Source organism: Ambystoma mexicanum, chromosome 6q, assembly GCF_040938575.1.
Source record: "Ambystoma mexicanum isolate Mex_15411 chromosome 6q, UKY_AmexF1_1, whole genome shotgun sequence".
Classification (NCBI taxonomy): domain Eukaryota; kingdom Metazoa; phylum Chordata; class Amphibia; order Caudata; family Ambystomatidae; genus Ambystoma; species Ambystoma mexicanum.
The window spans coordinates 941,613,306-941,901,663 of NC_090937.1; positions in this window are offsets into that span (position 1 = coordinate 941,613,306).

Sequence of the window (288,358 nt, forward strand, 5' to 3'; positions counted from 1 at the left end):
CGATTCCGATTTACTCCAGTCCTCATTCAAGACCCTTCCTCTTCTGAACTGCAGATTTGTTGTCAATTCCTATTATGCCTATACTTCATCATATCCTCCAGGAAAGAAAGACTGAACTTACAGTATACACCCTCTGCCATTTAAAGTTGCCACCTTGAAGTCTTCTATCTACCATGAACTTTTGAGAACTTCATCGGTCGACTTCTTCATGCAAAGACTAAGATTTCAGGGTTTTTTCCGCTACGGCTTTTTCCCTGTATTAGGGACTTGCTCCTTGGCCTTCCCCCTGACTCAGGTTTTATCCCTGGTCAAGGTGGCGGCTGAGGGGGCTCGCCCTTATCTATATCATAAAAAGGAAAGAACGGAAAGATCTACCAAGTCAACGAGATTAAAGAAGAAATCAGAAAGGCAAGAGAGTTCCTGGGAAGACACAGGTGAGGAGGAGTGGGGTGAAGATTTGTCCAGTCTTGACATACGCTGTGTCCCTGCAGCACATGATCAATTGCCATTTGGGGATCATGTACATGCGTCAATAGGTTGTTTATATTGTTTGTCCTTTTGATGTTATGCTCAAGGTGTATCCCCAACACAATGGCAGCTCACTGTGCTGTGTGCTGAACAGTGTGTTGCAGGAGAGACACACAGCACACGGGTTAGGGAGTAGCGATTTTGGCTTGCCCAATGTGCATGTGAACAGGCATTCAGCCTTTTGTTCTTGCTACCACTGGTCGAAAGCATTTATGTATGACTTGGTATGTGTGGGAGGTTGTTGGTCAGTCATTTCATCTGATTCCATGTCAGGTGTCCTTGTATCGGGCCACTTTCCATTTATCACATGTCACTTCGTATCTTATTGGTCATGTGTTGGGCTTTTGCTGTTGCATGCCATGTCATGGTGTGGCAGACAAGGGTGATGTGGGTTGGGAGGGTTTGGGTGACATACCAGTGATTGCCATGGCCTGTTTTGAAGGGGGTGGTGTGATACACACCTTGCATGTGTTCCTTTTGGTCACACAGGATTGGTTATGTTTAAGTAGCCAGGGATGCATACAATGTAGCACTTCCATGGCAGCATTCTCAGGGTGGTAAGGTTGTGACAGGTGATTGTCTCTTTGTCATCATCGATTGTCACCCGGTATGTGCCAGGCCTGTGTGCACTCCATAGGGGTGGGAGTTTAGGTGAAAAATGTGGCCACAAGCCTCACCACGTTCCCTTTCCCCTCCCATGGGCAGCGCCTGTGCATGTGGTTGGGGATGTGGGGGTACCACCATGTCCACAAGTACATCCCACTGTGTTGCAACATTGTGCAGGACACATGCTGCCACAATGATCCTGCACACTACTGGGGGTGCATATAGTAGCTGGCCGCCAGAGCGGTGAAGGGAGCAGAAGTGTGACTTGAGCCCTCCGAATGTGCGCTCCACTATGCCCCTGGTTGCAATATGGGCAGCGTTGTATCTTACCTGGGGTGGTGTGGTGGGGTTCCAGATTGGCGTCATCATGTGGTTGCTCAGAGGGTAAGCACTGTCCCCTGGGGAGGTGATAATGGTTGTGATTAGTTGGGTTTGTGTATTTGTCTGTGTGTGACTGCATGCATGTGCACAGGCATTTGTACTCACTTAGGAGCCATGTGTCGCCATGCTTCCCAGCTTCCAGGGCCCAGCTCAGGGCGGACATTCTGTATATGAAACTGTCAGGGATAGAGCCATGGTAGTTTGCATAGACAGGGGTGATGATTCCCTTGGCATCGCATACAACCTGCACATTGATGGAATGCCAGTGCTTGCGGTTTTGATAGATGTGCTCAGTGGCCCTAGGTGGACGTAGGACCACATGGGTGCAATCTATGGCACCGAGCACTTTGGGGAAGTGTGCCACCCTGTAAAAGTCCTGAACCACGGCCTGCCTTTCTGCGGGTGTTCTGGGCATGTATATGTGCCTGCCGAATGAGGGGCGCGCAGTCATGATTGCCAACACCTGATGTAGGCAGCGTGATTGCGTGGCCTGTGAGACCCCCCACTATGGCAGTTGTCTGCTGAAATGACCCAGTGGCCAAAAAATGCAGGTCATTGAGCACCTTCTCCAAGGGGCTCAATGCTTGGGAGCAAAGGGTGAGGGATTTAAGGTCATCTTTCCATTCTCTGACCAGGTCTAGGATGATTCGAGGTGGAAACATATACCTGCCATAGACCTGGTTGTCAGGTATCCCAAAGATGCTGGTCCGGGGAAAAAAAATGCAGGGCCTGACTATTCTCCTCCTCCTACGGTGTCCCACAATCAGTGCTGCAAAAAAATGGGCATTCATTGTAGCTGTATATACGTGTTTGTTGTTTGCGCGCACTTTTATTATGCTTGCGGGGACGCTTCCACCTGCCTTCGTGTGGCGGACATGTTGATGCCTGTGCGCGTCTTTTAGCGTGCGCGGGTTTCCTGTATTCGATTCCATAAATACATGTTGTTCCGTGCGTGTGGGCATTCCGTGTATTTGCCTGCAGTACTTCCCCAGTTACGCCTTCTTTTTCACGCATTGTTCCCCATTCTGCGTGTTATGCCCCATGTCCTGCCCCCTTTTTAGTGTGTGCGCTGATGTTGTGCGCTTTCACTGTGCGTGCCGTGCACGGCGTTCGGGATGTTGCTGTGATGTGTGCGCCCATGCGCGCCACGCTCGGATTTGGCACACATTCCGCAGTTAACACACGCAGGCCCTTCCATTGATCACACGCGTGCGCTTGCTTTTTCACGCTTGCGCCGGCTTGCGCCAAGATTTTCGGTGCACATTTGTTCCATGAATCGGGCCTTCATTTTCTTCAGGAAGGCCACCCCAAACACTAAAATGGACCAGGTACAACCAAACTAACGCTATTTAAATGAGTACTGAAACACAGTTACGGCAGAAAATAGAGAGAAGCCATTAGAATTGCATCAGACAAATGAGCATTTGTTTGTATTTTTGTTCACAGATCTGCTAGGCAGACCATTGTTTGGTTCTCCTTTACTTCTGTGCTGCACGCCTCACAGGAACAAGGGTCACTTCCGGCTTGTCATACATTTTTGGATTACCCATTATAATGATTGGGTACGTTTTTCTTGAAGGACACATGATTAAAGACAGTCATCTTTAACCCATTGTAATTACAAAATATATTCCCTTATGTGAATGTAAACATTTTCTTTGCCTGACTTTCTTAAAGAAGAATTTCTTCCAAACCTTTTTGGCTGCTTCCCACTAGGGTCATGTGACAAACTCGCCCTGAGGAAGGCTGTTGACATTATGCCAAGCAGGTGGCTTGCTTTGCCGAAACGTATATGGGTGTCTACTGATTAGATCCACAACACCCCTAGAAAATTCATAACATAACTAACTGTGATGATGTTTTCACATACGTAGGCAGAACTGCTAAGAGAAAAGAATTCAACAAACCATTAGATCGTTATTATTTAAGCCTTGAGCACTTTCCGAGCGTGTCTTTTTGCAACCTATTTTTTTTTCTTCTATTTTCTACTCATGTGTATCTGACAACAATTGTGTTTTTTGTTTCTGTATTTAAACGACATTGTTATGCTCTCTAATTCAAAAAAAAAAAAAAAATTCTATTTTTGATAAAGTTTATGTTTACACACTGATTCTCAGTGGACAAAGTGTCTAGTGCTTTCTGTTATTTCAGAAACACTCCTATAAGAAGAGGATTACATTCTAAATCAATACTGTAGCAGCTTTGGAAGTATTCATATTGTATCTTATCTAGTGATATGCCATTCCTTTTCTTATCTTTCCTTCTTCCCAAGTCTTTCCTCTCAGAGTTCTAAGTGGATAAGCATAACAATCCGAATGATTATGTTGGTTCTCCATTAGCAAGGCTCATTTTGTATTATTAAATAGTAGTAGTGAAAAACATGTATTAAGCACAGATATGTATCAGAAAAAAACAACTTCATGGTCCTAAGGTACGAACTATAATTCAATAGTACGACTGAAAATGGCATATTAAAAGGCAGCATAACACATTGTACAATAATAAAAATAATATTATGCGCGAGAACGTCCCAAAAACAACTTCTTTTCACCATCAGCACAGGGAAGACATGTAATACAGGAGCGACACACAAGGAGGCCCTCTTCCCCCATAGAGATGCTAACATGTCCAAGGACAGCATACATTGAGATCAGCCAATAGCAGAGATGTAGAACAGTGGAACTATCCAAAAGTACCTTTGATCAAATGGTCACTTGTTGGTATCTAGATGCATTTATGATGACAATAATAATCTTAACAGCAGCTGGAGAAACACACATTTCAAGCGGTCAATTGATCTCCATAGCATACTATAGTTAAAGAGTGAACATGTGTGGTTCTTATATTTTATGATATGCAAAACTACTGTTTTAAAAAATCAGCATGCAAAGATGTCACATGAAGATCGGGAGTCTTTCTGGTTGATGCACGTGACCACATGGCGTCTGGAGACTACGTAATGTTGTAGGGGTATGATAAAGCAAAAACAAAGAGGTGATGGCTGGAAGGTTTAGACTGAATCTTAACCACTGGCATTGCTCGGGGCAACCCTCCAGACCATCGTTCTTCGCCTGCCAAGCCATTACAGAAGGGGAAAGACCATATGCAAATCAGGCTTGGCCCCACCCCAAAAGGGGAAGTCCAGCCCGAACTGCTAGGTCACATCCCTTCTGCACGAGACCACAAGCATCCCCAAACATGTTTCACCCTTGTTGGGGCTCATCAGTGAGGAGTAGCTTGGGACTCTAGGCCCAGCAGGCACGGGACCCACGTCTGGGCATACCCGTCCCACTCAGGGTGACAAAGCAAAAACAAAGAGGTGATGGCTGGAAAGTTTAGACTGAATCTTAACCACTGGCATTGCTTGGGGCAACCCTCCAGTCATGTTGGTTCCATGCATAAGTAAGAAGGGCACACAGCCTTAAGAGATGTGGCACTGAATTATATATACGTATTCATATGAATGCATATGAATGGGATTTGGCTTCGAGGGTGTTGAAGTAGGCTCTTCCGTTCAGTAAAGCATTTGAGTGCTCTTGTGATATCAGGGCATTAGAGATGTAGTATATGTTGTCAAATGTGATGTCATGTGTGAAGTGAAATCATGTGCATTGCATTGTTGGTAAGGTAGTTTCGTTTCTTTAGCTGACTTACTAGTCATGGCAATTTTATGGAATTTTGCTATGTGCAGTGTATGAAAGTCACCCAAATGGATGTTTTTTCACAGAAGGACTATGATTTGTATGAGAACACAGCATTGTCTTCTGCTATGAAGGTTTTCTTAAGGTTCTATCAGGAAAAATGAATCCACTGCATATGATATACCCATGCATGTACGTAATAGAAGCCTGCTTACTCATTAGACATACATCAGTATGTTGCAGTATTTTGCATAATGAAAATAACATGATATCAAAACCATTGGTTCAGTGGTTTAGAAATTGATTGAAAAGTTAATTTCGCCAGCCCGATGAACATTGTGTGATTCAGCACACCAGGCCTCCTGTAAATAGGATCATGTTTCCACAGCTAAACACGGCATGAGGAAAGCCATCTCCTTCTAGAGCAGCCCAGCACAGCCGGCTGCTGCAGACCTAGCATGGTGATACGGCTCCATTTATAACATGTAAATGACTTCCATTTGGTTTGGGTGTTTTTATTACTTCCAATGAGGATGCTTGTTTATTGTTGTATGATTCATAGCAGGAGAGCAAATCTCCATGAACTACCTCTTGGGATGCTTCTCTAGTGTAGCATGCTGAATTCCAAAAGCCCTTCCAAGCAGTGATAAAATAATCAAGGGTTAGTCTCTGGTCGTTCAGCTCCAGGTAATCGCCTTTCTGCTCTCGAGACGAGGAAGGTGAACTAATAGGGTCATCTGTGACTGCTCAAGACTTGGTCTCCTTAAGAAGAGAAAAATCCCCAGCTCTCCCATTACCATATATCCTACGTCTTCTTCTATGGCTATTGTATCATTATGGCGCTTCACTATAAAATTATCCTTTGAGCCTGACAAGATGTGCGGCAGCGTGCCCCATGACATCCGTGTCTTTTGGAAAACACACCAAAGTAAATGTTGATTAGAAATCATTCCTCTTTATAGTCTTGGTGTCTGCGGCAAGCCATTAGATGTGAGCTGTTGGCAAGGTATTCTTGGCCGTGTCAACGTGGATAAAGGCCCCAAAGAAGGCAATTTGAGTGTAATGGAATCTGTTGTTATACTTAATAGGGCAGAGAGAAAGAACACAATGGGCTTTTCATTAGACCTGTTGCAGTGCTCTGCTCAGTGATTGCTCCAATGGGTCTTTAATACATCCTGGAAGTTTCATTCTCAGGAATTGGCAGGGATATTCCACAGAACCAGTTTGAATTTTGCAGTCTGATGTTGCTCCTCACCAGGTAGAGTGTATATTACTGTGACTAAATGACCTCTGTCCCGCAAGAGTACAAGGATGAGTTGTGGTTAAGCCCCATAATAAACCCTCACACTTCTACAAAACAAGAGTGATCCCAATCAAACATTTGAAACCGCCACAGATAAGAGATACACCTCCTTCGACTTGTTCCGTGGGCAGGCTATATACTCTTAAGAGGGGTTTGAATGTGAAACAGTTGAAACCCAAAAAACAATAGCCCAACAGCTCAAAATAAAGCAATGTCCAATCAAGATTCTATAAAAATAGAGATACTTTAATTAAACACACCAAAGTACAACTCGCTATCAAAAATGCTACCAAAAACCCACCCATGTAAAGGAAGTCAGAGAATTGCAGAATATAAAGATGCAAGTCAATTAAATATCACAAAGTAAAACAAATGATAGGTGTTGTGTCTTGAGCGCTTGTCCTTATGGCAACAGTGCGTGAGATTGTTGGGAGAGTGTTTGAGTGAAAACTATAAGTGGATGCAAGTTGAGGATTGAGATGGTATGAGTGAAGTGGCCGGTGGGTGTCTCCTTGTGCCTATGTGACTTGAAAGCCTGAAAGCCCTAATTGAACTGATACTTGTAAAATAATAGCTTGAATTATATTACAACATGACAGCTGGCCCTACCTGCAAACCTGTCTATAACCCATTAGTCCTTCAAATGCAACACTGGTGATGAAATAAAAGGAAAACCCTCCGTGCAATCTGATCAAGTCTTTACGAAGCTGGTGTAATGCAGAGGGTGTTAAAAGTGACCTCAAGGGAGACGAAGACGGGGCGCGGATCAAGATGGCCTCATGAAGACGAGCTCCCGGTCCCCTAGTCCCATAAAATAAAAGAATATCCCCTTTTCTAATGTGTTCCTGAAACGTGTTCAAACGTTAAAGGCCCTCGGATGTGATGAGGAGCCCAGGCAGAATGGAGGACCCTTGGACTGTGCTGGATCCTACGATTGGTGTCAGGCCCTGGTGTGTCAAGTGACACATGGCCAAAGCGCGGCTGGTGTCCTGTTGGGGACCTCAGTGGGGATATGCCCCACAAAGGAGCAAGTGCGTGTGTCGCCGCAGACAGAAGAGGGGTGAGCTGACCCTTCCGGGTCTGGGAAGATCGAAATGGGAGAGTCACGCTCCAGGGGGTGAAGGAGAGGACCTTGTCCCATGAGCCTTGGTTGGAACTACTGCGGCTCAGCTGCAAGTGGGAAGTGAGGATGCCCTATCGCACCCATGAAGCCGGTAAGGGTTGGGACGGATGGCAGCTCTGACGTAGCCACTCCATTAGGGATTCAATGGAGGCAGCCCAATGTGGTGGCAAAGGCGGCAGCACAACAAATTGCAGAGGAGATCAGCGGGTCTCCTGCGGCCTGTGAATGAGAATGAGGGTAAGTCTGGAGTGAGCTCTGTGCCAGCACCACGGTGTACTGGAAGAAGTGCTGTGACTCCCAGCTGGGGTCCTAGCTCGTGGGTGAGCACAGGTCACTGAAATTCTCGTCCTGCTGAGGGCCTGAACACTTTATTGATGCCAATGGATGGACAGAGTGACAACATAGAAACCTGCCAAATGGTATGTTGTGCTTCTTATTGACCTCAGGGATATTATAGCAGGCTCTGTTGGTGGAGGCCTGCTTGGCCTAGGGAGACGATTTGTAATATAGTCCTGCCAATCAAACTCATGGGATTACAAAAACCCATCTCATAAGCAAGTATCGTGCACAGCCTGAGAAGCAATGGCTGAAGCGGAAGGCAATCCACTGGAGAAAATACTGTGTGTCAGTGCAGTGTTCAATTGTTGAGTTGGAAGGCCCCCAGTAGGTCAACAGCACAGTGTGGCACCAGGGTGCCCCATTCTTAATGGTGTGAAACCTAGAGGCTGGAGCAGCGGGCCGGGGGCATAAGAGCCCAGAAGAAGTGTGACCCAACGGGTGAGGGAACCGCAGTGGGGTACTTTTGAGGCTCAAAGTAGTGGAATGGACGGAGGAGGTGTAGGAGAGGCACAGCAGGCTGGAGGGGAAGCCCACAGGTGCTATACAGGCCCTGCACTGATATCAGAGAGCCTCGACAGAGGTGAGTGGTGAGATGGCGAGCAAACCACAGGAAGGGGTTGGGGGTGGGCCACTAACTCTAGACATCAAAGACGATAGATATTCAGGGTATATTGCAGGAGATTAAGGCACTGAGAGGTAACATTCAAGGCTAAATATCGGGCTTGCATGTAAGAAGGGACGTGCTGGAGAACAAGATTGAGGGTGATGAAAATAACCAACTCAGTGCAGACTTGCTGGAAATGAAATATGATGTAAGCCTATTGGACCTGGAGGCTAAGTATGAAGAAGTCAGGTTGAAGATGGACAATCTGGAGAACAGGGAAAGTAGAAACTATCTTAGAGTGTTCGATCTAAAAGAGCACAAAGGCGAAATGGCTGGGGACATTGTAGCAAAGGTCAAGGTGCTAGTGAACTCCCTATTCATTGAGAAAGGAGGTAGAAATGTAAAGATTGACAGAGCCGACACAGGTGATGTTGGTGGAGGGAAAGGTCCCAGGTCGGCAGTGGTAGGCTTTCATCGGTATGGAGCAAAGGCCAGAGTGTAGGACAAAGCAAAATGTCAGCAAAATACTCAGTTTCAATGTACGCATTCGCCGGGACCTTTCTAACTTCAGGTTGGCCCGTCAAAAAGATTGTTGACCATTGACGCTATGACTGAATGAAAAAGTAGTCTGTTATCGATTGGTTTACCATTTCATACTAATATTTGAGTTTAAATATGTGGATAAAGGATCACAAATGGGCCGGAGGGTCAACATGTATTGCAGCACCTCACAGAGGGATCGCTGGATGGACAGGATCACCTGAAGATGGGCGATAAGACAGCAGGTTGGCATCAGCCAAGCAGACTCCTTCCACGAAAGAGGGTACCTGGTGGCAGAAAATAATTGCGTCTGAATACCCCCTTGCCAGTAAAATGATGGCATCTTAAAGATTGGGTTAAAGGACCAGTGGACTGCAATATTGATATTTGGGGGAACAGGGTATAGGGAAAGTGGAGGAATGGTAGAGGAATATTGGTTGCGGCTGGGGCATGGGAGGGGGTGAGTTACTCTTGGTGGTCCATTCACAGATGGGCATCTTGGAGAGGGGTCAGGGGAGTTTTCTTAAGGGATGTATGGGGAGATTAAGTGGGGTGGGGGAAAGGGGTTGGACGCAGATGGTTGGATGCATTCATGTTGTTAATGGGGGAAGTTATATGTGTGCTTTGCTGGCCGGAAGGCTGTGGACACGGCTATGGCTGAAATAGTGAACAAAAGGGCCGGACCACTTTGCAGTGGGCACGTTAAATGCCAAGGGTTTGAACTAGCCCATTAAGCAGGCTCTCGTTTCTAGAGAGATTAGATCAGGTTTGGATATATTTACATTGCAGGAAACCACACTCAAAGCAGGGAAAGAACGTGATATACCCAGAAGGCAGGTGGGACAGGTGTTTTGGTCACCAGGGGAGATGAAAAAAAGAGGGGGTTTACTCTTTCATAAAATGCTGAGACTGGGGAAACCCACTGTATGGAGGAGGGGAGATGGACGTGTGTTTGTCACATCTGGCTGCATAGGGGGTGTGATGATGCCTATTGCAATGGTGTAGTGTCCAAACCAAGGAAAGTAGACATTTTTTATGGAACTCTGGTTCAGATTCTCTGTGAGAGGTGAGGCCGGTTAGTACTCAGATGTGATTTTACTATGTGGGCTGACTCGAGATTAGATAGGCTAGCACTTAGGGAGGGGAGGTCAGGGAGAGCTGATGTCGGCTTGGGCGTGTTTGAGGGAATTCCTGAATTTGCAAGGTTTCACTGATGTGTGGAGGGAAATGAACCCAGAGAAAAGGCAATACACTTTCTTTTTGCCCTACACGCACATACACCAGGATTTAATATTTTTGCTTGGAGTGGGAGATGATGGCAGGGCTGCCTCGTGTGAGATGGTTCTTATAGGGTGGTCAGATCACGATATGGTCAGACTGAACATAATCATGGAGATGAACACCCATGATATGTTATGGAGATGAAATGATAGCCTCTGGAAGGATGTAGTGTCCATTGATTAATTAAGGGCAGCAATTAGTGAATGTATTTCAAATTAACGACACAGGGAGGTGGATATTTCTACTGTGTGGGGTTGCAGCAAAAGCCTCTCTTGTGCCTCTTATAAGCGAGGCTGCAGGAAAAGGGGGAATGGATATGAACCTCTTGACGGAAGTGAAGGAGAAACGACAGAAGTTGAATGATATTGAGATGAGGAATGTAGTAAGGAAGTTGCAATACATGAGACAGAAGTATTATGAGAAGGGGGACAAGGTGCATTTGATGCTAGCAGCGAGACTAGGTGGGCTGAGGGCAGAGAGGTGGGTAGAAGGAATACGCAATGCGACGAGAAATTTGAATTTGTTCCCCTAATGAAGTAACAATGAGCTCTGCTACTTTTTCCAAGACCCTTTATGCGAGAGATAAGGTTGTAAACCTAGAGGAACTGGAGCGATGTTTGAGCTGTGTTTCGCTACCATGGTTGAATTGGGAAGAGGCCGTAGGGATGGACAACCCACTTATATCAGAAGAAGTCCTGCTGGTAATTGGGATGATGCCCACAGGAAAGGCCCCCAGGGATGACGGATTCACCATTAGCATTTGTAAAATATTTGCTGTGTTGTTGGTCCCCCACATGGTGAAGCTCTATAATTCAATACTAGACACCGGATGGGCTCCCCGGACATTTTGCCAGACCTTAATATCAGTTATTCCCAAGGAAGGGACAGATCCTCAGTCCTGTACATCCTATAGACCAAACTTGCTCATTGATGTGGCTGAGAAGATTTGTAAGAGAATCCTGGGCTCCAGGTTTGAACAATTTATGCACTCTGACCAGGTTTGGTGTTTACCAGGGAGGCAATCGGTTAATACACTGAGTTAAAACCTGCCTCTCATTGACTTTGCCAGAGGTAAGGGGGAACCCAACACATCTTGTCCTCGACACAGAGAATGCATTGGATAGGGTGGGATAGGATTTTTTATATACAGTCCTCACTAAATCTGGCTTTGGGGAAAAGGTCCTCAATGGGATCAGTGCAGTGTATTGGGCGCCGAGGGCATGGGTGGTGGTAAACGGGAAAGTCTTGATGGAGTATGGTTTGCAAAGAGGGACGCAGCAGGGTTTCCCCTTATCCCCATTACAGTTTGCCTTGCCATTGGAAGCGCTCACCAGAAGTATAAAGAATTGCCCACGGATAGAGGGAATAGGGGAGAGGGAATTCAAGCTAGGGATGTGTGTGGATGACATACTTTTAACACCTTTGTAACCCACATGTCTCGGTCCCTGAGGTTATGAAAGTGGTAGTCAAACATGGGTCCTTATCAGGGTTTAAAATTCACCAGCAAAAATCAATACTGTTTCCATTTGATCGGGACACAGAGAGGGATATGTTAGTGCTGCAATCCGAGGCAATGGAGATCCAGTCAGAGAGTATAAGATATTTGGGGGTGGTCGTGCCCATGTCACTGCGTGATCTTTGTGTGGTGAATTAGCAAGATGATATGATATGATGTTTTATGTGCATTTATGGATGAACTTTATGCCACGCGTCCTTTACCTGTTTTAGATGTTACCAGTGAAGGTGCCAGAGTTCATAATGCAGGATGCAAAGGGGCTTATGGTACATTTACTCTGGGAGGAACGGAAACCGCAGATTGCTTACCACACCTTGGGGCTCCCTAAGGAACATGGGGGTAGGGCTACCAGATTTGAACTTATATTTCAAGGCAACGTAGCTGAGGGTCCTAGTGCCTCACCTTCAGGTAGATCAGGACAAGCAATCAGTTTACATGGAAAATGTCCTCTTGAGGTCAGTCATGGTTGGAGAATGGCTATGGGTCCCCCATTGCAGGGTCCCAAAGAGGATCAGATAACATCACTACCCAGGGTCGGTGTTGGAACTCTGGAGTAAGAGTTCAATAATGGACCACATGCCCCCCTCCAGTGAGCCATTCATGGGCCCCACCGGTTCAGGATGATATTCCAGATCAGTCAAGATATCAGGCAGGGTGGGTCAAGTGTGAGTACATGGGAGATATATTACCGTCCAGGAACTGGAGGCTGCTCAGCATATTGGGAAGTTGTCTGTAGTTGATGACAGCCAAACAATGAAAGGTAGAAATCCAGAGGATGCTCATGCCAACGGAAAAAAACGGACACACCAGTGGTTTTAAAGGGACTGATATCTAGGCCTTGAAGAGGGAAAATCGAGATCAAACTCCTGTCCCTCACCCCAGGCACATCGACAGACAGGACAGCAGGAAGAATAAGGAGCGCACTTATCATTTGAACCAGGCCCCAGCACACCCATGGGTGACAAATATGCTGAAAGACACTCGATTTTCCTTCTTCAGTCCCCCCCCTCTGGTCGACTTTGTCGACCACACCACCAAGCAAAATTCACCTCCTTCCAGTCTGCATATCTTTGTCAATTCTTTGAAGTGTCCTTAATTGTTCACATTGTTGTCGATGAACAGTACATGTAGGAGTGTTCTCCTTCTGCATTCCACCACGCTCACTTCCCTTCGTACTTCCTCAGATCACAGGGAGTGTCCACCTTTATTACTGCTGGAACCATGTCGCACACCGCTATCTTCTCCCTTAGTCCGGCTCTTCCTTTCACCATGTCTCTTATTTGCTTTCCGATCTCGTCTTCTGCTGTTCTCTTGCATCTCGCAATGTATCTTGGTCTTGCACAATGATGCTGCGCTTGGTACTAGTGCTTCGGTTATCACCTTCAATTGACCAGACAATCTTGATGGCATCCATTACCATGGAAACGCTAGCCAGTTCTTGTCTTTCTCTGTTCACATGCGTTTTCTGCTGAACAGTCTTTAGTATGCTGGCACTTCATCCAATGTTGCTTCTGTCTCGCTCGAGAAGTAATTCCCCAATTCCCCCCTCTTTTCACTCCTCTGTCTCTTTCTCCTCTTCCGTTGTTTGTGCTTTTGGTTCTTTGTTCAGTCACTTCCTCTTCCTTCCATTGTTTTCCATCTTGAGGAATGTGTCATTCTTCACATCTTCCTTGGGCATCACCAACAAGGGCATGCTGATGCGCACCAACGAACAGTCTCCTCCCCAATTCGGTGGTAGTTTTTCTTGATCTTTAGGTGCATGTGCTCAATAGTAGTCCATAAGCACTGATGTTCCTGCTCTCATCTCCCTACTTCTCTCAACCTTCTTGCATCCAGCATGATTGTCCACTTCTTTTCACTTTTGTGCTGGTAACATAAGGCTGGTGCCTTCACAGTATAAGTCCTTCTTTATTCTCCACCCGAGTCACCATCTTCGCACTTTTGTCCCACTCTGTTAGGCACCTATCATATTTTTATTTTTTTATTTTTTCTTCTCTCTTTTGTTTTTTCTTTCTTCTTTTTATTTTTCTTTCAGCTTGCTCACTGGTGCATTTGCTAGTTTTTTTCTTCTCTCTCTGGCCACTTGCTACATACAGTTGTACTTCAATGAGCTGCCAGCAGTTTTTCATCATTGGTAGTGTCTTTATGTAATCTTCTTTCATAGGGGATTGCCTGTTTTTTTTTTTTTCATCAATCTCAATGTTGCTGTCTTCCCTTGCAATCTTCTTCACGTTTGGAACACTTTGAGATACATGGGCGTCGTGCTCTGCTGTAGTAATTTCTGTTGTAATCAATTCTCTCAAGGCATAGGTTATTAAAGAGCAGTCAGGACAGCTCTCCCCAGTGGTGTCCCTATCAATTGTGTTCAAGTGTGCATGTTGTTTGTCTGCTATGTGTGTGATGTGTATGGTTTACTCCCTTTGTGTATGCGCTTACCTCTCCTTACTTCGTAGCAGCTTTTTCCTCACCCACTGACACCGTACGTCTTCCTGCTTGGGTTAGGGAATGTTAGTAGGGGATACAGCGGTAATGCTCACTATTACATATAATTTTTAAATGACCACCCCCCATTATTTCATTCATCATTAACAGTCCCATCATGAGAATAAAAGTCCTTATTTGCTTGCCCATAACCACTTACGCTGCTGGGTCCTGTAGCTGATGAGAGGATAAAGTCGCCCGCCTGAAAATCGCAAGAAAGGCATTAATACATTAGTACTTGTTAGTAACCTCAAGCTCCGTGAACTAAACAATCACTAAGGGCAAAAATGAAACCTCCCTCCTGACACTTCTTTTTGAGGATTTCTCAATGTGGGTCGGACAGTATATGCACTGTATTGAAGCTGGGGATATGTTTGGGCTTTTTATTCAATGGAAGCGAGGAAATATACTTCAGGGAAACGTGCTCTAAGGAGTCTGGGTTTTCTGACATAGTGGGCAAATTGAGTGGGAAACTCTTCAGAATGGTTCAATGAGTAGGCCTCAGGGTGACTAATGGGAGATAACATTAAGGAAATTTCCTACACAATTCTAACAACATACATACGCAACAAACTGCATGTGCGAAGAAAAGAGAAAGGACAAAACAGTGTTACAGCTGTAGGTGTACAAAATATAATATGAAACTCAATTAAACTTTGGACATGGGTGTGTCGGTCCCTATTCTAGGTGCTAGTGTGCGTTGGACCAAAGGATGGCCATGTTTCCCTAACTCGGGAGTGTTCGTGCTGTTTTGCAGTTCATGAAAATCCTTTGCGTTGGCCCTGTTGATCAATGCTCCCTCTTTGCCAGGGTGGCCACCGCTTTTTAGGGCTTGACGCCTTACACATCTAACAAAGTCTGTCAGGAGGGCAAAATGTCCCACTCTAGTCCCTAGCCATTGGGTTTTAGTCATCCGTTGTCTTCAGGCCTGCCTGGGTCCTTTGTATCAGGCGAGAAATTAAAAAGAAGCGCTTGAGACCTGAAAATGTACATATTCTTCAATTCCTTGACCTAACCTCTATGCACGACTCTTACACTATTCAGTGTCCTAGTGGGAGGAACCAAGAGTACATTTATGCATCATTCTGTCGCCACCTGGTGGGTGTTCAGTGGTGGTTTTACCGTAAATTGTTACATAATTCGAAATTTAACTGGAAAATGGGTAGACAACCACTAGCCCGTAACTGTATCCTTAACACATCTGGATCATCTGCACTTAATTTAAGTGAATATACTCATGAAACACTTAGATCATATAGACGTAATTTAGGTGGTGGTGTACAAATGGGCCTTTGAGTCTTGTATTTACTGTACTTTACTTTAAGCTATTTATTGTGCGCGCCTTTGTCCCGGGGGGCGGGGGGCATTAGACAAGCTAAACAGGGAAACGTCATGGTGGTAAAGGTAAATCTGTGATATAGGGTGGCTGTGTATCTAAATTAAAAGGATCATGTTCCTTAGTTAAGATAATCATATGTTTTTTAAATCTTTTTTCTATGGCTCCTCTCACAGCTCCTCAGGGCGTGCCCCGCAGTGAATTGCAGGCACTTTAAGCTGGTATTAATGAAATTTGCTACCAATTATTTGCTGCCTCCCCCCTCTTTTTATTTATTTATTTATTTATTTATTTCCTCTTTTTCTTTCAATTGCAACCGTCACAATTTACTCCCATGTCCTGTATCCCACTACATTTCCACTTGTTAAACCCCAGTCTATTAACTACTCATGTATTTAAGCCTACCATTTTATTACTCCACTACTTTCATTACTGTTAAATTTGAACAATGTATTTCTCCCCCCATTATCTACTCCCAAATTCTAATACAACCATTATTCTCCAATTCGTGCAGCAATTACCTCTTTCCTTATGTGTGTTGGCTAATGCATTTGTGCCAGTGCTGTGTTCAAAAGCGCTAGTGGCATTACTACCTGCACTGTGTTATTTTGTCTCCAAATGGTGTCTATGTTGGGAACATGGATCGTCCACTCTTTACCCCTATTTCTCTCCTCCCGTGGTGAACTGGCAATGAAATGTATGCCTCCCTTCTCAAGTGCACCTTCATCCACCTTGTGTGTCTCATTTAATTGCTCTGTTTTATTTGTTTATGCATGCGCCCAGTCTCCTCGCTGAAAGATGTGTGCTCATATTGTAGCCCAATTTACTCTCTTTCAACGCACTATCTTTACGTACCCCCCTCTTTACCGTGCACCCCCAACATACCTAAACAATCTTCCTTACATTCAGCATGTGTATGCCTGGTGTTGGACAAATTATGGCTTTGTCTGTGAATAAAATGGTCATATCCACTCTACTCGTGATGCCACAAATGTCGCTTCCCTAATGGATGGCCTAGTCGCCCTACTGTCACCCACAAAGGAAAATCTTTTGTTAGCTATCACCACCCCTATGCAATTGTCCTCTGCAGTATTGAGTGTGCGTGAGAGTGTGTGGCAGAGTGATACAAATCAAGTTTGTCTGGGACTGTCTTATTAGTAGTATAATGTCAATCCATTTCCTTTAAAAGGGTTGTTCCCCACCAATATGACCCCTCCCGGTCATGTAAGCGGTACTGTTGCTATTGTGTCAGTGTTCTGTATGGGCGCTGACTGCTGTGCAGTGCCCTTGTGTTGTGATGCTTGTAAGTCCTGGGGTGGTGGTGCTGTCATTTGTTCTGTCTGTGTCTGTACATGTAGTGGTGACAGTGCTCGTGTTGGTGCCTGGGGTGTCTGTTGAAATGATCCCTTTAACTGTTCTTGCTGCTGCTTTCATTTCTCTCATGGAATGCATTCCTTGCTTATCATCTGTGTCATCAAATATGACACTCCCTGATGTGCAGAAGGGTGAGACACCTCTTCGCTCTGCTCGTGCTAGTTCAGCATCTGCTGACTCCTTACCACTTTCCTTTTCATCATGCGCCACAGTTCAACTGTAGCCAGGTGCTTTTCAGCCTGTGTAAGTGCTGTGTATGTGTGTCAGTAGCAATTGCTGCACGCCTCTGGAGAAGCCGCCTATGGCAGCCATGGTCTTATTTATTTACTTTCAGTACTTTTTAATCTTTGCACACTATGTTTTTTACTAATTTATCTTGGCATGGGGCTGTGTCCTACATAACAGTTGAAGGGCAGTCATTTTTCTATTGTGTGATACCTTTTACCTCACCTCAAGTTGAAAATATCGATAGTCCGCTGTTCAGGGAGCAAAAGTTAGAAAATAGTGTAACATTTCTCTTCTCCCTTTTTTTCTTAAATTTCTATCAGCCTTCTTGGCTCTGCACCTTAGCCAGTGAACTCCACGTGCAGCCCATCTACACCAAAACATTGCCTTTTCCGGCACACCCCACAATCTTGCGCATGTGTCTTTCACACACCGCCTCTGGGTCACCTCTTCTTCTTCCTCTCCAAATCCACACCACTAGCTCCTCTCCGTCAAAAATCTGTATCCTATGCATCAATCTAAAGATGACGTCACCAAACTAAAAACACAGTACAAATGAACAGACAAATGTGCATACACAGAACAATACCCATTTCTTCCAACCGCACAAAAATCCCAAAATAAAACCCCACCATCCCCACAGCTGTCTTCCCGCTACAACTGGAACAAGGTAAACCACAATAAGCTCTTATAATCGGACTGTGCACGCTGTGTCGCCTCGCGTGTGTTACACCCCTCACCAGGGGAGCTTAACAGCCAATTATCTTCTGCACTCGGGGACAATCTAGCTACCTCCTGTGGGGAAACATCATCCACTCACCGAACTAAAACGCTCAATTAGCAGGGAACCTCATCCACTCATTGATCTACAACGTCAATTCATAGGAAAGCCATACCCCGGTACAATCGCCATCCAGACCAACCAGCGCGGCACTCCGTCCTATACGTGGGGAGTCACTACCCCACCCAATACCCTCATAAACACAAGAAGGGACCACTGCCACCGCTCCAGTCCCAACTACAATTCAGGTGCCGATCACCACAAATATGGCGAATTTTGCGACAATGTACAATCACCCACCACCCTATTTACAATACCTCCCCCCATAGCTGTCTTAACTTGTGTTTGTTTTAAACTGCACCCGTGGCGTCGCCTCACGGATGAAACGCCTCTCTCCAGGAAACTTAACCAGTCAAACACCTTCCGCAATTTAGGATAGCTCCAGCCAACCAACCACTACAGGAATACACCATCCATGATCCACACTACAATGCCCAACTCACAGGTAGACCTCTATTTACATTCTTCTGCAGTCCAAGCCTGTCAAGTCTATAGTCCTGGTTATTCACCAGAACCTTTTACCTCGAAGACCGAACATTCTCTACACACAAAAGCTCCAGTACTTATTCAGAAATTACAATTTAACATTTCTACCACATACTGTTCAACAATACTTCCTAATACTTAAAACATGTGCCCATTGTTACCCCACACAATCACGCCCTCCCCTCAAAGCCCATGTTGCTGGTTGCTTGAACTTGTACTTACATTTCCTATGCTGCACTGGCACTTGCTCTGCTACTGGACTCCCATCAAGGTGCTTCACCAGACCCCTTCTTCTGCAGGGCTCTCACCTGCCCTTAAGCGGGGTATTTCCAAGTGGCCCCCGAGGCCTTTACCCGGTGAATGCGTGTTCCGGTGGTCTTCAGGTGCAGGCGTGGGTCCCACAGCTTGTTGGGTCGGCGGCAGGGAGGGCAGTTTAAAGCAGGGCTTGTGCAGACAGTGCCCATTCTTACAATGAGCAATGAGCCTCACAGAGGGCACCAACTTGTTGGGGAGCAGTTGGACCCACATCCGGGCTTCTGGAGGTCCGAGCCATGGGAGACCCCAACACCTCCCATTTTGCCCAAAGAAATGCAGCAGAGTCCCAAGCAGGCAGCGACATGTTCCAACCTGCATTTATTTCTGGGCAGCAAAAAAAAAACACACAGAGAGCTTCGTGCACAGCGAGAATCCAGGCACTGTCTCCCCCGGGCTGGCTTGCAAGCCAGCTTTGTAACACACTGCAGGCTGACATCACATGATTTGACCAGCTCCCAGAAACCTATCTCATCCTGCTATTGGCTGCTAAGTGATAGGTTACCTATGTAGCCCTTATAGGAAGCCTGATAATTGGACATTAGGACTTTTGCGTCAGTGGGTTGGTTTAGCTGCGCCACCCCATTACCTAATTCTAAAATTGCTGCAGTATGAATCTGTTCCCATCAGTTTTAGCTGAAACAGGCTTTTCGCCCCTGGGCCCTCAGCGTTCATTGGCCAGAGCTGAGCCATTCTTGTTACAATGATGTTTCAAGTGTGTGTGTCTTCCGAAAATTTCTTGTTCCCAGGGAAAAACCCTAGGCTCTGGATGTTCTGCCATGGCTTGCTCATATTTGTGAAGAATTAATAATGTTTGTATGCCAGGGTTCACTGTCGTTCAAAGAAAGTAATCTTATCTTACTGTACGACCTTGGCTGCTCCTGGGTTTGCGAGGAGCATTGCTGAAGTCAGTACGAATCCCCACTGCGGCTGGTGTTCAGTGAGACAAATGCTTTTGGCTGTGATCTTCCTGAAACATGGCTTTACACTGTGCAATTAGATCAGGTTAGTTCATATAGGCATCTGCAAGCCTTTAAACAGGGATTCTTGTGCTTTGTAGATTCTGGTATTGCTGCATTGGCTAATGTTGCACGGAAGTTGCAATGTTGGTGAAGTGGGTGTCTTTCAGCATATTTGTCACCCATGGGTGCGCTGGGGCCTGGTTCAAATGATGATTGCGCTCCTTATTCTTCCTGCTGTCCTGTCTGTCCATGTGCCTGGGGTGAGGGACAGGAGTTTGATCTCAATTTTCCCTCATCAGCCTTACGTCACGATAATAGAGGCAAGGGGACATGCGAGCAATGGCCTTACAGATAAATCGGAAAGAGACCTGGGCAGGGAAGTGGATGAATCACAGTGGGGGAAGATGTGTAAGGGGTCTGTAAGACATAATTTTCTTGCCAATACAAGTTGTAAGTGGTGAAATATTGTATAGGTGGCAGTGCCATTCAGTCCGATTGTCGAGGATGTTTTACACCGTGAGTCTGAACTGTTGGCGCAGATGTGGTGAGCGTACAACATATTGGCACATGTGATGGTCCTGTGAAAAGGTGAATGTGTATCGGACTGAGGTCTTGGGATGGATCAAGGTGGCGGAATGTATTAAAAGAAGAATGGTCCCCATCTTAGTTTTTTTTGCTTTAGAAGCATCTGACAAGGGTTGAATGTCTTTGCTTCATGTCACACATTTTATGTTATTGGCAGTGAGGGCCTGTGTAGTGAAATTTCGGAAGAGAGAGTTCGTTCCTTCAGAATGAAAGTGGGATTCAAAAACCAAGGAGATATACTCAATGTAGAATATTACATCGCTATTGAATGGAGGGAAATTAGCCTTGTAGAGGGAATGGTCCACGTTCCTACAAAACTGTGAGATTGGTCAGGATTTAATGGTATACACGCATTTCCCCGAATGAAATCTCATCGCGGGACATTTAATCGCTCGAATTCTCATCGCCAGAAACCCTTTTTTTAAAAAAAATATATATTATTTGGGGGTGTTTTGTGCGGGTTGGGGTATGATTATTAAAGTAGGGGTGGGGTCTGGGGGGGGAACCCCCCCCAGAAATAATTTTTTAAAAAATACAGGGTTTCTGGCGATGAGATTTCGGCGATGAAATGTCCCACGATGACATTTCATTCGGCGAAATCACGTAGAACCGATTTAAGGGACTAAGGGTGTGTGGAAAATTGGGAATGAGTGGGTTAGGTCAGGGTGTTGGCGGTGTTACCATCCCCTATCTGCGATGGGACAAGGAATTTGTTCTCTGGGTTATAGGATCTTAGTATTAATGTGAAGGTAGTTCACAGAAATATGTATAATTATTAGGGTTTATCCGCATCCAGGGTGGGTTGGGAGGGGTGTGGGAGAAAAGTGTTTGTTATTATTGAGCACTTGTTAGTGCTGATCATAGATATTTCTGTTTTCAAATGTTGAAAACCCAATAAAATAAAATAAAACATGAATAGTGACCTGAAGAAGTAAGAGACAGCAAAGGACAAGGAATCACCCACTGGCAAACTGCTTGTCCTGATGTTAAGTGGCGCTGCAAGTGAAACTGCTCCACTCACAGATGCCATTCATAAATGAACACCTAAGGATCATTGTAAGTGACATTTAAAAGAGCTCCTTCTCTAAATTCGTAGTGCTTCTGGCACTGTAGTGGATCAAGGCAAAGTGAAAGCCACAGTGAATAGTATATGCTTTAACATCCGTGCAAAGCTCAGCTTAGTTATTCGGACACAGATGACTGACATTATAAATCCAGAAAACATGGTTCAGGTCAATGTACCTTTCCATGTCCCTGAATTATTTTCTGTTTAAGACTGTTGGAGATTGCCTGGGCAATTGGAATGCATTATGTTGATGAAAACGTGCAAAAGTGCACATTATGGTGATTTAAAAAATCAATGTAGTCTTAACTGATGAAGTGCTCATCCTAGGGGTATCTATGTGTTGTATATTGGATGTGCTTTCCCTCCTGTTTCCATGAGATCTTGAAATGTTATGGATGTCTGGATAATGAGAGCTGAGAGAATGTTGTGTGCAGTGTGTTCCAGTAGTGCCAGTTGAAGTGGGACTGGACTGTGAGAGAGGGTGCTGGTGGATGTCTCCTTTTGTATGAGTCCAACCTGTGTCCCTCGTGTACCTATGGCTAACTACATGTAACCAGTAACATAATAATGGGTTACATCACCTGCCTGGGACTCCATTGTCATCTGTACCAGGAGGTCACTTTGTAACATTGGCGATAAACCGGCTGAAGAACCCAGGGAACAAATGTTGTTTGGGGGACAGCTGAACGAAGGGACAGGGAGGAGCTGTGAGAGGAGGGCGTTGACACCCAGACGAAGAGACATGCACCAGGCCCCCACCCCAAAAGAGAAGGCCCTTGCTCCAATAAGTTCAACATCCACCTCGATTCCCTTGAATCATCCACCTCCCAGTTCTGTATCCTCTGTGATTCCTTCTCTCTCTCTATTCTCCCCTCTGGCCCAACCCACTATGCCAGTCACACCCTGGATGCCCTCATCTCTGGTGACATCCCTATCTCCAATCCAGTCACCACCCCCCTCTCTTGGTCTGACCACTCTCTCCTTAACTCCCACCTGGGTCTCCATGGCTCGCTATTTGAGCCACCCCCAGCACTGCCATCCTCCTTCACCATCATCCGACCTATGAATCGAGAGTCAGTCGCTGCTTTCACCTCCATCTTCACCCCATCCCACCTCTGACTCTCTCTCTGTCCTTGCTAATCTGCAACTCTCCATCTCTAACACCCTTCGCATCCTTTCCCCTGTCATGAGGATCTGCCTAAAGCCTGCCTCCAAAAACAACAGCTGTTTCGACTCTGATCTAGTATCTCTGAAGCGCAAGTGCAGAGTTGCTGTACGGAAATGGCAGACCATGGTTTATCCTCTGACAAACTGTCCTGTTGCCTTCTTCAAAGGCAATATCACCTCTGTATCCACTCCAAGAAGTGGGCCCACCTCCAAGCCTGCATCTTTGGAGCCTCTAACAACATGGCTGAACTTTTCAAACACTGCAAGGAACTCGCCAATCCAGCTCCAGTCTCCACCTCTCTCCTCTGGCTCTTGCTGGCTTCTGTCACCACTCCTTCGCCACTGGTCCTTTCCCTCTATCCCTGAAGCACTCCCTTGTGCAGCCTTACTTAAAAATCCAAAATAAAAAAGGTAGCAGGCTCCTCTCTCTAGCAAGAACACGGCATGATAACCTGTTCTGTGTTTTTTTTCCACTTTGAGAGTCTGCAGCAATCGCTTTTTGCTCACTGTACTTTTCACAAAGGAGGAATAGCCATTTGCATATCAGTCTTTGTCCCACCCACAAGGGCAGTCTAGCACGGAAACACCAAGCAAACCTCCTTTGAACACGAGTAACAACAGCAACTCGATACACGTGTTTCAGCCTTGCTGGGCCTCATCAGTGAGGAGGAGCTGTGCCTCTCTGAGCACAGGGAGCAAGGGGTCAACATATGGGTTCCCCCAGGTAACTTAGGTTGGCCAACCCCAAGTTCCTTGCAAGAATAAAAAAAAGGTAGCAGGCGCCCCTCTCTAGAAAGAACACAACATGATAAGCTGTTCTGTGTTTTTCTTCCCATTTTGAGAGTCTGCAGCCATCGCTTTTTGCTCACTATACTTTTCACAAAGGACGAATTCTCATTTGCATATCAGTCTTTGTCCCGCCCACAAGGGCAGTCCAGCACCGAAATGCCAGGCAAACCTCCTTTGAACAAGAGTACCAACAGCAACCCCATACTCGTGTTTCAGCCTTGATGGGCCTCATCAGTGTGGTGGAGCTGTACCTCTCTGAGCACAGTGAGCAAGGGGTCCACGTCTGGGTTCCCCCAGGTAAATTGGGGTGACCCACCAAGTGCCTTGCAAAAATACAAAAAAGATATGAAAAATCTCTTAAAAAGACGTATTGTATTGTATTGTATTGTATTGTATTGTATTGTATTGTATAGATAATTTGGTAGAGTGCAAACAAAGACCAGTAAAGGCGTCAAGGCGCTAGATATGAGAAAGAGATGAGCTTATCCACAGGAGAGAGTTTAAAACAAAAAGGTTTTTAGATGTTTACGGAAGGACAGAAACTGAACAATGTTCCGCAGCTTAGCTGGAAGACCATTACAAAGAGTGGGACCCACGACCGAGAATTATCTAGCTCCGGCCCGAGAGCATAGATAACGGGGGATGCACAAAAGTTACAGATTTGATGAGCAGAGATCTCTGCTGGGTTTATACCAAGCAAACTTTGATTGCAGAAATTCTGCTCCATTGCCATGAACAGCGCAATGAACAAGACACAGGGCCTTAAATTCAATACGCTGTTTACGCTGTTTTTCACCGGGAGCCAATGAAGCTGGAGAAGAAGTTCCCAGGAATTTGCAAATCTGTGGGCTTTTAAAGCCAGGCGAGCTGCTGAGTTTTGGAGGGTCTGAAGGCGATGTAAAAGAAATTGAGACTGACCTAAATAAATCCCATTGCAGTAGTCAATCAACCCCATAATCGAGGCCATGACCACTTTTGTATGAGCATTGTTAAGAAGAAATGGAAGAACCTTTCTTAGGACTTTACGTTTGGCAAAGTGGGTTTGAGAGATGGCGGACACTTGGGCTGACCTAGAACCAGAAGAAAGAATTTTCACCATAGAAGCAGGTTCCAGACAAAGCCCAAGGGACAAAGTCCAGTACTCCGAGATCCAGGGGGACTCGGGAGAAATAGAGCCGACAAGAAGGACCTCGGTCTTGTCCCCATTGAGCTTAAGCCAGTTTTCTGACATTCAGTCACCAACAGCATAGACACAGTTCTTGAGTTTAGAAGGAGGATCGGTGGATGAAGAATTAAGACGAAAAAGAATTTGGGTGTCATCGGCATAAGCAAAAAAGTGAATGCTGTGACTAGAAATAAGTTTGACCACAGCCAACATATATAAATTAAAAAGAAGAGGAGAAATAGCCGAGCCCTGCAGAACCCCACAGCTCAATGTGAAAGGGGAAGAGGCAAAAGGGGGAAAAGAGACCGTCTGAGTATGGTTAGAGAGGAAATTGAGAACCACTTCAAAGGAACGCCCAGAATTCCAACTTATGAAAGGCACTGAAGGAGTCGGTGATAGTCTACAGTATCAAAAGGCGCAGAGAGACCAAGGAGAATAAGAACCCCTGTCTCTCTGTGGTCTTGAAGCAAAGCAAAGTCATCAAGTAGCGAGACCGCAACGACTGAGTACCCATCCCAGGAGGGAATCCATCCTGGAAGGGGTGAAGGAAGTGATTACTCTCAAGATAAGCAGAAAGCTGTGGATTAACAATAGCTTCAAACAGCTTCATGATGGCAGGGAAAAGCGAGATAGATCGATAGCAGCCACAGCAGGATCTAAATTAGGCTTTTTTTTTTAGAAGAGGAGAGATAACTGCATGTTTAAGAGAATCGGGGTTTGTGTCCATTAGAGAAGGAATGGTGAGGAGCTGAAGTAAACGGAGGGACAAGGTTGTAAGAAAGAGATTTCAGCACTTGCAGGGGATAGGGTCTGCAGGAGAGCCTGATTTAAGTTTAAAAAGGCTGTAGCCACCATAGAGTCAGTCACAGTATTAAACTGAAAGTTATTGGGAGAGCTCAGAAGGGGAGAGATCGTGAGTAGAATATCAGAGCTCTGTCTATCAGTATTAATCTGTTCTCTTATTTTGCAAATCTTTTCTTTAAAACAGAGTGCCATTTGATTTTGATTATGAAGAGTAGGATTGGGAGTGCGAATAGGGGTGGTCCTTTCCTTCACCACCCGAAAGAGTTCACAAGCGGAGCAAGAGGCATTAATTATTCGATCAGAGAAATATTGAGCTCTATTGACCCTTTTGGCCCGGCTAAGTATCGCCTATTTCCATTACCCCCTGTTACGCTCACCTGATATCCCCGGGCATGTCTGGAAGGCTCCGAAATCTGGAACCCTGGATGCGTAGTTGTGCAGTGCTGAATAATGAATCTGCAATTACAGAAGGGAGGATATGTGGTAACTGTTTCTAATGGGTGAATCTCCCACCTCGCTCTGACCGATTCCCTTCCCACTGGGTTCTTTTCTCACCTTAGTTATTTGTAGGATGAGTTATCCGTTCTGCGTTTCTTGTTCAGGGGCGCTTGGCGTTTGTTGGCAAGCTGCCCGAGTTGCTTCACTGGTGCAGTACACCTTCCTTGGCCCCAGGCCTGCTGTGACCCCGAATCTGCTGGTAGGCAGGTAGGTTTGTTAATTGTAAGTCTTTGTTCTGTTTATGGTGGGATTTTGTTAATGTCTTTATCTCCTTCTTTTCAGGTGCACCAATCTTGATGCTGGCATGCCGGATGGAGAGGCACGTTTTCTAGGTATGAGAAAGCGTGAAGCAAAGCACCTTTATTGTATTTTAAAGCTAACCTATGTTTTCTTCTTCTTCTCCTCACAGACCACTGTGGTGCTGCGAGTGGATGAGAGCGTGATGAAAAACAGGCCCTCGGAATCCATTAAGATAAGTACAGCGCTGTGCGGTTGTTTAATATTGAAAGTGAACCTGAATATGTATCTTTTCCTTTGCAGATGTTGCTGTGGTGCTCTGGATAGAAGCGTGGCGTAGCGCGATGGAATGCAGGTAAGACTGATGGATTTGATGTTTTGGAAGCGCGCGTTCTAATATTGTATTTCCCTTTCTTGTTATTGCAGGTCGGAAATGTTCGAACAGCAGCTGTGGTAGCGGTTCGCCAGAAGTCCTTAAGCTAGTACTCACAGGTGAGTGATGTTTCTTCTTCTCTCGGTTTCCACATATTGCAGCCCAGTTGAGATGCTGAGTGTTGGATGGTGTTTTCTCAGGTAAGACAGAATAATCTTGTTCTTGTTCTTGCAGGATTACAGGAAGATGCTGAAGACCAGGAGCTGGACACGGTGAGTGTCGCGCTGCGGGTTGCCGAATAACAGGAAGCGTGTTCTGCAGTCAGGGTGTGGTTTATATAGCCCAGGTAAAGTAGTACCAGGGAAAGTAGTTCCAGGCCTGCCACACCCAAAACACTAGACCGCATGGCTTGGTTCTTAGAACTAGACTGTGGGGGTGCTTCCATGTTGGATTTAAAGGCCCATGTACATAAATGAGACCTAGTTTGAACAGCCCTTCCTTCCTACATATGAGCCAGGTGCAAAGGCGCCAGGACTGGCTCCAGGATCCCTTTTGCAGTGGTTTTAAAGCCACCAGGGTTCTGGTGGGAGCCTGCTTGTGGCACAACTTGTGCCCCCTCACAGTGGTCATGACACCTCTTCCTAGTAAACTCTTGGAGAGGTTGGCCCTCCCCCAACTAACCCTCCACACTGACCTTGTTGGTTGCATTCATGACAATGAATCTGGATTCCGGGCATCCAGAGGCATGGAAACAGCTTCTGAACACTTGTAAAACCATGCTTTCAAATCCTGACTCCAACTCCCCCTCTGTTCTCATTCTCCTTGATCACTCTGCCTTCATATGGTCAATGATTCCATCCTCATAAAATGACTCTGTGACACCCTCGACATCACTGACTGGGCACTGTATTGGCTGACCTCTTTTCTCACTGACTGCCCTTCTCAGTTGCAATTGGGCCCTTTCTTCTTTCTTTCAAGGATAGCTCTGGGGCAACGTGCTCGCCTTGGAAGCAAGACGACACAGAGCAATGCAGGTTTGATCCCCGGGTCCATGCTGGGAAACCTCTGGGTATGAAGCGCGTTATGAATAACCAATCATATCATATCACCACCTCCCTCTCTACTTGTAGCAACCCCATGGCTGTATCCTATTGCCATGGCTCTTCAATATCTATCTCGCCCCTCTTGCTCACCTGATTTTCTCCTTCTTTTCTCATTTCCAGTGTTATGCCTACGACTGTAACGCTCACCTGGTATCCACGGGGACGTCACTCAGCCTGTTCTGACCTCTTACAACCTCAAACCCTTCCCTGGAGGCTATTCGACTGGAGACTGGGCCTGAAACACAGAATTGGTAGAGTTTAACTCCCTATTGTCTTTGTGTGCTTGAACCCCTTCTTCCCCGGGGTCCAACCCATCCCTTAGATCCACAGCTGACCTTGTTTTCTTGGTAGTGTGCTCTCCATCCTGCTTTCAGCGCAGGGGCGCGTTGATTGATGCGGTCTCGTTGCTGCCTAGTTACTTCACTGGCAAGAGTCTGACAGGTAAGTATAATGAGTCTTTTGAACAGTTCTCTAACTTCATTCCTTTCCTTCCTTAGATGATGGCCGGCGTCCAGAGATGAGATGAGTAGCGCTGAAGGTGAGTGAGAGCGCGATGCGCGATGCACCCCTTTCGTATTTACATTGAACTTAGTTCTTTTTCTGTGTCTTTTAGGTGCCGTGACGTTTTCAGTGCGGATGCCGGTAATGAAGAACAAATGCGGTGGGTAAGCACGGTATGCGACACCTCTAGATATTTCCACGCTAACCTGGAGTGTCTTTTCCCTCTTGCAGATGGATGAGAAGTTCCGGAGGCAGAGTTCCCCCAGAGCGGCTGGGATTCAGGTAAGCATTTGAAGCTCGTACAGTATTTAAAAATAAGAAAAGATTTGCAGAATGCTTAATAATGAATTTTTTCTGTTCTTTTCCCTTTTCCTTAGGAAGTGATGTGCCGGGATGGGAATGACACCCCCGAAGATGCCCGCAGAACAGAAGGAGCAATGAATGATGGGCAGAAGTGCCACAAGGTAAGGCTGTTCCAAACGGTGTTCTTGTTCTTGCAGGAGCTGAGCGCAGAAGAAAGATGCAGGCCTACTGGAGACCGATCCGAACACAGTGAGTGTCAAGCTGCAGGTGCAGAAAATGCAAAGCATGTTTCTCAGCCTGGGTGTCGCTTAAATAGTCTGTGGGTATCCCAGGAGTCTCTGGGCTGAACCACACCCAAAACACTAGACCAATCATGCAGTTCTGGGAACCGAAATATGTGGGGGTATCCATCTTGTCCCCATCAATGCACTACAAGTCCAATCCCCAATGTTATCCTATGGGAGTGAGTGAGTCTAGTGCCACAAGCGCCAGGTCTGACTCCAAGTGGGTCTTTGGAGGGCTGGAGAGACCATTGAGGGCCATGTAGATGATCGTGGCCTGGCTCCAGTCTGACATCTTGGAGGGCTGGGGACATGAGGGGCAGGAATCATGACAACGATGCAGTTTTCCTTCAAACTTTCCTCTACTACCGCCTCTTCCTCCTCTCTGATCCCTGACTGTCTGTCTGCCATTCAGGGATGGAGTGCAGCCAATGATCTCTGCCTTAATGGCAGTAAAACAGAGATCCTTCTGATTGGGTCAGCTGCGCTCTCCTTTCCCTCTACCCCCTTGCCCTCTACCTCTCTGGGCCCTCTACCCACATCATCCTGTGAGGTCAAAAACTTCAGGGTCATCTTCGACTCCACTTTCTCCTTCATCCCTCACATCATGGATCTTGCTAAGAAGTCACAATTCCAGCTCCACCTCCTCAGAGGCAATTGTCCTTTTGTCACTTTCCCCCAGAAGCTCAATGTCTCAGGAGCTCTGCTCCTCTCCAGGTTGGACTACTGCCACTGCTTCTTTCTCAATCTCACTCTTTCCTCCCTATGCCCTCTCCAGCTAATCATGAATAGGGCTGAAAGACTTATCCTTGGCCCAGGAACTGTATCTCTCCAGCCCTAAAATCTCTCCATTGGCTCCCGTTGGCTGCAAGGATCATATTCAAGACCCTCTGCATCATCCACAATGCCTTCTTGGGTCTGGGGCCATGCTATCTCCAACTTTCTCTCCCCAAATATTCAACAGCTAGAGTCCTGCGCTCCTCTAAATCCAACTCTTTGACTGTCAAACACTTCTCCAAACAGAGAGTAGGGGGCAGGCCTCTATCCTCTAACTGGCAACTGTCCCTTTGTAACAGCCTCCCTGTCCCTCAGACTTCAAGCAGACCTCCTCAAGTTCTGGAAACTGCTCAAAACTCGGTTGTTTTTTTCCTCCTTCCATCTTTCCCTTCCCTGCTAATAACCCCACTGCTGCAGTGACTGGTGGCGTGCTCCTTATGAATCTCACAGGACTCCAGGACTTTCTTTCCAGTCGATACCAGCATCCTCCCTACCCATTACACTGCCCTTGTGGTCCCTGCTTTGTCAGCTCTGCATCCACCTCATGAGCTCTGCTCAGTTACCTGCACTCGCACTTAGCCTGAGGTTCTCCTCTTGGCTCCCCTTAGCACTTTCCTCCCAAGACCTCCACCAGCACTTACACTTCTCATTACCACACTTACACACCTGAATGCCAAAAGGCCTAGTAGGACAGAACTGTATTTTACTGTTTTGCTACTGTGGTTTTACCCTGTTCCATCCCCATTTTAGACTTTTTCTGGGCTGATCAAGGAGAAGCCAGGCAATGTTGTGGCTGAAAGTAACAATGTGGACCCCACACCTCTGCGAGGTGCAGGCAAGTGTTTCGGTTGTGCCAGTCTATGTTTCAAAGGTCAGTGACACGCCGGATCTGCTGGAGGCAGATGGGCGTTCTTTCTGTTGTGGAGTTGCAATTTACCTGAAGGCTGCATTGCTGCTGAAGGGTCCAGCATTGTACAGGGCAGGATTGTTGGGCCAAGCAGCATTTTCTCTGGTCTGCAAGGGCAGCCATTCCTGCGTGGACAGCTGAAAACATTCGAGAGGGAGCCATCCTGCAGTACAAGGGCATTCTTGATGTAAGTGCAGTGCTTAATTGTGCAAGGTGGAAGCTGCGAGCGACCTTACTTGCTGTATGTGGAGAGTGGTCTGTGAGGCAAGCGAGCAGAGCATCTTCAGGAGGCAGGCAACTGAGGGCCCCTAGGCTCTGGGGTTCTTGGAGGGGCGGCGCGGTCCGAAGTGGCAGCAGATAGATGGCTGCACTAAGCAGCAGGTTGCACTCAGGAGCACTGTGCTCCGCATGCTTTGAGGCCAAAATGATGAGGTCACCAACTCTGCAAACGGATGTGCCGGCCGTTTTGCCCTACTACACTCAGAAGGTGCTTTCCTCAGAATGCTGTATCATCATCGTCTTTAAGAAGAGCTGTGGGGGAGTTGAGGCAGGTGGTGAAAAAGGGCCATGTGGTGAAGGTTTGCAGATATGGGGGGTCATTTTGGGTACCGACGGTACTGAGCTGGAGTTTGGCAGCAGGGATCCATTCAAAACTAAGAAGATCAAGGCTACTCTGGAGTATGTTGAGGAGAGTAATGGCTTGAACTTACAACTGGACAAGGAGGCGATCTGTGAAACTTGTTCACTGATTGATGTTTTTGGAGGGTCAGAGTTTTTCTTGATCTGCAAGGCCATTTTATGCAATACATGCTCCTCCCATAAACACGAGAGGGGCACCCTAAACTAAATATCTGCCACATTACTGATCTCAATGTCAATCTCTCAAGGCACTACAACTAGCAAAAGGTAATGCTCAACGGAAAACCACAGAGTGAAAACACCACACCAACAACACCAGCCACTTTAGCATGTCCACTGCCAGGCCACAGAGTGACATAACACAACACAGCATCAGAGCGAATACCCCACTGGTCACTAAACATGGCATCAAACACCGCAACTGCAAATTGGGTTTCTAACACTCTAATAACAACCCTAAGGTGCCCAACACCCCATTTCCCAAATGAATAGGTGTCTGCCACCCAAACCCTAGCTAGGTGACCAACACCTATCACCAACATGGCTGTCCAACACCCGAGATGGCACGTAGTTAGGTCTTACCTCAATATAGCTGACACTACACAACAACCCACACTCACAATCTCACTGGCTTCCTCAAAATGAACTAGTGGTTTGCTACGCCACAAGCTAAGTTTACAGCACAAGACAAAACAACATGCATCCTCAACACCAGAGCACGCAGTAAATTAGCAACCCAGGAACACAGTAAATTAAGAAATCGATATCCTTGATAAGTATGTGCCCTATCTTAAAGTCCACAGATACAGTTTGCTCGTGTGGAGGAAAAAGTTACACATAAAACGTGAAAACCACAGTTCTTGTTCAATATTGCTTAATTAAACAGAGGCCACGTCATGAACAAAACACCCCAATCATAACATCTGTACTCATCCCACTGTTAACACTGTGCACACTAAAAGGTCTAATCATAAAAGGACTCACATCACTCAAACCTCGCTGTACCTAGTAGCATTGTAGTGGCTGGGGGCTTCATTGAGGTTGCTGGGGTGTCCTTCTACTGCCTGGGTTAGTCTCCGCGATCACCGGTAAGACGTTCATTCTCTACACGGACTTCTACTCAGGTTGGCAGTACCATTAAAATGATGACGTATAGGCTTGTTATACACCGCATGTGAGTATAGAACTTCATTCACTTAGATCAGAGGAAAGACCTTACTGCTGTATGGTGTATTTGAAGGAGCTGTGTTGTGTCTTGTCTTTCCCTGCACTCTGCCCTATATGCATGGAATGCTTGGAGTGACTGACATGGAATGTTGTGTGTGAGAATGTTACATTCTGAATGGTTCTGTGAATGTCAGTTGAGATGATGGGTTGAGAGGATGCTGGTGGATGTCTGTCCTAGTAACTTAACTGATGTGGCCTAAATGTATACATGTTGTTGGGGGGCAGTCCTGAGCCCCGCGCTGCGTTCCCGTAAGCCCCCCACCTGAAAGGACACACGCACACAGCCTTTCGGTTCGGGCTTCCCGGTCACTCTGCCCGCGGCCGGGAACGCGCCTTTATTTATACACTCGGCGGCAGCGTGCAACGTCACGCCGCCGCGTAAGCCCGTCATTACGGGCAGCGCCACACTCCTCCTTTTTCGGGAGGAACCACAAAGACGGCACTTTTAATGATCATAACTTTTAACACACAGCTACACTATAAACCACCACTGCACACCCAACACCCCTTTATTGTCAACCACCCGGATCCCTTCATCACAGTTTACACGCTAAGTGTCCAAGAACATACTCGCTGAGGTAAGCAGGTTTCCCTCGCCCAGCCCTCTGGGGGTACCTCCTGCCTACCTCCGGCCCGTGGTGTCCCTCAGCCGCGGCTCCCCGGATCGGGGAGTCTGGGACCTCGTCCCGGAAATTTCCAGCATCGGGGTCCTCTGGTGGGTCAGGTTCAGGCGGAGTCTTAGTCCGGGGATCACCCAGTTTCTTGAAGAAACTCACATTCCGGGTGACGGCAGATCGCCCATCCGAGGCCGTCACCATGGATCCCTTGACAGCCACAACATCCAAAGGCTCGGGTTCATAGGGGAGTGAGAGTTTCCCATGGGGGTGTGGGTTGCGGACTAGACCTTCGTCTCCCGGCTCAAGCCGTTGAGGCCGGAGACCCCTTCGCAGGTTTTCTTGGCCAATTCTCACTCGCCTTTCAATTGCAACCCGCTGATTGTCAATCACTCCCGGTTCTTTCTCCCCAACCTCAGGTAGCAGACCCCAGGGACATCTCTTGAACAGCGCTTCTGCAGGAGCCACCCCAGTTGAAGCATGCAGGGTGGTTCGATACACCCGCAGGAATTGGTACAGGGCCCGTTGTAGGGGTTGACCCTGTCCCTGGGCAATCCGGAATGTCTTATTAAGAGTCCGCATGAGTCTCTCCGCATCGCCATTGGCTCGGGGCCACAGCGGTGACACCTTCCTGTGCTGCACCCCGCAGCTCTCCATTAGCTTGGAGAACCGCTCACTTTGGAAAGGAGCCCCATTGTCTGAGCACAGGGTGTGGGGAAACCCGTGGGCTGCAAAGATCTTCTCCACCGCAACCACCACATGCTCAAACGCCACGGATTCGACGAACTCCACCTCTGGATATCTAGAGTACTCATCGACAATTGCCAGGAAGTGGGTGCCCACCGACGTCGATCCAAAGTCCGCGTGGACGACCTCCCAAGGCCGGGTGCCTCGGGGCATCACTTCTATTGCTGGCTCCCGTTGCAGAGGAGAGGCTGCCTGACACCACACGCATGCTGCTACAAAGTCATCAACCCTCTTCTCTAGATCAGGAAACCAGACCTTCAACCGGAGTCGCGCCTTGGTCTTGGCTGCGCCTTGATGTCCATGGTGTGCCAACGTGATGACCTCCCTCACTTTTGACAGGGGGACGACAATCCGGTCACCCCGGAGCAGCAGGCCCGACTCCGAAAACGACAACTAGTCCTTCACTTTCCACAGCTGCTCAAGTGTTGTTTTGGCCTCAGGTGTCCGCCCGGCAACAGCCTCGAGGACGGACTTCCAGGATCCGTGTTGCATCGAGTGCCTCAGTACTTGAAAACATTCGTCTTGGGCCGCCGCGGCCTCCAGCTCCGCCAGCGGCATCGCGTTTGGTGTGGCCGCCTCCACCACAATCTGTACATGGCTGTCAGCCTCTTCTTCACAGACATCATACCCCTCTCCCCCGCACACACCCGGGTGGCGGGACAGGTAGTCCGCCGCATTGTTGGCCCCGGGCCGGTACACCAGGGTGACAGAGTACTCAAGGAGGGCGAGCATCCACCTCTCAATCCTTGCCGGTGGCTTTGACGATGACCCCACCAGGATTGGAAGCAACGGCTTGTGATCAGTTACCACCGTCACCGGACGACCCAAAACATAGAGTCGAAAATGTCTGCAGCCCCACAGCACCGCAAGGGCCTCCCGCTCGATCTGGGAGTACCTCTGCTCAGTCTCTGAGAGTGCTTTGCTGGTATATGCCACTGGCCGAACTCCCCCGTTGCGATCCACCTGAGTTAGCACGGCGCCCAGGCCAAAAGGACTGGCATCAACAACGATCTCTGACTCCAGGGCTTGGTCGAAGAATGCCATGGTGTCTTCCGTCGTGAGGGCAGCTTTGATGTCCTCGAAAGCGGCCTGCTCAAGTGGGCCCCAGTGCCATGCTGACTCCTTCTTCGTCAGGGCCCGGAGTGGTTCCGACCTTGAGGCGAGGTTTTGGATGAAACGTCCACAGTAGGTCACCATCCCCAGAAAACTCCTCACATCAGACACCGACTCGGGAGGTTGTGCCGATTTGATGTCCTGGACCTTTCTTGGATCGGGCGATACCCCTCCCTCCTTGAACACAAAACCGAAGCATTCAATGGAGGTGCGCATGAACTCGCATTTTTCCTTATGAAGGGTAAGGCCCAGTGATTGGAGTCGTTCAAGGGTCTTACCAAGCCTCCTCATATGGGCTACCTCTGTCTTTGCGAACACCAGAATGTCATCGCTGATGTTGAGGATGCCCTTGAGATCTGCCAGGGTGCCCCTGATGATGTTCTGGAACACCTCAGCGGCAGATGACACTCCAAAACTCAACCTCTTGTATCGGTACAACCCCCGGTGGGTGGAAACGTTGTTATGTACCTGGACTCAGGGTGGAGAACGACCTGGTGGTAACCTGCTCGGAGATCCAATTTCGAGAAGAACCGAGCCCCTTGTACTTCCGCAATTATGTCGTCGATCGTGGGTGTGAGATGCCGCTTTCTCTTTATTGCCTTGTTAGGGAGCCTCATGTCGACACAGATGCGGACCGAACCAGGTTGCTTAGGTTTTCTGGCCACCACGATCGGAGACACCCAGGGGGTCGGGCCCACCACCTTTTCGATGATGTCCAGGTTTACCAAACTGTCCAGCTCCTTGTCCACTTGCTCTCTCAGATGAAACGGTACCCTACGATGTTTCAGGGCAATCGGTTGGACCGACTCATCAATGTGAAGCCGAACCGGTTCGCCGGTCATCTTCCCGATCCCACTAAAGCGTGCTGCGTACTTGTCTAGGAGATCATTGATGTCTTCCATATAGACTGAATAGGCGAAACTGACAATCCCCAGGGCCTCGGCAGCGGCACAGCTGAGCAGGGTGTTGTCACTCACAGGAGTCACATAGAAGCGAGGCTTGATCTGTGAGCCGTCATGTTCAACACAGGCTACAAAGGCACCATCCAGTGGTATCGGTTCCAGCCCTCCAAACGCAAATATGCGAGCCTTCGGTGTGTCCAGACCTGGGAGGGGTTCAAGCGTGTCATAATGTCCTCTGGCCATTACATTGACGGAGGCCCCCGTATCCACGAGCACCGGGACTGGGGAGTGGTTGACCTCCACCACACATCTGGGCTGTCTCCGGCTCTTCCTTTTCAGAATTTTCATGCTCGAGACGAAGAAGATGTTCTCCTCGTCCTCCTCCTCGGCACCCTCCACCTGGGGATCCACTTCTCCCTGATCCACCTGGGCCACATTCGGCGGCGGGTTCTGGCGTGGAATCCACGTCCGTGGCTGGCCTCTCGGCACCATCACGGGCAGGGCTGCACGGCATACCCTTGAAAAGTGATCGGCCAGTCCACATCTGCCACAGGTCTTTCCCACCGCCGGACATTCTGTCGGGTGAGGAAGGTCGTACCCGCATTTCTGGCACGACTCTGCGGCTCTGCCTGCCCTGTCACGGGGTCCTCCACCAGGACGTCTCATGCCTCTGTCACCTCGCCACACAAGGCACACCTCCTCCGATCTCACTGACCGGGATCCTGCCTCCATCTTATTGGCCCGAGCCTCTGCCACCTCATGGCAACGGCCGAGCTCCAGTATGCGGGGCAGAGTGATGCCTGGCTCTCTGAGGACCTGCCTCCTGAGTTTGCTGGAGGAGCATGCCTGGATTAACATCGTGCGCATCATGTCTTCTGCGTCCGTCCACGCACATCCTAGGGAGAGGTGGCGCAAACGACCATAGAAGGTGTCCAGTGTCTCATCATCCTTCTGTTTGGCCGACAGCATAACAAATCTCTCATAGTCCACATTAGCAAGGGGGAGAAAATGTGCAAGGAGTGCCGCCTTGGCCGCATCATAGGAGGCATTAGCAGGTGTGAGGGATTCAAATATCTCCTGGACCGCAGGCCCTGCGGAATACAGCATGGTGGCCACTCTGCTGTCATCGTCCGTCACCTGAGAGGCCCTGAAATACATATCAAGGCGACTCATCCATCTCCTCCACCGGGGGCCCATGCTCGAAGGTGGCCCCGATGCATCAAATTCCAGAATGGGCTGCAGAGCAGTGTGGGCCGCAGGTGCTCTCGCCTGAGCCATGATGGAGATTCCAGGTTGGGCAGCTGGCAGCACTGCGGGAGGTCCTTGCAGGGGCAGCTGTGGAGCCGGTACCGGCTGTTGCATTGAAATTATTGGAGGCTGCCCAGGCTGTTGAGGAATCGGCGCAGCCCCTGCCCCGTCATCCGAGTCTTCAGAGTCAAGCATAGGTCTGAGCGCACAGGCACCCCCACCAGTTGTTCTGGAGGCCGCAACTCAGCCACCCTTCACCAACCACAGTGTGAGTGCATCTAACAGTCAAATCCGATACCAGGTACACACTACGAGCCTGACAGCTCACCTGGGACGGGCACCAGCTCCAAGGACCAAGAACACAGTGTGCAGGCGTGAATGTCTCTAAATCACAACCTTCTCCGATGATGAAGAGGATGAAGAAGATACCACAGCGACTTGATGATGAAGGGGACGAAGAAAACTGCTGTCTCCATCCGCTGGCATCCACCAATGTATAGGTGTCCCAAAAATTAAGCCATGAGCATGGAGTAGGCTAAGCAGGTCCAGCCATATTAACCCTTCTCCTGGCTTTCACACGACGTAGTTGCACCAAAACTACATAAAAATTCACAATCCAAACATGGGTGTGCAGATCAAGCTGCCTGCAAGCAGAATTGCCAAAAATTTGGCCCGTATTCACTTCCCCCTCCAAACCGGAGCTCGGAGAACATCCGCGGCCTGTCAGACAAAATGGCCGTCGGCCGCGTGTACGAGCCGCAGCCACGGCGTAAGACGGAGCATCCAGGCGCTCCGTTTATGCAGAAAAATTCGGAAGCCTGCACCGCCGGGCCCGGGCATCCGCACTCGCTCGTCGCCACTGTTGGGGGGCGGACCTGAGCCCCCCGCTGCGTTCCCGTAAGCCCCCCCACCTGAAAGGACACACGCACACAGCCTTTCGGTTCGGGCTTCCCGGTCGCTCTGCCCGCGGCCGGGAACGCCCCTTTATTTATACACTCGGCGGCGGCGTGCAACGTCACGCCGCCGCGTAAGCCCGTTATTACGGGCAGCGCCACACATGTTTCCTGTACCCAGAGCTGGAACTTAGTAAAATGTTTCCTGTTCCTACACTGGTGTCAATGTCATGCATGGCCAGGAACCCAGCTTAACAAGCTGCTCATTAGCCTAGGGACTAACGTGGCCTGGAAAGAAGAATCTGTTTGGGCAGTTGGGCTGAAAAGGAAAATAAATGCAATATTGATTGAAAATGTATGTAGTCTGACGTGACAAATGAAAAGGAATGCAAAGATATTTTATCATATCACTAAGCCACTAATTGGTGTTCAACTCAGATTCTGTCCGGTCACGCTGATCGGAGATACTTTGGCCTTGAGGATAGTTTGAATTGGAATGAACAGCATAACCGCATACAGTCATTGATCCTCATTATAACCCTGGTGCTCCCGTAATGAAGGGGACTGGTACGGGACTGGCCCCCTTCATTACGGGAGCGCCGATTACGAGGTTCCTTTTGCGGGACCCGGATCAGACGTCTGGTAAAACCAGATGTCTTTTCCGGGTCCCGCGAGGGGAAGAGGGAGGTATTAACGGGACACTTGTAATGTGCCCATTGTTACCCCACTCCCCATTCCCATTTGAGCCCTATGGAGGCTCAAATGGGAATGGGGAATGGTTCCTGCAAGGAGGAATTACCGGGTCCTCCTATGTGGGAATGACCCGGTAAGTGCCCATTGCAGGAACCCGGTAATGGAGCCTGGTTTGGAGGCAGCCATGGTGCTAATAGCACCATGGCTGCCTCCAAACTCGTAATGAGGCCTATAGTCTCTGAGCCTTATTATGAGCTTGCTGGTTCAGATAAACGGTACCAGTAAGCTTGCTGGTACCGTTTTATCTGGACCGGCAAACTCAGAGTTGTGCTTGCAGGTGCCTATCATTCCGGCACCCGCGAGCACAGCATGCCTGTAGCACAGGCACCATTATGAACAGTGCCGGTGCTACAGGCATTCCCATTCACATTGAGTCCTATGGGGCTCAAATGGGAATGGGGCTCACCCAATTCCAGCACCCACGAAAGGGCAATTACTGTGTCCAGCGGGGCCGGAACACCCCTGTAATTGCCCATTTGCGGGTGCCGGACTTTCTTGCAAGTTTGGAGGTAGCCTGCCGGTTTTACCAGCCAGTCTACCTCCAACCTTGTAATGAGGTCCTCTGTGTTTTCAATCAATGTGACTTTTGCTGGGAATGAGAAAAAAAGATCTTTGGGGTGAAGTTTCATATCCTATAAGTGGATTGAAAAGTGGTTTGCAGTGGCAGTGAAGTCTCTCTATACTGCCTATTCCCTGGAGGAGGAGCTTTCTGCTGTGTTTCTTTCTACCAGCATTTAAATTCTCATTACACGCGCAGAGCACCACACGGACAATACGTGGATTGAAAAGTGGTTTACAGTGGCAGTGGCTGTTTCTCTATACTGCCTATTCCCTGGAGGAGGAGCTTCCTGATGTGTTTTTCTCTACAAGCATTTAAAATCTCATTACACGAGCGTGACGATAATTGGATTGAAAAGTGGTTTGCAGTGGTTTGCGGGTGCCGAGTGTGTTAATTGTTCACTGACTAATTAAGTAAGGTGTGCCACTAATCTGATACAAATGATACAACTGACTGTGACTGTGTAGACGCCGGACTAGCAGTGAGGGTCCTTTGCATTTATATATGGAGGCGGAGGATGTTTCCCTTTTTCTCCCCTCAACCACTACGTACAAATATTATTAGCCCATGATTTCTTGTGTTATCAGTTTGGGTGTGGCTGTTGGAGTTTCCTTTGAGCTCCCCCACAGCTTCGTCTGGTTACTATTCTTTCTGTATTTGCATGGCTTGCCGCTGGAGGAGCGACTGTGGGAACTTTCCTTTGAGCTCCACCACAGACTCTTGTATTTCAGCTGATCTTATTTCACTACAGACCTCAATCCACATCTTATCGTCTGGCAGGCTACTGGAGGAGTGACTGCGGGATTTCTCCTTTGAGCTCCTCCACGCGCCTGTGTTTAATTCTGTTTACATGTTTTTTACTCTATTTTTTCTACGCCAATTTTAAAAGATGCCCCCACGTCTGTGCTAAATACTGCCTACTGTTTTAATCTACTTTTTTTTACTATTCCATCTTTTTTTAAAATGAGCTATATTTATTTTTTTACCTTTTTGTACTTTTTAGAATTTGTGATCTTGTGTGTACTTCTGCTTTCTTGAACTTTATGAATTTTAAATAGTGAACCGACTTCCTTTAGTTTTTCTATGCTTACACTGAAATTGTGTACTTGCGCCTCTTTGACCTTTATGAATTTTAAATAGTGAACTGACTTATTTTAGTTTTTCTACACTTGCATTGAAATTGTGAACCTGATATATTGTTATATTTTAGAGTTGGTACTGTTGCTCTGCTTCTCTCTTTCACTGAGTTTTTCCCCTCTCAACTTGAAATGACACAAAAGGGAGTCAACTGATTACTAATGATTCTATCGAAGTTAAGCAAGCGGTAGAGTATATGGAAGAGGTTATGGAAGAGCTTATATCAGATCTGCCCCTGGCCACCGATCTGATAGTTGATCCCAGTACAATGGCCGAGTTGCAGGACATAGAGCAAACATGTATTAACTATAAAGAAGAATGAATAATTATGGCTCAAGTTCATAATGCAGGCGAGGTTAGCCTGAGCTTGCCTGCAATTAGTTATAAATTGGGGAATATATACCTTAGCCTCAACCCCTGGGCCTATTGGGGGTTGATTGTTACACAAATAACAACACTATTGATAAAACATTGGATAAGGAAATAAATATTGTCCATCAAGAAGATTGTGTAGTGGCATAATTTAGGTGCTGTCAACTCTGATTTGGTGGTCTGTGCTACACATGGAGAGGATGGCACTCACCACGGTATGTGTACCAAAAGGGATGACCATCAAACACCCACGGGTAAGACCCCGCTAAAGAAATCGATACAATCAACACTTCTTAATGGCACATCCGAGAATCTTGTTTTGAGGAAAAAGGTCAACACAAGAGCTATCCATAACATTTCAAAGCCAAACACCTCATTGAAAAAGCAAAACCTGAAACAAACTGCTCTTTTTTTCCCCTGTCGCAGGGCAGAAAATTATGAATTATTTTGGGGAAAAACCTGCACCAGTACTGAGATTAAATCCATAATCCCAGTGAGGGGGGTTGCTTGATTAGATAATTCCATTATGGTTGATGGAATAATGAACCCTAGTGGGAAAAATGTGTTACATGATATGAGCATCATAGAGTGTGCTGACCTCGCTTTGGAAAATAATGGAAATAATTCTGATTCCCTGTCTCATAGCGTTGTTCATCAGACCTGCAATGCCTCATTTGCAGGATAACCTACAGATTTAACAAATGTTATTGATGAGCATGCAAAAAAACAACAGTGGCTCAGAGAAAGGGGTATTCTATCACAGGTGAATGATGATGCCTCGTTAGATGCTCCTTTACACCATCAGGGAAGTAGATGACAGAATTTGCTTGACACAACCCACGGTTTCAGCATTAACTATGGTCCTTAGCTCCTTTTGTGAGTTTATTTGATAACATTTGGGCAGAAGTTACAGTACATTCTGAATTATTGGGAGAGATGTTCAACAGACTCAAAGGCATAGAAATGAAATGTGGGTTGATCCTCCAGCAAAAGTCCTCGCCTGTTGAGGACCCTGCTCAGTGGGCCAGCCTGACAGAAATTAATAACAGACTTGATGGCCTGGCTAACTCCTTTGCGATAATAGCTAAACAGAGGTCAACTCCCACCGGGGCAGGAGGTGCCCGTAGTTCGGGGGGTTTGCCTATTGAGAACATTGATTAAAATGGGGAAACTGAAGTTGGATTGTCTGAGATGCCCTCCACTGCTGGTGAAACCTTATCTGCTCGAAATGCCCCCAATGTAATAATGGAGATAATAGATCTAACCAATACATAGTAATAAGGAAAAGGGGTACAGGGCCAAGAAAACTAAGAATGTTAAAAACATTAAAAGATGCAATATATTATCACATAAATACCTCTGTAATTTAACCATTCCAGAGTCAATGGCGAAGAAAAGCCTCAGAGGAAATGGCTTACAGAAAGTAATAACTCCTGTGTTCGAAGAGAGTACCGGGGATATAATTGATGAAGTAGCTGATGATGCTAATAGTCTTGGGGAGATGCAGCCGTTACTAAGTAATGATAATCACCATAATAAGATAACATAGGGCCTACAAAAGACAACGGCTGAGATTGGCATCCAAACAGATCCCTTGGTTAGAATTCTGGAGGATTGTAATATTGGAAAGATGGAGGGGCCTTTACCCAATCAGGAAAATGTGGGAGACTGAGCTTTCACCAGTTATGGATCATCTATAGGGGTACAGAATTTGAGCGGGAATTCTGCTCTATCTATAAATAATGTTAAACTTGAGACAGCTCCTCTGAGGAAGGCTGTAGAGCCGGTGGAGGTGGCCTTACCCCAGATAGAAAATAATGGACAAACGATTGTTTGAGAAATTGTATTTTCCGAATTTGGGTCATGCCAGTCCTGTTCCAGTAGCGGTTGAGGCCTCCTTCCCGGTTAGCAATAATCTGGGTCCCCTTGGCCTTTCCAATATACAGAACCAGGAATGGGATAAACTCTTGGACAAGCTGTATGTACCGAATGAACTACCGACAGTTAATGTTTGTATGAAAGATACCTTTGGCCAATGTGATCGGATCCCTCGCGGCCCGGGAAAGCAGAGACTCTTAAGTATAAGACAGCGAGAGTCATTTTGGTATTGAGAATAGGGAACAAGACATTTAAGGGCGATAATGTCAATTATAAATATGACTCGTATGCCGCTAACAAAATTATGCAGATGACAAGCCTTTGGTGTAGAATCGAGTGTGTCTGAGTCGGGGAAATGTTATTAAAATATTTGCATAAAAGCCAAATTTAAGGCTTTTATCCTCCTGTGACGTCAATTCCAGATTACGAACAACGGGAGAAATGTAATATCTATTTCAATTCCCAATTTGTATTGAATCTGGTAGTGACAGAAAGTGTTACTTCAGGGAAATTGGGGTTTGAGGTGAAAATACTTGAAGAAGCAATTTTCAGTATGGTGAGAATTTAAAAGTAGTATTACAACAAGAAAGACATAATCCTCTACAAGCGAGGCAACACTACAGAGGCCTCAATAGACAAAAGGACCCATTTACATTACATATAGAGGCCATTGGGTTGATTGAGGAGGAAATCAAATTGAAGCTGTTGTTATAGAATACCAGGGGGAACCTTCAGACCAGTGGAGACGGGTGCTTAAGATACCAAACTCTGTCCCAGCGGCGGCCCTCAGATATGAATTAGGATTGGCCTCCCTGGAGGTTCTACAGAGGCCTCAATAGACAAAAGGACGATTGGGACTAAATTAAAACAGCTCTGTGGAATTGACCCAGTTACATTACATATAGAGGCTACTGGGTTGATTGAGGAGGAAATCAAATTGAAGCTGTTGTTATGGAATACCAGGGGGAACCTTCAGACCCCTGGAGACGGGTGCTTAAGATACCAAACTCTGTCCCAGCGGCGGCCATCAGATATGAATTAGGATTGGCCTCCCTGGGGGTTCGGGTGAATTGGAGATTCTTAACCCTTTGCCGCAGCATGATTGCCCCGCTCCCTTACATGCTATGTGTATATTTAGGAAAATTATTGGATGTATGTGGTTCGGGACAAAACCCAAATACCTTTTTAATTGGAGTTAAGGAGACTTGTGATCAATGGGTAGGGATAGAGAGACTCTTATTTCAAATCTGGAAAGGGTTAAAAGACTGCTCTTTGAGAAAAACTGGATTGTTACGACAGATAGATTTCACTTATATCCCTCTTTCTTAAACCTACAGAGGGATCATAAGAGACGCAGGGTTATTCCGCCCCTTCTCTTACATTTTCCCAACCGATACTACTGACGATCTTGTTAAAACTCTGCTGGAACATATTACCGACGTGTGAAGTGATTTGACAAAGGAAATTGAAAGTTATGGAAGAATGATATTGTCGATTTTGTAAAATGGTTGGAGTAACTGAAACTGTTAAACATCTACTTCTATTGTGTACCTCGTTGTGTAATGAAAGGTCGCTGTTTTTGGCAAAATTTGCAAAATGGGGCCACAATGGGCATGATGATTACATATGGTCCCACTGTATCAATAGAATGCTTCAGAATGCTTCAGAAGGCTTAGCAATTGTTTCATTTATAAAGTGTATGGATTTATTCAATGTATGTGATACAGCATTATCGGTCCACTACCCGGCCTCCTAACGCTGTCCATTCACCAATCTATGTTCCAGACCGCCTTATGAAATCTGACAGGGATTAATTCCTGTCCAAATGTCCCGATGTGTTTCTTTATTTATTTAATTAATGGGTTATATGTATGTACAATGAATCAAGAGGCTCTAAATGTTCTGTACTTGTTTTTTTTTGTTGCAATGTTGTAATGTCAGTTGAATTGTTTAGTGTCTGTTTATGGTCATTGGTTTTATAGGTGAAAGTAATGAATTGTTTATATGTTGTTTATCTGTCTTATTAAATACTGTGATAAAGAATTTTTTTTAAACCGTATACAATAAAAACATTTTTTTTAAAGAAATATCCTTAATCATGCTGCACTACATTTTGAAAGGTTCAAGTTAGGTTGTGTTTTTTGTCAGGATAAGTTACATGCTTATTGTTATTAATTAATGTTTGGCATTCACGGTGGTCGCATGCCAGTGCGAGTGTGTGTTCCGTGTGACTTCTAGTTCTAGTGAAGTGCATTTGAGGCCGTTTAGAGTAAGTCAGGCTTGTTGTCTTGATGGATGTTTTGTTATACTTTGGCTCTTTGTTGTGTAAGTATTGAGCTAAGGCTATGATGCTTTCATGTACTTTCAATAAAGTGAATATGAAGATCAGAGTTTTGCAACTAATAGTTTGAGGATGTTAGTGTCAGCGTGGTGCAATACTATTTATGCAGACCCGTGAAGTTTAGCAAAACCATGCTTTTTTTTGCTCGGACAAAGTCAATGGGCCTCATTATAAGTTTGCTGGTCCGGAAACTACGGTACCGGTAAGCTTGCCGGTACTGTAGTTCCCAGACCAGCAAACTACGAGTTGTGCTCGCGGGTGCCATTCTGCCCGCCAGGTCTGACCTAGCAAGCAGAGCGGCACCCACAAGCACAGCATGTCAGATGCACCGGCACCATTCTGAATGGTGCCGGTGCATCCGACCTCCCCATCCCATTGAGCCCCGCGAATGGGCAAATACCGGGTCGGGCGGGGCCGGAATGCCCTGGTAATCGCGGGTGCGGGAAAAAATCACAAGTTTGTAATGAGGCTCATTGTATCTAAAGATCTACATTGTGCTCTCCATCCCCGATTAGTGGACCTAAGTGATGTTGTAGTTAGCAGGCATTGATGCTGCTTTATGTTGGTTCATTTTACTGGATGTAACAAATATGTGAGGGTGAATACTGAGTGGAAGGATAACTCCACCATCCATTGTTTGTGGATGAATGTTGTATATGCAGCCATTAAAAATACGGTGTTGCTTGAATGCATATGGATATGTGGGATTGTTTTAAAGACTTGAGTGATCTGTTAAAGCAGGGTCTCTGTAGCTTAAGTGGCTGCTGTATACAAAGTTAATGTTTTTCTGTGAGTGGAATCTGTGAAATAGCAGTGAGCTTGACTTTCCTTCCTAATGCAGGATGATATTTTGGGAAGTAGTCAACATCTTTAGGACCAATTGATTCAGGCATGGTAGGCCTATTTATGAAGTCCTTTCGGAATGCTAGGTGTGGCATGACTGGTGTGCCAAAATGTGAGGGTTCCTAACCTTAATCACCCTGGGTGTCGGTTGATGTTGATTGTCTCCTGTATTTAGTAGATCCAGTGGTCTTGGTCAGGCTATTATGTGGGCATTAAGTGTTTGAGTTCTTTTATGACTGGTGTTTGGATCCCAAGCACACTGCCTTCCTATCATGTAAGGTGCATGAGTCGTCATGGGGATTTTTTGGTTCAGTTACTTGACAAGATCGAGTGGCTGCATGCACATGTGTCACCTTTGTATGCTGTCTACTGTGTGGGTGTTTGTGTTGGCTGCATCTCTGAATGTTGCAGTCGAGGAATGAATCAAAAAGGGGTCGGAGATCCGTCTTTTATAGGCAAAACTTCACAGAGGATTGGACAAAATCAAGCCTGATTTAAAGGCCCAATTCTGTCCCTTGTGACAAGTTGCACTTGCCTTCTTGTATCACACTTAAAGTGTTTCGTGCTAATGGAGGAGAAGGAGACAGAATGAAGGAGTGATACAGAGAGAAACAAGATTTTGCAATCCTTCCCCAACTGTGCTGAGCTCCCTCTGACTATTCTAACTCCACCCCCATTTCAGACACTTAGCACCAAATCCCATTTGATATGCAGCACCCTTATGTGATGTTAGTCCTTTTTTTTGGATTGTGCCCTCTGAGAAACCCGAGGGCATCTTTACTTCTTTACTCCCGGTATCCTCTTCTCGGGTGGCCATGGAAATGCCATCGCTTTTGGATCCTGCCCCTGGAGGTGGATATGTGAGGGAGGATCACCTGGGTGGAGGAGAACTGGGCAGTGGGGGGAGGATGCCCTTAGGTGAGGCATGGTATCCCCCTTTTCCCTTTCACAATGAACCTCCCTCAAGCCTTTATAGGCTTTTGTCAGTCCTTTCCCTGTTCTACCCCTAAAATATTCCCCAAAACAAACCAGTATGGTACTAGGACAAAGAAGAGGACAGCTAGAGCAACACATCCTCATTTTGTTAATCAGACACATATCAACCAAGCCAGGTACTGAGACGAGGAGGAGGACAAGAGTAAAGAAGGACTACTACTTCACTGGTGAGTGGTCTAGTGCTTTTTGGAATAATCATGGAGGCAGAAATTTTAAAAGTCGGAATCAAGATGTAAATCGAGTCAGCTGTGAGAGTATGACCACAAACTGCTGGGTACAGGCAGACCTCTCTAGTGTAGAAGTGTGGCTAGCGGTGTGGCTAGCAGAGTGCTTGAGACCCTGGGGAAAGTGCACAGTTTATGCAGTGGGAAGCAAAGCTAAAGGACGCTGGAAGCCGGTAGCAAGCCCTAAGAAGGAGACCGGGTGACCGAGTACATTTCACAATACATTTGTTGGTAGCATTTGTTGGTTCTGGAGATCTCAGGGGACTATGCAGCTGACAGCCTACTCCTCCAAAATATCTACAATCAAGTGGATACATGGATGGCTGAAAACTGGATGTGCCTCAACAAGGGAAAAACTGAGCTCCTTGTCTTTGGCTCATCCCAAGCTAGGGCTAAACTCTCCAATTTCTACCAGTGCTTCTCCAACCAGGACTGCAGCATTTTAGTAAAGACGCAAAATTAAAACACTCAGCTTACAAACCGACTGCATCTTGAGCGCAGAATCCCAGGTCAACTTGGTTGTCAAAAACTGTTCATACCACCCAAAACTACTTAGGAATTTTCACGCATATCTTAATGAGAATAACTCAGCTACCATGGCTTGGGCAACTATTCTTTCAAGAATAGATTATTGTAGTGCGCTCTTAGTAGAGACTAATAAAAAAAGCATCCAGCACTTACAAACGGTCCAGAATGATGCAGTCCGGATGGTAAAAAAAGTCCAAAGAAAGTGCCACATCTCGACTCACTGGCAGGCCTGGCTTGGGTCCCTGTCACGGCCAGGTGCAAATTCAAAGAGGCGAATCTACTCCATAAGTGCCGCTATGGGAAGTCCCTGAGCTACCTGAAGTCAATTACTTCATGGTTTGAATCCCTACCATCTTTAAGATCGACAGACACCAAATGTGTTGCTTGCCCCTCTTTCAAGAAATCAAAAGGGCTGGGCAGATCACTTGCTAACTGCTGTCCATAATCTTGAATGACCTTCTTGTATCCTTGCGATCAGATGCGAACATTACAACTTTTTAGAAAGCATTGAAAACTCTCCTCTCCAGTAGGACTGACCTGATCCTCTCCTCCGTTTCTGCCTACTGTCCTGTACTTTCTGTGGTGGCGCCCTGATGTCCTCGGGCTCTGGCGTGTTATAAATATATAAATAAGAAAATAAATCAAATAGAAACCTGTAATTTCTTCAATTGCATTTCCTGGTCACCTAGGACCCTGAAATGTTTCAAATTGAGTTTCATGGTGCTTAGGATCCTGTGGTTCCCCTAGATCCTCTGCATCACTTCTTGCCTCCTACTATGCTCCTATCAATCCTGCTCTACTTCTTACTGTTCTTTTTATCCCTGTTTCTCCAATTGTGCTCACCCACACGCTTTATTCCCTCCTCACCCCTGGCTCCTCTTACCTATTCTTGCCATCTCCTTTATATACTCACCGTCAACCTTCCAAATGCCACTATGGTCCATCCTCTCTCTCCTATCCCAGTCAATCAAAAACCTCATCTACCACCTGTTTCCCTTCATCTATTCAAGCAACTACCTCCTCTACCTCAACTCCCCATATTGACTCTGGAATGTCCAATGCTACTCTCTCACATCAACCCAAACTCTCTGTGATAAGTAACACTGAAACCTGATTTCCCCCCTATCATCAACACCCTGATAGCCCTTCACATCGACTTTGCCTCTTTTTCTCACTCCCATGATCATCCACACTATTTCCCCTCTCTTATTTCACTCCCTCATTCTTAGAGCTTACATCATTCCAACTTTTCACTCTGGCACATCTCACTTTCCTTGTCATCTACCGCCTACATGCACACAAAACCGCTTCCTCTCTTATCTCAGACTTACTTGAAACACTTCCAGTGTATGTCCCGGCTATCATAATGCGCAACCCCAACCTCTCCAATATGAATCAGGCCCAACTTGACTCCACTCTTCCTGATAACTCACCAGTCAACCTACATCACTTTTCTCAACTTCGTATTTCTATCTTTCACCCTAGTCTCCTCTATTTATCTTATCTTGCAATCTGTTCCCACAATTGACCCCACAACCTCTGATGACTCTCATTCACTTCACCTTATTTATTTCTACACCATACTCCCATTCCCCTACCTCATATTTCATTTAATGTAAATTCAGACTTGACTGCATGGATCTGTACCTCCAACAAGTCAGCATCTCGCTCCAAGCTCTCTCTTTTCTGCTTGCCCACTCCATTGAACGCACCTTTATCAAATTAAACTCTGCACTGTCTACTGCTGTCAATGATTACTACCCTGTTCACTTCTTCACACCTTCCCACCCTCTTCCTCAACCATGGATCTTCCCCACCATCCAGCTGCTGAGGACAACAATGCATTGATGATTATGCAATTGGTGCAAAGACCAATGTCTCTCTCTTCTCAATGTCTACAAGTACTCTCTACTGACCCTGACCACAGCTCTTGACACAGCCAAATTCTCTTGTTACACGAATAGTGTTTCCACAGTCTACTTACACCCCCGTAAACAATGCCCAAACCTCCAAGCCATGCTTTACACCCTAAAAACTGTTCTATGTTTTCCTCTGACTCTGCAGATGACTTTGCCTCATATTCCTGCTCTTTTCATCCTATTTGTCCACTAAAATCGCCAAAATATACGACACATTGTCCACCCTTCTATCTCTCCCATCCCTCGTTCTCTCCTCCTCCCACCTTTCTCACACTATTCTATCTCACTTCCCCTTCACTTCCCCCACTGAACTGCTACCTGTAATCCTAACAATCATTCCCTCATCCAACAGAACCTGCATTTCAATTGACCCCTTTGCTCCAAAAATTGTAAAGCAACTTAAACTCTCATGAACATTGTCTTCAACTACATAGTCAACTATCTTGAGATAAACTCACTTGCAGAATCTGCTTTCCGGTCCAAACCCTCTACTGAGATAGTGGACCACAAATTGTTAAGCTACTTGCATCTATCACATCTGCTCACCTCTTAGCTTTATTCAAAATACCTCTCATGTTTAACTGCGTTACAATTGAACCCTTTGCTCCACAAATTGTTAAGCAACTTGTATTTGTCAAATCAACATACCTCTCTCAACTGTCATCTTCCCAGCCTGTTACAAAACAGCCACTATCATTCCTTTCCCAAAGAAACCAACTGCTGACCTAAACAATCCTTCATTCAACAGACCTCTCTCTCTCTCCTTTAAATGCATAGTCAACTATCTTTAGGTATACTGACTTGCTGACCTCCTCCAATCTTTACTCTGGTCCAAACACACTGCTGAGACAGTGCTCTTCCACGTCTCAAATTTGTTTCCACTGCCTGCCACTCTCACCCGCATTCTCATTATTCTAGACTGTTAAGGTGCCCTTGATGCTGGATCATTCCTCCCTCCTTCAAACCCTTTCTTTTTTATTTAGCTTCAGAGACATTGTACTTGACTGGCTGTCCCCAATCTCACTTCTAACTCCTTCTCCATCTCATAGGACTCCAGCACCTCATCCCCAATACTCCTTTATGTGAATGTCCCTCAAAGGATCAGTCCTTCAACATATATGGCTCCTCCCTTGGCAACATAGTTTCTTCTTTTGGCCTTAACTGTGACTACTTTGCAAATTCTTCTCCTTTCTTGTTTTCACCCATGCAAACTCTGATCGCATAACCAACTGCCTAACCACCATCCACTGCTTCATTCTAAACTCTTCAAAGATGGAAGACATCTTTCTCCCTGACATCAGTTCAAACCTTACACTCACCTGTCCCGTTTATCCCCCCTGACCTCTACACCCCCTCACAATTGGCACTCTCCTTGATACAAATGTATAACTCTACCAGTTCATCACAGCCACAGCAACTGCAGCCAGATTTAACCTCCTAAACATTCGAAGAATCCTCCCACATCTCACACACCACTCAACTAATAACCCTATGTCTTCTCTTGGGCTCAGCAAACTAGACTACTGCATGAGCCTACTTGTTGTTCTAACCTTCTTCTCTTTTTCTATCCACAACAACGTCCATATCTTTGAAACATGCACCGTTTTCAACATACCCTGATCTTACCTCACCTTTATCTACTGGTACCAGGATGGATGGGTCTGCATGCACAATTGCTTTCTCGCTAAATTTCTTCTTCTTGTCTATAAATCCATTTATGGATCTCACTGTATTCTTCTCAGCTCTTCACAATCTATCAGTCCCCAGCACCATCTTGCCTCCTTCTGATTTTGCTCCTTTTCCATGCTTGACCCACTCTACCAGAATGCCCTAGCGCGGCCAACACAGCAATCTCTTCAGGGGAACACATCAAAACGAGTCTCAAACTCCACCTGCTAGCAATGGAAAGCACCCCTGAAAGCCCCCATCTGCCAATCCAAATTAATGGCCCAAACCTATCCTGCCATCTCACTAATCTATGTATTTTGCAAATATGTAAATACTGGCCTCATGCTTTCAATGTTAAAAACGTTGTATCTTGTTTATGTTCTCATTCTTCCCCATTCACTACTGGGTAAACATCTTTCAAGACAGCAGTGCTCTTATGCAAATGCACATTACCCTACAACTGTTTCTGCTTTCTGTTAATGTCTACTTTGTTAGGCATTTCTGTTTGAAATGACACGCTATTCTTAAATCAATAAAAAATAAAAGTGACAATGCACAGTGGCCTAGGCATCACGGTTAACTGTGCCCTCTTTAAAGACAATGGGCCTCATTATGAGTTTGGAGGTAGATATACCGTTTTTAGCTGCATGATTACCCCCAAACTCAGGTCCGGGTCCCGAAAAATGGGAATTACTGGGCAATTCCAACCTTTGCAGGCCCAGTAATTCCCATTAGCGGGACCGGGACCCAATACGTCCCCATTCCCATTTGAGCCCCCATAAGGCTCAATGGGAATGGGGAGGATGCTAACAACGGTCCCGTTAATGACGGGTCCGTTGTTAGCATCCTGTTCTGCTAGCGGGTGCCGCTCTGCACGTCTGTTCTGACCAGGCGTACAGGGCGGCCCCGCAAGATGAACTCGTAATGAGGCGGTGAGGCAACAACGGCGCCAGTAGCAATACTGGCGCCGTTGTTGCCTTACCGCCAGGGTTGTAATGAGGCCCAATGCGTGCTAAGTAGTGCTGGGTAAACTTTAAAAGGTTTTCCCAATGAAATGTGCAGTTTGGACACGTGTCAGGATATTAACAGTATATTGTGACAAAAGCTTGCCCTTTTATAAAGCGTATATTCTGAAGAACAGAATGGTCTGTCTGCTTTGACAATCTGAGAATGAAACCCTAATTATTTGAAGTGTAACTTTTGAGAACATACTGGCCAAAGAGACCCATAATATGAGAGTGTTCTTCAAGACAAACCATGAGAATAGGTCAACCGTGGAGGAATATTCCAATTATCATGATTTTAGACAACACAAAATACTTAGATGTATTGTTCATAAAGTGAATGTTGAAGTTAATCACTTGGTAACATATGTTTGTGTTTGAACTTTTGTACTCCACAGCGAAGCAGAGGACATACTGTTTTGCATAAAGAATGTATGTGTTGTTGCCTACAAATACATTGGAAGAATAATGCCTTTAAAAACTGTGCTTGGCAGTGTTTTTAAATCCTAATCTTCTATGCCTGGTATTTAACTCACCAAAAACATTGCAAGAAATTTACCCAAAATATTAATTTTCGTTTTGATACTTTTCTAGACTGGCAATACACCCTCCATTACCTCTGACAACTGCAAGATTAACACCAATCAAGGTATCAGAAACAGTGCCCATTCTATAAAGTGACCTGAAAGCTCATTGCCATTATGATGGTAATTGATAAACCACAAACCCACAAGTTAAAGGGATAAAGGCGATAATGAATCTTTAAAGACACTCATACAGGGTGCAGATGCCTTTTGGCACATACCTCCAGGAACTCTGTGGAAAAGAAATAGGTATTGCTCAATGGCTTCAATTCGGAATGCTAAAACGTGCAACTTTATTAAAAGAAAGCTTGTTTAAAATAGCGAAAAAACTGACTAATGAGAATCCACCATCACTCCTATTCTGAAACTTGCATATAAAAAATAAATATATTCGCCTTTTCAGAGATTGCATGATTTAAATATGTAATTTAAATTTTAATTCAGCCTTATCTCAGATTATATATTTTAAAAAATTCAGCTCTGTCATTTGACATGTTAAAAAGTCCAGACAATATGCTTTAATAAACAAGACCGAACTGCATAAACATATATTATGTAGAGATTTTTTAGGAAAATTACAACCCACATTTGCAGAGTAGCCAATTAATTGATACCAGTTTAACGCTGGATGATGTCAGGAGATTGAGAGGGGTACTCTTATGGAGAGATGGCATTGAAATTAAGATTTGGGAACTGCCCTTGCCAGTCTTCTCAACCAAGATGGACAATGACAAAAGGGAATGTCTCATTAGCGTTATCAACGAAGATGTGAGCCTAAACCATATTATTAAAGATCAACTCTTTTGGGATGAAGGGAGTAAGCTAAAAACTGGGAGCCAATTGTATTGAATGAAGGCAAGATTGCTGTGAGAGAGGGAAGATTGTATTATAGCCAAGGCTTTGTTTGGTAGGACTGATTGCAGAAAAGATCCCACAGGAGCACAGAGTACCCAGACTGACAGGGGCTTAGAAGCCATATCCTTGCCAGGTGGTGGTCCATTCCTTCCTGCCTGAATTCGAGAAAGATCAAACCAAAGTAAAAATAAATGCCCTGGGATATGTATTTATTTTCCCTAGAATTATAATATAACCCATATACCTTTTGTATTTAAAGATATATTTGGGGGAACTATAAATGATATCACTCGGAACCAGAATATAGTCCAAAGTGTGTGTGCCTTGCTGAATTTGAATAATCAAAACTGAAGCCTTTTGGTGCAAACATTGAGGATTACTCTCTGACTCCAATCTCTGATATCTGGCAGCTATGTTGCACACTGATTCAGTGAGGCACAGATAGATATCTGTTGCAATGTGACTACCATAGCCAATAAGGTAACTGTATCCTGTTCTGAATACGATTTCCCTGATAAACCAATTGAACTTGGTGTGCTGCCTGTAAGGGGGTTGCATCACCAAGAAGCAAGAGCGTGTAGGTTCCACTATCCCTAGAGATTTAAGCAATATATTTTGAAAAGACAGTTTATAACCCAACATTTTATAAAATATATAGTAGCATCATTGAGTTGGAGAATGGGAATGCATAGTTTTCATTTTTGCTTGGGTTGTTTTTTTATTGTGAAAGATCCCAAAAGGCAAGGATTGAATGTTAGATTCTCACCCATACTGAAGAGTTAGTGATCAGTAGTTCTGATGATATTTTGATATGTCCTAGTCACATAGTTGTAGTGATTTCTCACAAATCATTTATGTTTTCATTCTTTTTGAGTTTGTAAATCCACATACATGTTTCTCATCCATATTATTATTGCATTTTGACACGTTGAATGTATCAGCCTGAACAAATATCTGCATGTGCATTATGAAGGGATAAGTAATGTTGATTCAATTATATCATTAATTCTATTATTTGGTAGGAGAAGTCCTATTGGTTGTATACATTTAAATATTGTGGTGGGCTTTTATTACCAACACTAATACAGGTACAAATGTCTTCCATTGTGGGTTGGGATCAGTGATACATTCTATCATTCTATATTTTCATAACATCAATTATTATAAACCAGACGGAGTTTTGCCCCAGTTTGTACAGAACATTTTCAGTGATTAACTGAATCCCCCGCATTGCATGTATTTTTTGATCCCTCAACCATTATTAATTTTTCTGGAGTCTCTGCCAAGGAAGTTTAAAGTTTCGCAGGAGTATAAATGAGGGCCCTTGGTGGGAGGGCAGCCCCCCACATGACCCTGTAGAATGTTTCACTTCCCTGCTTGGGCCTTGTTGGAGACAGAAGTGTATAGGGGAATGATAAACTGTTTTTTTTTCATTTTCCATATTGACCATGCACTGAAAATAGAAACAAAGTTGCATAATGTTTGGGATGTTGTCAGGAAGGGGGATGTGGTGGAGGTCTTGAGAGTAGTAGAGAGAGTTAGGAGTCGGCAGAGCAGTATTTTTGGATGAACAGGGGGGTTGGTTTGGAACAGCAAACTTGTCCTATGACATTTTGGGAGAATTACAACTTTTGGCTCTGTATTCCACAAAAGTTGCAAGATACTTTTTCAAAGTTTGCATCTAGTTTTAGTGCTGAGCCAATGTCTGCACTGGAATAATACTGACGAGTTCAGAGACCCTTGAGAAATCTCAATGAAAAATGAACAGGAGGGCCTTTTAGAGATGAGTTTTACTGCAGCTGAAGAGCTTGAAATGCGAGCAGGTATAAGAACAGTTTATCACCCTGTCTTATGGCAAAAGAATAATGTTCACTTGGTTCTTAGCAAGCTCTCGTTAATTAGACCCACACTTGAATAAAAGTCATCATTGGTCTTTCATCAACAAATTCTAATGCTAAATCTGTGTATTTGTGTTGTTTATTGGGATTTATAAAGTGCTTTCATAAAATCGCTGCCCAGGCGATAAACAATGGTCCAATGGGTGATGAACAATAATAATAAAACAGGAAAATAATTAGGATAGATGGGACATGAAATAAGATTTCAGACGAGAATGAGAATTAGCCAAAGAAAGAACATGCACTTATGTCGAAAGGAAAAAAGTCACAATGGTTTGGAGTCAGAAGAATAAAGGAATGAAAGCAAGATATGACATAGGAAGGTTTGGGGTAAGTGAGCAGAAAACTTGCTTGCGAATTAATAGAAGGGGTTGTGAATAACAGAAAACCAATGAAGAGAGATATAGGAGTGCAAGACCATGAATGCATTTTAAAGTAATACAGAGCCAGGTCAAGTAATAGAACGAATGTAAGAAGAAATATAAGTATGTGAAGAAAGTTGAATGAGAAGACAGATAGAGGAGTTATGTATCGGACACACAGTAGAAAGTTGATATTCAGGAAGTGCAATAAGGAGAGCAGAACAGTCATCAAGCTATTTAAAAATAAATGGAGAAAGAAGAAGCTGCATGAAAAGAGTGAAAAGGACAAGCTTTGTGAATACTAAATAGATGAAAATGACAGGCTCCAGCAGTGTTAGAAATGTGAGATGAAGTTAAAATAGGCAAATCAAACATGGCTCCAAGATTGCGAGCAGAAGCTGAGACAGGAAGGAAAGAGGATGCTAAAGAAAGAAAATAAGAAGGGAAGGATGATTAAGAGTCAGGGTGGGAAAAACACTTCTGTTTTACTAGGATTTAGATGAATAAAGTGAGAATTTAACCAACCCTTGGCTGCAAGAAGACACCTAGGGCCTTATTACGAGTTTGGCGGTAGCCATGCCGCTATTTGCGGCATGGCTGCCGCCAAACCGGGCTCCTTTACCGGGTTCCCTGAATGCGGAATTACCGGGCCATTCGGAGTTTAGAGGGCCCGGTAATTCCTCCCTCTGGGAACCCGGGCCCAGACCGTCCCCATTCCCATTTGAGCCCCCATAGGGCTCAATGGGAATGGGAGAGGGAGCTAACAACGGGCCGATTACGACCGGCCCGTTGTTAGCTCCCTCTTCCCCTCGCGGGACCCGGTAAGGACGCCTGGTCCTTACCGGGTCCCGTGAGGAGACCTCGTAATCGTGCCGAATGCTGTTGACGGCTCCGCATCCATTAACGGAATCCATTAACCCATTCAGCACGAGTCGTAATGAGGCCCCTAGAGTGTAGAATGAATCTCTTCAGAGATAGAGGAGAAAGATAGAAACCTTTTTTAACCATCAGCATAGAAATGAACGGATAGATTAAAAGAAAAAGAAGAGATAGGAGAAGAGCAAGGGATAGTAAATAGAGAAAAATGGAGGGCCAAGGACATAGCCTTTAGGAACACATAATTGCAAGGTTAATGTGGGGGAAGACCATCTGACCCAGGAAACTCACTTATTTATGACCCAAACCACTGAAGCACAGAGCCAGAAAAAACAAGAGAGGAAAGATTAAATATAGGAGTAGGATGGACCAATGCATCAAAAGTGGCAGAACGATCTAAAAAAATATACATGGAAGAAAGTATGTCATTGTGTCTAGAAACTAGAGCATCAGCTTTATTAAAAAAAAGAGCAGTTTCAGGACGTTGGAGAGGAAAGGGAAAACGGAAATTGGACAGCAGCTAGCAAGGAATGAAAGGTCAAGGTGAGTTTTTTTTAGAATATAAAGAATAATAGCATGTTCAAACCCAGAGGGGAAAATACAAGCAGCAAGGGAGATTTTAAAGAGCAAGGCCAGAATAGGAACCAAACAGGGATAGGCGTTACTTATTAAAAGAGAAGGACACAGGTCCCAAGGAGATGCTGTGGGGTGAGGATGGGAAACAAGAGAAGTAGTATCAGTGCCAGAAAGACAGGTAAAGAAGAGATACATTCAGAAAAACCGGAAAAAGGTGAAGAAAAGGAGTGTGAATGAGCACAATGAGGCAAGGGGGAGCGTAACAGAGTAACTTTAGTAGAGAAACAGTGAGCAAAGTCCATAGAAGAAAGAGAGAGATCGGGTGAAGGAGAGGCTAGCTCCTCATCAAGAATCTTTAATAAGCAACTCTGGTGGGAAGGAGACTGAACAAGGTCAGAGAAAAGTTGTGGTAGAGATGCAAGGTAGGAGGAGCAATGATTTTTGTTCCCAGTGTTGTAAAGAAAAGTAAAGTGAGCGCCCAAGAGAAATAAATTCAGGAGCGAGCCACGGTTGAGGAGGCTATCAGGAGGGAGAATAGGGGTACGAGGGAAAGTGAGAAACAAGACAAGAGAAAAGATTCAAGCTAAGGACAGAAGATGCAGAAGCAGCTGATAGAGACAAACGTGTCAAAAGATAGGAAGATAATGCAGAGAGAATTGTAGATGTGTCATGACGAAGAGAGTAGGATTAGGTAATGCTTTATTATCAGAAAGAGGTAAATAGTGAAATAATTGGAGTAAGAAATAATCTCAGAAGTAGATCTTAGAGGTTGAAACAGTGGAGCCAGTGCAAAGGGAGGTATATATGAGATCAAGAGAAGAACTGGAAACATAAGACGGAGAGTATGTATAGGCAAAACGCTGAGAGAAGGGAAGAGATTGAAAAGTATAGGAAGCATGGGTGGAGGTGAGATGAAGATTAAAGATACAGAGAAGTAAAACTAGAAACATGAGTGGAAGAAGAAAAGAAAGAACAGCGTCAAGGCCATTGCAGAAAGCATAGAGGGGACAAGGTGGTCTGTAGATTATCAGAAAAGGTAGGAAACATTGTTTGAATAAGGAAGTGTAGTGTAAATTCAAATGTAGAAGAAGGGGGTTAGAAGAAGTGTGATCATTCTGGTACCTCCCTTTCCTTTAGAGGCAGGAAGAATGAGAACAGTTTGGAAGTGAGGGGAAAGAGCCACAGGAGTGACAGTGATAGAAGGAGAAATTAGTTAGTGAGACAGAGAAATCAAAGTGTTTGTCTAATAGCTACATCATCGATGCAATGAGTTTTATTGCAAACCGATCAGGCATTCCACAACTCAACAGAAACAGAATGCATACCAAAGGGGTCTCTAGAGGATACGTAGTCTGGTGAATAGAGCTAGATATAGGAAAAGCGGAATTCATAGGTGATAGCAACACAAATAAGAGCAGAATAAAGTGGATAGAGAAGAAAACAGAAATGAACCGTAATTGAAAGTGGAAAGACTAATGTGTAAAAGGCAGGTATCATCCAGTGAGGACATAGCATAGAGATAGCATTATAGAAAGAAAGAGTAAAGGAATCTCCAGAACAGGGGACCCAGTAATCACAAAGGGCCTCATTACACATTGTGCGTTAAAAAAAGGCATTTACCGGCATGGCGTTATTTGCATCTCCGCCCTCGCAAAAGCCCGCAAATTGCGGACTATTACGAGTATGTGGACACGAGCATATCGCCTTGCCGGTAATCCTCCTAATGCCATGTCGTAAAATCCCCCAAAAAGTCCATTAACGGATTCAACCAAAGTGCTAATAGCACCTCCGCCTTCTTACTGCATGCAAATTGCGGTCCCCGCTATTAGCGGTCACCGCTAATAGCGGTCACCGTAAAAACGCAGAAGCGGAAATAGCGTCATCGCGCAGGAACGGGAAAGAGCACGGCGGCCATCTTTAAAAACACATCCATTGCCATCCTCCGCATCCAGGACACCTTTCCAGGAAACTCATACAAAAATCCTTCCAGGACAGCCTAAAGATGCCCAAGGCCGTAAAAAAATCTACAGAGCGGCAACATAAGGAAAAATTCTGCAATGAGGAGCTCATAATGCTGACGAGACACTAGCGGCAAATGCACATGTGGTCTTCAGCAACGACATGCGGCGGGAGACCATCCTCAAGAAGACTGTCGTAAGAGGTGGGACGACCTCCGGCTCCGTGTCAGGAACATACTGGCAGCAAACCGCAACCTGGCTATGGGCACAGGAGGAGGGAGCGACTCGCCTATTAAACTCCGTGAGTGGGAGGAGACCTGTGCATCCACAATTTTAGTGGAATCCATAGAGGGTGTTGGAGAAATGGAGCATGGCGTGGCCACTTCGTCCGATGGAGGTGAGTGTAAGCATCAAAGAAATGCACAGTGAAGTGTGAGGGGCCCCCCAATTATGTGTCCATATTAATGCCGTGGATCCAGCCACAAACATACATGCATGCCTCACCACATACACGTGCAACACAGACCCATTCATGCATGACCCACCCAACATCCCCATTACCTGAATCCACAATAAAGAGGCCCAAATGCATAGAGCGGCATGACGTAATCATTCAGCATAAGGCAGGTCGAACCATAAATGATGAATATCACCATTTCTCACCCCTACAGGATCACACACAGAAACTGAGGAGCCATGCACTGCGACACCTGCTCCCCCATCCACCAAAAAACCCAAGAGAGATGCCACAGGGGACACAGCCTCAAGGGGAACCGGGAGGAGTGACCATGACCAGAGGGACAAAGGCAGCAGGAGCACCAGTTCCACGCAGCCTGAGGCCATGCCTGCTGCCATCGTAGCACCCACGGTAGTGTGTCTCCCTGCAAGTGAAACCAGCATGGAGGGCACGCACTCTGCTGCCACCAGTTCAACTGGTGAGGCAGCAGCCACTGCCCCACTTTCGGACGAGGAGCAAGCACATGGCATTGTGGATCAAAGCCAGACCCCCAGACCAACACGCTCTATTCTGGCAAGCCCAAGGGTGTCATCAGGTCTGGGTAGCCATGGAGGATCACCCACCCCCACCCTGGAAGGGGCATGGAGCCCCCAGGTATTCTCACCTGATGCCAGTGCCATGGATCAAGGCGCAGCAGTCATCCCACCAGCACTTAGCACGCAACATGGCTGAGGCAGGCCGTTTGAGGGAGGACCTCAGTATGTATGCACGGCAGACAAGGGAGGGCATGGAGGCATGCACCAACAGGATCTGCAATGAAATGGCCCAACTCAGGCAGGCCATGATCCGTATAGCAGACGCAATTGAGCGCCGATGCCCACTCACAACACAGGATGAGCCGGGCACCACCTCCTCTGGGAGTTCCCGGCAAACTAGCCCCCTACGCCGGTCTCTGTGCAACCTGAGGCGCACCACATCCCAACCACCAAATGGCGGAGGAGGCACTGACAATTAGGGCCAGCAAGGACTAGGTGGCACATGTGGAGAAGGACATGTTCACACCATGAGGCTCAGATGGGGGTGTTGTGGGGGGAGGGGGGTAAGGGTGTTCTTGGGAGTGTTGTGCGGGGAGGGGGGTAAGGGTGTTCTTGGGAGTGTTGTGGGGGGAGGGGGGTAAGGTTGTTCTTGGGAGTGTTGTGGGGGGAGGGGGGTAAAGTCGTTTGCACAGTTGGGGCCATGCACTTAATTATTGTCTTTTGTTCACAATACACTGTTGAAAAGTTGAAACACAGGCTTGGTATTCATCATTGTGTGTGTGTACTGTATTGGGGAGATGGTTCTTTGTGGGACTGACCACATGCATCAGGGCAGTAATACCCATCTGCATCCATAATAGGTATACCTTGGATGTCATGGAATCTGATACATCAGATGCTGACGCACATCGTGTCCCTCCTGGACATTGCCACTTGCATGTCCTTGCGGGCCTTTTGACCCATCCTCATCACCATCCACATCATCCTCATCTGGCGCTTGCATGTCAGGTGGCATAGGCACATTCCGTCTGATGAAAATTTAGTCCGGCATCACACATGGCATGGTTATCTTCGGCACTTTGTCATGGCCGTACAGGAGAGCCTCACCCGCCATGCTTAGGCACCGGAGCTGTGTGATGGAGAGGCCGAATGTCTGCTCCATCACAAAGCAGGTACGGGTATGTGCAATATTGTTGTCCTCTTCCTGCTGGTTCTGTGGGTTCCATACAGGGGTTAGGTGCTACCTCTTCAGGGGATAGCCGGCTTTGCCTGTATGGGTACCTGTTACCGGCCACCCTGCTGTGGACTGTACATGTCACACATGTCTTCTTTGCATTGTGATTGGAAGTCACAACTGACAGCATGCATGCAGACAGTCTGAGTGACAGCAATGTACAAAGCTGGGCTCAACCATGCAAGTCGACATGCCCGAAACATGCCTCCGCAAGTAATGGAAATGTCCTGGCTGAGGCCAGGCCTCAGGTGTCCTTGGGCCCAGGCAAATTTTGTACCGCTATGCCAGTGTGCAGCCATCCCTACATCCATGTTGCTGTGCTGCGGGGCATCACTTCAGTGGTGCTATGGGTTTGTGTTCATGTGCCATGGCTAGGGGTGATTCCTTTGCATGCATTCTAGGGCACATTGCGGTAATGATGTTGTGCTGCCCAAATTATGTATGACTGTCCTGAGGGAAAGATAATTATTTGTGTATTATGTGGTGTGGCATGATGTGAAATGTGGTTGTGGATGGATGTGTCATCTTTGAAATGTTGGAATGTATGCAATGTTGTGCAGCTTTGCATTTCATGTGGGGTCTTATCAAGTACATTGTGAAGTCCCCCAATGGACATTGAGGTACATCTGTATGACCATTTGTCCCACGCCCGCCAGACAATTCACAGTTGGTGTATCGTTCTCTCCCCCCCAATCACACCGCGCTGTGCATGGCCTGCTACTCACCAAGTTGCCACGATCGTTGGCCAGCTTGTCGCTCCATGTTGCTTGGTATGGTTGAGTTCTGCAGGACCATTGAATCATGCGTTGATCCGGGATGTCTGGCGTAACAATGTGTGATTGTCTTGTTTGCATCACATGCCATTTGGAAAATGATTGGGTCAAAATATTTTCTGTTCCTGTGGACTACTTCATTGTGATGTGGGACCACCAATTCCACATGGGTACTGTTGCTGGCCCTGATGCTACTTGGGATGGTTGCAAGTGAATAGATGCATAATTTGGTGTTTGCATTCTCCTGGGCAGTCCGTGGCAGGAATATGTGTTCATGTCCAAGCTTCAGGAGGGCATTGTGTACTTGGTTCGGCGTGCATGGGAATACTGGTTGTGAGATGCCATGCATCTGCCACAGATTATGCTGCTGCGAGCCTGTGGCCAGGGAGTGGAGCGCAGTCAACACCTGCACCAGAGGGGGGATTGCAGTTCCGATGTCTATGAGTCTCACGCCGTCGTCATGTATCTTATCCACGATGATGGTGATGGTATCCCAGTGCAGACGGTACAGGGTTTGTATGTGCTCAGGTGTTTGGTTCAATGGACTGGCTTGGATCCTGGAGATAGGTGGCTGGCTCTGTGGTATTTCTGGGTGCCCTGGCGGTGCTTGCTGCGCCTGTCTTGCCCTCCTCCTACTCCTCCTCCTCCTCTTCCTGCGTCTCCTCTGTGCTGCCTGTTGTTGGTGCTGCCGCACTGCAATCATGTCCTCCAGCCAATGTAATGCTGGCAGTATTGGAAGCATTTTTGTGTGGAAAGGGGTGTGGGAAGGGGTGTGGTGTGCTCTTTTGTGCTGCCACAGTCTCCATCGCCTCCACCTGTGCTGGATGTGTCCACCTGTGGCAGGTGGAAACACTGCTCAGGCCTCTTAACGGGTGGTTCGCGATGCTGGTATTTGCGCCATGCCGGTAAGGGGTTTTTGGGTCTTTCCCATGCCGCTATTGCCATGTCCGTCTAGGTTGTGATGGGATGCTATTAGTGCCATGCCACTATTTCTGGCCTGGGGGTCGCGCGCCCACGGACTTGCCGCTATTAGTGGTACCGTACTTATCGGTTGCGCTAATAGCGGCAAGTCCGGGTCGTAATTAGATAAGGAATTTAGCGGTACCAGTAATCGCTTATTGGTACCGTTATTCCCTTTCCGCCGTCCGTGTAATGAGGCCCAAAGAGTACTGGCACAGCATTCACAAACAGGACACACAGGAGGGACAATGCTCTGAAAGTTGACACAATTTATGGAGGGAGGATGCCAAAGGGCTTATTGAAAACAGGGTGTTGGTGGCCACGTGACCGGGTAAGGAGACCATAACGTCAACAAGAAAGTGTGTGGCCAGCCCAGTTAAGTGCAGGGGAGCAGCTCCTGTTGTCGGCCGGTGTCAATAGAAAGGCCCAGCCTCCTCAACAAGAAACAAAGCTTTGCTGGCCAGGTGACAGTGTGACACTACCACAAGCATCCTGCTGCAGAGGAGCACACCCTTAGGGAAATGAGGGGCATCTGGAAGCTGGAATCCATGGGGAGAGGGTTGCAAGCCCTAGATAGCGCACTGGATGCCAAGGTAAGTGCAAGGGAGCTGCCCCTGTTGCCCGCTGGTGTCAGCAGGAAGTCCTGGCCTCCTCACCAGGATTCAAAGATACAGGGGTCACGTTAGAGCATCATGTGACCACAATTATCCCACTGAAGAGCAGCTCACCCAGATAGAAGGGTGGGGGAGCCAGAAAACTAGAGACCATGGTTGAAGGTTGCAGAGGCCAGATAGTGAGTGGGCAGTCCAGTTTTGTGCTGGAGAGCAGCCCCTGTTGTTGGTTTGTTGTCAGCAGGAAATTCTGGAAATGAAGAATCTGTGGTTGCATGTCAGCATGGCATTACCACAAGTATCCTACTGCAGAGCAGCCTATCCAGATGGCAGGGAGGGAGATTTGGAAGCTGGAGGCCATGAGTGTAGGGATGCAAGACCTGGATAGAGCATGGGATGGCGAGGTAGGTGCAGGGGTGCTTCCACTGTTACAAGTCGGTGTCATCAGGAAGGTCAGGCCGCCTCACCAGGAATCAAAGCAATGGTTGTCACCTGACAATATGACATGACTACAAGTCCCGTGCTGCAGAGCAGCTCACCCAGTTAGAGGGGGAGGGACAGCCAGGAGCATGTATGCCAAGGGTACTGGGTGCAGAGACTGATGAGTGCACTGGAAGTTTGTGTAGGTGCAGGGCAGCAGTACCTATTGCCGGCAAGGACAGCAAGAATACCCCACATCCTTGTAAGGAAATGAAATGCTGCATGTTAATAAAGGCAACTCTATGTTCTTTGTATTCCTTTATATCTCTTCCCAAAAACCCCACTACCATAACACTTTGTGACCTTGTAATGTTGTTCTTGAACTACTTAAGGAACAGGTAATGTTCTATGAGTACTGTGTATGCTCTGGCCGTATGGACATCTGTTGCCGTTAGCTATATTCAGTGGGTCTGATTTGCAAAGATTTTCACAAGGGAACAAAATTATATGCCCAGGAGCATCTTTTATGCCCTTGCCACTTTATGCCTGATAGCTCATTGCTGCTATCTGTGTGGGATTTATCCCTGTGACTGAAGAACATGAGGTATTGATACCTCCTTTGTAGGGGAACTCTGTAGTGACAGACTGGCCATGGTATTTACTATTTATCTTTAACAGGCATCCATGGCATGGATCTTGACGATCTATTTATAAGCTTTCTGTGAATGAGGACTTATCCTTTCAGCGAAATATTGGGTTATTTAACTCCAGGATTATTACTAGGGACCTCTCCCAGCTATACCAGTTTGCCTTGATAATGACCCATTGGTCTAAACACGTGTCGGCTGTGCTTGGATTAAAATCTTTTCATATATATTCAATGGCTTTATCCATGTGTATTTTGCTCTGTTGTTGGGGATTCTGAATTGATAATTCAAGTATTATATAGTGCAATTTAAGTACACTTCATATCCTTCAGTACACTTTATGCCTGACTTACAAATCCTAAAATTGGACCAAATCTGGAGATTCCTGGAGCATCTTTGCAAGGTGCTAATGTGATTCACAAAGATATGGTCATGGGCATCTCCGAGCTACTCTCAGCCTCTTTGTATTTTCTCTGTTTTGCGACTGCTTCAATCAGGTAGAAGGTGCTCATCTGAAATGTTTTTTCCTGATTTGCTCCTGTGCACATGTTTGTGAATCAGGGACAATGATTTTCACATGCATTAGTGGTAACGTATACATTTTATTTAATTAATTTGGTGGCATTTCATACTGCAATAAAGTTTCTGAGATAATTACAGACACCTCTATTACATTTGTTTTCAACGGTCTGAACAGTATCCAAAAATAATTTTGTGCGAATTGCATTTCATGTCCTTTTGCGGATTCCGCAATCTAGCTTCCTGTGCCTGAGTGAGATAGTAGGAAAAGGGATGGAGGTGTTAACCTAATCGGGAAAGTGTTTCTTTGAAATCGATTGAAGAGAGTAGTGGAGCTTTGAACACAGAAGGGAGGGCTAGTTGTGACCCAGCATAAGATCTGTGCTCAGTCGAAATAGACATTCACAACTTGAATGGAGAAAAGGTTACCACACCATAGCTAGTTTTCAATAAGGTGCCAACTCCTGATGGGGCCTGTTTTACAGAGTGCTGTTTGATAAGGGCACGTATCCTGAGGCCTGTTACCTGAGAGCCTAAGGACCTCAGGGTCATCTTCGACTCCACGCTTTCCTTTTCTGCCCACATCTCTGATGTCTATGAAAAGTCAAACTTCCAACTGCACCTCCTCAGAGGTATTCTGCCTTTCCTCTCCTTCCCCTCGAGCCCTGGTTCTCTCTAGGTTGGATTATTGCAACAGCCTCTTTCTAAATCTACCTGCTTCTACTCTCCAGCCTTTGCAACTCATCCAGAACAGGACTGCAAGACTTGTCCTTGGTCTCAAGCTCTGGGATCGTATCACTCCAGCCCTGAAATCTTGTCATTGGCCCCTAGTGGCTGCAAGGACTAAATTCAAGACCCTTTGCATTGGTCACAAGGATTTCTGGGTACCTGAGTCCAAAATACCTTCAACTCTCACTCCGTAAATACCTTCCCTCTCGAGCTCTTCACTCCTCCATCTCCAACTACCTCATGGTCAGTCGTTTTACAAAGAAACGAGCTGGGGTAGATCTCTGTCTTTGGCTGGGCCCTCCCTCTGGAACAGCCTCACTGCCACTCTGAAACTTGAGGAGAACCATCTCCAGTTCCGGGAAGCACCTCTAGACCTTCCTCTTTGCTCCTCCTCTGCCCTGCTGATCTGTTCTGCTTCGGCATCGTGCACCTGGTTACGCTCTGATTTCAGACCCAGGTACTTGCTACCCTGCCACGCACCTGCAATGCCTCCTGGCAACCCTTGCACTTAGGTCTGTATCTGTAACCCTACAGTCGCCCCCTTTTCTGCACTTATCAGACACCCCCTGGCTGTACCTTAAACCTAGTACTTGCCACTTGATGGCTACACTACCACTGTTGTTTTTCTATTCCTCTGCTCAGCACTTTCTGCTTCTTCCCCTCCCCCCTTCGCTTCCCCCTTCCCTCTCCCCTGAACTTGCGCATTCACATTGTCACTGGGCCTAGTAAGATTGTTGTTTTTTGTCTCCCTTGTTTCCTTCCCTTGCATTTTAGCACTCTGAAACACTTGTGTATGAGTGTGATACACATACAATATCAATATCAATAGCTGCCAGCCTCAAGATGTATTACGGTTAGCCTTCCCAGTCATAACCTTCACCAGATCTCAGAGTTTGGGGATCAGGCATGACTGCTCAACATGATGCTTCAGCGCGCTGCTTGCCATGTCTGTGAGACACATGGCGCTAAGGGGAAGCAAGTCTTGAAGTGTGACAGCTGTAGAAGTAGGCAGATGACAAGGGTGTGGCTTACCCCATCTGTCCTACCAAGTCATGCTCTAGCCTACATGTATGGGTGTAGGACATGTAGCGTGGATGTTCTGCTGCTCCCTTTTGACATTCAGACCATTGACCACGTGCCTTGGCGGTAAGTTGATCAGAAGACGAACATGAGTTGGCTTGTCCACTATCCAGACTATGCCACTGCTCACTATCCAGACTATGCCTCATCATGCCTCATCTTGTGTAGATATCCACTCTAAAGTCCAGAAGGAAAAGGTGAGGAAAAGTGCTGTATCCTTTGAACCTTTTAAGTTGCTTCTATGTCCGCTTCAGACCTCCATTTCTGTGACTAAATTATTCCTTCTGTTGTGACCTCAGGCCCTGCAAAATGATCCTTTGTACTTCAGACTTTGATAATGACAGTGATTTGAATACGTCCTTGCTGTGAAAAGCCTAAATATGTGGTTCTTTCTGATTCAGTACAGAGTTATCTTCAAGCACTTTTTCCAGTGTAAGGAGCAATTTCAGATATGTGGAATTGTACTGGCACACTAGGAGTGTGTGAAACAGAGTATAGTTGAAATGCCGTGTCTTGAATGTACCATGGACATACATGGTAAGGTCATATATTTTGTTTCAGACTCTGATTTAGAAAATTCATTGGTTTCCCCTTTTCTGGTTTTCCATTTGCCAACAAAAAGGGACTTTCTTACTTTTTGGATAGGGCGGATATGTGAATTACCCCGGGAGCAGATCATTCACGTAGAATAGGGGTCTAATGCTTAACTTAGACTGCTATTCCAGACCAACATCAAAAGGCACCTTCCCCATTATGCATTGGCAGCAGAGGTGCACTCAGAGAATTTCCCAGTTTAGGCCAGCTAATTCCTCATCTATGGAGTCAGAACCACATGCCCCATCTCAGATTTCGGTCAACTCGCTCTCCTTTCTCAGCTTCCACAAGTGCAGGTTTGGGCCTTTTGCCCATGACCGGCAAACTCCATGCATTCCTGAGTGAGCTTGGCCCCACTGCAGGTGCTACCACTGAAGTGGACTAGTCACACTTCTCACTCTCTTTAGGCTGGCATATGGTAAATGCAGTAGGGCCTCATTTCCACCAACAATCCCACCTTTTCTGCACCTGTTCTGAGGTCCATTGAATAGAGGTGAAACTCATCAGCAGGGCAGCAGGGTCGATGCACTCTGAGGTGGTCACCACCTGTCTACTGAAGGTGGGCTCAGTTCCGGATCAAGAAGTGCCAGGATGGTGTAAAGTTGGGTCCCTGGCCAGTAATGACTCTGACATCTTTGGATGTATAGACACCTTCTTTACTCTGTTCCTGGTAGATCAGTCCAGGACATCAAGTCAGGTAAGTATAAGGGACAAGAAACATCCACCAGCAACCTCTCTCAGTGATCACATCCTCTTAACTGACATACCCACTCATCATAAAACATTCAATCACTCTGCATTGCACATCAATCACTCACAGCATTCCATCCATACACAACAGGTGCAGGTAAAGCATAACAGATGGTCTGATGATAGGGCCGTAAAGGCAGCTGTGTGCGCACTCTTCACCTTGACTCACTCCATATGATGGAGTTCACTAATGGCCAAGGCGCTCATATTTATGGATGTGATGCTTGTTAAGCACTTCAGTGGTGCCATCCTCATCAACAGGCTTTCATAGTCAGTTTGTGGATCAACAGAGAGCCAGCACCATCTTGGAAGCCTCTCCTGAAGTGAGCCTGGAGGAGCCTCCCAGCACCATCTTGGAAGCCTCTCCTGAAGTGGGCCTGGAGGAGCCTCCCAGCACCATCTTGGAAGCCTCTCCTGAAGTGAGCCTGGAGGAGCCTCCCAGCACCACCTTGGAAGTCTCTCCTGAAGTGAGCCTGGAGGAGCCTCCCAGCACAATCTTGGGAGCCTCTACTGAAGTGAGCCTGGAGGAGCCTCTGTTGGTGTGAAAGATGTCTGCACTGCTAGTGCTTAAGATCTGATATCACTACTCTGGTAGCGCTGCCCTCCCAGCTCTCTTTGCATGGTCCCAGTGTGGTAACAAAAAGGATAACATGTGCACGTCTTATTAACCCTAGCTCTGGGGTAATTGAAGAGCTTCAACAGAGAGGCCCCATGTTTCTTGTGCTCTTGAGCGTGCCACGAGGACGCATCGTGGCATCTTCTTTTGATTGCTCCGCGGGTGTATACTTCTGTCGGAGTCTGAGGTCTGCCCAGAAGAATCACCTGACTTCCTGCCAGGTGTGGACGAGGAGGAAGTCATCCTAGTGCGATGGAACCATCTACACGTATTCCTTTGTCGGCACTGATGGGTGACTGATGTGGGCGAAGAAGTGAATGAAGAACCTGAGGAAGAAGTGGAGAAACGGAATGGTGGAGGCACACACAAGAGAATCTACGAAGGACCCGCAGCCTTAAGCCATATGCCAAGAAGCCCTATGGAAAGTGAACTGCATTTAAATGTCATTTGGTGCCAATAGAATGCGCTGAAAAACACGTTCCATTTCAGTCACCTGACTGTTATCCTGGCATGCAGTTTTTTTAGTAATGTCATATCTCTTGTCAAATAATGTCATGTCAGACGTCAGAATTCATGAGCATTGTGTAAGCTGGTTATGTTTGAGTGGCTTACTTTAAATAGTAGCTTTCGGGAATTGGGTTATTTTTAGTTTAACATTAAAGTGACCCAAAGGATGCATTTTTCACGGAATTACTAAGCTTTGTGACCGAATACCCTAAATAGTTCGCAGCTACCAACGAAGAGAGTCATAGCACAATACAGTCGTGAAATTAATTTTGCATAATGAACATAACATGAGATATCAATTAGCATTCGCACAGTGGTTTAATGTGTTAGACCCTGATTGTAGAGTTAATTCCGTCACCCTGATGCACACGGTGTGGTTCGACACACCACTCCTCGTGTACATAGGATCATGTTTCCACAGCTAAAGATAGCATGAGGAAAGCCATCCCCATCTATGGCAGCCCAGCACAGCCGGGTGCTGCAGACCTGGCATGATTAAAGGCATACTTTTTAACATGGACATGACTTCCATGCAAAAGATTTTCATTTTCTGTGGATGCTTTCATTACTTCCAATGAGGATGCTTATTTATTTTTGTTTGATTCATAGCAGGAAAGCGAAAGTTCTTAAACTACCCCCTGAGATGCTTCTATGTTGTAGCATGATGAATTCCAAAAGCCCTTGAGACAGTGCTAAAATCAGAGGTAGAAAACAGTCGTTCAATCCCTGGTAATTGCTTGTCTGCTCGCAAGAAAAGGAAAGGGAACTAATTGGGTCATCCGTGACTTTTCCAAACTTGGTCTGCTTAGGAAGAGTTAATCCCCAGATGCCCTCTTACCACAAATCCCACATCTTCTAGAGCTGGAGTATAATGATGGTGCTTCACTATGGAATGATCTTGTGCGGCGGACAAGATGTGTTGCGGTGCGCCCACCGGGCAGACCGTGCTCTTTGGCGTACACACACCAAGGTAAACGTTGATTAGAAATCATCGCTCTCCATTGTCTTGGTGTCTGCAGCAAAAAACATTAGATGTGAGCTGTTTGCAAAGAATCCACCAGTGTCTCAATGTGGCTAAACTACCCCAAAAAGGCAATTTGAGTGTAATGGAGGATGTTGTTATCCTTAATAGAGAAGCGAGCTAAGAAAACACCACACAATGTGCTTTTGATGAAACCTGTTGCAGTGTATTGTTCTTCTCATTGGGCTTCTCTATATCCTGGTGGTTTAATGTGTCAGCCTTGTCATGGATATTCCATGGCACCATGTTTTAATTGAACATTCCTATCTTGGTCCTCTCCCATCATATCCAGTAGATATGCAATTGTGTATTCACTGAGATCTATGCATTTTGAGGAAAATTTGAATTGTTTGTGTTGTAATTTGCTATTGCTACTGTAAAGTTTTTCTTTTTAGAACCGTAGGCAATTAAATAAAAAAAGATATGCTATGCACTACTGCATATGGAAGTGCTTAGTTATCAATATATAGCATGTTAGCGAAAAGGCCACAGTCCCCATGCAATAGTGTTGATGCCATTTTTGAACCTCTGATACAGTGCCCCTACCCTAGAAAAATCCTCCATAATCAAGAAGTGTAACAATATCCTTAAACACACATTGGCATGCATGTGCTTGCTTTGAAGACTTTTATGAGGATTTTGCGTGACAATCCCTCCATACATGGTTTTCCATGTTATGGGTGTGCAGGACGGTTTTGAAAAGGCATAGTTTACAATGGCTTAGGTGTGGAGGTAAGGGTTTTTTTTTTAGTGAAAGGAGTGCTGACTAATGCTGGGTGAATATTTTCAATGATTCCCTGCATCAACCGATTTTTAAATGTTTTTGTATCCCCAAATCTTTAGAACTTTTCTGGATCGACTCTTGGGAACTTGGTGATAACCCAAACAAAATAAATGAAGGCCTTTCAAGTGAGAACCAGCTTCTGCCATCACCCGCATGTCTCTAGAACATACCCCACTTCCTTTAAGGGGTCTGGGAGTACAGGGCAGTGGGAAAGGGTAAACTGTTTTTCTATTTCCAGTGCCTTTGCAATGGAATGAAGAAAAACAAAACAAAAGATACATTATTCTTGAAATGCTTTGGAGGGGTCAGGGCGGAGTCATTTGGGAGCATGAGAGGCAGAGAGAGGCATGGCCTGGCTTTTTGGATGTACAGGGCAACTGGTTTGACCCTCGAAAAGGTGTGGGCTATAGACCGTGTGGCTCAGTGTACCACATATTTTCGTTGGACACTTTTGGGGTAATTCATAGAATTCAGCGCACAAGTTGCGCACGCGGCTGGCGCACAGTGTGCGCGTGCGAATACCTTCGCCAGCCGCGTGCGCCAAAACCTATTTCAGCGCACAGCGTATTCATGGATACCAGCCACCAAAACCAGCCGTGGTGCACAGTGGCGCAGCGACCCTGCAGCAGTGCCAGTTACACCCCCAAGAACGCCTCTCGCGCAGGGAAAAGCCATCAAAATCCCCAATCCAGCGCGAAGGGCTGTGCTAACCCCGTACCAGCATGGCAAGCGGGCTACGCGTATCACTGGGGTGCGCAGGAAGTACCTCACGTCATTTCAGCTGGGTATGTGCATTTCAGGGGTGTGCAGGAATTTCCACACGCGAATGTCCTGGCTACCTGCATTTCGGGGTGCGCGGGAAGTTTCACACGCGATATCAGCAGGGTACGTGTATTCCAGGGGTGCGCAGGAAGTTTCACACGCGATATCAGCAGGGTACGTGTATTCCAGGGGTGCGCGGGAAGTTCCACACGTGAATGTCCTGGCTACGTGTATTTCGTGGTGCGGGGGAGGTTTCACACGCGATATCAGCAGGGTACGTGTATTCCAGGGGTGCGCGGGAAGTACCACACGCGATATCAGCAGGGTACGTGTATTCCAGGGGTGCACGGGAAGTTCCACACGCGAATGTCCTGGCTACGTGTATTTCGGGGTGCGGGGGAAGTTTCACACGCGATATCAGCAGGGTACATGTATTTCAGGGGTGCGCAGGAAGTTTCACACGCGATATCAGCAGGGTACGTGTATTCCAGGGGTGAGCGGGAAGTTCCACACGCGAATGTCCTGGCTATGTGTATTTCAGGGTGCGGGGGAAGTTTCACACGCGATATCAGCAGTGTACGTGTATTCCAGGGGTGCACGGGAAGTTTCACACACAAATGTCCATGCCACGTGTATTTTGTGGTGCGCGGGAAGTTTCACACGCGATATCCGCAGGGTACGTGTATTCCAGGGGTGCGCGGGAAGTACCACATGCGATATCAGCAGGGTACGTGTATTCCAGGGGTGCGCAGGAAGTTCCACACGCGAATGTCCTGGCTACGTGTATTTCGGGGTGCGGGGGAAGTTTCACACGCAATATCAGCAGGGTACGTGTATTCCAGGGGTGCGTGGGAAGTTTCACACGTGAATGTCCATGCCACGTGTATTTCGGGGTGCGCGGGAAGTTTCACACGCGATATCAGCAGGGTACGTGTATTCCAGGGGTGCGCGGGAAGTTCCACACGTGAATGTCCTGGCTACGTGTATTTCGGGGTGTGGGGGAAGTTTCACACGTGATATTAGCAGGGTACGTGTATTCCAGGGGTGCGCGGGAAGTACCACACGTGATATCAGCAGGGTACGTGTATTCCAGGGGTGCACGGGAAGTTCCACACGCGAATGTCCTGGCTACGTGTATTTCAGGGTGCGGGGGAAGTTTCACACGCGATATCAGCAGGGTACATGTATTTCAGGGGTGCGCAGGAAGTTTCACACGCGATATCAGCAGGGTACGTGTATTCCAGGGGTGCGCGGGAAGTTCCACACGCGAATGTCCTGGCTACGTGTATTTCAGGGTGCGGGGGAAGTTTCACACCGATATCAGCAGTGTACGTGTATTCCAGGGGTGCGCGGGAAGTTTCACACGCGATATCCGCAGGGTACGTGTATTCCAGGGGTGCGCGGGAAGTACCACACACGATATCAGCAGGGTAAGTGTATTCCAGGGGTGCGCAGGAAGTTCCACACGCGAATGTCCTGGCTAAGTGTATTTCAGGGTGCGGGGGAAGTTTCACACGCAATATCAGCAGGGTACGTGTATTCCAGGGGTGCGCGGGAAGTTTCACACGTGAATGTCCATGCCACATGTATTTAAGGCGTGCGCAGGAAGTTTCACACGCGATATCAGCAGGGTACGGGTATTCCAGGGGTGCGCGGGAAGTTCCATACGCGATTCCATCAGGGTACGTGTACATCAGGGGTGCGCGGGAATATTCACACGTGAATTCAGCAGGGTACGTGTATCTCAGGGGTGCGCAGGAAGTTCCATACGCGAATATCCTGGCTATGTGTATTTCAGGGTGCGGGGGAAGTTTCACACGCGATATCAGCAGGGTACATGTATTCCAGGGGTGCGTGGGAAGTCACACATGCGAAGTCAGCAGGGTACGTGTATTCCAGGGGTGCGCGGGAAGTTCCACAAGCGATTTCAGCAGGGTACGTGTATCACAGGCGTGCGCTTGAAGTTCCACATGCGATTCAATTAGGGTACGTGTATGACAGGGGTGCGCGGGGAGCATCACACGTGAATTGCACGTGTGGGTCCTCCCAGGTGTTCCCTCTAGACACTCCACGGCCCCTGCAGGTGGCTCACACCACAGGGGCCTACCCTGCACATGTCCTGCAGGCACCCCATTCACCATGGCCATGCCCCCAGGCCAACCCACATGTCAACTTGCACTACTGCCCACCAACCCATGTCCCCCTGCACCCCCAGCCACCAGGGGCACCCTCCGCCAGGCCCCCCATCCATGTCTCCCACCACCCCCACCCCCCAGCACTGTGGGGCACCTGCCAGCAGGCCCCCACCCATGTCTCCCACCACCCCCACCCCCCAGCAGTGCAGGGTCACCCTCCACCAGGCCCCCACCCATGTCTCCCACCACCCCCACCCCCAGCAGTGCAGGGGCACCTGCCAGCAGGCCCCCACCCATGTCCAACTCATGTTCCCCACCACCCCCACCCCCCAGCACTGTGGAGCACCTGCCAGCAGGCCCCCACCCATGACTCCCACCACCCCCACCCCCCAGCAGTGCAGGGTCACCCTCACCAGGCACCCACCCATGTCTCCCAACACCCCCACCCCCCAGCAGTGCAGGGGCAGCCTCCACCAGGCCCCCACCCATGTCTCCCATCACCCCCACCCCCCAGCAGTGCAGGGGCACCTGCCAGCAGGCCCCCACCCATGTCGAACTCATGTTCCCCACCACCCCACCCCCCAGCACTGTGGGGCACCTGCCAGCAGGCCCCCACCCATGTCTCCCACCACCCCCACCCCCCAGCAGTGCAGGGGCAGCCTCCACCAGGCACCCACCCATGTCTCCCACCACCCCCACCCCCCAGCAGTGCAGGGGCAGCCTCCACCAGGCCCCCACCCATGTCTCCCATCACCCCCACCCCCGGCAGTGCAGGGTCACCCTCCACCAGGCCCACACCCATGTCTCCCACCACCCCCACCCCCCAGCAGTGCAGGGGCACCTGCCAGCAGGCCCCCACCCATTTCCAACTCATGTTCCCCACCACCCCCACCCCCCAGCACTGTGGGGCACCTGCCAGCAGGCCCCCACCCATGTCTCTCACCACCCCCACCCCCCAGCAGTGCAGGGGCAGCCTCCACCAGGCACCCACCCATGTCTCCCACCACCCCCACCCCCCAGCGGTGCAGGGTCACCCTCCACCAGGCCCCCACCCATGTCTCCCACCACCCCCACCCCCCAGCGGTGCAGGGGCAGCCTCCACCAGGCCCCCACCCATGTCTCCCACCACCCCCAGCCCCCAGCGGTGCAGGGGCAGCCTCCGCCAGGCCCCCATCCATGTCTCCCACCACCCCCACCCCCCAGCAGTGCAGGGTCACCCTCCACCAGGCCCCCACCAATGTCTCCCACCACCCCCACCCCCCAGCAGTGCAGGGTCACCCTCCACCAGGCCCCCACCCATGTCTCCCACCACCCCCCAGCAGTGCAGGGGCAGCCTCCACCAGGCCCCCACCGATGTCTCCCACCACCCCCACCCCCCAGCAGTGCAGGGTCACCCTCCACCAGTCCCCCACCCATGTCTCCCACCACCCCCACCCCCCAGCAGTGCAGGGGCAGTCTCCACCAGGCCCCCACCCATGTCTCCCACCACCCTCACCCCCCAGCAGTGCAGGGTCACCCTCCACCAGGCCCCCACCCATGTCTCCCACCACCCCCACGCCCCAGCAGTGCAGGGGCAGCTTCCACCAGGCCCCCACCCATGTCTCCCACCACCCCCACCCCCCAGCAGTGCAGGGGCAGCCTCCACCAGGCCCCACCCATGTCTCCCACCACCCCCACCCCCCAGCAGTGCAGGGGCAGCCTCCACCAGGCCCCCACCCATGTCTCCCACCACCCCCACCCCCCAGCACTGTGGGGCACTTGCCAGCAGGCCCCCACCCATGTCCAACTCATGTTCCCCACCACCCCCACCCCCCGGCACTGTGGGGCACCTGCCAGCAGGCACCCACCCATGTCTCCCACCAACCCCACCCCCCAGCAGTGCAGGGTCACCCTCCACCAGGCCCCCACCCATGTCTCCCACCACCCCCACCCCTCAGCAGTGCAGGGGCAGCCTCCACCAGGCCCCCACTCATGTCTGCCACCACCCCCACCCCCCAGCAGTGCAGGGGCACCTGCCTGCAGGCCCCCACCCATGTCCAACTCATGTTCCCCACCACCCCCACCCCCCAGCAGTGCAGGGTCACCCTCCACCATGCCCCCACCCATGTCTCCCACCACCCCCACCCCCTAGCAGTGCAGGGGCACCTGCCAGCAGGCCCCCACCCATGTCCAACTCATGTTCCCCACCACCCCCACCCACCAGCACTGTGGGGCACTTTCCAGCAGGCCCCACCCATGTCTCCCACCACCCCCACACCCCCCAGCAGTGCAGGGTCACCCTCCACCAGGCCCCACCCATGTCTCCCACTACCCCGACCCCCCAACAGTGCAGGGGCAGCCTCCACAAGGCCCCCACCCATGTCTCCCACCACCCCCACCCCCCAGCAGTGCAGGGTCACCCTCCACCAGGCCCCCACCCATGTCTCCCACCACCCCCACCCCCCAGCAGTGCAGGGGCAGCCTCCATCAGGCCCCCACCCATGTCTCCCACCACCCCCACCCCCCAGCAGTGCAGGGTCACCCTCCATCAGGCCCCCACCCATGTCTCCCACCACCCTCACCCCCCAGCACTGTGGGGCACCTGCCAGCAGGCCCCCACCCACGTCCAACTCATGTTCCCCACCACCCCCACCCTCCAGCACTGTGGGGCACCTGCCAGCAGGCCCCCACCCATGTCCAACTGATGTTCCCCAGCCAACATGTCATCACAATCTAGAACCCTGGTCCGTATGGTCAGCCTCCAAATGCAAAACACCCACCCGAGTATTGCATCCACCCACTCATAATTGGCAAATACATGACAGAACACCAATTGCAAGTTCTGAAACAAACACATTTCCCTCACATACACCCAATGGGTGTCAGTGAATCTCAAAACCCATATCATTATATGCATGAAACCAATGAGATACTACACATTGAAGTTCAATAACAAAATATGTATTAAAGGAAACATAAATAGAATCAAAAATAAAGAAACAGAAATGGGAATGTACAAAAATGAAAAGAAGCATGTCCGTGAAAAAAAGCAAAACCAAAAATCATAATCCAAAGTAATGGTGTCCAAAGTCACTGTCAACAAAAGAAAATCCAATGGGAAATAATGATTGAAAGCCATTGCACCATGGTGAAATTGTGAAAGAAAAATGCAATCCAACAGTGCACATACGAACATACGAACAAGCCAGGTCCATTATCCCAACAAAAGAAATGAAACCTATCTAACTACACTAACTAATAAAATAAACTATATACAAAAATGTGGCCAATGTCCAAAAGGTCCAAAATAAATAAAAAAAAAAAAAAAGGAAACCTAACACTACCTACATAAGTACAAGGGCAACGGGCTAGTTTGACGGCTCACTTTTGGATGTCCCGGGTCAGGGCATCATCGAACTCCTGCTCAATGTCCCGGAGGCGGTCCTCCTCCTTGGCCCCCAGGGTGCGCAGGGCCGTCGACGTGTCAACCTCCAAGCCCCTGCGGATTGCCTCGAGGCACTCGGCCCGCCTCAGGGCCCTCCGCGTGGAGTTCTCCGCCCTGACCATTGTGAGCCGTGCCTCTTCCGCCCGCTGCCGCTCCGCATCTATGGCGTGGCCCAACCACTGCCACACAGAAGACACTCTCTATCCTGGGTCCTCCTGCCCTCCGGCCGATGCCTGCCCCTCCGATGTTGAAGGCCCCAAGCCTTCATGGCTCCCACCACGTTGCTGCTGCTGCTGTGCCTCTGCCCGTGCACTGCCTCCTGCTGCCTGCACATCCTCCGCCGGCTGGGGTGCAGTCGTTGATGTGGCCACCCCTGCTGGACGTCCGACTCCCGACTGTGGCAGGGATGCTTCCTCCACCAGCCTGGCCGCACCGTCAGAGGCAGCTCCGCAGGGCACCCAGGTGACTGATGGGTGGGAAGATGGCACGGAGGACGACTGGCGCGTAGGGGGTTCAGTTGAGGAGGGGGTTGTAGCAAGCCCCATCAAACGGAGGAATCCGGTCTGGGTGACCTGTCCCAGCAGGCTGACGTGGTCAACGAGCCATTCGAGATGACGTTCAGTCTCCTCATGAAAAGACTGCAGGTCACCTCGCATGGCCTGTTGACGCAACGCCACACCAGTCAGGACAGGCTCAACCCGGACCCGGATAGCCACGTCCACAGGCAGAGGAAGGCCAGTTGTCGTTTGCTCATCCCCTGCCTGAAAACGGGTCTGGACGTAGGCATCCCTGCTGGTGCAAGATGATGCAGGGACAGGATCAGGGACAGGATTGCACATAGGCACCTCCGCGGCGGCCTGTGCTGCCTCCTGTCCCTGGTCCTGCACTGCACCGCTAGCACCAGTGGGATCCCCACCTCCAGACCCCGTCTCTGTTGCTTGCACGGCCTCCTCCTCCACCAAACCCCCCACCAACCTGGATGACTCTATGCCATCTTCCCCCGTTGGGCCCTGTGGGGTCCTAGCTGCCCCTTCTGCTGCCGAGGAGTCCAACTCCAACCTCTGCCTCTTGGACCTCCCCCCGGCAGCTGCGGCCTGAGACGCGGCACCGGACTCCTCACTTCCCGACGAGATGACAACATGGGAGGGGAGCCAGGCCTTGCGTCTCCGGCTGGCGGTGGGATCCCCGCCGCTGTGCTCCACAGCACCTTCTCCGCCCTCTTCATCAGTTGACGCTGCAGACAGGGAGAAATAAAACACAGGCATCAGGGCACTGTACAATGGACACATACACACATGAAAGTTGTACATGAGTGGCAGTGGCAAACCGCAGACATGCCATCACAATCCCCAACACACATGTCATTTCAACTCGCACACATGAGCCATACCACAGCCATATCGCAACTGCCAGCACCATCCATACCCATACAACAGCATGAGCAGGCAAAGCTGAGCCAGACATCACATGCAACACAGGAACTGTACCACACATGTACACACACCACCACACTTGCATGCATGTGTACACCTTTGCCAAGTGTCGCAGTGTTCAGATGGGCATCCATGTCACATCTGCCAATCAGGCTTCCACATCCCGCTGTCACATGCATCCATGTTGCATCACTGTTGCATCCTTGTCAAATACACACAAATGCACATGTACACAGTGCTGATACATGCAGCTGAAAATACACATTCATCTAAACATGTGTGCCCACACAACTGCATTTGGCATGCAAGCCTACACACACAAGCACCATCCATGTCTCACACATTCCAGCCCTCGCATGTGTTAGCCCCACGGCCCTGTACACCCCCACCCATACTCGACCCCATACAAACAGATGTGCAACCTGCACACTACTGAAACATCACCACACGCACAGCTCACAATCAGGATGCATGTACACTTACCGCTCGACTCCAGACGGGTCTGCCTCTCAAGGACCTGGATGTGGAGCGCTGGGGATATGCGTTCCAGGACCCTCATCTGATCTTCCGACAAGTGGCCGCGGCGCCCCTTGGCATCCGCTGCCTTCAAGAGGCGCCGGGCCTTGTTCAGGGTCCTGGACCTGAAGTCCTCCCAGCGCTTCTTGACATGTTGGAAGTTGCAGACTGCCACCCCCTCCGCGTTGATGGCAGTCACAATGTCAGTCCAGATCCGAGTCCGTCCTTCCTTGTCGGCGCGGGAACTTCCGAATCCGAAGAGGGCATCATACTGCCCCAGGACTTGCTCCACCAGGACACCAACTTCGGTGGCACTGAAGCTGGTGCCCCTCTGCCTCTCTGGCCGGGGGTTGTCAGTGGTCTCAGATGGTGTTTGCCCCGACATGACAACCCCAGAGGCAGGAGTGGGTGGGCAACTGGGTCCTGGGGCTGGGCTGTGGAGAGATGGAATCCCAGTCGGGAGTCTTCCGTTCCAGCAGGGGTGGTCACAGCAACAGCACCCCTGGCTGATGTGCAGGCAGCAAATGGCAGGGCACGTGGGCAGCAGGCAGTCAGGCAGCAGCAGATGGCAGGTGGGAGCGTGCTCCGGGCTCTGGGGGGCAGTAGTTCGGCCTTCTGGGCAGGAGCGTGGTCTTCCGTGTGCTTACGCGTGGCCAGCTTGATACGGAGTGATTTGGCACGTGAAAATTTGGCACATCTGCGTGTAATTCGAGGAAAGGCCCTTAGCGTGTAAGCGCGTCTGAACGCATACACAATTTCATTGGACAGAAGGCCCCTGAGGGGCAAGCGCCCCCCCCTGTGACATGACGCGCACAGGCGTGCATGGGCATTTCAGTGCGCGTGAAAAACTGCACGTCCGCGTGTAATACGAGGAAAGGGCCCATGCGCGTAAGTGACGTGATGCACGCGTGCGTTTCCCTCAGCACGGGTTAAAGGTGAGCGGGCCCAGCAGTTCGCTGTACGTGCCTTTCGTGGAGACTGACGTGTGTTGCTGCTTCCTGTTGTTTCGCGCATCATCACAACTTCACAGCTTTCAAGGACGTATCTCTACTTTTGGCAGGGGTATTGGCTATGCATGTTTTTCTGCATCGCGCTAGTCAAACGGTGAGTCGCACACGCTCTTTTTCCCACTGCGGGTGCCCCTGTGTATCGCACCGATTTTCAATGTCATAGTAGCCTGCGTGTCCTACGCGTACACGTTATTCATGTTACTGAGTGCCACCGCGTACTGCGGGAGGTTGAATCAACGCACGTAGGCTGCAGGGTTGCGTGCACGGTTTTACTGCAGTTTTGGAGTGCCTGAGCATTGCTTCACCCGTCACCACATCACCGGGGTCACATACAGGCTTGCAAGTGCAGGGGGGCTGTTAACATCTTGCATCCCACCCCCTTCACCCCAATTGCCCAGTTCAATTGTGGTGTACACCTCCCATTGGCACCACTCCATCTGTGCCAGCACTACTACATCAGTGCCATGGTTGGGAGGCTACCAAAGGTGAGGGACGCCTCAGCTGGGTGTCCTCCTCGTGGCGGGCGTGGTCGGGGACGTGGCCTTGGTGACCAGGGAGTAGGTGGACTCCAGGGTGTCCAGGGCGGCCACAGAGGGGGAAGAGGCAGGGGTGCGCCACTTGAGCACAATGTTGTGCCATGTGTCGGTGCAGTCATGCCACCACCCCCTGTGGTTCCTGGGGATGCAGCTCCTGCATCTGGCACTGGCACCCATTTCACCCGGCAGTCCGTTCCATCGACTGCCACGGGCCCAAGGGTAGTGGTAGCTGCAGGTGCAGCTGTGGACACTGCCACCCAGGCTCAGGGTCTGCCAGCGCAGGCTGCGTTGGCACATGAAGAGCCCTTGGTAGATCTCCAACAGGCCAGGGGGGAAACCATAGGGGCAGGCCGGGATGCTCAGACCAAGACACGTGTCCCTGGGGCAGTCATGTCATCTGCTGCCCGAACAGGCGGGTGTTGGCAAGTGCAGGGGCAGATGCACCCAACAGCACCCCGGTTCTGAGTCTGCCAACCAGGACCGTTGCGGTCAATGACCCTGCCACAGCTGATGTTGCTGCGCAGGGTCCATTAGTGGGCACCCAACTGCCACTGACACAAGTCAGGCCTTTGGTCATCCCTCCACCTGCCACTCCCTTGGCTCAATCCACCGAACCCACTGGCCATACTGGTCAGGGCGCCATTAGGCAGCCAGGGTCTGCGCCACAGTCCAAGAGGAGGAAGGTTGCACCTGCAGCACAGGCTGGGACCCCACACACAGCCACGACCTCCTGTACGTCGAGGAAGAAGCCTTTCTGTAAGCAGGAACTGGACTTCCTCGTGCACTACGAGCGGGGCCACAGCCGTGACATGCTAGTGGGTGCCAATAGTCAGACTACGGCTGCCCAACGTGACACCCACTGGAAGCATGTTGTGGAACATGTCAGTTCATTCGGCCATGAGGTGCGCATGGCGCAAGAGTGCAAAAATCGTTGGAATGACATCAAGCGCAGCACTAAGGCTAAGCGTGCCTCTAATTACAACTTGACTCTGGTGACTGGCGGTGGGCCTGCACCAGAGGAGGAAGAGCTCACTCCGCATGAGACTCTCGTTGCGGAGTTCATACCACCTGAATTGGTCGAAGGAATGGAGAGATGCTGGACTTTGATGCGCAGTCCAGTGAGTGTTGATGCGTGTTTGTTGAGGACGTGTGTGTTTCACTTGTGGGATGTGTTGTGCATGATTGCCGCTACATGTGACGTGTACATGGTTCTGATGTGTAAGTAATGCAATGCTTCCGTCATGCATGTCTCCTCTGCCTGCATGCGGGACTCCATGTAGGCATGCTCCCTTGCCCCTCCTCTGCCACTCTGCACCCCAATTCCACCTTTGCACTGGTCTGCTTCAATCTTGCCAATGTGTACTTTCTTGTTCATGTGTCCTGTGGAGATGCTAACTTCCAGCGTAGAATCTGCCAGACATATGCCGTGTGGTACAGCCTTAGTACTCGATCCAGGGTATCTCACTTGTACTGTGCATGGGTCAGATGTCCCGCAGGGACATGAGTGCCCATTCATGCTCCATGTGCATTGCACGCATGCCCCTATGTGCCCTTGACTGGATGATCACTGTAATACAAGTCCTTGGTTACATACAATGCCTGCCATCTCATCAGCCTTCCCATGTCAACTATGGCTCAGTCCTGCGTTGCACACATGTTTAGGGTCTGACAATCTGTGTGGCTCACAGGCCTCGGCCTGTTCAATGGCCAATGACTCTGTCCAACTGTTGTTGTGTCTTCTTCACACATGGGCGGAATCCAGAGTTTTCATCATGTGTCCTGCTTACTGTCCCTGCATCATTTGCAGTGCTGTCACTTGAATCACATTCAGCTGTTGATGCCAGTCAACACTGCCTGTCTATACACAGGTGTATGGTCAGCCTTTTGATACCATGCTAGGCATCCCTGCTTTGGTACTGGGGTGGAGGGGTGCTTGGCTTCTAGATATGGTACACATTGAATGCACAATGCACGTGATGTCTGAATTTGACATTGCACTGCCTTCACATTTCCTGGCACACACCATGGAGTCCTTGTACATGTAGGTAGTGAGTGGCGTACACATTTTCTGCACTGCATAGACCCACTTCCATGGAAACTGCCACCTTTCAACAGGTCTAATCACAGAAGCAATTCATAGTTGACCCAGCATGCATGGCAGGTTATATGTTGTGTGTCGCATGTCTGCCTGATGCGTTTGCTGTCGGTGTGTGTGTGTGTTGTGTGCTTCTGACATGTGTAGTGACCTTTTTTCTCTCTATTTTTCAGGTGATGACGCAATGGAGGCGGAGGATGGTGTTGTCATGCCAGACACAGGGTTGGTACCGCTACATCAACCCGGCACTAGTGGGGGTTGTGGGGTGGTAGGCCACGAAACCCCCCAAGTACTACAGTCCATCTTGTCTCTGGCTGCCTATGAGTCCAGCCTTGATGACGACTCTGACGTCCATGTTGAGTTGGATGAGCATGAAGTCCATGTGTCAGGGGTGAGTGATTCTGATGTGGACACTCCTCTGTCTGCGACACCTGCACTGAGGGATCAGACAGTCTTGGTTCCTCCGCCTGTGGCTGATCGGGACGCAGGGTCACCCTCCACACCAGTCACTGATGTGCCTGGGACATCACGTTGACGGGGGCATGTAGTCGTGCAGCCGTGGACGGTGCCAACACAGCGAGGACCCCCGGTCCTTGGGTCCCGCAGGGGTCAAGCCCGGCAACGCGGTCGCCGCGCGCAACCGCAGTATACTGAGTGGGAGCAAGACATGACTGCCAATTCAGAACGGCAGGGGGCAGCAATGGAGAACATCGCTGAGAGCATGGAGCGTGTGGCCCGATCTGTGCTCCCCCCTGCTAGGCAGGTGCTTCTCCAGCAGAAGGCGGCACATTCCACGGCCCGCTCGCTCAGGCTGGGCATGGCGGCCTCAGACAGGGCACGCCAGGCTGAAATGTCGTCTCTGCGTCAAGCAATTGCTGCTCACGCAGAGGCGCACATGGATGCCCTGAGGGAGGAGTATGCTTCCCTCAGATCCAGTCTGGGTGTCCTTATGATGTCCCAGAGGCAGCAGGCAGAGGAGAGGTTTGCACAGCTTGAGTGTACCATCTCGGCTGAGCTACAAGCTTGCCGGGAGGTGCAGCGGTTGTCCAGCCAGGCCTTGCAGGAGGAACTCAGTGTTACACGTGCTACCTTGCAAGAGGAAGCACGTGTATCACGTGAGGTTCTGCATGCAGACCTATGTCACATCGCCACACAGAACCAGGCTCACCCGTCCGGCAGACTTGCTGCCGACGAGGGGCAAGCTGCGGCTAGGCGTGGCCAGGCTACTGTGCCACGTCCTCCTTTCCAGGATGAGCCAGACTCGGACGACCATCTATCTCCTACATAGGTCGGGCTGTGCAGGCGTTGAGCCCATGGAGGTTTTCTTTTTGGCTCAGCATCATCGCATGTGGATGTTGAGCAGCACCCTGTACCTCCCCCCTCCTGGGTGCCTCCCCTCCCCCGGGTCGTATGTGGCCATTTTTGATTTTTCTTTTAGTTTAGTTAGTTAAGTTTCTGTTTGATAGTTAGTTTAATTAGGTAATGTAGGTTTTCCATAGTTAGTGTAATTAGTTAATAGTTACTATAGTTTAAAATTGCCCGTCTATTGTGCTTTCATGTGACGGTGGGTTGCTTTGTGGCTTTTGAAGGCATACACTGTCTGTTCCAGCTGGGCCCCTCAGGCTTGTCTTGTGTATGTGTTTGCTGCTTGGGGTCCTTGACTCACATATGCCACTCCTCCCTCCCTTATCCATGGGCTCGCAAGGATGGTTCGGTGTTACAAAATTTTACACAAGGGCCTTGGACTGTCATATCTGTGGCATGTCTGGTGCTGTGTGACTTGTGTTTACACCCCTAGTGGGGATGGTTTTGGTGTTATTGTCCACTGTCCAGCTTTTGATAGATGGGGTGTTTCATGATTAATGTGTGCATTCATTGCTATGCATTGTGTAGTATGTTTCTTATCTTTACTGTACACGTGCTTGTTGCAATTCATGCTGTAGATAGTGTTACACACTTTGGATGTGAAAGACGGACTGATGGTGTGATTTATGCTGTGACTCTCTGACATGGTCAAGTAATGAGATGCCTGAAGAGACACACACAGATGACTTTGAAGCATTAATCATGTGTTTCATGCCCTTTCTGCAGGGGGGTGAGCCTCCAGAGCACCTTAGCCAGCAGACATGGCCCATTGGATGACGGAATTCTGGACACGTTTGTTGGTGCCCACATGCACATGTGTGCACAAGCAGAGGCACAGGGATTCCAGACCTACATCCTAGAACTGCTGACGTGTTCCAAGGAACTCCAGGCAAGGTGCAGCACAGGGGGGCCACTACACAGCAAAGCTTGCACCAGGCGAGTTGCACATGCAGGCTTAGTCACAGCACTGAGGGTGAGCTTGGACGAATATTGGTGTTGAAGCACACAATGCAGCTCAGATGTGTTGGTGGACTGATGGATGTTGATTGTAGGGTTGTCTGGGACACCTGCAGGGGCAGTGGCACATGCCCTCCGGTACACCAAGGTCCATTGAGGCCCTTGTATCAACCATGTAGCCTTCCGAGACATGGAAAGGGGCAGCTCACAGGGACATAAAGCAAGGTACATACTTGGGTGCAGTGCATTTCATTTCCATGTACTTTATGATAAATGCATTGCCAACTTTGTTTCGGTCATGGTGGTACGCAACTTGCTCAGAAGTCATGGCTTGCTATATGGGTCTGTCTGCTTACCCAGGGAACATTGCATGTTGTGTGAATTGTGATACATTGGTGTTCCATTTGCCACGCACCCACCGGCGGCTGACTTACTGCATTGACTGTGTATGACCGTTCACAGGGGTACTGTTATATATGGGTACGAAGCATCTACACCAGATTGTCTGTTGTAGAGTAGTTTGTTGCTATGGGGAATGTTTGGTGGTCTGTTTTTGTGTAATTGGCACGTACAGGTTGTTGACTGTGGCTCTCTTTGCAGCATTGCAGTGCTCCTGTAACCGGACCTGAGAGTGCGCAGGCAGGAGGCCAGCACTCAAAACCAGAGCTAAGTGTCTTGTTGTTTTTCTTTCAAACTGCTCTGCATAGGCTTGCTGGGGGGTGCACTAATGCATGGATGTATGTGTGATTCAATTTGGTATGTTTTTTCCCCCCTAATCACCCGGAATCCTATGCAATTTTGAACCCTATACCCTCTACCCGGTGTTCCTGCTTCCCGTACCTATCCAAGCAACGTTCCCTAACCCTCTTTCCCCGCTGGGGTTGAGGATGCCTGTGTAAGCCCCGAACTTGCAGGCGCCAAAACCCTAGAGGGGGTGGTTGGTTCGTACCACTCCTAAGCCTGGACTACAGAAGGCCATGACAATGATGTCCATGTTGTTTGGATTGTGTATGTGTTCATGCAGGTAGTACATTTTCGTGCATTCCCTACTTTCATGTGTCATTCCTCCTCCCCTCTCCTGCCACTCATTCCAGTTATCCATTGTGCCAACACCTGTCCCGACTGCATATCCCTGAACCTCCTTCCCCACCAGGGTCTCAGGGGCCTGTGTGAGTTTGACCTTGCAGGCACCCGGGACACGGTGGGGGTGCTTGTTTCGTGACACTCCCGCGCCTGTACACGGGACCTGTGACAATACACATCCGTTGATGATGCATCATCCTATGTTATGTACCACACATGGTTCACATCCTGTTGTGACAGTGTTTTACTGTGCTACCTAGGTTGTTGCATCATTGTGGTAGTACTTGGCCTTTGTGAGGTACTGCTACGTCAAGTCATCTACTGGAGGGTGTTCGGGTTCGTTTTTATGCCTTGGATTTTGTGATTTTGGAAATGAGTGTGGATTCTGAGGGTGCATGCATCTTTTTACACACAAGGTGGGAGATGGTGACGAAGGGTAAAGGTGATCCTGTGGCCAGGTGGAATTGAGGGTTGAAGGCCCCATGACCCAGGTGCAGTTGTTCAGTGGGTCATGGTCATTTGTGAGGGAGGGGGGGTTGTTGTTGATAGTTGCCTTGCTCTGCAGTGTGATGGGAACTCTGACATTGTAATGGTGGTGTCCTATGTACATGTTGTGTTCTGCTGATCAATGCCTGTTCATGTGTTGTGTTTAGCTTTCAGGTGCGAGGGGATAGTTGTGGTTTGAAATGCTGGGGTGTACACATGGTGAATGTTCACATGTGATGTGTAGAGAACACTGATGGTCACTTGAGTGCACATGCATATGTTGAGTGCATGTCCTTGCAGACCCACACACTTGCACTCTGATGCACTACATGTACTCCCACCCTTGCATATCCACGTGTACACTGTTTGCCTTCTGGTGGCCACTGTGTCCCTGCAGCACATGTTCTGTGACCAATTATGGATCCTGTACATGCCTAATTTGCTTTTTGATGTGGTCTGTCGCTTAGATGTGATGCTCAGGGTGTGCATCACACACAATGGCTGTTCACTGTGCTGTGCGCTGAGCAGTCTGTTGCAGGAGTAGGACACAGCACACAGAAGCTGCAGTGTTGATTTTGCAATGCACAATGTGCATGTAGACAGGCATTCATTGATATGTTACGTGTACAACTCTTGTAATGCATTTGGAAATGACTTATTTTGGGTGGGAGGTTGTTGGTCTATCATTTCATCTGATTCCTGGTCAGGCATCATTGTCTGATGCCACTGTACATTTAGGACATGGCAATGTGTACCTTATTGTTGCTGTGTTGGTGTATGGGTTTTGCTTGCCATGTCATGTTGTGGTTTGGGAGGGTTTGAGTGACATAACAGTGATGGCCATGGCCTGTTGTGCTGGTGTGTGTGATGCAGGGTCATCCACTTCTCAGAGCAACTAGCTGGGGGTAGATCTCTCTCCGTGGCAGGGCCCTCCCTCTGGAACAGCCTTCCTGCCTCACTTGAACTTGAGGGGAACCATCCCCGGTTCGGGAAGGACCTCAAGACCTTCCTCTTAGCTTCTGCTTTCTCTCTGCCTCTCCCTTGCGGAATTCTTCACTGGAACCGCACTGGATCTGCAACTGGGCCACTCTCACCGACCTCGGTCCCTGGCCCAGCCACTCTCCACTTGCACTGGCTCCCTGGCAACCCCTGCACTGCGGTACTGTCTCTCTATCCCTACAGCCCCCCCTTCCCAGCACTTGTCTGCACTTACCTTTGCAGTTGCCACCAGCTGACCTGTGTATTTGTTTTTTGGTCTACTTCCCCTGTACTGCACTCCCCCCCTCCACTTCCCCTTGCACTTTTCCCTGCCCCCTACCCCTGCACTTGCACAATCTGAATGACACCTGGCCTAGTTGTACCCTTGTCTGTCTTCCCTTGTTCCCCCCTCCCTGCCTCATCGCACTTTGAAATACTTGTGTATAGGCCATATCATGTCATATGTCATATGTGTGCCTTTTGGTCACACAGGATAGCTTGTGTTTAAGTAGCTAGGGATGCAGACGATGTGGCACTTCCATGGCAACATTATCAGGGTGGTAGGGTTGTGACAGTTGACTGTCTCTTTGTCATCATCGATTGCCACCTGGTATGTGCCAGGCCTGTGTGCACTCCGCAGGGGTGGGAGTTTAGGTGAAAAATTTGGCCACAAGCTGGGTCCGGGCTTCCTCGCCACGTGCCCTGTCCCCTCCCATGGGCAGCGCCTGTGCCTGTGGTTGGGGATGTGGGGGCACCACCATGTCCACCGGTACGCCCTGCCGTGTTGCAACATTGTGCAGGACACATGCTGCCACAATGATCCTGCACACTACTGGTGGTGCATAGAGTAGTTGCCTGCCAGAGCGGTGGTCAAGGGAGCGGAAACGTGACTTGAGCACTCCGGATGTGCGCTCCACTATGGCCCTGGTTGCAATATGGGCGGCGTTGTATCTTACCTGGGGTGGTGTGGTGGGGTTCCGGATTGGCGTCATCATGTGGTTGCTCAGAGGGTAGGCACTGTCCCCTGGGCAGGTGATAATAGTTGAGATTGTTAGGGTTTGGGTATTTGTCTATGTGTGACTTGCATGCATGTGCAAGGGCATTTGTACTCACCTAGGAGCCATGTGTCGCCATGCTGCCCAGCTTCCAGGGCCCGGCCCAGGGCGGACATTCTGTATATGAAACTGTCATGGGTGGAGCCAGGGTAGTTTGCATAGACAGAGGTGATGATTCCCTTTGCATCGCATACCACCTGTGCATTCATGGAATGCCAGTGCTTGCGGTTTCGGTAGATGTGCTCAGTGGCCCTAGGTGGACGTAGGGCCACATGGGTGCAATCTATGGCACCAAGCACTTTGGGGAAGTGTGCGACCCTGAAAAAATCCAGGACAACGGCCTGCCTTTCTGCGGGTGTTCTGGGCATGTATATGTGCCTGCGGACTGAGGGGCGCACTGTCATTATTGCCAGTACCTGGTGTAGGCAGCGTGACTGCGTGGCCTGTGATACCCCCCCCACTATGGCAGTAGTCCGCTGAAATGACCCAGTGGCCAAAAAATGCAGGACATTGAGCACCTTCTCCAAGGGGCTCAATGCTTGGGAGCAAAGGGTGGGGGATGTAAGGTCATCTTCCCACTCCCTGACCAGGTCTAGGATGATGTGGGGTGGAAACCTATACCTGCCATAGACCTGGTCGTCAGGCATCCCAAAAAGGCTTGTCCGTGGTGCGAAAATGCGTGCCCTGGCTATTCTCCTCCTCCTGCGGTGTCCCAGAATCAGTGCTGCGACAAATGGGGCATTCATCGTAGCTGTATATACGTGTTTGTTGTTTGCGCGCACTTTTGTACTGTGCGCGGGGACGCTTCCGCCTGCCTTCGTGTGGCGGACGCGTTGACGCCTGTGTGCGTCTTTTGCCGTGCGCGGGTTTCATGGATCCGAATACGGGTTGTTCGCGTGCGTGTGGGCGTTCCGTGTAGTTCCCTGCAGTACTTCCCCAGTTACGCCTTCTTTTTCACTCGTTGTTCCCCATTCCGCGTGTTACGCCCACTGTTCCGCCCACTTTGGTTGTGTGCGCCGCGCTATGTGCGCTTTTGCTGTGTGCGTAGCGCACGCCATGTATGCCTGCGTGTGCCATGGCTGGATTGGGCGCATGTACAGCGGGAAACACGCGCAGCGTCTTCCTTGAATCGCACGTGTGCGCGTGCGCTGCGTTTCTCATGCTTGCGCTCCCTTGCGCCTACTTGCGCATGGATTTTCGGCGCACATTTGTTCCATGAATCGGCCCCTTCATTGGGAAATCCATCTAGCCTTTGTGCTGAGACAATACATATGCAGCAGAATGAGATGAGAGACCCCTGCTCAAACCCTAGATAAAGTAACTTGTGCCTCCAGGAGCACCCCTGGGCCTAACACATGCTCAATAAATAAACAATACATACAATAGGAACATATATTAGACTCGTGTATTAGCCAGTCGTGTGGGAGAAAAGAAAGGTGTGCATGGTTCTTATCAAGCTCTCTGCAATGAGACCCACGCTTGGATTAAATGCACCATTCATCTTTCATCAGTAAATTGACATATCCCGATTTGCACCAGATTGAAAATGTGTGGATCAGGTAGAAATTGCTCATCTGCAATAGCATCCTGATTTGCCCCAGCGCAAATATGTGTAAAATGGGCCAAGTGTGTTTTAAATTAGTTGTTTTTGCAAGTAATTTCTACTTAAGACCCTTTATGTTTCATATTCCAAAAGAGCTTCTGCGGGAAAAAAGCTAGAGACAAATGTATTGTAAGGTTTTTAAAGCATAAGCCTCTCAACAGTAGTTCGGATTCACTTGTGAGAAATTCCTTTTCTGTACTTTTGTGGATTCTGAAATCTAGCTTCCTCAGACAATGGGAGGGAGGATGCAGGTGTTGCTGGCATCTTAATAGGGCCAGGGTCTCTTTGAAATCCCTTGATGGGAGTAGTGCTGCTGTGAATACAGAAGAAAGGGCTAGATGTGACCCGCATGTGTTCAGTGCTCACTTGGACTAGCATAGAGATGCACACCTGGACTAAGGACATAGCTTGCACATGATAGCTAGTTTCCAATGATGTGTTCAAGTGACTGGGGTGGTCTCTTTCATCTGGAGTGCTGTTTGCGAGTGGTGCCCAGGTGGCCACAGGATCACTGTGGCTCGTTACCCCATCTTTCCCTTCTTGCTTGGCAGGAGGTTGCAGTTTAATGAGGCCAGGATACCACGCCAACATGCCTCCCATCTCAAACAGCTGCACCAAGTTGCGTTAAGCCTTTCCTTTGCAGTCAAAACGTCCTCTGGAACATAGCGCTTGGGGCACCAACATGCATCCTCTGGAACATAGCGCTTGGGGCTCCATCAGGACTGCTCGACAGGCTGGTTGCAAGGGCAGCAACAATTAAAGGTTGAAAGCTGGAAACGTGTGCAGTTGCGTATGGTGTGACTGCTCCCTAACACTGTGTACTCTAGCCTACGTGCATGGGTGCAGGATGAGTGGATTGGGTGTTCTGATGCTGCCATTGGGAATGCATTTTTATTAAGCATGTGCCTAGGCAGGGGCATGGAGTGCAGGGAAAGCATGGGGAGTCTGATTTACTACTGCAAAATCCATCCTTTTCCTAATCGTCCCATACCACACTTTGTGTGTGTGTGTGTGTGGCCCTTTAACATCCAGGAGGAAAAGGTGGGACAAACGGCCAGGAGGTTTTGAACCATTTAGGTTGCTCCTCTGTCCAGAATAGTGTTTCATCTACCCAATTCATTAATTATCCTTTTTGCTTTATATCTCTGTTGACATGACTGATTCCTTCTGTTCTGATTTCTGACCCTGATCAACTATCCTTTGTACTTCTGATTTTGATATTGACAGTAATTTGAATATGACCTTGCTTTGGAAAGCCTGAGGGTTAGTGTAGCACTTTCTAACTCAGTACAGTTTCCTGTGAAAGCACCTTTGCCTATGCACAGTAAGACTATGTAAAAAAGACAAGAAATGTGGACTCTTTCAGATACAACAGGAGTGTGGTAAACAGGACTCTGCAAATTCGATTACATCACCTTGACTGTTATCGAATTGCGCTAGCTCCCGCTGCAATCCTGTATCATTCTCAAATCTTGCTGCATTATCCACAAGGCTGTCACCGTGAGGTCCCTAAGTTACCAAACTGAAACACTCAGCATCTCCGGAGGTCTATGGTGCACCAGTAGTAAGCACATGTGCAGACTTGAACTCCGCCGGTGCAGGAAGGAAAAAAAAACATAAGACAGGCATTCTCAGTATATTCTCGAAGACGCTGGAACCTCCTCCCGATCAACATCTGTCTTGCCCTATAGCGTCCACAATTCAGAAAGGAGCCCAAGACCCTCCACTTCAGGCAATGGCTCCTCCCTAGTACCTAGGTTCATACCCTGTCCACTCCCCACCATACCTGAGTCCGGCTGATCCACCCGTTTCCTCCCCTGGTTACCTGTACATCAATTGCTGGCAATTTCCCTTTCTCCCCTGTTGTTAAATTCCCACTCCCTTGTTTCTTTGCTCCCTAATCTTGTTCTTCCCCCTCGTTTTGTAAAACCTTCTGTTGCTTCACATGGTTAGGTCCACGCTCAATAAATACTTTAATAATCATAATATAATTATAATAATAAATAAAAGTGCAGTGGCCTGAGATGGCTTGAAACCCAACACCTTCAACGCACCAGGGACAGGATTGTTTAGGTGTTCAGCTTATACATGTTTTGCGGACATGCTTTTCAAAATATATTGGTATCCTTTCTGGTTTGCTATTGGCCATCTTAGATGTTTCTCTCCAGTTTTGTTGCCTGAGACTGATTAGTGTGCTGCCTCAGGAGCAAACAAGCAACACTCTCTTAACAGGTATAAGAACTGGGGATGAGAGCGTATGATCTAAAACCTAGAGATGTCCCTAGTCGGAATAACATGTAACAACTGACCATTTCCGACTGACTTAAACCAAATCGTTTCTAGGAGAAGGTTTATATACAGACCAAGGTACATATATATGCATGATTTAACAAACACAAAGCCATGTAGCCAGGGCTTAACAAAAAATATGACAACATGGAGCAAAAAGGACAAACATGTACTGCAAAGAAAATGAAGCAGAAATAATTACATTGATTGTGAATTGCAGAAAAAGTCTCAATAACTGATAGCAAAACACATGGTCACACATTAATGTTTACAATTGTATATACAATGCTTGGAAAAAGTAAATGAAACCATGGGTGCAGGTTGTGTACATTGAAAAGTAAGGCCTATGTCTATCTGTTGACCCAAGAACTAGGGCTTCAGCTGATGGGGCCTCTAACGTCAACATTCCCCAGCCTTCTTCAGGACAAATTATAATGACACAATATTCTGGTTAGTTGTGAGTTTTCTAGCTTGCATTTGTGGTCTCCTGTGCTCCTGCAATGTGATTTACAATACACTGTGCAAGTCAGGAGTTGGTTGTGTTGGAATGTGTCAGAGTGTTGGCAGGTCCCAATTAATGGCCTCAGTTCAGGACATATTGAGAAGTAGACCGGAATGGTAGAGGGTTGATCCTCTTGATGTGGGTCTTCCTGAGTGCTGCTGAGGATGTGCCTTATGATGTTGCCAGTCAAAGTGGTTCTTGGTTACTGAGCTTTGTGAATTGGCAGTGCTTATGCTTTCTTGGAGACTAGATCATAACTCGCATTTCTTCCATGCCACTTTGCCAACCAAGAAACTCAAAACAAGAAATCAAAAATACTTCCTTGAATAGGACATTGAACGATTTAGGAGAACAGCTACAAACACGAGAACATTTCCTTATGATGAGCCACATGTAAGTGGTGAAACACATGTTGAGGATTTTATTTTGAGAACTTTTGAACAAAGTCATTGACGAATTTTCCTAAAGTTATGATCCTATTGTTAGAATTGAAATTTGAGACATTTTAACAAGATTGAAATTTGAGACATTTTCAAAAGGTGCTTAAAAAATCCCCAAAAGAATAAATACAAGTTGAAACTTTTTTCTTTACCAATTATCATCCTGAATTAAAGATTGGATTTGCAAAATGTCTTCATAATTCAATAAAATATTTCATGACGTTATGATACTATCATTACAACTGAAATTGAGATTTTTTGACCAATTTGCTGAACTAAAACAAGGATTGCAAGTTATGTTTTTTTCACAAAGCAATTTGCTATTAAAGTCAACAATGCATATAGCAGGAGCAAGATATTTTATCTTTGAAACCTGTGCAATAAAATATGTTTTCATAAGAAATGATTGGCACAACATTTCCTCAAAATACTTTTTCTTTCATGGCTTACATATTGGACAGATACAGTAAACATTTGAAGTGCATGCATGCGACAATAATTTTCATTGACACAGACTCGTTGGTAGGTAAGCACCATAGGACAATCACATCTGCAATATTATTTTACTTTTGAAGCTTTATATTCACCAGGTGTGGATAATTATCTTCTGCCTGCCAAGAATAATTTAAGCAATAAATACCAAAAAGCTACTAAATAATGAGACTTCACAAGAAATTGCGCCAGAGACAACGTCTCATTGTTATGCAAAACTAGCTCATATTGAATCACACTTACTGATGTTCTTCAAATACACGGGCAATTAGAAGAGTGTTTGATGAAAGAGGGAATTTCAAAGAAAAGCAAGCTTATTCCCCAAACATTTATTCTGAAGGGAATATATAATCCAGGTATGCTGCATTGTTAGAGTGCTACAAATCATGAGGCAAACAGTAACTTTATTGCTACGTAGGGTAATATAGCAGAAACGGATAAAGTTCAGCTAAAAAGTGTGCAGGAGAAATCAGTTCTAGATGCAGAAGGAACAGGTAAGGGCGAGCGAGGAGCTGGCACAATAGCCTTTTCCACCACAACAGGGAATTCTCTGCTTAGCCAAGCCAAACAAGAACGACGCTTCCAAGCCAATAATGGGGAAATCCTAATAGGGTGTTTATTGGAGAAAAGAAGTGAGGAAAATTGTTTTATACTGCATGCAGCAATGTATGCCAGCCTAGCCACATAAGAACACTTATCGTGTTTTATTTTAACGTTGATCCCCATAAAGAAATGCCATGCCAAAGTAAGAAAACTTAACCTGACTGCAATATTAATAACCTCTGCTGCCCCGCCAAATCAGAGGCCTGTTCGCAAGCACACATGCAAACAATGACACACATTCATTCTGCATTCATACACATTCACTTGTGCAGGACAACACATACATTTGTGTAGCCATACACATTCACAGCAGTCACCTCTCTCACCCGTGAACCAATAATATACACTCTCCCAAACAAATACCACCCACACAACATACACTGTTTCATTTACGCACCCACACAAACATCATACACTCATTCTTTCATGCACAGCCATGCGCGCATGCACAGTTTTTTCCTTACCTGCAGACTTGGTTCAGAATCTGAATCTGCTCTGCCTCAGGACAGGCTCCCACTCTAGCTCTTTGTCTCTCAAGGTCCCGCACACCATGAACAGGGCACAGGAAGCATGTTGGGATACATGAACTGTCAAACGGAAACCAGGTCTCCATTTCACAATTAAATCCCGCCCAGGAGCACTCCACACGTTTATTGCTGCAGCTGAGGGAGCGCCTAATGTGAAGCTGGAGGTAAATCATCCATCTTACCTCACAAATCAGCAAAATCGCTGTAATTACCTCTAGCATAATTACCGTCAGCAGTAATTGCACCGCAATCTCTATGGAGTGCAATGGACACCAAGAAAGGGATTTAAACGACCCTGCCACCACTTGCAATCCTACTGTAAATCTGCAGGACCAAATGGCAGTAACGGTAATCAAGTTTGGCATTAATTTACCAAAGAATTACCCCCAAACGTAATGAGGCCCAGTATTCACTTTGACTGCCTCTGTCATTTGAAATGCCATCGTTTTGGGAGAAAAAAATGACGATTCATTAAGTGGTCTGGTGTGTTCCGATGCCAGTCACAATTGCCAAACTGAAAACTCTTTATGATTGTAAACTGGCTGGAAGGGAACTCAGAGTCTTAACCACTACTTTGACAAGGAGGGGGGGCACATTGATTTTTTCCTGCTAGAAATGTTGTTGTTATCAAAGTCAACTCCACCTGCTTGTCCATTGTGGTATAGTCATTTTCTCTGCTGCAGAAGTTGCAGTGCATTGCACCGTATTCTGAGCCCCTCCATAGCATATTCAACTTTAGAAGAACTTTCATAATTGTCTTCAAGTGGTGCATGCCACTGTTTCAAGATGAGTATCTGCATGTGCCTGTTGTGGTACGTAAATAATGCCAGGCTCTTCGTATAATGTATTATAGTTTGGTCCAGTTATCATTTTAGTCTGTGTGCATCCTTAAGGATCTTTCTTGAAGCAAGATAGCACTATACGTCCTTGGTATCCAGTTCTCTAGCATAATCATTAATCATTAAACTCCTTATAGTCAATAATAAGGGTCCTTTTTTCTTATTTTTTTTCGTATTAACAATTTTGACGTCTTATTTCATTGTTCACTCATTTCGGGGTCACTTGAAAAGCTTGTAGGATCTTGCAGAAGTTTCCAAGTTGTATTGGTTGAAATACACCCTCGTCAAATCCTGACTACAGATAAACATGCCTTTGTATCACTGCTAAACACAGAAATGGACCACCATAAAATGATGGTGCAAGGTGTAACCTTTTATAGTTACATCAATGGCAGCTGTTGAATTTTTTGATTGAAGGGGTGTTATGATATGATACGCCTATACACAAGTTTTTCAAGGTGCGATGAGGCAGGGGAGGGGGAACAGAGGGAGGACAGACAGCAATCCTAGTAGGCCAGGTGTCATTCAGATTGCGCAAATGCATGGGAAGGGGGAAGGGGGAACGTGCGGGGGGGAAATGGGAGGGGACAGTGCAGTACATGGGATAAGAGAATGCATTAAAATAGTAAAAGTGAGGCCAGCAGGTGGCAAGTGCAGGGGTAAGTGCAGGCTTCAGGTGTAAGTGCTGCTAGTGGGACTGTAGGGATACAGAAAACAGTCCCGAAGTGCAGTATTTGCCAGGAAGGCAGTGCAGGTGTGCGACTGGCGGGGTAGGTGACCTGGGCCAGAGATCAGGGGGTGGCCAGGTAACCAATACAGTTTCAGCCAGGAGGTCAGCAGGGGAGAGCAGGAGAAAAAGCAGAAGCAATGAGAAAGGTTTTGAGGTGCTTCCGGTACCGAAGATGGTTCTCCTCAAGTTTCAGGGAGGCAGGGAGGCTGTTCCAGAGGGAGGCCCCAGCTGAGGAAAGAGATCTACCACCAAATTGTTGCCTGGAGAAGCGACTGACCCTGAGCGAGATGGAGGCGGATGAGCAAAGGGCCTGATAAGGAAGATATTTAGGAAGAGAGAGTTGAAGGTATTGAGACCCCAAGCCCCAGAAGGCCTTGTGTACAATGTAGAGGGTTATGAACTTAATCATCACAGCCACTGGGAGTAGTGTAGAGATGTCAGTCCTGGAGAGATACAATTCCTGGGCTTGAGGCCAAGTACAAGTTTGCAGTCCTGTTCTGGATGAGTTGCAGAGGGCAGAGAGTAGAAGCAGGCTGTTGCAGTAGTCCAGCATAGACAGAACCAGAGCTCTAGAGACAGTGAGTTTCTGGGGGAAGGAGAGGAAAGGAAGAATACCTCTGAGGAGGTGAAGCTGGTAGTGTGACTTCTTAGAGACATCAGAGATGTGAGGAGAGAAGGAGAGTGTGGAATCGAAGGTGACTCCGAGGTTCTTAGCCTCACAGGTGGGAGCAGGAAGAGGGCCAAGAGAGGCCGGCCAGAGAGAGACAGGAAAGGACAGAACGGGTGTGCCAATGAGGAGAATCTCAGTCTTACTGGCATTAAGGCAGAGGTCTTTGGCGGCACACTACTCCTCGATTGCAGACAGACTGTTAGTGAGGAGCGACGGGGAGGAGGTGGCAGAGGGTAGCCTGAAAATGAGCTAAGTGTCGTCTGCATAACACTGAAATTTGGGGCATAGAGCGGCAATGCGACGGGCGAGAAGTGCCAGGTATTGGTTGAACAGCCAGGGAGAGAGGTTAGACCCCTGGGGACACCACAGGTAGAGAAAATGATAGCGGAGAGGAAGGACCCAAGTTGAACCTGGCAGGGTCAGTCATAGAGGAAAGAAGTCAGCCAAGCCATATATTTTCTACAAACACGGCAGAGCCACTGAGGTTAACCAAGGAGTCCGAATCAACCAAGGGTGGTGCAAGGGGCGGGGGTCTCTCGCCCCAAGAAAAAGTTTAAATAATGGGATAAAATGGTGCATTTAAGAGCACACTTTAAGAAGAAAAATGTATAACAAGCCAGCCAATTTAAAATTGGTTTTATAAGGTAACTCATGGAAAATAATGCAATAGATGCAAGTCACCACAGCGTACAGGAGCATTTACCAACACATTCACATGATGTCTTCCCCAACAATATATATCAGTATTTAAAAATGTTCATGTTGCCTGTGCCCATAAATGTCCATGCTGGCCAGACCAATACATGCCAGCATTCACATATACGAACATACTCATGTTTGCTTTGCTCATAATGCCAGTAATGATACTATAAGAAAACATGCCCACACTAGTTCAGCCAATATATGCCAGTATCACCACATAAAACCATAATCCTGCTGGCTGCACCATTAAAAATGCCATGGTACAATATGTAAATATGTGCAAACTGGCTGTCCTAGAATGCCAATCTAGCCACATAACAACACTTATCATGCTTGCTTTTTTAATAAATGCCCAGTTAAAAATGTCATGCCAAAGAAATAGCTACACTAACTGCACCTAGGTTCCAGGCTAGTCATGTAATAACCATTGTAATGCATGCCTTATCAAAGATACAGAGGAAAAATATCATACCATAGTAAGAAATCGCTAGACTGTCTGCACCAAAATACCAGTCTAGCCTTGTAATAAAACGTATCATTCTTGCTTTATCAAAGGTGCCCAGTAAACAAGGCATCCTAAAGAAAGAAATGGCTAGAGTGGCTGCACTAAAATGTTAGTCTAGTAACTTTATGTAACAACACTTATCATGCTAGCTTTCTCATAGATGCACAGCAAGCCATTCTGCACCTTCCGGGGTCTCTCAATTCAATACAATGTCATTGATGAAATTGTATTATGCATTTGAAATTGCATCTTCTCTATGGAGTTGAAAATGCTTAAGCTAAGCTACCTTTCATCCCAATCTTTCTTTATTAAATATCTATGGTTTCACATGTCTATAATTACCAATCAATTATGGAAATATTGATGTTGTATACCCTTTTATAAATCCAATGTCAAACTACAGCTGTCAAACCCACAGGATTCAGTTTATTTATCTAAGATTTACATAATGATGCACTCTTTACGTTGGGGTAGGCTTTCTGAGCATACAATACAGAAAGGCAGAATATGCCATTTGGTACTATTTCAATGTTTTCTCACTCAGCTTTGAATACAGTGAAAGCAGGATACATTTCACCCTAACAAGGTACAACTCAGGGGCTCAGGTGCTACGCGCTCGCCTTGGAAACAAGATGATGCAGTTCATTACAGATTCGATCCCCGGGTCTGGGTTTAGAAACCTCTGGGTGTTAAGCGCATTATAAATAACCAACTACAATTACAGTAATTGTTAATGCGCTCTATTAAGGCACTCAGTTACATCATACCCCCATTCTGCTGTGTTCCAAAATAAATAAAATTTCACTTGACTTTAAAAATAGTCAGAAAGCAATGGTACATTTCCCACTAAAAATGTTAAGCCACTCTATTTGGTACAATTTCCTGCTAGTGGCATTCCTCCCAGTCCACCTAATCCTGGGACTTAGCAGTGAAATATTCTAGAAAGTATATCTCTAATTACATTGGGGAATGTTCATATTCACTTTTGAATATTTCTCTAAGGCACAGAGCCAGCAAGGGTCCTGGAGCTTTTTCGGGCAATTCCCAGTCAGATAGGCACTTTCTGGTCTCATTCTTCCTTTCAGAAGCTAGGTATGCCTTAGATAAATTCTGATTCAGGCTTTCTCATAGATAAGACCCATTCACCTCCAAATATTATCCAAGCTCAGCACTCGCCCATTCAGAACGGTGATTCCCCTTTCCGTAGCTTTCAGGATCCTACCTCCCCTCCCCATTCCATGTTTGCTTCTGCTTATGTAAGGAGTAATATTTCCATACAATTATTTGGTGATGTCACACTTAGTCAAGTGTTCCTACTGGCCGTCATTCCCACTTAATACACAATTTATTGTGCATAGGTTAATCATATTTCTGCCCATGTGACAATATGGGGCTGTACACTTTGGGCAGAGAATCATATTTGTTCCCATATCTCATTGTAGCAGCACTACACATCAATGAACGGTAGCGGATTTCTAAACTCCAATGGCCCACACACTTTTTTATTGGTCAAGTCTTTCCATTGGCTGAGATTCCCATTTAATAAACCCTTTCTTTTTAATAGGTTGATCATATTTCTGCACCTATGACATAGTGGGGCTGAACACTTTGAACTGATGATCCTATTGTATCCCATGTCTCATCATAGGAACATGACACATCGATAAACAATGAGAGATTTCTAGGTTGCCATTACCCTCACAATTTTAGAGATCCTGTACAGGAGTATCTATGATAAAAATATGACTGAATTATTGCTATTTATATAATTTACCAATTATTCATAATTATCACAACATTGGGCATCATTATGAGTCCTGTGGCAGCTGAGCTGATAAAACCGGCAGGCTGGCCGCCAGACTTTTGATTTTTCCAGCGCGTGTCTTCCTGGAATTACCAGGGTATTACAACCCGCGGCATTCCGGGAAGTCAGGCGCTGGATAAATGGTGTTCCCCATTCCCATTTGAGTCTGATAGGACTCAATGGGAATGGGGATGACGGTAGCACCGGCACCGTTTGTAACGGTGCCGGTGCTACAGTGAAAGTCTGTGAGCGGGTGCCATTCCGCCAGCCAGGTCAGGCCTGGTGGGTGGGAGTGCATTCCAGCTTGCAAACTTGTACTCTGCAAGTCCAGTAACAACAGTTTCGGTAAGCCTACCAGCACCGTTGTTAACGGACCGGCAGGGTTGTAATGACCCCCATTGTGTTTACTCTCTAATTGAAGAGGAGACTCTCACAGTTTCAGAATATTTTTCTCTGCCGCTAAATCATATCATTGCAGTTATATCAAACATTGGGTCTCATTCCGAGAGATATTTTCACCACGACTGCCACCAATAACAGGTCCAGCACCAGTGTAGTTCAATGGGAACTTACCGGTGTAGTCTGACCCAGGCGGGACCGGTAAGTCCCCATTGAGCATGCCATTCCCCATTCCCATTTGAGCCCCCATAGGGCCCAATGGGAATGGGGAGGGCGCTAATAACGGGCTTTCGACTTGTAAGCCCGTTATTAGCGCCCTGGTCCCTTAGCGGGACCCGTAAGGGACGTGTGGTTAGACCACACGTCCCTTACAGTTCCCGCTAAGGGACCTCAGAATTGGGTGGTAGGGGACTACCAGCACCGGTCTCCTTACCAGTGGCGGTAATCCCTTACCGTCCACAATTGTAATGACCCCCATTGTCTTTCAAGGCACACAATATTGCTAATACAAATGGTATACTTTATTTCTGATTTTTGTCACCAAATTAAAGTACATGAGCAGCTCACAGAGGCCCCTTTGTAAAGCGTTCAGCCAGTGATTGATATGGGTAGCTGACAGCTCTTATGTTCAGGTTTCCATTAGCTAGACATCTGGTGAATTTTAATGGGTAATTATATGTCAAAGGGGAAATTATAAGTGCAATTGTCTGTGTTTGAAACCCTGTCTCTGGAAAACAGAGTCCCATGTCATGGGATCAGTTTAGATTATACCTCTTGAGAAGACTGTGTTTGAGGCCTAGTGAGAATGTGTCCCGATATTTTTCTAAGAATATTTCTCTTGAGATGAGCCCATGTGGGTGGGGGCAAAGCTTTACTCAGAGGCCCTGAACAGATGGGCCTTTCCCCGTCAGAAATATTGTAAGGCATAAATCTAGCTTGCTGTCAGGTTCCATGGAAGAATCAGCACAATTTGTATTGGCAAAGCTACATTCGAATTCCAATCTGCAGATTTAAATAGTAATGTTTTCCCTATTTAATATCTCATAGAAGACTATACAATTTAATGCATTTACAATAAACATCTGTTTGCATCTATAAGTTCATCCCAGTATTTTTCTGGGATAGTCTTTGAAAGGCAAATCCACTTGGTTTTGCTTGGTGTTGGAAAAAATACATTATATCAATTCAACATTTTCTCATTTGTTTTAAGTGAAATAATGCTAAGTTAAAGCAATACCTTTCAAAATAAAGGGTTGTACAATGTGATGCATCACTTGAAAACACTTGAACATTTAGGTTCATTAAATCACAGGTAAATACATTAAACTCTCTATGTCTCTCAATGTTTTTTGGGTAAAGAAAGAACTGGTGTCAGTTCTTGTCTTTCTCACACTCTGCTCCCCACTATTTGTAGTGACTGGTGTCATTATTATTAGATGCAATGCTGATCTTCATTTCACAGGCTCCACATATGTTATTTGTAAAGTTCTATGCAATACTTTGTTGCAATGTTGTTTGTTAAAATTTGTCAGATGAAAATAGAACATTTTATTTTCAAAAGGAGGTGTTGTATATCTTGCTGTGAGCTTATACATCAGCAGAACCCAGTCCTTGAGCTCTCTCACATCTCCAGCTATGCAGTTGCAATATTCATTCAGAGTTTGTGGGGAAAACCAGTGTCATTTATCTGGTGCTGTCTCTCAGGTGAGAAGGCAACTACCTGCATTTTACAGGGGCACCTTTTCCTGATATTTGAAGAAAATCATAACACACCATTCCGGCTCCTTTCTCATTTGATTCAGCCAACCTTCATTTCAGCGTTGTCCCCTACACAATCCTATGGACCCGTATCACTGAGTCCAAGGCTACAGGTTACATCAACACCATTGCAACAGTCCCTTACAGGAGCAAAGCCCTATTTGTAGATGTCAAGCAATGCTCTAGTCCTACTCAGGAACCAGTCTTATCGGATTCATAAGAAAAATGATCCTCATTCACAATCCCCCAATCCTTCAACTTTGGAATTACTTTTTCTCCTTTCACCTGAGGGCCTTTCTCACATGTTTGCTTTCCTAAAGCCAACTGTCTCCATCCTCAAACAATTTAGCAGTCCCACCATGACTGCCCTTCTCAGGATATTCAATTCGTCTCTTATCAAAGGCAATCAAACATCTGTTTATTTGGTCAGAGTAGGGTTTAGAGATGTGTGAATTGCAGCTTCAATCGATGCTTCAGGTTACAGCATGATGCCACTGTATCTGCTGCTTAATATAATGATTTACATTTGATTACTTATTTCTTCTTTAGAACATGCCATAGAAATGGACAGGCTCAGTGTAAACATTCAAACATTCTGCTGCTTGTCCACCTTTAGTGTTTGTTTTACAGAGGACAGATTTGCACTGCCACATGAATCAAATGTGTCATATTTATTTTTGAGTCATATTTATTCCATTGTTGATAAAACGACAATGATGAGGATGAAGCTGTGACAATGCAAAGCATGAAGATGTTTTGGAAAGATATTTTCATGTTCCTATTTTGTTGCGAGTGGAAGAGCAGATCCTATTCATGTGTTTGCATTTGTTTCAGATTCAGGAGAGAATGACACAAGTCTTTTTTGCACATCACCCCACCCCAATGCTGGTCACTATTGTTCAGGGTTTATGAGGTCAAATATTTTCTTCTGCCCCAATCCTTGCCTATGTCACAAAGTTACATCAGGAGCCTCTCCAACATTTAACATGTTTTTCTTGCACCGTGAAGGCTAGCACACTCTGACTTGGCAGTGGGGCTAAAGGGCAATGTCTGAAGGACAAACCCAACAAGCCAGTGTAGGCTGGTATTGCTGGCCAATTTGAACCAGTTTGATGACTAAATGAACTGTGCAACTAGCATTTTTTACCACTTTTATGGTCAATAATATTTACAATGCCCTATCTGACATAATTTGGTCTGACATAATGTATGTGCCCCAACCTTCTACTCATGAAGAGAAGGTCATGAAAGTTCGCAAATTGTGAGGCACACGTGGGCCACTTTTCACACAATGCCTCTCAGATTTTCTGTCCCGGGTTGACCCTGTTGCACCCTATACCGATGCACTTTCTGTTTCTGTCTTGTAAAATCAAACTAAGGTGCCAGTTGATTCCTGTGCTTTTTTAATTAGTGAAGGTTTGACCTTTGTGATTGTGGACTTGGTTTTGTAGATTAATGTTGGGGGACACATTTTATACAAATTTTGAATACCTTATAAAAGAAACATGTTACGCAGCACCCCATTATGCGCCACGTATGTAATCTGTACTAGTGTAAAAATATGCACTGGTGGGCTGTCTCCAGGCAGCGACAACCCCCTTAGTCAAGTGTCATGTTACTGTAAATCCCTTTTTATCAGACTTCAGTGTTGCACAAATCAAAAAATGTCTTGTTGTGAGGAAGAGAAGGCCAAAGGAAAGAAGGCGGATTTAGATCAAAATTGCTAGGAGTTAAGGAAACATGGAGCAAAAATAATGAGAGAATGAACAAGGGTGCAAGGGGGCGTGTCCTGTGTATCCGAGAAAACACGAAAACAAGACAGCCAAATAAAACAAACATACATGCAGCAATCACACCATGTGAATGGGTGATGAAGTGGCCTGTTTGTGTTTCCCCAGTTTGATCTCTGTCTGGGCATGAGGTACAATCTAATAAAAAAAGAGGGACCCCATTTTAAAAACTCATGCTGCTACTCATGAGTGTTCTCCTGCTGGACTACTCCAGCATGCTCCCACTCATGAGTGTTGGTGTTCTCCAGCTGGGCAATCAATCAATATGTATCTTTATTTCAGCATGTTTTTCCAAAAAAGATTAGACGGAAGACAGTAAACAATAAAAAACAGTTCCCACACACGCATTCCAGAGGGAAATAAAACATGACATTGTTAATATCGCTCGACAGATTAAAAAACAACTACATAACTATAATTGAATATAAAAACATTAAGAAGGTTACAGATTACAAACGTTGCAATAGCTTCAGATTAAAACCATCCATACAAAGAATTGCACCATCTGTCAATCGCACATATCAATTCATGAAATCTGGTTAGCAGGTGACAGTAGAGGTTTACAAATAAAATGCGTCATGCAGATAACGACGTGGCCCCAATGGAAAACATTAACTACTTGATTAGCTTGTGGTTAGCTTGGGATACCTAGTACTCAAATAAAGTGCATGAAGTACAGTTAGCAGCCTAACTTTGTTTACAAAGTCCAAAAATGTCTTGTTGTGAGTAGGAGAAGGCCAAAGGGAAGAAGGAGGATTGATATTACTAGGAGTTAAGGAAACATGGAGCAAAAATTATGAGAGAATTAACAAGGGTCCAAAGGGGCGTGTCCTGTGTATCTGAAAAGACGCAGAAACAAGTCAGCCAAATAAACTAAACATCCCTGCAGCGATCACATCATGTGGATGGATGATGAGGTGGCCTGAAAAACAAAGTTCAGCAATGCAGCTAAACTCAATCTAGGTTGGCATCAGTTTAATTCTTCTTTTCCATGCCTTTCATAGATAAGGGGTCAGGGCCAAAGCAATTCTCACCTCAGAGCACAACAGTAGGAAGGTGAGTGCAGCTCTGTAATGCCTCATGTCACTTTCTTTGAAAATACACATCAACCAACTCTTCCTTATGTCGGCATAGGTAGGGCAGAAGATAATGAAGTGTGCTAAACTCTCTACTGGGCCACAGACACAACAAGGGCTGGCTCCCACCTTCCATCTGTGTGTCCATGCTGCAAGGGGCAGGACATGAAGCCTGGCTCTGGTGAGCAAGATCCTACGCTGTGTATTTGTCAGAAACATCAGGTACTCTGCCAATTTCATCAGGGGTGCAAAAGGGAGATATGGTCTAACTTGGGATCTGATAGCCAATTCTTTGTCCCTCGCGTCTGCAAATTGCTTACACTTCGGAGTTGTTTTGGCAGCCTGACTAGCAGCTTCTGATCTAGGAAGCATGCTCCCTGGCTTAGCTTGTGTAAGAGTGACTTTGCATAACTAAGCCAGCCAACATTACTCCAGCTAGTGAGTGACAATTGGTTAGTGACCTGATGTTTGGTTAGATTATCCCTGCTGGCTGACCAGAGACTGTGCCAAAGTAAGATTGGTCTGGTGCAAAACAATTAAGATATATTAAACCAGTCTCTAGGTGGATAATGTAGGCAGAAGTAGAGTGCAGGACAGATAAAAAGTGATTCTCTGCATTCTGTAGGTAGTCTGAGTTCACATAGCCCCATGTATCACTCCCGTAAATCCCCGCTGAGATGGCCTTACACCTATATATTGTCAACATGTGTTCTATGGAGTGATGCCAAATGGTTTTGGCAAATCTAATTTTTGCCACTGATTTAGTTGTCTGGTTTTCCCAGGTCAGCCTAGTATTGAACCTGCAGCCCAGGTAACTAAAACTGTTACAGACTCCCCAGTTGGTAGCTGTTTAAATAGATACTCGGCTTATTCTTCCTCTAGCCCGAGACACACATTAGTAAACATTTCTTTTGATTTACATTAACATTCCTGTACTCAATAAAACTGTCGAACAACAGTTGGAGAGATTTGGGTGTGGTTGCCAAGAGCACTGCAACGTCTGCTTAACTCAGAACTGGTAGCCTCCTGCAACCACCGCTGGGAACGTCTGAATTTATGGCAAGTAGTTGCTCTTCACATAAGCTGGTGTACAGATTAATAATAAGAGGATCAGCACACACTCTTTCTGCACCCCCTTTCCCACCCCAACTTCATCACAGAGTTCACCTCTGATTCCATAATGAAAGCACACCCTTGAGTTGCTATGGAGGGCCATAATCATCAGCAATAGTGCCCTTGGCACACACGTGGCCCAACATCATCCACAAACGCTTCCTGTCTATGTGGTCAAAGCAGAACTCAGGTCCATAAAGGCCACTTATACAGGAGAACCCAGTAGTTTAACATATTTGGCCAGGATCAGACAGTGGTTTAAACCCTGATAGATCTTTCCCGTCCCTAGTCTAAATACGAGCTGGGTATACAACAAGGGCTTTTTTTCTTGAGCCCATTCCTCAAGTCTCTTTAGCAGGATTCCTTTGAACAGTTTCGATGAGGTATCAAGTAGGGTAATGGACGATAAGCTATTAATTCACTGTGTCACCTTTTTAAATATCGGTACAATAATCCCGGTATGCCAAGTGGGTGGAAGCGAGTTTGTGGCAATTAGTGCATTCCATTTTTTTTTTTATCAGATCCTTATCTGGTTGACTAAGGGAAATGTGGTTGGGAAAGCAATCGTTCCCTGGTGATTTGTTGGGCCTTTGCTCAGAAATCACATGGGTCACCTCTGCCACCATGATGGGATCTAACAGTGCCATGGCTGGTCGCGGCCATACCTCTGGTGTGTTTTAATTTGCCCCACAAAGATAGAAAGCCTGGAAATTATCCATCCAGACCTTCTCTGAAATATTGATCTTGGGGAGCTTCCGTACTCCCACATCAAGTTTGTTAGTATTGCTTGAGCCAAAGCCCCAGTACTCTTTACTATTCTTTTGGCCACTGCTCCACAGAGCCTGCCACACTTTCACCTTCTACTGGACACTTCATTTTTAAACTCTCTACACCTGTGTCTGATCAATCTAATGCATAGGTGCTTACATTTACGGGCTAACATTAATAATAATAATCAATGATTATTTACACCACACTTAATACCCAGAGGTTTCTAAGCGCGGACCCATGCATCACACCTGTGTTTCTCCATGTTGTCTTGCTTCCAAGGCAAGCACGTTGCCCCTGAGCTATCCTCCTGGTCGATTAAAGCTTTCCACCTATACTTGCATGACTGAGAGAGTCAACATTCCATACATATGCCTATTGACATGTTCTGTGCCAGAGCAGTCGGGTCAGAAATTCTTACTGCAGTTACTGATTATTCAGAAGATGGAAGCTGTTATCTCTATTGAAGTAGAATGAATGTTAAGACAAGTCATTATCTCTTTCCTAGAGGTTTCGGTGACCATATTCTGTATCAGTCTTTCCTTGCAGACGTTCACCTTACTAACCCTGGTACCATTTTTCGTTATGTTGGTGTGAAGGGTATGATAGTTAGCTATGGGAGAATCTCCCCAATTCCAAGCACAAATGACCAGGAGTGGGTTGTGATCGCTTTCCCTCATCTCCAGTACCTCCATATTATGTATGTTGGCCCAGCATAAGACAGGTGTCAGTATGTATTCGATTATATTCTCTTTGTTAAAAGTGTAGTTGCCAGGACAGGACGAATTGGTCCTCTCTTGTATAATCCAAAATCTTCAAGCAGTATCCCCCACAGAAACAGAGCCTTTTCTGTAGTAGATGTATCCACCAGGTTGGCTTCTGATAGGCTCAAGGCCACTTCCTCTCCACAGTCCGGCAGCAGATCTTCCCCCATGCCCAATGTCATGTTATAATCACCAGAAATGAATATGGGGTAGTTGGGTGTTGTTCCATCTAGATTGTGTTCCATTTTCTCCAAAAGGGAAATTAATAGGGCCACTGATGCCTTACCCAATTTCTTATTATAGAAATTCAGCAGCCCTAGCTCCTTACCTCCCCTGAGGTTAAGTTAAATAAAAAGAAAGTTAGGTGTTGACTTCATAGAGTGAATATCGATATCTGCAATTCTGGTTGACAGATAGATAGATTGATTGATTAATTGATATTTTATTTCTATGGCGCTCATAAACAAGTGTTTCAGAGCGCGACAAGGCAAGGGAGGGGAACAGGGGAGAACAAAAACAACGATCTTACTAGGCCCGGTGACATTGAGAAAGTGCAAGTGCAGGGTAGAGGGAGAAGGGGGAGAAGTGCATGGAAGGGGGAACAAAAGGAGAGTGCGGAGCGAGAAGGAAAAAAACAAAAATAATAATAGATGGTGAGTCCACCTGAAGGCCTATCTTTGGCAGTGAGCCTGACGGCAGCGGATGAACAAAGAGTGAACCCTTGTTTGTGGATAAGGTTGGTGGCCCAGGTTTCTTGGAACATTAAGATCTGGTCATTATTAATAAAATTCCACCAGTCGGGTCATTAATGCTCCCCTAAGCCCTGCAATTATCCACGCCAATAGCTTCAAGGTACCAGTGTCCCTGCATTTACCCGCTTCTGTATAAGATTCTGAGGTGAAGCCATCCCTTCACTTGCTAGCGCCCACAGCTAATGGAGATATACCCTGCCTTGGTAGAGAGAACATGGACTCTCGAGAGGGGGAATTCAATTTGGAAGTTAAAACGGGAGAGGCTTTCAGTCAGTCCACCTTGTCTAAAGATTCTAAGCATGCGTATCTATTGATAGAGTGCAATTCTTAGCCTTCCCAGTCGTTCGGGGCGTAGTCAGGCTCACACCAATATTAGGCGGCCCAATAGAATGAGTCTACTGCCGTAGTAAACAGATGCCCACCATCAAGGTGGTTTGCAGAAAAAGCCCAGTGGGAGAAGTCCTATATCAGAGCGTACATGTCACTTGTGGCTGCCCTTCCAGAGTAGTTATTTGGCTAGGGAGGGTTTTCCAAAGATCAGAGCGACACAACTCCTTGGAATATTTTTCCTGCTTTTTGCCCACCTATTTTGACCTTTTCCCCTATGCACACTAATTCCACAAATGTATTTAATATCTGTACTGTGGCGCCGCCCCGTGTGGGACGCGCACGCGGCGGCGTGACGTTGCACGTCGCCGCGTGCAAGTTAAATAAACCGGGCGTTCCCAGACACGACAGAGTGACCGGGGAGCCCGAACTAGACGGACGTGTGTAGTGTGTGGTCTGTCTGGTGTGGGGGCTCACGGGCACGCATGGGGGCCAGGACACACCCCCAACAGTGGCGACGAGTGCAGATGGATGCCCGGGCCCGGCGGTGAAAGGCATTCCGAAATTTTTTCCATGACACGGAACGTTCGTGGATGTTTCGTTTCACGCTGTGGCTGGGAACCGTACACGAGGCTGGCGGCCATTTTGTTTATGAGGCCGTGGAGTTTCACCAGGCTCCGGTTTGGAGGGTGAAAGCGATCCGATCCAGGTCCAATTTTTGGATATTCTGATTGCAGGCAGCATAACCTGCATGCCCATTCCTGATTTGTGTATTTTACTCCAGTTTTGGGATTCCTACGTCGAGTGAAAGCTAGGGGAAGGACTAATATGGCTGGCCCGAATTAGTCCACTCCACCATCTCAGCTTAATTTTTGGGACATCCACACCACTGTGGCCCGCAGCAAGGTGGAGGCACGGCTCTTTTTTGTTCCCTTCATCATCAGGACGCCGTGGCTTCTTCTTTGTCTCCTTCATCATCACGAGGTTGGCTGCAGTGGATGCTCTTCTTCTCGTCTCGTGCATCGTCACAGATCCCATAGTTTGGACTGCCATTGTGCCTGGAGAGGGGGAGAAGGTCTGTTGGTGTGGTGCTGAGGGGCAATTGAGTTGCGGCCCCCAGGACACAAGGTGGGGGTGCCTGTGCGCTCAGGCCCATGAGTGACTCTGATGATCAGGAGGGTGGTGACCAGGTGGCACAGCCTCAGCAGGCCCTACAGCCTGCAGTGCTTCCAGGACAGCGCTGCAACCTCAACAGGTTCTCCCCCGGGCACAGCTAGGGTCTCCTCAAGTACCTCCCGTCATGGCTCAGGCTAGAGCCCAGGCTGTCCAAGCTGCCCTGTAGCCCATCCCTGAATTTGATGCATCGGGCCCACCTTCAAGCATGGGGCCTCGGTGGAGGAGGTGGGTTGCTCGCCTGGACATGTACTTCAGAGCTGCTCAGGTGACAGACAATGACAGCATGGTGGCCACAATGTTGTATTCGGCGGGGCCTGCGGTCCAGGAGATCTTTGAATCGCTCACCCCGGTGGACCAGTCTTATGATGCGGCCAAGGCAGTCCTGCTTGCTCACTTTCTGCCCCTTGCCAATGTGGACTACGAAAGGTTTGTCATGTTGTCGGCCAAGCAAAAGGACGATGAGACTCTGGATACCTTTTATGGCCGCCTGCGCCGCCTCTCCCAAGGATGCGTGTGGGGGGACGCGGAGGACATGATGCGCACAATGCTGATTCAGGTATGCTCCTCTGGCAAACTCAGGAGGCAGGTCCTGAGAGAGCCAGGCCTCACCCTACCCCGCATATTGGAACTAGGCTGGTGTCATGAGGTGGCCGAGGCTCGCGCCAATAAGATGGAGGCGGGGTCACGCTCGATGAAGTCGGAGGAGGTGTGTGCGGTCTGGCGGGGTGGAAGAGGAACAAGAAGACCTGGTGGAGGACCCCGGGACAGGGCAGGAAGATCAGGGGAGTCGTGCCAGAAATGTGGCTATGACCTCCCCCACCCGACAGAATGCCCGGCAGCGGGGAAGGTTTGTGGCCGGTGCGGCCTGCCGGACCACTTCTCAAGAGTGTGCAGAGGTGACGTATAAGGCTGCAGGGCAGAGGACAACTGCACATCCAGATGCACTTCTTCCTCGCAACTTCTCAGACAGCATTTCAACCATAAAAACTGCATTATATTTATTATAAATTAATAATACTCATTCACAACTTTTTACCCAATGCCATAAAAAGAAGGAAGTGTTATTTATAAAAAATGCATTTTCATTTTAATTTCTTTTGCCACAAATACATGAAGTAGTTGGGAACGGATAGAAAATGGCATTGTTTGACTGGGTATTTTGAGACCGCCCATCCAGTAAAAGCAGGGGTAGTAGGAGTTTTATAAAAGCTCAATTTCAAAATGAAAACATTCAACATAAAAACCTAACCGGTTAAATAAAAATATGACACCAGTAAAAAAGCACTTTACTACAACATGAAGCAGGACAACCAATGAAACGTCATCAGCAATATTCCATATGCAAAATATACAAGTTTAAAATACACTCATAAAAACCACTTTTTAGGACCCACATTTTAAAACACAAGTGTTCCTAGATTGGCTTGATTAGATGTTCTTTAAAACAGCCAACATGGCACATTTTCGACAACTTCAACATTATTACGTTCTCCAAACAGAAGCTGTATATGTATACTCAAGTTATGAATACAATTACAGCAAAAACATATGCCTCCAACCAATTTCCATATATCGATTTAACAACATAAAACGACCATCTATGAAGCCTATTGGACAACACATACAGCATGTACAATTAGGAAGCATAGTGAAACGGTGCAATAATACAGACTGACAGACTGAAGCCAGAGAAACAGGATGCAGACATAAATTAAAAGCATAAAAGAACTCAAAACGCACCTATACACAATGCACTCCAAAACACGTATCTCTGGAGATTTCAGAGCTGAATGATGAGTCCACATGTTCTTTCCTTAAATTGATTTCTTTTAAAATTCTCGTTTATTACTGAAAAAAAGAATGGCCTAAATTGATTGAGCTCTCTATGCTGAAGTTGGCAAGGATCGGTGCTGTGAAGGACAATCGCATCCGGAATAGAGGTTTCAGGTCACTGAATACCATTAAGAAAACCATTAAAAGCTGATAGAATAATTGAGAAACAATCTACAAAGTGCGACAGCAACTCCAAACAATATACAGGATTCTCACCTGAGAGCCGTGGTAATAAACTATGGTGAAACACAACACGTGTAGAGGGAAATAAAACGTGTAAGAGAAAAGTGTGGGAGGAGGGTTTAAAACCAAAAACACAATCAAAATTGGAAACATTTGGATAAATGGATCAGAGTGATTTTTTGGGAAAAACACAATCGCCCCATAAACTAACAAATAGCTGGCGCACAGGAATGAACACCAATAGAGTTAATTCAATGAAGTTGGGTGGGAGTGAGTTGCTTTTGATAAGCCTTTTTACCAACTTCTAATCCACTAATCTTTTTTTGTATCAAGTAGGGTTTACATTTGTCCTATTGAATATTTGTGGTATACAGAATGGAATGCCTTCAAAGAAAATAGCATATGAACTGAAAATAGTGCTGTTTATGAATCCACAGTAGCTAGTTTGAGTCTGTTATTAGCTCAGTCATGGTCACTTCATAATAATACAGAGAAGGAATGCCTAAATCACCTTGCAATGCACTCTGCTGATTGCTCTTATCGTACATATGAAAATACAAATCTCAAACAAACAATTGGTTCTTTATTAGCACTTGGGAAGAGGCATCAATTAATCAGGTGGCTGTGAATGCTAGCAAAAACTAATTGTACATGTCTTCATTCTATTGGCCACATGAGCATCTACGCTGTGTTTCCGTAATTTCTTTTGACGCATTCCCATTCCCCAGATAATTCCATTTCCCCCCTTCTTTTCCTCTCTCGCAGACCTCCACTGCTTTTCCAGAATCCCACGCTTTCCCAACCAACACCACTTAACGACGTATGTGCTCTGGATCCACCTCATCTTCACTGCCTGCCTCCCTACATTACTCCCATTTCTTGTTTCCATGGTAGTGGCTATCTTTGTTTCTTTTTTTACGGGATATTGGGCACACACAATGCATTCAAAGCCCTTTTCTGGTGTAAATACAAAAGCAAACTTTAAAACTAATAGCACCCCAGTGAAAAAATGACTGTTGCTCTGCAGGAGTACGGGGACGTTTATGTCAAAACAGCCTATTCACTCACACACCAGCGCTAAACCAGCAAAAATCACTATCTAATGTATAAAGCTCAATGTATGTATGTGTGTATGTTTGGCTATACAAATCCAGACCGTTGAACCCACGTCTACCTAATTTTGCACAGATTCCTCTTTTGTCTGGGGCAAGATTGGAGTCTGTGTTTGGATGCAAAAAATTCACTCCATACACACCCTCATTTACTGATGCTCACCACCGATTCACTACAGTAGGTACTACAAGGAGGCAACATGTGGAAAAATATCTGAAGCAGAATGTTCGATGTGTTGGTTATTCCATTGAAATATATTACTACTGTATCGAATTCAAAAGTGTTTATTAAAGCATTTTTAAAGGGGATAATGTTTATCACACCACTCCAAATATGGGAAATGGCATGGTTACTGATTACTGAAGTTCATTCACGAGAAGAGAAGACAATCAATCAATCTTTCTTGGACATTTTCTCAAATGTGTTGAAGCCATTGAGTGACTGAAACATGCCACACCAAAAACGAACATCACTTGGAAAAGCTCCATCTGATGCAAAGCAAAAAATCAATATCAAGAGCTTCTGGAACACAACAACAAACAGCAGCACGACTTGCCGACCAGAGGACAAGAGCAACTTTCTCCAGGGCAAATGAGATGCCAGAGCAAAGTGAAGCACAACTTGCCGACAAGAAGACAAGAGCAACATGCTCCAGGGCACATGAGTCAATCAGGGACATGGGCAACGCCGGTACCCCAGGTAGTCATAAACATAAAACAGACACAGCCCGATGGGCAGACCTCCTTTTGTTGGAATTGAAATGATATTATGCCTCCTATTGCAGTATTTGAATGTGTGTTGGCCTACGCCAAGTTGTCTAAAATATCATGTAAATAGACCCTGCGGCAAGGTCTTGACCTTAACGAAAAATTGTGTAAGTCGCCATCTTGGATTTAGCCGCCATTTTAGGTTCTCTTGTAATGTGGAAGTCACCCTGAACATCAAAATGGAGGCCGAATGACATTCTGAGTGAAATTCTGCCCGTTGTGACCTCCGCACACATGAATAAGTAATATGCCTGCAGGCCACTTGTCGGGGTCGCGAACTGAGACCTTGTCCTATCCCTGACCTATGTGTAAATGAACAACTGTATCAGCGGAACTGATCAAAATGCATACATTATGGGATTGACCTGGCAAGGAACCCTAGGCCTGGTCCCAAGAATGGTTAACCCGCGAGGGGGTTGGCCAGGGCTGGATAAAGAATATAAAAGCACAAGTATTCCAATGTACGGTCTCTCTACTAATGCATCGAACCTTCGTTGAAGTTCGTTACGTTACTCTGAGAGCCGAATAGCTATCCGTTTGTCAATTGACTTTTTGGTAACTGTTGTAGCTTTTAAATAAAGCACTTTGTATGTCCTTTGTAACCTGTGTTGGTGTATTTCCTTTGGGCTTCCCAGCCTCATATCAATTTCTTTGTTTTCACAGTTGGCGCCCGAATAGGGACCCTCAAGATTGATGCCGGATCAAAGAAGGTTGAAGCAGACTATAGAACCGGGATCGGACGGTGTGATTCTACGGGCCCGACTGAACGAGACGCGATACCTCGGCAGCGCTGCACGATCCGATCCTTGGACGATAGTCGTGTGGTCTGACACAGCATCTTGACGAGGGTCCATTTTTGAGGGGGGCAGATTTGTCGAAACCACCAAACACAAGGTAAAATTCGTTAGGTAAGTTCTTTGATAAACCGTACGGTCCTCCTTAGGTTTGGTCAGGTGCAGTCGTGACCCGGCTCTTAATTTAACCCTGACAATTTGAATTTGGCGTATTGTATCTGCAGACACAATTATTGACCAGGTAACACCAATTTTTTGTGAAATGCCTGGGAAATTGTCTAGCTGCTTTAGGGCTCTCTTCCGCAGCGATCGACACCACAGGAGGGGTCGCCGGCATGTAGTATGTACTGTAAGTATGACATTGGTAGTATAGTATTTAATGATATTTGGCACAGACAGACCAGACATGCCTCTGAATTTCAGTGGCCAATCAACAGCAGTTTCGAGATCCCCCGTATTGAATACCTAGAATCAGTCTTGTTAAAAAAGAAGGCTAGACCTGCAGCCTTTGATGTTTTACAGAATTGGAAAAAAGAAGTGTTACAGCAGCTTAAAAGTAGGGACAAACATGCACGCCATCATAAAACAAACGCTGAAAAAGCGTTGTTATATGATAAAGAAAAACATTCAGAATCAGTTAAAAATATGGATAGGGCTTTTTCACTTGGAATCCAGAAAATTTACCCCTCTAAAGATTTCCATGTTTCCGAGGAATTTATTGAGAAATTGTTAAACAAACGCAGGCCTGATGCCTCTGCGCCACCTCCGTATGTTCCTATTTTGGGCGCTCTGCCCATTCCTGCTGTTGTTCCTGCCATTATTCCTGTTCCCCCTGTACAACCTATTGTTTCTAGTCCCATAGTTGTTGTTCCTCCACCTATCGCACCACCCCTTCCTTCTGCACCGATAGTTGCAACTTTATTAAATTTACCTACACCTCTGCTCCCAAGTGGCCCCGTATTGACTGAAGTTGATCCAGGTGCAGGATCAAAGATCGTCACTCGTAATACTGTTTCTGCAGATAAGAAACAGGAATTGTTTGCATGGGCTAAGCATTGTATGGAGAAAGGTGATCAAGTTAATGTTTTTTCCACATTATCTAATTTGAATAGTTTTCCCGAGAAAAATGTTTTTATCGAAGGTTTGGGGACTCATTTATGTGTGATGTGGGGTAGATTACAAAATTCGGATCTTCCACAAGGAGTGAGAGATCTGAATGCTTTGGCACTTTCGAGGGACACAGAGCAGAAAGTATATGGGCATGTTGAAAAATTGTTTGAGTTTAGGAAAGACTTTGAAAAGTCACGAGATGAGGACGACAAAGACGATAGAATATATGTACAGAAACGTTTCCTTCCGTGTCGTAGATCGGCACCTGAGGAAATACGAATTTGTACCAAAGATGCGATTCGATGGATCTCGGATTCATCAATTCCGCCAGATGAAGTATATGACACGTATAGTCAGTATACAGTAGAAATGCAAAGAAAGGTAATTCAGGTAATGGTACAGTACCTGCAAGAAGAATGTGTAAGAAAGAAGGTTAGTTGCCCCATAGAATTATTGGGGATTTGTAAAAGGGCTTTTTCGCCCGACACTTCTTCAGCTGCCTTAGCGCTCGACCTGGCTCTGTTGCTTAGTAAGCGGCCGGAGGTACCTATATCTCAGTTGCCTATGAGAGAGGTTCCCCCGACCTTTGTCCCAAAAGTTGAGATTCCTGCCAACGCTGGGACTGGTGCCCCCGCTGTGGATATCCCTGCACATTATGTATCACAATTCGTTCACGTCCCGTTTTCACGACAGGAAGTGAACACTATTAGACAATCAGTTCCTGATATTAGGAAAAACCCGACGGGGTTTTACAACGAAATAGAGTCCGTTTTGCAGTCCTCTGTGTTCACCTTAAGTGATATTGACTTGCTATTTCCTGTACTCCTACCCGTAGATGTATGGAAACAGGTTCGGACAATAAACGATGTGCCAGGGTTGGGAGATACGTGGGCTAATATGATTAGGATTGATGGAGAAAGACCAGCAGGTGAGAAACCACCACAGGTAATACTTAAAACTATAATTCCAGAGAAAAGAATTATTTGGGACAAGCTTACGGCCTGTGTTCAAGGAAAAACTGAAGGCGCCACCGAATTCTTTAACAGATTCGAGCAGGTATTTTCTGACTTCAGTGGACAGGATTTGGGTACAGAGTCTGGGAAAAGGTTGTTTGTGGACAAATTTGTACGTGGATTGTTGCCTGACATCCAGTCACAGATTATGTCCTCTGAGAGCGCTTGGCAGGCAAAATCTCAATCTGAGGTTTTGCACATGGTTCAGTATTATGAGAACCGTGTTAATAATGAGAGGGAAAACATTGAAAAGAGGAAAGGAGATTTGAAAACCAAAGTATTATTACAGAAAATTGTTAGAAACCCCAGGGGAGGCACGACACAGACCAGAGGTCAGTATGCCCCAAAAGGAAATGCTTCTTTGGGTCCTGTGAATATTAATCAATGTGCTTATTGCCGCCAGGAAGGTCATTGGCGAGCACAGTGCCCCGTCCTTCGCCAAAGGTCAAACAGTGCATTTGGGAGTATGGGTAGACGACCTAGGGGCCGCCCTGGAGCAGGGGGCCCTGATAGAGGTCAGTTTTTACAAGATCCTCAGCAACCTTTTTCACGGGAAAATCAGACCTCGAGTGTGGACTCGAGGAACATATTTGATCACCCTTCTGCTGCCTACCTTTCTGAAGAGCTTCCTTCTGACGAGGCTCTATTTAATTAGGACTGCCCGAAGCAGGGTTTGGAACCTTCACCTATTCCCGTTAATCAGAAAGGCCCCTACGTTGAATTATTAGTAGGGAATAGGAAACACCAGTTTTTGATAGACACTGGAGCACAGAAGTGCTCCATTGATCATTCTCGGGTTCCAAACATTCCACTGTCAGGGCAAACCAATGTTTCCGTAGGGTTTTCTGGTATCCAATTGTTTGTCCGGTTTCTTCACCGGTGTCTGTTTCTTTGGGTCCCTTTACGGACCATTGCCCTTTTCTTCTCACTTCGAACTGTGGAGAGAATTTGCTGGGGTTGAATTTGACAAAGAAATTGAATGCAGTAATTCATTATTCTTCTGATGGAGTACGGCTGACGGTTTCACCACAGCAACTTCCTAATTCTCAGTTCCTGATTCGACCTTTACCTCCTGAGTTTAGCATTGTCCTGGAATGTTTATGGGCGGTAGATGACAATGATGTCGGGGTATTACAGATTGAGCCCGTTAAAATAGTTTTGAAACATGGAGTGAAACTACCACGCATTCCGCAGTATAAAATATCAGTTGAGGGCGAGCGTGCTTTGAAATGCATTGTCTCCGATTTTGTGCATCGTGGGGTGATCGAGGAGATTACAGGTAGTCTGTGTAACAGTCCGATCTTGCCTGTATTTAAGAAAGGCGACAATGCAATTCCATATCGGTTCATAATTGATCTTCTTGCTATTAACAGAGTTGTCGCCCCACAATTTCCAATTGTGCCTGATGTGACGACGATATTGACAATAATCCCTGCTACGGCTACGCACTTCAGCGTTGTGGATTTAAAAAACGCTTTCTTTAGCATTCCTATACATAAGGAAAGCAGATATCTGTTTGCGTTCACCTTGGGGGGACGCTCATTTACATTTACCAGGGCACCTCAAGGGTATACTGAAAGTCCAAACATTTATAGTAGAGCTTTGAAAGAGCAGCTCGACACCCTTGAATTGCCACCTACTTGTACGCTGCTTCAATATGTTGATGATTTGCTTTTGGCTGCAGACTCTGAGAGTGCTTGTAAAGAAGGCACTGTACTGTTGCTTGTTCATTTAGCTAAAAATGGTCATAAAGCTTTGCTCAAGAAATTTCAATATTGTTGTCAGGAGGTCGCCTAGTTAGGCTACCTCCTGTCAAAGGAGGGGAGAAGATTGACACCTGAAAGAATAAAACACATTTCTGGCATGTCTGTTCCAAATACACAGAAGGAAGTCAGAGCCTTAATAGGCATGGCTTCCTACTGTAGGTTGTGGATCCCAAACTTTTCGCTAGTGATAAAACGGATGTTGGCTTTGATGAAGAAGGGCATTTCTCTGCCACTGCCATGGAAATCGGAACATCAACGATCATTTGAGCTTCTCAAAACCGCGTTATGCTCTGCACCGGTTCTGGGTACTCCAAATTATGACAAGGCCTTTGTGTTGTTTGTGCATGAATGTGATGGATGTGCTTTGGCTGTGTTAACACAGGAACACGGAGGGAAGAATAGGCCGTGCGGCTACTACTCCTCCGCCTTGATCCTGTCGCATGGGCTTTGCCAAGATGTTTGCGCGCTGTCGCTGCTGCTGCCGCGTCTGTAACACAGAGTGAGGGAATGGTCCTAGGCCATGATTTGATTTTGATGGTACCTCACTCTGTTGATATTTTATTGAACAAAACCCAAACGCAACACCTCACCTCTGTGCGGTTAACAAGGTATGAATTAATTCTGTTTGCCCCCCACATCCAAATTAAGAGGTGTTGTGTTCTTAATCCGGCTGAACTCTTACCTTTCCTGCAAAACACTGTTTGCGGTGACGAAGAATTACATGACTGCCTGTATACCACTGAACAAGAAACGAAGGGCAGGATAGATCTCATAGATACTCCTTTGGATAATGCAGAAGGGGAGCTGTTTTGTGATGGCTCCTGCTTCAAACTTTCAGATGGTACATCTACAGCTGCTTATGCAGTTACTACATTAAGTAAAGTTGTTGAAACTAAGAGAATTTCGCATAACTCCACGCAGGCCGCAGAGATTATAGCGTTGACCCGAGCTTGTGAACTCTCCCAAGGGCGTATAGTAAATATATATACTGATAGCCAGTACACATTTGGGGTGGCTCACAACTTTGGAAGGCTCTGGTCGGAAAGAGGGTTCCTGACCTCACATGGGACCAAGATGCAGCATGGCCCCTTGATAGTGCAATTACTCTCGGCACTCTCACTCCCTAAACAGTTAGCGATTATGAAATGTGCAGCACATCGTAAGGTCATAGATGATGTGGGGAAAGGGAACGCTTTTGCGGACCTGATAGCCAGACAAACGGCCACAGACCTTAGCACGAACATGTATGCTTTGAGGGAAATGGGAGATGCTTATATAATGTATGAAGGTATTGGGTCTGTGCGAGATATTCAAACTGATGCCACAGTAGAAGAATCTAGAAGGTGGGCTGAAGGAATGGGAAACTTGATAATGAAGGGTGTTGGGTGGATACATCTGAAGGAAAATGTTTGCTCCCTGATTCATATGTATTGGCAATGGTTACGATGGCACACGGTCCTACACATGTATGTGCCCAGCAGATCACGAAAATGTTAGAACAAGTTTGGGTGAATAACAAGATTCTGGAGACTGCAAGAAGATACGTCCGAAATTGTATGATCTGCTTACAGCACAATGTGGGTAAGGGGACAGTAACTCCAAGGGGAAGCTTTGGGCCCCCTTCTGTTCCCTTCGAGGTCATTCATTTTGATTTTATTGAGATGGAACGATGTAACAATCTGAAATATGTTCTTGTAATTTTTGTGCCTTTAGTAAATGGGTCCAGGCTTTCCCCGTTAAAGATGCTACCGCCATGACCACTGCAAAGATTATGGTAAAAGAATTCTTTCCTCGATTTGGGCTCCCGAGGGTAATTTGGTCAGATAATGGTCCTCATTTTATTGCAGCAGTAATTTTGCAGATATGCACAGCCTTACGTATTGAAAAACGATTTCACTCAGCTAGACATCCTCAAAGTGCTGGGTTGGTGGAAAGACACAATGGTATCTTAAAGAATAAGCTTGCGAAAACATGTGCCGAAACCAAACTGAAATGGCCAGATGCCTTACCTATTGTATTATTAGCTATGCGTACCACACCTCAGACTAAGACTGGGCTTTCTCCATTTGAGGTAGTGATGGGGAGACCTGCTAACATTTGGGGTCTCCCAAAACCTAAAGCCCTGAGAGAGGTGGAAAATGTATTGCTTGTAGACTACTGTAACCAGTTAACTAAAAACCTGTATTTCATTTATCACCAGGTGCACTCAGCTTTACCTGTACGGTTCACGGGCCCAGGACACGATATACAGCCTGGAAGTTGGGTCCTAGTGAAGGCCTACGAGAGGTCTTCCTGTCTCGCGCCTCGCTGGCGGCTACCCTACCAGGTGTTGCTGGTCACCCGGACAGCAGTGCGGGTGGCTGGAAAGAAGCACTGCATCCACGCGACGCATGTCAAGAAACTTCCTCACCCGACGCCACACATTACAGAAGAAGCAGAACCCCTCGCTGATGCTACAATCTCTGATCCTGAAGTAGCAAACAGCGCTGCGAGTGCGTCGGAGAATTTCTCTGAGCCCGAGGAGCTTGGGGAACAGTCCATTTCGTCTCCGCACTCTCTTGAAAAATCACTTCCGGAAAATACTGTTTCAAGCTCTGCGACTTCCGTCGCCTCCGATACGTCGCTTCCCTCAGAAAGTGACGACACCTTATTTCCGGATCAGACAATCTTGGGTACCACCAGGTACAACCTTCAACGAAGGAAATAGAACTGCGGCACAGGTTTTTCCGTGCATATGGAAAAAGGAAGTGATTGGAAGTTTTCTTTTGTATAAGAAAGTTCTGTTGAACAAAAAGGGATTCTGCTGGCTAGGGTTGGGAAGGACTAATTGAGGAACTACAATGCCTGCCACCTCCACTGCTGCTCCCCGCACTGGACTTGTGAATAAGGGGGTGACCAACTTGGACAATGAACAATGTGCCTGGGCCCCAAAAACGTACTGCTGTGTTTTGATAATGATAATTGTTATTTTTTGCAACTACTGCTGTAGGACTTCGGTACTTTGAAGAAATCTATCCTCTAAAACCTTTACTACCGACCGAGATTGTACCAACTGCTTTGACTCCCTCTGTACACCTTCACACTCTGTCCCCTAGAGACTCCCAACATAGACAAAAGTATCATAATAACACTCTAATGATAGTAATGAATGCAACTCATGCCATTTTTAATTAGAGTAATTGTTGGATCTGTACTCATTTAACACAACATGGGAACAAGGGACTGGGATGGTATATTTTCTTTTACCTTTAACGACTGCTTGCTATGCCTCTCTTAGAGCACTATTCTTTGGCCGTTGGAATGATAGCATCTCAGGGAACTTTGATGGCACTAATCTGAATGATTTTGAGAAACGTGAATTAACTCCCCTGGGATGCTCGCTTTTTGCAAATAGAAGTAAACCTAATGTCGCTTCTATTAGGCCGTCTGATAAACTGTCTCTTCCTTTTCAAACTTTAATTTCTTTTAAAATGGCTCCGATAGGCAATAAGGACGCCGTACCCCCTTCTTATTCTAAAAATCATAGCCCTGACTCGGTCCCCTTTTGTGTACAAAGAAATGGCACTAGGCCAATGGGAGATTTTAAAGGTTGTAAAAACTTTGTAAATTTGACTGGAGAAAACAGGCCTCTGTATGTAGGGGGGCCTGTTTATTTTGTTTGTGGTAGTTTAGCATTTCCCTGGTTGCCCAAGGACTGGCAGGGAACCTGTTATTTAGGAATACTGTTACCCGGGGTATTTGTAGCTAGTACATTGGAGGTTTCTAAGGCTCACCCACGGCGGGACAAGAACGGAGATACCCCTGGGCAAGTATTGGGAGATATAGCGAAATCAGTTGTGCCCTTTTGGGGACAAATAACAAACTCTGAGAACATTAGGGGATTAGCAAGGGTACTGGAGAGAACGATCAACCGGACCACGGATATACTCTACAATATGACCTTAGAGCAAAAAGCAATAACATTGGTAGCACTCCAAAATCGGATGGCATTAGATGTCATTCTGGCAGAACGAGGTGGAGTATGCAAATTAGTGGGGTCCGCTTGCTGTGTTTTCGTACCAGATTCCTCGCCGACAATTTTTAAAGCAATACAGAACTTGCATACTCTTTGTTCTGAAGTACATATCCCTGTAGGAGATTGGAATCTTAGCACCTGGTTCTGGGAATCTTTACAATCTTGGGGTTGGAAGGTGCTTTCTGTTATTCTGGTTATTTTGGGGATCCTGCTATTCCTTTGTTGCTGTTTTCAATGTCTTCCGAGTATATGTGGAATGCTAGGGGGATGTTGTGCCCAAGCAGTGAGCACAATAGGGCATAGAATATATGCCCCAGATACAGCTTCTAAAGAGTTTGTGGTACAAGAGGTTCTGATGAACGACCTAATGGCTATAGATATTACAGACAATGATTCGGGATGTATGGATGACAACACATGGAGTTATTTTCAAAAGTATTAGAAATGATATTAGCACTTGGCATAGGCCAAAAGGAGGGTCTGTTGGAATTGAAATGATATTATGCCTCCTATCACAGTATTTGAATGTGTGTTGGCCTACGCCAAGTTGTCTAAAATATCATGTAAATATACTCCGCGGCAAGGTCTTGACCTTAACGAAAAATTGTGTAAGTCGCCATCTTGGATTTAGCTGCCATTTTAGGTTTTCTTGTAATGTGGAAGTCACCCTGAACATCAAAATGGAGGCCAAATGACATTCTGAGTGAAATTCTGGCCGTTGTGACCTCCGCACACATGAATAAGTAATATGCCTGCAGGTCACTTGTCGGGGTCGCAAACTGAGAACTTGTCCTATCCCTGACCTATGTGTAAATGAACAACTGTATTAGCGGAACTGATCAAAATGCATACATTATGGGATTGACCTGGCAAGGAACCCTAGGCCTGGTCCCAAGAATGGTTAACGCGCGAGGGGGTTGGCCAGGGCTGGATAAAAAATATAAAAGCACAGGTATTCCAATGTACGGTCTCTCTACTAATGCATCAAACCTTTGTTGAAGTTCGTTACGTTACTCTGAGAGCCGAATAGCTGTCTGTTTGTCAATTGACTTTTTGGTAACTGTTGTAGCTTTTAAACAAAGCACTTTGTATGTCCTTTGTAACCTTTGTTGGTGTGTTTCCTTTGGGCTTCCCAGCCTCATATCAATTTCTTTGTTTTCACACTTTGTCTTTTGCAGTAATGTTGGCCAAGCACAGTCTATACTCTCAGGAGATTTATGAAGTGATGACAGTAGCAACCCAAAAGTAACAGCACAAAAGATACCAAAATTAAAGAATGTCCAATCAAGGTTCTATACAATAATATGTGCTTTAATTAACAATACAACATGAAAATAACTAACTATAATACACAAACAAAAACGTACTCCTTTAAGATAAGATAGAACATGCAGAAAGGGTCTAGAGTAGCACTCTGAGTACTTGAGCAGGGATGGTCAAGAAAGGAATTTCAGAAATATCAATTCAATCTCAAAAGGATATGTCTTTTCGAGAAACGGTGCTGAAGGGGCCTTAAAAGTCAGTATGGTCCCAGAAATTGGGCCATGGAGACAAGGCCTGATCTGAGGTGGTTCAATACTGTCAAACTGGGTGTCTCAGTGCTTTCCTTGTATTTGAACCAGGTTTGAGATGCATTGAGTCACGAAGATTAAGTCAGTGAATGAGCATCAATTTGCCGTCGAGATGGGACTCTGAGCAGTTCAAGTTGGTGTTTCGATACAGTGAGGTTCAAAGTATCCAACAGGTTCAGATACACATTCAAATCAGTCAAGACAATGTTATCGCTGGGTCGAGTCGATGCGAGACATGATCGAGTCCAGCAGGTCAAGTCGATATAGAGAACACACAGTAGTATTTAGCCTGGAGGACCAGGGATTTAAACCAGGCACCCCTTTGTTTATAGACAATTCGATATAGAGCCAACTCAAAGCAAGGTCCTTTTGGCTCTATATTGTGCTAAAATTGCAGTGAGTTAAAGGCTTCTGTAGCAGTGAACCATTGTTCGAGCTGAGGCAGCAAAGAGTACTACCTGTGTGAGATGGCATCAAGTGTGAAGATTCAGCCAAGAAGTTCAAAGGTGCAAAGAGTGACAAAACTCAGCATCACGGGTCCTGTAGGCTTGAAGGGCATCAAACACGGTTTGAAGTCAGGTTGAAGCAATACAAACAGAATATGAGTTACTCTTGGGCTTGTGGTTGCTGGGAGTCTCAATCCAAAGGCTCCAGGACTTGCACCTATAAGGGATCGTTCACCTCCAGAAAGGAGCCTGGTCCCAGGGCAGCTGGCAGAGGAGCAGGCCATGGTCCAAATAGCAGTTCCCCCACTGTTCCATGGGGATGGTTAGGGGACAGAGCTCTCCTTTGCCTGCCTTGTATGCCTTCTATCTTCAACTCACTGTTGGAGGACTTTGGAATGATCTGCACTCCCAATAGAGATTCGATGAATTCTTCTTATTGTCTTCAAAGTCCAATATGAATAAAGGATTGAGTGGGAAATAAAGGCAAATTCTAACAGGGAAATGGACAAAAGCAAACCAAGGGCCTCATTACGACTAGTGCGGAATGGGTTTAACGTTGGCGGTAATGGTTAAACCCACTCTGCACTATTACAAGGTCCCCTCACGGGACCCGCTCTGGACGTCTGGTTATTCTAGACATCCATAGCGGGTCCTGCGAGGGGACCAGGGAGCTAACAACGGGTCTGTAATTGACGGGCCCGTTGTTACCTCCCTCCCCATTCCCATTGAGCCCTATGGGGGCTCAAATGGGAATGGGGAAGGACCGGGCCCGGGTTCTCTGAAGGACGAAAAACCAGGCCTTCCGAAGTCGGAATGGCCTGGTATTTCCCCATTCAGGGAACCCGGACACGATTTTGGAGGCAGCTGAGGCCCTTTGTCTGTAACAAGTTACCCTTTCCTTCTTCCATCACACCTAGAGTGCATTGTTCCAGAGGAAACAGAGGGGACAGGAAAGAAAGAGAGTCCCACTGAAAAACAAGATGGTGGAACAATTCTCAGGTCTACTTTTCCCTCTTTGGCTATTCTAACTCTGTCCCATTCCCATGCCTGCAGATGTCAAAGGGCCTTTGGTGTGCAATCCATGGTGTGAGACTGTCCTTTCTTAGGTGAGTGCCCTTTTGAAGCAGGGTTCCCAGGAAATCTGACGGTGAGAGTTCCTGTGCCCTGAGGGGAGACAGAATTCTGGATATTGTGTGACTGGGAGCAGTGCAGACAGTCAGGCTGCCATGAATACACATTGCGCTCACATAGCTAGCCTGGTCTGACATAGGTGATTACTGTATGATATTAAATTGGTGTGGTTTTAATATTTGTCTGCTCTTATCAGTCACCAAATCATAACCTGGTATGGCTTTTTCGTAGGGTTTGCACTAACATCAGATGGATAAGGAAAAATTATTAAATATTGGATCAGAGGTGCAGAGGGTAAATTGTAACCTTCGCTGCAGTTACTTGGTGTCATCACAGCTGTCAAGAAGGAAAATGTGGCCTTTGAAACTGTCCTGTGCCACTGAAGAGCAGGTGCTTAATTTGTCAGCAGAGTGGTGCAGCAAGGACACATGATGCACTGTACATTTGGCATGCGGTTTTATGAAAAGGGGGTCTTATTAGCAGCCTCCCCTTTCACAAACAGAATTACCCACATAATTCTATTTATTTGTACAAATCAAAAAAGCCAGACCTTTCACACCCATGCCAGATGGCAATTCATCTGTGATAACCTGGGCATCACTGATCAGGCTCTGGCCTGGCTGACCTCTTTCCTCTCTGATCAACCCTCCCATTTTCAACTGCTAGGCTCTGAAGACCCTCGCGTATGGAAACAAGGCACAATCACCATACACCCAGTGATACGACAGACACGAGGATCGATTTCCAAGTACTAGGGTTTATTGCAAAGCAAATATTCTCAGTTAGCTGACTGGGTCTAACGTCTCACAACGTGTGATCACCCAGACCTCGTGAGACGCAAGAGAGCGAACATTCTACAACAGTATCATATATATGAAAAGACAATCATACAATCTCTTTGTGACATATCAAAAACCGCCCATAATATATCTTCTTGAGCTAGGGTTCGATAATTGACAATTATGACAAATATGACACTCAATGACATGTTTCTTTCTTAATCTATGATACTTGGTTTAGCAACAGTTGCAATTTGCAGTAAGTAGGCATGGTTCTTTGTTATGGAGAACACAAAGCACTTGTTTAGCGAGGAAACTGTGTTCGTAGGAAAGACATATTCCAAAGCATGCTATCTTCTGGTTTCTATTTGTGAACCAGGGATCAGAATGATCTAAAGAGGGGCCTGGAAGGGGGGCCGCAAAGAAAGTATAATTCATGCCTTAACGGCCTGTTTCTACAGTTTCAGCGAGACCGGCTGGCACCTGGCTTGGTGATTAAATGCCTCTCTGCTCGCCTTCAAGGACTTGTGAGGGAGGAAAACAATGTATTTCTGTACTGTTTGGCATTTCTGTCTGGGCCGGTCTCTCAACATGTAACTTGTGGTCTTGCTCCGTGCATGAATAGCATGGAATAAAATACATTTTGCAAAGCGTTTGAACAGAAAAGCAAAGAAGGAAATGGAGGATCTGGGGCACAAAATGGATGCTCTATGGATCTGCTGACTTTTCTGTATTCGCGATGTAGGGCATATGATGCAATTGGTCTACGGCCAACACAATATACCTTCTATGCTTTGGTAGGGTAATTTCTGGACTCACACAAATTGGGTCTTTCCTATCTTCTATCTCCCTTTCTTCTTGTGGTGTTCCCCAGGGGTCTCACCTCTCCCCCTGGCTTTTCAACCAATACCTAGCAACTCTCGCCTACTGAATTTTGTTGTTCTGCTCTAATTTCCAGTGCTATGCTGATGACACCTAACTCATTTTCAGGCTTCCTTCAGCCATCTCCTCTCCTTCCCTCATCTCTGATTGCCTAATCGCCATTCAAAATTGGTGTGCTGCCAACAGGACCGAGATCCTCCTCATTGGTACACCTGCACCATCCTTTCCCCTCACTCTCTCACCGGCCTCCCTTGGCCCACCTCCTACCCCTACTTGCAAGACCAAGAAACTTGGTGTCATCTTTGACTCCACACTCTCCTTCCCTGCACTCATCTCTAACATCTCTAAAAAATCAAACTTCTTACTACATTTCCTCAGAGGTACTCTGCCGTTCCTCTCTTTCCCTCAGAAGCTTATTGTCTCTCAAGCTCTGATTCTCTATGGTTGCACTACTGTAACAGCCTCTTTCTAAATCTTCCTGCCTCCACTCTCCGCCCTCTTCAACTAATCCAGAATAGGACTGCAAGACTTGTCCTTGGCCTCAAGCCCTGGGATCATATCTCTCCAGCTCTTAACTCCCTTTATTGGCTATCAGTGAATGCAAGGATTCAATTTAAAACCCTCTGCATTGTCCACAAGGCTTTCTGGGGCCAGAGCCCAAATTACCTTGAACCATCCCTCCGTAAATACCTCCCCTCTCGAGCCCTTCGCTCTGTAAAAGCAAAAGGAAATATCGAGGCTGAGTACCCCAAAAGGAAATACACCAAACATGGGTTTATAAAGATTTATAGATCTTTATTCTAATACTGTACAGTTACAAAGAAACAAAATCAGATACAGATAGCTATCTGGCCCTCAGTACAATACAGTGAATACCAGCCCTTTCGATGTGAGAAGTGAGAGGTACTGGACGTCTAAACAGTTGTGCATTTTATACATTTTCGATAATAATGTCCAGTCCCTCTGCAAGTTAATAATCCATGGTCTAGAGTTCGTGCCAAGTTCACTTATAGCTTGCATGACAATATGCACATGGATCATCCTCGGTTTACATGCAAACAGGCTTCAATGGCAACAGTGTATTCTTGGATTTAACAATAAGCCTTGACACATGTCCTTTACAATGCAGTTTAGCTAGTGTCCACGTTCGGTATTTGCTCAACATTGTGGTCGATGTAGGTCTGTGGATCAGACTTATTGGCACAGACAACCCTCTGTCTGCAAGTGAGGCATGGGTCAAAGTCTCTTTACTCAACCCAAACATTCGGCCAACGGACAGTTTACACATTAACTTTCGTACAAGGTTCAGGACGGCTCAGTTACAAGCGGGAAACACTGTCCACCATTTTAGACACAGAGTTACATTAAAATAGAAATCAAAATGGCGGATGGACCTAAAATGGCAGAGAAGTTGATCTAGAATCAAAACTTTGCAACTTGGTTTTCTTCGCAGAGCGACTGGGCTTAGGCCAATATATACAAGAAAGGAGGCACGATATGATATACCGTTTAAAAAAAACCCTCCTTTTGGCCTAAGCCAAGTGCTAAACTACTTCTAGTCACTTTACGAGTAACTCCACGTCTCAATGTCCATACATCCTGAATCACTATCAGAGATATTGATCACCATGAGGTCAGATACTGAGATTTCTTTCAACACAAATTTGTTGGTCATTTTCTCAGGGGCGCATACTGTCATGATCTCTGCTTCCAAAAGGTCAGGGTTTTCCCAACTCCCTTGGAAGCAGATCCATAACCAAGGTTCCGAGTGCCAACCAGTCCCAATTGGGACCTTTTGGACCCAGTCCTGGCACCAGTGGCACCAGGCTTATAAATATGCCCAGTCCCAGCGCTGGAAGCGCCGGGCTCATAATGCTTGGGTGGACTTACCTGCAGCAGACCATGCTGCTTACTTGCCTGCCAGTTGAGCCTCTGATCCTCTTCTGTTTGGAACTACTTTTCCTGTTGGGTGGGGCAGGAGCCACTCCCTAGGTTCAGAACACTGGAACTCTTCTGGAAAGCAGGAACTCTTTTCTTACCTAGGCGTGGCTGTGGAAGGAGACACCTAAGCACTACAGGAGGCTATTTAAACCACACCCGATGGATGAATCTTGCTTTGCGTTATTCTGCATCCTCTGCAGCAGAACGCTCATCGTGTCTTCTGCATCTGATCCTGGGCCTAAGGAAAAAGGCTTACCATCCTGAATCCAGTCTTCAGCAACACCTATAAAGACAAGAAAGAACAGGTTAGCATTACGGTCTTCAGTGACAGCGCTTCACTTACCTGGTCCATCGGCTGTCACCAACGCCTTGCGCTGCATTCCGGCATCTGAAAGACAAAGGCTTACCTACTCTTCGTGCGCTCCGGAGGTCTTCGCACTGCATTCCGGCATCTGAAAGACAAAGGCTTACCTACTCTTCGTGCGCTCCGGAGGTCTTCGCATGCTCCGGAGGCCTTTGGCGCTGCATCCCGCATCTGAAAGACAAAACAAGGTGCGTTTAAAGACATTGGGGAACTTTAATACTCACGTGCCATTACTCCTTTCCACATCTAACCCAGTGGGTATTCCGGCACCCTGCAGCCGCTCCGAACTTGTACCTGCAAAATAAAAAGACAGTTAGAGCGCATCGTGAAGCAGGCAACAAGCGCTTGCTTACGTGCTTCCAGGCGCTTCTATTCATCACACGGGCTCCATCTTCAACTCACTTCAGCCCGTCATCCGCCATCGCCGGAACCCTGCAAAACAAGAGACATCATTACTAAAGACTTTTAAAGACATTAGAATTACTCGAAACTTACCGTTCGTGTAGTAAACGACGGACAGCAGTCCTCTGAAGTCAAGAGGCCTGCTCCCCTTATCCACTGAAGAAACTGGTTACAGCACCCTGCCCCGAGGCAGATGGAGAGCACGGCGTTCACTTACCTAAGGTGAGAGCGTTAACCTTTGGGGTTCTACAGGAGAAGAGAAAGGGAAGAAGAGAGAGACATTCAATAACCCAGTTCATTAATCCCATATTTTCTATCTGCAGACATCTTACCCTTCGAGTCAGACATACAGTGCACAGAGGTCCAGCCCAAAGAGCCAGCCGTGTGTTACACATCACCTTTGAAGATACGGTATACGCCCAGTCAAGACCGGCGCCTCTACGGGAATCAGGTGGGCGTTACAGAACGCAAAGCCTACCGCAAAACTCCCGTCCAGGTGCTATGGAAACCTCGGATACCGACCAGCTAGCCCAGATACTTGGGGAACTAAGGGCAGAAGTGCATGCAGCCCGTCAGGAAACGAACGCTCTAAGAAGGGAACTGATTATTTCCAAGGAGCGAACAGATGATCTCGCTAGACAATTGCTACAGTCACAAGCCGGACAGACCCCGTTACCCGCATCTGGGGGAAATCTTCCTTCTACATCCTCTATGAATCCAGTGCAGATCAACCTACCTGGGAATGTACCTCTGGCTCCGCCCGAACGATTTTCTGGTGACCCAAAGAGGTTTGCAGTATTTATCAATCAGTGCCGGTTGCATTTCTTATGCCGGCCAGCAGCCTTTCCAACTGATCAAGCTAAAGTAGCTTTCGTGCTTTCGTACCTTAGTGGCAATGCGGCAGACTGGTCGATCCCTCTAGTAAATCAAGATGATCCGGTCGTCCATGATTTTCAAGCTTTTCAGCTCAGTATGGAAAAACTGTTCGCAAGACATTCACAGGGGCAGGCCTTGGACAATGAGCTTCTTTCGTTGCGACAAGGTAATCAAGACCTTTTGGCTTATATTGCGTCTTTCAACAGATTGATAGTGGAAACTCAATGGCCTGAGGACAAAAGGATTATGCTGTTTTATAGAGGTCTACGTGGAGAGCTCAAAGATGTGTTAGCACAAGTAGTGAATCCCCCACAAGATTGTTCGGACTATATAGACTGTCAGGGTAATTCATAGAATCCAGCGCACAAGTAGCGCACGCGGCTGGCGCACAGCGTGCGCCTGCGATAGTCTGCGCCAGGCACGTGCGCTAAAACAGATTTCCGCGCACAGCGTATTCATGGATTTCAAGCTCCCAAAACAGCCGTGGCGCAGAGAATCGCAGCGAGCCTGCAGCAGCGCCAGTAACGCCCCCAAGAACGCCCTCGCGCACGGAAAAGCCATCAAAAGCGCTAAATCATCGCTAAGGGCTGCGCTAACCCCGGACCACTTCACAGGGCAGGCAAACAAGGAAAGCAAAGCGGGCAATCTCCAAATCAGGAGTACGCGGGAAGTACTACACGCGACTAGGCAGGGAACGTGAATCACAGGGGTACGCGGGAATCATCACACGCGAACAGCCAGGGTGCGTGTATTACAGGGGTAGCGGGAAGTTCAACACGCGATGGGCCAGGGAACGTGTATTACAGGGGGACGCGTGAAGTAGAACACGCGATAGGCCAGGGAACGTGCATCACAGGGGTACGCGGGAATCATCACACGCGAACAGCCAGGGTGCGTGTATTACAGGGGTAGCGGGAAGTTCAACACGCGATGGGCCAGGGAACGTGTATTACAGGGGGACGCGTGAAGTAGAACACGCGATAGGCCAGGGAACGTGTATTACAGGGGTACGCGGGAATCATCACACGCGAACAGCCAGGGTGCGTGTATTACAGGGGTAGCGGGAAGTTCAACACGCGATGGGCCAGGGAACGTGTATTACAGGGGGACGCGTGAAGTAGAACACGCGATAGGCCAGGGAACGTGCATCACAGGGGTACGCGGGAATCATCACACGCGAACAGCCAGGGTGCGTGTATTACAGGGGTAGCGGGAAGTTCAACACGCGATGGGCCAGGGAACGTGTATTACAGGGGGACGCGTGAAGTAGAACACGCGATAGGCCAGGGAACCTGTATTACAGGGGTACGCGGGAATCATCACACGCGAACAGGCAGGGTGCGTGTATTACAGGGGTAGCGGGAAGTTCAACACGCGATTGGCCAGGGTACGTGTATCACAGGGGTGCGTGGGAATTATCACATGCGAATAGGCTGGGTGGGCCCCCACAGGTGTACCCTGTACACCCTCCCCGGCCCCTGCAGGCAGCCCACAAAACAGTGGACTACCCTGCACACCTGATCATGTCCCCCTGCACCCCCATCCACCAGGGGCACCCTCCACCAGGCCCCCACCCATGTTTCCCACCACCCCCACCCCCCAGCAGTGCAGGGGCACCTGCCATCAGGCCCCCATCCATGTCTCCCACCACCCCCAACCCCCATCCACCAGGGGCACCCTCCACCAGGCCCCCACCCATGTCTCCCACCACCCCCACCCACCAGCACTGTGGGGCACGTGGCCAGCAGGCAGTCAGGCAGCAGCCGATGGCAGGTGGGAGCGTGCTCAGGGTTCTTGGGGACTTAAATTCGGCCTCCTGGCCAGGAGCGTGGTCTTTCGTGTTAGAACGCGTGGACAGCCTGATAGGGAGTGATTTTGCACCTGAAAACCCCACACTCATCGCGCGAAAACCCGTCACCAGCATATGTGCGTCAATAGTTACCTGCACGTGCAGTGTCAAAGCGTGTGATTGGTGAAAAGTGAGCGACACGCAGGAGTGTCGAAGCGCGTGATTGGTGAAAAAGGATCCACATGCAGGAGTGACAAAGCGTGTGATTGGTGAAAAGTGAGCTACACGCAGGAGTGTCGAAGCGCGTGATTGGTGAAAAAGGATCCACATGCAGGAGTGACAAAGCGTGTGATTGGTGAAAAGATACCTACACGCAGGAGTGCCAAAGCGTGTGATTGGTGAAAATGGGCCAAGCACGTACACGCCGTAAGTGACGATGTACGTGTGGGCCTGTATAAAAGGTAGTGTTGAACACAATTTCCTTGTACGTGCTTTTCGTGGAGAGCGAGTGGGTGAATTCGGTACTTCTTGTCGTTTCACACGCGATTTACTTCACGGCGTTTCCAGTTCGTACTCCCTGTTACCTCTGACAGCTCTTTTCTCTTTTTCCCCTTGTACTGGTTTTCCTGGGCCTGTTCCCTCAAACAGTGTCCCCTTCTACAGTTGTCCTGTCTCCTCAGACAGCGTACACCTCTTCTTTTGGCGGGGGTGTTGCCAACCAAAAGTGCTATTTTTTCACGCTCTTTTACCTGGCAGACGGTGAGTCACGCACGTATCTAACATCTGTGCTTGCCCCGTGTGTAGCCTACCCCTTCAGAGGTCAATCTAGGCCGCGTGTGACACGCATACGTTCATTGTGTTACTGGATGCCACAGCGTAGTGCAGGGTTTTCCATCAGCACACGTGGTCTAGGAGGGGTATTGTGCACGTTCCTTAACTTTTTTGGGGTGCCTGTGCGTTGCGTGACCCGTCATCTTTCCCCAGGGGTGTCATATAGCCTTGCCACTGCACTAGGGTACGAATACCATCTGGTACCCAACCCCTTTGACACCCAATTGCCCAGGACAATTGTGCACACCCACTCCCATACGCACAATACCATCAGTGCCATGGTTGGGAGGCGTGCAAGCCGTAAGGGTGGCAAAGGTGGCCGAGCCACACGTGGTGGCCGTGGAGGATCCAACAGGGGACGTGGTTGTGACTTGCAGGGCGCCCCTGTTCCCCCCAGTCTGGAGGAACAGTCAGGGACACCCATGCCCCCCCCCCCCCCAGTTGAGAGTCATGTGGCTGATACCAACCCTGATCAGCCCATGTCGGACCAGGCCATTGTGGCATCAGACCTGTCCGAGGGTGATTCCATCGCTGACATCCAGGTCAGCAGGTCCACTGCACGTGCACCGGTGCACATTGGTGTCATCAGGGCACGCGCATCTATGCCAGATAGGTCATCTGCTGGCCCCCGTAGCCAGGGTGTGGCTCAATCCACCCCACCTCTCATACACCCTGCCAAGACTGTGTCGGTCCTAGTTCATGCACCTCAGATCAGGCCTGACCCCATCCCACTACCCCCAATGCCTGCACCTACTCCCATGCTGAGTGGGCAATCACACACACCCAGTACAGAGTCCACCACGGCTCCTGCCCCTAGTGTCCACAGCGGCGTAGGACACTCTGGATCCCCACCCCCTTCCAAGCGCAAGAGGAAGAGTGCACGTCCGGCACAGGCTGATGCCCCAGACACGGCTGCACAGTCCGGCCCATCAAGGAAGCCAAGCTTCACAGACGCCGAACTTAATGCACTTGTTCAGTATGTGTCAGATCATGATAGGGAAATGGTCATCGTTGCAGGGTCCAAGACCACACATGCCAGACGCCAGGCACACTGGCAGACCATTGCTGACAGAATAAGTGCCCTTGGAGTAGTGAGGCGCACAGCTAGTGATTGCCAGAAGCGCTGGAATGACCTTAAGCGCAGGGCAAAGGATAAGCTGGCCTCAAGTCATGCCGCAACCTTGGTGACTGGAGGTGGGTCCCCAGCACAGGAAATAGAACTCACACCACACGAGTCCGTAGCTGGATCCTACGTCACCGAGGGACAACTCCAAGGTGTGGGAGACCTCCCTGATTACGAGGCATCATCCGGTGAGTGCACATGCATGTGTGTATTATCCATGTGCATGGTGTGTGTGTGAAGCATTCATGTTGGGTGCCTGTCAAGGGGGTGTGTGGCAGAGTTGATAGTGGCACCCATGTGCCTCATCCAGTATGTTCAGTGCAACACCATCTGGCCACAGCACTATCCCTACTGGCAACAGTGCACATATGGGCCAACACCATGGAAGTTGCCCTTGATTAGTAATTTTGTCACTACATTGTTGCTCATACTCCCCTGTCTATTCATCTGATGTCTTACATACCATTCCTCTCCTTTCCCCCAGCCATTAAAGTTTCATCTTCACATGCCTGACATGCAATGATACCACATGCTAATGCGTCCTCTGTATATAAATGCCTACCAACATGCAGTCATACTGTGGATGTAGCCTTGACATCCACCTCCTTCCTGGGTCCTTTGGTACCGTCTGGTTTCGAGCCCCATTCCCTCACACTCCATGCTGCTCTTCATGGTCTATCTTCCATGACTTCTACAGTTCAGACCATCGTGCCCTACGCACGACACCTGCTTGCCAAAAGTCAAATGAGGGCAGCCTGCCCTCCAATGCGACCCACCCTATTGCTGACCAGTGCATCTGAGCCTACTCTAAGCTAACTCTCACTGACATCTGCTCATACATGCCTTTGCCTGTCCCATAGACCCTTCACATGGTCCCTGTCCTCTCTCCTTGCTCCTCTTCCACCATCATAGGTGGGACCCGTTGGGGTGTACTCCTGGCCTCCTTCCAATCCTCAGATACCACTATTGATGTGCATGGTAATGGGAGCGTCTCAGTCCAAGGCCCTTAGGCCAACCTCAATCTCCTTGAGAAATGCTACCCACATCTCATCAACTTCCTTACCTCTCCTGCTGTCCCCCCTCCTCTCTCCTCATCAATCCTGCACTGCCTCCCTGCACCCTCCCATGAACCTTCTCCGCCTCCCACTCCAACTCCTACACATGCGGCACCTCTGATCTCTAGCACTCCCCGTAAGTCCTACAAGGCTGTCAACCTCCTCCACAATTACACTCCTTTCACTGCGGCTGCATCAGGCATTCCTCCGATAACTGTCACTTACATGAGGTTATGCACCTTGACATCCTTGGTCTCATGGAAACATGTCTGACGGCCAGCTCTGTCTGCATCCTTGACCCTCTCCTTGGCCCGCCACTACTGTGCAGGGGGGGTGTGCCCTTGGCTTCCCTGAGGGTATTCCTGCCACTGTCACACCTACTTAGACCTACTCCACTCTGGAATGGCTTGTGTGAGGTTTCTGTCCACCACACCTTGACATTCTCAAACAGTGCGTACTGTGTCTGGGAAAACTGGTCAAATGTACTACTTCCTTTCTGAGTGTCCTCACCTCTCCTCCTCACTCATGTCCCCAGACACAGAATTCCTCATCCTTGGTGCGGTACGCATCCACCTGCATGCCTGTTGACGCCCCCACGTGACCTTTCTGTGACCTCAGCAACTCCCTCTCACCCTCTAGACTCCCGTCTGTCCCTACTCATTCTGCAGGGCACACTCTTGATGCTCTGATCTCATCTGACTTTCCCCTCTCCGTCCATCTCTGCACTCCTCTCTCCTGGAGTGATCACATTCTCCTCTCCTCCCAGCTCACCCTCAACACCCCACAGGCAAAGCCACCCTCACCACTGTCACACACCTTCTTGGTATTCCGACCCATGAAGTGTGTGTCAGTCGAGGCTCATGCTGCCAAAATGTCCCCCCCATCCAGCTCCCCCTTAGGCTCACTCCCATCCTGACAGGGCCCACTCCATGCTCCACTCCATGTCAGGTACACTGGATGTCTTAGCCACGGTCATGACCACCTGTCTGAAGCCCCATGCCAATGCAGAGTCCTGGCATGACTCGGATCTTGGGAACCCAAACCACAGGTGCCGGGTGGCAGAGAGGGAATGTCCTGCATCATGGCCATCCTCTGGCAAACTGGCCTGCCACATGCTCCAAAGGCAATAGCGCCTCACCCTTCTCACCAAGATGAGATCCCCAATCCAAGGGCACATATCTGCGGCATGTGACAACTCTGCAGGACACATAGAAATCTGAAAGGACCTTGCCGAGCCAGAGGCAGTGTGTACCTCCCCTGTCCCCTCCGAGCCCACAGCACAGCATGATTGTCTCTGTACCCCTATAGGCCACCCCCCCAGCACTTGTCTGCGCCTAACACCATCTGCCCTTGACGTCAAGTCCTACTTACCTTGTACAGCACTTCCAGCCGCCACTCCCCCTTGCACTTCATTGTGCCACCCACCCCTGCACTTGCGTGACATGAATGACACCAGCACCAGTAGTATTGTTGACTGGCATCCCCTTCTGCCCCACCACCCCTCAGTGCTCCGCTGCACCTACAAACATTACTTGACCGGTGCTTCACGAATGCAAAATTATTCCGTTACAGGTGTTGGGGAGGTGGAATCACAATGTTTACTGCATTATGTTGATGTAGACAAGGCACTGTGCATCGTTGCCAATTTTGACTAGCAGATCCATGTACAACATGTATACTAATTGATGTGACGATGCAATGTCAGGACCAGAGTGGTTGAAATCCAAAAAAGTAGCCCTCCTCTCCCTCTTCACTTGGTGGCTATGTCACATGCCATGTGTGTGATGGCATGTGCCTTTGACATGGCAATCACCGCCCAATGTGTGATGGCAGTGCTAGGCATCAAGGTGAGCAGGCGTTGCTCTCCAATCAGTACATAGTATGCCCTGAGCCTCCCCTACAGACCCAGTGATGGTGAATGCATAGGAGGACTCCCAGTCATGTAGGACATGTGTCGTAGGACTACTGCCTATGTTGTTCATCAGCCCTTGTTGCATGCCATGGTGCTAATGCCTGTTTCCATTTTTCTCTTTCATGTCTTTGCAGGGGACGAAGCACTTGTTGATGCTGGGGATGTGGTGGTGGAGCCGTCCCAGGAGGGCAACCCGGGCCGACCTACCACAAGTGAGGGACGTGGTGTGTTTGTGGGTGAAAACCCACAAGTGCTGCAGGCCGTGCTGTCGAGGGGTGTCTCTGGGGGTTCCTCCCCCGAGCAGTATTCAGGTGTAGACTCGGAGGATGACACCTATGTGCAGTCGCAGGTGAGTGTTCTTGGGAGAGAATCTCTTCTGTCCGACCCACCTGCAGCCAGGCCATTGGCCTCAATGGGGATGTCAGTGTCGGCAGATCAGCCTCCGGTGGTTACGGATGCAGGGCCACACCACCCAATCTCTGATCCTGTTCCTGGGGCTGCAGATCAGAGAGGGAATGCAGTCCTGCAGCCTGAGGCCTTGCCGGCACAGCAAGGCGCAGTCCGCCTTGCCCCAGGCAGGTGTGGTGCCCATCAACGTGGTGGCCGTATGCCACCTGGCAATACCGTATGGGAGCAATCCATCTACGGTATGGCCACCCAACAGGCAGCATCATCCGAGATGATTGCACAGGCCATGGATAGGGTGGCCACTTCCATTGTCCCCCCAGAAAGGCTGATGGAGCGACTGGAGCAGGCTACAGAGTCCATCTGCCAGGCACACAGGGAGGATATGTTGGCGTCCAACATGGACAGGCGGGCGGCACTGGCGACTCTGGGGGAATCACTTTCCATGGAGTCCCAGCGCCACAGGGAAGCCCTGAGGGAAGAACTCCGTCACCTCAGGTCGACCCTGTTAGAGCTTGAGGCTTCATCCCATAGAAGGACAGAGGAGCAGCTGGAGCGTCTGACACGGACGCTCTCGGCCGAGATGCAGGCAACTCGTGCGGAGGTCAGGTCATCCCGGGAGTTACTGCATGGGGACCTCCGCATGATTATAACCCAGAACCAGAACTACCAGACCCGCCTGCTTGCAGCCATGGAGGAGCAAACTCGTGCTTTGCGTGGGCTGCCTCCCATTGTCACACCATCTTCTGAGGCAGCTCCCCCACCTCCAGAGTCAGCTGCAGGGTCTGGGCAGAGCCATAGCGACTCATCTCCCACAACAGAGTAGCCGTGTGGGCCACGAGCCTATGGTGTGTTTTCCTTTCCCATGATCCACACAGGTGGATTGTGGCGTGCATCCTGTCCTCGGACCTCATAGGTGGCCCCCCCCCCGCCGGCCCTTTCATGGCCATTTTTTCTCTTTTTCATTTTTATTTTGCAAGAGTGTTGCCTTGTGTGGGTACCTGGGCATACACTGTATTGTGGCTGGGCACATGCAGGCTTGTCCTGAGTTTGGTTTCGATGCTTGGGTAGCAGACATCCACACCCCTCCTGCTTCCCTTTCCATGGGCTTGCAAAGGGTGTGCCCAAGTGACAGCAAATTACACGGTGACATTGGACTCCCATGAGCTGTTGGCCAGTCCATAGTCAATACTGTGTAGACATTCATAGTGTTCATTGTTGTTGCACCTAACTATGCATGATGGTATGATATGTGCCTCTACTTACATATGTTGCTCATGTTTTGCAGGTATTTCACACAGATCTTCACAAGGGCATACTCTCTGGAGTCACACTACATGTCGGTAGATGTGCACTGACACTTTTGCATGGCGCCATCACTGTACATCTGGACGGTGAGGACATACCAGCTGAATCAGGTAATGAGACTACCATTGATTACATGCAATGCGTCTTGTTTGGGTGGGCTTCAGGGTGGGTTGGTGTGTAATTTGATAGAAATTACTCTTACACAGGTGTGTAGTAGTGGCTCCAGGGCGGTTAGCTGCTCAAGTGCGGCTATGTTCCATTTGGGGCACTGCTATTTGTGACACTGGTGTCATGTTGTGATGGCCAGTTTGTTTGCTGTCACATACCATGACATGGTGTCCTCAGTGGCGGGACTGTGAAGGGAGTGGGTGACATGGCAATGTTGTCATGTAGTGAATCGCCTGTGGCAATGCATTTTAGATTGATGGAGTTGTGTCTTTGCGTTGTTATGCATAGCTGGTGTATGTGTAGCTAGGGGTGCACACATATTGACACTTCCATGTTAACAATCTCAGGCTGATGTGTATCTGACAGTTCATTGTCAAGTAATTTTCAGACATTGTCAGGTAGAGTCATCATTGATTGTCAGATGGTATGTGCCAGAGCAGTGTGCACTAGCCAGCACTGTGATTCCTAGGTGAAGAAGTTGGCCACCAGTTGCGTACGGGCTGCCTCCCCCCGTGCCCTTTCCCCTCCCATGCGCAGCGGGCGTGCATGTGGTTGTGGATGTGGGGGCACCACCATGTCCACGGGCAGGCCCCGGCGTGTTGCAACGTTGTGCAGGACACATGCTGCCACTATGATCCTGCACACTATTCGGGGAGCATATAACAGCTGCCCGCCAGAACGGTCAAGGGAGCGAAAGCGTGACTTGAGCACTCCGAATGTGCGCTCCACTATGCCCCGTGTAGCAATGTGGGCTGTGTTGTACCTTACCTGGGGTGGCGTGGTGGGGTTCCGGATTGGGGTCATCATGTGGGGGCTGATAGGGTAGGCACTGTCCCCTGCGGAGGTGGTGATGGGTATCATTAGTGGTGTTGTGTCATGACCCAGTATCTGACATGCATGCATGTGGAGTGGCATTCATGCTCACCAAGCAGCCATGTATCTCCATGCTGGCCAGCCTCTAGGTCCCGGCATAGGGTAGACATTCTGTAGATGAAGCTGTCGTGGGTGGACCCTGGATAGTTGGCATATACTGATGTGATGATTCCCTTGGCATTGCATACAACTTGGACGTTGATGGAATGCCAGTGCTTGCGGTTTCTATAGATGTGCTCTGTTGCCCTGGGTGGACGTAGAGCCACATGTGTGCAGTCAATTGCACCAAGCACTTTGGGGAATTGAGCCACACCATAGAATTCCTGGATGCACGTCCGCCTTTCTGCATGAGTCCTGGGGAGATATATGTGCCTGCGGACTGAAGGCCGTGCAGTGATGATGTTCAAGACCTGGTGTAGGCAGCGTGACTGCGTGGCCTGTGACACACCACCCACTATGGCACTTGTCCGCTGAAAGGATCCAGTGGCCAAGAAGTGCAGTACATTCAGGACCTTCTGCAGGGGGCTGAGTGCTTGGGAGCACAGGGTGGGTGATGTGAGGTCATCCTCCCACTCACTGACCAGGTCCAGTATGATGTGTGCTGGAAACCTGTACCTCCCATACACCTGGTCATCAGGCATCCCGAATAGGCTGGTTCTGGGTGTGAATATTCTGGCCCTGACTCTCCTCCTCATCCTCCTTTGGTAGCCCACTGCCACTGCTGCTAGGAACGGTATGTTCATCCTGGCATCTGGCTTGTTTATTGAAAAGTGCGCAAATTGATGCCTTGCGCGTGTAGTAGGCAGCGTGTGAGCCTCGCACCCCTGGAATCGGGTTCCCACTCCATTCGCGTGTGGAAATTCCCACGCTGCAGGCATACAGGTGCGCTGACGTACTTGCCTGTGTAAGTGGCCGCGCGCCCCTGAAATACACGTACATAGGCCAATGGCGTGTAAGCGCACTTTTGGGCAATTACACGCGATGAAATACACGTACATAGGCCAATGGCGTGTACGCGCACTTTTGGCCAATTACACGCGATGACACTCTGACGTGCAGGATTTCCACGTGTGCTCCGTCTTCACGTGCTGAGTGGGGAACGCCCGTGCGGATCACGTCAGACGCGCTTACGCGATGAGGGACTCTGGTCCAATAGAATCGCGTATGCGTGCTGACGCACTTACGCGCTAAGGGCCTTTCCTCGGATTTCACGCTGACGTGCAGGAATTTCACGTGCCAAATCACTCCGTATCAAGCTGGCCACCCGAAAACACACGGAACACCACGCTCCTGCCCCGAAGGCCGAGTTACTGCCCCCCAAGTGCCCTGAGCAGCCTCCCACGTGCTATCTGCTGCTGCCTGCCTGCCTGCCTGCCTGCTGCCACCGTGCCCTGCCATTTGGTGCCTGCACATCAGCCATCTGCAGGGGTCCAGTTGCTGTGTCCACCCCTGCTGGAACTGAAGACTCCCAACTGGGATTACATCGCTCCACAGCCCAGCCCCAGGACCCAGTTGCCCACCCACACCTGCCTCTGGGGTTGCCATGTCGGGCACTTCTACATCTGGCACCAGTGGCAACCCCAGGCCAGAGGGGCAGAGGGGCACCAGCTTCACTGCCACCGAAGTTGGTGTCCTGGTGGAGCATGTCCTGGGGCAGTATGATGCCCTCTTTGGATCGTCCCGCGCCAGCAAGGAAGGACGGGAGAGGATCTGGGCCGACTGTGTGGTTGCCATCAACGCGGAGGGGGTGGCAACCCGCAACGTCTTGAAGATCAAGAAGCGCTGGGAGGACTTGAGGTCCAGGACCCTTGTGAAGGCCCGGCGCCTCGTGGAGGGGGGCCGGGGCCGCATGAGTTCCATCCAGAAGAGGGTCCTGGAACGCGTACGCCCAGCGCTCCACGCCCAGATCCTTGAGAGGGAGACCCGTCTGGAGTTGAGCGGTAAGTGTCCAAGCATCACTGTGTGAGACAGGGCATGTTGCGGTGTGCTGGTTCTATGATACTTGCCTGTATGTGTGCCATGTGCCATGTATGCATGTATGTGTGCTGGGACATCATGGTAATGCATGTGCGACCAGTGATGTGTGACCCACATGGTTGTTGCATGTGTAGAAATGCGGCATGGGGAGCACTATGCAGATTTGGGACATGAGAGCATGCCAGTCTCTGTACCTGGACATGGATGGGGGTGAGGATGGGTGCTGATGCCAGGTACATATATGGTAGCCATGTCTGTGTGCCTGACCTGCATGTCTGTGACTTGTGCATGCCATGGATGCATGACTCATGTGTGTGACAATGCACAGATTCAGTGACGCACCCACCTTACCCTTGTTTTGCCTGTGTTTGGTGTGATTGTGGCCAGATGGATGTGACTGAGGTGTAGTGTGTGCATGTGATATGCATGAGCCATGATGCATGTGAGTTACATTTCATTGAATGTTTCAAGAGTCAATTGGACATGCATGGAAATGTGCATGGCATGCACCATGCCTGTTACTGTGTGTGTTTTGCCTGGACTGACCCATGTGTTGTGGAGGGACATGATGGAAGTGTACTTTGACAGGGGTGCTCATCTGCTATTGCTTCCTGTCTAGGGGACCATTGTACAGTAGCCTGATGCTTGTGTTCTTTGTCTCCCTCTACGCAGCGGCTAGTGAAGAAGAGGGCGGAGACGGCGCTGTGGAGCAAGGCGGCGGGGATGCCCCCACGGCTGCAGCGGAAGGGGTGGGTGAGCCCCCACAGGGGCCTGCTACGGCGGGAGACGGTGAGGAGCCATCCAGGTTGGTGGTTTGCACAGAGGAGGAGGAGGCCGACACTGGTGCACACATGGGCCCTGGTGGGAGCATCCCTGCTGGTGCAAGTGGTGCAGTCCAGGGCCAGGGGCAGGAGGCAGCACAGGTCACCGTGGAGGGGCCTGTGCATGTCGCTGTCCCTGACCCTGTGAGTGCACCACCATGCACCAGCAGGGATGCCCCGTCCCAGGCCCGTCCGCAGGTAGAGGGGATGTCCATGTCAACTGACTCCCCTCCACCTGCGGCCGTGGGAACCCCTGGCCGCGTGGAGCAGGTCCTGATTGGGGTCGCGATGCGCACGGCTGTGATTCGTGATGCCGTGCGTGCTTCCCGGGAGGAGCACGCACGTCATCACGAAGTGCACCGTGCCGACGTGGCCCAATTGGGATCGGCCATGTTCGGGGGGTTCCTGCATGTGTTGGCCAATCTGACGGCCCTCTCCTCCTCTGTGCAGGCTATCCACCAGTCGTTCTCCTTGCCGTCTTCCGGCCCAGATGCCACCATGGCCCCCTGTGGACCTGCCCCGACCAATGCAGCCAGCTCGGTGGGGATCCCATCCCTGCCACAGTTGGGAGTCGGAGGTCCAGCAGGGGTGGACGACACAGCAAGTGGACCCCAGCAGATGGAAGATGTGCCGGCATCATCGGGCAGGGCACGTGCACGACGGCGTAGGTGGTTACCATCAGCCTGGATGCCGTCGTGCTGGCAGAGGCAGTGGCGTCGCAGGCAGCAGCGGGCTCGACGTGGGAGGCATCATGGCTCAGGGCCATCAAGATCGGAGGGGCAGGCATCGGCCGGAGGGCAGGGCAACCCTGGCATGGCGGTGTGTTCCGTGTGGGAGGAGTTTGGCCAGCGGATAGGTGCGGAGCGGCAGCGGGCGGAAGAGGAGCGGCTCGCCATGGCCAGGGCGGAGATCTCCATGCATCAGGCATTGAGGCGGGCTGAGTGCCTCGAGGAGGCTCGCAGGGAATTTGGAGAGCACATGGGGTTGTCCCTGCGAGACCTCGGGGCCAGGACTGAGTCCCGCCTCCAGGACATTGACGTGGAGTTCGAGGATGCCCTGGCCAGCATCACCAAGTGAGCCGCAGGACTAGCCCGCTGCCTTTGTATATAGTTTTTTAGTTAGTTAGTGCTAGGTTTCCTTTATTTAATTTTTTTTTTTTGGACCGCTTGGACAATGGCCACTTCTTTGTACATATTTTTTTAAATAGTTAGTATTAGGTTTAATTTGTGGTGTTGGGCTCATGGACCCTTGAACAATCCTGTAAATATAGTTATTTTTTGTGAGATAAATTTTTTAACTTTCATATTGGTCACACCATGTCGTAATGGTTTATCTTTCATTTCATTCTACATGTGTTTACTTTGGACAAAATCTATTCATTTTTCTATCCTTTGTTTTTTGGTTTCTCATTTTTGTTCCCGGACATGGACCTTTTATTTGCTTTACCAGATAGTTGTCAGAGTTTACTTTATTTTTATTATTTAATACATTTTGATATTATCTTACACTTGTGTCATTTTTTCTTTGTTTTCTTACATGCCATGATATGGGTTTTGACATTGACTTGCACCCATTGTGTATGTGTGTGTGGCGGACATGTGTTCTTTTGCTTACTTGCCTTTGGGGTTGTGTCATGTGATTGCATTCACTATGTGGGTGCATGCAATCCTTGCCTGGGTGTTTGTGCTGGGTATGCTGGTCATTACTGCCATTATTGTGTATCGTCAGGACCAGGGGCCAGGGGGACATGGGTGGGGGCCTGCTGGCAGGTTCCCCACAGTGCTAGGGGTGGGGGTGGTGGGAGACATGGGTTGGCCATGGGTGGGGGCCTGCTGGCAGGTTGCCCACAGTGCTAGGGGTGGGGGTGGTGGGAGACATGGGTTGGCCATGGGTGGGGGCCTGCTGGCAGGTTGCCCACAGTGCTGGGGGTGGGGGTGGTGGGAGACATGGGTTGGCCATGGGTGGGGGCCTGCTGGCAGGTTGCCCACAGTGCTAGGGGTGGGGGTGGTGGGAGACATGGGTTGGCCATGGGTGGGGGCCTGCTGGCAGGTTCCCCACAGTGCTGGGGGTGGGGGTGGTGGGAGACATGGGTTGGCCATGGGTGGGGGCCTGCTGGCAGGTTCCCCACAGTGCTGGGGGTGGTGGGAGACATGGGTTGGCCATGGGTGGGGGCCTGCTGGCTGGTTGCCCACAGTGCTGGGGGTGGGGGTGGTGGGAGACATGGGTTGGCCATGGGTGGGGGCCTGCTGGCAGGTTGCCCACAGTGCTAGGGGTGGGGGTGGTGGGAGACATGGGTTGGCCATGGGTGGGGGCCTGCTGGCAGGTTCCCCACAGTGCTGGGGGTGGTGGGAGACATGGGTTGGCCATGGGTGGGGGCCTGCTGGCTGGTTGCCCACAGTGCTGGGGGTGGGGGTGGTGGGAGACATGGGTTGGCCATGGGTGGGGGCCTGCTGGCAGGTTCCCCACAGTGCTGGGGGTGGGGGTGGTGGGAGACATGGGTTGGCCATGGGTGGGGGCCTGCTGGCAGGTTCCCCACAGTGCTGGGGGTGGGGGTGGTGGGAGACATGGGTTGGCCATGGGTGGGGGCCTGCTGGCAGGTTCCCCACAGTGCTGGGGGTGGGGGTGGTGGGAGACATGGGTTGGCCATGGGTGGGGGCCTGCTGGCAGGTTCCCCACAGTGCTGGGGGTGGGGGTGGTGGGAGACATGGGTTGGCCATGGGTGGGGGCCTGCTGGCAGGTTCCCCACAGTGCTGGGGGTGGTGGGAGACATGGGTTGGCCATGGGTGGGGGCCTGCTGGCTGGTTGCCCACAGTGCTGGGGGTGGGGGTGGTGGGAGACATGGGTTGGCCATGGGTGGGGGCCTGCTGGCTGGTTGCCCACAGTGCTGGGGGTGGGGGTGGTGGGAGACATGGGTTGGCCATGGGTGGGGGCCTGCTGGCAGGTTCCCCACAGTGCTGGGGGTGGGGGTGGTGGGAGACATGGGTTGGCCATGGGTGGGGGCCTGCTGGCAGGTTGCCCACAGTGCTAGGGGTGGGGGTGGTGGGAGACATGGGTTGGCCATGGGTGGGGGCCTGCTGGCAGGTTGCCCACAGTGCTAGGGGTGGGGGTGGTGGGAGACATGGGTTGGCCATGGGTGGGGGCCTGCTGGCAGGTTCCCCACAGTGCTGGGGGTGGGGGTGGTGGGAGACATGGGTTGGCCATGGGTGGGGGCCTGCTGGCAGGTTGCCCACAGTGCTGGGGGTGGGGGTGGTGGGAGACATGAGCAGGTGTGCAGGGTAGTTCCCTGTGGTGTGTGCTGCCTGCAGGGGCCGTGGAGGGTGTACAGGTAATGCCTGGGAGCTCACAGCCAAATCGCGTGTGCAACTTCCCGCTCACCCCTCAAATCCACGTTCCCTGCCATATCGCGTGTGGAACTTCCCGCGCGCCCCAGAAATCCACGTACCCGGCCATTTCGCGTGTGCAACTTCCAGCGCACTCCTGCAATCCACGTACCCGGCCATATCGCGTGTGGAACTTCCCGCGCGCCCCTGAAAACCACGTACCCGGCCATTTCGCGTGTGCAACTTCCCGCGCACCCCTCGAATCCACGTTCCCTGCCATTTCGCGTGTGGAACTTCCCGCGCGCCCCAGAAATCCACGTACCCGGCCATATCGCGTGTGGAACTTCCCGCGCGCCCCTGAAAACCACGTACCCGGCCATTTCGCGTGTGCAACTTCCCGCGCACCCCTCGAATCCACGTTCCCTGCCATATCGCGTGTGGAACTTCCCGCGCGCCCCAGAAATCCACGTACCCGGCCATATCGCGTGTGGAACTTCCCGCGCGCCCCTGAAAACCACGTACCCGGCCATTTCGCGTGTGCAACTTCCCGCGCACCCCTCGAATCCACGTTCCCTGCCATATCGCGTGTGGAACTTCCCGCGCGCCCCAGAAATCCACGTACCCGGCCATATCGCGTGTGGAACTTCCCGCGCGCCCCTGAAAACCACGTACCCGGCCATATCGCGTGTGGAACTTCCCGCGCGCCCCTGAAAACCACGTACCCGGCCATTTCGCGTGTGCAACTTCCCGCGCACCCCTCGAATCCACGTTCCCTGCCATATCGCGTGTGGAACTTCCCGCGCGCCACAGAAATCCACGTACCCGGCCATATCGCGTGTGGAACTTCCCGCGCGCCCCTGAAAACCACGTACCCGGCCATTTCGCGTGTGCAACTTCCCGCGCACCCCTCGAATCCACGTTCCCTGCCATATCGCGTGTGGAACTTCCCGCGCGCCCCAGAAATCCACGTACCCGGCCATTTCGCGTGTGCAACTTCCAGCGCACTCCTGCAATCCACGTACACGGCCATATCGCGTGTGGAACTTCCCGCGCGCCCCTGAAAACCACGTACCCGGCCATTTCGCGTGTGCAACTTCCCGCGCACCCCTCGAATCCACGTTCCCTGCCATATCGCGTGTGGAACTTCCCGCGCGCCCCAGAAATCCACGTACCCGGCCATTTCGCGTGTGCAACTTCCAGCGCACTCCTGCAATCCACGTACCCGGCCATATCGCGTGTGGAACTTCCCGCGCGCCCCTGAAAACCACGTACCCGGCCATTTCGCGTGTGCAACTTCCCGCGCACCCCTCGAATCCACGTTCCCTGCCATATCGCGTGTGGAACTTCCCGCGCGCCCCAGAAATCCACGTACCCGGCCATTTCGCGTGTGCAACTTCCCGCGCACCCCTCGAATCCACGTTCCCTGCCATATCGCGTGTGGAACTTCCCGCGCGCCCCAGAAATCCACGTACCCGGCCATTTCGCGTGTGCAACTTCCCGCGCACCCCTCGAATCCACGTTCCCTGCCATATCGCGTGTGGAACTTCCCGCGCACCCCTGCAATCCACGTACCCGCCCAGCCCATATCGCGTGTGGAACTTAACGCGCACCCCGGTATGCACGCACACGTTTATTTTTTCTCTCTGCGCGTGTCTGTGTTTGTGGGTACCCCTTTGTACGTCATTTGTTCAGGAGGGCAACAGTATTGTACATTGGTCATGTCTGTATATAGGTGCTATTTGTTGGCGCGCCTTTTAGCGCACATTTCTTGCAGGCGCAGACACGCTACCGCCTGCTTTCTTGTGGCGGTCGTGTTTGTGCCTGTTTGTGCCTGTGCGCTGCTTTGAGCGTGCGCTTTTTTGCCCTATTCTATTCCATGAATACGTGTTGTATGCGAGCGTGTGGGCGTTCCGCGCACTTGCCTCCTGAACTTTCCCCGTGCCGCCCACATTCTTCCCCATTCCGAGTGTTGTGCCCCATTTTATTCCCCATTCCGAGTGTCCCGCCCTGTGTTCCGCCTACTTTAGAGCTGTGCGCTGCGCTCGGAGTGATGGCGCAGTGGCCGTGGCGCACGACGTTGGTTGACCTGTGCGCCGGCCTGCGCCGCGCGTTTTTTCCGCGCACGTCCTCTGCTTTTCTTGCGCAGGGACTTCCATGAATCGACGTGCGCTGGTTTCCCTGCGCTTTGCGCTGATTTTCGGCGCAGCGCACGCATTGGCCCCTCTGCGCCGGGATTTTCGGCGCACATTTATTCCATGAATCGGCTTGTGTGTCGTTCAAATAGATCACAGACTGCAGAACAGGAAGGCCGATCGTTCCAAGTTTGATGCTCGAGTATTTTCCAAACCGCCAACTCCTTCCAAAGGAGTAGACTCCGGGGAACCCATGCAAATAGGGGGCCTGAAAGGTCCTCTAACACAAAAGGAGCGGGAAAGGAGAAAACAGTTGCAATTATGCCTCTATTGCGGAAACTCAGGGCCCTTTCTTCGAGACTGTCCGGTGAAACCTGCCAAGAAGGCAGTAGGAGCTGCAGTTACCAAAGTTACAAACTCTGAGCAGGGAAACGACCTCGCCCGACAAGAATAGAGGTCCTCTTGCCGAGCGTGAAAACCAGTTCCGTGACCTCGCATTTCGTGATACCTATGGTCCTCATTAGCCATGATAATCCGGATCGATTACATGCAATTGAAGCTTACGTCGACAGCGGTGCCATCAGCAATTATGTGGATCATGAAATGGTTTTGAGGATGAATCTAACTCTTTGTCCCAAGGCTGTAAAGGACGTCATTACTACGGTGGATGGAACGGAGATAGCCTCAGGACCAGTAACGCATACCACTCAAGAAGTGACGCTAGTAAGTCAAGATGGACACAATGAGAAGATCGTGTTCGATGTGATCAAGGCTCCTCAGTTTCAGATTATTCTAGGAATACCTTGGTTAGAGAAACACAATCCTCTGATCGATTGGCGAGCAAGAACGGTCCAGTTTCCAGAATGTGTCTCTACTTGTCACCCTCCACCTTGTGTTGCACTGGCAGCAATTTCTTCAGAGACTCCCCAGTTACCTCCCGAATACCTAGAATACCAAGATGTTTTCCGGAAGGATCAGGCTAACTCTCTACCTCCTCATAGGTCTTATGACTGCCAGATAGACCTGATACCTGGATCTACTCCTCCTTGTAGTAGAATTTATGCCCTCACCGAGCCTGAGAACCTTCACCTTCGACAATACCTGGATCAATACCTGGCAAACGGGTTTATTCGTCCTTCCAAGTCCCCTGCTTCTTCAGCTTTGTTCTTCGTTCCAAAAAAGGAAGGAGACCTTAGAACTTGTATAGATTATCGCTCCCTGAACCAGATCACCGTCAAGAATAGATATCCGTTACCTTTGATCCCTGAACTCCTGGACCAAGTCAGAAAAGCAGGCATATATACAAAGCTGGATCTTAGAGGAGCCTACCACTTGGTACGAGTAAAAGAGGGCGATGAATGGAAGACGGCCTTCCGCACCAAATATGGGCTATTTGAATATCAGGTCATGCCCTTCGGACTTTGCAATGCCCCGGCCGCCTTTCAATATTTTATGAACGATGTCCTCAGAGAGCTCATAGATGTGTGTGTTGTTGTTTACATTGACGACATCCTCGTTTATTCTTCATCGGAATCTGAACATCGGAAACACGTGAAAATGGTCCTCGAAAGATTGCGTCAACACAAACTTTTTGCTAAGTTGGAAAAATGTGTTTTCAACGTGACTGAAGTTGAATTCTTGGGATTCATATTATCACCTAGCGGAGTGCGTATGGATTTAAAGAAGGTCGATGCAGTTCTCAAATGGCCATCACCATCCTCCGTAAAAGGTGCGCAAAGCATGTTAGGCTTCGCTAACTTTTACCGCAGGTTTATCCCCAAATTTTCTCGAATAGTCCAGCCCATCACTGCCTTGTTGAAGAAAAACAAACGTTTTGAATGGTCTACCGAGGCGGAACAAGCTTTCCAGGATTTTAAGACTAAATTTATCTCTGCACCAATCTTAAAACACCCTCGCCCCGAACTCCCCTACATCGTGGAAACTGATGCTTCAAGCCTTGCCATGGGGGCAGTTCTATCACAAAAGGACCCGGTAACCAATCAGTTGCATCCCGTGGCATTTTGGTCCCGCAAATTCTCGCCTCCTGAAATCAATTACACGATTACTGACAAGGAACTTCTGGCTATCAAGTCTGCCTTTAAGGCTTGGCGGCATTATCTGCTGGGGGCCCGACACACCGTTACTGTGATTACGGATCACCGAAACCTGCAATATTTGAAAACCGCAAAAGCCCAATCCTCTAGACAACTCCGTTGGGCATTATTCTTTGCCGAGTTTGACTTCATAATTACCTATCGACCTGGTACAAAAAACGGTAAAGCCGATGCCCTTTCTCGGATGGGAGTGGAAGAACACCTGATCAACCCTAAACCTGTACCAATCATTCCCGAACAAAGAATTCTGGGTGTAATCGCCACACAATCCATAGAGGAAGTTAAGGATAAAGCCAGGCAACTTGTAACTCCAGCAGACATACAGAATTGGCATCTGCAGGGAAAGGACTTTGCAGTAAAGGACAACTTATTGTATTTCCAAGAACGATTATACCTGCCCAGCACAGATATACAGAAAAAAGTAATCTCTTGTTATCACGATTCTTTAATGGAAGGACATCCCGGTATGGCCAAGACCTCAGAAAAGATCAAGCGCTACTTCTGGTGGCCGTCTTGGAAAAAAGATATCAGAGACTTTATAATGTCCTGTGGAGTATGCGCCCAAAACAAGAGTCAAAAGGAAAGACCAGCAGGCCTCTTACGCCCTATTGACATCCCACCTCGCCCTTGGCATACGCTTTCTATGGACTTCATCACCGATCTACCTCCATGCTCCGGATACAATACGATTCTAGTAATCGTGGACTTATTCTCCAAGATGGCGCATTTCATTCGCTCAAAGGCTTGCCAACAGCAGCAACTCTGGCCCGAGAATTTCTCGAAAACATCGTCCGACTGCACGGTTTTCCTTCGGTTCTAATTTCGGATCGAGGTAGTCAATTTATTTCTCATTTTTGGCGAAGTTGCTGTCGGTCGGCTCAAATTGATGTGAGACTATCGACCAGTCACCACCCTCAGACCGACGGACAAACCGAGAGGACCAATCAAACTCTGGAACAGTATTTACGCTGCATGCTGCAACAAACTGAAAAAACTTGGAAAGACATCCTTTGGATAGCCGAATATGCCTACAATAACTCTGTCCATTCGGGAACTGGGAAAACCCTGTTTTTTCTTTTATACGGCAGTCACCCTCAAACCTCGGAGTTGGATCCCCTCCAAGATCTTGAAACACCAGCAGTAGACTACCTGCATTCTACAATCACCCAAGCCTTTAAGGAAGCTGTTTCTCACCTTCAAAGGGCTAAAGAACAATACAAGAAAGGAGCAGATCAACATCGGAAGGAATCCCCTCAATATTAAGTAGGGGATCAAGTCTGGTTAACCACCATATATCTACCTCTAAAAGGGCCACGCACATTCAACCCAAGATACCTTGGTCCCTATTCCATCACTACCATAGTAAACTCAGTAGCGGTCAAGTTGGACTTGCCCCCGCGCATGAAGATACATCCGGTCTTCCACGTCTCTCTATTAAAACCCGTGCAACCTCAAACCCGACTAACTAAATCTCCAAAACCCATCCTAGTTGATGGAGAACTCGAGATCCAAGATCTCCAAATCTAAACTATTTTACCTAATTGACTGGAAAGGCTACGGCCCCCAAGAGAGATCCTGGGAACCTGCTGAATATGTCCACGCTCCTCGCCTAATCAAAAGATTTCACCGAACATTTCCTGACAAGCCAAAACCCCCGGAGAAGCCCGGTTTGGGAGGGGCCTGGAGGGGGGGTACTGTCATGATCTCTGCTTCCAAAAGGTCAGGGTTTTCCCAACTCCCTTGGAAGCAGATCCATAACCCAGGTTCCGCGTGCCAACCAGTCCCAATTGGTACCTTTTGGACCCAGTCCTGGCACCAGTGGCACCAGGCTCATAAATATGCCCAGTCCCAGCGCTGGAAGCCCCGGGCTTATAATGCTTGGGTGGACTTACCTGCAGCAGACCATGCTGCTTACTTGCCTGCCAGTTGAGCCTCTGATCCTCTTCTGTTTGGAACTACTTTTCCTGTTGGGTGGGGCAGGAGCCACTCCCTAGGTTCAGAACACTGGAACTCTTCTGGAAAGCAGGAACTCTTTTCTTACCTAGGCGTGGCTGTGGAAGGAGACACCTAAGGACTACAGGAGGCTATTTAAACCACACCCGATGAATCTTGCTTTGCGTTATTCTGCATCCTCTGCAGCAGAACGCTCATCGTGTCTTCTGCATCTGATCCTGGGCCTAAGGAAAAAGGCTTACCATCCTGAATCCAGTCTTCAGCAACACCTATAAAGACAAGAAAGAACAGGTTAGCATTACGGTCTTCAGTGACAGCGCTTCACTTACCTGGTCCATCGGCTGTCACCAACGCCTCGCGCTGCATTCCGGCATCTGAAAGACAAAGGCTTACCTACTCTTCGTGCGCTCCGGAGGTCTTCGCACTGCATTCCGGCATCTGAAAGACAAAGGCTTACCTACTCTTCGTGCGCTCCGGAGGTCTTCGCACGCTCCGGAGGCCTTCGGCGCTGCATCCCGCATCTGAAAGACAAAACAAGGTGCGTTTAAAGACATTGGGGAACTTTAATACTCACGTGCCATTACTCCTTTCCACATCTAACCCAGTGGGTATTCCGGCACCCTGCAGCCGCTCCGAACTTGTACCTGCAAAATAAAAAGACAGTTAGAGCGCATCGTGAAGCAGGCAACAAGCGCTTGCTTACGTGCTTCCAGGCGCTTCTATTCATCACACGGGCTCCATCTTCAACTCACTTCAGCCCGTCATCCGCCATCGCCGGAACCCTGCAAAACAAGAGACATCATTACTAAAGACTTTTAAAGACATTAGAATTACTCGAAACTTACCGTTCGTGCAGTAAACGACGGACAGCAGTCCTCTGAAGTCAAGAGGCCTGCTCTCCTTATCCAGTGTAGAAACTGGTTACAGCACCCTGCCCCGAGGCAGATGGAGAGCACGGCGTTCACTTACCTAAGGTGAGAGCGTTAACCTTTGGGGTTCTACAGGAGAAGAGAAAGGGAAGAAGAGAGAGACATTCAATAACCCAGTTCATTAATCCCATATTTTCTATCTGCAGACATTTTACCCTTCGAGTCAGACATACAGTGCACAGAGGTCCAGCCCAAAGAGCCAGCCATGTGTTACACATCACCTTTGAAGATACGGTATACGCCCAGTCAAGACCGGCGCCTCTACGGGAATCAGGTGAGTGTCACACATACCTTGTGTCCTAATGTACCCATTGCTCGTGCACAACATCCTTCTATCATTGAACATATACCAGGAAGACATTGTATACAACACCAAAAAAATAATAGAATACCTAAAATGATCAGCAAGACTTAAAGTAGCTTCCATCCCCAAGATCGTAAGAAGTCCCAGAACCAAGCTCTAAGATCCCAGTTTCCCTCGGGAATATGCACTTCTGAACTAAGGACGTTCATATTTTGTATTGCCCGGAAGATAGTTGGGGAGGAATCTGGACGAAAATGCAAAAAAGCGGACCCCACTAATTTACATACCCCACCACGCTCAGCCAGGATGACGTCTAACGCCATCCAATTCTGAAGTGTTACTAACCTTATCGCTTTTTGTTCTAAAGTCATGTTATAGAGTATGTCAGTGGTCCGGTTGATGGTCCTCTCCAGTACTCTCGCTAGTCTTCTTATATCCTCTGAGTTCAATGTTTGCCCCCAAAATGTTACGAAGGATTTAGCTACGTCCCCTAGAACTTGTGCAGAAGGATCGCCATTCTCGTCCCGCCTTGGACGAGCCTTAGAGATTTCTGTGGGGTTTGCTATGAATACCCCGGGTAACAGAATCCTTAAATAACAGGTTCCCTGCCAATCCCTGGGTAACCATGGAAAAACTACATTACTGCAAACAAAGTAGACAGGTTCGCCTACATACAAAGGTCTGTCCTCACTAGTCAAGTTCGCAACATTGGCGCAAACTTGAAATCACCCATTGGCTGAGTACCATTCCTCTGTATGCAGAAAGAAACTGAATTGGGGCTATGGTTAACAGTATAAGAAGGTGGCGTGGCATCCCTATTGCCTATGGTAGCCATCTTGAAAGAGATTAAAGATTGAAAAGGACGGGACAGTCTATCAGAAGGCCTAATAGAAGCAACATTAAGCTTGCTCCTATTCGCAAAGAGTGAGCATCCCAGGGGCGTTAGAACATGTTTCTCAAAGTAATTCAAATTAGTTCCATCAAAGTTCCCGAGATTCTAACGTTCCATCGGCCAAAGAATAGTGCCCTTGAAGAAGCAAAGCATGCAGTAGTCAAAGGTAAAGGATGAATATACCAGCCCAGCCCCTTATCCCCCTGTTGCGGTAAATGCGAGCAGACCCAGCAATTGGATTTGTTAAAAATGGCATGTGTGGCATTCATGATAAGTAACAGAGTATTGTTATGGTAACTCTGTCTGTGCTGAGAGTCTCTAGGAGATAGAGTGTGCAGATGCACGAAAGGTGTAGAAACAGTAGGTACATTTTCAGTGGGTAACAGAATTTCAAGCGGATGTACTTCCTCCAGATACCAAAATCCTAAGGCAATTACTATTCTGAAACCAGTTAATATAATCAAAAGACAACCTACGTTTTTGAGGCGCACGCGTTCGATTGTCCATTATTACGGTCGGTCACACAGTCTCTTATCTGTTCCGTATGAGTGGGAGCGGTTGCAGGCATTGTTTCTTCAAACGAATACGCAAAGTCAGTTTTCTGGCGACCTCCAGATCGAGCGTTTTCTTAGTCCTTTCACAGACCCTAGCCAACAGAATTCCCTTATGTGCAAAAGTACGGGGCAAAAAGACAAGCCGTCTGATGATTTTTCTTTGATGGCACAGCCGAAGCGTGCAGTAAGTCTACCTCCTTGAACGCAGATCGTACCTTGTGATCCCTGGTACTGAGTGATCTGCAAACAACGTGTTGTTACTTCCTGATGGAAGCAGTGATTTGAGCGAAACAGAATTTGCAAAAGGAACTGTTGGAGAGTGTGGAGATAATGCGGCTGTTTCCCCAGGCCCCACGGACTTAGGGAGAGTCTCCGACACACTCTCCGTGCTGTTTGATGCTTCGTGATCATTGGTTACAGCACGGGTAGGAGAATCTGTGTCTTCTGTATTGTGTGGCAAAGGGAAGGGAATCCTCTTGATGCGGGATGCGTGGATCCAGTGCTTCCGCCCCTCCACTCGCACAGCGGTCTGTGTGACCAGGAGAACTTGGTGTGGGCCCTGCCAATGAGGTGCGAGGCAGGCTGATCTTTCAAATGCTTTAACAATCACAATCACCCACTCCCCAGGTCGGATGCTGTGACCTGGGCCCTCGTACTTTGCAGAGAGGGCTTCTCGCATTGGTACACCTGCACCATCCTTTCCCCTCACTCTCTCACCGGCCTCCATTGGCCCACCTCCTACCCCTACTTGCAAGGCCAAGAACCTTGGTGACATCTTTGACTCCACACTCTCCTTCCCTTCACTCATCTCTGACATCTCTAAAAAATCAAACTTCTTACTACACCTCCTCAGAGGTACTCTGCCGATCCTCTCTTTCCCTCAGAAGCTTATTGTCTCCCAAACTCTGATTCTCTCTAGGTTGCACTACTGTAACAGCTTCTTTCTAAATCTTCCTGCCTCCACTCTCTGCCCTCTTCAACTAATCCAGAATAGGACTGCAAGACTTTTCCTTGGCCTCAAGCCCTGGGATCGTATCTTTCTAGCTCTTAATTCCCTTCATTGGCTACCAGTGGATGTAAGGATTCAATTTAAAAGCCTCTGCATTTTCTACAAGGCTTTCTGGGGCCAGGGCCCAAATTACCTTCAACCATCCCTCCGTAAATACATCCCCTCTCGAGCCCTTCGCTCTGTAAAAGCAAAAGGAAATATCGAGGCTGAGTACCCCAAAAGGAAATACACCAAACACGGGCTTATAAAGATTTATAGATCTTTATTCTAATACTGTACAGTTACAAAGAAACAAAATAAGATGCAGATAGCTATCTGGCCCTCAGTACATCACAGCGAATACCAGCCCTTTCGGTGTGAGAAGTGAGAGGTACTGGACATCTAACCAGTTGTGCATTTTATACATTTTCGATAATAATGTCCAGACCCTCTGCAAGTCAATAATCCATGGTCTGGAGTTCGCGCCAAGTTCACTCATGGCTTGTATGACAATATGCACATGGGTCATCCTCAGTTTACATGCAAACAGGCTACAATGGCAACAGTGTATTCTTGGATTTACCAATAAGCCTTGACACATGTTCTTTAAAATGCAGTTCAGCTAGTGTCCATGTTCAGGATTTGCTCAACATTGTGGTCGATGTATGTCCGTGGATCAGACTTATTGGCGCAGACAATCCTCTGTCTACAAGTCAGGCATGGGACAAAGTCTCTTTACTCAACCCAAACATTCGGCCTCCGGACAGTTTACACATTAATTTTCGTACAAGGTTTGGCTCAGTTACAAACGGGAAACACTTTCCACCATTTTAGACACAGAGTTACATTGAAATGGAAATCAAAATGGCGGATGGGCCTAAAATGGCGGCAAAGTTGATCTAGAATCAAAACTTTGCAACGCGTTTATTTTTGCAGAGCGACTGGGCTTAGGCCAATAAATACAAGAAAGGAGGCACGATATGATATCCCGTTTAACAGCTCCTCTACCTCTAACTCCGTCAGGGTCAGTCGTTTTTCAAAGAAACGCGTTGGGGGTTGATCTCTTTCTTCGCCTGGGGCCTCCTTTGGAACAGCCTCCCTGTCACCTTGAAACTTGAGGAGAACCACCTTTGGTTCCGGAAGAACCTCAAGACCTTCCCCTTTGCTTCTGCCTTTTCCACTCTACTCCCCTGCTGATGTGTTTTCTCTCTCGACACCGTTCACCTGGCCACCCTCTGTCCTTCGGGCACAGGTACCTGCTCACCCTACCACCCTCCTGCACTGCCTCCTGGCCACCCCCTGCACTGGGTTCTGTATCTGTGTCCAGACAGTCCCCCCCACACACTTCTCTTCTGCGCTTATCAGATACACTCTATCTGTCTAACCTAGCACTTGCCACTTGCTGGCTACTCTACCACCTTTAATTATTTATTTTTATTTATTTATTCTGTTCTCTCCTCTGTTCCGCACTTTCCTCTTTCTCTTCCATGCACTTGCGCATTCTCAATGTCACTGGGCCTAGTAAGATCATTGTTTTTGTTCTCCCCTGTTCCCCTCCCTTTGCCTTGTCGCGCTCTGAGATACTTGTGTACCAGCGCGATATAAATAAAACATCATTTAATTTCAACTCCAGAGGGAGCCACCAGATTGCTACTAGCGATAAACCCCATTATGGTGTGTACAGGGCCAGCAACACTCCTGAGCACTGCTAACAGCCCTGTCCACCCTTAAAACAAGGTGTATTTCTATATTGATAATAAAGGGGACATGTGTGAAATATTGACTGTGGTTTTCTGATATACAGTCTATGATCATGGACCCATCAGGAAGTCAAAACTACCTTTTAGCTCAGCCACAAATGATGGTTTAAGATATGACTGTAAGAAGACCCATGTAATGACAATTAGACAATGAGAACGAAATACCCTGATACAAACTATATGTAATGCTATATCATCATGGGTATCGGAATGCTGTAAATTACCTACACATTTGCCATCTTCTCAAGTTTATGTTTGAGCAGATACCATAGAGAGAAATATTGAGAAGATGGGTAGAAACAAATAAGATTTGATTTTATTGCCCCCCCCCCATTAAGGATTTGAGGAGACGTTGCTATTATGCCATCTCCTGTTTTTATGTCCGCTGTATATAGCTGAATGGATGCATTATTTATGTGATCTCTGATGCTCAGGGGTAATCCTACTGCATTTATGACTGCTATTGCTTGTTGGTTGTAAAAACCAATAAACACAGATTTGGGGCCTCATTAGTAGAGTGGTGGCACAGTAAATATGTGGTTTCAATTGATTTGTCACCACTATTTTCACGGTAACAGAATTGCCACCAAGTTTGCTATACTGCTGAAGTCCGGGTCTGACCTTGACGTGCACAATTTAACTCTACATGGGTGCTGGGTGTAAATCCTCCACTTCTATCCCTAAAAGTGACAGATTTGTTGATTGCAGAATTATCACAAGTGGTAAACCACCCTCTTATCAATTGAGTCCTATGGATTCCAAAAATGGGAATTAACACCACCATGCTGCCACTCGTAATCTGGCAGTAAATCCACTGGGCTGAGTGGCAGTAATGGTAATTTCTGCAGAAATAACGTGGGAAAGCTGCCAAAGTTGCAATGAGGCCCTTAATCTGAGAGGTCACAGTGATTGCTGTCATTACTCACTCCTAGATATCTTACTGAATTTTTGGAGACAGTTCTAGGTGCAAATATCTAACCTACTGTAGTAGAAGAGGAAATATCTGTTAGGTTTTTTTCGAATCGTGGGACACGAAAGGTGGTTTCATGTTTTTTGCAAGGAGGTCAATTAAAGGCAACTATTATCCTTTTATAATAGAGGTCCCATCTAGCACTGACGTAACGGAGGCCCCCGCAGCCCACATGGAGCAGAGGGCCCATGATGGCCATGGTGAGCAGGGGGCCAGTAGCAGTGGAGGGCCCCCCACATTTTGTGTTATGCCACTTGCATATAGGCATCAGTAAATGGGAGTACCTGTTGTGCAAGTCTCAAAATATAGACCAAATCCTGAAACATGTGACAGTAAAATATTTTATACAAACATTAAACACTTCCAAGGACAGAGGTGATACACGTGATACTCTGCACGTACTGATAGTGGAATGGAAAAGAAAGGGCACACGGGTAGTTAGTTTTTTTCTAATAGAAATCACTTGATTAGGTTCGATCTATTTTGGGTGCCTTTTGTAACTGTGGCTAATGGACACAACAAAAGTACTTGCTGCAAAGTGTCTGCATGTCTGAGGCCAATGATCTTCATGGACCCTCTGAAACAAAGTGGATGTCCTGCTGAATGGCATATTTCAGGAGGAATGGTGACTTGTGGATTCAACAGATGACAACTAGGGCCACTGTAGTTGCTGTACCACCACTTGCCTCTGGATAGGTGTTTCTATCTCAGTTGAATATCGGCATTCAATTGGTAATTGGCCAGTTATCCGGCAACTACGAGAGTTTTATTTGCTGTGGGCAGACAATGATTTTCTTGAGTTGGAAAGGCATGCTACTTCTGAGGGATGTGTTTTTGTTTGAGTGACTGTGATCAGAATCCTTGTAAAAAGGTGTTGTTTTGAATCTAAGCAGTAATGCAGGGTTTCAAGGAAGTATTGGCGAGTTGTAGGGCGGCTACAATTGAATGTATGTGTCCCAGGCTGCAGAGTGAACTCAGGTGTGTTATGTGGGAAGAATCCGTGAAATCGAGAATAAGGGCACCATAAAAGGAAATTCAATTGATTTGTTATAACTTAATACGTCTTGCTGAAGATAGACATGTATTGAACAACAAGGCAGAGATTGACTTGCAAAATTCCTTGGTTATGATAATGGTAGGATTGGCCCAAGGCAGCGTCTAAGTGTCCTATTCACTGTTTGGACGATATTTATCTAATTGTGTAGATAACTTTATTTAGCTATTGAAAGTTCGGTATGATAGAAGATTGACGAGGAGAAGAAAGAACAATAACACAAACAATGTTGTTATTGGCAACCTATTTAATAATTTAGTAAGGGATGTAAGGGATTTAGTAGTGCATGTACTATATTCATTTTTAGTATTTTTGAGATGCCTCCAAGAGCACTAACCTGGATGCATCTGTATGATCAAAAATGAATGTAGTTGTCATTTTACATTAGCGAATGGAGATCATTATTGACCTTCACTCATTTACTCAGAATGCTTTGAGTGCAGTCAATAACTACTGGTATTGACTGCATTCAGAACATTCTGTCTTCAGAAGCGGGCAGGGAAACAACAGTGCAATTTTCAGGTAAGACATTTTTCAACGAGACACTTCCTATCTGGGATGACATTTGTGTTTGCTGCAGCAAGCGATTTAACTTTTTTAAAAAAATGTATTTTATTTTATGGTTGTAAAAATGATTCAACCTTTAATAGCATAGCATACACAATAAGAATATATAGAACATAACATTACATTGCATTTCCAACTTTATTTCAACAATGAATTCCAAAATGAGATACAATACAATTTCAACGATGTACAACCATTCCATACACTATTCGATTCATTAAAATGGCATCACATTTTATCGGTTAATCAGTTAAGACTTAAAACCTGATAAAAAGGAATGAAAGAGTTCTTAAAAGACTGCTTAAAAGTTTTCAAATTCTTTCCATTCTAATTAACTGAAGTCAAGTTAATCAGACCTTCGTTCAATTGCCAAGCACCGTGAAAACATCAATATCCAATCGAAACAGAAAGCACATCTAGTTTTTCAATGCTTTAATAAATTCTGTAACTGCAATAACAGTAGAGGTGGACCTAGAAGGTCGACCATGCCTAAGTATCTGAATCACCAGACTTGAATTGAAAAAACGTTTTTAAATACAGAGATTTCAAGCCTGTTAATGCCTCACATCCTATCAACCAATGTTTAAGTGTTTCACACTGTCCAACCCGATTACAGAAACAACATGAGACTCAGGTGGTATCTTGCAATATCTCACCAGGATTTGCTTTGAAAGAATCAATTTCCAACGAAATCGAAGGAAAATAGACCTGATTAATTTATCTGGATAGACACTCGGAAAACTGGGCTAAAATTCCGATCTTTTTATGTTCGCCACTTAGATGCGATAGCAAAGGGTATGCATGCATTGACTTTCAGGTATTAATCCAATCTTGTCGATACAAAGATAATTTCACTGTTGCTGGGCAATGTATCAATTCTGAAATAGAACTACAGATGTCAACAAGAATATTAATTCATACATAGTTCATAAATTGCTTAGGTATTGAGTAGGCCTCAATTCCATATAATAGCTTTGGCACAATGTTAGGATCGTAATATGGAATCCCTGGCTTCAATGAAAATGGCCAAATTTTATGTCGACCTTAACCAGTTGACTAGCCAAGCTGCAAGCCTTGATTCGTAAAACGACATATGACAAATTATCAAACTTGGCTTATAATTGATCAGAAACCATAACATCCCCAACGTGCCAGCAAAATGTACTCTTGTTCCTGCATTTTGTAAACTGAATAATTTTCGTTTTCTCAGGATTCACCTTCAAATCCACATATTTCACAAATGCAGTAATTAAATGTTGGAGGCATACTGGGGTGCAATCAAACAAGAGATAATCGTCTGCATAGACCAACCACCGAAACTCCACACCGTGAAGTTTAGGAGTAACAAAAGCTACAGGAATCATGTAGTCATCAATATCCACCAGTTATATGTAAACAGGCAGGGTGCTAAAACGCAAACCTGCCTGACCCCCATGGTGCTAGGGATACTTTGTGACAGATCCCCTGAATGGTTCAAACGGACCTAAATATCTGTGTTGGAATATCATTCCAAAATTAAATTTAACAGGCCTGTTGGGTTACCCCAAGAGTGCAATTTAGACAAAAACCATTTCCGATCCACTGCGTCAAATGCCACAGTGTGATCTAATGAAGCAACTTATATACTGTCATATTTCCCGCCAAATGTTGCAGACAGTTCACAGTAAGACCATGCAATGTGGTTCCCATCTTCCTCCTGAAACCTGTCTAAAATGTACCTGTTCTCTTAGTTTCATCCATCCACGACTTGCTGTCCGCATCCAGAATTACGATAGGATGACAACTAAGAGGGCTTGATCAGTCCCCTCATTTGTAAATTGGGATCACATAGGCAGTGGTATACAATCCCATGGTCAAAATATTCCCAAAGAGTGTTGACAATACCATTGCCCAAGATGGCTGATCACCTTTGAATAAGACATTAGATAGCCCATTTTGGCCAGGTGCATGTGAGGCACTAATTTTAGTTAATACCTTGCAATCTTTTTCATGGTCAAAGAGTATGGGTTTCAGATCGTAAGTATTACCTACCTAAAAAAGGGGTCTGCACTGATCCTGGGGGTGTCCTGCGAATAAACCACTAAAATGTGACACCCGGGCAGACTCGAGTACTCGTTAATTCGAGCATGTGTTTGGGACATGGCGTAAAATTATTCACCAGAAAGCCTTCTTATTTGTGTCCTTCACAAAGTGTAGCATTGCCTCCATGTCTCCCTGTAACCTTTTAGCATGTGACTAATATACCGAGTTTCTATACAACTGACGTAACTTTCTAATGCCCCTGTATTTCATACTTCTTCAACTGGTGAATCTTAAATCTCAAGTCTTTTTTCTGTGTCGCCAATTCTTTTTTATATACATGCTGATGAGGAGTTTCTCTTCCCATTTTTCTACTTTTACATAACACCCCACTAGCGTCCAGGAGAGATTTTACAAAGTTACCAAACGTGAGCGCAGTGATTGTGGAGAACTACCAATCATCTGATATTGAGTTCAGATATGCAGCAAGTGAGCTATTTACTCTCGAAACCTCAGAGTCATTCCAAGAGATCCGATTGCCAGCCATATTGGATGCCAGATTTCTTAAACCCCTAGCTTGCTGCCCCCTTCACCCAAGTAAATGTTCAAAGAAGCCTCCAACATAGCCAGATCGCTACGAGTAGCAAAATTTGCTTCAAATTTAGTGCATTTCGAGGACAACCATTCATCTACAAAAAAATATTCAATTGTATAACTCTAATGACCATTTGTCCTGGTGGATGGAAAGTGAGCAGGGGCATTGAAGCAATCGTTTAAAAATGACACTCCAAAACCCTCCAAACATAACAACTGCATTCCCTCTCTTATTTACATTCCACACTCCCTTCCAACCAATGTCTTTACAAAGTTCAGCATTTACACAGTCTGCATTCTGGTCACCTGCCAACATTACGTGACCACTTGAAAATCTAGAACTCAAAACTAACTAACATTAACTCCAAGAGACATTTTAACGTGTCAGCTAGAGAACCCAATCCCTCATGCCAATATACATTTATGACTAAAAGGTCCACTAGCTCCTCATTTGCTGTACTAATATGTGTTGCCATAACTCCAGTACACACATCACATGAACCTACAACTTCACTGGAGGATTTCAATTAGTGTTAGTAAACCACCGGAAGGGCAACCTATAAATCCTTGTTTAGTGGATTGGAACAGGACTTCATAGCCATCAAAAGAGGGGGGCTCAGTTAGCCAGGTTTCCTGTAATACAATGATCAGAAAATTCTGAAGTTTGAGACCTAGGTCCAGAGAGGAGAACAGACGCCCATGACCCCTCGTATTCCACAACAACACATTAAACTCGATTGCGAACTGACAGTCTTTCTCTTGAGTATACTCTTTTATGGATCATCACATTCAACATCCAGGACCAGTTGTTAGCGCTCTCAGGCGATTCAATCTTTTTTTCCGGATACTGACTTTCAGACCATGGGGTCTGTTCCCCTCCCTCCCATTCTCAACATTAACCTGTTTTCTCTCCCCCTTATAATGCGAGCCATCCAAGCCGAATACTCTCTTTCTCTTAAAATTGAATCAAACACAAATCTCAAAATAAAGACTGCAATAGAACATTCCTTCTTCTGACGGTCAATAAAATCGACCCTCTGCAAATCATTAGATGAGATTCCCGACAAGCTTGGTATCTCGGAGAGCTGATGTAAAATTGTTTTTCGTCTCAATATAACTATTTGATTTCCAGGTAGAAAACGTTCCAATACAATTATATAAGAGTCCTCGGGATTAATCGAGGACCAACTTTGTTTGTTGTTATTTTTTTTACCTGAACATTAGTGGCTCGTTGTGTGCCCTGATTTCTATTGTCAGAAAGAGTGGCAGGATCTAATGGGTACCTCTCAAAATATATCTGATCTCTACAATCACCAGATCCTTCAACCTTATTAGAAGTTTTAGAACCCCCTGAAATCTAAATTAAATGCTCCATCTGCTTGATCTATTGAGCTTGAGGACTTACACGCACACATATTAATACAACCATCCCTTCAGTGTTTGCTAACACTGTTGTTTCACACCCACACTCTGGAACTATTACCAAGCTACAACTCTTACTAGCCTCCCTAGTGATTGCTTCCAATGACCTAGCCAATGAGGGAATCCAGACCACCCCTCACTCCTGATATACATCTAGTTCTGAGGTCGGATCCACAGTATATATATTTTCCCCCAATCCAGTTTTCACCCTCTTACCATTCCCGCCACCCAATTCAGGGCCGTCAGCCCCTCTACTCAAACAGGCTGGGCCTCCATTACTTCTAAACTCTTTCCCACCCTTGGGTTTTCTAATCACTTCACACTCCCCCCAAGCTCCCATGTGGATCCCCCTCACCCGATTTCCCAAGCGGCAATGAGTGCCTTATGGGAATTCCATGTTAAATTGTCACATCTGGTTAAAAGTGAACTTTTGATCTCAAGATTGTTTCCATGAGGGAAACTGTAGCTGGTGGGGGGTCATTTACACTTTTTTCCCTTTTGGACAACACCATTTGCATGGTGGGCTGATTTAAGAAAGTATACATCAAATGTCTCGAAAGCTGACTATTAGACTTATGGGCGCAGACATTCTATGATTTCCGCACCTCCAGTTCACTCTTTTTCACTTGCTTTATTTTTTAACAGTGTCAGTTATAAAAGTATGTATTTTAGCCTCAAAATCTTCAAAGCATGAAACCTCAACATCAGATTCAGTCAGAATTGTAACAGAAGGGGACCTAAACGTAACAAAGATCATCTCATCATCAGAAATCAGAAGGGAACCCATGAGTGGGCAACCTCCTTCGAAGAAACAGAAGCACCCACTAGAGGTAACACTCCAACCAACTGAGCAATCCTACCAGAAAGATTGGTGGTATCCAATAAGTTTAAAGCAGATGCGCTGTACCCACTTTGTTATCTGATGTCATAACAGAAGATATACGTGCAGGTGCGAAATGCTGCAACCTCTCAGGCCCCTGCTAATAAGCTTCAGAATTAATTAATAAGTCTTTTGATTTTGCTTGCGTCTTGATAATGTCAAGTTTAGATGATTGCAATTCAAGCGCAGCCTGAATTTTCCTTGACTTCAGTTTTCAGACCCTCATACAGAGAGACCAGAATACAGAGAACCTGGTTAATTTCCATTAGGGCCTCATTTGTTGGTGAGTTCTAGCAAAAGGGAATTCCTGAAGTTGACAGAGATGGACCTCTCAGCGCATCCAATGGAGGTTAAGAATCAAAAGAAGAAGACTCCCCACCCTGGATGAACTTCTCACTGCTGTCTAAGGGCCTATTATGTACAATAAAAACAGCCAGATCGTTGGTGTTGCATAATAAGATCCGATCGTCTATTGGCTCATGTATGTCACTGCAGGATAATTCAAAGCATGTTTTGGAGGTACATTCCATACCTCCCTTTTCCTGCGCTATGTTAATACAGTTTGCTCATTTAGCATCTTCTTTTGGGGGAAAAAACTATGTTATCATAGTGTTTGATTTTTTAGACTTTGCGGCCAGTTGTAAACAATCTGGTGATGTTACTTCCCGAGAGGTTTCCTGTAATACATCACATTTTCCCATTCTGGTACTGGGCTCAACAGTTATACTCTGAGTCAAATTTCCATTCTCTTTCCGGAGACTGAGAGAGGGGTGTACGCAAAGCTACCAGCATTTCTGCCTCTGTGATATAAGAGGGTTTAACTTGGTAAACCCTTTGCATTTTCCTACTCTGTAGATCATAATATATACTTCTGTGCCCTGTTAACTCAGACACCGGGAAAAGCGATACCTGCTGCCAATATCAATTGACCAGTAAGCCGGCCAATGTACAATCAAGTCTTTTGATAAATATTGTGGGTGTTTAAAAGTTCCCGCCTCCACGGCTCTTTAGCGGTGTAGTAGTAACTGTGTCACCAGAATCGTCTGTTGCATTGAAAATATAACTGGGAAGCGTTTCGCGTTATTAGTCCACTAAGTTACAAGGAGCCACACTGTCGAATGTCCGTTAGTTGAATAAGCCCAAGAAACAATCAAATTAAATAAAATAAAATAAAGAACTCACTCCCTCAATCCTACACAGCAACAAGTCTTGACCAGACAAATAGACCGGACAGATAATCTGGGAGTGACCAGGTGTGTTAACAACAGCAGCTCTCGAACAATTGAAAAAATGAAGGAGATGGCTATTTTATTTTATTTATTCACATTTGTATAGCGCACTTGCAGCCCATGGGCATCGAGGCGCTGTTACAAGTAAGTGTTGGATTCTTAATTCAGCAGATATGCATGAGACGAGAGGTCTTATGGATACACAATTACAGGCATAGTTACAAGTGAAGAATGATAATCATAATACAGTGACAGAATGCAGTCAGGTACTTTTCATACAAAGAGCTTGGTTTTAACAGCTTTGCGGAAGGCTTGGTGGGATTCAATCATTCTGATGTGAGGTGGCAGTGCGTTCCAGTGGGTGGCGGCCCGCGTGGGAAAGCTGGCACCACCGGCGCGCACCTTGCGTGATTTGGGCGTGACAATCGTGTTGGAATAGCACGTTCTTAATGGTCTGGTGGCAGAGTGCTTGGTGATTCTTTGGGTCAGGTAGGGTGGAGCAAGTTCATGGAGGCATTTGTGGGTGAGGGCAAGTGTTTTGAAAACAATCCTCTCTTTCACCGGAAGCCAGTGTGCCTGTCTTCTGACTTCTGAGATGTGGTCTTTTCTCGCGGTGCCTGTGGCAGCCCTAAGTGCATTATTTTGAACTAGCTGAAGTTTGGCCAGGTTCTTATTGGAGGTCACAACGAGTAGGGCATTACAGTAGTCCAGCCTAGATCCAATTATTGCCCTGGCAATGGTGAGGCAATTCTGGCGTGACAAGAAAGGTCTGGCAGCGTTGAGGACTTTCGAGTAATAGGCTGAGGAGGAGGCAATGGCATTGACCTGTCTATCCATTGACAAGTCGGAGTCTAGGTAGACTCCGAGTGTCTTCACATGATTGGAGACCTTGATGGGAATGTTGTCAATAGTGAAGGAAGAGTACTGTACACCGAGGTTCCCCAGCGTGGAAGGTGCTCCTATGAGGAGGAGTTCGGTTTTTTCACTATTGAGGCATAGCCAGTTGTCTGCCATCCATGATTGGATAGTGGAGTAGATGGTGGTAAGAGTTTTAGTATCCGCCAGGTAGTCGCCTGTGAGTGGGATGAGGACCTGGGTGTCATCCGCATAGTTGGTATACGAGATGCCCAGGGAGTCAAGGATGCTGAACAGTGGCCTCGTGAAGAGGTTGTAGAGCGTGGGCGCGATACATGAGCCCTGAGGCACACCGCAGGTGATGTGGCTAGGGGTGGCACAGGCTGAGTCGGAGAAGACTTTCATTGCCCTTTCTTGGAGGAAGGAGGAAATCCATTCACAAGCTTTGGGGGAAAAGTTAGCTTGGGTAGCTAGATGGTGACACAAGGTGTTGTGGTCCACCAGGTCAAAGGCGGCGGATAGATCCAGGAGCAGAAGGAGAGCAGGTTTCCCTGCGTCTCTTAGATCGTCCATTTGGTTCTTTAGGTCCAAGAGAGCCGTTTCGGTGCCGTGTCGTGGGCGGAAGCCAGATTGCCGCAGGCCAAGGAGACGGTTTTCTTCAAGGAACTTTTGGACTTGCAGGTAAGCTGCTTTGTCCAAGATTTTCAGCAGGAAGGGTACAGTGGTGATAGGTCGATAATTCCCCGGGATCGTTGGGTCCAGCGAGGGTTTTTTGAGGAGTGGGCGTACCCAGGCCTCCTTAAGTCCGGTTGGAACGTGGCCAGACTGGAAGGATGAATTAATGAATGCTGTAAGGAAAGGAGCTAGGATCTGTGCTGAGTCTTTAATGAGACTAGCTGGACAGGCATCTCCCTTACAGTTGGAGGGTTTGATGGACTTGAGCAGGGTGATGACCTCGTGCTCAGTAATATCTTTGAAGTCAAAAGATGGAGAAGGATTAGTGGTGGACGGTGTGGTGGGTTGACTATGTAGGTTAGCTATGAGGCGGGAAAGGGCTTTTTGGTGGCCACGAATTTTAGTTTGAAGAGTGTTAAGCTTGTCTAGCATTGCGGATTGAATGCTATTGCACCAGTTGTCATCTTTGACGTACTCCCAGACTCACACTCCCAACTTCCACAAAACAAAATTGGAGCGCTTGACAAATGATGACAGGCAGTAACAATGTCCGAAATCTGATGCACAGAAGGCAGAAGGGCTATGGGTCTATTACATAACCCCACACTCCAAATTACCCTCAGGAAATCCAAGCAGCAAGCAGGCAGCTGTAGGGAAACATTTGCGGCTGAACACTGAACTGTATAGGGGTTTGTTCTTCTCCTTCTCACACTTCTCACCCAAACCACTTCAGGGTGGCAAGTAGGTCAGCACACAGCTCCCCTCTGAACCCAGCACGATCCACGGCTACGCTAGTACTTGGTGGCGTGTCATTATCGTGTGACAATGAACCCTCCCTCAGTCCATAAGACTGTTTTGAGGACATATTTAAGTGCCCAGAATGGTATGACTGTGTCCATTGCTGCTGAACGTTTCATATTCTTTTTTCACATCTTCAACCGTGGCGAATCATTAGAAATATACAACATCCTTTACACGTTACAAGTCCGTTAAAGCCCGGCCCTTGCAATGCACATGTACCCACAGCTGAAGTCCACCCTTACCAAAGTCGAATACTACATGTACTATGTCTTTTTATAGTATTCGAAGACTATAGCTAGTCTTTTTTTATCATTTCATAGTATTTGTTTTAAGCAGTATAGGAAGGCTATTCAGCGTGCTGAATACTAATCGATTGCTCACAGAATACTAAACAAATACTTGTTTCTTGTCTTTTAGTCTTCATTTAGTATTGAATACTGCATTACCATTATTGACCACTACTGAGAAGACTAAAAAAGATGAAAGTAAAATCTTCCATGTCGGCCCCAGTCGTCCTCTCTGACACTTGGATCTGCCTGGACCGGGAGGTTCGGTGATGGGGAGACTGGGGTCACAAGGAGGCACTTGCACTCACAGTCCAGACAAATATGCAGTGCATTGCCGTCAGTGTATGAGGGGAGCTGTGAGCAAACTGTGACGTTCACAGCATGAGGCCATCACTTTGCACATCATCTCTTACAGTCAATAGTTTGAATGAGCCCTGTCAACATCTGGATTAAAATACTATTGTACATTGTATTACAGTTGTGTCAGATGAAGGCAGTATGTAAAAACGTTATAGTAAAACAATTTCTGCACAAACAAAATAGCACAAGGATTATAGAGGATATTATGTATTTCAAGTTATACTAGTTTGTGAAAAACGATGGCATTTTCTTTTCAGTCACCAAAAAAACAGCCTTTGCGAATGTGTACACACATCATCACCTCTCCACCTAGATACTCATTCACTGACTCCTGGAAGTGTGGCATCTCTCAAGCCCTCGTATGTATCCCCAAAGCAACACAAGACAGCTACCATTCGTGCCTGCAGGATAAAGTATTGTGAAAAATCTACGACTTGCACACTTCAATAAAAATCGGAGACATCTTGAAACAAACAAGCCCTAATGTGGCACCCGAGGCAAGCGCTGTTCCTCGGCAAAAAGCCATAACTTATGCTCGTCTGTGCCCTCGCACCACCTCGTGGGATACAGCTATATTCCTCTGCACAAAATGAGGCTCCCATTTGTATGTCAGGTTGTTTGCCGTTCTTTTAACCATCCGTCTTGGGCAGGGTTGGGACCTATGCACCTTGAGTTGATTTTCTAGTCAGTACGAAATATAAACCCACTGTCACTTCACTTGTTTATTATTTAGCAAACACAACTGAATGCATTTAATGAAGATTGCATTCAGCTTGAAATCACTTTACTAATTGTTAATGATGCTATTACAAAATTGTGCCAAAAAGAGTTTGTGTTATTTTCTAGGTCCACTGTATCAGTAAACAAGGCAATAGCGAATACCGCCTGTCTTAAAACCTTGTTCTCGGATTCGGGTATTTTCTTCATTTTTGTAGACGGAGTAAGAGGAACATGGAACGGGATACATGTGTGCACTGTGCATCCCTGCCCCATCTGCAAACACGTTTGGATGACCTCCATGGGTCTGATTTACAAAGCATTTTATAAATCGGGCCCAATATGTCATTTTCGTGTGGGAGCTAAATCAATGAATTGCTATGGAATCCGCCTCATTTTTACATCTGGTAAAAACAGGTGAATTCAGTCCGAAATCATACTAAATGCCTCCCATACTCTTTTTTGTATTCATTTTGCAATACGTCTTGAAAAGAGGAAAAGTGCACGGAAAGGGGTTTTCAGCACGGAAGTTCAAATGGAGCCGTTGCCACTGTGCAATTACCACTTTCAGGAAAATGAACCCTAGAGTGCTGACTCAATGATTCAGAATGTAGGCCAACATTGCCAGGATCACTGTCCAATCGCATTACTCCCAAATCTCTACTAGATATATCAACGGCCATTGTCAGTCACAATATCCCTTGTCTTCTCTACAATAATCAGCATTGCTTTCAAGGATGCAGAATGTAAACACATATTCAATTCTCTACTATCTCGAAGTTTCATTGCCGCAGAGCCATCCCTTAACCCCTTCACAGGACAGCTATGGAGATCATGCCTGACACACGACCATGGTAGCCAGTGATCTTACATTACTTGGAGGGTACACGCGGGCGACGGAGTCCACCCACTTTATTTACAGGGTGGACTCCGTCCCCCCCAACTAAAATGAACATCCTCTTCGAATTTAGGAATTAAAGCCAACCACAGGGATCCAACCGCAGTGGTTAGGTTTGTAGGCTGGACACTTCACCACTGCACTATATAACCTGAGGGAAAACACCAAACAGCTAAAGGTGACATGTGCCATTTTGGTACTGCAAGTCTCAGGAAAAACATTTCAATTGGTTCTTGGACTTTAAAACATGCTCTTTTGAAAGTTTTCAAAAACACTATTAGTAGAAAATGTCCTCTCTTGGTATTGTGTGTGTGTTGATTTTATGAAAGGCAAATATCATTCGTCCTGTGCAATTTGGGTTTTTATGCAAAGCCAATTTAATGAAATGTGCATATTTCACCTTCATATGCTAATTTCTGGCGATGTCACATTCCATTGCGTTTGCTGATGAGTACCCCCACTTAAATGAGTAAGACTTGACCCCATGCAACTTCCACGAGAAACATGAACGCTCCTTGGTTCTTAAAGTACCACCTGCCTCTGTATTTGGGACTCCTTCACTCATACACTATCTATTTCTATCTACAGGTTTGCAACTTTTCATATTGGTACATATTGTTTGATGGAGATTATTAATTTGGAGCCACAAAGTCTACTTTTTATTTCCTCATTTTTCGAGTCATAGTAGTCAGTGTGTATCCCCTACAACACAGCGAAAAAGTGCTCATCAGTTACTTACCGTGTGAGAGTTCATTCTAGGAAGAAAACGTCATACTTAGCTATTCTGAAGTGTCTGTCCTCTTGTTTGCTTGTGTAAATAGGTGACAAATTTGATACTTACATACGAGTAGGTTCTAATATTTTGCAACAACAATTTTACAACTGTGTTGGTGCCTCATTGTCTTATGTGTCACTGTCAAAAAAATGTTAAATTACCGAAATGTGTTCTTTTTGGTTAGCTTGGTTCTGTCAGAGAAACCAGGCTCACCATTCAATTTTAGTTGATGACTGTGTTGAAATAACTTCTACCCGGCAGGGGTACAAGAGTGAGTATTGACCAAGGCACCCACTCAGCCCTCAAACTACTGTAACAAAGATAAGAGATATACCTTTTGTGGTAACGTGGGCCAATGGAAGGCTATATTATCACGAGTGATGTGTATGTATCCAGTAGCAACCCAAATAGCAATAGTACAACTTTCCAAAATAAAGGGAATGTCCAATCATAGTTCAATAAAAATATATATACTATAATTAAACACACCATCTTTAAAAAAGAACTAAATGAAAAAACACTTCACAAAACCCACCCATGAGGAAAAAGCACAGAATATTCAAAGCTAGCAAGATGCAGAACTCAGGAGTAAGGAATCAGGGGGCAAAGGCAGTTAGTAACCAAAATGTTTGTAAAAAGGATGTGTTCTGCTGCAAAAAGGGAAGGGTGACCTAACCGGTCTCTAGGGACCAGAAGGGGAACACGGGGGGAGTTAGCAGTCAAGAATACCATGCTGAGGTTCTTTAGAGTTTGAGGTTGTTGGACCAGGCTTCTCAGTACTGTTCATGCATTTCGATGATCTACAATGAATATGCTGGTGGTTGTAAGGATGTCTCAAAGTCGCATTCAGTGAGATCAGGGTCATGAGGGCCATCAGGGCTGGTTCTACAGTTAATTAGATGGTGAAGAGGCTGGCGACTGGATGCATAGTACGAGTATGGTGGCTGTGGTGTAGCGTTCAAAGGCGGCGTAGTATCCCACAGGGTTAAGTCAACTGCCTAAAATCAGCAACAAAAATGCTGGCATTTAAAAAGCTTGTTTCAAGGCAGTGGGTGCAATGATGAGATTCATAATTGAGCCGGGGCAATGATGCACTCAATAAGCACAATGCAATGGTGCGCTGCTACGAGAGTGCCAAACAGCTCCTCAAAGATTGTTTGAGTGCCAATGGCAGCAACAGATGGTTTTAGTGATTCGACTGGGTCTAAAGAGTTTGATTCATGGCTCAAAGCGTTTAGATGGTGAAAACACAAGCAATTCTGGTTGTCTTCACTCTCAGGTTGCTGTGGTACCCAATCCAGGGATTCAAGGATAAGTGGTGATTGGATAAAAGCAGACCTGTTTTGTGGGGGGTTCAATCCCTGTCCATTGGATAAGTGGACTTTGCCTTCTGATATCACAACCAAGTGTCTTGTGATAGGGGAAGTGGAAGGACAGAAAGGAAAGCTAGAGACAGCGAGACATAGAGAAACAACATGGTGGAACATTCCTCCAGCTGTTAGAAGCTTCTTCTCTCTACAATAACCACACTCTCTTACCTGCTCAATAGGATCACAATGTTGTGTGGCTACTCCTTTTGTAAATGGGTCTGCTCTTTAATTCTTGTTCACTGGATAGCTTCCTGTGTAGTGCCTGTCTCTCCAGGGAGAGTGCTACCTACCCTCACAAAGGAACACATATACGCAACCTCCAGGGCTGGGAGCAGCAAAGCCAGACTGGCTAGGGGGAATACACATAATCCTTTGTCGGCTGAGCTGGGTTCATAAGGCTGACGCATGTGTGATACCAAATAGTTGTGGCTGTAAAAATTATGAGAAATATCATCCACCATATCCTAATTCAGGTGTGGCTTATTTTAAAGTTCAATTTGCCACCAGGACAGTACTCTCAAAATTATGGGGTTTTGGAACAGAGACACATTTCTTAAATGCTGCCACTGTGCTATCACCGCAGCAGTCAAATAGGTACCTGTGACGTCAGCACCTGCTCTGTGCCACTGTAGAACATGCCAATGGGTATGTGACTACTTTAAAACATAAACGAATATGCATACCAAACAAATTATATATTAAATAAAAAGGTTAACTTACACATATTTCTTAAACAAATTACCAATAAAATATACTATCAGGAATCTACCTATGTTTAATGTTCTTTAAAACATATAGCTACCATTATCAAAAATGTTCTAAGACTGAAAGAAAGTAAAATATGTTGTTTCTCAATCCATCTCAGTTTTTTTCCCCATGACCCAACCGTTAGAAATATGTTAATTCAACAACAGTGTACTATACACAAATGGTGCACAAATATTAGTGCTAATAGTTTGGCATGTACAGGTTAATGTGTGAAAGCTTCCTTGACTTCTAATATATTTTTAAATCAAGCACTCTCATTGGCCCCACTGCACCTAGTATTATTATGTGGTAGTGCTGGAGGTAGTGGTGGCCATGAGGGGGGGGGTGTCCATCACTTCGGCCATGGTTGTGGTTGTTCCCAAACTTCTTTGTCCTCTTCACGTGCCTATTCTGTTTAAAAATGAATAGAAGATATGGCTAGGTCCCACTGGATGCTCTGTCTCTACCCCTTATCCACTGATACCGGAGGTCTGGAAAAAGCAGGAAAAGTTGAACTAAGTGGAGAGAAAAGCTAGAAATTGTAGTAGAACTTGTGCAAGCACACCAAATTAATGTTAAAGGTCATAGTAAGCTACAATTATAGTTACCATTATAGAAATATGTTCTAAAACTGAAAGTGAAATATGGGTATTTTCAATGCACTTCGGATTCTTTTTCCCAAGACCCAATTATTAGAAATATGTTAATACAAAAACAAGGTATTACACACAAATGTTGTACAAGACATGGTACATACAATGTACTACCAATGAGGCGAAAAATATATTTTTGTATATTTTGCCTATCATGTTTTACTATTAATTACATCTAATTACATTGTTTTAACACATTTTACAAAGCACGCTATGATCTGTTCGCAATAATCGTTCCATAAGATACAGACACTACTCCATTCATTACAACATGATCAGTGTCCTACTTCTCACTTGCACTAAACCACACCAACAAATGGAACAGGTAAAGAAGTTCCCATAAGCGCTCCTCCAACTACCCCCCAAACCTAATATTTATTGACCCCAACTATATGATAACAGAGCTTCACCACAAACGGCCATAAACCACCCTAAATAGCCAATTGACCTACCCTTCAGTCTCTTCTACTGTCTACTATATGCCATTCACCTCTTTCCATTGCGTTCAGACATGGCCTTTATCCATGTCGAATACCCCACTACCGTATCAGAATATGCATAACCCAAACAACGGACCAAGCCCAGTGTCAACTTTAACCCCATAACCAATTGTCAGTGACCATGGCCAGTGGCTAGATTGCCGGGGTAGGGAATGACTTTTTCACAATTCACATCAATCCAGATTTCACACATTTTGGGACCCCCATTACAAGTTTGCCTTGACACAACTACACCAAACATTTCAAAATAATTCAGAGTTGCGCCTATAGCTTAAGCCATGCTTGAAAAATCAGTGTACTGACCATGGCCACAGAGACCATTCAGGATTGTCCACATCTCTCACCCATGGCTTGTCACAACATTCCTTGTGGCATAGCTGTAGTGAAGGAGCCAAGTGCCCCCACCTCAACCATCTCACCCATATTACCTATATGTTGGGAAGCAGAGTTTGAGACACGTGCAGTACCAGTGAAAATTCTGATACCAAGGAGAATCCTAGAGGCAAGATTCCCATTAATTCCCAGTATTGTGATCATTTGAACGGAATCCCAGAAGAAGCAGGACCAATTAATGAGAGAGCAGATTGGTGACATCACACAAAGCAAGACTAATGTACTTGGAAGAGATACAGAGATAATAGAGTGAAGATATTCTATAAGGTATCAAGAAAGTATCAAAGATAAGTGACATCTCAGGCTCTAGATGAAGAAACCTACGCTACAGAAACAATGAAGATATCAAGTAATTTAATTTTATACATGTACAGATGCGAAGAAATGCAAGCAGACAAAGTATTCTAGAGGCTAGCTGTGTGGTGCATAGATTGCAGCATGCGCCAATGTATACATATATAGCCTTATATATAGACATATCCATGAACAGACAGGTTTGGTGCCAAGTTAGACTACTGTAACGTTCTCCTTGCATGCACTTCAGCAAAAAACCTAAAACGGCTCCAAACTGTCCAGAACAACGCACTCAGAGCAGTACTCAACATCCCCAAAAGAGATCACATCACACAAGCCAGACAAGATGCCTACTAGCTCCTAGTTAAGGAAAGAATTACATTTAAGACTCTCACCTTAACTCACAAATGCCTAAGCCTTTCTGCCCCCTCGTACCTATCCTAAACCATCAGCAGAGACACCTCCACACGGCCCAGAAGAATGCACCACGCTAACCAACTGCACATCGCACCCATCAAAAGGGCTAAAGCAGGGGGTATAGGCTTCCCACACTTAGCTCCCAAAACTTTGGAACGCTCTGCCCAATGCCCTTTGAGCTGAAAGTTCCCCCACCACTTTCGGCAAAAGCCTCAAAACCACCCTATTCAATGGACAAGTACCTGCTGATCCTTGCACTCTGTGGTGGTGACTGTAACTAAGTATGTATAACCAAACAGACAGTCTTGTAATTAAGCTTGCTTTTTGCCTGTCTCTGTAAAATGTTATGCTCCCTGTAACCATATTTGCTCATTGTAACAACGCCACGATTCCCCAGGGCTGCTGTGCGCTATACAAATGTAAATAAATAAATAAATAAATAAATACATACATACATACATACATACATACATACATACATTACATAAATAACTAGTGTTAGGCAGAATTATATGCGGTACCCTTTGAGAACACCACACACAATTAAGACTACAAGTGACAGTACAAATCCACCTTTGGTACAAGCCTGTACTACACAGTAAAGTGGTAGCGAAGGCTGAGCAGCCAGACTTATCTCTAGAGCAAGTGAGTAGTATCAATAGTTACGCAAAGGACAGCAATTACTATGATTCAAACAAACACTGACTCAAGGTTTCTGAGTAAAAAAATATACATTTATTTACATATCAGTTGTAAAACATTTCACTAAAGTAAAGCAGTTCAAAAAATCACACTCTTAATACACCACACCACTCCCAATAGATTCTGGACAAACTCAAAATGAAGTATGGGCAAAATGGCACTCCAGTAATTTAAAAAGTGAGGGAAAGAAAAAGTTAGGTAAACATTGAGCAGCACCAACAGGTAAGTAAGCAGGGCAATCTAGAAAGAGGAACAACAGTGATAGAATCAAATCGAAAAGTCTTAGGGCCATAGTCAATAGGACAAAACCCTTTTGCTCAAGACCACACAGTTCAGGGTAGTTTGCAATTAAGTCTTTGCCAAGAGTTCCGGACGACCTTGGTCAGCAGAAAAGTTAGTTTAAAGATTAGAGAAGGACAAGCCCTCGGATTGGCGAAAGGTTTCACACACCTTCACCGGGGCTGGACGAAACGAACAACCGGATTTGCACAGTACCTTTAACTGGAGAAGAAGCTGTAGCTGAGGTGGACGTTCCTGGCAGTTCCTGCAGGCTCACGGTTCCTGAAGCGACTGTCAGACTGACGTGAAGTAGGAAGACTGGAGGGTTCTGCACTGCCCAGGGAAGAAACCAGCAGCAGAGCAAAGCAACAAATAAAAGGTGCGCTACTTAAAACCCAAGCAGGGTCCGACCTTCCTGGCTATCCGGTTCACTGTAGCTCTGTACAGCAAATTCGACCAGAAGAGGGAGTCCTGGCTTGCAGTTTGGGTGAACTGATTGGTTCCACCAGCTCAGGGGAAGAAGATTCCTGATAGATCTTCTCTGTCATTGGAGCTTGAAGATTTGGACCTGCAGCAGGGCTTCATCGGGTGGTTCAGTCACGGCAGGTGCCCTCTTCTGTCAGTGTAACGCTCACCTGGTTCCCACGGGGGCGCTGGTCTAGTCTGGATTGCTGTGGCCTCTTCTAGCATGATGCGCAGGACCCGGAACACCGATTGGACAGGACCTCCAAATCGTGCTTGCCTGGCCCGTAGGAATATCCTTCTGCAGATGAGAAAGGGGATTAACAGTCTGCAGAATAGTGTGCTAGCTCCCCCCTTCCCCCCTTCGTTCCTCTCTAACTTCCTTCAAACCCCGGTTTAAGCTCACCTTATGGTTTGGAAGGATGAACTCTCCATCCTGTTTCTGGTGCAGGGGCGCGCGTTCGTCCAGTTACTTCACTGGTTTTCAGAATGGCGCTGGCAAAATCCACTTGACTTTCCTGAGCGATGCGCCGTAAGTATGAAAGTTCAAAGTTCAAGTGAGGCCCCCTTTATGTTGTCTTTCTAACCTGTGATCTGTCCTTTATTTCAGGTGCAGAATGAAGGCGATGCGTCGAGGGGTTAAACTGCCGAGGTGAGTAGTGATGAGGGCGATCCCTCTAAATGTCCTTATCATTCCCCAGAAATGTCTCTTGTTCTTTCCCCATAGGGGCCGGGGTACGGTACCTGCCAACGGGGCGGCGCCGACCCGAAATGTGGAAGAAAAGCCGATAAGTATTATGGCTGTTAATCAGGCTTTCCTTCTGTGTTCCTTCTGCTCACCCTTTTGTTTCTTGCTCTCTCCCCTAGGTGCAGAGATGTGGCGTCCGATGCTGACAGCCGCGATGGAGCCGGGAGATGTATGTCTCGAGGACAGGTGAGTGAAGCGTGGCGCTGCAGCGAGCAACGGGATGCTTTTAAATGGAAGTCTTTCTTCAGGGATGCTGGCGAGAAGATTCCGGATGCAGGTAAGAAGTTTGAAATAGTCCTTGGTTTTCACCTTTCTCTTCTCTTCCTTCCTTGCAGGTCTTCCAGGTTCGAGGCGGGCTTGGCTGGAGTCCAGGAGCAGGAGCAGACACTGTGAGCGTTAAGCTGCAGGAAGCAGAACAACGCGAAGCATGAGCTGCTGTCTGGGCGTGGCTTAAATAGCCTCCAAAGAAGTCCCAGGTATGTATCCTTCCCCAACTAGATATGTATCCTTCCCTGGCCACGCCCGAGTGGAAAAAATAGTCCCTATGAAAAAATAGTCCCTTTCAGGTCTCAGGGAGGCCTGAAGCGTGCAGCATGGTCTGCATCAGGTAAGTGCACAAAACACCTCCCTTTATGAGCCTGGCGCCTATGGCGCCAGGACTGATGTCCAACATGAGCCTGGCGCCAAAGGCGCCAGGACTGAGTCCAAAGAGCCCCTATAAGGGGCCGCTGGGCTTTTACCCGAGGGCATGATGCCTGCTTCCGGGGGTGCTGGGCCTGGCCTGGTGCTCCGGGGGTAGGCATCATGCATGATGCCTGCTTCCGGGGGTGCTGGGCCTGGCCTGGTGCTCCGGGGGTAGGCATCATGACAGTCAGCTCCTCATTGGTTCTTTCGTTCCAGTGGCGACTCTGCCTTTCCAGACCCAGAGACCTGCTTTTTATGCAGTTTTCCCCCATTCACACAGCCTGGCTGTCAATCAAACAGCAGGGTGGCTGTCCCGCCGGGACAGTCACCTAGCCAATCAAACAGGAGTGCGACTTGGGTCACCACAGGAACCCCTGGCAGGGGTCCTAAAACCCCTGCCTCACATCCTGCCTACCCAGACTTTCAGGTGCCTAAGGCGGGCTTCTGTGCAGAAGCCCGCAAAAAGACGGTGAACAAAGGAACCAAACTTAGTTTGGCGTGCAGAGGTAAACACGAGAAAGACATTTTCAAAAAGGAATGGCAAATAAAACCAGCCGGAACCGCATAAAAACCTATATGGTCTAGCGGGTTTAAGTTCAAGGCTACCAATATAGCCTAAAACAATATCAAGGTCATTTAAGATAACCGCGGTAGGAAAAATAGGGTAGTTACCACTTCCACCAGCCAAGTCTTGATGAAAAGGGAGCTTCAAGAGAAACAGACAAAAAGGGATAAGTATTAACCTTTTTCAGTACTCTATGTAAGATAGGGTGTACCAGGTCTGTGGCTTTTAAAAGACTAATATTATGAATTAAGTTATTGGCAACTTTACATGCTCTGGGAGACAGTAGTCAGTCCCAGAAAATGGAGTCTCAGTTGGGAAGTCTAAAAGACAACCCTGTGTCACTGCACTGAAGGTGCTTTGTAACACACAGTAAAAAGATGATGCCCATGGAGTAGGTGAGGCTCCACAGTCTATGAACACAAGAAAATGTTAAACACACACAGCAAAACACATGTAAGAGTGGGAAAAAGGGCTCTTACCAGGTGAAACAAATAAATCCTAGAAATCCAGCAAAGCTGCTGAGGGACTCAGTAGGTAAGGGAAATTATCCATTTTTGAGAATTCTCCCTAACAACTAGGAGTAAGTAAAGAATGTATGTTTCCACAACGTGTTATAGCAGAGCTGGACCAGATAAGGATGACCTTTTCCAGTGTGTCGCAGTTAACGAAATTACAGAATTGTATCTTAGATAGGCGAGGCTGGATTAGCCCCAAGAAGCCAAGGTCTTATTGGACTGGGATGAGCAGATATTAGTTACAATCGTGTGAAAGAATTAAACTCCTGTTCAGAAGGCATGGACGAAAACAAGGAAGATGTCAGAGCTTCATTAAACAGTAGTATTTTAAATGCACCATAGCTCAAATTATTTGTCTTCATTCACGTGAAGGGATGAACTTGGACAAACATGATGAACCACACCTACGCAGAGAGGCAAAGCGTGCCTCTACTAACCTGTATTCTCCAGAGCAAAGAACATTACCAAGGCCAAGTTCAAAGCCTTAATTGACGTGCAGACTACTGATGTGATGATAGATGATATGCTAATTGGTGGGAAGCTATGGTTATGACCAGCTCACCAGCACCTGGAAATCCAGCCTGTGTGCTGCTAATGTGGGTGGAAAAGTACTGGCGGATGTAAGAGTGCCAACCAATTGTAGGGGGATGCGCAATTAAGAGCCCTATAGTTTGTATAACCAATACGACATTGTATATTTAGTGATGTTCATAGTGACTTGTTTGAAGGATGGGCTTAGTAGTCCAACCTGATGTTGAAGAACCTATCGCTCTCTAGACTAGTATGGAACGTATACCTAGATGTTCCCTCCAAGCCTATGACATTTGCCACTAGGGTTTTGTAGTTTGCCATGTAGGACGAAATTAGTGAATACGTAGGTTAACATCATCAATGAAGAGTTTTTACTATAGGTATGATGTTTTTTGTTAAATGCATTGAAAGACCATGCTTTGAGACGTCCGTTGATGTCCGTTGTACTCCCTGTTTTAGATAATTGATAATAAAACAGTGAACTTTGCCAACTTCCTGAGTCATTTTGATTATTGATGTTTGAGTAACTTCTACATCCCCATTCATCTCAAAGTACTGCTAGGTCATCTTAAAGGGCTGGGTCGGCTGTCCAGGTTCATGTGGTAGTAGAGATGATGGATAAAGAGCCATCGACCTAAGTAAGCTTTGGGGTCCCGTCAATATCGAATGTCCCCTGCCATTTGGCTGAAAGAGTGTGAAGCTTCCTGTAGATAGTGGAAATAGTTTTTAAACTAAGGCTTGCAAGCGTAATTGAGACGGGTCCCTCGGTTTGTATGAAATACCCTCCTGACCTCTACAGGAAGCAAAATGGACGAAAGGTTGAAGTGGCTGATAGGGAGGCATCGATCCCGAGAGCCAGAAGTCAAAAAACCGAATGGTGAGTAAAACTGAGTGCGGTGGCAAAATTCTGAATGGGCAGTGAGTAGAGAAAAGTGATAAGGGGAAACAAATAACGGAGGGAGGTTGGGGTAAAAGACAACTCGAGACGATAAATTATTAAGTAATTGACTTGAGAGGAGCCAACCAAATAAGAAACTGTGAGACGAGGAACGTCACAGTAGAGTAAACCCTGTTTCCTGAGTCAAAGCACATAACAGAAGGAGTCATATCTAGAGTCCCATTAGCGGATGACGTAGGCGACAGACATGGTTAAAGACTTGTCTAAACAGAATGATTCACATCCCAATCAGGGTATTTTTTAGGGGTAGGGATAAGTCTTGAGGATCGCAGACTGAGATATATGTGGCTAGTCGAGTATGTGAGTTTGTTTGTGTGTTTTATGTATTGTATAGATATTTATGTGGTTAAGAAATATTAGATGGAAAACATGGGATTTAAGAGTTCATTCTTTTTCGTTGAAATTGAATTGATGGTGTTAAGTGAATAAATAGATTGGAGTAAAACGTGATACAAAGGGTTTGGAGATGCAGCGATTGGTGCACGCTCATATTGTATTATTTTTCTGAAAAAAGTATATTTGAAAAAGTGCAAAGTGTAAAGGTGAATATTGACAGTCTAGTGTGACGAGTCAAAATGGAGGATGTTATTCCACTTACACATATATACAAGCAGTTGCCAAAACACACACCTAAGCTTAAACAGTACAGTGCGGAATGGGTTAAGGGCACGGCAGACAAGATGTTCGTGCCATGGCCACAAGGGGGATAACTTTAAAAAGCAGTTTTGCAACACATGACGACATATTTGCATGCAGACACACAGGGAAAAAAATTGTCAAAAGGCTAGAGGGCTTAGAGCTCTGGAAAATGTGCCAGCAGGAAAGAGAAGAGCCTCCTCCTGAAGACTGGATACTTAATATATGCAAAGAGGGGGGTGAGGAGCATTCTGCTCCCCCTGCTGCGCCTGAAGTAAAAGGCGATAGTTTAAAAGTAGATGAAGTATACCCATTAAGAGAACTTAAGGCAGCGGCAGGGTACAGCAATCCGGCGTATGAGTCACCTGTGCATGGCCGCGACTAGGGTGAAGAGGAAATTCCTGAAAGAGATCTGATCTCTAAAGTCCAGAGGGACAAAGAGAGAAAGGACAAGGAGAGAAGTGACCAACCTAGTACATCCTTAGATATAGGAAGGGAAATAAAGAGATGGATGGGAGAAAAAGATAAGGCTGATGAGGTAGCGCTCATATAGAACGAATGGATGGGTGGCAGATTTTGCTCAAACTTGATTGGAAGAGCATTGGGGAAGTTAGGCAAAAGGAAGATTGAGAGAAAAAGGACAAAAAATATAGGAGCAAGGAAGAACGATTGAAAGAAGATGAGGCAAGAAGGTAGGATAGACAAAGACGAAAACAGTTGTATCAAGATGAACAACTGAAAAAGCAGGAAAGGGCAGAAGAACATACAAAATATGACAACAGACAGAGGGCAATCAGATAAACAAGTAAGGCTAGAAAGAAAGAGGAACAGGAAAAACAAAAATGAAGGGACAAAAGGATACAAAGGCGTAGAGACGAAGACATACGAAGGGCAAATGAGAGAAGAGATATGAAAAGAAAGGAAGAAGAAAGGGTGAGTGAAGAAATAAGGAAGCAAAGAGAGCTTGATGATGAGAACGAAATAGAAGGCAGAGAGCATGCAATATTGAGTGCGTAGAAACATTATTAATGGATCCTAATCCAGTAGTAGCATGGGAGGACATAGAATATGTAGAAGCCATGAACCATGGAACATGAGTTAGACAGATGGTTTATTGCTTATAAGGAAGACTGGGTAGTAGAGACCCCCAACCATCTCCACAGTGTAACATCAACTGATTGGTTAGTAAAGATATAACATTCTATAAGCAATGCTCCAGAACTTACATGTCATATCATCATGTCATAGCATCTCTCACCAGAGTTCCACTCAGCACAATAATAGAAGACTATGCTAAGACATCACCATAACACCCCCCTCCCTTATCGAAATAAAAAAACTATATACAGATATATTTCAACTGATATCCACAAAAAGAAAAATGTTAGAAACTTTAAAGATTATATATATGCATTTCATCTTTAAGAACTTGAAAGACAATATATATACATTTCATCTCCTCACCTTGGCTACTCTTGATAAATTCCACCCCTGACCACTTTCCAATTTAACAGCACCCTCAAAAACATGAGCAACCCTAACTGGATCCGAATACAGAGGATCACCTTTCTTTGCGATAACAAGCTTTTCTGATTCTGACCAGATCACCAACTTCAACAACCGTCCTCCTTCTTGGAAACTTCTCGTTAATTTTCTTGACCCATTTTTTCTTTCGCTCATCCATTCTTCTTTTTTCTTCATCTACCACCTTATCAGTTTCTCTCGCCTGACCTAACCAAGCTGGAGACAATAAAGTGTTGCCCCTCTGGCCTCTCATTAACTCAAATGGGCTAACCCCCGTTTCATTATTAGGAGCCATCCGCAAAGCATACATTCTGTCCTTGACTGCAACCTTCCTGTCCATACCACATGCACTTGCCCCCCTAATACTCTCCATTATACAGCGGTTAACCCTCTCAATCATACTATTGGCTTGAGGGTAATATAGTGCTGTCTTTTTATGTTTAATACCACACTTGTACATGTACTCCTGAAGATGCCCCCAGTGAACTGTGGACCATTATCTGTCAACATGCTCCTAGGTAACCCTTCCCTCTCAAATATTTCTTCCAAGAATGCCACTATAGACTGTCCTGTGACATCCATCATTATTTTGAACTCCGTCCATCGTGAGAACATATCTACCAAAGCCAGCACAAATCTACCACGACCACTACCCATATCTACTGGGCTTAAGACATCCATGGCCAGATCCTGCCAGACACCCTTTGGACTTTTGACTCCTCTCAACCGCTGCACCACCGCAGATATGTTCTTCCCAGACTTTACACAATCTACACATCCACCAACTGTCTTCTCAATCTCACCGTCTAAACCCGGCCACCAATAATCAGCCTTAATTACTTCTTTCATTTTGTATGTCCCAATATGACCCTGATGCGCAATGGGAATAATGCTTCTGCTCAGACAAGTAGGGACCACTAGCCTGTCCCACCGATGTATCAAACCGTCCTTCACCGACAGTTCGAATCTTAGCTCCCACAAAGCCCTTTCTTCACCGGATAATAACCTCTTCTCGGGCCACCCCTCTCTAACGAAATGTATTATGTGCCTCCACATTCCATCTGATGTCAATGCTCTCACCCACTCTTCTTTGTGAATTACACCTTCCACGGTGGCAACACCATATTCTCGAATTCTGTAGACGGCCTTCCATCATCCTCATCTATAACTCTTATTCTCGACGCATGATCTGCCTGCACATTGTTTTTACCTGCTACAACCTCAATACTGAACTTTTGGCATTGTAATCTGGTCACCCAACAAGCAACTCTTCTAGAAACTTTGTCCAGACCTTTACTTTCAAAAATAGCTTTCAACGGCTTATGATCTGTTCTCAATACAAAATCCAGAACCCAACACAAAGTTTTTTAGTTTTTCTATCCCCCAATGACACACCAATGCCTCTTTTTCTAAAACAGAGTAGTTTAGTTCGGGACCACCAACATTCGGGAAGCATGCAACACTACCGATTCTGCTCCATCAATCCCTACTTGCGACATCACCACTCCAATGCCGGTTTCACTAGCATCCACTGACTAGTATCGTACATGGCTAGGGGTTTGGCCATGTCAATTTTGGACTTAATCTCATTAAATTCTCTTTCGCATTCTCTGTCCCAAATGAACTCTACCCCTTTTCTCAATAATGCCCTCAGTGCGGTAACACTGTCAGCATAATTTTCTATGAAATGGTGGTAGAATTCTATTGTCCCCAAGAATGATCGAAGTTCTGCCTTATTCTTTGGAGACCTCATTCTCTTTATTCCATCTACTAGCTTTCATGCCCTAAATACTCCAACCCCTGAGTGGAAAAAACACATTTCTCACTTTGCAAAGTAATACCGTGTACTCTGAAAATGTCTAAAACTATCTCCACTTTCCTTCTCAATTCCTCTTCAGTTCTTCCACAAATTAACACATCATCTTGAAAACACCAGACATTTGTGACACCCCTGAATAGTCCTTCCATGACTTTTTGGAAAACAGAAGAAGCCGATATTAAACCAAATGGCATGTGTCTAAACTGATAGATACCTTCATATGTAATAAAGGCTGTTAACTTACGTGACTCAGCATCTAAGTTAATTTGATGATAGGCACTGACCATATCTAAGTTGGCAAAGTATTTGGCATTACCGATTCTGCTTAAAAGTTCTCCCATGTTGGGGAGTGGATGACGTTCGACAACCACACAACGGTTCAATTCTCTCAAGTCAATACATACTCTCAAATCCCCACCAGGCTTTTTAACCACAACGACAGGAGAAATCCATTCAACAGCCTTGGCTGGTTCAATAATACCATCTTTCTCCAATTTCTCCAACTCGATTCTCACAGCATTACGCATTGACACCGGCAACGGTCTGAGTTTTGCCGCCACGGGCGTGCAACCATCCTTCAAGTCAATTTTATGGACCATCTCTTTGAGGCAACCAACACCCTTGTTGAAAACATCAGGATATTTGGCAATTAAACCCATGGAACTGGCCCTCATTACAACTCAGGCGTTAAGGGTTAACGCCACCGTTAACCCTTAACGCCTGATTCCCACCTTAACGCCTGCTTTTTGCAGGCGTTAAGTTCCATGGTGCTAAGGCACCTTGGTGCTAATTACGGCACCGTAATTTACGGTGCCGTAATTAGCGCCTTCCCCACTCCCATTATGCCCTATGGGGCAAAAATGGGAATGGGGAAGGGAAAATGGGAAATGGGGATTTACCGCCCCACTCACCTTGTAATAGGGCGGTAAATCCGCCATCCACCATGGTGTAAACGTAGTTTACACCATGGTGGTAAAGTTGGTGCACTTAGCACCTCAGTTGTAATGAGGGCCACTGTCATCTAAACTGCTACCCACCGACACTTTCTCCACATTTAACACCTGTTCCTTGCTATTTGGATCTAGCTTAATACATAATCCCCTTTGCTTTTTCCATCCTAACAATCTCTCACCTTTCTTGGTGATATACAATTTTCCATACGTAACTCTATCCTTAAATTTGAAAGTTGCCAAACAACATCCTAATACATCGATTTTCCCACCATTATAGCCCCCGGTGTCTTGTCCGACGGGCTTAAATCATCCATCCTACCACCCAGAACATTCTCAAAAACAGCCTTAGACATCAAAGTGATTTTGGAGCAAGAGTCTGCAAGCATTTTGACCTGACATCCGTTCACTTCAATCCAGGCAGAAGGGTGATCACACTCATCAACTTCAGAACATTTAACCATGTTCACATTAACAATTTCGTTTTCTGAACCTTCACAATCCTCTGACGATGGATCATCAGCCTCCTCAACAAACATAATACTCCTATCAGCGCTAATATTGTAATTAGTACAGCAATTCTCAAAATGCCTCCATCTTTTACAAATGTTGCAGTTCGCCCTTCTTGCAAGACAGATCGGAGAGGTAGATAGGTGACGTGCACTCCCACACCGAAAACACAGTTGTTCCTCTCTCCTTTTCCCCCCTGGAATATTTTCTCTTTGGGTAAACTTATTTGCTGTCTGGGCTGCGTTTCCACCCTTCCCTTGGTACGAGTCACCACGTTTGGACGTTTTACATTTCTGTTTTCTTTGGTCTTTGACAGCATCCCTCTTTTTGTCTCCCACTTTTAGAACTTCAACCTGTTGAACAACTTTGGATTCTTTTGTGGCTAACTTCGCCACAATTTGCAAAGTATGTTCAATTCTTTTTGCAATAGCGACAACTTCATCAAGGCAAGGGTCATCTTTTAGCCATACTTCTTCCCAAATCTTGTCATTAGAACAGTGCAGCATGAATTGATCTCTAATATGTTCATCTAAGCTTTCATCAAATTTGCAGTTCAACGATAAATGTCTCAGGGCAGTAATGTATTCTTCCACCGTCTCACCCTCATGCCGCGTTCTCATAGCAAAATGATAGCGTTCTAACACAGTACTTATTTTTGCCTCGAAATGTTTGTCAAGTTTTGCCAATGCTGGATCAAATTCATTCATACCTTCTTCAACATCCAATTCACTCAAATTAGGCAAGGTTTCAAAAATGTGCTGCCCCTCATAACCCAGAAGATGCATGAGCATAGATACCTTCCTTTCTACTAACATACCATTGCCACAGGTCGCTTTCACATAATGTAAGAAGCCTCTCTTCCAGGGCCCCCATTTGATTCTTGGAGGGCCAGGAGAAGGTAGGAACATTTGGGGTCCCGGAATTCCAGACAAAGCCATACTGTCTGCAAACTTCCAAATGCCACACACAAATCCACAGAGCAATGAAGACTCCTTACTTGATGCTCACCTCAGTTATAACTCCATAGGCAAGTCCAGAATTAGTTTGGATAGCAATATTTTGATACACAATGGCTATCCCACGTTGCCGCCTTCCATAAGTGGCCCTGGGTGGATAAAACAATGTGATTCGCTTCCTGACCTTCCTTCCACACACGTGATGGGGCACGTGACTCCTCATGGACTCAGACTCCTCACGGACTCAACAACGGGGTCCTACCATTGTGCACACCTCACACCTTCTTCCCAAAAATAACTCTGGTCAAGCAGAAGATCTGGCACTCACCCCACTCACACGCGGATTGTGTATGGGGACGCTGCACCGAACGTGATTTGGGGCGATCTGTGAATCTCACCAAGCCACCGCCAGAAAAGGGAGACGCCAGCCCGAATCTACACTCCGAATACCTCCTGGTAGACACAGATGAGTGCAGGAGTGTCTCTTCTCATAGGGGTGGTGCGAGGAGTGGGGCAGCTTCTCCTCAGCAGGCCTCACGGTTGGTGGTCTCAAATCCTCAAATAAATATCTGCTGCAATAGTCGCTCCATTGGTAGACTGTACTACAGCAATCCCATCCTCGTCGCCAAATGTAGAAGCAATGAACCACGCAACATGAGTTAGACAGATGGTTTATTGCTTATAAGGAAGACTGGGTAGTAGAGACCCCCAACCATCTCCACAGTGTAACATCAACTGACTGGTTAGTCAAGCAATAACATTCTATAAGCAATGCTCCAGAACTTACATGTCATAGAATCATGTCATAGCATCTCTCACCAGAGTTCCACTCAGCACAATAATAGAAGACTATGCTAAGACATCAACATAACAGAATAATTCTTCCCTGCACATGAACCGATGCTAGGTCCGTCTGGAGCAAATCAAGAGGATGAGTTTGACTCTTGAAGCATTGGGGACACAACCAATAAAGTCTATCATGATATGAGGACTAAGCAGCAATCTAAAGGAAAGGGTGAAATGATGAACTTGAGAGTAAACAGTTATACGACAGAGAGGGAGGCTCGTGTAGTTTTGAGCCAAGAAAGTTGTCTTTAGACAGACTAACTCTGAATAGAGATGAAGAGAAAGGAAGCCACAAACGTTGGGGACAGGATGTGTTTCAGACAAAGACAGAGAAACCTTCCGTGGGAAGGAGGGAGGTAATGCATGTGGTCCCAAGGTATGTTCAGCAGCGGACAAAGAATTGAGATGGTCAGATCTTGATCTACCCAAATCCCTAGCGCAACTAGATCGACCTAGAGGGTGATCCCATAGTGAGAGGGGGGCTCGCCACCTTATGTCACCAGGTTAATATCACTGCCAGGAAGAAGACAGTGCAGAACCTTTGTCCCTGCTATGGACAGACAGACGATGGGGGATGAGTGTGAGTTTGGGATATCGCAGTTTCCTTTGTTAGAGAAAGGAGAAGCCAGACCACATTATATGCTATGGCCACAAATGGATAACGATAATATAAGGTGTAAACTCCCGAGTTTAACTTTTGGCACTGGGAAATGGATACATGAGTTAGAAGAAATGACAGGAGGAAACTCGTTAGCTATAGGAGACATCAAAGGCGCTCTAGCCGCTATTTTTGGGGAGAGAGAAGATAATGCTTTGTCAAGAGCAGGATACTCGAGTGTCACTATGCAGAACACAGCTCACGATGGAGCACCATTTAATAACTGTAGACCGGCAGTCTGGAAAGCGCTCAGAGTGCTGTATCCGGACATGTTAGATATGGGAGCTATGAGGACAAAAAAGATGCAGGAAGGGGATGATTCTCTTGTGTACATTCAAAATTTCCAAGAGCAGTGGTCTTTGGAAACTCGTGAGCCTCGGGGGTGATGTTGACTAGGGGAGAAGGGTCAAGTTCTGTAGGATTGTTTAGTGTGTTTTGGGAGCACAGAGTACAGCACCACTGCACAGGATCAATGTATAGCATGTTTTTTTTTTTTTTAAGTGCAGCTCCACTGCATGGGTTTGGTGCATTGATATAATGTGGTACAGCAAGCCATGTGTTATTGAGCATTTTTATGCAGCGCCACTGCATGGGTTTAATGCAATTGTTTCAAGCTATGTGTTGCCAGTGTAACATGGATATATAAGTGAGGGCAGGTTATTCAGTCAAAAACGATTTTTACATATAAAAAGCAAATCACTTTTTTCACAATTAAAATCACACATTTGTACTTTCAAAATGCGCACTATTTTTCACCTGGAATGCCTATGTTGCAAGAGACACATTTGAAAACTAATAAACTGACATCATTAACAACTAACCTGATCATAACCCACTAACAATAATGTGTTCTTCAGTGCAACATGGATGGAAAATGACAGGCTCTGAAAGTCATTATTTAAATGTACATTCAGTTTTTTTTTCTTTTTGCTCTGCTATTCTGTCCACAGTAACTACAGGAAGCAAAGACCTCGAATAAGCAGGAAATCAGTTTGGTTACATTTGCAACTGTATAAACCAAGCCATTGTGTGCAGAGGGTGGTTAGGGCATGATAGAATTTTATTGGTTAGGATCCTTTGGTAGGAGGTAACCAGAGTGTTTTTGTTTAATCTCGAGGAAGGAGCTAGGGAGAGACATCTTGACACAGCTGGAAGAAGGACGGGTTGATAGCTGGGGATGCCTGATTCCTAAAGCAGATTCAAATTGGTTGCAGCGACTGGGTTTTCCAGTCAACAAGTCCCAGTTTGAGTGACAGCAGATGCTTGTCCTTGCTGGGTGATTCCCTCCAGAAGGCGAACAGCCAAAGAAGTTACATACTGAATAAGTCTGGTAATTATCTCGCTGAGGTGTGGGGGCTGAGTGTGTATGAAAATATTCAGTCAGTGTAGGAAAGGAGATTCCTGTGCTTTACCCACGTGTTTAATGTTGCAAATTAAATTCGTGTCTCCGCCACTCTCTTTTCAGTGTATCACAAATAATGCTGTTACTGAGCTATTTCACTTATTTCTGTAAAGAGTGAGATTGTGTTTAAATGCAACTTTTATAATACACAAAAATATCTGAAAGCAGACGGGTGGTGTGTTTTATATTCATCAATACAGTGCTGATAATGTGGGGAAATGTTTAGACAGTGCAATTGTCATTTTCAAGGTAGCTAAAAATAAGATTTAGCTGCAGCTGTGTGCATGTCATTCAGTATGAGCAATTATAAACAACTGTGCGTGTTATAGCCTTTTTGCTGAAGGTACATGAGTCAGCAAAAATAGAGACGCGGGACATAGTTCACTACCGTATATAAGTTAGTGAAAAATACCACATGATAGCTCGCTGCCGTAGATAGGACAGCGAGAAATTGCCCATGGTGGAACACTAAAAGTGAAAATGTGGTGTTCCTGAAATGCAAGCCTGAGGTCTCTATAGTGATTACACAAAACATCTAAACAAAAATAAGGGGTTCTGGATATTGGGGCCACAAATAAAACAAGGGAATTATGCTCACCAAAATACCACCAACCACGCATACCAACCACGCATACCAACCACGCATGTCTGTGTACTGAAATAATGCATATCCACTGTATTATTATTATACATAACCCAATCTGAATACAAGGAGTGATTGTTGCTAAATTATTTTTGGTGGTAAGAAAATACCGCCAGGCCCCAAATCTACACAAAATACCCAACATATTTATGGTGCGTTGGCCGGGAAAGTGATCACAGAACACCTACCGGGCGTGGCAAGTGTGTCTCACACTGCTATCTGTACATTAAAGGGAACCCATTTCATAATAGCAGTGTGTTACTAAAAACGAATTTCAGAATGTCACAAAGGGAAACCACATTTTCAGACCTAGTGCAATATTTATAGGCAAAGTTGTTTGCACATGGGACGTGGTCGTCGAACAGTACCCTAGAATGGCATGACCGCATTCAGGGTGAGGTGCAGAAAGAAAAACTAGACAATATTTTTGCAGAAGGCAGCATAATTCAGGTCTGCCTTACAAGATTATTGAATGCAGCCGATAAAAGTGCAGAGAAAGACTGTTTAATACGGCTATGCTGCAAAATATGGTTTATTTTGAATAGGTCCCTGTGAATGCAGGAAAATTATACCCAGCTAATTAACAGGTTAAAGACTGAATTAGATGGGGCAAGTAAAAATCAGGAAATGTTAAGAGCAGAATTGGATGTATGCTCAGTTATCCAAAAGCAAGAAACAATTTGAGGATAGTGAGCAAGAATTGGTACACTTAAAAGCCTTAGTGGACCACATTAGACAGGATAAAGATGAGATTGTTTCAGAAATGCAGATTTTACAAAAGAAAATTTTGAAAAAGAAAGTGATCTCCAAAGTGCAGAGCAAGAAATGGTTAAAATGATTCAAGAAAAAGACAAGAGAAACAAAGAATTCAATGAATGCCAAATGCAAATGTGCGACATGCAGATGGTAATAGATAAAATGAGTGATGAAAACAACTATCTGCAAAATGAAGCACGGGGGCTCCTTAAAAAGTGCAAAGACTTAGAACAACAAATGTGCATTCCCAGGTCCCAGGAGAGGCGGCAGGGTACCACATTCAATGGAGTGGAGGTGAATTCTAGTTCTGCCCAAAGAGCTAGTGCTCCAGTGACTGGGCCGGTGACTGAACTTGGTTGCAGCGCCCTTGGGGGATTTGATACTCCCATTGGGGGCAGCCACCAATCTCATACACCTGAAAACAGGATTGAATCACAAAGTAGTGCAATTCCATGCATTGCAACAAGTAGCCCCATAAAAATAATGAAATCCATTAAAGCCCTGATCAAACCATTTAAAAAGGGAGGTGAATGCTGCATTGAGGATCACTTAGAAGTGGTTCATGACATTTTTAAAGCACTCCAGATACGTAAGGAACAGTACAGACAATATTTTCATTTAACTTTAGATGCCCCGACGGCCAGCATCATAAGGGGATTAAATGAACAGCAGAATATGACATGGGTGGAGTTTGAAAAAGAAATTAGGCGTCATTTTTCTCCTTTTCAGTCATTGCAGGAGGCAAAAAAAGTCGCTTACACAATCACTGCTGGGCCTAATACATCCCCTCGCCAATTTTTACAAGACTTAAAAAGAGCATTTTCTCGCTTTGATGTATCTTTTGACCCAAATTCCAATGAGTTTAAAACTGCATACTTCTATGGGCTACAGAAAGATATCATAACCCAATTGGTCTGTGAATTTGACTGTGACAAGTCCCTTGAATGGATTGTACAGCAAAGCACAAAACTATATGAGGTACTCTATTGTCAAGGTAGAGAAAGTGATGAAATGAAAGATACTAGACCTAAATCTAAAGAACTCTCAGCCACAGTAATGGAAATCAGGTCAGCCAAAATGTCCCTTGAGTCTGCTCAAAGCACAGGTAAAAATAATGTGACACCTGAACAAAGGGGTAATCAACAAAGATCGCCCTTCCTGTACTAATGTTCCAATCACATGATCCTAGTAATAGGGAGAGCTACATCAGCCCTAGGTATTTAGGGAACAGACCCAGGGTAGGATATCAGCCTGATATGTCAGGTATGAACAATAACCAGAGACAAAATCAAGATCAAAGAAATGATGGTCCCTACCAGACATTGGGGACACAGAGCAGATTTGATCCCAACACCATGATATATGGTAATCAGGACAGACCCCGATATGTGGATCGATTTACTGATAATGGAAATCAACATAGGGGCCAGTACCCACAATCTGAGAGACAGGACATGAGGCAAAACATGAACTACAATCCACGTCAGTACAATGATTCCCCACCAGGGGACTATAATCAAAGGATGGGTGCACCCCGCTCCCCTCCACAAATGAAGCAAGAATTCAGAAACCATCCCAACAGACATCAATCACCTGAGAGGTATCAGAATAGATCCAATCAGGGGGAAAACAACCAATATCGACCTAGGCCACAGAAAGAGGGTTCTAGAGAGATGGAAAGGTTCCAGTGCCTTGAGGCCCAAGTGAAAATGTTAGCTGAGCAAATAGGAAAGCTCTATACAGCACAAAAACAACCATCTAAAGAGGGGGCTGATGGCCCTAACAATGACCGGGGGGCTTCTGAGAAGTGACTAAGTACTTATGACACCTGCAGTGCCAAAAAGACAGATTGCCCTGATGTAATTTTGCATAATGACTCTGAGATGCATAATGATTTAAAAGTGAAAGCACCAATAAATGAACATGTAACAGAAAATGCAAATACTTCTTTTAAAAGAGGTACGGTTTAACCTAGAATTAAATCAAACATTGAAGATTTGTGCAAATAAAAAAGAAACACCGGGAATTCCAAAAGAACAAAGAGACAGATTTAAGAAAAATGAGTCATGCATGAGGAATACCAGTGAACAGGGAGTAAGTGGGGATGCTATAGCTCCTTCCCTGGGCAAGCAAAACAATGACTAAACACAGGTAGAAAAAGGAAATACTCAAAAGGAGGGTACGGGTCAATCACCTGAAGAATTCTTTGAGCCACATATTTTTGAAGAGGCTGAAAGGGCTGGTATCACACTAAATGATCACAAATGCACAGAATTAAACAATGACAAATTGCTGAATGATGTTGTTACAAATGTTCAGTTGGAAGGTTGTAATGTGGTCCCTGATGTTACCCAGATGGATGGGCGAAAGTGGCCACACTCCAAAAAACCTCTGATCATGGAGAAATGAATACAGTCTCTCGCGCAGAAATGGGTAAAAAGGAGGGAAAAATGTCTTTCCATTTGCCAATATGCTTAGCCAAAAGTGAAAAAGGCCTGAGAAAGGTGAGCCCTGAAATCAGTAAGAATTCACACTTCTTATGTGTATTAGAGGAAGTTGAGGACAGATATTATGCACCCATCACTGTAGAAGAAAAATGCCACACATTTGCTATGATTGACACTGGCGCACAGGCCACAATTATGTCCAAGGAGCTGGTAAAGAGTATCAATGAAGGGAGACCCCCACAGAGTCAGATCACAGTGAAGGAAAATCAAGGTCCAGTGCATAACTTTAATGGGGAGAAGGTGCCCATCATAGGTGTAACTGAGATTGACATAAAAATAGGAAAGCACAGAATGAGACAAGAGGTATTGATCACATTTATTTGTGAAATTCCATTTCTGATGGGGACAGATTGCCTGAAAAGATTGTCTCCTCTCATAGATGGGGTGAATGGAGTGCTGTGGTCCTTAACCAAAAAACCATTGAGACCTAAGAAACTAAAAGCACAAAACAGCAACATAAATGAATGTCACACCGTTGCCAAAACAAATGATGCTGTGGAGGTATATCTCCAGAATAGTTGCATACCAAGTGTCACTGTTATATTAATGTGTCAAGACAAAATACAGAGCGACAATGAAGGACTACCTGTACAAATATACTTGGACCCAAGGAAAAATTGGCAGACTGCCATAGATGAGCACACATTACGTTTTTATTTAAAAGAGAAAACAATCAAACAGAATATACTCTTGCTGAAATACACATGGAACAGGAGCAACCATGGCTTCATGTTGGTATAAATGACTGTTTTAAAACAATAAAAGCCACTTTAGCGCTTGAACAGGAGAGGAGCTTCATTAATGAGAAATTGTTGCAAAAAATAATGGAGAGGGAGGAAATCCCGAAATTTAGGATTAAAAACCAATACGTTTCTGGGTTGGACAGTCCAGACTTTGAAAACCGAATTGCAGGCAGATGCATGCTTAAAATTAGCATTGGGCAGAAAACAATTTACCATAATGTATGGATAGTGAGTGGAACACAAAATGACTTTTACATGGGCAATGACATCATGCACAGAATGTGTATGGTGTCAAATGTCCGTAATCAAAAAATATGGTCACCCCTAGGTGGCCCGGCACCTGAATTTGAAGACAAAAGAAGGACTTATCATTGTGCACAACTGGTTCCTTATGCAATCGAATTCCAAATGAGGAAAGATACTATTATTCCTGCATTTACAAAACAGTTTGCAATAACACTGAAATGCAAAAATGGACAGCAGATGAAAGACTCTGATGCATTTGTATGCCTGAATGAATGCATAAAACAGCAAGGCCTGGATTATGAATACATTCCATTGGTAGATATTGGTGAAGGATCTGTAAAAATGATGGTAAATAATAAAAGTTGTCAGAATATTCATTTAGAGGAAAACTCCCCATTAGGAATGGCCGTACAAAAATCACATTATACGGCAGATTTAAATAACATGGTGATTGGAAATATCCCTGAAAAGTATGTAGAAGCCAAGGGTGAGTTGCCAGAACACCTGGACTCTCAGCCCAAAGGAATATTTAAAATTCATTCTGTGTATCCTTATGATTCAAATGAGACAGTTTGCTGCCATCAAGAGGATTGCATAATATTTAATTTAAATGAAAATGAAACAGAAAATCAGCCCATTGAAGTGGAAGCTGATATGCCAAAATATTTAAAAGTGGCAGCTATAAAAAGACACAGCCACACAGTTAGAGGAAAGCGTCGAGATTCCCTTACCAGAAGATCTTCCAGAATTTTCCAAAATGGTAGAAGAGCAGATCTCCTTAGCGGATGCGTGTGACAGCGATGAGGATAGAAACAATCTGAGGGAGATATTTATGGAGTTTAAGGATGTATTTGCAAAAGATGCTTATGATTGTGTTTTAACTGATTTACATGTGGCCACACTACCAGAAGGTTGTAGCAGAAGTCCAGTATTTGTACGCCAGTATAGACTACCGCTGGCATGTTTAGAATCATTAGCAGAGATTATAAAGAATTTGGAAGCTCAGGGAATCATCAGGCCCATTAATAGCACATCCAATACACCTATTTTAGGTGTGTTAAAGCCAAATGGTCAATGGCAACTATGTGCAGACTTGAGGGAGTTGAATAAAAGAGTGCCAGTATCCAGATGGCCACTACCATTCATTGATCAGGGCTTAGCTCAGGTACATGGTTCAAAAGTGTTTACCACATTAGATCTCACCTCTGGATATTGGTGCGTGCCATTGGCAGAGGAGATACAGAACTTCTTTTCCTTTACATTTGACAGGACTCAATACGCCTGGCTTAGAGCTCCGTTCGGGTACATCAATAGTGGGAGTGAATTTGGCATATTTTTGAGAAAGGCAATGCCAGATGCAGCGGAAAGAGGAACCATAGTTTATGTGGATGATGTCCTGATAAAAAATGAAAGCCTGAAAAGCCATTTTGATTTAATAAGACATGTGCTTTGCCAATAGCAGAAAGCAGGCGCCAAAGTGTCCTTACAAAAAGCACAATGGTGCAAGAAAAAAGTGAACTTTCTAGGCTATGAAGTGACTGAACATGGGCTAAATCCACAAAAGAAAAAAATAGAGGCCATACAAAAACTAAAGGACCCTAAAAATGTGAAAGAGGTAACAGGTTTATTAGGGATGACAGGCTATAACAGAAAGTTAATTGAAAATTATGCTGAAATTACTCAACCATTGACTAAACTGCTTAAACTGAATACACCCTGGATATGGGAAAAAGAGCAATCTGAGGCAGTAGCTAAATTGAAGGAATGTCTTGTGAAGGCACCATGTTTAGCATATCCCATAAAGGGTAGGGATTTCTTTGTAGAAATAGGGTCCTCTGAACATTGTATGTCAGCAGTGTTCTCACAAAAACATGATGTGAATCACAAAACTATTGCATATGCAAGTAAAGCATTTTCCCAAGTTGAAATGACATTCAATGAATGTGAAAAGGCCCTATTAACCACTGTGTGGGCGCTACAACATTTCCGCCCTATTGTTCAGGGAGAAAAGGTGATTATTGAAACAGATCATCAACCTTTGCAGTTTTTAGAGAGTAAAAATTAGGTCAGGTAATCTAGCGCAGTCCAGAATCACTTCATGGACGCTGGCATTACCAGGTTTTCCTGTAGAAGTGAGATATGGACAAAATAAAAAGAGCCCAATTGCTCAAGGGCTAGCTGACTTACATGACTGTGCAGCCGAACAAGTATCAAACGAAATGGAAGTGGAACCTAGTTTGTAGGAATTTGAACAATCACCACACAAAGCTTTTGATGAAAAAACATGCAAGGATCTGCCAACTGTATATGTGGATGGTTGTGCTTTTCACATTGAAAATGACAGTAATAAACAATTAGTGTCAGGAATAGGGAATGTCTGGTTGAAATGTGAAGGCGTCCCCAGTGTAGGGATGAGGATTGGAGATAGAAGCAGTCAAGTGGCGGAATTGGCGGCCATTTATAAAGCAATTGCTACTGCAGTTGATAATAAATTCTGTGAAATTGTCCTGGTAACTGATTCTGACTATGCACGAAATAGCTTTGTGGAGTATTTACCTGGCTGGAAAGCGAGAGGCATGGTTACATACAACAAAAAGCCACTTAAACATGGAAAAATTATACAATAGACAAATTGGTGTCAGAAAATGATTTGACAATATACTGGAGAAAAATTTGTGGACATTTAAAAACACTAGGAGAGGATAAGGAGGGAAATGATAAGGCAGACCACCTGGCTAAAATTGGCCCTGTGATGGGCGAATTGCTACCTATTGATGATTTACTGGGTGAAATACAAATTGATGCAGTAACACGTTCTAAAACATCAAAGGAGGTAGATCAACCAGTGGTGCAATGGGGCCATGACATGCCAGACCAAGATTTGATTGAGGCACAAAAGAATGATCGAATTTTGGGAATCTATTATAATCATTTGATAGATCCTGAACAAAACCCTTTAACAGAAAATGATTGTATGGGAAAAGAAGAGTTGAGGGTACTATTAAAGAATAAAAAACGAATTAGATTACAAGATGGACTCATGATTAGAGAGTCCATAACAGGACAGATACAGCGGGTGGTACCCCTTTCATTCAGAGGGCTAATGCTACAACATGCACATGATGCAATAACTGCAGGCCACAGAGGTTCACAAAAAACATTGGAAATACTGAAAGATTATGCTTACTGGCCACATATGTCCCAAGATGTGGAATTATATACTAGAGGGTGTCAAGTATGCACCCAATTTAAACCTGCTTCACCAATGTATAGAGCCCCATTGATGAAAAGAGGCCTAACTCTCCCATGGTCAGATTTGCAAATAGATTATGTAGGCCCTTTAAAAAGGTCGAGCAGAGGACACCGTTACATTTTAAGTGTGATATGTTTGATGTCGAAGTGGATTCAATGTATTCCTGCACCAGATTGTAGTGCGCAAACAACAGCCACATTGCTGGTGAACCATGTGTTCTCAAGGTTTGGGTTGCCACAAAGAATTGAGTCAGACAGAGGAAGTCATTTCACAAGTACTCTAATGAGTAAGGTATGGCAAATACTGGGTGTGAAAAGCAAACTACATATCGCATATCGGGCAGCCTCTTCAGGTGGAGTTGAACGGAGCAATAGGTCTGTTGTGGATATTTTAAAGAAATTCGTGGCAGAAGCAGGTTCCAGCTGGGATTTACGTTTACCGTTGGTTTTGATGGCAATCAGATCAACTCCTGCCAAAGCAACAAGTGTTAGCCCCCATGAGGTCTTGACAGGTAGGAAAATGATGTTACCACAACACCTACTATACAGAACACATGAGCAGACACTTGTGAGTGCATCCACAGTTCATGAGTACATTGATGAACTGAGGAAGCATTTGCAACATGCATTTGCTTTTGTGCAGAGAAATCTGGAAAGGGCTGCTGACAGTGCTAAGACATACTATGATAAAAGAACATCAGTGAGAGAATACAGTGTAGGGGATCAGGTGTACAAGTTTCATTTTGGAAAAAGTAAACAGAAAAATTCTAAATTTCTAGCAGCCTGGCAGGGGCCATTTCGAATTATAGATAAGATCTCTCCTGTAGTGTATAAAATTTTGAAGAATGAAGGTGAAACAGCGATAGAGCAGTTTGTCCGTGTAAATCAGATCAAGCCATGCCATCCCAGACACGAGATCAGGCGGCTTGAGCATGTAGAAACAGAAAGCCCTGGGGCTACTGCCCACTGATCCCCAGCATCCATTCTCTTGTTAACCTGTTCCCTCCCGCCAAGCATCCATTCCCTTGTTAACCTGTTTCCTCCCTGATTGGAGGCTGCACCGTTGCGCTTGAGCCTACCTCCCCTGCCGTGTCCCGCACTCGCCATTCTGGCGTCGTGCAGGTGAGGGAAGCCCATTTCAGACCGGCCTGGGCCTCGTAGCGTAATTTGCATTGTGCTTTTGTATTACATATTTAGTGCTCCCAACGTTGTTGCCTCTGCCTTTCCCTCCCCAGCATCCATTCTCTTGTTAACCTTTTCCCTCCCGCCAAGCATCCATTCCCTTCTTAACCTGTTTCCTCCCTGATTGGAGGCTGCACCGTTGCGCTTGAGCCTACCTCCCCTGCCGTGTCCCACACTCGCCATTCTGGCGTCGTGCAGGTGAGGGAAGCCCATTTCAGACCCTCCTGGGCCTCGTAGTGTAATTGGCATTGTGCTTTTGTGTTACACTTTTTTAGGCTCCAGCGCTGTTGCTTCTGCCTTTCCTCCCTTCCCCTCCCCAGCATCCATTCCCTTGTTAACCTGTTCCCTCCCGCCCTCCTCCCCTGATTGGAGGCTGCACCTTTGCGCTTGAGCCTACCTTCCCTGCCGTGTACCACACTCGCCATTCTGGCGTCGTGCAGGTGAGGGAAGCCCATTTCAGACCGGCCTGGGCCTCGTAGCGTAATTTGCATTGTGCTTTTGTATTACATATTTAGTGCTCCCAACGTTGTTGCCTCTGCCTTTCCCTCCCCAGCATCCATTCTCTTGTTAACCTTTTCCCTCCCGCCAAGCATCCATTACCTTGTTAACCTGTTTCCTCCCTGATTGGAGGCTGCACAGTTGCGCTTGAGCCTACCTTCCCTGCCGCGTCCCACACTCGCCATTCTGGCGTCGTGCAGGAGAGGGAAGCCCATTTCAGACCGGCTTGGGCCTCGTAGCGTAATTGGCAATGTGCTTTTGTATTACATATTTAGTGCTCCCAGCGCTGTTGCCTCTGCCTTTCCCTCCCCAGCATCCATTCCCTTGTTAACCTGTTCCCTCCCGCCAAGCATCCATTCCTTTGTTAACCTGTTTCCTCCCTGATTGGAGGCTGCACCGTTGCACTTGAGCCTACCTCCCCTGCCGTGTCCCACACTCGCCATTCTGGCGTCGTGCAGGTGAGGGAAGCCCATTTCAGACCCTCCTGGGCCTCGTAGTGTATTTGGCATTGTGCTTTTGTGTTACACTTTTTTAGGCTCCAGCGCTGTTGCTTCTGCCTTTCCTCCCTTCCCCTCCCCAGCATCCATTCCCTTGTTAACCTGTTCCCTCCCGCCCTCCTCCCCTGATTGGAGGCTGCACCTTTGCGCTTGAGCCTACCTTCCCTGCCGTGTACCACACTCGCCATTCTGGCGTCGTGCAGGTGAGGGAAGCCCATTTCAGACCGGCATGGGCCTCGTAGCGTAATTGGCATTGTGCTTTTGTATTACATATTTAGTGCTCCCAACGTTGTTGCCTCTGCCTTTCCCTCCCCAGCATCCATTCCCTTGTTAACCTGTTTCCTCCCTGATTGGAGGCTGCACCGTTGCGCTTGAGCCTACCTGAGTGCGGGGGGAATGGCTGAGTGCTGGGGGAATGGCTGAGTGCGGGGGGAAATGGCTGAGTGCGGGGGGAATGGCTGAGTGCGGGGGGAATGGCTGAGTGCGGGGGAATGGCTGAGTGCGGGGGGAACGGCTGAGTGCGGGGGGAATGGCTGAGTGCGGGGAACGTACATAATATGCATTGATATGCGGGAACATTCGAATGAACATATATCATACCACACCTCACGCCTACTCTCCTCTTTACACCATCACTCAAATAGAACACAGGGATACTATGACACCATTCGGTATAACTGTTCTCATATCAACATCTCCCGCTCACTCCCATCACTCTAAGTAACCACTGCTGGTTTAACACCCCCAGCCAGGCGTTTCTCCTCAGGCCTAACGCAGCCACTCTCGAGCTGGATTAATTCTGCCAGAGCGTACACATTCTCCTGACCTCTCAACCACCACACCTACCGCTAAGAAGCAGCTACCACAATAACCCCGCACCAGCTGCACACATACTCTGTGCGCACACGCACCTTTTGTCTCTCTTCACCCTCTCTACTGACTCGAACCTCGGTTCCCAAGGGCGTTCAACCTACCAGCGCCTTCAGACCATACCAATGGTATATAAGGCGCTATATAAATGCAAAATACAATACAATACAATACAATACAGCAGAAAGTCCCTTGAACACAAAAAGATAAAATAAATGGGTACAGTCAGGAGGCAGTGACAGAGAAGTTAAAAAGTTGATTATTATATTGGCACATAAACACTGTAATATATGTAAATATATATAAAATATAAATAAATAAATAAATAAATAAATAATATAAAAAATAAAAAAATATATATATAATGGAAGCTCATGGTTGGTGTGCAGAATGAAAATGCATTGCATTTAAAATGTTGTTTCATGTATGCTTATTTTCTTTTTAACCTGTGTTTAATTTCAGAAAAAAAAATGTTTTATTTTTGGCAAAAGGGTGAAGTTAGTATTGTGCTATATACTTAATCTGTTTCTTTTCTATTTTGGTTTAGAACATTAACTATTTATACTGGAGGTCACGGGAGACGATGGAATATGGAGTCCCCTGGATGAAGACCAAAAGATGCCTGCCTCCGGGTGGAGGTGAAGACAAAATAGCCGGAATGCCAAAGAAAAGATGACTTCTATAGAGAAGGATCCAAGAGTACCAAGATGAAAGAGTACCCGAATGAACCAAAAGAGGCAGACAAGAGTCCTGACATATGGAGTTCCACGTATTTATTATTTTAATTAATTGTTTTAATCTGTTATGTTAATTATTTGTTTTAGTTAGTTGTTTTATTTTATTATTTTCAATTGACTTCAAGTACAAAATTGAAATACTGGACTGGACACTTCCATTGGGAAGGCAAATGTAGAACATTTTAAAGGAATTGATACATTCAGATTCATTTTTAATATTATATTGATTGAACAGTGACTTTCAATTTTCATCTTCACAACAAGAATGTTAATTGTATTGGATTGTTACATTTTGGAAAGAAGAAAAGGAACAAGTTGGATTTTTTCCAATTGTGGCTCGGATTAGCCAAATTAAAAAAAAGGAGGGTATATGTAGGATTGTTTAGCGTGTTTTGGTAGCACAGAGTACAGCACCACTGCACAGGATCAATGTATAGCATGTTTTTTTTTTAAGTGCAGTGCCACTGCATGGGTTTGGTGCATTGATATAATGTGGTACAGCAAGACATGTGTTATTGAGCATTTTTATGCAGCGCTACTGCATGGGTTTAATGCAATTGTTTCAAGCTATGTGTTGCCAGTGTAACATGGAAATATAAGTGAGGGCAGGTTATTCAGTCAAAAACGATTTTTACATATAAAAAGCAAATCATTTTTTTTCACAATTAAAAGCACACATTTGTACATTCAAAATGCACACTATTTTTCACCTGGAATGCCTATGTTGCAAGAGACACATTTGAAAATTAATAAACTAACATCATTAACAACTAACCTGATCATAACCCACTAATAATAATGTGTTCTTCAGTGCAACATGGATGGAAAATGACAGGCTCTGACGGTCATTATTTAAATGCACATTCAGTTTTTTTTTTTTCTTTTTGCTCTGCTATTCTGTCCACAGTAACTGCAGGAAGCAAAGACCTCGAATAAGCAGGAAATCAGTTTGGTTACAGTTGCAACTGTATAAGCCAAGCCATTGTGTGCAGAGGGTGGTTAGGGCATGATAGAATTTTATTGGTTAGGATCCTTTGGTAGGTGGTATCCAGAGTTTTTTTGTTTAATCTCGAGGCAGGAGCTAGGGAGAGACATCTTGACACAGCTGGAAGAAGGACGGGGTTGATAGCTGGGGATGCCTGATTCCTAAAGCAGATTCAAATTGGTTGCAGAGACTGGGTTTTCCAGTCAACAAGTCCCAGTTTGAGTGACATCAGATGCTTGTCCTTGCTGGATGAATCCCTCCAGAAGGCGACCAGCCAAAGAAGTTACATACTGAATAAGCCTGGTAATTATCTCGCTGAGGTGTGGGGGCTGAGTGTGTACGAAAATATTCAGTCAGTGTAGGAAAGGAGATTCCTGTGCTTTACCCACGTGTTTAATGTTGCAAATTGAATTCTTGTCTCCGCCACTCTCTTTTCAGTGTATCACAAATAATGCTGTTACTGTGCCATTTCATTTGTTTCTGTAAAGAGTGAGATCGTGTTTAAATGCAACTTTTATAATACACAAAAATATCTGAAAGCAGACGGGTGGTGTGTTTTATATTTACCAATACAGTGCTGATGATGTGGGGAAATGTTTAGACAGTGCAATTGTCATTTTCAAGGTAGCTAAAAATAAGATTTAACTGCAGCTGTGTGCATGTCATTCAGTATGAGCAATTATAAACAACGGTGTGTGTTGTAGCCTTTTTGCTGAAGGTACATGAGTCAGCAAAAATAGAGACCCGGGACATAGTTCACTACCGTATATAAGTTAGTGAAAAATACCACATGATAGCTCGCTGCCGTAGATAAGACAGCGAGAAATTGCCCATGGTGGCACACTAAAAGTGAAAATGTGGTGTTCCTGAAATGCAAGCCTGAGGTCTCTATAGTGATTACACAAAACATCTAAACAAAACAAAAATAAGGGGTTCTGGATATTGGGGCCACAAATAAAACAAGGTAATTATGCTCACCAAAATACCACCAACCACGCATATCAACCACGCATACCAACCACGCATGTCTGTGTACTGAGATAATGCATATCCACTGTATTATTATTATACATAACCCAATCTGAATACAAGGAGTGATTGTTGCTAAATTATTTTTGGCGGTAAGAAAATACCGCCAGGCCCCAAATCTACACAAAATACCCAACAGTTCACAGCAAGCGGCAGGCATGTCATAGGTGAATAACCAAAGGCAGTTTGATGAAGGTAATATTGGATTTATGCCACAGGAAAGGGGAGACTTCCGTGGTAAGGGATTCCAGAATAACTAGAGACATTTCCAGAATAACCAGGGTGGGTTTCAAAACACGCAGAATGAAAGTCAAGGCATGCAGGAAGGGCAAATTAGAAGACTTCCTGTATGTTGACATGCAGTATGTCAGGGCACCTTGCACACATGTGCAGAAGCCAAGAGTTTGTGAAAAATGGGCAATTCACTAGAGGGGGGACTACATACCCGCCTGCACACACTCAACAGAATGGAGAGGGGTTTGCCCAAAATCAGATGGTGCAGCAAACACAAGCACCGAGAATGCAGCAAGGTTTATATACACAGCAGACAGCAATTAATCCACTGCAAGGGCAGTAACAGCATTCACCCATGCAGATACAGCAGGACAGAAGCATAGGACAGTTAATGACTCCTAGGATAGGGGTGTCACCGTCGAAGGAGGAAATCCTTTCACAGGTACGTGAATAAGCATGTTCCCACAATAGGACAGCTCACTGGGAGACTTGATATGTTTGATACTGTCAGTGAAGCCCAATCCTCAAGAGGAACCGAGGGTTGACGTCAATATAGGAGGCAAATCGTTGTCTTTTTTAGTAGACACGGGGGCAACACGCTCATGTATATGAGAGGGAAAATGTATATTATCTGTGAATGCCATGAATTCTCAAGGTTTCACAGGAGCTACAAGTAGAGTTCCTTTTGCTGAAACACTGCCTGTCTCTATAGGAGAATGTGAAATGTCGGTACCATTATTATATTCAAGACAGACAATATTAGGTTGAGATTTAATGACAAAATTGAACATGACAATTTCATTTACTGATCAAGGCATAGTATGTTCAATGCAAAGAATGCATTATTTAAACATGAATGAATGTATTATTGCATTCACAGAACAAATGGCCATACGAGGAGTACCGCTTGAACCAGAGGTTTTTTATTATGGGGTATGCATTTTGTTAACATGGCTACCTGGTTTACTGGCTCACTTTCCCTATGAACAATCTTTGGCAGCCGCCGCATTCGCATTGAGAAAGCTGCTACCATAGTAATGGGATGTTCCATGACGTTATTTGTTGAACATGCTTTGTTTGCCATTTTGGAAAAACCAAAAGGTAGGTTGACATCTCAAAGGGCTTCAGCCTACGAGGTGGTTATATGAAATCCAGCAATACAAATAGTCATATGTAGAATAGTAAACCCTGCCATGTTTATAGCAGAACCACTGGCAAAAGACAGGCATGCAAATGATTGCTCGAACTATGAGGAATTCTATGATGAGATCCCGAGAGTGAAGGAAAATGCATTGGCAGCTTGGGAGATTCTCTTTATTGATGGCTCTTTTAAAATCGATCGAAATGATGTACAAAGATATACAGGTGCCGCTGTGGTGAAGCACAAGGCCAATGGGGAGTTGAAGTATTGGTAAGTGCATGACTACCATCTTACTTTTCGGCACAGGCTGCAGAATTAGTGGTGCTGATTGTCACGCTCGAGATTCACACAGACCAGGAAGTTACTGTGTACAGTGACTCCACCTACGTGATGTGACAGTAAACGCAGGACTAACACGTTGGAAAAGGAGGGGCTACCTCTAAGCGGACGGCACTCCAGTGCAGCATGCCACCTTATTGGACTTATTAAAGCACTACAACTCCCAGTAGCCATCACAGTCGTTAAATGTGCAGTTTAGTGGGTAAAACTATGTGGATACCTGATGAGTTTTTATTCAGGCCAAAATACCTATGGATGAAGAGGCAGGACACATTTTTCCATTAGAATTACAGGCAAACCATAGTGCAGGGAGAAATGGCGTGTCTTGATGGGACAGATTATGAAGGAAGACAAAGGTGTAACGCTCACCTGACTCCCACGGAGGCGCTGGCCTGGTTCACGCTGCTGTGACCTCTTCTAAGGTGATGCGCAGGGTTCGGAAGACGGACTGGACCGGGCCCCCAAATCTGGCTTGTCTGGCTCGCAGAAGTATCCTTCTGTAGGCAAAAATAGGGGATTAACTGTCTGCGGGGTAATGCAATCGGCCTCCCACTTTCCCCTCTCACCCTCCTCGAAACCCTTCTGTGATTCCTCATAGCGTCTCACCTTAGGGTCTGGAAGGACGAGCTCTCCATCCTGCTTCTGATGCAGGGGCGCGTTGTTATCCAGTTACTTCACTGGATTTTCGGATTGGTGAGAACCAAACTTGCTTGGCTTCCAGGTAAGTATTTTTGATAAGAGGTTCCCCTTGTGTCCATGCATTAATGTACTAATGCTAGTGTCTTTTTCCCCATAGGGGCCGGGGTACGGAATGCCGGGGAACAGGCACCGACCCGAGATGAGAGGTGAAATCCTTGTAGAAATCAGGTAAGTCTTTATTGAGCGTTTTTTGGTATTGTCTTTTCATTCGCTCATTAACGCTGATGTCTCTTTTTCCCCTTAGGGGCCGGGGTCCGGAAATGCCAGGATGCGGCGCGGCCCCGAAATGGAGAGGGAATGAATCAACAGGTAAGTCTTAACATGGAGATTTAGCTTTCCTTATTCCCTTCTCTCTCTCACCTTTTGTTCTGGTCTTTTTCTCCCTAGGCGCTGGGGCGTGACTGCGAATCCGGATGATCGCTGCTGAACATGGAGGCGCCCTGTAAAGGTGAGTGGAATGCGGCGCTGCAGCGATCGACGCGATGAGCTTTTAAATAAAAGTCTTCCTTTTCAAGATTGTCGGCGAGATGTCTCCGGGATGCGGTTTTAGCAGGTAAGGACTTTTCCTTCTTCTGTTCTCTTCTTCTCTTCCTTTCCAGGTGATCCAGGTTGCTGGCAGGCGTGGCAGAAGTCATGATGCAGGAGCAGACACGGTGAGCATCCAGCTGCTAGATGCAGAACAACGCGAAGCACGTGTGGCTGTTCGGGTGGGGTTTAAATAGCCTTGGAAGAAGTTCCAGGTATGTATCCTTCCTCCAATCAGGTATGTATCCTTCCCCGACCACGCCCGGATGGTAAATTAGTCCCACAGGTAAAGTAGTTCCTTTCAGGCCTCAAGGAGGCCGGGATCCTGCAGCATGGTCTGCATCAGGTAAGGGCACCCAAGCACTCCCATAATGAGCCTGGCGCCTATGACGCCAGGACTGATGTCTTTTATTAGCCTGGCACCATAGGCGCCAGGACACTGTCCAAAGGGCCCCTAAAAGGGGTTGCTGGGTCCTTCCTTGGGGACTGGATGTCCGCTTTCGGGGATGCAGGGCTTGAACCGGCTCCCCGGGAGCGGGCATCATGACAAAAGGTGCACCGTGATTGCCATTGGGGAAGGTTATAGGTTGGCTGACATCACTGACAAAGATATGTTTAGAGACCATCCGTCAGATGACGAAGTAGTATTTGAAATGAGTATTACTTATTGGGTAAGAGCAATTAAACGTGAGGTTCCTCGAAAAATGATGCTAGCATTGAAACGTCCTGAGTTTTTCAATCAAGATATGGCAAAGGTGCCAGCATCATTATGGACAACAGGCCCCTATGACATAGGCCTATTGAAAGGAGCTGGAGAAGTTAAGATTAAATTGAAACCAGGAGCAATTTTACCTCAAGCACAACAGTATCCCATGTCTTGAGAGGCAGACAAAGGTATTTTCAAGACAATATCCGCCATGGTGGAACAAGGTATTTTAGTGACTTCAGAGTCACCATGTCAGCGTACACTTGGTGACCACGTCAGCGTACACTTTCTAAAAATCTAAGGGGGGTAATGGCATTTAATTCAAGATTCACGCCCTATTAACCAGATTGTAAAGGCCAAGTTCCCTCTAGTTCCTAAACCTGTGACAATTGTATGTAATATCCCTGTTGAGGCACGATATTTCACAGTGATTGACTTGAAAAATGCGCTTTTCCCAATCCCATTACAAAAAGGTTCCTAAGATCTGACTTCATTTACATTTTTCCAGACTAAGTTGAAAAGCACAAGATTACCTTAGGGGTACTGTGAGTCTCCATCAATTTTCAATAGAGTGTCTTACAAATGGACTTAAGCAATATCGATTTGCAAAAAGTTGTACTGCAATACGTAGATGACATATTGGTCTGTAGCATCTAGGAAGAGTGCAGATGTGACTCAGTTCAACTGATGACTATTCTTGCAGAGAAAGGATAGAAAGTAGATAAGGAGAAATTGCAGTATTGCCAAGAGGAAGTACTGTACATAGGTCAGTTCATTTTGCATGAATCTGTAAAGATTTTTGGGACTATGCCATTATTTGAGAGCATGGGTATTTCATTATAGTTCATATATAAGGCCCCTATTGCAGGCTCTGAAAAAAGCACAGGCAACTCAGGAAAACATTGTCTGGACTGAGGAAATGGAAGAAGGGTTTGAGGAATTGAAAAAGGCAACTTGCACAGCTCCGGTTCTAGGTATTCCAAATTATGCCGAGTAATTATTATTTTCGCATACAAATGGCACAGTTATGACGGCAGTACGCACACAGAGAACCACATTGGGGTATAAACCTCTAACATATTATAGTGGAATACTGGACCCATTAATGAGGGCTCACTTTCCCTATGAACAATCTTTGGCAGCCGCCGCATTCGCATTGAGAAAGCTACTACCATAGTAATGGGATGTTCCATGACGTTATTTGTTGAACATGCTTTGTTTGCCATTTTGGAAAAACCAAAAGGTAGGTTGACATCTCAAAGGGCTTCAGCCTACGAGGTGGTTATATGAAATCTAGCAATAAAAATAGTCATATGTAGAATAGTAAACCCTGCCATGTTTATAGCAGAACCACTGGCAAAAGACGAGCATGCAAATGATTGCTCGAACTATGAGGAATTCTATGATGGGATCCCGAGAGTGAAGGAAAATGCGTTGGCAGCTTGGGAGATTCTCTTTATTGATGGCTCTTTTAAAATCGATCAAAATGATGTACAAAGATATACAGGTGCCGCTGTTGTGAAGCACAAGGCCAATGGGGAGTTAAAGTATTGGTAAGTACATGACTACCATCTTACTTTTCGGCACAGGCTGCAGAATTAGTGGTGCTGATTGTCACGCTCGAGATTCACACAGACCAGGAAGTTACTGTGTACAGTGACTCCACCTACATGATGTTGACGGTACACGCAGGACTAGCACATTGGAAAAGGAGGGCTACCTCTAAGCGGACGGCACTCCAGTGCAGCATGCCACCTTATTGGACAGACGTATTAAAGCACTACAACTCCCAGTAGCCATCACAGTCGTTAAATGTGCAGCTCACACTAAAAGGGCAGACTTTATCTCACGTGGAAATCAAGCTGCAGATCAAGAAGCCAAACGTGTTGCATGTTCAGACACTATTTTGAAGTTTGAAATGCCTGAAATGAGTGAAAGTATGTTGGTCATGATGAGTGTGCCTGATTGTTATAACAATTTGTCTAAAACTCAGCTAATGGAAATTTAAGGGGAAGCACTGCAGGATGAGAAAGACCTGTGGACACAGAGGGGGTGTTGTTTAACTCCTTCCGAATCATTGTGGCGACAGGAGAGCACTGGTAAACCAGTGATGCCTGTAGCCTTATTAAGGGTAGCATTGGAACAGCTACAATACCCTGTATGTCACTAGAGAGAGCCTTGCTGCAACAATTGAGAGGATTGGTTTGTTCCAGATTTGTTAGAACACGTTACATTTTAAGGCAGTGAACTGCATCGTATGTCAGAAACTTACTGCCGGGCACAGGCTACGAACAGTTATAGAAGTTATCCCAAGGCCTAATGGTCCCTTTCAGCATTTACATATCGACTAAGTCAACATGCTGCAAGTCTGTAATGGATACAGATATGTGATTTTAGTAGTATGTCCCTTTTCAAGGTGGATTGAAGCGGCCCATGTACACATCCTGATTCCACCTACGCAGCAAAATATTTATTATGAGAAGTATTTCCGAGATGGGGAATATGTGAAGTATTAAGATCAGATAATGGCCCTCATTTTGTTAATGAAGTCTTTGAACAGATAAGCTTGTTGCTGAGTATAAAGCACAAGTTTTCATCAGCTTATCACCTGCAAGTAAACAGGATCTGTGAGAGACTCAACAGCTTGGTTAAAGAAAGAATATTGAAGCTTGCATTGAAGAAAGGATGGTTGCATTGCCTACCACTGGCATTGTATGAGTTGAGAAATCAACCATGTTCCGCCATCTTACACCCTATAAAATAGTGACAGGGAGGCAGGTGAGGACACCCCTCACACCTCCATCTAGAATTAGAAGTGATGCCCACACGACAGCAGAATTGTTAGGAAAGTAGTTACTTGATTACTTAACCTGCATGACTACAAGTATCTCTGTCATTTCAGATCAGCTCAAGCGGAATGGGTGTGGGGCTCAGAACACAGATGGAGACAATCCAACAACCGGATCTGAAGAATTACGTCTTCCCAAACTTTTCCCCAGTGATTAGATCCTGATCAAGAACTTTACATGCCACATTTTAATGACCCATTTGTCATCGACCACGTAACACCATCAGCAGCACCATCAGCAGTGAAAGTGCTAGGAAGAGGTGCGTAGATATTTCTTGGAGACATAAAGATCTACGCTGGAGAACCCCCTTTATCCCCACACGCATCGGAAGCAAGCATCCTGGAAGAACCTCAGCACATGCAGATGAGATCCATGACAAAGAAGAAGGACGCAGAAATCGTCAAATAAACAGATACAGAATAATTTGGACTATGGCTTGTTTCGGGACATTCTTTTAAGCTGCTGAAAAAGGAGTGAAAGATGGCTATTTGTTCTTAAGCCACAGGAGCTTGCTAAATATTCGACTGAGACATGTTTAAGTCTTGATCGGGAAGGAAAGAATGCCAAATCTGGATTTCCTTTTTGATGACTGGAAAAGGGAACAGTTCCCAGATTCCTTTCTCACTGAGTTTCTTTTTGGAGGCGCCCATGGTGGTGCCCAATGAAAACGTTCATCGGATCATCCTTGCTATTTTTCTCTACATTCTTCGTTCATGTCCTTTGTTGGTGGGGAGAACTACTGACGTTCGTCATTTCCTGCAAGATCCTAAGAATGGTGCAATCGTGAGGAGATTGCTCGCAGCCATAATAGAGCAAGTTCTCTAGCTTCCTGAGTATAGTGGAGAAAACACAAATGCCCATATCTGATGAAAATGCTCATAGACTAGAAGGGTGGGTTTTCCACTACCTGATTGAGGAATACTCACATCTTGTTTGAAGACAAACTGATGTTCACAACTTCTTGAGAGATCAAAGGAATACAGTGGCACTTAACTAATTGCTACGTGACATAATTGAGTAAGTTAATCTATATTCTGATCAAACACTAAGCACGTCCTGAATGAGATTTTTGAAGGAAGAGATCCAGAGTCTACTATCTCTAGTCTTCTACTTCTTGCTGGAGAGGCATCCACATTTTGTTTGGCGAAAGGACGACTCTTTTCCATATATAAGGAGCCCTGTTAATCGTCCTGCAATCAGCCAGCTGTTTAACGAGCTTGTTGAGGAGATTAAGATATTACCAGAGTATTGCATCATTTTGCCCGAATAAAAGTTGATTTTTCCTTTCTTAAAAAAGAGTAAGAATGGGCAGCATCAACAGTAATAATGTCATGGCCGACAACACAAGACCTCCTCGATGTGCAAGAAGCTACTGCTGCATGAGGTGGGCCTACCTATGCATCATTTATACATGCATCTTTTTTGTTGTGATTCTTATTTCGCACTGCTTACTATTTGGATCCAAATAAGGCACAGATTCCTGTGTATCTTCCTATGCAGAAGGAGGGTACAGCTGTGACAACTACAAGACAGCCGAGACCTTATATAATTGCCCCATTTCTAGAGGTACATTCAAAGGATCCTAGTCCTATGATAGATAAATCTAGGCTTCTTTTTGGGGAAGGTCATCTTTTTTTCCTCCATATTATGTTAATAGGATGAGGCTATTGGAACTTTCTCCTACACATGTAGTACATGTAATAAAGCCAAGGACACTGACAAATGTTTCTATAATTGGTCCGGTAAGAAGGAATTATGCTGACATACTTCATGAGATGATTATAGAAACTCGCAAGAAAAGAATGAGACCTATGAGAAGTGCAAGGGAGGATTATCATGAGTTAAATGATTACCTGGATAGTACAGCACACTTGGGGAATAGCATTTGGTATCAGCATATGAAAGAAGTGGGAAGGAGTCCATTGAAGGAGGAATGCATTGTATGTGCACTCCTGACTTAGCTTCATAGCTATTGAAATAGGCATCCAGACAGCACAATGTCTATCACACTTAGCACTCTGCCATACAAGAGGTAAAATCATGGGCTGAACAGCCTATCTAAAATGGGCAACGGAATGGACAGAGACAGATACAGAAGAAGATGATTATGTTCAAGTCCAGGAAAATCAGCAGAAGAAATTTGTAGATGGAAGAACAGAGGACAGATGCAGATTTGGGATCAGTCCTTTCACCGGCTAGATGGGAAGAATGAGTGGTTATCTGCAGATCCTGGGTGGTCATTGGTCGTCCTGAGCCAACCATTGACATAGTGCAGAATGGATGCAAGCCCCTATGGCCAAAACTGGCTAAACTACTGACATGGGCAGAAGATAGTTTAGTTTAGTTTAGTTTGTTTATTTGTACAGCACAGCCAAACCCTGGGGTAACTGGGCACATTAGACATAGGTTACAAAAGGTTGCACATGCGAAGGACAGCAGAAGGCACTCCAATAAATAGCATAAGGGACCAGGTTACAGGATGGTCCTCAACAAAGGTTACAAATTGGACCAGGTTACAAATTGGTCCGCAGCTGTGTATAACACAGAATTAACAGAGTGAAAGAGTTTGCTGAGGACAGGTAGCAGGTAATTGCTGAATTGTGAACAACTCCTTCACCTTGGCTCTGAACGACCAGTACGATGCGTCGGCTCTAATTATCATGGGAAGTGTGTTTCAGCATTTTGCTGCTAGCACATGGAAGCTAACTCCCCCTGCTGTTTTCAGGTTGAACTTCGGAATGTTTAGTTGGTACAGATATGGGGTTCTGGTCGGTCTGGAGGAGCCAATGAACCTGAGCCTTGCGGAGGAAGGTTAAGGGCACATATGAGGGTGTTATTCTGTAGCATCTGTAGTCTGTTCAGGTTATGATTTGTGGAACCAAGGAAGAGTGTGTTGCAATAATCCAATCTAGACAATATCAGTGCCCTAGCCAGTGTGAGGCAATTGTTGGTAGATAAGAATGGTTTACAGGCATTTATAAGTTTATTAGTATAGGCTGTGGATGAAATAGTAGCGTTTATTTGTTTTTTGAGCAACAGTGTGGAGTCGAGATACACACCCAGCGTTTTGACTTCTTTTGAGACTTTTATGATATTGCCATCAATGGTGAAGGACCGATACCTGGGGTCGAGTTTGTTAAGGCACACCTGGGAACCGACGATAAGCAGTTCCGTCTTGTTGTCATTTAAGCAGAGGCTGTGGGTGGCCATCCAGACTTGTATTTCAAGGTAGATTTCATTTAGCTTTGCAACTTCTTCCTCATAACTCCCAGTGAGCGTGATGAGGATCTGGGTGTCATCAGCATAGTTTGTATATGTGACACCCAAGTCGTCAAGTCAGTCAAAGAGGAGCTTGGTAAAGATGTTGTAAAGCATAGGGAAAATACAAGATCCTTGGGGGACTCCACATTGGATTGGGGCGGGGTCAGCCGTGGAAGAAGGGGAGAAGACCCTGGTCGATCTGTCGGACAGGAACAACCAAATCCAATTGGTGGCATTCTGGGAGAATGCGGCAGCCCAGGAGAGGTGTTTGTTCAGAATTTGGTGGTCGACTAGGTCGAAGGCTGCAGACAGGTCCAACAAGAGCAGAATGGCCAGATTGCCCTTATCTTTAGCTTCATCCATTTGGATTTTTAGGACCAAGCGGGCTGTTTCGGTCCCATGCCTGGGTCTACAGCCAGATTGTTGCAGGCCTAGGAGCTTATTGTCTTCCAAATCTCGTTGTATTTTGAGGTAAGCCACTCTGGCTAGTATTTTCAGGAGAAAGGGGTCAGTCTTGATGGGCCTATAGTTAGTCGATATATTGGAGTCTAAGTTGGGTTTTTTGAGAAGAGGTAAGACCCATGCTTCTGTAAGTTTGTTAGGGACAGATGAGTTATCAAATGATGAGTTGATCAGCGTGGTGATGAAAGGCGCTAGGTCTTTAGCCCTATCCTTGATGACTGAGACAGGGATAGGTCACTGTGACAGTTCGAAGGTTTTAGGCTATGGGAAGGGAAGAGCTATGTTTATTGCTAGAATGGTCTTTGGTGGCTTGGTTAGCTTGTTTGATTCTATCTTGGCTTGGAAGAGAGCTGTTTTGTTTGAGAGAGCTTGTTGGATGTTATTGCACCAAGATTTGTCCTTGATGCAGTCATCAGTGGGGGGCACTGGTGATTCCAGTTCTCTTAAGATAGAGGAATAGCTCTTTCGTGCCAGATTTGGCATTGTGGATTCTTGTGTTGAAAATCTCTTTTTTGGTGTTTGCGATAGCAGCTTTGTAGGTAGTTGCTGCAGAGGAGAACCTTTCTTTAGAGGAGAGAGAGAGAGGGGGCTTTCCTCCAACTGGTTTCAGATGTTCTTTTGATATTGCAAAGTGCTTTTAATTCTGCAGAGAACCATTTGTTCATGTGGGCAGTTGGTTTGGCCTTTCTTAATTTAAGTGGTGCTATTTGATTTAGCGCTTGTTCCAGTGTGTCATTAAAGAGTTAGACTAGGGAAGTGGGATTTGAGTTAGTGATGGTGTGAACTGTATTGGTGATCGGATGTAATAAGGGTCTTAGATTCTCTATGGTGATATTGCGTTTGTTCCTAACCAAAGTTTGTGGAGCAATGGTTGTAGATACACTTTTTAGAGTATCTTTGGGTAAGTTGAAGGTGATAAAATGGTGGTCTGTCCAGGTGCAAGGTGTGATGTCAATCAAGGAGATGTCACAGTTGGCGGCAGTTGGCATGTGTGGGTTTATTAATGCATTGCGTAAGAACTCATTGAGTGATAGTGTCATTAAGCAGGGAGGCATTTGCATCATTAGGGTCATGAAGGCCAAAGTTGAAATCACCCATATGAATAATTTGTGAACTTGGTTTTGTGTTGGATGTCAGTAGATGGGAGAAGTCCTCCTCAAAGGAAGTGATGGCACCAGAGGGTCTGTAAATGAGGTGAAGTAGTATTGTTCGGGTCTTGGATAGTGGGAGATTGAAGGATAGAAGTACAGCGCAGGGTAGACCTAGATTGGTGACTTCTCTGATATTCAGATTAGATTTATGCGATGACCACCACACCATCACCTATCCCAGATTTTCTATCTACCCAGATGATAGAGTTGTTCTCTGGGATGGCAATTGAGAGTGAGGGACCAGCAGCGGGATGTAGCCATGTTTCAATGACTGCGAGGAAGTCCAGGTGATTGGACTTGATCAAATCTGCAATATCGGGAGTTTGAGCTACAAGGGATCGAGCGTTGATGAGTGCATCCTTAATTGTAGTAATGGTGGGTGTTGCTAAGTCATCAAGTGGGGGATCAAGTGATGTGGAGAGACTGTGGTTATTGAGAGTGCCAAAATGTGTTGCTGGGGGCAGCAATTTGTAGTCCCAGGTGTGCAGGGTGAGAGTCCTAGGAGATTTAAGCCTGAGGTTGGTGCAGGAGCCTAGTCTTGCATTTCTCAGGTGTGTGGGGTAGGTGTTCCTCAAGAGCGTAGGACATGGATCAGAGGTGTGGGCGGAGTGGCAAATCTGGTGATCCATTCTGCAGGTGACAGAAGTGGTTCTGGGGGGGAGGAGACTGCGGTCAGTGTAGTGGGCCATGTGGTAGGTGGAAGGTTAGAGGATGATATGTTGTGGAATAGTGGAAGGATAGTGGCCATGGTGAGTGTCACTCTTCTTAGTGCGGCCATGGTTGGTGGCTAAGCGACTGGATATGCTGATCTGAGGTATATACCTAGGGTAGGTAGTCATAGGAGTTACAGGCTAGGTCTGACCAGATCTAGTAGGTAGATGCAGTGGTGGGGTGATAGGTCACTAGTACAGGTAGATCAGGCAAGGTATGACAGTCCGGTCGGTCATTAGACCGGTAAGATGTAGTAGGCAAGCAATAGGTCACTAAGACTCTGCTACTCTGACTAGGAAATGCAGGGTACTGCAGTTAAATAGGTGCCTGTGGATAAAGGAGGACCTTTGCAGATAGTGCCTTTGGAAAGTGCAAAACTGTGCTTTAGAAACAATGGAACAAGAAAAGTTGGAGAGAACCAGAACTGTGGTTGAATTTATGATGCACCAGGAATGAGCATTGGAACAGCAGTGATAACGGATCACTAATGGGCGTGTGGATCCAGATCTTATATGAAGCAGCCCTCGGACTGGGGAGGACGATGCTCCATAGTAAATGTTCATGTTCCAGCATTGGTGATAAAGTGACATAAACATTGACAGCTTTCCTAAGCTCACCTGAGGAAGAAGAGATCTGCGGAAATGATAAATAGAATGAAGAGAGAGAATTATTTCTCAGCTAAGTCAATAGAAGATTTTGATGCCATTCCATATGAACACAGACTGTTCAGCCAGACTTCATGGATATTTAGGTTGATCTTTATGCCGAGTATCCAGGGTGGAACAAATACTAAATGGTTGCAAATTACCAGATGGGTGTTGTTGCAGACAATCAACACTACCATAAAGCTATTCAATGCTATCAGAGAAGAGCTAAGAGGCATACGACTAATGACTCGTCAGAATATGTACATCCTAGACATGATCACAGCTATGGATGAGGTGTTTGTGCAAAAATTGGAGAATAATTTTGCACATTTCTACCTTCTCATGATGACGGGAATGGTACCTTGACAGAGGCCGTAGAGATGTTAACAAAGCTGCATGTCCAAAAGGTGGATGATGCGGAAGACATTGCTGATCATAGCTGGTTTGGAGCGCTCTTTTCTTGGGTTCCACAATGGATGCCAGATATGTTCAAGTTTCTTGGAGCCCTGATAGTGATGGTATTGCTTGGATTCTGTGTGGTTAGGATAATAATCTCACAATGCAAAAAAGACTGCAAAGAAAGCTATAGGGATAAAAAACATGATTGATGTAGAATCAGGATGGAAGATCAAAGAGCTGACAGATGATGAAATCAGAGATTTCGTAAAAGCCAGCATCCATGCAGCTGAGGGAATGAAATTCCTATATCCAAAGAACCATAAGAAGTATGTCTCAATATGGATCTATTGCATTCCAAGTGGTCAGTGCATGCTCATGACGTGGAGCAAGGAAGAGCATGTGAAATCATCTGGATGCCTGAAAGGAGTAATCAAGATCTGGATCCCAAATAAAAAAAAGATTCAGAAAAGGATGTCTAGATATGAAGAATGATGGGAGAGGGGTTGATGAATCGCCCAGAGTGAGTGTAGAGAAGGAGCCAAGTGCTCCCACCTCAACCATCTTGCCCATATTGCCTATTTGTTGGGAACCAGAGTTTGAAACACATGCAGTACCAGTGAAAATACTGATACCAAGGAGAATACTGGAGGCAAGATTCCCATTAAGAAAGCCATACTTGCATACGAGACATTATGATGGTCATTTGAACAAAATACCAGAAGAAGGAGGACCAATAAATGAAAGAGCAGATTGGTGATGTCACAAGAATCCAGACTAATGCTACAGAAACAATGAAGATATCAAGTCATTTTACACATGTTCAGATGCAAAGAAACGCAAGCAGACAAAGTATTCTTGAGGCTAACTATGTAGATTGTGGAATGCGCCAACGTATACACATATAGGAGTAAGTAAATAATGGATGTTTCCACTGTGTGTTATAGCAGAGCTGGACCAGAGAAGGAAGGCCTTTTCCAGTGTGTTGCAATTGAAAAACAACAAAATTACAGAAGTGAATCTCAGAAAGGCAAGGCTGGATTAGCCCCAAGAAGCCAAGTTCTTATCGGACTGGGATGAGCAGACATTAGTTACAATCGTGTGAAAGAATTAAACTCCTGTTCAGAAGGCATGGACGAAAGCAACGAAGTTTCGTTAAATAGTAGTATTTTAAATACACCAGAGCTCAAATTTGTGGTCTTCAGTCACGTGAATGGATGAACTGGATAAACATGAAAAACAACACCTACGCAGAGAGGCAGAGCGTGCCTCTACTCCCCTGTATTCTCCAGAGCAAAGAACATTTCCAAGGCCAAGTTCAAAGCCTTAATTGAAGTGCAGACTACTGAGGTGATGATAGATGATATGCTAATTGGTGGGAAGCTATGGTTATGACCAGCTCACCAGCAACTGGAAGTCCAGCCAATTGTAGGAGGCTGCATGATTACAGCCCTAGGTTTGTATAACCAATAGGACGTTGTGTATTTAGTGACGTTCATAGTAACTTGTTTGAAGGATGGGCATAGTAGTCCCACCTGATGTTGAATAACCTATCGCTTTCTAGACTAGTATGGAACATATACCTTGATGTTCCCTCCAAGCCTATCACATTTGCCACTAGGTTTTTGTAGTTTGTCATGTAGGATCACGTTAGTGAATATGTAAGTTAACGTCATCAATGACAAGTTTTTACTATAAGTATGATGTTTTTTGTTAAATGCATTGAGAGACCATGCTATGAGACATCCGTTGGTGTCCATTGTACTTCCGGTTTTAGATAATTGATAATAAAACAGTCAACTTTCCCAACTTCCTGCGTCATTTTCATTATTGATGTTTGAGTAACTTCTGCATTCCCATTCATCTCAAAGCAATGCTACCTCGTCTTAAATGGCTGGGTCGGCTGTCCCAGTTCATAGCTTACACAAATGTTGTAGAACCTACTAAATAACTCCAAATACACATTAGTCCTTCCTCAGGCCAGGCACAACTAAACCCACATGGACCGTTCACCACTGTCCATGGCTTTTGACCATTGCCAGTGATCACACTCTCTAGGGAAAAGCCTTTGTGCATAGTCCGAAAGTCAGTAATCATCTCAGAGAAGATAATGGCCGTTGAAAAATGCCGGGCCCAAAGACAGCTTGATTCCCATGTATGGTCTATATTGCACACCCTGCTAAGCATCCCATAGTAAATATTGGCCCTTGCAGCAGGTCTGGCCCACTATCAACTTCAATTCCACATATGATGCTTCATGGCCATGACCAGTGGACAGATTGTTTGGGACACAGCTTGACCCCAGAGCCAACTTCCTTAGACGGTCCATTGTCACCATGGCCATTGAACTGGTTGTCCATTTAATCTATGCTGTATCACCATGCACTATACCCCAATAATTATACCATTCATCACTGTCCACAGCTTGCAGCCATGGCCAGTCTCCACAATTTCTGTGGCATAGCTTTCAGCAATGTTGCAAAACCCACTAAACGACTCAAAATACACATTGGCTCTTCCACAGGCCAGACCCCGCCCCAACAAAATCCACAGGGACTGTTCATGACTGTTCATGTCTGCAACCATTGTCCGTGATTACAATCCATAGAATGTAGCCTTCAGGCACGTTCCAGAACCCAGTAAGCATCTCAGAGTAGACATTATGCCTTAGATCAGGCTGAGCCCAAATCCACCTTGAAATCCCATAGAGACCCTCATCGCCATCGCCTGTGACCAGATTGTCCATTTTACCTACCTTGCTCCCTCTCTACTATAACTCAATAATTGAACTGAATTTTCTAGAAGGATCGTAATCATGCATGCCTTTATTCTTATCTGAATGTTTATATTTTATGTTCTTATTAATTTGTATTTCTTCTAAACATTGTAAAGCTCTCTTCATATCACTTTAATGACAAAAGTTGCACCATATAAATAAAATAAATGCATAAATAAATAACTAATTGGGCGAGTCACCACTGTCCTGAGTTTGCAGCCATGGCCAATAACCACAATCCCGGGGGCATGGCCGTCAGCCATTTTGCAGATCCCACTAAGCATCTCAACGTAGGCATTGTCCCTTGCAGCGTGCCAGCCCCTGTGGCAACTTTACGCCATAGTCGTTTAATGTTGCACACTCAAATAAGCAACTAAAAGTACACATTGGCCCTTGCAGCAGGATGGGCTCATTGTCAACTTCAATCCCATATATGATCCCGCATGGTCATGGCCAGTAGCCATGTTGTTTTAGGAATGGCCTTTGACAATTCTCTGACCAATTTGGCAATGGCCATGGTCACAGGCCAACTTAATCTTGCCAATGGGGTATGCCTTTCACTTCAGGGACAGTCTTCGTGGCAGTGAAAATTGGATGTACTTTTCTTAAAATAGACCCATCGTTTTGTCTCTTGATCCCCCTCTCCACTGTCACATTTGCAATAGGGGCTTGTTCAACTCTCTTCTTTCCATTGTATCCCTACCCTGGTGTCCTCGATTAAATCTTTGGGCTTTACTTCCAATTGCAATCTAACCTTAATGCGCACATATCTTGCACAGACTTTTTTTTCTATTATCTCTCTTTTGTAAAGTTAAATATTTACAGCTTGCTTTAGACTTTCTCATGGCTGTTTATGATTAGGTGCTCTCTTGCCTAGATGGCAGAAATGTGGTTCTCAAGGGCCTTCCATGTTTAATTGTGGCTCCTCTGAAAGCCGTATTACATTCAGCTGCTTTCCTGATTACCGGCATGTGCAAGTTTGTATATGTTACTCCTGGCTTGATTTGCTGAATCACCTATAAAGCAGCGGTGTGAGGACAGCCTTCTTATCTAGCCAATAAGCTTCATATTTGTGGGGTATGGAGAAGATTAGGAGCACTGGTATTTTTCTGGAAAATACCCATGTTCATGCCTGATTGCTTTTCGGCTCAAGCCTTCTCATTTGCTCCTCCTTGAGCAAGGAACTATTTGCCTCCACAAATGCGTCTTTTTACTAAGTTCTGAAAAGATCTTAAGGCTCGCTTGTTTAAAATGGCTATCCATAAACTATTATTGTAAATGTTTTGACTGCTTGTGGTTTTAATGTTGTTTAGAGATTAGCATATGCTTTACCTTTCTGTATTGTATTTTGTAATAGGTTGCACTGAATATTTTTTTTTATTACCATGTTATGCTTTTATTGTAGAGCGCCGTGCAGTATTCTGACCAGAGTTCTTTCGGCGCTTGATACTTTCCAAAATGAATAAATAAATGACTTTTTAAAATGTTTCTTTGTATGTTGAATTTCTCTGTGTTATTAGGAGCTCCGCCTCCAAGTTCCCACACGCAACTATTCTCTTTTTGTTCTCAATGTGTTCTTGAAACTGTACCTCCAATTCATTGTATTACATTTCCCAAGGTACACTGACAACTATGACTGCAGGGTCCAGTATCCAGCAGATATCTTTGACTTCACTTTCTCAATGAGCTTTTACAATACTGACTTAAACATGTAACAGTTATCTTTAGATTCAGTGTCTGAATGTGCTTTAGGAACTCTGACCTGAAGTTCCAGTGTTCAGCTTGTCTCCATGGATTCAGTCTCTCTGCGTGCTCTAGCAACGCTGACACAAAGTATGGGCCTCATTACGACCCTGGCGGTACGGAGTGAACGGCGCCGTAAAAGGTGCCGGCGCCGTTCACTCTGTACCGCCGCATTACGAGGTCCCCTCGCGGGACCCAGGAAGCAACGCCTGGGAAAACCAGGCGTGCTTACCGGGTCCCGTGAGGGGAAGAGGGAGCAAACAACGGGCCATCTCGTAATGGCCCGTTGTTTGCTACCTCTCCCATTCCCATTCAGCCCTATGTGGGCTGAAATGGGAATGAGGAAGGACCGTGTCCGGGTCCTTGGAGGGAGGTATTACCGGGCCTTCCAAACTCGGAATGGCCCGCTAAGTCCTCAATCCGAGGACCCGGACCCCGACGCGATTTCAGTGGCAGCCATGGTTACTGCCGAACTCGTAATGAGGGCCTATGTATTTTTCTGTGTATGCAGTCTCTCAATGACTTTTAAGAACTCTGACCTCGAGTTCCTTCATGCAGATTTACTCCTTGGAATCACTTTCTGAGTTGCTTCCTCATTTCAGTGTGTGAAATACTGGACTCTTCCACCCTGTCCCAATTCACCTTCTTCTCTCGGGCTCATGCTGGCCCACCTACAATGGGCTTCAGAGCGCCTCTGTGTTGGATGTATGCTGAATCTCGGCTGGCCTGCACTGATTCTTCAGGGTTCCATTCCTCTCATCTTCACCACACCTCCACTGAGATTGTGGTGTCACTTCCAATAATGGATGCATCAGGTTGGCAATAGTGGGCATTTTTCCATAGCCGCAGTGACACGGCCAATGATATCTGACTATGATCCGGGAAGAAACAATTCTGATTTGGTGCTCATCTTGAGTGTATCTGGGTTACTTTATCACATTACATTTGTGATGATATATGTGATGTCATGAATGATTCTATAAGCAGCAGTGCAAGGTGTAGGAGGGTTATGGTAGTGTCAGTATCTTCCCATAACAATATTTATTTAAGGACACATATTGAAACATGCAGGCATTTTGCCAGCAGTGCTTGCAGTGCATGGCTGGCTGTCCTTCTAGTTGAACAATGACTCGACTTGCATGAGATGTTGGGCCTGTGCTCATGCTCAGCTTGCATTATGCCATGGGCATGACAGGCCTGTATTAGGCCCCATACACAATGGCCTTTCTCGCTGAACCAGCTGGCATGCACAGCGGGCATTGTAACAGGAAATGACCTTCTAGCATGCTCCCACACAAACAGATCCCAACGGAAGTGCCAATTGGGCATGGTTTATGGTAATTCCTGAGCATTGTGACTATACCAGCAGTACTAGCTCCCAATTGCCTGTGACCATGCTCAATAGGCATTGAACTAAAGCCATGCACTTTGGCCATGCCCTATGCACATTGACCCTGCCTGTATTGCCCAGTGTCCAGGGACACAGTTCATGACAAGCAGGCCTACACCTCTGAGATGTCCACATTTATTTTTAATATTGCACAGTGTTATTAGGATTGCTAGTAAATGCGCATGTCCTTTGTTACCCTATACACTAACTTTGCATGTATGGTGTCAATCAATTCCGTTTTGTTTACACCATTGTCCAACAAAATTCCCTTCTCCAAAATCGAATGGGAATATGTTTTGGGTCCACTCTATTAGCTGTGCCCTTCTATAAGCATGTTCTGAAATGTCTCCACATACGTTTGGGAACGTTTCACGTACTTATATCAACATGGACCAAAATTGAATGAGATATTTTAAGGCATTGCTCCACACCTGTTTCCATTCCCTTGAAATTAATTCTTTAAATTTTCCAAAATAATTCAAAGTTTTTTCAGCTGAAACGTGTTATGCAGTTGCATCAACGGGGCAAACATTACAATCCTCCCAACAATAGCTTTTTTTCTGTGGGAGACCAAGTCTTTGTCATAAGATACGAAGGCTTGTAGACCTCCACCATCTTGGTTTGCAGACTTTACTGCCTGGATGTGGGAATCCCACTTTCGAGTTTCCCCATTTTCATTTCTTCATAAGTGCCATATTGCATCGCTCTGGAAATAGCTTTTCCTCCTGAGGGCTATTGCATACTCAGAGGAAAACCGATGAAGTGTAAAAGTTGCTGCATTTGGACGAAAATTCACAAAGCCAATTTGGGTGCAAGATGCAACATTGCAGTGTGGCACTGGGCCATAACACCGTATGATTCAATTTTGAATGGAGTTTGAACATATCCTTCCGACACAATGAACACAATTATCCATAAAATGTTTGGGCCCACTTTTTAATTTTTTTTTAAATAAAATGCTGAACAGATATTCACCAAACTAAGTGAGGATTTGTCTTTGGCCAAAGCGAAAAAGACTAGTTTGGCGTAAATCCATCCTGTGTTTATTGCATTTTGTGAGAGCAGACATTGCCAATGACAGCCTGAAAGGCATTTGAATTGTTCCAGAGCCAGCATTGGGCTCCTCCTGGGTGACAGGGTTCCTGCAATATGAGCATTGGAGCGAAGATGCAGATTAGTAGATCATTAACGGGATTGGCATCTCAAAAAGTGCTTTTCCTGCACCACCTCTCTGCACTAGAACCTCTCATGGCCATCACTTACCTTGCTGTGTTTGGCTGGCATTTACCCAAAAAGGCTTTATAACCTGCCTGCCCCACCCAGTTACCAACCCGAGTCACCTCAAAAGATGAAACCTAACAGCTATGGAATCTAACCATACACAGTGTCCTCAAAACGGTCCCGAAAAACGTTAACCTTGGCCCCAGAGAGCAGTATTCCCAACCACTGCTACAGTGCTTGCCTTCAAGTAATAAAGATGTATGTGATCTCCCTGACACACAACGTTAGAGATGTACGTGCTACCTGTCTCCTGGCTTATCACCATACCTGGCACTCTGGGATTCCAAGGACTGTATTCTGTAACCAACGTAGGATCCCAAATGCAATTTTTCCTGGTAATTTGCGTTAGTGCAAAAATAAAAATTTCTTTCAATGCATTTTCGCAGCAGATCAAAGTTTGCCATGATGCTAATATAGAATGTTTTAAGGACAATGGAAAACGCTGCCATCCTTCAAAAAGGCATTTAAATATATGTTATTTGCACTAGTGCAAAGTTCCTGTAATATGTCCCCATGTGGGAATGCATCCTTCTTCTATCTGCTGCACAGAAATCTATAGCCTTGCAATTGTACTTGGAATAGTACATTTGTAAAGCGCTTTTACACAAGTGAGGTGCTTCAAATTGCTTCAAGGCGGGTGGGGAACAAGGGAATACAGAGACATTCTTAGGCCTAGAAGTTTCTGAATGATATAACCAAAAATGAATCGCTTACAGCCATGACGGCATTAAAACTAGTGAATTGCATGACAGGAAGGAAGGCGAAAGGGGGGAGGAGAGGAAGAAGACATACAATCCATAGGCCACCATACAAAGACAAAGAGTGAGGTGATGAGGGGGAGGAACATACAAAAACAAATACTACCATACTAGGCCAGGCGAACCAGGCCTGGTGCATTCTGGTTAATGTAAGTGCACAGACAGGAAGTGTAAGGGAGGGGGAGGGGAACAAGAGTGCACAGTCAATCAGTGACCTGAGTTAAGTGCTGAGATGTTACTATTTTCATGGAGCGAGTTGCAGAAGTGCAATAGTGGTGAACATAGTGCTGAGACCCTGGGGCAAGTGAAAAGACTGGCTGGGAATCCTCGGACCTATGAGGTTCTGTAGGTGCACCAGGTGACCAGTAAGCAAAACGGACAGAGTTAGGGAAGAGAAGGAGGAGGGAACAGAGATGGAGGTTAGCAGGGGAGAGGGAGAGAGAAAGAGGAAGATAAGAGGAAGGTCTTGAGGAGCTTCCAGAACTTAATGAAAAACAACTTAGGTGAACATATTGTGGTTAAGTGCGCAGCCAGTTCTTCCACACCCCAAGTACTGTCTGTAGTTTATACACCTCAAAAAGAATATTCCCCCTTTTTCCTTGTTCCTTCTATTTTGCCCAATATCCCTCATCTACATCAAATTGCATCTCTATCAAGGGATATCTCAACATCTGGAATGAATACGTCACAAATGACACTTATTTGGTCATTCTTCCAGGCTTTATTAATGTATATTTCTTTATTTGTATAACCATTTTATAAAAAGAGATGTACAAAATTACTAATAGTAAGACTAACAGTCCAATAATCGTGAATACCAATACCTGAAATGTGGAGTAATATAGGACAACCAAATGACCAGAACCATGTCAAACTCAGTCTGCAGATGGAAAAGCAACATTCAATAAATGTTCTTGTAGGCATGTTTACACAATGTTAACTTTCTGTCAATTATGAACAAAAATTAAATGATGCTCTGGGAACGCTCTTCGGCCATGCCCACCCAGTATTTGAAAACACTACCCTGCCACTAGCCATGGCCTTTGGCCATGGTCACTGAACATGTTCCTCTTCTCTTGAGGGCCCACTAGCCAGAGCCTTCAGCCCTGGCCACTCTTCCAGCTCACTGGCCTCAGACTTTGGGCGTGTCCACTTTACACGCCATCTTACTGTAGCTGTCCAAATACTTTTTTCTTTATTCTTTTTTAAAACTTTCTCTCTATAAACACTGCTATAATAGCAAGGTAATAGAGATAGTCATGGTAATTGGGAAAAATGATGGAAAACATGTTTCCCTCCCCTCCCAGTCACTTAGCAGTTGCCCCTCCCCTTCTGGTATACTCCTGTTACTCACCTAAACTCCTGTTTCTCTCCCTAGCCCTCTCTGATACCTCACACCCCTTGTTGTTCTGTGTGACGCACTTTCATTCCCGATCTCATTTTCTCTATTAGCCACGGTTATCCTGCTGATTATCCGCAGCTATGAGAAAACAAACATTCATGCTCTTAACTTTGTCTCTAGCCCCCTTCCAGCTCCCCGATTTCACATAGTGTCTTCCTTCCAACCCCCCCAACTATATAGCCGCAGTTATTTCTTGCATCAAACAAACCAAAATGGTGGATTTTTCATTCGTGAAAAGCCTCTCTGCTGCAATGCACCATGGGAGAGAACCTTATAATTTTGGGAGAAGAGGCGCCCCTTTCTCCATCAAATAGTTAGAAACTACTGGATGCAATAATCCCAGACGCCCGCTAGAAATTCAACCAACGCTTTGTGGCCAAGTTGTTTCGTACCTGGTCCAATTCCATCCAGCGTTTAGGGTTGTGCGCACATGCAGAAATAGAACCTTTTCCTATATGGGAAAATGAATGGGGACTAGGCCAAAAGTGTTTTATATTTGTTTTCTTAATAATATCTTCATTTTTTTATGGATCCTTCCCCAAATTTCCAATATGGGGAGCCTGGAGGGGGGACTAAGTTTCATTTTGTCTGCACAATTTCAGCCTAATCCTTCCTAAGAGTCAAACTTTATTAGCAATTCATTTTTCGGATTTCCAATGGAACTTGATTCTCAACTATATTGTGGCAACCACCACTCTATAATATATATTAACAAACACATCGTTAAAGGGAAGTTATGGTTAAGTTGCACTAGCAAAAACCTTTGAAATTCAATGGAAAAATGTTGTTACAGGGATGTTGTGGTTACAGGCAAAACCGGAACCCCCCGAAATTCGACAGTTATGTTAAGCTAAGCAGCCATAACTCGTGCCACCAGTGTGCACTACAAGGACTAACACCCATGACATCAAAGATGCCATCACAAATCTCATTCATGACATCACTGATGACATCACATGTGCATTTAGCTTTAATAGGAAGCCTCCACAAGGGATTGTTATTGTAATGGTGGCCGAAAACTATCAAAGACTATTGGAAGAACGATCATGAGATGAGTAGTTCATGGAGGAATGCATTGCTATGCACACCATTGTATTACACACTTTTTCACTGTACATGAAGGAACTCATTTGCAAACGTAGCCATTGTCTGCACCATGCCTCATGGAAGTGTAACCTTCAAAATCTTTCCATGTTACGTAGCGAAATCATGAAGACATTCGTTTTAGAGTGTAGGGTGCTGAGAAACATGTAAAAAGTAGCTACCATTGCCTTTATAACTAAATAATTGCACTACTGCACATAAACCATAAAGACACCACAATGCATAAAAACATGACCCTATACAAGGGAATTAAAGTAAGCTAAAAAGGAGCAGTATTACCAGAATCTGTTATAATTGATTATCTTCATGCACAGAAACCAGTGCTGTGTTTTACGCTTTCCTCTTCCCCCATATGTATATGTATCATATGATGTGAGTGAACCGTAAGGAAATTAGTGTAAGAACATATGAGAAGGGTGCTGTACACAAATATAGAACTTTTAGAAGTTTGTTCCTGACTGTTAGTGAAGAAAAGCACCTGGCCTACTTATGGTAGTGAACAAAATTGAGGGAGCCACACATGTGATGTCATCAGTGATGTCATGAATGAGATTTGTGATGGCATATTTGATGTCATGGGTGTTAGTTCTTGCAGTGCAGACTGGTGGCATGAGTTATGGCTGCTTAGCTTACCATAACTGTCGAATTTCGTTTTTTTTCCAGTTTTACCTGTAACCATAATGTCCATGTAACAACGTTTTTCCATTGAATTTCATAGGTTTTTGCTAGTGCAACTTAACAATAATGTCCCTTTAACATTGTTTTTCTTAGTGAATGTCATAGGTTTTTAGTAGGGCACTGTAAATAGAACGTTGCTTTAGCATAGCGGTTTCTGTAAAGAGAATAGGTATTTGGTACAGCTACATAACCATAACGTCCTGTTAACAATGGTTTGTTACTGATTCCTTGGCTGCCCTCATGATAAACGTGAGGAAAGGGCAAATTGTCTGGTGTATGTATCCATTTGCACTACCCCTTACTTTTCCAAAAAGTGTCGGTGTACCGCAGCAATTACAGATGTACATAGTAAATGTTGTTTAGTGTGTTAGTAGGCTCTCTTTTGTGTTAGCAGTGCATGATAAATCTGTGCCGCACACTACTGGCTGAGATGACTACAGACGAGCAATATGGACGTTTCCTAGGGAGATTGCACCTACTTGGCGTATGTGCAATCACACTGCAAGTATCTGTAGGACTCCATTAGTGACTTCATGTCTGCATATTCAAATGCACTTTTAAGTAGTTGTGGAAGCGCACATGTTTCCATTCCACACCAGGACCCATGCATAGGTCATCCACTGTATGCTGGTAACACTGCCCTTGTCACCAGCCTTATGGATTCATGAAGTAGGCTACTGCATTGAAAGTACTGCTGCCGACTTCGTTGGGGGCTCTGCAAACCTACCAATGTGTGGCTAAAGCACTCCTAACTGTATAACGGCCACTGGTAAACAAGGAACAGCAACCTGCATTGTCACTTGGGCATGTTAAATGTCACATTACTTTGATTTATCTGCTGCTTACCTTTACATGACCCACTAAACAGGTACATTGTGTCTGCACTCAGCAGTGTGACGGAAAGTATCAAGATGTCGCCTGCCGGTCATACAGTTGAAGAAAACATGTAACTGCAGGTGGGACAGTTTGTAGTAAGTCTGCAAAATGGCAAAGCTGGTGCACCTTGGTCACACACATACTAGTGCAAGTAGAGGCAAGTAAGGAAACAGCAAAATATGCAGTGCGCAAACAATCTTAGTGGTGGTTAGAAAAGCACTGTAGCTGCATAGGTCACAAAGAATATATGGCTTCCTGCTGCACGTATTGAAGCTGGGTTTCGCGTTGTTGTAAACATTCTTGTATTACACAATGTGTGTATATTGGTGAGTGATACCCCTAACAGTAATGGCGTAGCATAAGTGTTTGTAATCCAAAGGATGACAACTGAAATGAAAGCACAAGGGACCAGTGGGCAGCCTACCGCCCTTCCAACAATTACGTAGGGTACTTTCATGTACAGCATTTGCCACATCTGCTGCAATCCTGTAGGGCAGCGGAGCTATAAAACAAACTTTGCAAACCATATGCTGCACTACAGACCCTTGCCAGCAAAGGGCATTGTATTGTGCATGTACTACAATGCGCTACTGTACAGAGGGAAGGTACTTGGAAGTGCGTGGGAATGGTCCTTACGGGAGCATTACAATACCAGCGCCTATGTAGGTGAGGGCCACCCAATAATTCCGTCTCCCGGCACGTCCCCTATAGTATCCATGCAGGTGCTGCCCCTTCTGTACCGGACCTTTCCTGCCATTCCTTCTGTGGCATGTGTGAGAATACCATAATAAATGAAAATTAACTGGGAAAGGTAAATAAAGAAAGCACCTTTCATAGATCAACAACGGAATTGCCAATGCATGCATGCAGGACAGGAGGCGTGGCAGTGTGCTAAACACTGTAGTTCAATCTGTTAGAAAGGAGGTTGCTGTACAAAGAGGTTTCTTTATGTGTATCAGAGCATTTTCAAGAGTGTCAGGGCGCAACACTTACTACAAAAAAATGTCACTACTTCAAGAAGGGCACCAAGCCAATTTATACGGGGTGTGCAGAAATCGGGATGGCTGGCATAGTAAGATGAACGTTTTAGCTGGGGAAAAGTATTTGTGCTGTGAAACGTCATATTCCCATGGGCGAAGTATACCATTGACAAATGTCAGACAAAGGCACAAATACACTTCTTTGCAATGTATCACGCTGTCTACATTAACGGACCAAATAGAAAATGAGGCTGCCACATCAGTGGCTGCATATTGCGGTAGAAACCTAATTAAGAGATCGGAAACAAACACATGAACTGGGAAAGTGCCTCCTTCATCGCAAACAGCACTGAAACTCTTGTAACATGCTGTGCAATTTTAATAATAATAATGCGTGTCACCAAAGTGTCACACAGAGAAACCAAAATCAGTCACTTCATTGTAGCTACTCCATAGCACTACACATGCACATGATACATTGCAAAATTAGCAGCCACTGCACAGTGTTTTCCATTCACTTTCAGTCAATGTATTTTGGAATCCCCTAAAACTTGCACGCTGTGCCTCGTGAAATACACAGCCATAATTGCACCCTCTGCATTTCTGTCGACAAATAAACTGTGTAGCACAATCTGTCCATACACACCACACCGACAAACTTTATTGCACAATCCTGTAGCCTCTGCAGGCCCATTTCTATGGCTGTCATCTACAAAAGAGGCATATGTAACTTGTGCCAACCCTGCAACTATCACGCGGACTTTTCGTGCTTTGCACGTGCAGGAGTGGGAGAATAACTTTCAACCAAGGGAGCGGACGTCATTATTTGTGGTGGCTCTTAAAAGAGCCTTTGTGGTTTTTTTTAAAGGTGCTTCCCTAGCAAAAATTTTTTGAGGTCTTCATACGTAAATGTGTGTTTTCAACATCAGCTAACATTCTTTCAATGGAGTCTTCAGTGCAGTGTGTAGATTGTGAAACAACATTTAATTGCCACTGGTCGACAAAGACTTGCCATTTGCCTTGCAAAGGTGTATGTATCGCGAAACAATGTTCTTATTGTCACAGGAGAACATCCCAGCAGCATTCAAGAAGTCACACATGCTTCTGTTGATGAGACCCCTTCTGACCTCTGTCTGGCAACAGGAATAATTTCAATTCTTCCACACTATTCTCTGGGGTATACATGAGAAAACACCTTGGCAGTAGGAAAAATGTGCTGCACTGCTTTCCTCATAATCTTCCGTTGATGGTACGCACGCGAACAAGGCATGTAACCCAAACAGAATGCTCCAAAGCCACGATCACAACATTAACAGTTGCCGAAGAGGCCACGCGTTGACATTCTACAAGCAGCCTGCCGAAACAGCACGCTTCGACACTACACCACAAAACATCCACTCCCTCCAAACCAAAAGTGCCAGAAATGTCTTCTTGGAGGGCATACATGCACAGATCTTCCACAAAGGCATCACCCATGACGAAAACTGTGCATCTGTTCATGTTTGCCAGCCACAGTACACAAAGTAATGGAAAAGTGAATGCCGCCCTTTCCTGTGACGTGCACCCAGAGCACCTGATTGGCCAAAGGCCAAAGTCCCATTCCCATTGGCCAGCATGGTAAGAATCGCAGAATGTGGCACGTGTCTTTCCCCAAGTACCACGAGGGCCGCACCCCTCCAAAGCTAGAGCAGTCCTTCTTCCCTTCACACTATCTTCTCTGCAGCACTACCTCATTGGCTTAAGCATAAGTAGGCACACACACATCCACCAATCGCATCGAAGCCGACATCATTCAACACTATCACTCCTGTAAAAAACTTGAATGTACTTTTACACATTTACAATATAGGTGTCGTGCCATTCCAAAGCACGTCCACTAAAAAGTTTAGTAAAAGTATGCACAATTTCACCATCCGCATACAGCCACATGGCCACCCAGGATGTGGCACGTGTAATCCTGAAACTACCACACAATCCGCAACATTTTCGTAATAGTGAGGGTGGGGGGGGGGTGGCGGGGTAGGCAATAGCATGCTGGGTAGGGGATTGGGCCTTCCATCATAAATGTATAAAGGTTTTTGATTGATTTTTCTTTTTTTACCTGCGTGCAACTTTTCTTTTTGTCTCTTTGTATGTGTTTCTGTTTGGCTCTCCTCACATTTTTACCACATTCTAGTCAATGCTTCTTGCACAGTGTAAAAGAAAACAGCATTGCCAATGGCGCTCAAATAAATGCCATTTCTACGGAATCTCTGCATATGTTGCAACCTCATGATCTCATAGCGGGTGTAGAACATGCCAGCAGTCTGCATAAAATCACGCATAATTCTGTTTATAACATGCCTTCCGACCTCTGGCTGGGAACAGATTACACCGTCATGGGCACATACCCCTCTTGGTGTTATGCATGAGAAAACGACCTTGGCAGTAGCAAAAATCTGCATCACTGCGTTCAGCAACATCTTCGGGTGACTTATTAAACATCCACATGACAAGTAACCCACTTGTACACTTCCATAGTGCACAACAACAGAGTCAACGTTTGTGATCGAGGCCACATATCTGCAAAGGCGACCCATCCTGCCGAAACTGCAGTCACCCTAACAGCCCCAGAAAGCGTCCACTCCTTCCAAGCCGACATTACCAGCAACTCCTCTTTGCACACAACACCTGTCCAGATGGCGCACAAAGGTATCACAAACAATAAGCACTGTGCCTCTCTCAATCTCGACCACCTCATGACACAGTATTGGGACGATTGTTACCACCCCTTCCTGTCAACCACACCTTAAACACCTAATTGCCTATTGGCCACAATTCAATTCCCATGTGCACCATGGTCATAATGGCAGAATATGGCACGTGCACGTTCCCATCTGCAATGAAGGCCACGGCCCAGTGACGCACACAAAATACTTCTTCCCTTTGCACAGGCATTTTTGCAGCACTTCCCCATTGGGTGTTGTCACATTTTCAAACACACATGCAGCAAGCACATACAAAACCTCTGCATTGCACACTATAATTTCTGTACACCACTCCATATTTACCGTTACACACTCTTATTACACGTTCCGTTTGATTCCAAAGCCCCTACACCAAAACCTTCTGCTAAAAAATGCATGATTGCAGCATCCAAATAGGTCCTGTGGCGCACCCAGCACACCTTTCACCATGCACACAACAGTGCAGCCCTTTCCACCCCCACCACAACACTGTGGACCCATGCATGCGACCATGTGGCTACCTAACATTATGCACAAATGTAACATACGTAGCGCCACTTTTACTCAACTCTCCTACACCATAAAACACCCATTCACCAAAAAGTGACACAATTAGCAGAATCCACAAACATACCACTGCCTGCACCAACCCTACCCACTGCCATTCACAAATTATTGTGTCACTGGCAACCTATGCACAACAGCTTCACAACATTGGGCCTACTTCAATAAATCAGCACTGTAACCAAGCACATATAAGCAGCACTTCAACCATACTCTAGTCCATACTCACATTACATAAACACTGCACCCTGTGTCCACACTACACATCTTCTCACTGCAACATCTCCTGCCGTACACCAAATACTGTATCATTTTCCAACTATCACCACAACCATGGAACCCACAATACACCGTTTCCAACTCACTTGTGCTGCTCTAGAGTAAATATGCTCCAGACCCATTCTGTACAAGTCACCACCCTCTAACGGATGCAGAGTCAACAATGCATTGCTGCCATGGTTGTTCTCAAGACCTAGACTCTTGAGTGCATGACCTACGAATGCAGAGTCAGACAGGCATTGTTGCAGTGGGTAAACTGAAGGCCTCAGCTCTTGAGTGCATGGCCTACGGCCTTTTGCCATGCACCCAATAGTCTAGGCCTTGCACACACCCACTGCAATTTAATACCACCATACATGTCATCATCTCACCAACTACTACAATCCACATACATATCCATCCGCAAAGCACAGGCACCCGTGCTCTCACCCACCCTATGCCATGTGCAATTCACTCCCCTTCTGAAATTCTCCTGCCACCACTCACCATGGAAAGAGGTTGCCTCAAACAGGTCACCAATGTAGAAAAACAAACACTGTCTCCTGCACCCTTGTGCACTTTCATTCACATAGTACGGACATACTCACCTCCATTCACTGCCAACCTACCCACATACTGTTTGCAACATTGGCCCTACTCCAACCAATCTGCACACACCACACTATGCAAGCACCCCCTCTACCGGATACAGAGTCACACATGCATAGGTGCGGTGGGTGAGCTGAAGCCCTAGGCTCTTCAGAGTATGGGCTCCGGCCTACGGCCTTCAGACATGCACCCAATAGTCTAATCCTTCAACAGACCCACCGAAACTTCATACACCCATGCATGTCACCATGTCCCCACCTACCCCAATCCATCCGCATAGCACAGGCACCCACGCTCCCACCCACCCTATGCCATGTGCAATTTACTACCCTTCTGAAATTCACCTGCCACCACTCACCAAGGAAAGAGGTCGCTGCAAACAGGGGACGGCAGAAACTATCGTGCCGTTACAACAACTGCCTCAAATCACCACACAAAGTTGTCGGCTGTATAGGTTCCTGCGAATTGGCGCAATATGCACCAATACTGCAGCCACTCCTCTGTATTCTTCCACCTATTTACATATGTCACTTTAACCACTTCTCACTCCCCCGCCCTTTCCCTCCCTTGTTGCGGCCAACACATGGCGTAGGGTAAACTTTGCAGACCCTTCCCCCAGCGTACTGTCCTCCCAGACACCATGGCAGCGTTTCTCAAAAATTGTTGATGCACAGCACCCTTCCCTCCTGCCAACCACCGGCCACGTCCAAAGTTCTCTGACAGCACGCCGTACCGCAAGCCAATGACACTTCGGTCTGTGGAGCGAACAGGGAAATTGGTCCGCAGAGCGGACACAGATATCACTAATATTTAGAGACGTACATTTCAGTCGTTTGCAACAAAAGTGCTGTTGTAATTCCCACCAAAGAGCCCCCGCTCCTGCCGCAAATTTGGTGAAAATCCGTCCAGCCGTTCGGGCTGTAGCCATGCGCAAAGGTTTTCCCCATTCAGTCTATGGGAAAAAAAAACCTAGAACTTTGCTTCCCCCCTGCACGAAACCTCACCCAACGTGGCGAAAGATTTTAGAGCCGCCCATATACTTGTTTTGCAAAGTTTGGTGAGGATCCCTCCAGGGGGTGCGAAGATATAAGCCGCTGAAAAAGTGCTCTTCCTATGAGTTTAGCAACTTAAACATAACTATACAGCCGCTGCATCTATGTATATCAGGGATGTAGTAATGAGATGTAGTTATGTAGATATGGTAAACTTGCTGTTCTAGTGTTTCCATGGAAAAGGACATTTTGAGATGCTTTTAACATTGGAGTCATTCGATTTGGCTGCATGAAACTTGGCAAAAAATGATATATCCCCTGCTGGTTTTCTGTACCAGGATGCAAAGTTGTAGGGCGGGTTCCAAAAGTTGAAGTTCCAATTCATATTCCCATACAGAATTGTTTGCTCACAAGATTTGAATTGCCCACCCTCTAAATCAACAGAGACTCGGGGTGGGAACAATCAAGGTGAAACTAGGAATGATGCAGTTTATAGTCATCACAAAAATAATGTGAATTACGCCCCGCTTAACGAAATCGTTGACTTAATTGATTCGATTCCGGTTGAGCCCGTTAGGCAAGTGGTGCAAGCAAGCTCCTCTGCGCTGAATAGCCAAGCGCAATCTCTGTCACAAATCAATTCTCATGATCAACAACTTCCTCGGCACAAAACTGCCGAAGAATCACATATTCAGGGGCAAATGACCTCAATTAGAGCAGCGGTTGATGCTTACCTAAATACTAGATTCAGAGAGGCTACTACAAGCGAACCTGTAGCAACTATGAGAAAGCATGATGAGTGCTATGACATGGAATCTAGAGCCCTAGTAAAAACTAAATATGAAGCAACACATTCAAAAAAAGATAGCTCCCAAGCTGAACAAATGAACTGCACAAAAGCAACAGGGTCTGTTAGCACTAATAATCATTTGGCTGTCGCGCAAGGCTCACATGTAACCTCAGCTTCGTACGATAAAACTGATATGCTGGCTACACCAAAATCTGTACGTTTTCAAGAAAATCAGTTTAAAAAATCAGGGTCCCGTCAACACAAAAACACCTTTGCAAATTGTCATTCTTTGATCATGAAATGTAGAGATGAGCCCTTTGAAATATACGACTTATGTAGAACCAGTGTTCTTAATATTTTTGGGGATGTGCATGATTTACAAGATGTGTCGTCAAATGATATTGATCAAGTGGAATTTGTATGTGATCAGAATCTGTCGATTGTTCGTTTGTGGATTAAGTCAGGCTTGGTTTTGAACGCGATTTGGAAGGCCAAAATGGATTTGTTCAAGTTGGGCTTCTTGATAGCTCAAGATCCCGAACGTCTAACAGAAGAACGTAAAGGCCGAGCTGCGAATGAAGTTGAAGGATGCTTGGCCATCTGTTCTTGTTCTTACTGTGGTCCTACTGAAAAACCGCGCCAAGTAGACGTGATACATTCGAGGACATAACCATTAATAGAACCTAACTATAGTCCCTTGACTTTGGTTAGCTGGAATACAAGGGGACATACTCATCTTCAATGGTCCTCAAACCTTTTTTTAAATCAGTTTGATATAGTGGTCCTTCAGGAAACTTGGCTCTTAAAACCGCCTTTATGGGATGATCATGATGTTGTACTTTTGCCAGCTGTGGGGGGAAACAAGGGAAGACCGACATCTGGTCTTATGGTGGCTGTTAAGACAAGCACAGATGGGCTGATCCTAATAATTTCTCTCAATTGGTTAAGATCTCTGCTTTTAACATTACCTTTGCCTTAATTAATGTGTATCGTAACCCTATGGGTATTTCTGATGATCTATTTTATAGAGATTTAGTAAGTATCCTAGAAAAGGTTGCACAAGATCAAAATGTGACTGCTACAATTGTGGTAGGGGATTTGAACATTGATTGTTTTTCTGTAAAGAAGATCTCTGCTGCTCAAGCACGATGGTTAAAATTCACACTAGACCACAATCTGTTTATGGTAAATGGGGCGTTTCCCAGAGATATCCCGCCTCTCCATACGTGGGAAAGAGGAACATCTAAATCCATCATTGATTATCTCTTTGTTACAAAAGAACTGTTCTCTAAAATTTTGGATTTCAAGATTGTAGAGCAAAAAGAAAGTGACCACCTGCCATTAACTGTAGTATGGCAGGAGAACCGAAATGAGCCAGAGCAAAAACAACAGTGGTATCGACACTCTCTTGATACCAATGTTAAAAAAAAACGTCTTAGATGGTCTAGGAAGGCGCTTGATGACCTTGAGAAGGGCACGAGAGAGTGTTTGGGCAACGGGATGGAGTCATATGTGGAGGTGTTATCCAGTATGAAAAACATCCACATTGATAAAAATCTAAAGTATCCGCATCGACATACTTTTGATCGGGTTGTCCAACAAACCAGAGCTCGTTATAGATGAGACCTGAAGGCCTGTCTCAGATTACCATCAAAAGAGCGCAGAGAAACTCAGAGGCGCGTTAAATGCCGCTACCGTAACTGGATGAGGGCGAGGAAAGCGAACCTCTTCCAGTCCGATAGCGAGTTGTTTATGCAAACCATCCAGAACAAAAATTCTGGACAAATATGGGTACTCTTGAATAAAACGACAAATTCTACCCGAAATGATGACCAATTGAGTGGGGTGACTGAAGTTGCATGGCTGGCTCACTTCACAAAGCTTTATGCAGACGCCAAATTGGATGAACATAATTATGTGAAACAGTGCTCAGATTCATGGCAATTAGAGTGCTCTGAGGATATAGTTGAAGATCTTATCAGAAAATCATCCTCTTCCAGAGCAGTGGGTCCAGATGGCTTGAGTAATGCCATGCCATGTTCAAGGACAACCCATCGAGATGGGCCGCCATTCTGAATAATATCTTTCAAAAAATTCTTGGAAAACTTCTTTGATTGTGCCAATTTTTAAAAAGGGAGATAGAGGCTCTCCATCTAGTTATCGTCCTATTGCTCTTCTTGACGCTCCGTGAAAAATCTTTTCTCAGCTGGTCTTGAGAGACTTTGTCAAATGGACGTTAGATTTCCATCATCGCGATCCGAGCCAGACAGGTTTTGTTGCGGGCTTGGGTACGGCGGTAAATTTATTAACTCTGAATGCCTTGAAGACGCAGGCCCACACCCTCAATCAACCAATTTATTTTGCATTTATCGATCTCAGCTCAGCCTTTGACTCGGTGTCTCGTGTTAAGCTTCTTGAAAAACTTCAAACTGCAAATTGTCCCGCTACTTTGTGCGACATTATTTATGATCTACACTCCCAGACATCTATTAAGGTGAGTTTATCGGTATTAGGCTTGCTGTCAGCTGCCATCAATACCTTCAGAGGCTTAAAGCAAGGTTGCATCCTTGCATCTGCCCTTTTCAACTTTTTTATACATGATGTGATGCACACCATTAATCATGTTGCATCTGATTCCCCGAAGTTGAACGGCCTTGCTTTTAGGGCCTTATGGTATGCTGACGATCTAGTCTTAATTTCTAAAACCCCGATAGGTCTACAACGTCTCTTGACTGCTGTGGGATCATATTTGGATGATAATGAATTGATTATCAATATGAAGAAAACACAAATTGTGTACTATGCACCCAGAGCGACTAAAAGGACGAGAATGAACTGGATGATTGAGGGTATCAGTGTTGAGGTGGCTGTGAACTATCTATACTTGGGCATTTTGGTTGATGGAACCACACAAATGGATTCCCAGATGAGAGCCCTTGAGAATAAATTGGTGTCAGCAATCTCTCAGTCCAGAATTTTACTACATAAATATGGCAAGTTCTCAATCAGTTGTGTAATTATTTACTGGAGACAAAAAGTTTTGCCCAAACTATTATATGGTCTGGAAACGTTGAACATAATTAAATCTGCCTTCTTAATAACATTGGAGTCTAAATTTTGGAGAGCCGTGTTAAATTTACCCCCATGTGTTCCAGGCCCGTGGGTAAGACACGAGCTGGGCCTCACGTCGCTGTTAGCGGAATATGAGTGGCGTTTATGTGCCCTGTTTCGCAAATGTTTGGTACATACACAAATGGATAATCTTACCATTTTGTCCAAGTATATGTTAACATCGTCACATAAATTTGTGACTACCTGGACAAAATACATTTTGCGAATCTTGGCCAACGCTGACATAAGCATAGAGCTCCTTGTTATGAATCCAACCAAGGCTAAAGATAAAATCCATAAGAGGGATTGGATTGAGACCCAAAATCTCTGCCTTAGATATAAGGACTTTAACAGCAGTGCCTTTTCTAATAAAAAGTTGGGAGAACTAGAAAGTTATTTATTCAGGTCTCCAACGCCGCAAGTGCGATCTTGCATCTTACGTCTCCGCTTTAATTTGTTTCCAACAAGAGAAGTGTTGCTAAGGAGGCGCCAAATTGAGACTGAATTGAATTTTTGTAGATTCTGTACAAATAAAAACATTAAAGAATCATTAGAACATCTAATAGTAGAATGTCCAGCTTTAATAGATCTCAGAGCCAAGTGTTTTTGGAAACATCTAACCCTTTTTGGCTGGATGGCAGAAGAGCACAGATGGATTACTATTCTAGCTACAAGAATCATTAGTATCCGCATTGCCACATACAACTTTCTGAATGCCTTAAAATTGAATACTGACCTAAATGTAAGGTTGTGAACTGCACAGTGAAAATAGGTTGGTTGCAGGGTCTTTAAATTTTGATGCGCAGAAGCTATATAGGGTCAAGAGAAGGGGAAACGTGTTAGTCCACCTGCATTCTATTTTATCTTACTTTTAACGTATTGATGTCTTATATTATGTTAATATCTAAAGCCTGGACATGTCGTCCTCCTTTTAATATGTGCTTATGTAGGTGTTCTTGTTTTAGTAATTTGTAAAATTTCTTTCTTAACTGTACTGTTCTTTGAAATGAAGATTTAATGAATTAAGTTTTGCATTTGATAAAAGTTGAGTTTCTCAGCTAAATTCAATAAAAAAAAAAAAAAAAAAAGAATTGTTTGCTGTCATTTACAGGAAAAAAAGCTGGATGGATCTGCACCAAACGTTTGTGAGGAGTTTGTGTCTGGTCCAACTAGAGTGCTTTGATGGATTTGGTGAAATCTGTCAAGCCTTTTTTCCAATAACCCAAGATCTGTAGCATTTAGACTTAGTATGTTTTGTGCAGTTACATCCAGAGATCTACATTGTGAACTGAAAAGCTTTAGTTAGATTGTCTAAAAAGAAACAACTTTAGTAGTATTTTTTGGCAACCAATCCGGATCCGTATAATGATGTGACTTTTAGCTTTGACTGGAAAATGCATCTGCGCCATATTCATCTAGCACCAAAAAGTGCAGTGGAAAATGTTTGCAAAAGGGGTAAATTGGAACCCACTGCAGCTGTGCTGACCTCGGGGTGGGTGAAGGCATGCCCTACACTGTAGATCCACATTTTATATGCTGCTCAGGCTTTGAGGAGACAGCAGCATTGTGAAGAAAAAAAGAGAAGTTAAGCATTTTTTTTTGTACAGGTTTAAATATTACATATAGACCGTAATTTGTATTGCACTGTGAAAGCAATCCTGTTCATGATTTCACAGTGCTTTCTCAGTAACTCAAAAGATTCCACATTTTCCATTATCATATAACGTTTAAACAGTTCAATAGAGGGTGTCATTCAGAGACGATTGTGTTATTATATTGCACAGTGCTTTTTAGTATTTTAAAAGTGTTGTTACTTGTTTTTATTGTATATATGAGATACATCCAAGGCAGGAAATAAAGTTTTGTTTGTTTGTTTGTTTCTTTGTTATAAAAAGTAGAGAATATTTAATGTTATAGTTTGCTTAATACGTATGGTAGCTACACCTATTTGAGAAAGCACTCCACCCACCTGATAAACATTACTAATGTTGTCTTGGTCTGTTTACTTGTGCCTCCCCCTTTTTTACCTTCAGCTGGTGTCCAGATATTTTCTTCTTCAGTTGATCAGCTAGTGCAAGTGGATTTAGGTCACTTAACCCCTGCCCTGTCCACCTGATAATCACTGCCAATCGTTTGGTGCTCTTTTGGTCTGCCCCACCACTTTTTTCCTATTTTAACTCTTTGACCCCGTCACGTGGGTGCCCAAAGGGAAGGGCAGATGAAGACAAAAGCAATTCCTATTTAGCCCTGCTGTGGCCAAGGAAGGGCCATCACACCTCTTCCACACATCTTACATAAGCCAATAGCATGTTCATTCCACATTCACCTGCATACAAACAACCAGTCCAACCAGCTCACATGGACCTCCAACGCACAGAACCTCATCCACATCCCACTCTTCTTCACCCACAAAACACCTTAAAAAACACAAGCATCCTCATGCTCATCAATGCTCACACAACAGTACTACATGTGGCCGACATTGCTGACTTCATTGCCATTCACAAAATAGATGCCTCATTATCACAGAGATAATAATAATAATATTAATAATAATAATTTGGCATTTATATAGCGCTACGAACCCTCAGGTATCTGAGCGCTGCTTATTATTACCCACGGTGTGTGGTGCTCATTTATCGACCTCGGAAGGATGAAACGCTGAGTTTGGCGCTGCCGGGATTCGAACCTGCGTTCGCAGGCTCTGCACTGATGTCAAAGCGAGCGCTCTACTCGCTGTGCCACTTGACCGGCTGGGGGATATAACTCACCCCCACCTACACACATATCCCAGGAGTCCTCTTCCACACATGCAACAATAACACAACACAAGGAACACCAGTGGAAGACTGACAGAGGGCTCGCTAGGGTACACACAAACTCATGGCCATGCACCCTACAAGAGCACACCACATCTGCAATTATGGAACACGTCACTTTCCACTTCCTGGTCACTCACACTGAGACAGCAACAGTCCACTTGATCTACACACAACCCTGAACCAACAAGCCTTTCGCAATTAAATCAAAGATCTCAAAACAACAGTATTCTTCAACAGCACAGTTACCATCTTCCACAGAGACATCAACCTGCTCGGGAGACAAGCCACCAAGAAAACCAGGGAGACACCATGGCCATCAAGCAACTAATTACAGAACCAACCCACAACAAAGGTGACACACTTGACTGCATATTCACCATCTATTCAGCCCACTCATGTCTTCATCACCTACCACTTTACTGTACACACCTCACAGACATACTTATCCTGCTCCACCATGGACCTCTTCCCTACTTTGGCAAACCCAGACGGATGAAGCCACTCCACTACTCTTCCAAGAAGATTGCAAAGACTGGAGGGGGGGGCTCCGTACGCCTGCTCTCTATATGGTAGAGGAGAGGTACAGAGGACCCCAGCCAAGATTCTCTATTGTTGGTAGCAAATGGATGAGCAATCACAGCTTAGCTTCTCAGGAGGTGATGCAGACTGGTTCTTAAGTACAGTGTAGTCCCAGTGGCGTAACACAAAATGCGGGGGCCCCCCTGAAAGCCATGCTGAGGGCCCCCCCCCAACTCGGCAACAAATCACGGTTCGCGCCTCGCTCTGGGCCGGCATAGATTATCATGCTTGCTCAATACGCGCAAACGTGCTGCTGAAGGGATATGCTGCACACTGCACTAGGAGAAAGATATAAATATCTGTTTTATTGCAATATACAGCACACTTTCTGAGAAAAATTGGCTAAAAAACCAGAGTGTTTGCCATTGTTTTGTAGGGTAACACCAATCCAATAGATGCAAGTCACCAACAGTGCACAAGAACATTAATGCTTTGCTATTAAAAATGCCATGCCACAATGAAAACATGTCCAACTGGCTGCACAATGTAGACCAGTGTAGACATGTAATAACGTTACAGTAAAGCATGCCAGGCCACATTTAGATATACCTAGACTGGTTGCACCAAAATGCCAATCGAAGCAATTACACTCATCAAGAAGAGAACACACATTCAAGCCCATGGCCTCTAACAACAGGGCCAAACTCTTTAAAATCTGCAAGGAACTGGTCTATCCTGTTGCAGTCTTTACCTCTCCTGTTCCCCCCCCAGGCCCTCTGTATGGCTCTGTCATCTCACTTCTCCGCTTAAACTCAGGACATCCTGTCCTCCATCTCCTCTTCCTCTCCCTCTTCCTCTTCCTCTCTCGGACCCCATAGGCCATCTCTACCTCTCTTCCTCCTTTCTCCTCTTTCTCTCTGACAACACCTGACGAGGTTTCTAGACAAGTCTGGTCTATGAAAGTGTCATCATCCAAACAGGTGCTCTCCTGCTCCTCCAGAACCATCAAGGACCATATTTACACCCTCGCTCCAGCCTTGGCCGATTTCTGTAATCACTCTTTCGCCACTGAAACGTTCCCCTCTCCCCTTAAGCGCTCCCTTATGCACTCACTCCTCAAGAAGCTGTTTGCTGATCCTGCCTGCCCAGCAAACTATCGCCAAATCTCCATCACCCCTTTCTTGGGCAAACTGTTGGAAAAGCTGGCCATCTCCCAGCTTACTCTCCACATGGAATCTGTTGGTTGTCTCCATGACCTTCAGTCTGGCTTCAGAGCTGACAGAGTCACGGAAACTGCTCTCCTGAACACCTGTGAAGATCTGCTCTCTAACCTTGATTCCAGCATTCCTTCTGTCCTCATCCTCCTTGATCTTTCCTCTGCTTTCGACACAGTCAACCACGCCATCCTGATCCATCCTGATCAATCGACTCCATGAGAACCTGGGCATCACGGATCAGTCCCTTGAGTGGCTGACCTCCTTCCCCTTGGACAGCCCAGGTCCAATTGGGTCCCTTTCTCTCCGCACCATCCTCTCACCCTGGTTTTTCAAACTCTACTTGGCCCCTTTGTCCCACCTGATCTCTACCTTCTCCTTTAACTTTCAGTGTTATGCGGATGACACTCCTCTTTCCTTCAGGCTCCCTCAGGCTCCTCTCCTCTCTCGCTCATTTGTGACTGTCTATCCGCGATTCAGGATTGTTGTGCCTCCAACAATCTCTGGCTTAATGTCACTAAGATGGAGATCCTTCTATTTGGACTACTGCATCTGCTTTCCCTCTCTCACTCTGGCCGCCCGCCTTGGGCCCTCTTCCTTTGCCTTCCTGTGATGCAAACAACCTTGGTGTCATCTTTGACTCCACTCTCTCTTTCTCTCCTCACATCTCGGACGTCGCCAAGAAGTCCCACTATCAGCTGCACCTCCTCAAAGGGACTCTCCCTTTCCCCCAGAAGGTCACTGTCACCAGAACCCTGGTTCTCTCTAGGCTGGACTACAGCAACAGCCACTTTATCAATCTGCCTTCCTCTACTGTCCACCCTCTGCAACCAATCCAGAACAGGACTGCAAGACTTATCCTTGGCCTCAAGCCCAGGGATCATTTCTCTCCAGCCCTGAAATCTCTCCACTGGCTCTCACTTGCTGCAAGGATCCAGTTCAAGACCCTTTGCATTGTCCACAAGGCTTCCTGGGCCTGGGGCCCGCACTACATCCAATGTTCTTTTCCAAAATATCTTCCTTCTCAAGCCCTTCGCTCAGCTACCTACAACTCTCTAAGGTTTAGATGCTTCTCCAGGCAGAGGGTGAGGGGTAGATCTCTCTCCTCTGCAGGTGCCTCCCTCTGGAATAGCCTCCTTGCCCCTCTCAAACTTGAGCCGGACCACCTGATGGTCCGGAAGCAGCTCAAAACGTTCTTCTTCTCTGCTTTCTCTCTCTCCCTCCCCTGCTGGCCTACCTGACCTACCTGTCTGCTGTACCGACTGGTTGCTTGGCTACCCTCAGAGTCTCACTGAGTCCAGACTCTTTCTTGATCAGTCACCCTTGCACTGCCTCTGGGCCTACCACACACTTAGGGGCTGTAACTGTAACCCTACAGTCCCTTGTTCTCCTTGAACTATCCAGAGCCCTTCTGCCCTGGCTGCACTTACTCAGAGCATTGCTGCCCTGTTTTTCCCTCCCTTCTCCCTTACACTTACCCCCTCCCTTTCCCCTTGCACTTCTCGTTCTCGCACGTGCACAATCTGAATGACACAAGGCCTAGTAAGATTGTTTGTCTTGTCCTCCCTCTATCTTCCCTCACTTGTCTTGTCGCGCCTAGAAACACCTGTGTACAGGTGCGTTATAAATGACTTATATCATATAATTTGATCACAGATGCCCAAAAAAAATGCTGCAGTAAGAAATGGCTACACTGGCAGCACACAAATGGCAGTCTAGCCAGGTAATTCACTTAGCAGGATTGCTTTATCAGAAATGCCCAGTTAAAAAAAGTCATACCAAACTGAGGAATGACTAGACTGGCTGCACCAAAATGCTTCTCTAGCCACTAATACCACATATCATGCCTGCTTAGTCAGGACATGGACAGCCATTATGATTTGTTGCACAATCCTGCCACCCCCCACACATCCCCTCTCGATCCCAACCCTACCCCAACCTCCAAAATCAGCTCCTGGGCCCAGAATTACCTTCACCACCTTCTTCCTTGTACCAGAGCGTACGTATGAGGCTCTTTGCCTCATAGGTAAGTACTGGGATGAGGAAGAGTGGGACTAGGAGTAATGAATATTACAGGTAGCTAAGTCAGGCATTACCTCCATGTACCTCTACCTCACCCAAGTACTTGTGTATGAAGCAGCATGCCTTATACACAAGTACTGTCTCATACACACTGGGACGAGGAAGAATAGGGCTAGGAGTAATGAGTAATCAAGGCATTAAACAGAAGTATTGGTGCAACACCATTGAGTTGACTGGGATTCAGCACCCCCCCCTGAAATTTTGGGCTACGTTGACTCGACCTGACTGACCTTCAGAGCAGTTGCCAGACAGAACAGGACACAGATGTTAGATGGCACCTGGGTTTCGCTGTTAACAAGAGCCCAGCAATTACTAACATAAAGCATTTCACTATTAGTACCTGCATTCAAATGCCATATTTTTTAGGCAATTGAAATTGTGATGTGGGTTTAATACTTGCATGCCAGGGTAGTGATTGGAAGGGTAGAGGGGGAACAGGAGACCATTCATTCTCACAGCAGTCCATAAGTGGGTGCTTTCAAACTTAAAGGAGAGAGTTAACTGCTTGTAACATTGAAGCTGCACAAGAATAGTCTCATTAAAATGCATAAAGAAATTAGATGCCCCCAAACAAATAAGTCTGCCCCTCCCCCACCGCAAATGACGTTAGCGCCTCTCCCAACATCTGAAGGGTTAGCCCCCGAAATGTAGGTTTTGTTGCGCCCCTGAACGCAAGCAAACACACCATTCACCATAAACACATACGCACATCCAGCCATCCATACATTTAAGTATGAATTCTTTCACCATACAGGCACACCCAGGGAGCCATCCATACATTTAAGTGTGCACCCTTTCACCATACAGGCACACCCAGGTAGCCACCCGTACATTTAAGTGTGCACCCTTTCACCATACAAGCACACCCAGGTAGCCACCCATACATTTAAGTGTGCACCCTTTCACTATACACTCACACAGTCACCCACCTATACATTTAAGTGTGCACCCTTTCCCCATACAGGTTCGCTCAGGCAGCCACCCGTACATTAAAGTGTGCACCCTTTCACCATACACTCACACAGGCAGCCATCTATATATTTAAGTGTGCACCCTTTCACCACACACTCACACATGCACATGTCATGGGGTTGAGGGGAGCCCTAATACTTCAACAAGAAATTGGGCCTCATTACAACTATGCCGGTTGGAAACTATGCTGTTTCCGGACCGGCATAATTCAGCTCTGCGGGCGGTTGCCGTCCCACCCGGCAGGTCAGACCTGCCGGGCGGAACGGCACCCACTCGCAGAGTTTTCACAGAAGCACCAGCACCGTTATTAACGTGCTGGTGCTTCTGTGGTCCCCATTCCCACAGAGTCCGTTGGAAATGGGGACTTACCATTTGCTGGCACCTGACTTCCCGGACCGCCGGGGTTGTAATCACCCGGTGTTAACGGGAAGTCGGGCACCAGTAAATTATTAAGGGTCTGGTGGTCACCTGCCGGTAGCACCGGCACAGTTACTGCCAAACCCGTAATGAGGCCCATTGTTTCTTTTTGAAGTCACTCTGACTTCATAAAGAAATTATTTCCGTTAAGGAGCGAACCATAACAGAAAGAATTTCTTTGTGAAAGCAGAGTGACTTCAAAAATAAACAATTTCTTTTTGAAGTCATAGGGCTCCCCTCACCCCATGACATGGAGACCTCCAGCCTAAGGTCTTCCATGCCATGGGGAGGGCTGTGACCTCAGACTTCAAAAATAATGTTTCTTTTTGTAGTTTCTCTGCCTTCATAAAGAAGTGATTTCTGTTACAGAAATGTTTTTCCTCCAGTGGGGCCCCCTCCCAGGACATGTGCTGGCAGGGCCCCCCACACCACGGGGGCTACGGGGGCCCCTGCTATGCCAGTGTGTAGTCCCCAAGCACCCACAAAGGGATGTCCACACACTGTATTAGTTAAAACACAGTCTTTATATAATTAAGGTTCAAGGTTATATACACAATCACAAAAACTCACTTTGTGCTCAGCAAATCTACAATGGCAAATATATACAGTTCTAAGTGGTACCACAATTATTATTAGATTTCATTAAAGTGCATCAACTGTACTCTGGTTAAATGTCACACAAATCACTTAATAAAGGTAACCAACAATAGACATAGGAGGGAAAGCAGTTGGTTAGAACAATTGGCAAAATACCGGCCTCTACCGTTAGACACAGATCTGTGTGGAGATCCCCCCATCTGGGCAACCTGTAAAATAAAGATATATCACAAGCCGAGTCCATATATTGTTCAAATGAGTCTTATTCCCTTCTAAAATGATTCTAAAACCCCAATGTACCTGGAATAGCAAAATTCCTTGGTGAGGTGTTGAGGGATCCTTCTTGAGGGACTCCATTTAAAGCAGGAGCCACAGATCGTTGATGGGCCTTGAAGAAAGTGAACTCGGCATCGAGAATCCTCGATGGAAGTTCAGCGACATTGAGGCAGCAGCTTCGCTCCTGGTGGTGCTCGTCGACGACGAGTCTAAGACGTCCTGCAAGGAAGTGGCGTGCCGGGCACCTCGATGTCAATAGTTCAGGACTGAAAAAAGTTCGAGAAGAACTTTGGCCCAGTAAGGGCGTCGAGTCGCCCGGCGTCTCTAAAGTCTTTAGGTGGTGGGAAACCCACCGGCGGATGCTCCTCGGCGTGTCAACGGCCTGGCCTTCTCCGATGAGCGCATCCGTGAATCAAAAGTCTTAGGCAAAGGAGCGTTGCAGCTCCGTTCGTCTGTGGAATGGTGTCAAATGGTCCCCTTTTCTGTGCAACACAGCTTCGACGGGCCTCCAGCGGTTATAGCAAACCTGCGAACCCTGGTCAACAACGGTGGACGGAATGTACCTATGGGTTTGGTGTGCATAACAAATGAATAAACAAACAAACAAACAATCTCCGGTGCTTATCTTTGTTCTCATCGGCGGTCCCAGTCTCCGTTCGCCAGCAGCCTGTCGAAGGTCTGACTTCCAGGGCGCTTCAGCGAACGTTAGTGGTCCCTCGGAGCACGGGAAGAGGGCGCCTAAGCAGCTCCTCTCTTGGATCAGTCTCAACGGCTTTTGGCTTTCGGATTTCGGCAAAGGGAGACAGCAGTCAATCTTCTTCTTCAGGCTCGGCTTCGAGATTAGGCGTCAGTCTCAACTTCAGCTTCTGAACGAATTCTAGCAGTGAGAGGCCCCCAGATATACTAGTTGATCTCCCATTCCTTCTGCTGGGTCACACTCAGGCAACCAATCACTCAGAAGGGCATTCAGCAGTCAGTCAGCCAATCAGGCATACAGTGCATTCAGGCCATTCTCCTCCATCTGAGACACTCACAACAAAGAATGTGTATTGGGACAAGTAACCAGCCATTCAACACTACAAACTGCATTCATACCAGTTTCGGGAAGGGCTGTCTCAGTCATTGTGTTAAACACCAGAAACTAGACATCCACAACAAGAAGTGCATATTGGTCACACACTCCATTCACCCAGGGCCCACCCACAGGGTGTACCCACAACATACAGTCACTGGGAAGGCTCCAGACAGTCTGGCCGAGACCTCACAACAACACCATATATGGAACTTCCACCCAACAGCCAGTCAGGGGGAAGGGACAGAGTCAGGGCTTCCGAGGACTTTGGGAAAACAAGGTAACATGCAAAAGAAAGCAAGAGGCCACAGGGGCCATCTTGTTCCCTATCAGGAATCAACTGATTCCAATGGCAGGGCCTGGCTATTCCAAAATGGAGGATACTCAGAGCACCTGTCAAATTCAGCATGGAGCTGCCACCAGCCCATACCCTGCTCTGTGGGCCACACACAGGTGCCCAAAAAGATACACTAGGGGCACAGGGCTGTACCCCCACCCATTGGTGCCATAACGGTATCCCATGGGTCTGTACACCAAACCAAAAACAGGAAGAGCTGCACTGCCAGGAGTCCCACATGGACTCCTGGGCAGAAAACAATACAGAACACAAATGAAAAAGGACTACAGGACAAGGATAGGGAGGCTCTGTCCCTCCAATGCATTTCCAGCAACACAAACATTCCCATGGATCCAGTGGTAGAAAACCTTATCTCGGCCATGTTTGACTCTGCAAGCTCAGCACACTCAACCACACCTCAAATGAGAGCACCAACACACATGCTCAACTAAAACATTTGACTCAACAAACATAATCTCTCCAGACCTTGGCACATACATGAACATTCATTGGGCATTGACCACTACTCTATATTAAAGGAAAACACTCTTTGCTTTGACTTTCCCCAAAGCTCTATTGCTACCTTTCACTCACTGGATGGATTTGGCTGATATTCTCAAAGCAACATGCCTGGCACAAACCACCTCAAAGAAATAGAAAAAACATTTTCTTTCCTACTCCACTTCATTTTTCCATTCAAAGGAAGGTGTTTCAATTGTAAATGAACAGTGTGAAAACTGCTAGACACGTGTGCTAAATGCGAAACAGGTTAGGTACAAAGAACCACAGATATTCCTTTTTTTTGGTTTGGTTTAAAATCGTTCAGTACAAGCAAATGTTTCTGTATCACCCATGGTGCATTGTATTACTGAGGTTTTTCAGAAATAAAAGCCTGCAATATTTGTAGGCAATGCAAGTGATTCCCATGGTAGTTCTGTGGGAAGCCCAAAAATAAAATGGCTCCAAATGATTTTTGCAGGAGGGAAAGGAGTTGTTTCACGTCAGGGTAGTGGCGGGATGAGTGAAAGGGGACCAAAAAGTCAAGTGGACATTTTGGCAAGGGCAGGAGAGCCCATCACCATGCTGACAAGCAGGATAATCTGGAACCTATTTGCCATTTATGATATATTATGATGTGGCATTTATAACGCGCTTATACAAGTGTTTCAAGGTGCGACGAGGCAAGGGCGGGGTAACAGAAGGAAGACAGAGACAACGATCTTACTAGGCCAGGTGACATTTACATCGCGCAAGCGCAGGGGAGCAGGGAGGGGGAAAGTGCGGGGGGAGAAGGGGAGGGGCAGTGCAGTTCATAGGGTAACAGTACAAATAAATAAAATAATGTTATGTTATGTTAATAAAATGTATAGAGCACAACGTTTACCCGGAGATATATTGGTGCTGAAGAGGGAGGAGAGTGGACAGGAGCCAGAGTGAGAAAATTAAAACAAACATGTTTTCAGTGCTTTTCTGAATCTCAAATGGTTGACAAGGTTTTTACTGTCAGAGGTGGGTCATTCCACATTTGGGCGGCTACAATAGAAAACACATGGACAATAAATATAAAAAAAAAGTGCTGCCAGCTGGTGGCAAGTGCAAGGGTAAGTGCAGAAATCAGGTGTCAAGTGCTGGTAGGGGGGTGTAGGGATACAGAAACAGCCCCCGAGTGCAAGGGTTGCCAGGGGGGCAGTGCAGGTGTGCAACTGGCAGGGATAGGACCTGTGCCAGAGATCAGAGGGTAGCAAGGTAACCAGTGCAGTTTCAGTTTCAACCAGGCAATGAACAGGGGAGAGGAGGAGAGAAAGCTGAAGCAAAGAGAAGGTCTTGAGGTGCTTGGGGAACCAGAGATGGTTTTCCTCAAGTTTCAGATAGTCAGGGAGGCTGTTCCAGAGGGAGGCCCAGCTGAAGAAAGAGATCTACCACCAACACGTTGCTTGGAGAAGCGACAGACCCTGGGGAAGTTGGAGGCGGATGAGTGAAGAGCTTGAGAAGGAAGATATTTAGGAAGAGAGAGTTGAAGGTATTGAGGCCACAGGCTCCAGAGGCCCTGTGGACAATGCAGAGGGTTTTGAGCTTTATCCTCGCAGCCACTGGGAGCCAGTGCAGAGACTTCAGTCCTGGAGAGATACGATCCCTGGGCTTGAGGCCAAGCGCAAGTCTCACAATCCTGTTCTTGATGAGTTGCAGAGGGCGCAGAGTAGAAGCAGGCAGATTTAGAAAGATGTGAGGAGTGAAGGAGAGTGTGGAGTCGAAGATGGCCCAAGGTTTTTAGCTTCACAGGTTGGGAACAGGAAGAGGGCCAAGAGAGGCCGGCCAGAGAGTGACCGGAACGGAAGGAGCAGGTGTGCTGATGAGGAGAATCTCAGTCTTACTGGCACTAAGGCAGAGATCATGGGTGGCACACCACTCCTGGATAGCAGACAGACAGTCAGAGATGAGAGAAAGTTAAGAGGTGGCAGAAGGGAGTCTGAAAATGAGTTGAGTGGCATCCGCATAGCACTGAAAGTTGGGGCAGAGAGCGTCAATGCGGTTGGCAAGAAGTGCCAGGTAATGGTTGAACAGCCAGGGAGAGAGGTTAGACCCCCGGCGAACAACACAGGTAGAGACAGAGATAGAGCATAGGAAGGACTCAAGTTGTACCTGGGAGGGTCGATCAGAGAGGAAGGAGGTCAGCCAAGCCAGGGCCTGATCAGTGATAACCAGTCTTTCATGGAGACAGTTGAGTAGGATGGCATGGTTGACCGTGTCAAAGGCAGAAGAGAGATTATGTAAGATAAGGACACAGGGGGTGTTGGAATCAAGGTTGGAGAGCAGGTCTTCACGGATGTTCAGGAGACCAGTTTCTGTGCTTCTGGCAGCTCTGAAGCCAGACTGATGGTCATGGGGACAACCAACAGATTCAGAGTGAATGTTAAGCTGGGAGATGGCCAACTTCTCAAGTAGTTTGCCTAGGAAAGGGGTGATGGAGATTGGACGATAGTTAGCCGGGCAGGAAGGGTTGGCAGAGGGTTTCTTAAGAAGAGGGTGCACACGGGAGTGCTTCCGGGGGGAGGAGAAGACTCCAGTGGCAAATAATTGGTTGCAGAAATCAGTCAGAGCAGGAGCCAGGGTGTCAATGTGGTCCTTGATGGTTTTGGAGGAACAGGGGTGAACCTGTTTGGACGAGACTTTCATAGATCAGACTTGTCTAGAAACCTCGTCTGAGGAGAACAGGGGAAAGGCAGAGAAGGGAGAGGGTTAGGTGGCCGAAGAAGGGCCAGAAAAGGGCAGGGAGTAGAGGGAGAGGAAGAGAGAGAGGAGAGGAAGTCCTGAGTTTTAAAGATGAAATGAGAAGCCAGGGACGTACAGAGGGCCTGAGAGGGGACAGGAGAGGTAGAAACTGCAGCAAGATTGGCCAGGTCCTTGCAGATTTTAAAGAGTTTGCCCAAGTTGTTAGATGCAACGGAGATGTGGGCTTGGATGTGGGCTCTCTTCTTGGTGCGCACATCGAGCCGGTATTGCCTTTGGGGCAGGCGGCAGGCCAGTTTGTCAGAGGATGTACCGGAAGCACGCCATTTCCTCTCAGCCACCCTGCACTTGCGTTTAAGGGTGACAAGGTCTTAGTCGTACAAAGAGTTGCACTTGGTTTTGGGCTTAAGCCGATGCTCATGACAGGGGCACAAACAGCGAGAGTATCAGATATAGCAGAGCTGAGCATGGAAAGGGCTGTGCCAGGGTGTGAGTCAGCCAAGGGAGCAGGATGGGGCGAGAAAGTGGTGGCGAAAGCCTCTACTGGCACATGCTTCATGGGTTGGATAACCGAGAAGGTAGGTGGCAGTGCTGGAAATGGCTTGGCCTGAGGGGTAGAGATAGATGGGAGGAAAGGATAAAGTGATCGCTTCAGGAAAGAGGAGTGATGAGAGGGATTGAAAGCGGAAGGTCTGAAGAGTTCAGAACATCCAGAGTGTGCCCTGCAGAGTGAGTCGGTCCAGAAAGGGAGAATAGAGAGTGAGAGAGAGTCACAGACATCATGAACGAGTACCGTGGAACGACAGGAAGCATCCAGGTGGATGTTGAAGTCTCCAAGAAGGAGGAGTTGAGGAGTTGAGACCAGGAGGGAAGAGGCCAGGTCCGCCCACTCAGAGAGGAAGGAGGAGATCTGACCAGGTGGCCAGTAGATGGTAGCCACAGTGAGGGAATGGCCAGGAGAGAGAGAGAGAGCATGCAGAAGAGGCATTCGAAAGAGGAGTAGGCCTGCGTAGGAATGACAGAGGCAGGAATCCACTCAGGGAAGATAACGGCTACACCTTCTCCGGGGCAGTTGGATCTGGGCAAGGAGAGGATGTTGTAGCCATCAGGGAGAAGAGTGTCAAAGCTTGTGACAGAGCTGGCCATGAACCATGTCTCTGTGAGACCGAGGACATCGAGGTCAAGTTCCTCCTGGAGGCGGCAGATGTCAGAGGAGTGTTTGACAGATGAGCGAGAGTTTAGAGTGGCAATATGGAGACAGTTGCCGTCCTTGAAAGACTTTGAGGGAGGGGTGCAAATCAGAGGTACACCCTGCGGAGGTGTAGAAGAAGACGGAGGGGGGCAGATGAGGAAGGAGGAGAGGACAAGGTAGCCAAGGGAGAGACAGCAGGGGTATGCAAGGAAGCCAAGGAGAGGAGATAGGGGACAGCAGGAGAAGGAAGGACATTGATGAGATGTGGGAAGCGTCTATCAAAGAGGAGAAGGTTGGCTCGAGGGCCTTGGACCAAGACGGTACCATTCAAGTAAACATTAATGATGATCTTAGAGGAATGGAAGGAGGCCAAGAGGGCCTCCCAGCGGGTGCCATCATTAATGGCAGAAGAGGAGAAGGGAGAGAGCACAGACCCTATATGTAGAGTCCATAGGTCCAGCAAGGGAATGACAAAGAGGATGTCAGTAGAAGTTTGTCTGGAGGAGGCACTGGTATGGGTGTCAGCGATAGGGAGGCCTGGCTTGGAGACCAGGATGTCCTTTTTAAACTACTTCCTACCAGATTTAGTGAGGAGAGCAGGGTGGTCAATAGAGAAGCAGTTAGAAAGATAGAAGAGAGAGAGAGCACCATAGAGTAGGTAGGGAGAGGAGCGAAGAGGAAGGGAGTGGGAAGGGGTAAGGGAGAACACTAGGGATGGACACAGGGCAGGGAGCAAGCAGACGAGACAGAGAGAGATGGGACAGGTTGACAATTGGACACGACGACAGGCACTTAGATAGTGGTAAAAAGGTTTCCTAAATGAGTACTATTCTAGGAGGAAAACCACAGTATGGCACTCATTTCACAATGCAATTTTAAAAACAGGGGAAAAAACATCTAATTTTGATAGTCCTGAAAGTGGGGAAAAAGGCCTAGGTTTCACAATGCAATTTTAAATCCTTTCATAATGCAATTTTAAAAACAGGAGAAAACACACCTAAGTTTGAGAGTCCTGAAAATGGGGAAAAAGGCCTAGGTTTCTCAATGCAATTTTAAATATTTTCACAATGCAATTTTAAAAACAGGAGAAAACACGCCTAAGTTTGAGAGTTCTGAAAGTGGGGAAAAGGCCTAGGTTTCACAATGCAATTTTAAATACTGAGAGTTTGCTAAGTGGCATGGTATCAAGGGTAGAGTGAAGGCTCCACTCCTAACCTGGGCCACTCCTAACTTGCTAAGTCGTTGCTGGTTGACGGCTGGCCACTGGCCTCCCCTGCTGAAACTGCAGGCACTAGCTCAGTGGGAGCTGCCCTTTGCCTAGGTGGCCCTTAGCCGCAGGGGCTGCACAGGCAGAGGGCTGCCCTGAGAGAGTCAGTAAGAGGAGTAAACCAACCTATCAGGGGAGTGAGGCAGGCTGGGAGGTGGGAGAAGGAAAGGGAATTGAACGAGAAGAAAGGTCGGCGAACAACGGAGCACACTGGTGCTGGGGAGCTCACCAGGCCACAGAAGAAGATAAAAACAGGGACCAGGAGGGTCAAGTGAAGCAAGCACTCACCTCAATATAGAAGTGAAGAAGGACAGCAATGAAGCTAACAGGCCTCACCATAGCTACTGGAGGACAGAAAGTGTAGCCTCTAACAGGTCCCAGGATTCAAGTAGGATCGAATGTTTCAGCAAGGTCCCAGGCTAGTCTCTCTAGGCCATAGCTGTCTGAGAAGAAGATACTCTTAGGGCAGAGGAGGGTGGGCTAACAGGGTCAGAAACAGATGGATGAGAGGCAGAAAAGTGGGACTGTTTAATGCTATGCAAGCTTGAGCTTGAAGAGTAGAAGGAGGCCCTCAAAAAGACTTCCAGTGGGGAGGAAAATGTTTTAACTGGTGGCTCCCAAGGAAAACCTCACATACCAAAATACCAACCGCATGAGGTGGGACTATTTTTGATTTCTTTGGAACACATGAACTATCTTTCCACCTCCAGAAGCTGGAAGAGTTGTGGGGAGCAGCCCTAATGAGTTAAATACAGATGGATGGATATTAGTATTCAATTGACTCCTGAGGAGAGGCCAATTTGTACAAAAGTAAAGGCTGCCATCATCAGGAAGTTCTGTAAACCCCCAGAACAGTCCCTCAGGAACTTTAGAGAGCTCTCCAAGAGGGGTAGTCAAACCTTTGTGGAATTTGCACATCAGTTATTAAAGGATCTGAGTGGATGGGTCACAGGTAACAAAGTTGACACTTTTAAGAGCATGAATAATGAGGTTGCATGCGAGAATATCCTTAAACAATTGTGAGATATAGGTACACCAGCATTTCATGGACAAGAGTGTCACTGACCCTCAAGGACTTGCAAAGGTGCCCCACAGGTATGTGAACACTAGAGCTAAGAAAAAGGCTCAGGTGACAACTAAACCAGATTACAAGGCAACAGAGAAAAGCAAATCAAAAGAGGGTAAGGACAAAGGTTCACACTCTTCTGCTAAGAAAAGTCCCAAAAAATATGAGGGGAATTTCCAACCATATGTTTCAGCCACCCTCACAGAAAGAAGAAGTGATGGCACACCTAGTATCGGTGCACCAACATTTCCAGCCCTTATGGCTGTCTTGTGTGTGGAGAGTGGACACATAAGAAGGGAGATCCTGTGTGCAAGTATAGACCCAAGCCAGCTTTAGTTAGTAATACCCTCATGGAGGAGGAAGACATAGTCAGTGTTGGCATCACAGAGGATGAATTCCTACTGGCCAAATGTTGCCTTGTATCTCTGAGTGGGAAGGGTACTGGGTATCAACCGAGCCCCCAGCTCACACCAATACTGAGATCTTTTGAAATCATGTATTCATAAAAGGAACCAAAGGCACATCACTTTGTGATACTGCTGCAAATATCACCACTTACACCTTGTGTGGGTGCAAGAGTATCAGATCATTCCTTGTCCGAACAAGTAAGCTAGGGGCTTTGATGGCCTTACTCAATGCCCACTGGGGAGGGGCACATTCTCAGCACAGCGCTGCTATCAATTATGCATTTCTAGTGGACTGTCTGTTAAGGAATGACATTCCTGATGAAGAAATCGTTGCTGTGATCACTAGATCAAGGGCCAAGGAAGTAGTGCAGGAAGCAGCACTTGAGGCCAATGGTCCAAGGGCTCATCCAGCTGGAGATGGGAAGAGATTGTCACTGCCTGTTCTTCTCAGTGCAGATTTGTAGCCCACAGAGGCCCCTGCTCCTGCTGTAGGTAGCCCAGTGGCCACCGGGGTTCCTAATGCAGTGGTACCAGACGCATGGTCTCAGTATTGTGTACAGGCAAAGAACCACAACCTGGGATGGAGGACATGGTAGTCTCAGACCTTAGAGGCCTGCCAGCAGAGAGTAAATTGCCATCAGCTGCAGATCTCAGTCAGGCTGATTTTTGCCAAGCACAGCTAGGATCCCCCACTCTGGCACATCTGCATGAACAGGCAGAGAAATAAGCTCAAGGGGAAATCACCTGGATTTTCAGCCTGGCAGAATTTTCTCATGTAAAGTGAGCCCAAGAATTCTGAGGCAGGGGCCAACTGGAGGTTGGCTGTGTTCCAATGCCATGGGAGGTTCCTACTGGACTTGTCTCATGCCATTCCGTTGTCAGGTCATTGAGGAGTGGTCAAACAGCTGAAAGTCTGTTTTCCCTTTTTCACTGGCCTCAGGCGGGCAGAAAAATAAAATAGTTTGTCCGGTTCTGTCATACTTGCCAAGAATTCTGTAAGTCTGGTGGAGCAACAAAGTCCTCCTTAATTCCACTGCTGGTGGTTGGGCGGCCTTTAGAGATAATAGGAGTGGACCTTCTTGATTCTTTGGAACCTCTAAGCACCTCAGGCAACTGGTACATGTTGGCTGCGGTAGACCATGCCATCCAGTACCCAGAGCCAGCACCGTTAAGGAGCATCAATGCCCCTGTGGTGGCAAAACCTCTGATAGGAATGTTCTCTCATGTAGGGTTCCCTATAGAAGTTATTTCTGTCAAGGCATTCATCTTCATATCTGTTTATATGAGGTCCATGCAATGATTCTGGGTTAACTTGCAAGTTCTCCACACCCTTTAACCCACAAACCAATGGGCGTTTTGAGTGGTTTAATAAGAACTTAAATGCATTAAATGGTGGTTTGGAAGAGCTCATTCGAAGAAAGTAGTATATTCTCCAGCCATGCCTTCTGTTTCTCTAATGTGCAGTGTCACAGAGCGTTGCAGATTTCAGTACCTTCAAGCTCCTGTTTGGCTATACTGTTAGGGGACCCCAGTGTCTGGTGTGGGAGGGACGGCAGGATCATTACCAAAATTACTTCTCAAAACATAGTGTATTACGTGCTTGGCCTCAGATCTAAGACAGCCAAGTCAGAGAACAGAGTACCCACAATCTGAAGTCGACACCCCACACCAAGGACAGAAATATGGATTTCCATTTTAGACAATGCCAAGCTCATAAGCACCTTTGACCTCACAGCAGGGTCAGGTTGCCCTAACTGACCAAGCAAAGAAATAGTCAGCATTTTCCACTCCAGATGGCCGCTATCAGTGTGTTCACTGTTAAAGAAATGACCCTGCAACCTTTTAGGGGATGGTGATCCAAGTACTCTAGGGACTAGAGGGCGTTAGCATTGCCTACTTAGATGATTTTACTGTTTTCTGTCACACCTGGTAAAACCATCTATCCCATCTGAATATGGTTCTTCAGACCATGCAGAAAGCTGGTCTGACTAACAAGGCCTCTAAGTGCCAGATAGGGAAATGTACTGTAACTTACTTAGGACACCAAGTGGGTCAGGGTAAGAAACAGCCTGTCCCAGCCAAAGTCCAGGCAGTGATGTATATAGATAACCCCACTACCCAGACACAAGTGAAAGTCTGTGTGGCCTTCTAATGTTACTAAATGTCTTTTTTTTATCAAGGGCTGTGGGGTACTTGCTCTTCCCTTCACTGATGTCACATCAAAGTTATGATCAAAGAAAGTCACCTGGAACCCTGCCTATAAGACATTTTTCCAGAGCTTGAAGGCTGAATTGTGTTAGGACAGAGTTCTAAACATACTGATGTGTGTGAATTTGGAACTAGTGCAGTGCTGGCACAAATAAGCTCATAGGGAGTTGGGCAACCTTGCATATACCTTAGTAGGTGCTTGACCAAGCAAGAGTTAAACTGACCCTCTGATGAAAAGAAAGCATGTGTGGTAGTTTGGGAAACATGCAAGTTGACACCCTGCATGTTTGGGTCTCAGTTCACGGTCCAAACAGACGACCATAGACCTCTAAGGAGGCTTATACTGGGTGATAGCGCTCCAGTGAAGATGACCTCAGTAGGTATTTTTACCTGGAGGATGAACCAGACCCTTAGAAGGGTGAGTCTCAACATTTGTTATTGGGGGGAGTGTGAAGGATTGGCATATGGCAAAGGTGTAAAAGCCCTACTGTTTTTGATTTGTATTATTAATACAATAATGTGGGTAATCGATCTCAGTATGGGGGTTTGCTAACCAGACCCCTCTTTCATTAAACTCAATGTTAATAGCGTAGTTTCAAGCTGTCCCCTGCTGCATCAGTATACTGACCTCCAGCCCAGCTCTCCCGTGGGCCAGAGCAGGTTCAGAGGCACCCTGTTTGACAGCTGATGATGATTGCCAAGTCACCACAGTGCAGAGATTGCATTTAAATCAAATTAACACACTTGTCCCAAATTCCTTGTATTTATGATATACCACCCACCTGGTGACAGGATAATCTGGAAATATAAGTCATACATATTGTGGTATTGTGGTTGGTAGTTCACATAACTGTTAAATCCACAACTGATTGAATGACTTCAATCATAATGCAGAGATCCTGGACCAATGCCTCTTAGCCCCTGGGTACTGTCATAAAGGTCCAGATTCAACACTGGCAAGGGAGGCACAGGGACCAGTTGCACAAGTAACGTGGGGATGCCAATAGTAACGTGGGGGTGACATTGGAGGTGGGGACATCATTGAACACGGTGCTACTTGCATAAGGTGACACAGAAACAGGTGCATCGCGAGAAGTCCCACAGTGGAACACAATGATGGATCGGTGTGCTTTGGGCGTAGTATGGGGTTGAAATATAGATCAGGTATAGGGTGGGGATCCATGATGTCCTCCAACGGGGGCTTTTTAGCAATATGTGAACAGTGGAGATTCCATTTTGTTTGTAGGCCCAGGTTAAGAAAGCATTTCTCACAAACAGCTCATAAGCAAAGAGATGCAGGCCATCTGTGACAAGCAGTATGTATTTTTTTAATATTCAACAGAAACAGTGCGCTGAAATGTTGCACGGCTGAAGTTTCATAAGGAGAATGCAGCGACAGTGAATTCATTCTAAGAGATACTTTCAAGGCCAAAGGCAACAGGGTGCATGAGGAGAATTCACAGAGAAATAGAAATTAAATATGGTTCATTAAACTCTAGCCATGTTGTGGTACTGTTTTTTCAGACTATACTTGGCAGAAATGGATGAGAAGGGAGCTGATGGGTCAGAGCATTGGGGTAGGCAGGATGGGGTACAGGACAAGAAGCGAGTCAGCGGGGAGAGGTTTCGGTGTCCCTAGGGTGCAACATTGTACGTGTCCTAAGTGATGTCCATGGGGCATACCATTGGTCCGAATCGGTGTGAATGTCTCACCCCTGGCCATCTCATGCCATTTTGTTTCCTGGATGTTACCAACCAATGGCTGATAAGTGCGTTTTACTGATCAGTACAATCACGTAATTGAGGGCCGGTGTGGGAAGGTTTGTGATATCACGAGGGGTGTTAATGTAATTATGACTAAAAAGTGTATCAACCAATTTGGCTCATTCAACATATATTTGGATATAGGGGACTGAGGTAGTCCCACCAATCAGCTCCTGTGACCCACCTTAAAAAAAGTAACTAAAATGTTGTATTTTGCAAATTATGTATACAATGTTCTGTTGCAGTGGGTGGCGTTGGCAGCTCATTTCATTCAGGTCAGTTCCACACGGCTGTTTGAACTGTGCTTCCCAGCTTTTTTGGGTCCAATACATTTGTGTTACTTCTTGCTTGGTGTATGCTCCTTTTTGGATTGTTTATTTTTCCTGTGATTACTTTTACCGGATGTCCCTTGTTACAGTACCCTAAAAAACATATCAGCCGCTCAAGAAAAGAGCCAGATTCACCACCAGGGAAGTTCTACTAACACCATGTACCTCCCCAAAAACCCAAACTAGGATGACTTGTGTCACTACCTATTGCCCCACTATTTTGTACTTGAAGAAAATAATTAATACGTATTGACCTTTGGTACAACTAAGTCAACCTAATAAGCAGCACCCCATGTTTGCATTAACAAGAGCAAAACATATCTGTGATCATTTGGTACACTCACAATTGGTACAAAAACCCTCCAAAATGAAATGTATGGACCTGAGACTACTAACAGGCCATTTTCCATGTGGTTCCACCTTGGTGTGTAAACTTACAAAAAAATGACTTAATTCATGTTTAGAGACACTAACTGGCAGAAAAGGGAGATAACCAGTTGTAACAAGAATAAAGCAATCTACTGTACGGAATCCCAGCGTGGCCTAAGATATATTGGACAATCTAAGAGAGCTAGACACACCCTTATTTCGGAACATCCATCACACATAAGATGCAAGAATACCTCAGCTCACCCTCATGTCTAATTTTCTCGAAATTCCAAAATTTACTAGATGATATTCATTTTTATTTTTATTGTTTAAAGCGTGGACCTAGCTCGAGAACAGCAGAGCGCTGTACAGAGTGTGGGAAGCCAGCATTTGGGCTGCATCTTTTAACTGTATCAACATTCTATAGTAGATTGTAGAAACAGTTAAATCTTCCACTAATGTTCAATGCCTTCTACTCAAGAAGGAAAAAGGCAAACTCACAAGATGCAGACACATATATCTAGCCTCAATGAACATTTCCTACCATTAATTTAGATCTTTTAGTTCAACCTTGGGTATTATGCTCCACCATTATGGGACACTGTATTACCCACTGCTTGTATTTCTGTACTAAGTGGCTCAGATATCAATCCCTACTTTACACATCATCCTTCCCTGTATACATAAACTATATTTCCTAATACTGCCTGATAAACTACTGGCAATGAAATATTAACTTTCTTATATTTTTCAAGATTCATGGCCTCTATTTAACCATAGACACCTTCATAATCTTCGTATTGCCCTTCTCTATGCATTATGTATTATTATTAATGAATTGGCTCAAAGGTTGTCCTCTTTTACCTGTGCATAGTCAATTAGTTTTTAATTATGCATGTGAGGAGTCTGCCTTTCAACCTATTATCCTTAAATCATGTCTTTGATTTGTTCTATCCTGCTGTCAGAACATCATTGTCATGATTTCATGCCACAGTGCCTCTTGGTTCAAGATTGAGGGTATCTCTGCCTTTCTGTCCTTCTCCAGATCTTAAGGATTATACCTTGATGTTATTTATCCGCAAATGGCATTCTGAATAAGAGACCTATATGCTACTATGAAGGTATGATAACACCTGTTACCTCTACTTTTTTGTATTTATAGCTACATATCAAAAGATTATTTATATAATGAATGTGGTTTCATATTTCTGAACCTTCTGAGCCAGACCTTAAATTCTAATGTTGTCATCATTTATCTTTCTGACATATATTGAATGCCTCTACACTCTTAAAGGAATAAGAATGGTGAGCCCTAAGACGTTTTCTTCTCATATGTCAATCCTAAATACTGATCCATGATATGAAATCAATTACATAGCTATATTTTTAATATACACAGGGTCAGAAGAATGTATAGTCCCGAGAAAGGTGGCTAATTATATTTCTATATCGACCCTGCATTTGTGAATAAGCAGAACATTCTACCTTTGTGTGCTTATAAATTAGACTTTCCCTGAGAAGAAGCTTACATTCGTACTGTGATGTGCCTTCCAACTAAGGAAGATCAAAGTATGTTCTTTTAGTATATAATGTGACACCTAGATATTTTTTCATGTGTGTTTTTGATGAGATGTGTCCTAACCTTCTATATGCATTTAAACTCTGTTTTTCTGGTTCATGTTCTTTGCTTTTTACTCTTTCACTATAATCATGTTTGTACTTCAAATAAAAAATTGAAAATGGGTTGAAACTAAATATGCAATGACAATATTGATTAGCTTGACGAACATATGCATGTGAACATGAATATGTTCTACATTAATTTGCAGAATCATTTCCAATTGGAATAACCCTTTTTGCTATACTTAACCGGTTTACCTCGAGTAACCAGTGCACTGCTGCAAATGACTTGGTCTTTGATCCTCCTCCTCTTCGAACATCGCATTAGACCATAATGATCACATGTTTGATTTGCCGGACCTCGCCTCGAACTGTTGGAGCTTTGCACCTCTCATCAACCTGAACTAATGGTTACCAATGGACTGAAGTGATGCATCCTTCAAACTGACCGTGGTGAGCCTTTTGAACTGTATAGCTTGAACACCACCCTTATACTGCACTAAGCACCACTAGATGACAGCTTGCTGCTTGAACCAGTATAACTTGCTGTACCTGAAGCTAACGGGACACATCTACAGCACCATGAAGACTGTTTTGACTCAGTCAAACCGCCTAACATTGGAATCAGGTACTTTCAATTGACCTTGCCCCACTTGTTTTGGTTACATTTTTCTACAGTTTTAAGTATTTTTTCCTTCTACTTGCCCCATTACCATGGAAATTGATGTGCAACTAGAAACTCAAAATTCCATTGGTCACCACATCAACCATTGTTGAGATGAAATTTCCTATTCACACCTGGGGAGGGTGAACCAGCCAATCAGGTGGCTGGAACAAGTGCGAGAATTCACAATCCCCACCCACTCTTCCAGCCCCCCAAGGCCCTTCCCTGGGTAGTGCTTTTTTCTCCTTTTTTCTAATGTGGCAAGGAAACAGAGAGCCTCTCCCTGTTGCCTCACCCTCCCCCAAAACATCCAACCCCCCCCCCCAATTTCCTGCGGGACCAGAGCATTGTGCTCCGGTCCAGAAGCTCCTCCCGTCTGGCCACTGCCATTAAGATAGAAAAGGATCTTTTCCGATGACGGCTGCATTTTTGGCACATGTTTTACATGGCTGCTGTCATCCAAAAAGGGTCTGAGTCCCTTTTCCATTTCAATGGCAGCAGCCATTTAAAAAATAAAAAAAATTCTCTCCCATGGGAGATGGACTCACGTTGAGCTGATCTCCCATCAGAAGGAAACAAATGAAAACTTTCTGCACCCCAGTAAATCCCGGGGTGTGAATAGCTTTCACACCATTTTTCAACTGGGGCCAAATTACAAATCACACCTTGTCAACCACAAAAAAACCTTCCCACAGTAATCACAGCAAAAAAATGTTTTTCTGGATTTTGAAGCACTTATTTTCCTCTTACTCACTGCATTACCATGGGAACTAAGGTGTGCCTAAAACACAAGCTTCCATTGGCTGTTACATATCCCCTTGCTTCTGCTTCTTGAATTTCCTATTCAATCGAGAGTACTGCACTGATATATAATTATTAAACCACATTTTTCTCAAATTGTCTTTATTATTTTCAACAAGTCAACATGTATTCAACATTACATTAACTTCTCCCCCCCAAATCCCACCCGCCCCTCCCCCCCTCGGGGACACGTGAGTTTTGCTTCCGGGATTGCATTATGCATTGAAGATGTCTGATATCTTGATGTTGTGTGGGCACCATTGTTCCATAAAGTCTGACTGGAGGTACTCCTGAACTCCTCCCCATTCCTTAATGAACCTGTCTCTCGTTCCCTGGATTGTGTGTGTGACTTTTTCCATCGCCATCTGGGCCCAGACTTTTTGAAGCCATGTGTAGATGAGTGGGGTGTCTTTCTTCTTCCAATTGTGGGCTATTGTTGTCCATGCCGCTATGAGGAGACCCATAAAGCTTCTCAATTGTGTTTTATTAAATCTTCTTGCCCTGTCGTCTCTCATTCCACATAGCCAGACGCCTTCTCCTAGTTGTCCCACCTCTGGAAATATTTTGCCCATTTCTTCCTTAACTTCTTCCCAAAAGGGGACTATTCCCTTGCATGTCCACCATATGTTTCCATGTCCCCACCTCTCCACATTCCCTCCAGCAGAGGTTTGATGAATTAGGGAACATTGTGTGAAGTCTCTCTGGGGTGTAGTGCCACTGTGTGATGACTTTTGTCCACATTTCTCTTGTTTGTGCTGATCTTGTCATTTTTGGGATCAGAGTCCATAGGTCCTCCCACTGTTTTCTTGTCGGTTCCTCCCCCAGTGTTTTGTTCCATTTAATCATATATGACCACTTAATTTCTTCATCCTGTGTATTAATAAAGGAGTATAGGATCGAGACCCATTTCTTTGCCCCAGAGTTTGTTGTGACATATGTCTCAAATGGGGTAAGAGTTCTCGTGGCTGCCTGTGCTATGTCCGGGGTTTTCAGCCAGTGTTTGAGTTGTTTGTGTCTAAATTTCTCCCGTGTGTTGCGTGCTGAGGGAGGGAGGCATGTTTCGTATGGTCTAATTTCGTTGTTGAGGAACATTTCCCCTATTTTTGTTATCCCTACCTCCTCCCAGGATTTGTATGCCCCCTGCTCCATCCCTGGTGGGAATAGCGGGTTCCTACAGATAGGGGTGAATGGGCCTAACGTGGTGGTCATTACGCCCTTTCTTGTTTGTGTGTCCCACGCCTCCATCGTTGTTTTCATTATTTCGCTAATCCCTATATTGGGGTGTCTATGCTGTTTCTGTTTCCAGAGGAGTTCCGCTAATGGGGTTCTAGCCACTGCTCTGTCCTGCGCTGCCCAGATCGGTTGTGGGTCATCTCCTAGCCATTCCCGTAGTACTTTTAGCTGTGCCGCTTAGTAGTATTTCTGGAAATGAGGAAGCGCCAGCCCTCCTTCCCTTATTGGGGTGGACATGACAGCCCTAGCGAGTTTTGGCATTTTCCCTTTCCACACAAATGTTGTGATTGCCTTTGACAATGTTTTAAAGAATGATCTGGGTACCCCTATCGGGAGGGCCTGGAAATAGTATAGTATTTTTGGAAGGATAGTCATCTTTACCGCTTGGATCCTGCCCCACCAGGAGATCAGGAGAGGAGTCCATTTCTCCAAGTCTCTACGAAGCTTTGTTAGTAGGTGTGGATAGTTATTCCCATATAGTTGATCAACCCTATGTGTAAGCGTTATACCCAAGTATTTAATGCCGCGCTCTGCTATCTTAAGGTTCAGTGACTTGGCCTCTCTTTCTATCTCCCCCCTGTCACCCGCCAGTATTAGTATTTCCGATTTGTTCCTATTAATTTTTAGGCCTGAGATGGCCCCAAATTCTTCTAGCTCCCTTACCGCTTCCACCAATGTTTGGCCCGGCTCTTCTAATGCTAGCAGAATATCATCCGCATATGTGGTTACCTTGTGCTGTATGCCTGCCATGTCTATCCCTTTAATGTGTGTGGCTTCTCTTAATTTGAGTAGCAGGGGTTCTAGGAAGATAGCGTATAATAGAGGGGAAAGCGGGCATCCCTGTTTTGTTCCGCGGGATATGCGGACCTTTTCAGTAACCTCCCCATTGATTGCCACTCTGCAGGTTGGGTCATTATAGTTTGTTTTTATTCGTGCTATAAAGTTCTCCCCGAATCCCATGAAGTGCAAGGTCTTAAACAGCATGGACCATTCCACCCGGTCAAACGCTTTCTCTGCGTCTACTGCCAGCAGAAGAGCAGGGGTTTGCTTTATGCCAATTTTTTCCACCAAGTGGATGATCCTTCTAAGGTTGTCATGGGTTTGTCTTCCCGGGATAAAGCCTGATTGGTCTAGATGTATTAGCTTCGGGAGGAGCGGGGAAAGTCTGGCAGCTAGAATCTTAGTGTACATTTTTGCGTCAATGTTTATTAGGGATATCGGTCTATATGAGGCCGGGGCCGAGGGGTCTTTCCCTGGCTTGTGAAATACTAGGACCTTTGCTTCGTTTATTGTGGGTTCAACGTTACCACTATCTTTAAATGAGTTTAGGAGTCTGGTAAGGACAGGGATTAGCTGATTCGCATATGTTTTATAGAATGGGGCCGTGAACCCATCCGGGCCTGGGGCTTTATTTTTTGGGAGGTCATTTATTGCTTTTTTAACTTCCTCTTCTTTAATAGGGTCCTCTAAGGCCTGTCTGTCTGCTTCTGAGATTTGTGGGAGGGTGAGTGTTTTCCGATATGTGTCCTGTGCGTCTGCATCTGGGTGGTCTGTGGAGTAAAGTTTTTGGTAGTATTCTCTGAACACTTCCCCTATGTCTTGTGTGCGCGTGAGGTGTTCTCCTGCCGTGTTTGCAATGCTTTTGATCGTAATTTCTTTTTGTTTTGCACGGAGTTGTCTCGCTAGAAGCCTATCTGCTTTGTTTGCCTTAATATAGTACCTTTGTCTTAGGTATATCAGACTCCTTTCCGCCCCTTTAGTGCGTAGCATCTCTAGTTGGCCTTGTGTATGCCTCAGCGCCCTCTTCAGATCTCTAGAGGGCTGTGCCACAATTTTCCCTTGCAGTTCTGTAATTGATCTTTCCAATTATTTTTCCCACATGTACCTCTGTTTCTCTTTCGTGATTTTCAGAGTCATTATCCTTCCGCGGATCACTGCTTTAAACGCCTCCCAGACCGTGCACATAGAAGTTTCCCCAGTGTCATTTTGCGTGAAATATTCTTCTATCATTTCCCTTATTGTTTCCCCCGTAACCGCGTCACAGATTATGTCCTCCGGTAGCCTCCACCTCCATAGACCATTCGTTTTCCCCGGGAGTTTCAAATCTAGCCACAAAGGTGCGTGGTCTGAGAGTGCGATTGTCCCCTTTTCCAGCCCCTGGATCTTGCCCATAAGCCCAACTGAGGCCCAGAAGTAGTCGATTCTCGACATGGAGTTATGCACTTGCGAGAAGTATGTATATCCCCTTTGCTCCCCGTTCAGTTCCCTCCACACATCATTCAGGGCTAGTTGGTCCATTTGTTGCTTGAGACGCTTCGATGGTGCCCCATGACCTTGTACACTACCCGTGCTCCTGTCCAGATTTGGGTCCCATGCTATACTCCCCCCAGAATCACCTCCCCTTTTGCAAATGATTCCAGTTTACCCAGAGTATCCCTCAAGAAGCCATCCTGTCCCACATTGGGCGCGTACAGGGACGGGAGAGTGAAGCGTTGTCCCTCCAATACCACGTTAGCAAACACATACCTTCCCTCCCTATCTGTGGTGGCGTCCTCTATTTTTGCGTCCCATCCATCCCTCACTGCAATTAGGACCCTCGATCTTTTTCCTGTGGAGTTCGCCTGGGCCCATATTTTAAACCCCCTTAGCCTGGTTTTCTGTTTGTCCTTTGCTCTAATATGTGTTTCCTGGAGAAGCAGAAGATCCGCCTTTTCCCTTTTGAGTAGCCTCTCTAGCTTCACCCTTTTCAATTTGCCCCCGAGTAGGGCGAGGGTTCCTACTGTTGCCAGGGCGTTGCACCCACAGCTCCCTGCCCATCATCCTCTCGGGGGACTTTTTTGTGGGGGATTCTAAACCCCACAGTACCATTCGTCCTTACCGGATTCCAAGCCGGAGGGGCCCTCCGGGCCGCCGACTCTGCCTCTGATGTAGCGTTTTTTACTCTCTTCTTCCCCCTCACTGATGCAATGTGTGATTGCCACAAAGGTGCCCATGCCGTTCCATTTCTGTTTCTCCGATCATGGCATCTTCCTGCGGCCTTCTCTTCCCGTGTTTGGCCTTTTTTGTTTGATCGTATCCCATCCTTTGGGTTTTCTCCTATGCTCTCCACTAGACGTTGCTTGATCCCCTTCTTCCCCATCGTCCTGAAGCCCCAAGATGTTGAAACCCTCTTCCCAGGTGGTCGCTCTTCTCTGTTTTCCTTCCCATGTGAAAGTCAACCCGAAAGGAAAGGTCCACTTGAACAGGATTCCTTTTGCCACCAGAGCCCCGACTAGAGGGCCCATCGCCCTTCTTTTTTGCAATGTGACCAGGGCCAGGTCCTGATATAGTTGGATTTCTTGTCCGTTCATCCTGATGTGATCTATTTCTCTGGCTTTCCTCATAATCTGCTCTTTTTGTGTATACGAGGACAGCGCCACCAGTACATCTCGTGGTCTCTCCCCAGGAGCTCCGGATCTCTTTGGTCCAACCCTGTGGACCCTGTCCACTCCGATTACATCTGGCTCTGATTCGTCCAGGATGTCTCTGAACACCTCTTTAACAGCCGTCTGAAGATCTTTGTCTAGTACCGTTTCTGCCATGTTTTTTATGCGTATGTTAGAGCGCCTGGAGCGGTTCTCCAAATCCTCACTTTGAATCTCCAGATTATGGGTGAGTCTCACTATGTGTTCCAGAGTTTCACTCGTCTGTCGCGTTTCCTCCTCGACCCCTTGCAACGTTCTTTCTATTATGTCTGTTCTCTCCTCTAGTTTGGCCACGTCCACCCTGAGGTCCTGGACCGCCTGTTTCATGTCTTCTTTCATCGTTGTGAACTGTTCCTGAACTGAAGCCATGAATTTTTCTTGCATCTCCTGAAACCATGCTTGCATGTCATCCCTTGAGGGTGGGTGCTGAAGGTTCGTCTGCGCCATGTCTTCACCTTGTTGGACGTCCTGAGGCTTTCCTTTTACTTGCGCTGTATTGTCCGTTGACCACAGCTGTAATATGTTTGCTTCTTGCCTTGTGGCTTGTGGGGTCTAATGGGGAGCGTTGCTCTTGTTTTTTGCCCTTGACATGATCCGTTAGTTTTCCCGGTGGTGTGCGTGGGCTCTTGTGTTGCCCCCGTGATCTGCACGGTGTCGCCGTCGAGGAGCTCCCGGAGGTGTCTTCTTGGAGTGTCCTGCGTCCCACCCGTGTGAGGAATCTTCACCAGTTAGGGCCGCTTCTGTGGGCTCTTTTCGCGCTGGGTTGTATATTTCCCAGCTCGAGTTGCCAGTCTGGTCAGCAATTGGGTTGCCGCTGGGCTCGCGCTTCTGTGGGATCTCCCTGTTCCCTGCTACTGTGTCCTCTCTGCGTTCAGATCGTATGCCCTGGGACGTCCACTATGCTGTCTGTGGGCGCGCTCCTCTTTGCTTCTTTGTGGGATACCGTCTGTACTCCCCTGTTTTGTGGGGTAAATAGACACTGCTGTGTTGCGGCTGTGAGGTGCGTAGTGGGGGCCCCCCGGGGTGATCCCGTGTTCCTGGGCCTCATATTCCTCCTGGTCTTGATTCTCCTACTCCTTCTCGCACCCCTGTGTTTCCTTCTCTGGGCCCCCAAATGCCCACGCTGAGCGCGGGGCGTCTCACCCTCTTCCTGCGCCGTGTGCGTACTTCGCTCCGAGTCCAGTGCCGGGTGTTTTCACCAATGAGGGGGGATGGGCCGGAGGTCCCTCCGCGCCGACCCCAGGCGCCGCTGCTTCCCGGCTCAATCCCCCTGCGGTGTATGCCTCGGCGGGGCGTCTGGCGGGAGGGAGCCCGCTCTTGTATCTCGGGCTCCCCTTCCTTATTTCGGAGTGCGGGCTTCCGCGATGCTCCGATGTTGTTGCCGTCTCGTCTGCCAGGAGCTCCCGATGGGGGAGGGGTGGTCGCTGCCTCGCTCGCTTCCAGCGATCCCCACGCCCCTTTGGTCTGGGGGCCAGACCGGAGGCTTCCGTGGGTGTAGGGGGGGGTCAAAACTCTCGCCGATCGGGTCAAAACGCTGCTTCAGCGTGCGTTTTTCGGCGGCCCGGGGAGAGCGCGATTCAGACGCGACTCGTCGCCCCGGCGGCCATCTTGGAATCTCTAAACCACATTTTTCAATCAAATTCCAAATCATACCTAGTGAACCACAAGCAAGCCGACCTTGTGTACGTCCATCTGACATCCCCAAACTAAGAGGCTGGTTCAGCACCTTAATCAAACTCTAAAAAGCTACCTTCAGAAACTGCTTAATGAAGACTCCAAGAATTTGCATGGGCTGCTATGCTGGGCCCTGTTTTCTGTCAGTAAAACCCTGCAAGCCTCTAAGAGGAACTCACCCTTTAAGCTTGTGTATGGAAGTAAGCCTTGAAATGTGTTGGAGATCCTGAGGGCAGTCTGAGAAGTCAGAGAAATAAGTTATCAAATGTGCTCAAGCTACCAATGAGAGGCTTTGACTGACCCTATCCGTAGCCTAACAACACCTGAAAATCAGACAACAAAATAGAATAGTCTGTATGATCAGTTACAGAATTAAGACAATTCATGGTGGAGGACCTCCTTTTAGTCATGTTACCTACCAACAAAAATAGACCAACATTCAAGTGACATGGACCCTACAACCACAGATACCACATGGAGCAGGGTGATCTTCTTCCAAGAGTCTGCTGATGTCTTCATCAAACCCCCATTGTGAACACAAGGCACCAGGCCCGGATGAAGACACATCCCAGGAAGGATGTTTGCCCCAAGCCCTATCTCTTGACAGAATACATATGAAAGGTTGTGGAAATGGAATTCTGTTGTATTTCAAGACTCATGGACTCAGCAGGATGACTCAGGAGGAAGGCTATATTATAAATTGTAGACTTACTTTATTCTAGAGTTTCCCTTGAGTAAATAGCTTAAGCCTTATTTACATATAGGGACAGGGGAGACCGATCACCTATCTAATTTGTCTCAGCTCATCTCCCCACTGACATTCACATAGAACATTAATTAAAAGCACTCCCCAACATTCTCTGAGCTGTACATGGACACAACATTCATCAGCCTTGTGCTCCAACGACCATGGCCAGGAGGACAGTTAAAAAAGACAGAACACCTCTTTGTAGTATCACACATTGAACTCAAGCCAAAAATCCTACACTCATTCAGACTTTTAACACTGCGCGCCACACACACACACACACACACACACACACACACACACACACACACACACACACACACACACACACACACACACACACACACACACACACATACACGTTTTACCTACCTTGTGGGGACTATGTGTGGATACCTGCCTTGTGGGGACTAACCCTTCCCAATGTTTTAGAAATGGGCTAATAGCAGAACTATGTTCAGAAAAAATTCATAATGCAGGATCCAACTTCATATTTGCAAAAATGCTTATTTTTACTCGCGTGTTCGGTACCATCTTTGTGGGGACTTGAACGTGTGTTACCATCCTTGTGGGGACTTATTTCATTATTCTTATTTGGAATTAAATACATCCATATGTAAATGACTAAAGGTTTTACAGTACTCTTTTCACATTATACAATTCTAGTTCTAACAATTGGTACCTCCCCACATCCTAGGGATGCTCAACAGATAGATGGTAGAGGTAGAGCATTTCTTATAAAATATTCACTTAAAGGCTCTTAATTCTGGTATTAAATCCTATATCAAATATTCCAAATGTGTCAGAAAAGAGAACTGCCACATAGAAGGATGACATGCATAACCCTGGATCACACACCATCGTCAAGGTGGGAAGCAGTGATTTGAATTCAGGTTTCATTGTTTCACCATCGCCATCTTGCCCAATGATCTGTATGATTGGTATGATGATACAGATTTCACTCAATACTTTGGGACTGTATGTGATGATTGTGAAGTTAATTTCCCCGATAGTGATGCTGCGTGACTGTGGTAAAGGGAATTACCACACAAAGATTGTGTGTGATAATATTGTTATTGAAGTCCCCATATAGATGGTGTGTGATTAATATTATGCTAAAGTCCTTACACAGATGGTGCATCATAACAGTGGTGTTACCGTCCCCCACAGAGATGGTGTGTGACAATAATGATGGTAAAGACCCCACAGTGATACTCTGCAGTAATACCAGTGTTGAAGTGCCCACAAAGATGATGTGTAATTATTGTGATGTTAAAGTCCCAATAGACATAGTATCTGACATTAGCGATGTAGAAGGGCCAATATAGATTGTGTGTCATGATAATGATGTGCAGGGCCTCACTGAGATGCTGTGTGATGATAATGATGTACAGGTCCTCACAGAGATGAGATGCTGTGTGATGATAATGATGTTCAGGTCCTCACAGAGATGCTGTGTGATGATAATGATGTTCAGGTCCTCACAGAGATGAGATGCTGTGTGATGATAATGATGTTCAGGTCCTCACAGAGATGCTGTGTGATGATAATGATGTTCAGGTCCCCACAGAGATGTTGTGTGATGATAATGATGTTCAGGTCCTCACAGAGATGCTGTGTGATTATAATGAAGTTCAGGTCCTTACAGAGATGCTGTGTGATGATAATGATGTTCCAGTCCCCACAGCGCTTCTGTGTGATGATAATGATGTTGAGGTCCTCACACAAATGCTTTATGATGATAATGATATTCAGGTCCCCACAGAGATGCTGTGTGATCATAGTAATGTCCAGGTCCTCACAGAGATGCTGTGTGATGATGATGATGTTCAGGTCCTCACAGCGATGCTGTGTGATAATAGTGATGTCCAGGTCCTCACAGCGATGCTGTGTGATGATAATGATGTTCAGGTCCTCACAGCGATGCTGTGTGATAATGATGTTCAGGTCCTCACAGAGATGTTGTGTGATGATAATGATGTTCAGGTCCCCACAGAGATGCTGTGTGATGATAATGATGTTAATGTGCTCACAAAGATATAGGGGGTCATTACAAGTTAGGAGGTAGCCATGCCACTATTAGCGGCATGGCTACCCCCTTACTGGGTACCGGGTCTGGGTTCCTGAATGAGGAATTACCGGGCCATTCCGACCTTGAAGGGCCCAGTAATTCCTCATTCAAGGAACCCATCCCCATTCGAGCCCCCATAGGGCTCAAAGGGAATAAGCCCGTTAGCACCCTGGTCTGCTCGCGGGACCAGCTAAGGGCGCCTGGTAAAACCAGGCGTCCTTAGCGGGTTCCCGCAAGAAGACTCGTAATGAGGCGGTAAGGGGTTGACGGCTCTGGCACCTTTACCGGCGCCATTAACCCCTGACCGCCTCACTCGTAATGACCCCCATCGTGTAATAAGGGCAATGTTAAAATCCCCCTCATAGATATTATGTGGAATGTGTGACATTAAAGTGCCCATAGAGATGTGTGATGATAATGCTTTTAAAGACCCCACAGAGCTTCACTGTGTCTTGATGATAGTAAAGTCCAAACAGAAATGTTTTGTCATAATAGTGATGCTGAAATACCCACAAAGATGGTATGTGATAGTAATGATATCACAGTCCCCAGAGTGATGGTGTGTAATTATGATAGTAAGGTCCCCACAGAGATGGTGTGTGATAGTAATGATATCACAGTCCCCACAGAATTGGTGTGTGATAGTAATGATATCACAGTCCCCAGAGTGATGGTGTGTAATTATGATATACCATACCAAAACCTATTGCTTATTCTTAGGGGATCATTTTCATCATTTGAGTAATTTGGCAGCAGCGAGTCCTAATGTTTGCACTGCAAGGTAAATGGCTCCCCACCACCAAACTTTCACCATTTGCATGGCAGAATCCAAAGCTCGGTGCAAAAGTGCAGGGCAAAAGACGGCGTACATATGTGCATGCCATCTTTTGCCCTGCACTTTTGCACTGCTCCACGCAAATTGAGTAAATGCTGCCTGGCAAGCGAGCATGCCCGGCAGCGTTTACTTTTAATTGTGAGTGCTGCATGATATGCTTGAATGGCAAGCAGCGCTCACAATTACAATTAAGCAATGTCCAACATGGTTGCATGTTATGCAGCAAGCATGGTAAGCAGTGTACACAATTACAATTAAACTCTGTCCACATGTCTCCATGTTGGACAGCCTTTACAGTGGATCCCTATCAGGTCCGCCTGCTTTATGCTATTCCATAAGCATAAAGCAGGCAGACCACATAGGGATGAACAAAGGATTAAAGAGTGTTGGGTGTGATACCTTTACTGTGCGCTATTGACCATATTACAATAGAATTGAGAAGATAAATAATTGTAGGTGATATTCCGGCATCGAGGATCCCAAAAACAAAACCGACCCACTGGGGTTTGTATCGTGAAAATATCTAAATTGGGTTCTAGGGATATGTGCTCGTGCTCAGGAAAGAGTCCTAAAGTTATCAATGTCCATATATTGCATTCTTTAGATGCCAGAAATGGATTCCAAAAAAGTTGATTGATACAAAGTTCTCCCGGCTCAGGTTAGCCTATTTTATTGCTTATCAACGATAACAGCCGACACGAGTTTCGACCGGAATTGTAAGATCAGACCAAAAAAAAAGGTCTGACCGTACAAAATGTCCGAAAAATGCTACCACCAAAGGTTCGAACACCAAAACTTTGAACCTTTGGTGGTAGCATTGTAGGTAAGTTCAAAAAATAAAGGTGTAGGGCGTGTTCTTTCAGGTGAACATAGGTTTCCTTGTGCACATCCGTTTTGTCCAGTTTATGACTGGAACGCTCGGTTACCTCTACCGCACAATGTCTCGCTGCCAGCGGCATCTGCGCCCTTGATTTATGTAGACAACAGTGGGGCAGGGCCCTCCTGGCAACCCTCCCCTCTGCGCCCTTGGAATTACCCTCCTCATGAGAGGCCTCCTGTCACGCCTAAGTCATCGGCGGAGGACACCTTTTCCGGCAGGTTTCAGAAACGTATGCGTTCGGACCCCATGAAGAAGTACTTTAAGGGCCTGTTTAGGGAGATATGCCCGCCTGTGCCAACGGTCCCGTCTACGGTGCCTGTGCCTCCCCCTGCGCCGCCTTTACCGGCTGGGCCTCCCCCAACTCTTCCACCCCCGCCTCCATTGTCCCCAGTGGACAAGGCGATTGTGGGGCTGGATGTGACTCAACCTGATCCGGATCTATCGGATGATATACAGGGCGATCAGGACAGCAAAGACCAGCCCCGCTCTATCAGAGCCTTTCACGTCCGGGTGCTGGACATGATGTGTCTGTTGGATGTTCCAGTACCCGAGGCACCCGCTCCGCAGGAGGGCGTGCTTTCGGGGGCGTTCACCTTGTCTCCTTCGGAGCGTACTGGCTTGTTCTTGCAGAAGGACGTTTTGGCCGAGGTCCATAGAGTCTGGGAGAGACCACACTCTGGACTCTTCATCAATAAGAAAATTAACGGGCGCTACAGGCTTCATTCTTCGGAAGAGGTGGCCTTAGAGTCATGTCCACCCCCCCTCCACAGTGGTGGCTACGGCCACTTTGCAGTCCAGACCTGCGGCATCCTCCTTTACGACGGCTACACAGGTCCTGGGCAAAGAGGATAAGCTTCTTGACCCACTTGGGAGGAAGATTTTTGCTAACTCGCCCCTGCAATTGCGTCAGGCCAATGCAGAACTGGTGTTAGCAGGGACGAATATGAAAATGTGGAAAGGTCTGTCGGAGGTTGAGGAATTCATCCCCGCTGAAAAGCTTGAGGACTTCAAGGCAGGTATGTCGGATGCCAGGGTCCTGGCTCAAGATCTGCTGGAGGCGGCGGCTCACCATGTCGATACTTCGGCCCGAGGCCTTATGCTTGGAGTGGATACTTCTCGTCAGGCTTGGGTGCATGCCACCAAGTTCTCTAAGGAGGTGCAGGATAAGGTTTTGGATCTGCCGTTTGACGGCAAGGAGCTTTTTCATTCCACAACGGATGTGGAGCTGACCAAAACGAAGGATAGCACCCAGACCTCCAAGTCCTTGTCTGTCCTGGTGAAACCACCTTTTAGGACACAGAGACCATTGTCACAGCCCCGGCCTTCCTCTGGTTTTAGGGGTTTTCTGGACCAAAAATCCCGCAGAGTCGATACCCCTTCGGAAAATTCCCGCCGGAGGCAGCGACGGAGTCAATGTTTCTCCCGCTCCTCAGCCTCATCCTCAGGTGGTGCAGACATCGAAAAAACAGCCAAATGAGGGTTCTCTGCGCTCGCACGAGACCCCAGTGGGAGGACGCATTGCATCTCATTGGGAGGCGTAGCAGACTATTACCGAGGACCGGTGGGTCTTGTCAGTCGCTCGGGCGGGCTTCCGCGTCCCCCTTCGCCCTATCCCACCCATCAATCCTCCTTTCCAGCAGTCGGGGTTGCCTCCCTCAGGGCCGAGATCCAGAAGTTACTGGATCTCAGAGCGATGGAACCCGTTCCCCTAGGGGAACGAGGGGAGGGCTTCTACTCCCGACTGTTTACGGTGCCCAAATCCAACCAGGCTGGCCTGCGCACCATTCTAGACCTTTCCCAGTTCAATCTTTTCCTACCCCAAGAGAAATTCAAGATGATCACGCCTGGTCAGATAAAGTTCTCTTTACAGATGGGCGATTGACTCAGCGTGGTGGACCTTCAGGATGCGTACATGCATATTCTGATCTGGAATCCACACCGGAGATACCTGCGTTTCTCTGTGGGAGAGGAGAATTTCCAGTTCCGAGTGCTTCCCTTTGGCCTCAGCTCGGCACCGCGTGTCTTTACGAAGAGTCGGTGATCGCAGCTTATCTTCGTCTGCAGGGTATCCATGTGTATCCTTATTTGGACGATTGGCTGTTGCGCAACCCTTGCCCGCTGAAAGCCGCGTACAATCTTCAGTCTCTCCTCCAGCTCCAGTTCCACCTTGGGCTGTCGGTGAACTGGCGGAAATCTTCCATGACGGTCTCTCAGGACTTGATCTTCCTGGGTTTTCGCTGGAACACGATAGACTGCAGAGTTTACCTAACCGGGGACAGAATGGCGGATCTGTTGGCCACGTGTCAGATGTTTGCGCAGTCGGAGACCATCTCGGCCTGGCAGTTCCAGAGGCTTCTTGGCCTCATGGCCTGTGTGTATTGGCTCTTCCTCTTGCTCGGCTCAAGATGAGGCGGACTCATACCGGTATTGACTGCGCTTTGAACATTCTGTCTTCAAAAGCAGACACAGCAACAAAAATGCAATTTCAAAGCAAAATATCTGTCAACATGACAATTCCTCCCTGACCGGACTTTCTTTTGGGCTGCAACATCCTATTTAACCCACGAAAGAGGAAGCTAAGCAAGAGGGAATTGCCTTCTCTTTCTTATTGAGAAACCATTTACTTTTACGTGACAGCAAATGCATGCTCATGTTAAACCTGTCTCAGTTCTTCCAAGTGTGCAATTAAAATGCTTACTTTATGAGGACAACTATTTTACTTCAATATTACAAAATAAAACTGCATATAATTTACTAACTCAGTTGCCTCTTTACATTACCCACTATTAAAGTACATTTTTTGACTATACCATCTAAACTCCAAAACTATGTGCTAATAACCCTATAGATTTTGGGAGGGGTCATTATCGCGTATCCCGTGATAACAAACCCTCCCTCAGTCTAAATCTATCTCTGCACCATTTTCTTTAAAAAGGAAACTTGTATATATAGTAAGCTACATTTGCATCCTAATGCAGACTCCTGGGTTCTGGAATCGATCAAGTCTGCCAGTCTCACAATTCCTATTTCAAATACTGCATTTTAATCCTGACTAAAGCCAACCCCATCTTAGACAGAGGCAACTAATTCATCAACACTGTTAAATCTCTCTCACAATGCAATCTTAGAACATTGATGTTCTTTTTCCAGCCTACCCTTTCCCTTGCTATCCTCGCCATTGGGGAGGTCATAAATCTGTGTTCGTTTTCAAAGGGCAGCATTTGGAAAAAGGTGCCAGGTGTGGTAACTCCAAACTAGGCAATAGTTTGTTCATCTTCTAACTGCTTTGTGTCCTTTTCTATTTGAACTGATTCTAGCTTCCATGTGTGCCATCTACACTTGAAAAGTACATCTCTGTTATTCAGCCTAGTGCTCTAATAGCCTACAATCCTTTCTTAGCCCATTCATAAAGATATACTTTAACTTCTCTGGTGCACAACAGGAAATTCATAGCAATAGCTCGTGTGTGGCTTTTCATCCCCATAATGCAGTCAATTCAATTTTAAACCTGTTGCATTGGTCCCATATGTTATATCCATTTTACATCTCTTGTGCTGTTAACCTAACCGTTTCCGGGTGATTCGCTCCTAGCTTACACCATGGATCTTGGTAAGGGTTCCACAAAAACAAGAGTATGATTCTGACCACAGCCAGTGCATTCTTATGGCCACATGTCTTATCATTGCAAGCAGGTGTACCTTTCTTCATTGATGGGGTTGAATGCCATAAGCATATTCATTTGCAGTCAATGCCAATTGTTTTAATGCATCATTAATGTTACTTCCCAAGTAAGGGGAGTTTTCACTTATTCACATAGAGGATGATCTGTGTTTCCCAGGAGATGAGGGTGGGGGAATGAAACCAAAACAGAGCTACCTGTTCACAGCTTTTGTCATGTAAAACTTGATGGCTAGCATTCACACCTCTGCTCTCTGGTATCCATGACAATCAGAATGTGTCTGAAAAGGAGGCAGATGCTCTGGGGAGGTTAACTCTTGGTTGTTAGTTTATAAGGCCTTACATTTTCAAGAAGTCAAAAAACCATTTTATTTCAATAAATGTTGCTTATTTACAGTAAGTTTCTGACATTAATTCACGAGTCCAGAGTTTCATAAAAAGCAAAGCGAGATATCATAGAAACTTCAGTTTGCAGTTGCAAGGTACTATTTGTTAGGCACCATGTAAAGGGAAGACTAGTGTTCCTTATAATTTTTGTTTGTGTCAGTGCACACAAAATCTATTCAAAGCTACTTTCTATTCATTCTGTGTGGAATCAGAGAGGAGAAACAGGTATTGCGATCAGGGCAGACGTGCATTGGTAAAGTTGTGTTTGTGCATGCTTTCAGTGCTGTAATATAGGCATGCTGCGGGAAATAAAAAAAAGGACCAAAACAGAGTGATATTTTCAGCTGAGCATTTGAAAACATAAGGTATACCACATCAGGACTGAGGTGCAGGTGTATTGATAGAGTTGCGCATATTTTGAGGAATGGAATTAATAGGGGGTTTATATGTCTGAATAGAGCTGCTTTGGCATAACAGTGGGCGATTCCCGTCAGATATCTCAGTGAGGTACGTTTTCACCAAAGACATTGGTGTGCAACCTGCAATCAAATGTTTGAATCATGAAAGGGCTAGCCCAGCCTTTCATCCTTCAGAGACACATTTTGTACCATTAAACTGGACAGTAATATCCCCCTGTTATTACAATGCTTAGACCTGCAAGAGTCTGACATTAAGGGCGACATAAAAACCTGAAATTATCATAACCCTGCAACTGGAGACAGCAGTTGGGTGGAACTGCAAGATTAAAGTGCACTAGCAGACAAGTCTGTGGACCACAGAACAATGTGCTGGTAAGCCTTCACGTTTGAGGCGCAGCTTAAGACCCATCTTGACACAGCCACATTACTAATTGCACTCTTAATCACTTTTAATCAGGTTTGCTTTACTTGTTGTGGCACATTGCCAGCATGTCTCAAAACGCCTCTTATACCTTTAATGTGAGAGAATGAGCATTTGAAAAGGCATGGATACCCTTGAATTGTGACTTCTGCAGACATTCTTAGCATGTCTGCCATATTTTTTATTGTGGCAGTGCCTGCACTCCTCAGCAGTCCAGATATTCTTTAAATGTGACTACAAGCACATTTGGGGGGGTCTTCTGCACTTTTTGTGGGGCATTACTAGCATTTTCTCAGAAGGGCCACATTACTTTTAACTGAACAGTGGTAGCAACACTGTAGTAAAGGTTGTGGGGTGCGCCTCTGTGACAGAGCTGTGTGAATCCCAACATTCTAAAGGATGCATATGTGTGAGCTAGGGGCTCATATCAAGATTTGTGTGCATCTGTTTATGCCAGGTTTTTCATTATATGACAAGAAAGTCACACAAGTAGCCTAGTATTGGCATCATATGCCTAGGTATGGTATGCTAAAACATGTTCTAAAGTGCATGCACCTAGAAAAGATATCTTGGCGCTAGACCTGCTATCCCCAAACAAAATGACAGTATAACAACTAGTGAGCATGGGAAAAGATGGATTTAATATGACATCTCAATATCATATGTTATGATATCTGCAAAGATCTACTGGAAGAGAGTTCCAGCTGCTGGGACAGAGAAAGATATGATGTCCCATCTTGTTTGTTTAATACTAGGGACATTTACCAAGCCTAGTAATGCTGATCTTAGTGACTTGGTGGGAGCATACAGCGCACGGTGTACTAAGAAAAGGGACTTAAAACATGGTCTTTCCTTAACATCTTTCTTTAAATCCTTCTTGTTCTACATCCCGTCTTCCTTCTGTCCTGTGTTGATGTGCGCCCCAATTGCTGCGGGCTATGGCGCGTAACAAATAAATGAATCAGGAAGCCACTAGAAGGTGTAAAGCGCGGCAGAGAAATCCTCTACCCAATCCAAATTATTCTAGCTGTTGAGTTTTGAACCAGTTGAAATATTTCAGCCTCAGTAGTCCTAGGTAAATTGCAATACAGTCATCTAAATGGCTAGAAACCAAGGAACTGGCAAGTTGAATTTTCTGTGAGACGCAGTTTAAAGACATTATAAGTCCTCAGATGAAAAATGCTGGTGCTAGAAACATGGCTAATGTGCCGGGATAAAGATAATGAAGACTCAACCAATACCCCAGGTTTTGTACCTGTGTCACATAGACAGAGCTGTATCCTAGGTTTGAAGGCCAGGTATTGACAAGCTGTGAGTTCCATTTTTCAACAAAAGAATTTGACGTGCTTTTTGCTGTGCCAAGCAGAATATCTGTCTTTGAGGGATTAGTCTATTACTTTTCATCGTTGGCCAGTCTCCACAATGCATTTCCTAAAAAGATCATCCGTGGACACCAGGGCACCCCAAAGTCACTGCCAAGTCAGAAGACCACTTAGGTATCATTGGCACACATGAAAAAGGTAAGCCAGTGGGAATGGACAAGATCGGCCAGGGTTCTTAAATAACCACAAATCACTGACACTGGAGTCTGTGGAATAACCAAAATAGAGGATTCATTGATAAAAGAATGCAGCTGGGAGGAAGGGCAGTTAGGACATTGGCTTACTGTTAGGGTGAGTGCTGGGGTCCAAAGAAGGCCTTTTCAGCAATAGAATGGATACAGCGGATTTAAGACAGGTTAAGTGAAAAATGAAAGTGTTACTAATGATGCCAAAATCAGAGTCAACCAGGGCATGAGCATGCATCAAAATATGTGGATGGCATGGATCATGCAGCAATCCCTGGAGGCAACATAAGGATATACTTTTTTAGACGATGTGACTTCAACATATACTGAAAGTCTAGACCTGTTTTGTCTGAAACAAAAACTAAGAAAGATCACCACAAAGTTTGTTAAGTACTTTTAAAAGTTCCTTAGATGGATCAGACCTATGAAATATATGATCTGAATAATATTTTTCATTTGTCCTGGCCACAGCCTTTTTATAATATCTAAGAACTACGCAAAATGTGATTTTCTATCCTTCTCCAATGTGTCCAGCTTGTCTCAGAAGCCATTTCAATACATAAGATCTGAAGTAAGCCAAGGTTTACTAGTAGGCTGCCTTTTTCTGTGTCTTCAGAAGCTTGAATTGGTCTAAATGCACTTAACTGCATTTTGGGGTAGGATATTTGTTGCACTTAGATGAATTGCTGGAGGCATGAAATATGTGACTGTAGCGGTATTTTGGGGATATGAAAGGTATTGCGTTTAGAGAATTCTATTATCCTAGGTCCAATAGTAGCCTGCCCGTTACGCCCAGTAGACGTACTAGGACAGCCAGTCCGTTGCGCTTAGTAGACTTGAGGGTAGCCTGCTCATAGTGCCTATAAGAGTCGACGATGGTAGCTGTTTTTTTCCCAGCAGACGATCTGATGACACAGCGACTTCAAAGATAAAACTCCATCGGGGCTCTAGGTACCTATAAATGCACCACTTCGGTGGGTATCTGCCACAGGCACGGCTATCCATCCACACACATTAGAATGTAGCTACGACCTATGACAAAATTCTGTCTGGCTGGACACTTAACGTTTTTAAGCCTACTGACCCCAGACTTGCCTCACACCTCTGCCACTAGGATACAGCAACAACCAGTGAAAAAAATTCAGTCAAGATGGACACATAACAGGTCTCTTGCACTCGCACACACCCTTGACCCCCCCTCAGCACCATCCCACATGCCTGACCTCTTGAGTTGCTTACTGGAGCCTAGCCAGCCCATCTAAACCCTAATATTGGCGAAATGCACACATGCATTCTAAGCCTTTTGAGCATTTTCCCATACCTGAGCTTTGGTCCCCAAGGGCGTTCCCACCACAAGCGCGTTGAGACCATAATAACAGGAAAAGGTGCTATATAAATGACTACTACTATTAAAGTATCAATAGCAGAGGACATTTTCTCATAGAACCTTTTTGGCATTATGTAAACGTTGGGATCTATTTCAAAATATAGTTTCAGACGGTCTGGGGTTACATTAGTGGCAATCCCCTACTGGAATGCCTTCAAGTGACAACCTTGGCACCCCTGAGACATTTCCTACATGCTGGATCATGCCTCATCAAAAGTCTCTGCAAATGTGACCACCTCATTGAATATTCCCGGCTCCCACTGCAATTATGTATCACCTTCAAATCATGTTGCATCTTCTGCGATGCCGTAACCCTCAAGTCCCCACGATATCTCAATGGGAAGTTCAAGAATTTCAGATGGTTATGACCCACCAGAAGCAAGCACATGTGCAGACTTGATCTCTGCCAGTGCAGGAAGGAAAGAACAAGAAGACAGGCCTTAAATATCTATGCTCACAGACTCTAGAATCTCTTCCCGCTCAATACTAGATTCCTCCTCTCGCTTCTAAATTTCAGAAAGGAGCTCAACGCCCTGCTCTTCAATCAATGGCTCCTACCTAACACCCAGGTCTGTACACAAATACCCCTAACCACTCTACCCCCACTCACCTACCCTCACTCTATCTACCCTGACTACCCTAGCCCCACATTCTGTACCTGACTCACCCACACTATCCCCACTCTCTCTACTCCACCCAGCCTACCCCCACTATCTTTACCCCTACTCACCCACCCCTCACTCTCTCTACCCCCACCCACCCACACAACTCCCACTCTCTCTAAACCCACTGACTCACCCTACCCCAAATCTGTACCCCCACCCAACCCTCCTCTCTCTACCACCCTCACTCTTTCTACATCACCCCTCACCACCATGCTATATACCCTGACTCCCCCACTCTCTCTATACACCCACCCCCACTCTCTCTACCCCAACCCACCCACCCCATCCCCCATTATCTCTATCCCCAATGCACCCACTCACTCTACCCTCACCTATCCCACCCCCACAATTTTTACTCTCTCCCACCCCACCCCCACTCTCTTCCTCAGCCCACACCACCCCCACTCCCTCTACGCCCATCCACAATCACTCCATCTGTCCCCAACCACCACTCCCTCTATGCCCACCCACAATCACTCCCTCTACCCCAACCCCCACTCTAACCCCACCCACAATCACTCCCTCTACCCCCTTGCCCCAATCGCTCTACCCCGACCCACCCTCCCCAACCGCACTCGCTCTACCCCAACCCACTCACCCCGCCTGACCCCCTCAACCCCAACCCACCCACCCCACTCGCTCTACCCCATCTACCCCATACCAACTCGCTCTACCCCCCAACCACGCCATGTCCACTCGCTCTACCCCCAACCCCACTCTCTTTACTGGCACCGATCCCACCTCACACGCTCTCTACCCCCACTTTCTCTAACCTCCACACACCATACCCCACCCACTCATCCCCTTCTTTCTACCCCACCCACCCTAGACCCCTCTCTCTATGCCAACCCACCAACCTCCACTCTCTACCCCAATCTACCAAGCCAACCCCCACTCTACCCCCACCCACCCTACCCCAATCTCTCTACCCTACCCGTCCAGCCTAACCCCACTTTCTCTACCCCAACAACCCGCCCTACTCACTCTCTCTCTCTCTAACCCACCCATTCTACCCCATCTCTCTACTCCACCCACCCTACCCCTTCTCTCTCTACCCTACCCACATATCCTACACCGTTTCATCCTTCCCGTCACACTCTTGTTTGATTTCTTAACCTCTCACTTTCACCCTTTCTCACCAATTGCACCCTCTCCCAAAGGCTTCCTGTATTGCTCTATTCCCGTTCTCATTCACTTGCACACGTGCATCCCTTCTCGCATTCTCCTTAGAAACTTTGCTCTCCCCTCCCTGTACCCTGATGCCTCTAAATGTAAAATGTAACCAGCAGAAAACGCCAAAACTATTGGCTGTGCCAATGCTTGTGTTGTAAAGTATTCTTGCCACTTATTTGCCTAACAAAACAGGTTCCGCAATCACACTTATGTTTCCTTTTTTAGTATTAATATGGAGCTTTCAATTTCAGAGTTAATATGCTCACACTATATAGGGTATTCATTTATCATATGCGTTTTATTTTATTTTTTTACTTATAAGTGATTTATTACATTTGGCATATTATGTAGCATTTGGTGTGATGAAACACACTGCTATTTAACTATGAACATGTGTGGATACCATCATAGCCACCACGTTTTTGTTAGTCTAACTATGTGTAATCATGCAAGTTTTACTTAAATGCAAAAGCATCAGGGCAAACAGAGGAAATAAGAAAATGCATTTAATTTTAACAGGGACAACTAACATGTTTGGTAACCAGAGGCATTTTCAAAACGCAGTTAGTGGCTCAGACCTGAGCTTCCCCCTCCCCCACCTCACTCCCAGCTCAATGCCTTCCAGGAGATGTGAAATTCCAATGCGCACAGAGTTCAAGCATGACAATGGCCCTGGCCATGGTGTAATCTGATCCCCAATCAAAGCCCATAGCATGCATTGGGAGACAAACAATTCGAGCGGCAGCCTCTATCTCTGCTGTTTCAGCAATGTGAACGAAGTAAGGACATGTACACAGATTTTAAACTCACAGGACGGGAATGTTTTCCTTCAGTTTAATTAAACATGTTCTGGTTTCCTTCTTAAATCAATCAACTTTGGTGTGATTTACAATTTAGTATTTTTTTATTTTGAATGGTAAGATGCACAGATCTTTCAGGGTACATTTGTATCCATATTTACATGAAACTACGTGTCCTTTACACAGTTTCAGTATTAAAAAGAGTAAGCACATTTTTGAATCTCCCATCATTGTAACTAAAGAGAAACGCACAACGTGTTGAAATGGGCACCCAAAAGCCCTGAGACATCATCAGCGCTCCATGAGTGCTGCCAACCAGTTCCTGCTGCTATATTTGCATCAGCGTGCTTGTATGTGCCACA